At 39.5% G+C, this 225324-nt stretch overlaps 1 protein-coding gene, 1 long non-coding RNA gene, 475 other non-coding genes and 4 pseudogenes across 477 annotated transcripts; 479 read left to right on the forward strand and 2 right to left on the reverse strand.

The window, feature by feature from the left end:
* The first annotated feature begins 18299 nt into the window (after positions 1–18299).
* On the forward strand, positions 18300–18421 carry LOC145634071 (5S ribosomal RNA; annotated as a pseudogene).
* Positions 18422–18617: 196 nt separating this feature from the next.
* LOC145633648 (5S ribosomal RNA) lies at positions 18618–18736 on the forward strand. The gene has a single exon (XR_014112954.1). It is a non-coding gene; the product is annotated as a 5S ribosomal RNA (ribosomal RNA).
* A 199-nt stretch (positions 18737–18935) lies between these two features.
* Positions 18936–19054, forward strand: LOC145633759 (5S ribosomal RNA). The gene has a single exon (XR_014113061.1). It is a non-coding gene; the product is annotated as a 5S ribosomal RNA (ribosomal RNA).
* A 198-nt stretch (positions 19055–19252) lies between these two features.
* On the forward strand, positions 19253–19371 carry LOC145633691 (5S ribosomal RNA). Its single transcript, XR_014112996.1, has one exon. It is a non-coding gene; the product is annotated as a 5S ribosomal RNA (ribosomal RNA).
* Positions 19372–19567: 196 nt separating this feature from the next.
* On the forward strand, positions 19568–19686 carry LOC145633806 (5S ribosomal RNA). The gene has a single exon (XR_014113107.1). It is a non-coding gene; the product is annotated as a 5S ribosomal RNA (ribosomal RNA).
* A 198-nt stretch (positions 19687–19884) lies between these two features.
* On the forward strand, positions 19885–20003 carry LOC145633663 (5S ribosomal RNA). Its single transcript, XR_014112969.1, has one exon. It is a non-coding gene; the product is annotated as a 5S ribosomal RNA (ribosomal RNA).
* Positions 20004–20201: 198 nt separating this feature from the next.
* On the forward strand, positions 20202–20320 carry LOC145633924 (5S ribosomal RNA). Its single transcript, XR_014113219.1, has one exon. It is a non-coding gene; the product is annotated as a 5S ribosomal RNA (ribosomal RNA).
* A 196-nt stretch (positions 20321–20516) lies between these two features.
* LOC145634040 (5S ribosomal RNA) lies at positions 20517–20635 on the forward strand. The gene has a single exon (XR_014113330.1). It is a non-coding gene; the product is annotated as a 5S ribosomal RNA (ribosomal RNA).
* Positions 20636–20833: 198 nt separating this feature from the next.
* LOC145633726 (5S ribosomal RNA) lies at positions 20834–20952 on the forward strand. The gene has a single exon (XR_014113031.1). It is a non-coding gene; the product is annotated as a 5S ribosomal RNA (ribosomal RNA).
* Positions 20953–21149: 197 nt separating this feature from the next.
* On the forward strand, positions 21150–21268 carry LOC145633317 (5S ribosomal RNA). Its single transcript, XR_014112650.1, has one exon. It is a non-coding gene; the product is annotated as a 5S ribosomal RNA (ribosomal RNA).
* Positions 21269–21464: 196 nt separating this feature from the next.
* On the forward strand, positions 21465–21583 carry LOC145633435 (5S ribosomal RNA). The gene has a single exon (XR_014112760.1). It is a non-coding gene; the product is annotated as a 5S ribosomal RNA (ribosomal RNA).
* A 198-nt stretch (positions 21584–21781) lies between these two features.
* LOC145633548 (5S ribosomal RNA) lies at positions 21782–21900 on the forward strand. The gene has a single exon (XR_014112862.1). It is a non-coding gene; the product is annotated as a 5S ribosomal RNA (ribosomal RNA).
* A 196-nt stretch (positions 21901–22096) lies between these two features.
* On the forward strand, positions 22097–22215 carry LOC145633617 (5S ribosomal RNA). The gene has a single exon (XR_014112924.1). It is a non-coding gene; the product is annotated as a 5S ribosomal RNA (ribosomal RNA).
* Positions 22216–22411: 196 nt separating this feature from the next.
* Positions 22412–22530, forward strand: LOC145633629 (5S ribosomal RNA). The gene has a single exon (XR_014112935.1). It is a non-coding gene; the product is annotated as a 5S ribosomal RNA (ribosomal RNA).
* A 195-nt stretch (positions 22531–22725) lies between these two features.
* Positions 22726–22844, forward strand: LOC145633737 (5S ribosomal RNA). Its single transcript, XR_014113040.1, has one exon. It is a non-coding gene; the product is annotated as a 5S ribosomal RNA (ribosomal RNA).
* A 198-nt stretch (positions 22845–23042) lies between these two features.
* LOC145633802 (5S ribosomal RNA) lies at positions 23043–23161 on the forward strand. Its single transcript, XR_014113103.1, has one exon. It is a non-coding gene; the product is annotated as a 5S ribosomal RNA (ribosomal RNA).
* A 196-nt stretch (positions 23162–23357) lies between these two features.
* Positions 23358–23476, forward strand: LOC145633640 (5S ribosomal RNA). The gene has a single exon (XR_014112946.1). It is a non-coding gene; the product is annotated as a 5S ribosomal RNA (ribosomal RNA).
* A 198-nt stretch (positions 23477–23674) lies between these two features.
* Positions 23675–23793, forward strand: LOC145633651 (5S ribosomal RNA). Its single transcript, XR_014112957.1, has one exon. It is a non-coding gene; the product is annotated as a 5S ribosomal RNA (ribosomal RNA).
* A 196-nt stretch (positions 23794–23989) lies between these two features.
* LOC145633642 (5S ribosomal RNA) lies at positions 23990–24108 on the forward strand. The gene has a single exon (XR_014112948.1). It is a non-coding gene; the product is annotated as a 5S ribosomal RNA (ribosomal RNA).
* A 198-nt stretch (positions 24109–24306) lies between these two features.
* Positions 24307–24425, forward strand: LOC145633508 (5S ribosomal RNA). Its single transcript, XR_014112830.1, has one exon. It is a non-coding gene; the product is annotated as a 5S ribosomal RNA (ribosomal RNA).
* A 196-nt stretch (positions 24426–24621) lies between these two features.
* On the forward strand, positions 24622–24740 carry LOC145633632 (5S ribosomal RNA). The gene has a single exon (XR_014112938.1). It is a non-coding gene; the product is annotated as a 5S ribosomal RNA (ribosomal RNA).
* Positions 24741–24936: 196 nt separating this feature from the next.
* LOC145633673 (5S ribosomal RNA) lies at positions 24937–25055 on the forward strand. Its single transcript, XR_014112978.1, has one exon. It is a non-coding gene; the product is annotated as a 5S ribosomal RNA (ribosomal RNA).
* Positions 25056–25252: 197 nt separating this feature from the next.
* On the forward strand, positions 25253–25371 carry LOC145633752 (5S ribosomal RNA). The gene has a single exon (XR_014113054.1). It is a non-coding gene; the product is annotated as a 5S ribosomal RNA (ribosomal RNA).
* Positions 25372–25567: 196 nt separating this feature from the next.
* LOC145633662 (5S ribosomal RNA) lies at positions 25568–25686 on the forward strand. Its single transcript, XR_014112968.1, has one exon. It is a non-coding gene; the product is annotated as a 5S ribosomal RNA (ribosomal RNA).
* Positions 25687–25882: 196 nt separating this feature from the next.
* On the forward strand, positions 25883–26001 carry LOC145633674 (5S ribosomal RNA). The gene has a single exon (XR_014112979.1). It is a non-coding gene; the product is annotated as a 5S ribosomal RNA (ribosomal RNA).
* A 197-nt stretch (positions 26002–26198) lies between these two features.
* LOC145633685 (5S ribosomal RNA) lies at positions 26199–26317 on the forward strand. The gene has a single exon (XR_014112990.1). It is a non-coding gene; the product is annotated as a 5S ribosomal RNA (ribosomal RNA).
* Positions 26318–26513: 196 nt separating this feature from the next.
* Positions 26514–26632, forward strand: LOC145633697 (5S ribosomal RNA). The gene has a single exon (XR_014113002.1). It is a non-coding gene; the product is annotated as a 5S ribosomal RNA (ribosomal RNA).
* Positions 26633–26830: 198 nt separating this feature from the next.
* On the forward strand, positions 26831–26949 carry LOC145633708 (5S ribosomal RNA). The gene has a single exon (XR_014113013.1). It is a non-coding gene; the product is annotated as a 5S ribosomal RNA (ribosomal RNA).
* Positions 26950–27145: 196 nt separating this feature from the next.
* Positions 27146–27264, forward strand: LOC145633719 (5S ribosomal RNA). The gene has a single exon (XR_014113024.1). It is a non-coding gene; the product is annotated as a 5S ribosomal RNA (ribosomal RNA).
* A 198-nt stretch (positions 27265–27462) lies between these two features.
* On the forward strand, positions 27463–27581 carry LOC145633731 (5S ribosomal RNA). The gene has a single exon (XR_014113035.1). It is a non-coding gene; the product is annotated as a 5S ribosomal RNA (ribosomal RNA).
* A 198-nt stretch (positions 27582–27779) lies between these two features.
* Positions 27780–27898, forward strand: LOC145633743 (5S ribosomal RNA). Its single transcript, XR_014113046.1, has one exon. It is a non-coding gene; the product is annotated as a 5S ribosomal RNA (ribosomal RNA).
* A 196-nt stretch (positions 27899–28094) lies between these two features.
* On the forward strand, positions 28095–28213 carry LOC145633643 (5S ribosomal RNA). The gene has a single exon (XR_014112949.1). It is a non-coding gene; the product is annotated as a 5S ribosomal RNA (ribosomal RNA).
* Positions 28214–28411: 198 nt separating this feature from the next.
* On the forward strand, positions 28412–28530 carry LOC145633520 (5S ribosomal RNA). The gene has a single exon (XR_014112840.1). It is a non-coding gene; the product is annotated as a 5S ribosomal RNA (ribosomal RNA).
* Positions 28531–28726: 196 nt separating this feature from the next.
* On the forward strand, positions 28727–28845 carry LOC145633633 (5S ribosomal RNA). The gene has a single exon (XR_014112939.1). It is a non-coding gene; the product is annotated as a 5S ribosomal RNA (ribosomal RNA).
* A 196-nt stretch (positions 28846–29041) lies between these two features.
* Positions 29042–29160, forward strand: LOC145633675 (5S ribosomal RNA). Its single transcript, XR_014112980.1, has one exon. It is a non-coding gene; the product is annotated as a 5S ribosomal RNA (ribosomal RNA).
* Positions 29161–29357: 197 nt separating this feature from the next.
* On the forward strand, positions 29358–29476 carry LOC145633753 (5S ribosomal RNA). The gene has a single exon (XR_014113055.1). It is a non-coding gene; the product is annotated as a 5S ribosomal RNA (ribosomal RNA).
* Positions 29477–29672: 196 nt separating this feature from the next.
* On the forward strand, positions 29673–29791 carry LOC145633755 (5S ribosomal RNA). Its single transcript, XR_014113057.1, has one exon. It is a non-coding gene; the product is annotated as a 5S ribosomal RNA (ribosomal RNA).
* Positions 29792–29987: 196 nt separating this feature from the next.
* Positions 29988–30106, forward strand: LOC145633766 (5S ribosomal RNA). The gene has a single exon (XR_014113068.1). It is a non-coding gene; the product is annotated as a 5S ribosomal RNA (ribosomal RNA).
* A 197-nt stretch (positions 30107–30303) lies between these two features.
* Positions 30304–30422, forward strand: LOC145633778 (5S ribosomal RNA). The gene has a single exon (XR_014113079.1). It is a non-coding gene; the product is annotated as a 5S ribosomal RNA (ribosomal RNA).
* A 196-nt stretch (positions 30423–30618) lies between these two features.
* Positions 30619–30737, forward strand: LOC145633789 (5S ribosomal RNA). Its single transcript, XR_014113090.1, has one exon. It is a non-coding gene; the product is annotated as a 5S ribosomal RNA (ribosomal RNA).
* Positions 30738–30935: 198 nt separating this feature from the next.
* Positions 30936–31054, forward strand: LOC145633800 (5S ribosomal RNA). The gene has a single exon (XR_014113101.1). It is a non-coding gene; the product is annotated as a 5S ribosomal RNA (ribosomal RNA).
* A 196-nt stretch (positions 31055–31250) lies between these two features.
* On the forward strand, positions 31251–31369 carry LOC145633813 (5S ribosomal RNA). Its single transcript, XR_014113113.1, has one exon. It is a non-coding gene; the product is annotated as a 5S ribosomal RNA (ribosomal RNA).
* Positions 31370–31565: 196 nt separating this feature from the next.
* LOC145633825 (5S ribosomal RNA) lies at positions 31566–31684 on the forward strand. Its single transcript, XR_014113124.1, has one exon. It is a non-coding gene; the product is annotated as a 5S ribosomal RNA (ribosomal RNA).
* Positions 31685–31879: 195 nt separating this feature from the next.
* On the forward strand, positions 31880–31998 carry LOC145633738 (5S ribosomal RNA). The gene has a single exon (XR_014113041.1). It is a non-coding gene; the product is annotated as a 5S ribosomal RNA (ribosomal RNA).
* A 198-nt stretch (positions 31999–32196) lies between these two features.
* Positions 32197–32315, forward strand: LOC145633803 (5S ribosomal RNA). The gene has a single exon (XR_014113104.1). It is a non-coding gene; the product is annotated as a 5S ribosomal RNA (ribosomal RNA).
* Positions 32316–32511: 196 nt separating this feature from the next.
* Positions 32512–32630, forward strand: LOC145633836 (5S ribosomal RNA). The gene has a single exon (XR_014113135.1). It is a non-coding gene; the product is annotated as a 5S ribosomal RNA (ribosomal RNA).
* Positions 32631–32828: 198 nt separating this feature from the next.
* Positions 32829–32947, forward strand: LOC145633847 (5S ribosomal RNA). Its single transcript, XR_014113146.1, has one exon. It is a non-coding gene; the product is annotated as a 5S ribosomal RNA (ribosomal RNA).
* Positions 32948–33143: 196 nt separating this feature from the next.
* Positions 33144–33262, forward strand: LOC145633644 (5S ribosomal RNA). The gene has a single exon (XR_014112950.1). It is a non-coding gene; the product is annotated as a 5S ribosomal RNA (ribosomal RNA).
* Positions 33263–33460: 198 nt separating this feature from the next.
* Positions 33461–33579, forward strand: LOC145633531 (5S ribosomal RNA). The gene has a single exon (XR_014112851.1). It is a non-coding gene; the product is annotated as a 5S ribosomal RNA (ribosomal RNA).
* A 196-nt stretch (positions 33580–33775) lies between these two features.
* On the forward strand, positions 33776–33894 carry LOC145633634 (5S ribosomal RNA). Its single transcript, XR_014112940.1, has one exon. It is a non-coding gene; the product is annotated as a 5S ribosomal RNA (ribosomal RNA).
* Positions 33895–34090: 196 nt separating this feature from the next.
* LOC145633859 (5S ribosomal RNA) lies at positions 34091–34209 on the forward strand. The gene has a single exon (XR_014113157.1). It is a non-coding gene; the product is annotated as a 5S ribosomal RNA (ribosomal RNA).
* A 194-nt stretch (positions 34210–34403) lies between these two features.
* LOC145633870 (5S ribosomal RNA) lies at positions 34404–34522 on the forward strand. Its single transcript, XR_014113168.1, has one exon. It is a non-coding gene; the product is annotated as a 5S ribosomal RNA (ribosomal RNA).
* A 196-nt stretch (positions 34523–34718) lies between these two features.
* On the forward strand, positions 34719–34837 carry LOC145633635 (5S ribosomal RNA). Its single transcript, XR_014112941.1, has one exon. It is a non-coding gene; the product is annotated as a 5S ribosomal RNA (ribosomal RNA).
* A 196-nt stretch (positions 34838–35033) lies between these two features.
* On the forward strand, positions 35034–35152 carry LOC145633882 (5S ribosomal RNA). The gene has a single exon (XR_014113179.1). It is a non-coding gene; the product is annotated as a 5S ribosomal RNA (ribosomal RNA).
* A 193-nt stretch (positions 35153–35345) lies between these two features.
* LOC145633894 (5S ribosomal RNA) lies at positions 35346–35464 on the forward strand. The gene has a single exon (XR_014113191.1). It is a non-coding gene; the product is annotated as a 5S ribosomal RNA (ribosomal RNA).
* Positions 35465–35660: 196 nt separating this feature from the next.
* Positions 35661–35779, forward strand: LOC145633655 (5S ribosomal RNA). The gene has a single exon (XR_014112961.1). It is a non-coding gene; the product is annotated as a 5S ribosomal RNA (ribosomal RNA).
* A 195-nt stretch (positions 35780–35974) lies between these two features.
* On the forward strand, positions 35975–36093 carry LOC145633906 (5S ribosomal RNA). The gene has a single exon (XR_014113202.1). It is a non-coding gene; the product is annotated as a 5S ribosomal RNA (ribosomal RNA).
* Positions 36094–36291: 198 nt separating this feature from the next.
* Positions 36292–36410, forward strand: LOC145633917 (5S ribosomal RNA). Its single transcript, XR_014113213.1, has one exon. It is a non-coding gene; the product is annotated as a 5S ribosomal RNA (ribosomal RNA).
* A 196-nt stretch (positions 36411–36606) lies between these two features.
* LOC145634070 (5S ribosomal RNA) lies at positions 36607–36723 on the forward strand (annotated as a pseudogene).
* Positions 36724–36945: 222 nt separating this feature from the next.
* LOC145630784 (uncharacterized) lies at positions 36946–37857 on the reverse strand. Its single transcript, XR_014112249.1, has 2 exons — positions 37603–37857; positions 36946–37147 (listed from the first exon to the last, which is right to left on the reverse strand). It is a non-coding gene; the product is annotated as an uncharacterized LOC145630784 (long non-coding RNA).
* Positions 37858–38245: 388 nt separating this feature from the next.
* Positions 38246–38364, forward strand: LOC145633750 (5S ribosomal RNA). Its single transcript, XR_014113052.1, has one exon. It is a non-coding gene; the product is annotated as a 5S ribosomal RNA (ribosomal RNA).
* Positions 38365–38562: 198 nt separating this feature from the next.
* LOC145633721 (5S ribosomal RNA) lies at positions 38563–38681 on the forward strand. The gene has a single exon (XR_014113026.1). It is a non-coding gene; the product is annotated as a 5S ribosomal RNA (ribosomal RNA).
* A 196-nt stretch (positions 38682–38877) lies between these two features.
* On the forward strand, positions 38878–38996 carry LOC145633930 (5S ribosomal RNA). Its single transcript, XR_014113225.1, has one exon. It is a non-coding gene; the product is annotated as a 5S ribosomal RNA (ribosomal RNA).
* A 198-nt stretch (positions 38997–39194) lies between these two features.
* On the forward strand, positions 39195–39313 carry LOC145633676 (5S ribosomal RNA). Its single transcript, XR_014112981.1, has one exon. It is a non-coding gene; the product is annotated as a 5S ribosomal RNA (ribosomal RNA).
* A 198-nt stretch (positions 39314–39511) lies between these two features.
* On the forward strand, positions 39512–39630 carry LOC145633616 (5S ribosomal RNA). Its single transcript, XR_014112923.1, has one exon. It is a non-coding gene; the product is annotated as a 5S ribosomal RNA (ribosomal RNA).
* Positions 39631–39826: 196 nt separating this feature from the next.
* LOC145633664 (5S ribosomal RNA) lies at positions 39827–39945 on the forward strand. The gene has a single exon (XR_014112970.1). It is a non-coding gene; the product is annotated as a 5S ribosomal RNA (ribosomal RNA).
* A 196-nt stretch (positions 39946–40141) lies between these two features.
* On the forward strand, positions 40142–40260 carry LOC145633941 (5S ribosomal RNA). Its single transcript, XR_014113236.1, has one exon. It is a non-coding gene; the product is annotated as a 5S ribosomal RNA (ribosomal RNA).
* Positions 40261–40456: 196 nt separating this feature from the next.
* On the forward strand, positions 40457–40575 carry LOC145633794 (5S ribosomal RNA). Its single transcript, XR_014113095.1, has one exon. It is a non-coding gene; the product is annotated as a 5S ribosomal RNA (ribosomal RNA).
* A 196-nt stretch (positions 40576–40771) lies between these two features.
* LOC145633812 (5S ribosomal RNA) lies at positions 40772–40890 on the forward strand. The gene has a single exon (XR_014113112.1). It is a non-coding gene; the product is annotated as a 5S ribosomal RNA (ribosomal RNA).
* Positions 40891–41088: 198 nt separating this feature from the next.
* Positions 41089–41207, forward strand: LOC145633784 (5S ribosomal RNA). Its single transcript, XR_014113085.1, has one exon. It is a non-coding gene; the product is annotated as a 5S ribosomal RNA (ribosomal RNA).
* A 196-nt stretch (positions 41208–41403) lies between these two features.
* On the forward strand, positions 41404–41522 carry LOC145633712 (5S ribosomal RNA). The gene has a single exon (XR_014113017.1). It is a non-coding gene; the product is annotated as a 5S ribosomal RNA (ribosomal RNA).
* A 198-nt stretch (positions 41523–41720) lies between these two features.
* Positions 41721–41839, forward strand: LOC145633722 (5S ribosomal RNA). The gene has a single exon (XR_014113027.1). It is a non-coding gene; the product is annotated as a 5S ribosomal RNA (ribosomal RNA).
* Positions 41840–42035: 196 nt separating this feature from the next.
* LOC145633954 (5S ribosomal RNA) lies at positions 42036–42154 on the forward strand. Its single transcript, XR_014113247.1, has one exon. It is a non-coding gene; the product is annotated as a 5S ribosomal RNA (ribosomal RNA).
* Positions 42155–42350: 196 nt separating this feature from the next.
* LOC145633656 (5S ribosomal RNA) lies at positions 42351–42469 on the forward strand. The gene has a single exon (XR_014112962.1). It is a non-coding gene; the product is annotated as a 5S ribosomal RNA (ribosomal RNA).
* Positions 42470–42667: 198 nt separating this feature from the next.
* LOC145633891 (5S ribosomal RNA) lies at positions 42668–42786 on the forward strand. The gene has a single exon (XR_014113187.1). It is a non-coding gene; the product is annotated as a 5S ribosomal RNA (ribosomal RNA).
* Positions 42787–42894: 108 nt separating this feature from the next.
* On the forward strand, positions 42895–43013 carry LOC145633965 (5S ribosomal RNA). The gene has a single exon (XR_014113258.1). It is a non-coding gene; the product is annotated as a 5S ribosomal RNA (ribosomal RNA).
* Positions 43014–43209: 196 nt separating this feature from the next.
* Positions 43210–43328, forward strand: LOC145633667 (5S ribosomal RNA). The gene has a single exon (XR_014112973.1). It is a non-coding gene; the product is annotated as a 5S ribosomal RNA (ribosomal RNA).
* Positions 43329–43524: 196 nt separating this feature from the next.
* Positions 43525–43643, forward strand: LOC145633814 (5S ribosomal RNA). The gene has a single exon (XR_014113114.1). It is a non-coding gene; the product is annotated as a 5S ribosomal RNA (ribosomal RNA).
* Positions 43644–43841: 198 nt separating this feature from the next.
* LOC145633785 (5S ribosomal RNA) lies at positions 43842–43960 on the forward strand. The gene has a single exon (XR_014113086.1). It is a non-coding gene; the product is annotated as a 5S ribosomal RNA (ribosomal RNA).
* A 196-nt stretch (positions 43961–44156) lies between these two features.
* Positions 44157–44275, forward strand: LOC145633713 (5S ribosomal RNA). Its single transcript, XR_014113018.1, has one exon. It is a non-coding gene; the product is annotated as a 5S ribosomal RNA (ribosomal RNA).
* Positions 44276–44473: 198 nt separating this feature from the next.
* On the forward strand, positions 44474–44592 carry LOC145633650 (5S ribosomal RNA). The gene has a single exon (XR_014112956.1). It is a non-coding gene; the product is annotated as a 5S ribosomal RNA (ribosomal RNA).
* Positions 44593–44788: 196 nt separating this feature from the next.
* LOC145633977 (5S ribosomal RNA) lies at positions 44789–44907 on the forward strand. The gene has a single exon (XR_014113269.1). It is a non-coding gene; the product is annotated as a 5S ribosomal RNA (ribosomal RNA).
* A 197-nt stretch (positions 44908–45104) lies between these two features.
* On the forward strand, positions 45105–45223 carry LOC145633988 (5S ribosomal RNA). Its single transcript, XR_014113280.1, has one exon. It is a non-coding gene; the product is annotated as a 5S ribosomal RNA (ribosomal RNA).
* Positions 45224–45419: 196 nt separating this feature from the next.
* LOC145633799 (5S ribosomal RNA) lies at positions 45420–45538 on the forward strand. Its single transcript, XR_014113100.1, has one exon. It is a non-coding gene; the product is annotated as a 5S ribosomal RNA (ribosomal RNA).
* A 198-nt stretch (positions 45539–45736) lies between these two features.
* LOC145634000 (5S ribosomal RNA) lies at positions 45737–45855 on the forward strand. The gene has a single exon (XR_014113291.1). It is a non-coding gene; the product is annotated as a 5S ribosomal RNA (ribosomal RNA).
* A 196-nt stretch (positions 45856–46051) lies between these two features.
* LOC145633657 (5S ribosomal RNA) lies at positions 46052–46170 on the forward strand. Its single transcript, XR_014112963.1, has one exon. It is a non-coding gene; the product is annotated as a 5S ribosomal RNA (ribosomal RNA).
* Positions 46171–46368: 198 nt separating this feature from the next.
* Positions 46369–46487, forward strand: LOC145633801 (5S ribosomal RNA). Its single transcript, XR_014113102.1, has one exon. It is a non-coding gene; the product is annotated as a 5S ribosomal RNA (ribosomal RNA).
* Positions 46488–46684: 197 nt separating this feature from the next.
* On the forward strand, positions 46685–46803 carry LOC145634011 (5S ribosomal RNA). Its single transcript, XR_014113302.1, has one exon. It is a non-coding gene; the product is annotated as a 5S ribosomal RNA (ribosomal RNA).
* A 196-nt stretch (positions 46804–46999) lies between these two features.
* Positions 47000–47118, forward strand: LOC145633765 (5S ribosomal RNA). Its single transcript, XR_014113067.1, has one exon. It is a non-coding gene; the product is annotated as a 5S ribosomal RNA (ribosomal RNA).
* A 198-nt stretch (positions 47119–47316) lies between these two features.
* On the forward strand, positions 47317–47435 carry LOC145633689 (5S ribosomal RNA). The gene has a single exon (XR_014112994.1). It is a non-coding gene; the product is annotated as a 5S ribosomal RNA (ribosomal RNA).
* Positions 47436–47631: 196 nt separating this feature from the next.
* LOC145633660 (5S ribosomal RNA) lies at positions 47632–47750 on the forward strand. The gene has a single exon (XR_014112966.1). It is a non-coding gene; the product is annotated as a 5S ribosomal RNA (ribosomal RNA).
* Positions 47751–47946: 196 nt separating this feature from the next.
* Positions 47947–48065, forward strand: LOC145634022 (5S ribosomal RNA). Its single transcript, XR_014113313.1, has one exon. It is a non-coding gene; the product is annotated as a 5S ribosomal RNA (ribosomal RNA).
* A 198-nt stretch (positions 48066–48263) lies between these two features.
* Positions 48264–48382, forward strand: LOC145633751 (5S ribosomal RNA). Its single transcript, XR_014113053.1, has one exon. It is a non-coding gene; the product is annotated as a 5S ribosomal RNA (ribosomal RNA).
* Positions 48383–48580: 198 nt separating this feature from the next.
* Positions 48581–48699, forward strand: LOC145634034 (5S ribosomal RNA). The gene has a single exon (XR_014113324.1). It is a non-coding gene; the product is annotated as a 5S ribosomal RNA (ribosomal RNA).
* A 196-nt stretch (positions 48700–48895) lies between these two features.
* Positions 48896–49014, forward strand: LOC145634046 (5S ribosomal RNA). The gene has a single exon (XR_014113336.1). It is a non-coding gene; the product is annotated as a 5S ribosomal RNA (ribosomal RNA).
* A 197-nt stretch (positions 49015–49211) lies between these two features.
* On the forward strand, positions 49212–49330 carry LOC145634057 (5S ribosomal RNA). The gene has a single exon (XR_014113347.1). It is a non-coding gene; the product is annotated as a 5S ribosomal RNA (ribosomal RNA).
* A 198-nt stretch (positions 49331–49528) lies between these two features.
* Positions 49529–49647, forward strand: LOC145633992 (5S ribosomal RNA). Its single transcript, XR_014113284.1, has one exon. It is a non-coding gene; the product is annotated as a 5S ribosomal RNA (ribosomal RNA).
* A 198-nt stretch (positions 49648–49845) lies between these two features.
* Positions 49846–49964, forward strand: LOC145634069 (5S ribosomal RNA). Its single transcript, XR_014113357.1, has one exon. It is a non-coding gene; the product is annotated as a 5S ribosomal RNA (ribosomal RNA).
* Positions 49965–50160: 196 nt separating this feature from the next.
* On the forward strand, positions 50161–50279 carry LOC145633767 (5S ribosomal RNA). Its single transcript, XR_014113069.1, has one exon. It is a non-coding gene; the product is annotated as a 5S ribosomal RNA (ribosomal RNA).
* A 198-nt stretch (positions 50280–50477) lies between these two features.
* On the forward strand, positions 50478–50596 carry LOC145633690 (5S ribosomal RNA). The gene has a single exon (XR_014112995.1). It is a non-coding gene; the product is annotated as a 5S ribosomal RNA (ribosomal RNA).
* A 198-nt stretch (positions 50597–50794) lies between these two features.
* LOC145634080 (5S ribosomal RNA) lies at positions 50795–50913 on the forward strand. Its single transcript, XR_014113365.1, has one exon. It is a non-coding gene; the product is annotated as a 5S ribosomal RNA (ribosomal RNA).
* Positions 50914–51109: 196 nt separating this feature from the next.
* LOC145633768 (5S ribosomal RNA) lies at positions 51110–51228 on the forward strand. The gene has a single exon (XR_014113070.1). It is a non-coding gene; the product is annotated as a 5S ribosomal RNA (ribosomal RNA).
* A 198-nt stretch (positions 51229–51426) lies between these two features.
* Positions 51427–51545, forward strand: LOC145633692 (5S ribosomal RNA). Its single transcript, XR_014112997.1, has one exon. It is a non-coding gene; the product is annotated as a 5S ribosomal RNA (ribosomal RNA).
* Positions 51546–51639: 94 nt separating this feature from the next.
* Positions 51640–51758, forward strand: LOC145634092 (5S ribosomal RNA). The gene has a single exon (XR_014113374.1). It is a non-coding gene; the product is annotated as a 5S ribosomal RNA (ribosomal RNA).
* Positions 51759–51954: 196 nt separating this feature from the next.
* Positions 51955–52073, forward strand: LOC145633829 (5S ribosomal RNA). The gene has a single exon (XR_014113128.1). It is a non-coding gene; the product is annotated as a 5S ribosomal RNA (ribosomal RNA).
* A 196-nt stretch (positions 52074–52269) lies between these two features.
* LOC145633745 (5S ribosomal RNA) lies at positions 52270–52388 on the forward strand. The gene has a single exon (XR_014113048.1). It is a non-coding gene; the product is annotated as a 5S ribosomal RNA (ribosomal RNA).
* A 196-nt stretch (positions 52389–52584) lies between these two features.
* LOC145633265 (5S ribosomal RNA) lies at positions 52585–52703 on the forward strand. The gene has a single exon (XR_014112601.1). It is a non-coding gene; the product is annotated as a 5S ribosomal RNA (ribosomal RNA).
* Positions 52704–52901: 198 nt separating this feature from the next.
* LOC145633637 (5S ribosomal RNA) lies at positions 52902–53020 on the forward strand. The gene has a single exon (XR_014112943.1). It is a non-coding gene; the product is annotated as a 5S ribosomal RNA (ribosomal RNA).
* Positions 53021–53216: 196 nt separating this feature from the next.
* Positions 53217–53335, forward strand: LOC145633747 (5S ribosomal RNA). Its single transcript, XR_014113049.1, has one exon. It is a non-coding gene; the product is annotated as a 5S ribosomal RNA (ribosomal RNA).
* Positions 53336–53531: 196 nt separating this feature from the next.
* On the forward strand, positions 53532–53650 carry LOC145633276 (5S ribosomal RNA). Its single transcript, XR_014112611.1, has one exon. It is a non-coding gene; the product is annotated as a 5S ribosomal RNA (ribosomal RNA).
* Positions 53651–53847: 197 nt separating this feature from the next.
* Positions 53848–53966, forward strand: LOC145633638 (5S ribosomal RNA). Its single transcript, XR_014112944.1, has one exon. It is a non-coding gene; the product is annotated as a 5S ribosomal RNA (ribosomal RNA).
* Positions 53967–54163: 197 nt separating this feature from the next.
* LOC145633658 (5S ribosomal RNA) lies at positions 54164–54282 on the forward strand. Its single transcript, XR_014112964.1, has one exon. It is a non-coding gene; the product is annotated as a 5S ribosomal RNA (ribosomal RNA).
* A 197-nt stretch (positions 54283–54479) lies between these two features.
* On the forward strand, positions 54480–54598 carry LOC145633624 (5S ribosomal RNA). The gene has a single exon (XR_014112930.1). It is a non-coding gene; the product is annotated as a 5S ribosomal RNA (ribosomal RNA).
* Positions 54599–54795: 197 nt separating this feature from the next.
* Positions 54796–54914, forward strand: LOC145633758 (5S ribosomal RNA). Its single transcript, XR_014113060.1, has one exon. It is a non-coding gene; the product is annotated as a 5S ribosomal RNA (ribosomal RNA).
* Positions 54915–55112: 198 nt separating this feature from the next.
* LOC145633611 (5S ribosomal RNA) lies at positions 55113–55231 on the forward strand. Its single transcript, XR_014112919.1, has one exon. It is a non-coding gene; the product is annotated as a 5S ribosomal RNA (ribosomal RNA).
* A 196-nt stretch (positions 55232–55427) lies between these two features.
* LOC145633872 (5S ribosomal RNA) lies at positions 55428–55546 on the forward strand. The gene has a single exon (XR_014113169.1). It is a non-coding gene; the product is annotated as a 5S ribosomal RNA (ribosomal RNA).
* Positions 55547–55744: 198 nt separating this feature from the next.
* On the forward strand, positions 55745–55863 carry LOC145633625 (5S ribosomal RNA). The gene has a single exon (XR_014112931.1). It is a non-coding gene; the product is annotated as a 5S ribosomal RNA (ribosomal RNA).
* A 197-nt stretch (positions 55864–56060) lies between these two features.
* On the forward strand, positions 56061–56179 carry LOC145634004 (5S ribosomal RNA). Its single transcript, XR_014113295.1, has one exon. It is a non-coding gene; the product is annotated as a 5S ribosomal RNA (ribosomal RNA).
* Positions 56180–56375: 196 nt separating this feature from the next.
* Positions 56376–56494, forward strand: LOC145633589 (5S ribosomal RNA). The gene has a single exon (XR_014112899.1). It is a non-coding gene; the product is annotated as a 5S ribosomal RNA (ribosomal RNA).
* A 198-nt stretch (positions 56495–56692) lies between these two features.
* On the forward strand, positions 56693–56811 carry LOC145633775 (5S ribosomal RNA). Its single transcript, XR_014113077.1, has one exon. It is a non-coding gene; the product is annotated as a 5S ribosomal RNA (ribosomal RNA).
* A 196-nt stretch (positions 56812–57007) lies between these two features.
* Positions 57008–57126, forward strand: LOC145633739 (5S ribosomal RNA). Its single transcript, XR_014113042.1, has one exon. It is a non-coding gene; the product is annotated as a 5S ribosomal RNA (ribosomal RNA).
* Positions 57127–57324: 198 nt separating this feature from the next.
* Positions 57325–57443, forward strand: LOC145633677 (5S ribosomal RNA). The gene has a single exon (XR_014112982.1). It is a non-coding gene; the product is annotated as a 5S ribosomal RNA (ribosomal RNA).
* Positions 57444–57641: 198 nt separating this feature from the next.
* Positions 57642–57760, forward strand: LOC145633287 (5S ribosomal RNA). Its single transcript, XR_014112622.1, has one exon. It is a non-coding gene; the product is annotated as a 5S ribosomal RNA (ribosomal RNA).
* A 195-nt stretch (positions 57761–57955) lies between these two features.
* On the forward strand, positions 57956–58074 carry LOC145633639 (5S ribosomal RNA). Its single transcript, XR_014112945.1, has one exon. It is a non-coding gene; the product is annotated as a 5S ribosomal RNA (ribosomal RNA).
* A 196-nt stretch (positions 58075–58270) lies between these two features.
* On the forward strand, positions 58271–58389 carry LOC145633659 (5S ribosomal RNA). Its single transcript, XR_014112965.1, has one exon. It is a non-coding gene; the product is annotated as a 5S ribosomal RNA (ribosomal RNA).
* Positions 58390–58587: 198 nt separating this feature from the next.
* Positions 58588–58706, forward strand: LOC145633631 (5S ribosomal RNA). The gene has a single exon (XR_014112937.1). It is a non-coding gene; the product is annotated as a 5S ribosomal RNA (ribosomal RNA).
* A 198-nt stretch (positions 58707–58904) lies between these two features.
* LOC145633714 (5S ribosomal RNA) lies at positions 58905–59023 on the forward strand. Its single transcript, XR_014113019.1, has one exon. It is a non-coding gene; the product is annotated as a 5S ribosomal RNA (ribosomal RNA).
* A 198-nt stretch (positions 59024–59221) lies between these two features.
* On the forward strand, positions 59222–59340 carry LOC145633299 (5S ribosomal RNA). Its single transcript, XR_014112633.1, has one exon. It is a non-coding gene; the product is annotated as a 5S ribosomal RNA (ribosomal RNA).
* Positions 59341–59538: 198 nt separating this feature from the next.
* On the forward strand, positions 59539–59657 carry LOC145633776 (5S ribosomal RNA). Its single transcript, XR_014113078.1, has one exon. It is a non-coding gene; the product is annotated as a 5S ribosomal RNA (ribosomal RNA).
* Positions 59658–59853: 196 nt separating this feature from the next.
* LOC145633810 (5S ribosomal RNA) lies at positions 59854–59972 on the forward strand. Its single transcript, XR_014113110.1, has one exon. It is a non-coding gene; the product is annotated as a 5S ribosomal RNA (ribosomal RNA).
* A 198-nt stretch (positions 59973–60170) lies between these two features.
* LOC145633853 (5S ribosomal RNA) lies at positions 60171–60289 on the forward strand. The gene has a single exon (XR_014113152.1). It is a non-coding gene; the product is annotated as a 5S ribosomal RNA (ribosomal RNA).
* A 198-nt stretch (positions 60290–60487) lies between these two features.
* LOC145633311 (5S ribosomal RNA) lies at positions 60488–60606 on the forward strand. The gene has a single exon (XR_014112644.1). It is a non-coding gene; the product is annotated as a 5S ribosomal RNA (ribosomal RNA).
* A 198-nt stretch (positions 60607–60804) lies between these two features.
* Positions 60805–60923, forward strand: LOC145633618 (5S ribosomal RNA). The gene has a single exon (XR_014112925.1). It is a non-coding gene; the product is annotated as a 5S ribosomal RNA (ribosomal RNA).
* A 198-nt stretch (positions 60924–61121) lies between these two features.
* On the forward strand, positions 61122–61240 carry LOC145633615 (5S ribosomal RNA). Its single transcript, XR_014112922.1, has one exon. It is a non-coding gene; the product is annotated as a 5S ribosomal RNA (ribosomal RNA).
* A 196-nt stretch (positions 61241–61436) lies between these two features.
* LOC145633323 (5S ribosomal RNA) lies at positions 61437–61555 on the forward strand. Its single transcript, XR_014112656.1, has one exon. It is a non-coding gene; the product is annotated as a 5S ribosomal RNA (ribosomal RNA).
* A 198-nt stretch (positions 61556–61753) lies between these two features.
* On the forward strand, positions 61754–61871 carry LOC145634028 (5S ribosomal RNA). Its single transcript, XR_014113319.1, has one exon. It is a non-coding gene; the product is annotated as a 5S ribosomal RNA (ribosomal RNA).
* A 197-nt stretch (positions 61872–62068) lies between these two features.
* On the forward strand, positions 62069–62187 carry LOC145633335 (5S ribosomal RNA). The gene has a single exon (XR_014112667.1). It is a non-coding gene; the product is annotated as a 5S ribosomal RNA (ribosomal RNA).
* A 198-nt stretch (positions 62188–62385) lies between these two features.
* LOC145633672 (5S ribosomal RNA) lies at positions 62386–62504 on the forward strand. Its single transcript, XR_014112977.1, has one exon. It is a non-coding gene; the product is annotated as a 5S ribosomal RNA (ribosomal RNA).
* Positions 62505–62702: 198 nt separating this feature from the next.
* LOC145633770 (5S ribosomal RNA) lies at positions 62703–62821 on the forward strand. The gene has a single exon (XR_014113072.1). It is a non-coding gene; the product is annotated as a 5S ribosomal RNA (ribosomal RNA).
* Positions 62822–63020: 199 nt separating this feature from the next.
* Positions 63021–63139, forward strand: LOC145633653 (5S ribosomal RNA). Its single transcript, XR_014112959.1, has one exon. It is a non-coding gene; the product is annotated as a 5S ribosomal RNA (ribosomal RNA).
* A 198-nt stretch (positions 63140–63337) lies between these two features.
* LOC145633626 (5S ribosomal RNA) lies at positions 63338–63456 on the forward strand. The gene has a single exon (XR_014112932.1). It is a non-coding gene; the product is annotated as a 5S ribosomal RNA (ribosomal RNA).
* A 198-nt stretch (positions 63457–63654) lies between these two features.
* LOC145633347 (5S ribosomal RNA) lies at positions 63655–63773 on the forward strand. Its single transcript, XR_014112678.1, has one exon. It is a non-coding gene; the product is annotated as a 5S ribosomal RNA (ribosomal RNA).
* Positions 63774–63970: 197 nt separating this feature from the next.
* LOC145633359 (5S ribosomal RNA) lies at positions 63971–64089 on the forward strand. Its single transcript, XR_014112689.1, has one exon. It is a non-coding gene; the product is annotated as a 5S ribosomal RNA (ribosomal RNA).
* Positions 64090–64289: 200 nt separating this feature from the next.
* Positions 64290–64408, forward strand: LOC145633641 (5S ribosomal RNA). The gene has a single exon (XR_014112947.1). It is a non-coding gene; the product is annotated as a 5S ribosomal RNA (ribosomal RNA).
* Positions 64409–64607: 199 nt separating this feature from the next.
* On the forward strand, positions 64608–64726 carry LOC145633795 (5S ribosomal RNA). Its single transcript, XR_014113096.1, has one exon. It is a non-coding gene; the product is annotated as a 5S ribosomal RNA (ribosomal RNA).
* Positions 64727–64925: 199 nt separating this feature from the next.
* LOC145634008 (5S ribosomal RNA) lies at positions 64926–65044 on the forward strand. Its single transcript, XR_014113299.1, has one exon. It is a non-coding gene; the product is annotated as a 5S ribosomal RNA (ribosomal RNA).
* A 199-nt stretch (positions 65045–65243) lies between these two features.
* Positions 65244–65362, forward strand: LOC145634045 (5S ribosomal RNA). Its single transcript, XR_014113335.1, has one exon. It is a non-coding gene; the product is annotated as a 5S ribosomal RNA (ribosomal RNA).
* A 196-nt stretch (positions 65363–65558) lies between these two features.
* LOC145633796 (5S ribosomal RNA) lies at positions 65559–65677 on the forward strand. The gene has a single exon (XR_014113097.1). It is a non-coding gene; the product is annotated as a 5S ribosomal RNA (ribosomal RNA).
* A 199-nt stretch (positions 65678–65876) lies between these two features.
* Positions 65877–65995, forward strand: LOC145634036 (5S ribosomal RNA). The gene has a single exon (XR_014113326.1). It is a non-coding gene; the product is annotated as a 5S ribosomal RNA (ribosomal RNA).
* A 197-nt stretch (positions 65996–66192) lies between these two features.
* Positions 66193–66311, forward strand: LOC145633779 (5S ribosomal RNA). Its single transcript, XR_014113080.1, has one exon. It is a non-coding gene; the product is annotated as a 5S ribosomal RNA (ribosomal RNA).
* Positions 66312–66508: 197 nt separating this feature from the next.
* LOC145633797 (5S ribosomal RNA) lies at positions 66509–66627 on the forward strand. Its single transcript, XR_014113098.1, has one exon. It is a non-coding gene; the product is annotated as a 5S ribosomal RNA (ribosomal RNA).
* A 198-nt stretch (positions 66628–66825) lies between these two features.
* LOC145633623 (5S ribosomal RNA) lies at positions 66826–66944 on the forward strand. The gene has a single exon (XR_014112929.1). It is a non-coding gene; the product is annotated as a 5S ribosomal RNA (ribosomal RNA).
* A 197-nt stretch (positions 66945–67141) lies between these two features.
* Positions 67142–67260, forward strand: LOC145633370 (5S ribosomal RNA). Its single transcript, XR_014112700.1, has one exon. It is a non-coding gene; the product is annotated as a 5S ribosomal RNA (ribosomal RNA).
* A 200-nt stretch (positions 67261–67460) lies between these two features.
* Positions 67461–67579, forward strand: LOC145633805 (5S ribosomal RNA). The gene has a single exon (XR_014113106.1). It is a non-coding gene; the product is annotated as a 5S ribosomal RNA (ribosomal RNA).
* A 201-nt stretch (positions 67580–67780) lies between these two features.
* On the forward strand, positions 67781–67899 carry LOC145633892 (5S ribosomal RNA). The gene has a single exon (XR_014113188.1). It is a non-coding gene; the product is annotated as a 5S ribosomal RNA (ribosomal RNA).
* A 199-nt stretch (positions 67900–68098) lies between these two features.
* LOC145633984 (5S ribosomal RNA) lies at positions 68099–68217 on the forward strand. Its single transcript, XR_014113276.1, has one exon. It is a non-coding gene; the product is annotated as a 5S ribosomal RNA (ribosomal RNA).
* A 196-nt stretch (positions 68218–68413) lies between these two features.
* On the forward strand, positions 68414–68532 carry LOC145633798 (5S ribosomal RNA). The gene has a single exon (XR_014113099.1). It is a non-coding gene; the product is annotated as a 5S ribosomal RNA (ribosomal RNA).
* A 199-nt stretch (positions 68533–68731) lies between these two features.
* LOC145634037 (5S ribosomal RNA) lies at positions 68732–68850 on the forward strand. Its single transcript, XR_014113327.1, has one exon. It is a non-coding gene; the product is annotated as a 5S ribosomal RNA (ribosomal RNA).
* Positions 68851–69047: 197 nt separating this feature from the next.
* LOC145633780 (5S ribosomal RNA) lies at positions 69048–69166 on the forward strand. The gene has a single exon (XR_014113081.1). It is a non-coding gene; the product is annotated as a 5S ribosomal RNA (ribosomal RNA).
* Positions 69167–69365: 199 nt separating this feature from the next.
* LOC145633627 (5S ribosomal RNA) lies at positions 69366–69484 on the forward strand. The gene has a single exon (XR_014112933.1). It is a non-coding gene; the product is annotated as a 5S ribosomal RNA (ribosomal RNA).
* Positions 69485–69682: 198 nt separating this feature from the next.
* LOC145633381 (5S ribosomal RNA) lies at positions 69683–69801 on the forward strand. Its single transcript, XR_014112711.1, has one exon. It is a non-coding gene; the product is annotated as a 5S ribosomal RNA (ribosomal RNA).
* Positions 69802–69999: 198 nt separating this feature from the next.
* LOC145633661 (5S ribosomal RNA) lies at positions 70000–70118 on the forward strand. The gene has a single exon (XR_014112967.1). It is a non-coding gene; the product is annotated as a 5S ribosomal RNA (ribosomal RNA).
* Positions 70119–70318: 200 nt separating this feature from the next.
* LOC145634019 (5S ribosomal RNA) lies at positions 70319–70437 on the forward strand. The gene has a single exon (XR_014113310.1). It is a non-coding gene; the product is annotated as a 5S ribosomal RNA (ribosomal RNA).
* A 196-nt stretch (positions 70438–70633) lies between these two features.
* Positions 70634–70752, forward strand: LOC145633646 (5S ribosomal RNA). The gene has a single exon (XR_014112952.1). It is a non-coding gene; the product is annotated as a 5S ribosomal RNA (ribosomal RNA).
* A 199-nt stretch (positions 70753–70951) lies between these two features.
* Positions 70952–71070, forward strand: LOC145633782 (5S ribosomal RNA). Its single transcript, XR_014113083.1, has one exon. It is a non-coding gene; the product is annotated as a 5S ribosomal RNA (ribosomal RNA).
* Positions 71071–71269: 199 nt separating this feature from the next.
* On the forward strand, positions 71270–71388 carry LOC145633682 (5S ribosomal RNA). Its single transcript, XR_014112987.1, has one exon. It is a non-coding gene; the product is annotated as a 5S ribosomal RNA (ribosomal RNA).
* A 198-nt stretch (positions 71389–71586) lies between these two features.
* LOC145633628 (5S ribosomal RNA) lies at positions 71587–71705 on the forward strand. The gene has a single exon (XR_014112934.1). It is a non-coding gene; the product is annotated as a 5S ribosomal RNA (ribosomal RNA).
* A 198-nt stretch (positions 71706–71903) lies between these two features.
* Positions 71904–72022, forward strand: LOC145633649 (5S ribosomal RNA). The gene has a single exon (XR_014112955.1). It is a non-coding gene; the product is annotated as a 5S ribosomal RNA (ribosomal RNA).
* Positions 72023–72222: 200 nt separating this feature from the next.
* Positions 72223–72341, forward strand: LOC145633620 (5S ribosomal RNA). The gene has a single exon (XR_014112927.1). It is a non-coding gene; the product is annotated as a 5S ribosomal RNA (ribosomal RNA).
* Positions 72342–72540: 199 nt separating this feature from the next.
* On the forward strand, positions 72541–72659 carry LOC145634020 (5S ribosomal RNA). The gene has a single exon (XR_014113311.1). It is a non-coding gene; the product is annotated as a 5S ribosomal RNA (ribosomal RNA).
* A 197-nt stretch (positions 72660–72856) lies between these two features.
* Positions 72857–72975, forward strand: LOC145633754 (5S ribosomal RNA). Its single transcript, XR_014113056.1, has one exon. It is a non-coding gene; the product is annotated as a 5S ribosomal RNA (ribosomal RNA).
* A 199-nt stretch (positions 72976–73174) lies between these two features.
* Positions 73175–73293, forward strand: LOC145634058 (5S ribosomal RNA). The gene has a single exon (XR_014113348.1). It is a non-coding gene; the product is annotated as a 5S ribosomal RNA (ribosomal RNA).
* A 198-nt stretch (positions 73294–73491) lies between these two features.
* Positions 73492–73610, forward strand: LOC145633699 (5S ribosomal RNA). Its single transcript, XR_014113004.1, has one exon. It is a non-coding gene; the product is annotated as a 5S ribosomal RNA (ribosomal RNA).
* Positions 73611–73809: 199 nt separating this feature from the next.
* Positions 73810–73928, forward strand: LOC145633985 (5S ribosomal RNA). The gene has a single exon (XR_014113277.1). It is a non-coding gene; the product is annotated as a 5S ribosomal RNA (ribosomal RNA).
* Positions 73929–74122: 194 nt separating this feature from the next.
* On the forward strand, positions 74123–74241 carry LOC145633393 (5S ribosomal RNA). The gene has a single exon (XR_014112721.1). It is a non-coding gene; the product is annotated as a 5S ribosomal RNA (ribosomal RNA).
* A 199-nt stretch (positions 74242–74440) lies between these two features.
* Positions 74441–74559, forward strand: LOC145633707 (5S ribosomal RNA). Its single transcript, XR_014113012.1, has one exon. It is a non-coding gene; the product is annotated as a 5S ribosomal RNA (ribosomal RNA).
* A 195-nt stretch (positions 74560–74754) lies between these two features.
* On the forward strand, positions 74755–74873 carry LOC145633854 (5S ribosomal RNA). The gene has a single exon (XR_014113153.1). It is a non-coding gene; the product is annotated as a 5S ribosomal RNA (ribosomal RNA).
* Positions 74874–75072: 199 nt separating this feature from the next.
* LOC145633979 (5S ribosomal RNA) lies at positions 75073–75191 on the forward strand. The gene has a single exon (XR_014113271.1). It is a non-coding gene; the product is annotated as a 5S ribosomal RNA (ribosomal RNA).
* Positions 75192–75388: 197 nt separating this feature from the next.
* LOC145633856 (5S ribosomal RNA) lies at positions 75389–75507 on the forward strand. Its single transcript, XR_014113154.1, has one exon. It is a non-coding gene; the product is annotated as a 5S ribosomal RNA (ribosomal RNA).
* Positions 75508–75706: 199 nt separating this feature from the next.
* On the forward strand, positions 75707–75825 carry LOC145633715 (5S ribosomal RNA). The gene has a single exon (XR_014113020.1). It is a non-coding gene; the product is annotated as a 5S ribosomal RNA (ribosomal RNA).
* Positions 75826–76024: 199 nt separating this feature from the next.
* LOC145633935 (5S ribosomal RNA) lies at positions 76025–76143 on the forward strand. Its single transcript, XR_014113230.1, has one exon. It is a non-coding gene; the product is annotated as a 5S ribosomal RNA (ribosomal RNA).
* A 198-nt stretch (positions 76144–76341) lies between these two features.
* LOC145633857 (5S ribosomal RNA) lies at positions 76342–76460 on the forward strand. The gene has a single exon (XR_014113155.1). It is a non-coding gene; the product is annotated as a 5S ribosomal RNA (ribosomal RNA).
* Positions 76461–76658: 198 nt separating this feature from the next.
* LOC145633709 (5S ribosomal RNA) lies at positions 76659–76777 on the forward strand. The gene has a single exon (XR_014113014.1). It is a non-coding gene; the product is annotated as a 5S ribosomal RNA (ribosomal RNA).
* Positions 76778–76973: 196 nt separating this feature from the next.
* LOC145633858 (5S ribosomal RNA) lies at positions 76974–77092 on the forward strand. The gene has a single exon (XR_014113156.1). It is a non-coding gene; the product is annotated as a 5S ribosomal RNA (ribosomal RNA).
* Positions 77093–77291: 199 nt separating this feature from the next.
* LOC145633936 (5S ribosomal RNA) lies at positions 77292–77410 on the forward strand. The gene has a single exon (XR_014113231.1). It is a non-coding gene; the product is annotated as a 5S ribosomal RNA (ribosomal RNA).
* Positions 77411–77610: 200 nt separating this feature from the next.
* On the forward strand, positions 77611–77729 carry LOC145633621 (5S ribosomal RNA). The gene has a single exon (XR_014112928.1). It is a non-coding gene; the product is annotated as a 5S ribosomal RNA (ribosomal RNA).
* Positions 77730–77928: 199 nt separating this feature from the next.
* Positions 77929–78047, forward strand: LOC145634021 (5S ribosomal RNA). Its single transcript, XR_014113312.1, has one exon. It is a non-coding gene; the product is annotated as a 5S ribosomal RNA (ribosomal RNA).
* Positions 78048–78244: 197 nt separating this feature from the next.
* On the forward strand, positions 78245–78363 carry LOC145633885 (5S ribosomal RNA). The gene has a single exon (XR_014113182.1). It is a non-coding gene; the product is annotated as a 5S ribosomal RNA (ribosomal RNA).
* Positions 78364–78562: 199 nt separating this feature from the next.
* LOC145634059 (5S ribosomal RNA) lies at positions 78563–78681 on the forward strand. The gene has a single exon (XR_014113349.1). It is a non-coding gene; the product is annotated as a 5S ribosomal RNA (ribosomal RNA).
* A 198-nt stretch (positions 78682–78879) lies between these two features.
* On the forward strand, positions 78880–78998 carry LOC145633986 (5S ribosomal RNA). Its single transcript, XR_014113278.1, has one exon. It is a non-coding gene; the product is annotated as a 5S ribosomal RNA (ribosomal RNA).
* A 194-nt stretch (positions 78999–79192) lies between these two features.
* LOC145633405 (5S ribosomal RNA) lies at positions 79193–79311 on the forward strand. Its single transcript, XR_014112732.1, has one exon. It is a non-coding gene; the product is annotated as a 5S ribosomal RNA (ribosomal RNA).
* Positions 79312–79510: 199 nt separating this feature from the next.
* Positions 79511–79629, forward strand: LOC145633710 (5S ribosomal RNA). The gene has a single exon (XR_014113015.1). It is a non-coding gene; the product is annotated as a 5S ribosomal RNA (ribosomal RNA).
* Positions 79630–79824: 195 nt separating this feature from the next.
* Positions 79825–79943, forward strand: LOC145633860 (5S ribosomal RNA). The gene has a single exon (XR_014113158.1). It is a non-coding gene; the product is annotated as a 5S ribosomal RNA (ribosomal RNA).
* A 199-nt stretch (positions 79944–80142) lies between these two features.
* LOC145633980 (5S ribosomal RNA) lies at positions 80143–80261 on the forward strand. The gene has a single exon (XR_014113272.1). It is a non-coding gene; the product is annotated as a 5S ribosomal RNA (ribosomal RNA).
* Positions 80262–80458: 197 nt separating this feature from the next.
* LOC145633861 (5S ribosomal RNA) lies at positions 80459–80577 on the forward strand. Its single transcript, XR_014113159.1, has one exon. It is a non-coding gene; the product is annotated as a 5S ribosomal RNA (ribosomal RNA).
* A 199-nt stretch (positions 80578–80776) lies between these two features.
* LOC145633716 (5S ribosomal RNA) lies at positions 80777–80895 on the forward strand. Its single transcript, XR_014113021.1, has one exon. It is a non-coding gene; the product is annotated as a 5S ribosomal RNA (ribosomal RNA).
* A 199-nt stretch (positions 80896–81094) lies between these two features.
* LOC145633937 (5S ribosomal RNA) lies at positions 81095–81213 on the forward strand. Its single transcript, XR_014113232.1, has one exon. It is a non-coding gene; the product is annotated as a 5S ribosomal RNA (ribosomal RNA).
* Positions 81214–81410: 197 nt separating this feature from the next.
* On the forward strand, positions 81411–81529 carry LOC145633862 (5S ribosomal RNA). The gene has a single exon (XR_014113160.1). It is a non-coding gene; the product is annotated as a 5S ribosomal RNA (ribosomal RNA).
* A 198-nt stretch (positions 81530–81727) lies between these two features.
* LOC145633711 (5S ribosomal RNA) lies at positions 81728–81846 on the forward strand. The gene has a single exon (XR_014113016.1). It is a non-coding gene; the product is annotated as a 5S ribosomal RNA (ribosomal RNA).
* Positions 81847–82042: 196 nt separating this feature from the next.
* LOC145633863 (5S ribosomal RNA) lies at positions 82043–82161 on the forward strand. The gene has a single exon (XR_014113161.1). It is a non-coding gene; the product is annotated as a 5S ribosomal RNA (ribosomal RNA).
* A 199-nt stretch (positions 82162–82360) lies between these two features.
* LOC145633981 (5S ribosomal RNA) lies at positions 82361–82479 on the forward strand. The gene has a single exon (XR_014113273.1). It is a non-coding gene; the product is annotated as a 5S ribosomal RNA (ribosomal RNA).
* A 198-nt stretch (positions 82480–82677) lies between these two features.
* On the forward strand, positions 82678–82796 carry LOC145633827 (5S ribosomal RNA). Its single transcript, XR_014113126.1, has one exon. It is a non-coding gene; the product is annotated as a 5S ribosomal RNA (ribosomal RNA).
* A 199-nt stretch (positions 82797–82995) lies between these two features.
* LOC145633717 (5S ribosomal RNA) lies at positions 82996–83114 on the forward strand. The gene has a single exon (XR_014113022.1). It is a non-coding gene; the product is annotated as a 5S ribosomal RNA (ribosomal RNA).
* A 199-nt stretch (positions 83115–83313) lies between these two features.
* LOC145633938 (5S ribosomal RNA) lies at positions 83314–83432 on the forward strand. The gene has a single exon (XR_014113233.1). It is a non-coding gene; the product is annotated as a 5S ribosomal RNA (ribosomal RNA).
* A 198-nt stretch (positions 83433–83630) lies between these two features.
* LOC145633864 (5S ribosomal RNA) lies at positions 83631–83749 on the forward strand. The gene has a single exon (XR_014113162.1). It is a non-coding gene; the product is annotated as a 5S ribosomal RNA (ribosomal RNA).
* A 199-nt stretch (positions 83750–83948) lies between these two features.
* Positions 83949–84067, forward strand: LOC145633416 (5S ribosomal RNA). The gene has a single exon (XR_014112743.1). It is a non-coding gene; the product is annotated as a 5S ribosomal RNA (ribosomal RNA).
* Positions 84068–84266: 199 nt separating this feature from the next.
* Positions 84267–84385, forward strand: LOC145633742 (5S ribosomal RNA). The gene has a single exon (XR_014113045.1). It is a non-coding gene; the product is annotated as a 5S ribosomal RNA (ribosomal RNA).
* Positions 84386–84584: 199 nt separating this feature from the next.
* LOC145633666 (5S ribosomal RNA) lies at positions 84585–84703 on the forward strand. Its single transcript, XR_014112972.1, has one exon. It is a non-coding gene; the product is annotated as a 5S ribosomal RNA (ribosomal RNA).
* A 199-nt stretch (positions 84704–84902) lies between these two features.
* LOC145633748 (5S ribosomal RNA) lies at positions 84903–85021 on the forward strand. The gene has a single exon (XR_014113050.1). It is a non-coding gene; the product is annotated as a 5S ribosomal RNA (ribosomal RNA).
* A 197-nt stretch (positions 85022–85218) lies between these two features.
* On the forward strand, positions 85219–85337 carry LOC145633542 (5S ribosomal RNA). Its single transcript, XR_014112859.1, has one exon. It is a non-coding gene; the product is annotated as a 5S ribosomal RNA (ribosomal RNA).
* A 198-nt stretch (positions 85338–85535) lies between these two features.
* LOC145633818 (5S ribosomal RNA) lies at positions 85536–85654 on the forward strand. Its single transcript, XR_014113118.1, has one exon. It is a non-coding gene; the product is annotated as a 5S ribosomal RNA (ribosomal RNA).
* Positions 85655–85852: 198 nt separating this feature from the next.
* Positions 85853–85971, forward strand: LOC145633693 (5S ribosomal RNA). The gene has a single exon (XR_014112998.1). It is a non-coding gene; the product is annotated as a 5S ribosomal RNA (ribosomal RNA).
* Positions 85972–86170: 199 nt separating this feature from the next.
* LOC145633834 (5S ribosomal RNA) lies at positions 86171–86289 on the forward strand. Its single transcript, XR_014113133.1, has one exon. It is a non-coding gene; the product is annotated as a 5S ribosomal RNA (ribosomal RNA).
* Positions 86290–86487: 198 nt separating this feature from the next.
* LOC145634032 (5S ribosomal RNA) lies at positions 86488–86606 on the forward strand. The gene has a single exon (XR_014113322.1). It is a non-coding gene; the product is annotated as a 5S ribosomal RNA (ribosomal RNA).
* A 198-nt stretch (positions 86607–86804) lies between these two features.
* LOC145633761 (5S ribosomal RNA) lies at positions 86805–86923 on the forward strand. The gene has a single exon (XR_014113063.1). It is a non-coding gene; the product is annotated as a 5S ribosomal RNA (ribosomal RNA).
* Positions 86924–87122: 199 nt separating this feature from the next.
* Positions 87123–87241, forward strand: LOC145633920 (5S ribosomal RNA). Its single transcript, XR_014113215.1, has one exon. It is a non-coding gene; the product is annotated as a 5S ribosomal RNA (ribosomal RNA).
* A 200-nt stretch (positions 87242–87441) lies between these two features.
* Positions 87442–87560, forward strand: LOC145633654 (5S ribosomal RNA). Its single transcript, XR_014112960.1, has one exon. It is a non-coding gene; the product is annotated as a 5S ribosomal RNA (ribosomal RNA).
* Positions 87561–87758: 198 nt separating this feature from the next.
* Positions 87759–87877, forward strand: LOC145633835 (5S ribosomal RNA). The gene has a single exon (XR_014113134.1). It is a non-coding gene; the product is annotated as a 5S ribosomal RNA (ribosomal RNA).
* Positions 87878–88075: 198 nt separating this feature from the next.
* LOC145633600 (5S ribosomal RNA) lies at positions 88076–88194 on the forward strand. The gene has a single exon (XR_014112910.1). It is a non-coding gene; the product is annotated as a 5S ribosomal RNA (ribosomal RNA).
* A 198-nt stretch (positions 88195–88392) lies between these two features.
* LOC145633869 (5S ribosomal RNA) lies at positions 88393–88511 on the forward strand. The gene has a single exon (XR_014113167.1). It is a non-coding gene; the product is annotated as a 5S ribosomal RNA (ribosomal RNA).
* Positions 88512–88709: 198 nt separating this feature from the next.
* LOC145633837 (5S ribosomal RNA) lies at positions 88710–88828 on the forward strand. Its single transcript, XR_014113136.1, has one exon. It is a non-coding gene; the product is annotated as a 5S ribosomal RNA (ribosomal RNA).
* Positions 88829–89026: 198 nt separating this feature from the next.
* On the forward strand, positions 89027–89145 carry LOC145633429 (5S ribosomal RNA). The gene has a single exon (XR_014112754.1). It is a non-coding gene; the product is annotated as a 5S ribosomal RNA (ribosomal RNA).
* A 198-nt stretch (positions 89146–89343) lies between these two features.
* Positions 89344–89462, forward strand: LOC145633694 (5S ribosomal RNA). The gene has a single exon (XR_014112999.1). It is a non-coding gene; the product is annotated as a 5S ribosomal RNA (ribosomal RNA).
* Positions 89463–89661: 199 nt separating this feature from the next.
* LOC145633939 (5S ribosomal RNA) lies at positions 89662–89780 on the forward strand. The gene has a single exon (XR_014113234.1). It is a non-coding gene; the product is annotated as a 5S ribosomal RNA (ribosomal RNA).
* Positions 89781–89978: 198 nt separating this feature from the next.
* Positions 89979–90097, forward strand: LOC145633838 (5S ribosomal RNA). Its single transcript, XR_014113137.1, has one exon. It is a non-coding gene; the product is annotated as a 5S ribosomal RNA (ribosomal RNA).
* A 198-nt stretch (positions 90098–90295) lies between these two features.
* LOC145633762 (5S ribosomal RNA) lies at positions 90296–90414 on the forward strand. The gene has a single exon (XR_014113064.1). It is a non-coding gene; the product is annotated as a 5S ribosomal RNA (ribosomal RNA).
* Positions 90415–90609: 195 nt separating this feature from the next.
* Positions 90610–90728, forward strand: LOC145633554 (5S ribosomal RNA). Its single transcript, XR_014112866.1, has one exon. It is a non-coding gene; the product is annotated as a 5S ribosomal RNA (ribosomal RNA).
* Positions 90729–90926: 198 nt separating this feature from the next.
* LOC145633740 (5S ribosomal RNA) lies at positions 90927–91045 on the forward strand. The gene has a single exon (XR_014113043.1). It is a non-coding gene; the product is annotated as a 5S ribosomal RNA (ribosomal RNA).
* Positions 91046–91243: 198 nt separating this feature from the next.
* Positions 91244–91362, forward strand: LOC145633741 (5S ribosomal RNA). The gene has a single exon (XR_014113044.1). It is a non-coding gene; the product is annotated as a 5S ribosomal RNA (ribosomal RNA).
* A 198-nt stretch (positions 91363–91560) lies between these two features.
* On the forward strand, positions 91561–91679 carry LOC145633817 (5S ribosomal RNA). Its single transcript, XR_014113117.1, has one exon. It is a non-coding gene; the product is annotated as a 5S ribosomal RNA (ribosomal RNA).
* Positions 91680–91877: 198 nt separating this feature from the next.
* LOC145633577 (5S ribosomal RNA) lies at positions 91878–91996 on the forward strand. The gene has a single exon (XR_014112888.1). It is a non-coding gene; the product is annotated as a 5S ribosomal RNA (ribosomal RNA).
* A 198-nt stretch (positions 91997–92194) lies between these two features.
* Positions 92195–92313, forward strand: LOC145633987 (5S ribosomal RNA). The gene has a single exon (XR_014113279.1). It is a non-coding gene; the product is annotated as a 5S ribosomal RNA (ribosomal RNA).
* A 199-nt stretch (positions 92314–92512) lies between these two features.
* On the forward strand, positions 92513–92631 carry LOC145633695 (5S ribosomal RNA). The gene has a single exon (XR_014113000.1). It is a non-coding gene; the product is annotated as a 5S ribosomal RNA (ribosomal RNA).
* Positions 92632–92830: 199 nt separating this feature from the next.
* LOC145633839 (5S ribosomal RNA) lies at positions 92831–92949 on the forward strand. The gene has a single exon (XR_014113138.1). It is a non-coding gene; the product is annotated as a 5S ribosomal RNA (ribosomal RNA).
* Positions 92950–93146: 197 nt separating this feature from the next.
* LOC145633840 (5S ribosomal RNA) lies at positions 93147–93265 on the forward strand. The gene has a single exon (XR_014113139.1). It is a non-coding gene; the product is annotated as a 5S ribosomal RNA (ribosomal RNA).
* A 198-nt stretch (positions 93266–93463) lies between these two features.
* LOC145633763 (5S ribosomal RNA) lies at positions 93464–93582 on the forward strand. The gene has a single exon (XR_014113065.1). It is a non-coding gene; the product is annotated as a 5S ribosomal RNA (ribosomal RNA).
* A 198-nt stretch (positions 93583–93780) lies between these two features.
* Positions 93781–93899, forward strand: LOC145633441 (5S ribosomal RNA). Its single transcript, XR_014112766.1, has one exon. It is a non-coding gene; the product is annotated as a 5S ribosomal RNA (ribosomal RNA).
* A 199-nt stretch (positions 93900–94098) lies between these two features.
* LOC145633841 (5S ribosomal RNA) lies at positions 94099–94217 on the forward strand. The gene has a single exon (XR_014113140.1). It is a non-coding gene; the product is annotated as a 5S ribosomal RNA (ribosomal RNA).
* Positions 94218–94416: 199 nt separating this feature from the next.
* Positions 94417–94535, forward strand: LOC145634051 (5S ribosomal RNA). The gene has a single exon (XR_014113341.1). It is a non-coding gene; the product is annotated as a 5S ribosomal RNA (ribosomal RNA).
* Positions 94536–94733: 198 nt separating this feature from the next.
* On the forward strand, positions 94734–94852 carry LOC145633960 (5S ribosomal RNA). The gene has a single exon (XR_014113253.1). It is a non-coding gene; the product is annotated as a 5S ribosomal RNA (ribosomal RNA).
* Positions 94853–95049: 197 nt separating this feature from the next.
* LOC145633647 (5S ribosomal RNA) lies at positions 95050–95168 on the forward strand. Its single transcript, XR_014112953.1, has one exon. It is a non-coding gene; the product is annotated as a 5S ribosomal RNA (ribosomal RNA).
* A 199-nt stretch (positions 95169–95367) lies between these two features.
* Positions 95368–95486, forward strand: LOC145633619 (5S ribosomal RNA). The gene has a single exon (XR_014112926.1). It is a non-coding gene; the product is annotated as a 5S ribosomal RNA (ribosomal RNA).
* A 198-nt stretch (positions 95487–95684) lies between these two features.
* On the forward strand, positions 95685–95803 carry LOC145633783 (5S ribosomal RNA). The gene has a single exon (XR_014113084.1). It is a non-coding gene; the product is annotated as a 5S ribosomal RNA (ribosomal RNA).
* Positions 95804–96000: 197 nt separating this feature from the next.
* On the forward strand, positions 96001–96119 carry LOC145633842 (5S ribosomal RNA). The gene has a single exon (XR_014113141.1). It is a non-coding gene; the product is annotated as a 5S ribosomal RNA (ribosomal RNA).
* A 198-nt stretch (positions 96120–96317) lies between these two features.
* LOC145633974 (5S ribosomal RNA) lies at positions 96318–96436 on the forward strand. Its single transcript, XR_014113266.1, has one exon. It is a non-coding gene; the product is annotated as a 5S ribosomal RNA (ribosomal RNA).
* A 198-nt stretch (positions 96437–96634) lies between these two features.
* On the forward strand, positions 96635–96753 carry LOC145633907 (5S ribosomal RNA). Its single transcript, XR_014113203.1, has one exon. It is a non-coding gene; the product is annotated as a 5S ribosomal RNA (ribosomal RNA).
* Positions 96754–96952: 199 nt separating this feature from the next.
* LOC145633772 (5S ribosomal RNA) lies at positions 96953–97071 on the forward strand. Its single transcript, XR_014113074.1, has one exon. It is a non-coding gene; the product is annotated as a 5S ribosomal RNA (ribosomal RNA).
* A 199-nt stretch (positions 97072–97270) lies between these two features.
* LOC145633704 (5S ribosomal RNA) lies at positions 97271–97389 on the forward strand. Its single transcript, XR_014113009.1, has one exon. It is a non-coding gene; the product is annotated as a 5S ribosomal RNA (ribosomal RNA).
* Positions 97390–97588: 199 nt separating this feature from the next.
* LOC145633914 (5S ribosomal RNA) lies at positions 97589–97707 on the forward strand. The gene has a single exon (XR_014113210.1). It is a non-coding gene; the product is annotated as a 5S ribosomal RNA (ribosomal RNA).
* A 199-nt stretch (positions 97708–97906) lies between these two features.
* On the forward strand, positions 97907–98025 carry LOC145633645 (5S ribosomal RNA). The gene has a single exon (XR_014112951.1). It is a non-coding gene; the product is annotated as a 5S ribosomal RNA (ribosomal RNA).
* A 196-nt stretch (positions 98026–98221) lies between these two features.
* On the forward strand, positions 98222–98340 carry LOC145634025 (5S ribosomal RNA). Its single transcript, XR_014113316.1, has one exon. It is a non-coding gene; the product is annotated as a 5S ribosomal RNA (ribosomal RNA).
* A 199-nt stretch (positions 98341–98539) lies between these two features.
* LOC145633822 (5S ribosomal RNA) lies at positions 98540–98658 on the forward strand. Its single transcript, XR_014113122.1, has one exon. It is a non-coding gene; the product is annotated as a 5S ribosomal RNA (ribosomal RNA).
* Positions 98659–98855: 197 nt separating this feature from the next.
* Positions 98856–98974, forward strand: LOC145633756 (5S ribosomal RNA). Its single transcript, XR_014113058.1, has one exon. It is a non-coding gene; the product is annotated as a 5S ribosomal RNA (ribosomal RNA).
* Positions 98975–99173: 199 nt separating this feature from the next.
* Positions 99174–99292, forward strand: LOC145633728 (5S ribosomal RNA). The gene has a single exon (XR_014113033.1). It is a non-coding gene; the product is annotated as a 5S ribosomal RNA (ribosomal RNA).
* Positions 99293–99489: 197 nt separating this feature from the next.
* Positions 99490–99608, forward strand: LOC145634026 (5S ribosomal RNA). The gene has a single exon (XR_014113317.1). It is a non-coding gene; the product is annotated as a 5S ribosomal RNA (ribosomal RNA).
* Positions 99609–99807: 199 nt separating this feature from the next.
* On the forward strand, positions 99808–99926 carry LOC145633897 (5S ribosomal RNA). Its single transcript, XR_014113194.1, has one exon. It is a non-coding gene; the product is annotated as a 5S ribosomal RNA (ribosomal RNA).
* Positions 99927–100124: 198 nt separating this feature from the next.
* On the forward strand, positions 100125–100243 carry LOC145633757 (5S ribosomal RNA). The gene has a single exon (XR_014113059.1). It is a non-coding gene; the product is annotated as a 5S ribosomal RNA (ribosomal RNA).
* A 199-nt stretch (positions 100244–100442) lies between these two features.
* Positions 100443–100561, forward strand: LOC145634033 (5S ribosomal RNA). The gene has a single exon (XR_014113323.1). It is a non-coding gene; the product is annotated as a 5S ribosomal RNA (ribosomal RNA).
* A 197-nt stretch (positions 100562–100758) lies between these two features.
* LOC145633881 (5S ribosomal RNA) lies at positions 100759–100877 on the forward strand. The gene has a single exon (XR_014113178.1). It is a non-coding gene; the product is annotated as a 5S ribosomal RNA (ribosomal RNA).
* A 200-nt stretch (positions 100878–101077) lies between these two features.
* On the forward strand, positions 101078–101196 carry LOC145633886 (5S ribosomal RNA). The gene has a single exon (XR_014113183.1). It is a non-coding gene; the product is annotated as a 5S ribosomal RNA (ribosomal RNA).
* Positions 101197–101394: 198 nt separating this feature from the next.
* On the forward strand, positions 101395–101513 carry LOC145633843 (5S ribosomal RNA). The gene has a single exon (XR_014113142.1). It is a non-coding gene; the product is annotated as a 5S ribosomal RNA (ribosomal RNA).
* Positions 101514–101712: 199 nt separating this feature from the next.
* On the forward strand, positions 101713–101831 carry LOC145633630 (5S ribosomal RNA). The gene has a single exon (XR_014112936.1). It is a non-coding gene; the product is annotated as a 5S ribosomal RNA (ribosomal RNA).
* Positions 101832–102028: 197 nt separating this feature from the next.
* On the forward strand, positions 102029–102147 carry LOC145633652 (5S ribosomal RNA). Its single transcript, XR_014112958.1, has one exon. It is a non-coding gene; the product is annotated as a 5S ribosomal RNA (ribosomal RNA).
* Positions 102148–102346: 199 nt separating this feature from the next.
* On the forward strand, positions 102347–102465 carry LOC145634035 (5S ribosomal RNA). The gene has a single exon (XR_014113325.1). It is a non-coding gene; the product is annotated as a 5S ribosomal RNA (ribosomal RNA).
* Positions 102466–102663: 198 nt separating this feature from the next.
* On the forward strand, positions 102664–102782 carry LOC145633883 (5S ribosomal RNA). The gene has a single exon (XR_014113180.1). It is a non-coding gene; the product is annotated as a 5S ribosomal RNA (ribosomal RNA).
* A 199-nt stretch (positions 102783–102981) lies between these two features.
* On the forward strand, positions 102982–103100 carry LOC145633669 (5S ribosomal RNA). Its single transcript, XR_014112974.1, has one exon. It is a non-coding gene; the product is annotated as a 5S ribosomal RNA (ribosomal RNA).
* Positions 103101–103298: 198 nt separating this feature from the next.
* Positions 103299–103417, forward strand: LOC145633926 (5S ribosomal RNA). The gene has a single exon (XR_014113221.1). It is a non-coding gene; the product is annotated as a 5S ribosomal RNA (ribosomal RNA).
* Positions 103418–103615: 198 nt separating this feature from the next.
* LOC145633636 (5S ribosomal RNA) lies at positions 103616–103734 on the forward strand. The gene has a single exon (XR_014112942.1). It is a non-coding gene; the product is annotated as a 5S ribosomal RNA (ribosomal RNA).
* Positions 103735–103932: 198 nt separating this feature from the next.
* Positions 103933–104051, forward strand: LOC145634013 (5S ribosomal RNA). The gene has a single exon (XR_014113304.1). It is a non-coding gene; the product is annotated as a 5S ribosomal RNA (ribosomal RNA).
* Positions 104052–104250: 199 nt separating this feature from the next.
* On the forward strand, positions 104251–104369 carry LOC145634017 (5S ribosomal RNA). Its single transcript, XR_014113308.1, has one exon. It is a non-coding gene; the product is annotated as a 5S ribosomal RNA (ribosomal RNA).
* A 198-nt stretch (positions 104370–104567) lies between these two features.
* LOC145633452 (5S ribosomal RNA) lies at positions 104568–104686 on the forward strand. The gene has a single exon (XR_014112777.1). It is a non-coding gene; the product is annotated as a 5S ribosomal RNA (ribosomal RNA).
* A 199-nt stretch (positions 104687–104885) lies between these two features.
* Positions 104886–105004, forward strand: LOC145633811 (5S ribosomal RNA). The gene has a single exon (XR_014113111.1). It is a non-coding gene; the product is annotated as a 5S ribosomal RNA (ribosomal RNA).
* A 198-nt stretch (positions 105005–105202) lies between these two features.
* LOC145633678 (5S ribosomal RNA) lies at positions 105203–105321 on the forward strand. Its single transcript, XR_014112983.1, has one exon. It is a non-coding gene; the product is annotated as a 5S ribosomal RNA (ribosomal RNA).
* A 199-nt stretch (positions 105322–105520) lies between these two features.
* On the forward strand, positions 105521–105639 carry LOC145633848 (5S ribosomal RNA). Its single transcript, XR_014113147.1, has one exon. It is a non-coding gene; the product is annotated as a 5S ribosomal RNA (ribosomal RNA).
* Positions 105640–105838: 199 nt separating this feature from the next.
* LOC145633952 (5S ribosomal RNA) lies at positions 105839–105957 on the forward strand. Its single transcript, XR_014113245.1, has one exon. It is a non-coding gene; the product is annotated as a 5S ribosomal RNA (ribosomal RNA).
* A 198-nt stretch (positions 105958–106155) lies between these two features.
* On the forward strand, positions 106156–106274 carry LOC145634054 (5S ribosomal RNA). The gene has a single exon (XR_014113344.1). It is a non-coding gene; the product is annotated as a 5S ribosomal RNA (ribosomal RNA).
* A 197-nt stretch (positions 106275–106471) lies between these two features.
* LOC145633999 (5S ribosomal RNA) lies at positions 106472–106590 on the forward strand. Its single transcript, XR_014113290.1, has one exon. It is a non-coding gene; the product is annotated as a 5S ribosomal RNA (ribosomal RNA).
* A 199-nt stretch (positions 106591–106789) lies between these two features.
* LOC145633849 (5S ribosomal RNA) lies at positions 106790–106908 on the forward strand. Its single transcript, XR_014113148.1, has one exon. It is a non-coding gene; the product is annotated as a 5S ribosomal RNA (ribosomal RNA).
* A 199-nt stretch (positions 106909–107107) lies between these two features.
* LOC145633953 (5S ribosomal RNA) lies at positions 107108–107226 on the forward strand. Its single transcript, XR_014113246.1, has one exon. It is a non-coding gene; the product is annotated as a 5S ribosomal RNA (ribosomal RNA).
* A 199-nt stretch (positions 107227–107425) lies between these two features.
* Positions 107426–107544, forward strand: LOC145634055 (5S ribosomal RNA). The gene has a single exon (XR_014113345.1). It is a non-coding gene; the product is annotated as a 5S ribosomal RNA (ribosomal RNA).
* Positions 107545–107741: 197 nt separating this feature from the next.
* Positions 107742–107860, forward strand: LOC145633971 (5S ribosomal RNA). Its single transcript, XR_014113263.1, has one exon. It is a non-coding gene; the product is annotated as a 5S ribosomal RNA (ribosomal RNA).
* Positions 107861–108057: 197 nt separating this feature from the next.
* On the forward strand, positions 108058–108176 carry LOC145633781 (5S ribosomal RNA). Its single transcript, XR_014113082.1, has one exon. It is a non-coding gene; the product is annotated as a 5S ribosomal RNA (ribosomal RNA).
* Positions 108177–108374: 198 nt separating this feature from the next.
* Positions 108375–108493, forward strand: LOC145633915 (5S ribosomal RNA). The gene has a single exon (XR_014113211.1). It is a non-coding gene; the product is annotated as a 5S ribosomal RNA (ribosomal RNA).
* Positions 108494–108693: 200 nt separating this feature from the next.
* Positions 108694–108812, forward strand: LOC145633969 (5S ribosomal RNA). The gene has a single exon (XR_014113261.1). It is a non-coding gene; the product is annotated as a 5S ribosomal RNA (ribosomal RNA).
* Positions 108813–109010: 198 nt separating this feature from the next.
* LOC145633844 (5S ribosomal RNA) lies at positions 109011–109129 on the forward strand. The gene has a single exon (XR_014113143.1). It is a non-coding gene; the product is annotated as a 5S ribosomal RNA (ribosomal RNA).
* A 198-nt stretch (positions 109130–109327) lies between these two features.
* LOC145633774 (5S ribosomal RNA) lies at positions 109328–109446 on the forward strand. The gene has a single exon (XR_014113076.1). It is a non-coding gene; the product is annotated as a 5S ribosomal RNA (ribosomal RNA).
* Positions 109447–109644: 198 nt separating this feature from the next.
* LOC145633884 (5S ribosomal RNA) lies at positions 109645–109763 on the forward strand. Its single transcript, XR_014113181.1, has one exon. It is a non-coding gene; the product is annotated as a 5S ribosomal RNA (ribosomal RNA).
* A 199-nt stretch (positions 109764–109962) lies between these two features.
* On the forward strand, positions 109963–110081 carry LOC145633771 (5S ribosomal RNA). The gene has a single exon (XR_014113073.1). It is a non-coding gene; the product is annotated as a 5S ribosomal RNA (ribosomal RNA).
* Positions 110082–110279: 198 nt separating this feature from the next.
* LOC145633927 (5S ribosomal RNA) lies at positions 110280–110398 on the forward strand. Its single transcript, XR_014113222.1, has one exon. It is a non-coding gene; the product is annotated as a 5S ribosomal RNA (ribosomal RNA).
* Positions 110399–110596: 198 nt separating this feature from the next.
* LOC145633845 (5S ribosomal RNA) lies at positions 110597–110715 on the forward strand. Its single transcript, XR_014113144.1, has one exon. It is a non-coding gene; the product is annotated as a 5S ribosomal RNA (ribosomal RNA).
* A 198-nt stretch (positions 110716–110913) lies between these two features.
* Positions 110914–111032, forward strand: LOC145633463 (5S ribosomal RNA). The gene has a single exon (XR_014112788.1). It is a non-coding gene; the product is annotated as a 5S ribosomal RNA (ribosomal RNA).
* A 199-nt stretch (positions 111033–111231) lies between these two features.
* On the forward strand, positions 111232–111350 carry LOC145634049 (5S ribosomal RNA). Its single transcript, XR_014113339.1, has one exon. It is a non-coding gene; the product is annotated as a 5S ribosomal RNA (ribosomal RNA).
* A 199-nt stretch (positions 111351–111549) lies between these two features.
* LOC145634018 (5S ribosomal RNA) lies at positions 111550–111668 on the forward strand. The gene has a single exon (XR_014113309.1). It is a non-coding gene; the product is annotated as a 5S ribosomal RNA (ribosomal RNA).
* Positions 111669–111866: 198 nt separating this feature from the next.
* Positions 111867–111985, forward strand: LOC145633706 (5S ribosomal RNA). Its single transcript, XR_014113011.1, has one exon. It is a non-coding gene; the product is annotated as a 5S ribosomal RNA (ribosomal RNA).
* A 199-nt stretch (positions 111986–112184) lies between these two features.
* Positions 112185–112303, forward strand: LOC145633718 (5S ribosomal RNA). Its single transcript, XR_014113023.1, has one exon. It is a non-coding gene; the product is annotated as a 5S ribosomal RNA (ribosomal RNA).
* A 197-nt stretch (positions 112304–112500) lies between these two features.
* Positions 112501–112619, forward strand: LOC145633809 (5S ribosomal RNA). The gene has a single exon (XR_014113109.1). It is a non-coding gene; the product is annotated as a 5S ribosomal RNA (ribosomal RNA).
* Positions 112620–112818: 199 nt separating this feature from the next.
* Positions 112819–112937, forward strand: LOC145633850 (5S ribosomal RNA). Its single transcript, XR_014113149.1, has one exon. It is a non-coding gene; the product is annotated as a 5S ribosomal RNA (ribosomal RNA).
* Positions 112938–113136: 199 nt separating this feature from the next.
* Positions 113137–113255, forward strand: LOC145633955 (5S ribosomal RNA). The gene has a single exon (XR_014113248.1). It is a non-coding gene; the product is annotated as a 5S ribosomal RNA (ribosomal RNA).
* A 200-nt stretch (positions 113256–113455) lies between these two features.
* LOC145634056 (5S ribosomal RNA) lies at positions 113456–113574 on the forward strand. Its single transcript, XR_014113346.1, has one exon. It is a non-coding gene; the product is annotated as a 5S ribosomal RNA (ribosomal RNA).
* A 196-nt stretch (positions 113575–113770) lies between these two features.
* Positions 113771–113889, forward strand: LOC145633972 (5S ribosomal RNA). The gene has a single exon (XR_014113264.1). It is a non-coding gene; the product is annotated as a 5S ribosomal RNA (ribosomal RNA).
* Positions 113890–114086: 197 nt separating this feature from the next.
* On the forward strand, positions 114087–114205 carry LOC145633966 (5S ribosomal RNA). Its single transcript, XR_014113259.1, has one exon. It is a non-coding gene; the product is annotated as a 5S ribosomal RNA (ribosomal RNA).
* A 198-nt stretch (positions 114206–114403) lies between these two features.
* LOC145633916 (5S ribosomal RNA) lies at positions 114404–114522 on the forward strand. Its single transcript, XR_014113212.1, has one exon. It is a non-coding gene; the product is annotated as a 5S ribosomal RNA (ribosomal RNA).
* A 200-nt stretch (positions 114523–114722) lies between these two features.
* On the forward strand, positions 114723–114841 carry LOC145633773 (5S ribosomal RNA). Its single transcript, XR_014113075.1, has one exon. It is a non-coding gene; the product is annotated as a 5S ribosomal RNA (ribosomal RNA).
* A 199-nt stretch (positions 114842–115040) lies between these two features.
* On the forward strand, positions 115041–115159 carry LOC145633720 (5S ribosomal RNA). The gene has a single exon (XR_014113025.1). It is a non-coding gene; the product is annotated as a 5S ribosomal RNA (ribosomal RNA).
* A 197-nt stretch (positions 115160–115356) lies between these two features.
* Positions 115357–115475, forward strand: LOC145633679 (5S ribosomal RNA). Its single transcript, XR_014112984.1, has one exon. It is a non-coding gene; the product is annotated as a 5S ribosomal RNA (ribosomal RNA).
* A 199-nt stretch (positions 115476–115674) lies between these two features.
* LOC145633851 (5S ribosomal RNA) lies at positions 115675–115793 on the forward strand. Its single transcript, XR_014113150.1, has one exon. It is a non-coding gene; the product is annotated as a 5S ribosomal RNA (ribosomal RNA).
* Positions 115794–115992: 199 nt separating this feature from the next.
* On the forward strand, positions 115993–116111 carry LOC145633956 (5S ribosomal RNA). Its single transcript, XR_014113249.1, has one exon. It is a non-coding gene; the product is annotated as a 5S ribosomal RNA (ribosomal RNA).
* Positions 116112–116311: 200 nt separating this feature from the next.
* On the forward strand, positions 116312–116429 carry LOC145634068 (5S ribosomal RNA; annotated as a pseudogene).
* Positions 116430–116626: 197 nt separating this feature from the next.
* Positions 116627–116745, forward strand: LOC145633973 (5S ribosomal RNA). Its single transcript, XR_014113265.1, has one exon. It is a non-coding gene; the product is annotated as a 5S ribosomal RNA (ribosomal RNA).
* A 197-nt stretch (positions 116746–116942) lies between these two features.
* Positions 116943–117061, forward strand: LOC145633968 (5S ribosomal RNA). Its single transcript, XR_014113260.1, has one exon. It is a non-coding gene; the product is annotated as a 5S ribosomal RNA (ribosomal RNA).
* A 198-nt stretch (positions 117062–117259) lies between these two features.
* LOC145633918 (5S ribosomal RNA) lies at positions 117260–117378 on the forward strand. The gene has a single exon (XR_014113214.1). It is a non-coding gene; the product is annotated as a 5S ribosomal RNA (ribosomal RNA).
* Positions 117379–117578: 200 nt separating this feature from the next.
* Positions 117579–117697, forward strand: LOC145634052 (5S ribosomal RNA). The gene has a single exon (XR_014113342.1). It is a non-coding gene; the product is annotated as a 5S ribosomal RNA (ribosomal RNA).
* Positions 117698–117896: 199 nt separating this feature from the next.
* On the forward strand, positions 117897–118015 carry LOC145633873 (5S ribosomal RNA). Its single transcript, XR_014113170.1, has one exon. It is a non-coding gene; the product is annotated as a 5S ribosomal RNA (ribosomal RNA).
* Positions 118016–118214: 199 nt separating this feature from the next.
* LOC145633613 (5S ribosomal RNA) lies at positions 118215–118333 on the forward strand. The gene has a single exon (XR_014112920.1). It is a non-coding gene; the product is annotated as a 5S ribosomal RNA (ribosomal RNA).
* Positions 118334–118531: 198 nt separating this feature from the next.
* LOC145633910 (5S ribosomal RNA) lies at positions 118532–118650 on the forward strand. The gene has a single exon (XR_014113206.1). It is a non-coding gene; the product is annotated as a 5S ribosomal RNA (ribosomal RNA).
* Positions 118651–118848: 198 nt separating this feature from the next.
* Positions 118849–118967, forward strand: LOC145633929 (5S ribosomal RNA). The gene has a single exon (XR_014113224.1). It is a non-coding gene; the product is annotated as a 5S ribosomal RNA (ribosomal RNA).
* Positions 118968–119167: 200 nt separating this feature from the next.
* Positions 119168–119286, forward strand: LOC145633815 (5S ribosomal RNA). Its single transcript, XR_014113115.1, has one exon. It is a non-coding gene; the product is annotated as a 5S ribosomal RNA (ribosomal RNA).
* A 200-nt stretch (positions 119287–119486) lies between these two features.
* LOC145633696 (5S ribosomal RNA) lies at positions 119487–119605 on the forward strand. The gene has a single exon (XR_014113001.1). It is a non-coding gene; the product is annotated as a 5S ribosomal RNA (ribosomal RNA).
* Positions 119606–119804: 199 nt separating this feature from the next.
* On the forward strand, positions 119805–119923 carry LOC145633878 (5S ribosomal RNA). Its single transcript, XR_014113175.1, has one exon. It is a non-coding gene; the product is annotated as a 5S ribosomal RNA (ribosomal RNA).
* Positions 119924–120123: 200 nt separating this feature from the next.
* On the forward strand, positions 120124–120242 carry LOC145633905 (5S ribosomal RNA). The gene has a single exon (XR_014113201.1). It is a non-coding gene; the product is annotated as a 5S ribosomal RNA (ribosomal RNA).
* Positions 120243–120440: 198 nt separating this feature from the next.
* On the forward strand, positions 120441–120559 carry LOC145633614 (5S ribosomal RNA). The gene has a single exon (XR_014112921.1). It is a non-coding gene; the product is annotated as a 5S ribosomal RNA (ribosomal RNA).
* A 198-nt stretch (positions 120560–120757) lies between these two features.
* LOC145633911 (5S ribosomal RNA) lies at positions 120758–120876 on the forward strand. The gene has a single exon (XR_014113207.1). It is a non-coding gene; the product is annotated as a 5S ribosomal RNA (ribosomal RNA).
* Positions 120877–121075: 199 nt separating this feature from the next.
* Positions 121076–121193, forward strand: LOC145633997 (5S ribosomal RNA). The gene has a single exon (XR_014113289.1). It is a non-coding gene; the product is annotated as a 5S ribosomal RNA (ribosomal RNA).
* A 198-nt stretch (positions 121194–121391) lies between these two features.
* On the forward strand, positions 121392–121510 carry LOC145633807 (5S ribosomal RNA). The gene has a single exon (XR_014113108.1). It is a non-coding gene; the product is annotated as a 5S ribosomal RNA (ribosomal RNA).
* A 199-nt stretch (positions 121511–121709) lies between these two features.
* LOC145633865 (5S ribosomal RNA) lies at positions 121710–121828 on the forward strand. Its single transcript, XR_014113163.1, has one exon. It is a non-coding gene; the product is annotated as a 5S ribosomal RNA (ribosomal RNA).
* Positions 121829–122027: 199 nt separating this feature from the next.
* LOC145633702 (5S ribosomal RNA) lies at positions 122028–122146 on the forward strand. The gene has a single exon (XR_014113007.1). It is a non-coding gene; the product is annotated as a 5S ribosomal RNA (ribosomal RNA).
* A 197-nt stretch (positions 122147–122343) lies between these two features.
* Positions 122344–122462, forward strand: LOC145634027 (5S ribosomal RNA). Its single transcript, XR_014113318.1, has one exon. It is a non-coding gene; the product is annotated as a 5S ribosomal RNA (ribosomal RNA).
* Positions 122463–122661: 199 nt separating this feature from the next.
* LOC145634016 (5S ribosomal RNA) lies at positions 122662–122780 on the forward strand. Its single transcript, XR_014113307.1, has one exon. It is a non-coding gene; the product is annotated as a 5S ribosomal RNA (ribosomal RNA).
* Positions 122781–122979: 199 nt separating this feature from the next.
* Positions 122980–123098, forward strand: LOC145633904 (5S ribosomal RNA). Its single transcript, XR_014113200.1, has one exon. It is a non-coding gene; the product is annotated as a 5S ribosomal RNA (ribosomal RNA).
* A 199-nt stretch (positions 123099–123297) lies between these two features.
* Positions 123298–123416, forward strand: LOC145633684 (5S ribosomal RNA). Its single transcript, XR_014112989.1, has one exon. It is a non-coding gene; the product is annotated as a 5S ribosomal RNA (ribosomal RNA).
* Positions 123417–123615: 199 nt separating this feature from the next.
* On the forward strand, positions 123616–123734 carry LOC145633686 (5S ribosomal RNA). The gene has a single exon (XR_014112991.1). It is a non-coding gene; the product is annotated as a 5S ribosomal RNA (ribosomal RNA).
* Positions 123735–123932: 198 nt separating this feature from the next.
* Positions 123933–124051, forward strand: LOC145633912 (5S ribosomal RNA). Its single transcript, XR_014113208.1, has one exon. It is a non-coding gene; the product is annotated as a 5S ribosomal RNA (ribosomal RNA).
* A 199-nt stretch (positions 124052–124250) lies between these two features.
* LOC145633701 (5S ribosomal RNA) lies at positions 124251–124369 on the forward strand. The gene has a single exon (XR_014113006.1). It is a non-coding gene; the product is annotated as a 5S ribosomal RNA (ribosomal RNA).
* A 198-nt stretch (positions 124370–124567) lies between these two features.
* Positions 124568–124685, forward strand: LOC145633993 (5S ribosomal RNA). Its single transcript, XR_014113285.1, has one exon. It is a non-coding gene; the product is annotated as a 5S ribosomal RNA (ribosomal RNA).
* Positions 124686–124883: 198 nt separating this feature from the next.
* Positions 124884–125002, forward strand: LOC145633874 (5S ribosomal RNA). The gene has a single exon (XR_014113171.1). It is a non-coding gene; the product is annotated as a 5S ribosomal RNA (ribosomal RNA).
* A 200-nt stretch (positions 125003–125202) lies between these two features.
* Positions 125203–125321, forward strand: LOC145633698 (5S ribosomal RNA). The gene has a single exon (XR_014113003.1). It is a non-coding gene; the product is annotated as a 5S ribosomal RNA (ribosomal RNA).
* A 199-nt stretch (positions 125322–125520) lies between these two features.
* Positions 125521–125639, forward strand: LOC145634031 (5S ribosomal RNA). The gene has a single exon (XR_014113321.1). It is a non-coding gene; the product is annotated as a 5S ribosomal RNA (ribosomal RNA).
* A 198-nt stretch (positions 125640–125837) lies between these two features.
* On the forward strand, positions 125838–125956 carry LOC145633832 (5S ribosomal RNA). Its single transcript, XR_014113131.1, has one exon. It is a non-coding gene; the product is annotated as a 5S ribosomal RNA (ribosomal RNA).
* Positions 125957–126153: 197 nt separating this feature from the next.
* Positions 126154–126272, forward strand: LOC145633890 (5S ribosomal RNA). The gene has a single exon (XR_014113186.1). It is a non-coding gene; the product is annotated as a 5S ribosomal RNA (ribosomal RNA).
* A 199-nt stretch (positions 126273–126471) lies between these two features.
* LOC145633703 (5S ribosomal RNA) lies at positions 126472–126590 on the forward strand. The gene has a single exon (XR_014113008.1). It is a non-coding gene; the product is annotated as a 5S ribosomal RNA (ribosomal RNA).
* Positions 126591–126787: 197 nt separating this feature from the next.
* On the forward strand, positions 126788–126906 carry LOC145633786 (5S ribosomal RNA). The gene has a single exon (XR_014113087.1). It is a non-coding gene; the product is annotated as a 5S ribosomal RNA (ribosomal RNA).
* A 198-nt stretch (positions 126907–127104) lies between these two features.
* LOC145633896 (5S ribosomal RNA) lies at positions 127105–127223 on the forward strand. Its single transcript, XR_014113193.1, has one exon. It is a non-coding gene; the product is annotated as a 5S ribosomal RNA (ribosomal RNA).
* Positions 127224–127422: 199 nt separating this feature from the next.
* LOC145633964 (5S ribosomal RNA) lies at positions 127423–127541 on the forward strand. Its single transcript, XR_014113257.1, has one exon. It is a non-coding gene; the product is annotated as a 5S ribosomal RNA (ribosomal RNA).
* A 199-nt stretch (positions 127542–127740) lies between these two features.
* LOC145633475 (5S ribosomal RNA) lies at positions 127741–127859 on the forward strand. Its single transcript, XR_014112799.1, has one exon. It is a non-coding gene; the product is annotated as a 5S ribosomal RNA (ribosomal RNA).
* Positions 127860–128057: 198 nt separating this feature from the next.
* Positions 128058–128176, forward strand: LOC145633908 (5S ribosomal RNA). The gene has a single exon (XR_014113204.1). It is a non-coding gene; the product is annotated as a 5S ribosomal RNA (ribosomal RNA).
* A 199-nt stretch (positions 128177–128375) lies between these two features.
* On the forward strand, positions 128376–128494 carry LOC145633734 (5S ribosomal RNA). The gene has a single exon (XR_014113038.1). It is a non-coding gene; the product is annotated as a 5S ribosomal RNA (ribosomal RNA).
* Positions 128495–128690: 196 nt separating this feature from the next.
* LOC145633733 (5S ribosomal RNA) lies at positions 128691–128809 on the forward strand. The gene has a single exon (XR_014113037.1). It is a non-coding gene; the product is annotated as a 5S ribosomal RNA (ribosomal RNA).
* Positions 128810–129006: 197 nt separating this feature from the next.
* LOC145633944 (5S ribosomal RNA) lies at positions 129007–129125 on the forward strand. The gene has a single exon (XR_014113239.1). It is a non-coding gene; the product is annotated as a 5S ribosomal RNA (ribosomal RNA).
* A 198-nt stretch (positions 129126–129323) lies between these two features.
* Positions 129324–129442, forward strand: LOC145633932 (5S ribosomal RNA). Its single transcript, XR_014113227.1, has one exon. It is a non-coding gene; the product is annotated as a 5S ribosomal RNA (ribosomal RNA).
* Positions 129443–129641: 199 nt separating this feature from the next.
* On the forward strand, positions 129642–129760 carry LOC145633816 (5S ribosomal RNA). The gene has a single exon (XR_014113116.1). It is a non-coding gene; the product is annotated as a 5S ribosomal RNA (ribosomal RNA).
* A 381-nt stretch (positions 129761–130141) lies between these two features.
* LOC145633923 (5S ribosomal RNA) lies at positions 130142–130260 on the forward strand. Its single transcript, XR_014113218.1, has one exon. It is a non-coding gene; the product is annotated as a 5S ribosomal RNA (ribosomal RNA).
* Positions 130261–130458: 198 nt separating this feature from the next.
* LOC145634023 (5S ribosomal RNA) lies at positions 130459–130577 on the forward strand. The gene has a single exon (XR_014113314.1). It is a non-coding gene; the product is annotated as a 5S ribosomal RNA (ribosomal RNA).
* Positions 130578–130776: 199 nt separating this feature from the next.
* LOC145633760 (5S ribosomal RNA) lies at positions 130777–130895 on the forward strand. The gene has a single exon (XR_014113062.1). It is a non-coding gene; the product is annotated as a 5S ribosomal RNA (ribosomal RNA).
* A 199-nt stretch (positions 130896–131094) lies between these two features.
* Positions 131095–131213, forward strand: LOC145633700 (5S ribosomal RNA). The gene has a single exon (XR_014113005.1). It is a non-coding gene; the product is annotated as a 5S ribosomal RNA (ribosomal RNA).
* Positions 131214–131410: 197 nt separating this feature from the next.
* Positions 131411–131529, forward strand: LOC145633895 (5S ribosomal RNA). Its single transcript, XR_014113192.1, has one exon. It is a non-coding gene; the product is annotated as a 5S ribosomal RNA (ribosomal RNA).
* Positions 131530–131728: 199 nt separating this feature from the next.
* LOC145633866 (5S ribosomal RNA) lies at positions 131729–131847 on the forward strand. Its single transcript, XR_014113164.1, has one exon. It is a non-coding gene; the product is annotated as a 5S ribosomal RNA (ribosomal RNA).
* A 199-nt stretch (positions 131848–132046) lies between these two features.
* On the forward strand, positions 132047–132165 carry LOC145633736 (5S ribosomal RNA). Its single transcript, XR_014113039.1, has one exon. It is a non-coding gene; the product is annotated as a 5S ribosomal RNA (ribosomal RNA).
* A 198-nt stretch (positions 132166–132363) lies between these two features.
* Positions 132364–132482, forward strand: LOC145633788 (5S ribosomal RNA). Its single transcript, XR_014113089.1, has one exon. It is a non-coding gene; the product is annotated as a 5S ribosomal RNA (ribosomal RNA).
* A 199-nt stretch (positions 132483–132681) lies between these two features.
* Positions 132682–132800, forward strand: LOC145633764 (5S ribosomal RNA). Its single transcript, XR_014113066.1, has one exon. It is a non-coding gene; the product is annotated as a 5S ribosomal RNA (ribosomal RNA).
* A 199-nt stretch (positions 132801–132999) lies between these two features.
* Positions 133000–133118, forward strand: LOC145634007 (5S ribosomal RNA). Its single transcript, XR_014113298.1, has one exon. It is a non-coding gene; the product is annotated as a 5S ribosomal RNA (ribosomal RNA).
* Positions 133119–133314: 196 nt separating this feature from the next.
* LOC145634024 (5S ribosomal RNA) lies at positions 133315–133433 on the forward strand. Its single transcript, XR_014113315.1, has one exon. It is a non-coding gene; the product is annotated as a 5S ribosomal RNA (ribosomal RNA).
* Positions 133434–133632: 199 nt separating this feature from the next.
* Positions 133633–133751, forward strand: LOC145633769 (5S ribosomal RNA). The gene has a single exon (XR_014113071.1). It is a non-coding gene; the product is annotated as a 5S ribosomal RNA (ribosomal RNA).
* Positions 133752–133950: 199 nt separating this feature from the next.
* Positions 133951–134069, forward strand: LOC145633790 (5S ribosomal RNA). Its single transcript, XR_014113091.1, has one exon. It is a non-coding gene; the product is annotated as a 5S ribosomal RNA (ribosomal RNA).
* A 199-nt stretch (positions 134070–134268) lies between these two features.
* On the forward strand, positions 134269–134387 carry LOC145633994 (5S ribosomal RNA). The gene has a single exon (XR_014113286.1). It is a non-coding gene; the product is annotated as a 5S ribosomal RNA (ribosomal RNA).
* A 198-nt stretch (positions 134388–134585) lies between these two features.
* LOC145633787 (5S ribosomal RNA) lies at positions 134586–134704 on the forward strand. Its single transcript, XR_014113088.1, has one exon. It is a non-coding gene; the product is annotated as a 5S ribosomal RNA (ribosomal RNA).
* A 198-nt stretch (positions 134705–134902) lies between these two features.
* On the forward strand, positions 134903–135021 carry LOC145633943 (5S ribosomal RNA). Its single transcript, XR_014113238.1, has one exon. It is a non-coding gene; the product is annotated as a 5S ribosomal RNA (ribosomal RNA).
* A 199-nt stretch (positions 135022–135220) lies between these two features.
* On the forward strand, positions 135221–135339 carry LOC145634042 (5S ribosomal RNA). Its single transcript, XR_014113332.1, has one exon. It is a non-coding gene; the product is annotated as a 5S ribosomal RNA (ribosomal RNA).
* Positions 135340–135538: 199 nt separating this feature from the next.
* LOC145634014 (5S ribosomal RNA) lies at positions 135539–135657 on the forward strand. Its single transcript, XR_014113305.1, has one exon. It is a non-coding gene; the product is annotated as a 5S ribosomal RNA (ribosomal RNA).
* Positions 135658–135854: 197 nt separating this feature from the next.
* Positions 135855–135973, forward strand: LOC145634067 (5S ribosomal RNA). Its single transcript, XR_014113356.1, has one exon. It is a non-coding gene; the product is annotated as a 5S ribosomal RNA (ribosomal RNA).
* Positions 135974–136168: 195 nt separating this feature from the next.
* On the forward strand, positions 136169–136287 carry LOC145634061 (5S ribosomal RNA). The gene has a single exon (XR_014113350.1). It is a non-coding gene; the product is annotated as a 5S ribosomal RNA (ribosomal RNA).
* A 197-nt stretch (positions 136288–136484) lies between these two features.
* Positions 136485–136603, forward strand: LOC145634043 (5S ribosomal RNA). Its single transcript, XR_014113333.1, has one exon. It is a non-coding gene; the product is annotated as a 5S ribosomal RNA (ribosomal RNA).
* A 199-nt stretch (positions 136604–136802) lies between these two features.
* On the forward strand, positions 136803–136921 carry LOC145633823 (5S ribosomal RNA). Its single transcript, XR_014113123.1, has one exon. It is a non-coding gene; the product is annotated as a 5S ribosomal RNA (ribosomal RNA).
* A 472-nt stretch (positions 136922–137393) lies between these two features.
* Positions 137394–137512, forward strand: LOC145633893 (5S ribosomal RNA). Its single transcript, XR_014113190.1, has one exon. It is a non-coding gene; the product is annotated as a 5S ribosomal RNA (ribosomal RNA).
* Positions 137513–137711: 199 nt separating this feature from the next.
* On the forward strand, positions 137712–137830 carry LOC145633830 (5S ribosomal RNA). Its single transcript, XR_014113129.1, has one exon. It is a non-coding gene; the product is annotated as a 5S ribosomal RNA (ribosomal RNA).
* Positions 137831–138028: 198 nt separating this feature from the next.
* LOC145633949 (5S ribosomal RNA) lies at positions 138029–138147 on the forward strand. Its single transcript, XR_014113243.1, has one exon. It is a non-coding gene; the product is annotated as a 5S ribosomal RNA (ribosomal RNA).
* A 199-nt stretch (positions 138148–138346) lies between these two features.
* Positions 138347–138465, forward strand: LOC145633879 (5S ribosomal RNA). The gene has a single exon (XR_014113176.1). It is a non-coding gene; the product is annotated as a 5S ribosomal RNA (ribosomal RNA).
* Positions 138466–138664: 199 nt separating this feature from the next.
* LOC145633963 (5S ribosomal RNA) lies at positions 138665–138783 on the forward strand. Its single transcript, XR_014113256.1, has one exon. It is a non-coding gene; the product is annotated as a 5S ribosomal RNA (ribosomal RNA).
* Positions 138784–138981: 198 nt separating this feature from the next.
* On the forward strand, positions 138982–139100 carry LOC145633749 (5S ribosomal RNA). Its single transcript, XR_014113051.1, has one exon. It is a non-coding gene; the product is annotated as a 5S ribosomal RNA (ribosomal RNA).
* A 200-nt stretch (positions 139101–139300) lies between these two features.
* On the forward strand, positions 139301–139419 carry LOC145633792 (5S ribosomal RNA). Its single transcript, XR_014113093.1, has one exon. It is a non-coding gene; the product is annotated as a 5S ribosomal RNA (ribosomal RNA).
* Positions 139420–139575: 156 nt separating this feature from the next.
* LOC145633958 (5S ribosomal RNA) lies at positions 139576–139694 on the forward strand. The gene has a single exon (XR_014113251.1). It is a non-coding gene; the product is annotated as a 5S ribosomal RNA (ribosomal RNA).
* A 195-nt stretch (positions 139695–139889) lies between these two features.
* On the forward strand, positions 139890–140008 carry LOC145633983 (5S ribosomal RNA). Its single transcript, XR_014113275.1, has one exon. It is a non-coding gene; the product is annotated as a 5S ribosomal RNA (ribosomal RNA).
* Positions 140009–140206: 198 nt separating this feature from the next.
* On the forward strand, positions 140207–140325 carry LOC145633995 (5S ribosomal RNA). The gene has a single exon (XR_014113287.1). It is a non-coding gene; the product is annotated as a 5S ribosomal RNA (ribosomal RNA).
* A 198-nt stretch (positions 140326–140523) lies between these two features.
* LOC145634009 (5S ribosomal RNA) lies at positions 140524–140642 on the forward strand. Its single transcript, XR_014113300.1, has one exon. It is a non-coding gene; the product is annotated as a 5S ribosomal RNA (ribosomal RNA).
* Positions 140643–140841: 199 nt separating this feature from the next.
* Positions 140842–140960, forward strand: LOC145633990 (5S ribosomal RNA). The gene has a single exon (XR_014113282.1). It is a non-coding gene; the product is annotated as a 5S ribosomal RNA (ribosomal RNA).
* A 199-nt stretch (positions 140961–141159) lies between these two features.
* Positions 141160–141278, forward strand: LOC145633928 (5S ribosomal RNA). The gene has a single exon (XR_014113223.1). It is a non-coding gene; the product is annotated as a 5S ribosomal RNA (ribosomal RNA).
* A 198-nt stretch (positions 141279–141476) lies between these two features.
* LOC145633868 (5S ribosomal RNA) lies at positions 141477–141595 on the forward strand. Its single transcript, XR_014113166.1, has one exon. It is a non-coding gene; the product is annotated as a 5S ribosomal RNA (ribosomal RNA).
* A 199-nt stretch (positions 141596–141794) lies between these two features.
* On the forward strand, positions 141795–141913 carry LOC145633793 (5S ribosomal RNA). The gene has a single exon (XR_014113094.1). It is a non-coding gene; the product is annotated as a 5S ribosomal RNA (ribosomal RNA).
* A 199-nt stretch (positions 141914–142112) lies between these two features.
* Positions 142113–142231, forward strand: LOC145633921 (5S ribosomal RNA). The gene has a single exon (XR_014113216.1). It is a non-coding gene; the product is annotated as a 5S ribosomal RNA (ribosomal RNA).
* Positions 142232–142430: 199 nt separating this feature from the next.
* On the forward strand, positions 142431–142549 carry LOC145634044 (5S ribosomal RNA). The gene has a single exon (XR_014113334.1). It is a non-coding gene; the product is annotated as a 5S ribosomal RNA (ribosomal RNA).
* A 197-nt stretch (positions 142550–142746) lies between these two features.
* LOC145633804 (5S ribosomal RNA) lies at positions 142747–142865 on the forward strand. The gene has a single exon (XR_014113105.1). It is a non-coding gene; the product is annotated as a 5S ribosomal RNA (ribosomal RNA).
* A 200-nt stretch (positions 142866–143065) lies between these two features.
* On the forward strand, positions 143066–143184 carry LOC145633880 (5S ribosomal RNA). Its single transcript, XR_014113177.1, has one exon. It is a non-coding gene; the product is annotated as a 5S ribosomal RNA (ribosomal RNA).
* Positions 143185–143383: 199 nt separating this feature from the next.
* On the forward strand, positions 143384–143502 carry LOC145633833 (5S ribosomal RNA). Its single transcript, XR_014113132.1, has one exon. It is a non-coding gene; the product is annotated as a 5S ribosomal RNA (ribosomal RNA).
* A 199-nt stretch (positions 143503–143701) lies between these two features.
* Positions 143702–143820, forward strand: LOC145633826 (5S ribosomal RNA). Its single transcript, XR_014113125.1, has one exon. It is a non-coding gene; the product is annotated as a 5S ribosomal RNA (ribosomal RNA).
* Positions 143821–144019: 199 nt separating this feature from the next.
* Positions 144020–144138, forward strand: LOC145634066 (5S ribosomal RNA). The gene has a single exon (XR_014113355.1). It is a non-coding gene; the product is annotated as a 5S ribosomal RNA (ribosomal RNA).
* Positions 144139–144339: 201 nt separating this feature from the next.
* LOC145633724 (5S ribosomal RNA) lies at positions 144340–144458 on the forward strand. The gene has a single exon (XR_014113029.1). It is a non-coding gene; the product is annotated as a 5S ribosomal RNA (ribosomal RNA).
* A 201-nt stretch (positions 144459–144659) lies between these two features.
* Positions 144660–144778, forward strand: LOC145634047 (5S ribosomal RNA). The gene has a single exon (XR_014113337.1). It is a non-coding gene; the product is annotated as a 5S ribosomal RNA (ribosomal RNA).
* A 196-nt stretch (positions 144779–144974) lies between these two features.
* LOC145633948 (5S ribosomal RNA) lies at positions 144975–145093 on the forward strand. The gene has a single exon (XR_014113242.1). It is a non-coding gene; the product is annotated as a 5S ribosomal RNA (ribosomal RNA).
* A 198-nt stretch (positions 145094–145291) lies between these two features.
* LOC145634005 (5S ribosomal RNA) lies at positions 145292–145410 on the forward strand. Its single transcript, XR_014113296.1, has one exon. It is a non-coding gene; the product is annotated as a 5S ribosomal RNA (ribosomal RNA).
* A 202-nt stretch (positions 145411–145612) lies between these two features.
* LOC145633725 (5S ribosomal RNA) lies at positions 145613–145731 on the forward strand. The gene has a single exon (XR_014113030.1). It is a non-coding gene; the product is annotated as a 5S ribosomal RNA (ribosomal RNA).
* Positions 145732–145914: 183 nt separating this feature from the next.
* Positions 145915–146033, forward strand: LOC145634048 (5S ribosomal RNA). Its single transcript, XR_014113338.1, has one exon. It is a non-coding gene; the product is annotated as a 5S ribosomal RNA (ribosomal RNA).
* Positions 146034–146228: 195 nt separating this feature from the next.
* On the forward strand, positions 146229–146347 carry LOC145633922 (5S ribosomal RNA). The gene has a single exon (XR_014113217.1). It is a non-coding gene; the product is annotated as a 5S ribosomal RNA (ribosomal RNA).
* Positions 146348–146545: 198 nt separating this feature from the next.
* On the forward strand, positions 146546–146664 carry LOC145633819 (5S ribosomal RNA). The gene has a single exon (XR_014113119.1). It is a non-coding gene; the product is annotated as a 5S ribosomal RNA (ribosomal RNA).
* A 199-nt stretch (positions 146665–146863) lies between these two features.
* LOC145633947 (5S ribosomal RNA) lies at positions 146864–146981 on the forward strand. Its single transcript, XR_014113241.1, has one exon. It is a non-coding gene; the product is annotated as a 5S ribosomal RNA (ribosomal RNA).
* A 198-nt stretch (positions 146982–147179) lies between these two features.
* On the forward strand, positions 147180–147298 carry LOC145633950 (5S ribosomal RNA). The gene has a single exon (XR_014113244.1). It is a non-coding gene; the product is annotated as a 5S ribosomal RNA (ribosomal RNA).
* A 198-nt stretch (positions 147299–147496) lies between these two features.
* Positions 147497–147615, forward strand: LOC145634012 (5S ribosomal RNA). The gene has a single exon (XR_014113303.1). It is a non-coding gene; the product is annotated as a 5S ribosomal RNA (ribosomal RNA).
* Positions 147616–147814: 199 nt separating this feature from the next.
* Positions 147815–147933, forward strand: LOC145633940 (5S ribosomal RNA). Its single transcript, XR_014113235.1, has one exon. It is a non-coding gene; the product is annotated as a 5S ribosomal RNA (ribosomal RNA).
* Positions 147934–148131: 198 nt separating this feature from the next.
* Positions 148132–148250, forward strand: LOC145634053 (5S ribosomal RNA). The gene has a single exon (XR_014113343.1). It is a non-coding gene; the product is annotated as a 5S ribosomal RNA (ribosomal RNA).
* A 198-nt stretch (positions 148251–148448) lies between these two features.
* Positions 148449–148567, forward strand: LOC145633913 (5S ribosomal RNA). The gene has a single exon (XR_014113209.1). It is a non-coding gene; the product is annotated as a 5S ribosomal RNA (ribosomal RNA).
* A 199-nt stretch (positions 148568–148766) lies between these two features.
* LOC145633683 (5S ribosomal RNA) lies at positions 148767–148885 on the forward strand. The gene has a single exon (XR_014112988.1). It is a non-coding gene; the product is annotated as a 5S ribosomal RNA (ribosomal RNA).
* Positions 148886–149084: 199 nt separating this feature from the next.
* Positions 149085–149203, forward strand: LOC145633258 (5S ribosomal RNA). Its single transcript, XR_014112595.1, has one exon. It is a non-coding gene; the product is annotated as a 5S ribosomal RNA (ribosomal RNA).
* A 201-nt stretch (positions 149204–149404) lies between these two features.
* LOC145633991 (5S ribosomal RNA) lies at positions 149405–149522 on the forward strand. The gene has a single exon (XR_014113283.1). It is a non-coding gene; the product is annotated as a 5S ribosomal RNA (ribosomal RNA).
* Positions 149523–149722: 200 nt separating this feature from the next.
* LOC145633828 (5S ribosomal RNA) lies at positions 149723–149841 on the forward strand. Its single transcript, XR_014113127.1, has one exon. It is a non-coding gene; the product is annotated as a 5S ribosomal RNA (ribosomal RNA).
* Positions 149842–150038: 197 nt separating this feature from the next.
* LOC145633877 (5S ribosomal RNA) lies at positions 150039–150157 on the forward strand. Its single transcript, XR_014113174.1, has one exon. It is a non-coding gene; the product is annotated as a 5S ribosomal RNA (ribosomal RNA).
* Positions 150158–150355: 198 nt separating this feature from the next.
* Positions 150356–150474, forward strand: LOC145634010 (5S ribosomal RNA). Its single transcript, XR_014113301.1, has one exon. It is a non-coding gene; the product is annotated as a 5S ribosomal RNA (ribosomal RNA).
* A 198-nt stretch (positions 150475–150672) lies between these two features.
* Positions 150673–150791, forward strand: LOC145633961 (5S ribosomal RNA). Its single transcript, XR_014113254.1, has one exon. It is a non-coding gene; the product is annotated as a 5S ribosomal RNA (ribosomal RNA).
* A 200-nt stretch (positions 150792–150991) lies between these two features.
* Positions 150992–151110, forward strand: LOC145634030 (5S ribosomal RNA). Its single transcript, XR_014113320.1, has one exon. It is a non-coding gene; the product is annotated as a 5S ribosomal RNA (ribosomal RNA).
* A 200-nt stretch (positions 151111–151310) lies between these two features.
* Positions 151311–151428, forward strand: LOC145633705 (5S ribosomal RNA). The gene has a single exon (XR_014113010.1). It is a non-coding gene; the product is annotated as a 5S ribosomal RNA (ribosomal RNA).
* A 197-nt stretch (positions 151429–151625) lies between these two features.
* Positions 151626–151744, forward strand: LOC145633900 (5S ribosomal RNA). Its single transcript, XR_014113197.1, has one exon. It is a non-coding gene; the product is annotated as a 5S ribosomal RNA (ribosomal RNA).
* Positions 151745–151944: 200 nt separating this feature from the next.
* LOC145633901 (5S ribosomal RNA) lies at positions 151945–152063 on the forward strand. The gene has a single exon (XR_014113198.1). It is a non-coding gene; the product is annotated as a 5S ribosomal RNA (ribosomal RNA).
* Positions 152064–152261: 198 nt separating this feature from the next.
* On the forward strand, positions 152262–152379 carry LOC145633898 (5S ribosomal RNA). Its single transcript, XR_014113195.1, has one exon. It is a non-coding gene; the product is annotated as a 5S ribosomal RNA (ribosomal RNA).
* A 199-nt stretch (positions 152380–152578) lies between these two features.
* Positions 152579–152697, forward strand: LOC145633970 (5S ribosomal RNA). Its single transcript, XR_014113262.1, has one exon. It is a non-coding gene; the product is annotated as a 5S ribosomal RNA (ribosomal RNA).
* A 199-nt stretch (positions 152698–152896) lies between these two features.
* On the forward strand, positions 152897–153015 carry LOC145634001 (5S ribosomal RNA). The gene has a single exon (XR_014113292.1). It is a non-coding gene; the product is annotated as a 5S ribosomal RNA (ribosomal RNA).
* Positions 153016–153214: 199 nt separating this feature from the next.
* LOC145633867 (5S ribosomal RNA) lies at positions 153215–153333 on the forward strand. Its single transcript, XR_014113165.1, has one exon. It is a non-coding gene; the product is annotated as a 5S ribosomal RNA (ribosomal RNA).
* A 197-nt stretch (positions 153334–153530) lies between these two features.
* On the forward strand, positions 153531–153649 carry LOC145633946 (5S ribosomal RNA). The gene has a single exon (XR_014113240.1). It is a non-coding gene; the product is annotated as a 5S ribosomal RNA (ribosomal RNA).
* A 198-nt stretch (positions 153650–153847) lies between these two features.
* Positions 153848–153965, forward strand: LOC145633982 (5S ribosomal RNA). Its single transcript, XR_014113274.1, has one exon. It is a non-coding gene; the product is annotated as a 5S ribosomal RNA (ribosomal RNA).
* Positions 153966–154163: 198 nt separating this feature from the next.
* Positions 154164–154282, forward strand: LOC145634063 (5S ribosomal RNA). Its single transcript, XR_014113352.1, has one exon. It is a non-coding gene; the product is annotated as a 5S ribosomal RNA (ribosomal RNA).
* A 201-nt stretch (positions 154283–154483) lies between these two features.
* LOC145634038 (5S ribosomal RNA) lies at positions 154484–154602 on the forward strand. Its single transcript, XR_014113328.1, has one exon. It is a non-coding gene; the product is annotated as a 5S ribosomal RNA (ribosomal RNA).
* A 199-nt stretch (positions 154603–154801) lies between these two features.
* On the forward strand, positions 154802–154920 carry LOC145633888 (5S ribosomal RNA). The gene has a single exon (XR_014113184.1). It is a non-coding gene; the product is annotated as a 5S ribosomal RNA (ribosomal RNA).
* Positions 154921–155119: 199 nt separating this feature from the next.
* On the forward strand, positions 155120–155238 carry LOC145634039 (5S ribosomal RNA). Its single transcript, XR_014113329.1, has one exon. It is a non-coding gene; the product is annotated as a 5S ribosomal RNA (ribosomal RNA).
* Positions 155239–155385: 147 nt separating this feature from the next.
* On the forward strand, positions 155386–155504 carry LOC145633791 (5S ribosomal RNA). The gene has a single exon (XR_014113092.1). It is a non-coding gene; the product is annotated as a 5S ribosomal RNA (ribosomal RNA).
* A 196-nt stretch (positions 155505–155700) lies between these two features.
* Positions 155701–155819, forward strand: LOC145633902 (5S ribosomal RNA). The gene has a single exon (XR_014113199.1). It is a non-coding gene; the product is annotated as a 5S ribosomal RNA (ribosomal RNA).
* Positions 155820–156019: 200 nt separating this feature from the next.
* LOC145634062 (5S ribosomal RNA) lies at positions 156020–156137 on the forward strand. The gene has a single exon (XR_014113351.1). It is a non-coding gene; the product is annotated as a 5S ribosomal RNA (ribosomal RNA).
* A 198-nt stretch (positions 156138–156335) lies between these two features.
* On the forward strand, positions 156336–156454 carry LOC145634041 (5S ribosomal RNA). The gene has a single exon (XR_014113331.1). It is a non-coding gene; the product is annotated as a 5S ribosomal RNA (ribosomal RNA).
* A 202-nt stretch (positions 156455–156656) lies between these two features.
* LOC145633820 (5S ribosomal RNA) lies at positions 156657–156775 on the forward strand. The gene has a single exon (XR_014113120.1). It is a non-coding gene; the product is annotated as a 5S ribosomal RNA (ribosomal RNA).
* A 198-nt stretch (positions 156776–156973) lies between these two features.
* LOC145634002 (5S ribosomal RNA) lies at positions 156974–157092 on the forward strand. Its single transcript, XR_014113293.1, has one exon. It is a non-coding gene; the product is annotated as a 5S ribosomal RNA (ribosomal RNA).
* A 199-nt stretch (positions 157093–157291) lies between these two features.
* Positions 157292–157410, forward strand: LOC145633486 (5S ribosomal RNA). Its single transcript, XR_014112810.1, has one exon. It is a non-coding gene; the product is annotated as a 5S ribosomal RNA (ribosomal RNA).
* A 199-nt stretch (positions 157411–157609) lies between these two features.
* On the forward strand, positions 157610–157728 carry LOC145634064 (5S ribosomal RNA). The gene has a single exon (XR_014113353.1). It is a non-coding gene; the product is annotated as a 5S ribosomal RNA (ribosomal RNA).
* Positions 157729–157926: 198 nt separating this feature from the next.
* LOC145633730 (5S ribosomal RNA) lies at positions 157927–158045 on the forward strand. Its single transcript, XR_014113034.1, has one exon. It is a non-coding gene; the product is annotated as a 5S ribosomal RNA (ribosomal RNA).
* Positions 158046–158239: 194 nt separating this feature from the next.
* Positions 158240–158358, forward strand: LOC145633875 (5S ribosomal RNA). Its single transcript, XR_014113172.1, has one exon. It is a non-coding gene; the product is annotated as a 5S ribosomal RNA (ribosomal RNA).
* Positions 158359–158556: 198 nt separating this feature from the next.
* Positions 158557–158675, forward strand: LOC145633821 (5S ribosomal RNA). Its single transcript, XR_014113121.1, has one exon. It is a non-coding gene; the product is annotated as a 5S ribosomal RNA (ribosomal RNA).
* A 199-nt stretch (positions 158676–158874) lies between these two features.
* LOC145633889 (5S ribosomal RNA) lies at positions 158875–158993 on the forward strand. Its single transcript, XR_014113185.1, has one exon. It is a non-coding gene; the product is annotated as a 5S ribosomal RNA (ribosomal RNA).
* A 199-nt stretch (positions 158994–159192) lies between these two features.
* Positions 159193–159311, forward strand: LOC145633497 (5S ribosomal RNA). The gene has a single exon (XR_014112820.1). It is a non-coding gene; the product is annotated as a 5S ribosomal RNA (ribosomal RNA).
* Positions 159312–159510: 199 nt separating this feature from the next.
* LOC145634006 (5S ribosomal RNA) lies at positions 159511–159629 on the forward strand. The gene has a single exon (XR_014113297.1). It is a non-coding gene; the product is annotated as a 5S ribosomal RNA (ribosomal RNA).
* A 199-nt stretch (positions 159630–159828) lies between these two features.
* LOC145633732 (5S ribosomal RNA) lies at positions 159829–159947 on the forward strand. The gene has a single exon (XR_014113036.1). It is a non-coding gene; the product is annotated as a 5S ribosomal RNA (ribosomal RNA).
* Positions 159948–160143: 196 nt separating this feature from the next.
* LOC145633744 (5S ribosomal RNA) lies at positions 160144–160262 on the forward strand. The gene has a single exon (XR_014113047.1). It is a non-coding gene; the product is annotated as a 5S ribosomal RNA (ribosomal RNA).
* A 201-nt stretch (positions 160263–160463) lies between these two features.
* On the forward strand, positions 160464–160582 carry LOC145633989 (5S ribosomal RNA). Its single transcript, XR_014113281.1, has one exon. It is a non-coding gene; the product is annotated as a 5S ribosomal RNA (ribosomal RNA).
* Positions 160583–160778: 196 nt separating this feature from the next.
* On the forward strand, positions 160779–160897 carry LOC145633899 (5S ribosomal RNA). Its single transcript, XR_014113196.1, has one exon. It is a non-coding gene; the product is annotated as a 5S ribosomal RNA (ribosomal RNA).
* Positions 160898–161093: 196 nt separating this feature from the next.
* On the forward strand, positions 161094–161212 carry LOC145633931 (5S ribosomal RNA). Its single transcript, XR_014113226.1, has one exon. It is a non-coding gene; the product is annotated as a 5S ribosomal RNA (ribosomal RNA).
* A 197-nt stretch (positions 161213–161409) lies between these two features.
* Positions 161410–161528, forward strand: LOC145633876 (5S ribosomal RNA). Its single transcript, XR_014113173.1, has one exon. It is a non-coding gene; the product is annotated as a 5S ribosomal RNA (ribosomal RNA).
* A 198-nt stretch (positions 161529–161726) lies between these two features.
* On the forward strand, positions 161727–161845 carry LOC145633687 (5S ribosomal RNA). The gene has a single exon (XR_014112992.1). It is a non-coding gene; the product is annotated as a 5S ribosomal RNA (ribosomal RNA).
* A 196-nt stretch (positions 161846–162041) lies between these two features.
* LOC145633727 (5S ribosomal RNA) lies at positions 162042–162160 on the forward strand. Its single transcript, XR_014113032.1, has one exon. It is a non-coding gene; the product is annotated as a 5S ribosomal RNA (ribosomal RNA).
* A 96-nt stretch (positions 162161–162256) lies between these two features.
* On the forward strand, positions 162257–162375 carry LOC145633670 (5S ribosomal RNA). Its single transcript, XR_014112975.1, has one exon. It is a non-coding gene; the product is annotated as a 5S ribosomal RNA (ribosomal RNA).
* A 197-nt stretch (positions 162376–162572) lies between these two features.
* On the forward strand, positions 162573–162690 carry LOC145634003 (5S ribosomal RNA). The gene has a single exon (XR_014113294.1). It is a non-coding gene; the product is annotated as a 5S ribosomal RNA (ribosomal RNA).
* Positions 162691–162886: 196 nt separating this feature from the next.
* Positions 162887–163005, forward strand: LOC145634015 (5S ribosomal RNA). The gene has a single exon (XR_014113306.1). It is a non-coding gene; the product is annotated as a 5S ribosomal RNA (ribosomal RNA).
* Positions 163006–163204: 199 nt separating this feature from the next.
* On the forward strand, positions 163205–163323 carry LOC145633671 (5S ribosomal RNA). The gene has a single exon (XR_014112976.1). It is a non-coding gene; the product is annotated as a 5S ribosomal RNA (ribosomal RNA).
* A 199-nt stretch (positions 163324–163522) lies between these two features.
* On the forward strand, positions 163523–163641 carry LOC145633688 (5S ribosomal RNA). The gene has a single exon (XR_014112993.1). It is a non-coding gene; the product is annotated as a 5S ribosomal RNA (ribosomal RNA).
* Positions 163642–163838: 197 nt separating this feature from the next.
* LOC145633962 (5S ribosomal RNA) lies at positions 163839–163957 on the forward strand. Its single transcript, XR_014113255.1, has one exon. It is a non-coding gene; the product is annotated as a 5S ribosomal RNA (ribosomal RNA).
* Positions 163958–164155: 198 nt separating this feature from the next.
* On the forward strand, positions 164156–164274 carry LOC145633846 (5S ribosomal RNA). Its single transcript, XR_014113145.1, has one exon. It is a non-coding gene; the product is annotated as a 5S ribosomal RNA (ribosomal RNA).
* Positions 164275–164471: 197 nt separating this feature from the next.
* Positions 164472–164590, forward strand: LOC145633681 (5S ribosomal RNA). Its single transcript, XR_014112986.1, has one exon. It is a non-coding gene; the product is annotated as a 5S ribosomal RNA (ribosomal RNA).
* Positions 164591–164785: 195 nt separating this feature from the next.
* Positions 164786–164904, forward strand: LOC145633959 (5S ribosomal RNA). The gene has a single exon (XR_014113252.1). It is a non-coding gene; the product is annotated as a 5S ribosomal RNA (ribosomal RNA).
* A 197-nt stretch (positions 164905–165101) lies between these two features.
* On the forward strand, positions 165102–165220 carry LOC145633831 (5S ribosomal RNA). Its single transcript, XR_014113130.1, has one exon. It is a non-coding gene; the product is annotated as a 5S ribosomal RNA (ribosomal RNA).
* Positions 165221–165417: 197 nt separating this feature from the next.
* LOC145633976 (5S ribosomal RNA) lies at positions 165418–165536 on the forward strand. The gene has a single exon (XR_014113268.1). It is a non-coding gene; the product is annotated as a 5S ribosomal RNA (ribosomal RNA).
* A 198-nt stretch (positions 165537–165734) lies between these two features.
* Positions 165735–165853, forward strand: LOC145633975 (5S ribosomal RNA). The gene has a single exon (XR_014113267.1). It is a non-coding gene; the product is annotated as a 5S ribosomal RNA (ribosomal RNA).
* A 199-nt stretch (positions 165854–166052) lies between these two features.
* On the forward strand, positions 166053–166171 carry LOC145633925 (5S ribosomal RNA). The gene has a single exon (XR_014113220.1). It is a non-coding gene; the product is annotated as a 5S ribosomal RNA (ribosomal RNA).
* Positions 166172–166367: 196 nt separating this feature from the next.
* Positions 166368–166486, forward strand: LOC145633565 (5S ribosomal RNA). The gene has a single exon (XR_014112877.1). It is a non-coding gene; the product is annotated as a 5S ribosomal RNA (ribosomal RNA).
* Positions 166487–166685: 199 nt separating this feature from the next.
* LOC145634065 (5S ribosomal RNA) lies at positions 166686–166803 on the forward strand. Its single transcript, XR_014113354.1, has one exon. It is a non-coding gene; the product is annotated as a 5S ribosomal RNA (ribosomal RNA).
* Positions 166804–167001: 198 nt separating this feature from the next.
* On the forward strand, positions 167002–167120 carry LOC145633723 (5S ribosomal RNA). The gene has a single exon (XR_014113028.1). It is a non-coding gene; the product is annotated as a 5S ribosomal RNA (ribosomal RNA).
* A 196-nt stretch (positions 167121–167316) lies between these two features.
* LOC145633680 (5S ribosomal RNA) lies at positions 167317–167435 on the forward strand. The gene has a single exon (XR_014112985.1). It is a non-coding gene; the product is annotated as a 5S ribosomal RNA (ribosomal RNA).
* Positions 167436–167634: 199 nt separating this feature from the next.
* LOC145633957 (5S ribosomal RNA) lies at positions 167635–167753 on the forward strand. The gene has a single exon (XR_014113250.1). It is a non-coding gene; the product is annotated as a 5S ribosomal RNA (ribosomal RNA).
* Positions 167754–175191: 7438 nt separating this feature from the next.
* On the forward strand, positions 175192–175310 carry LOC145633933 (5S ribosomal RNA). The gene has a single exon (XR_014113228.1). It is a non-coding gene; the product is annotated as a 5S ribosomal RNA (ribosomal RNA).
* Positions 175311–175508: 198 nt separating this feature from the next.
* On the forward strand, positions 175509–175626 carry LOC145633942 (5S ribosomal RNA). The gene has a single exon (XR_014113237.1). It is a non-coding gene; the product is annotated as a 5S ribosomal RNA (ribosomal RNA).
* Positions 175627–175823: 197 nt separating this feature from the next.
* On the forward strand, positions 175824–175942 carry LOC145633852 (5S ribosomal RNA). Its single transcript, XR_014113151.1, has one exon. It is a non-coding gene; the product is annotated as a 5S ribosomal RNA (ribosomal RNA).
* Positions 175943–176142: 200 nt separating this feature from the next.
* Positions 176143–176261, forward strand: LOC145633909 (5S ribosomal RNA). The gene has a single exon (XR_014113205.1). It is a non-coding gene; the product is annotated as a 5S ribosomal RNA (ribosomal RNA).
* A 197-nt stretch (positions 176262–176458) lies between these two features.
* On the forward strand, positions 176459–176577 carry LOC145633934 (5S ribosomal RNA). Its single transcript, XR_014113229.1, has one exon. It is a non-coding gene; the product is annotated as a 5S ribosomal RNA (ribosomal RNA).
* Positions 176578–176773: 196 nt separating this feature from the next.
* Positions 176774–176892, forward strand: LOC145633665 (5S ribosomal RNA). The gene has a single exon (XR_014112971.1). It is a non-coding gene; the product is annotated as a 5S ribosomal RNA (ribosomal RNA).
* A 199-nt stretch (positions 176893–177091) lies between these two features.
* On the forward strand, positions 177092–177210 carry LOC145634050 (5S ribosomal RNA). Its single transcript, XR_014113340.1, has one exon. It is a non-coding gene; the product is annotated as a 5S ribosomal RNA (ribosomal RNA).
* A 198-nt stretch (positions 177211–177408) lies between these two features.
* LOC145633978 (5S ribosomal RNA) lies at positions 177409–177527 on the forward strand. Its single transcript, XR_014113270.1, has one exon. It is a non-coding gene; the product is annotated as a 5S ribosomal RNA (ribosomal RNA).
* A 196-nt stretch (positions 177528–177723) lies between these two features.
* LOC145633996 (5S ribosomal RNA) lies at positions 177724–177842 on the forward strand. The gene has a single exon (XR_014113288.1). It is a non-coding gene; the product is annotated as a 5S ribosomal RNA (ribosomal RNA).
* Positions 177843–178037: 195 nt separating this feature from the next.
* LOC145634072 (5S ribosomal RNA) lies at positions 178038–178152 on the forward strand (annotated as a pseudogene).
* Positions 178153–192682: 14530 nt separating this feature from the next.
* On the forward strand, positions 192683–192789 carry LOC145633392 (small nucleolar RNA R71). The gene has a single exon (XR_014112720.1). It is a non-coding gene; the product is annotated as a small nucleolar RNA R71 (small nucleolar RNA).
* Positions 192790–198499: 5710 nt separating this feature from the next.
* Positions 198500–219725, reverse strand: LOC145630785 (haloacid dehalogenase-like hydrolase domain-containing protein At2g33255). The gene is made up of 5 exons (XM_081682949.1): positions 219302–219725; positions 212335–212377; positions 208374–208434; positions 204305–204439; positions 198500–199111 (listed from the first exon to the last, which is right to left on the reverse strand). Exons 1-5 carry the CDS (start codon positions 219651–219653, stop codon positions 198947–198949), a joined length of 756 nt encoding a protein of 251 aa, XP_081539075.1. The 5' UTR covers positions 219654–219725; the 3' UTR covers positions 198500–198946.
* Between the last annotated feature and the right edge of the window lie 5599 nt (positions 219726–225324).

Consider the following 225324-nt stretch of genomic DNA (forward strand, 5'->3'; position numbering starts at 1 on the left):
CTGGAAATTCATGCGTTTTCTTAAAATCAGATAAAAATTGTCGTACAAGAGGATAAAATTGTATTTCCCTCAAAAATGCTCTTTGATCTTAATTAAAACTCTGAAAAGTCAACAAAAGTCAATTTATCAATGCTAATTGAATTAGGAATGAAAAGAACCTTCTAGAAGAATCTAGAAGACTAAAAACATTCCTAATTGCATTAGGAGTGATCAATTCATATTCAGCCCTACTCTAGATCATTGGGCCGCATATAAGGCTCAAACCAGGCCCAGTTTAGTAAATTGGCCATAACTTCCTCAATATTCATCGGAATTGGGCTTATAATATATCGTTGGAAAGCTCTTGTCAAGCCCCATCCAACTACACTACTATTGGACTCATCATGGACCAACCAAACTGGATTGGTTGTTTTCTTAAAATAAGTTTTCAAAAACAGAGAGAAGAGAAAAGAATTAAAACTATCCGCAACACTAAACTTTCCACACTTTCACTTCATTCGATTATGATTCGACGCGAAAGGTACTCATCACCGGGTTTGGTTTTGGGGAGACACAAATGGGTGTCTACACTAGGCCTAAACTAATTATTATTAATTAGATACTTCAATTAGTTTCTAAAAGATCCTAATTATCCTTTTTGAAATGATAAGATCAAAGAATTTCAAATTGAGTAAAACTTTCCTTTTTAAGTCCTAATTCAATTCAAATTTAATGACGTTCAAAGATGATCAGATATTATTTTCGTGCCTTATAATATTTATCAAAATCTTATATTTCTAATGATATATTATAATATTAATTCCGAGCTATAACGAAAAAGATATGAAAGAAATACCAAACTCTATCAAAAATTGACACCCTTCCACTATTTCAGCCATATCTTTTATTCTACAAATGATTTTAATCTGATTTCAATTGAAGTAAAATATATACTTCAAGATATTTCCAACAACATAGTATATGTCTTATTTAGACTTTTGGATTAAAATTTATGATAAAAACAAAATTCACAAAAAACTGTTTTTTATCGCGCCACGATAATCTTATCGCGCCGTGATAGTCCCTATCTTTCCGCGTTAAAAGGAATTTTAATCCGAATTGAATTCTAACTCTATTATAATCGTTTACGATCGTTTTTCTCTAAAAATAGGGTCAATTTACTCCGTTTTAATCACCAACAATCACAAATAATCATCAACACTCATCTAATTCTCTTCTCTCTCAAAGCTAGAAGCTTGTTCTTTCTTTCTGTCTCTTGATTTCTAAGCCTTCCCTTTTTAAATACAATACCGCATTCACGAGTCTTAGACGCACCTGATCAAGCTTGAAGTTGTCTTCGCCCTAAACGTGAAAGGTTGATAATTTCTTAGGGTTTGGTCCCAAATCCCTATTTTAGTTATTTAAATTAGTTGTTTGATTTAATATTTTCCATGAAGTTACAAATGTGTGTATTGTTTTGATAGAAAGAGATACGAGGCAACAAATTAAGTAGTTTCATTGCTTTATCTATAGAAAGCATGCTTAGATTCTATTAATTCCTAGAATCATGTTAGGATGTTATTTAATGCTTTCTAGTATCATGTTTAGGTTGCTTCCTATTTTCTTCTATCATTTTATTATCTTGTTAGGGATAAAACTTTGATCTTTATTGTTTAGTGACATGGTAGGATTTGTTATTAATCTTGCTAGTATCATGCCTAGGATCTTGCTAATATTATTACGCTTTATTGAGATTATAATGATGATGGTTTAATTTGTTGTATCAATATTATTATGTTGCTTGATATTATTGTTATTGCTTGATCACTCCCTCTCTTGCAGGTTTAAAGGTAATTTGTACTTGAAATCACGCTTAATAAAATAGTTAATAATTATATTTAGGCTAATATGATTTTAATTCAAGTGATCGTCAATAATAGATTTGTTTTTGCATTAATATTCAACCAACATAGATTAAACAGGTTAAGGATTAATATATTGATTGCATGTTAGTCAGAAAGCGCACATGAATATGAGAAGAACAAAGTAGAGGCCTATTTAAGGCAAGTTTAATCTATTTTAGATTGGATTTATACCTTCATCCCCGAATATCCAGTCATATTTCAGGACCACTATGGAGTTAACGATCTCATGGATCTTGAAGGGGTGTAACCTTCACCCTGTGAGCGGTTTAAAAGTTCCTAAAACTTTTTGGCGTTTCTTTTGCTCTAGCTTCCTTCCCTTTGGACGCCACCATACTTAAGTGTATGATCACAGTGGGGCTTATGTGTAGGATGCTTAAAATATTCCCTACAGTATCCATGGCAACTCTCAGTTTGTCTTTGCCCTCCGAACTTGTATTAGAAATTTGAAATTGTTATCATGTTCCTAATATTACCAAAAACATCATTTCAATTTTGGCGTGGGACGCCAAAGGTTTTGAATTTTGAGTAAAAGACAATGAATGTTCATTTTATCGCGATAATGTTTATATGGTACTGCAAATTCTCAAAATGGTCTTTATGGGCTTTTATTAGACAAAGAAGTTTATAATGTTAATAATACCAATAAAAACACTAACACTATTGGGTCAAATGAGATATACTTGTGGCATTGTCGTCTTGGCCACATTAACATCAAACGCATCAAGAAACTTCTACAAGAAGCTGTTCTTGACTCATTCGATTTACAATTGTTTGAAAATTGCGAAGGATGTTTATTAAGCAAGATGATAAAGCAGCCATTCTCCAAGTTAGGATAAAGGGCAAGTGACTTGTTTGGCGTAATACACACCAACGTATGTGGGCCAATTAGCACAACCACAAGGAACGGCCATCGATGTTTTATCACCTTCACAGACGACTATAGTAGATATGGATCTGTCTACCTTATGTCGCACAAATTTGAATTGTTTGAGAAATTCAAAGAATTTCATAGTGAAGTTAAAAATCATCTTGGCAAGAAAATCAAAGCCCTGCGATCAGATTAAGGTGGTTAATACTACAGCCATGAATTCGATGACCATCTAAAAGAAAAGGGTATACTTTCAGAATTGACACCTCCAAAAACTCCACAATGAAACGGAGTATCCAAAAGGAGAAATCCAACCTTGCTAGATATGGTACGATCAACAATGGGTCTTAGTGATCTTCCTATCTCTTTCTAGGGACTCACACTTCTAACTGCGGCACTAACACTGAACCGTGTTCCATCAAAAGCTGTAGAAAAGACTTCATACAAATTATGGACGAAGAGACCTCCCAGGCTGTCTTTTCTCAACATCTGGGGTTGCAAAGCATATGTCAAGAAATTAATTTCTGAAAAACTTCATCCAAAATCTGACAGGTTTTCTTTGTGAGCTACTTAAAATAAACCAAAGGGTATTACTTCTATAATAAATCCGAGAACAAAGTGTTTGTTGCTCGCAATGGTGTCTTTTTGGAGAAGGAAAACCTTTCCAAAATGACAAGTGGGAGTAAAATCAAGCTCAATGAAGTTTGAGAGGAAGAGTAACAAAATCTAATTGATAGTCAAAGTGCTCAAACAACATCTGTTGACGTTGGTCAAAATGTGCAAAGTCAAACCGACAATGCAAATGCTCAGTCCATTACCCTACGTAGTTCGCAGAGGCTAAGGTCTCAACCTAATAAGTATCTTGGTGTCGTATTAACCGAGAATCATCACATCCTAGTAGTGGATGGGTACAAACCGGCAACCTACAAGCAAGTGATAGCGAGCTCAAACTCTGCTAAACAGCAAGAGGCCATAAGATCTGAAATGGATTCCATGTTTGAAAATCAAGTATGGAACTTGGTTGACTTACCCAAAGGTTACACACCTATTAGATGTAAGTGGATTTTCAAATTGAAAACCGACAAATGTATTCATTTACAAAGCTACACTGGTAGTAAAAGGTTATAGGAAAATTCATGGTGTTGACTATTATGAAACATTTTCTCCTGTCGCAATGCTTAAATTCATTTGGATCATCCTAGCGATTGCTGCATATTACAATTATGAAATATGGCAGATGGACGTCAAAATCACCTTCCTTAATGGAATTTGGAAGAAACTGTGTATACGACACAGTCTAATGGTTTTGTCGACCAAAACAATGCTGGGAAGGTATGCAAGCTTAAATAGTCCATTTATGGGCTAAAGCAAGCAAGAAGTAGTTAAAATCTGCGATTAGATGAAGCCATCAATAAGCTTGGTTTCATCAAGAATCCAGATGAGTCTTGTGTTTACAAGAAGGTTAGTGGAAATGACATCGTCTTCCTAGTTTTATATGTCAATGACATATTGCTCGTTGGAAACAATATTCCGATGCTAGAGTCTATAAAGGCCTGGCTTGGAAAATGTTTTTCAATAAAAGACTTGTGAGAGGCTCAGTACATATTGGGGATCAAGATCTACTGGGATAGATCTAAGAGGATTATTGGATTGAGCTAGAGTACTTACATTGATAAGGTACTGGCTTGATTCAACATAGAAGAGGCAAAAGTGGTCACCTACCCATGTCACATGGCATAAACCTAAGCAAGAAGTTTTGTCCAAAGACACCTGATGAGCGAGAAAGAATGAATCAGATTCCATATGCTTTGCTTATTGGATCAATCATGTATTCCATGATATGTACTAGGCCAGATGTATCGTATGCCTTGAGCGCTACAAGCTGATACCATTCAGACCCAGGAGAGGCGCATTGGACTGAGGCCAAGAATATCCTAAAGTACCTGAAAAGGAACAAGGATAAATTCCAGGTATATGGTGGCTCAAATGAATTAGTTGTTGCAGGTTACACCGACGCAAGCTTCCAAACAGACAGAGAAGATTTCAAATCACAGCCTGGATAAGTGTTTTGTCTAAATGGAGGAGTTTTAATTTGGAAGAGTGCCAAGAAGAGCGCAACTGCAGATTCTACAACTAAAGCCGAATACTTGACAGCTGCTGAAGCGGCTAAGGAGGCAGTTTGGATTGGTAAGTTCGTTGGTGAACTTGATGTTGTACCCTCCATCAAGGGCCTAATAGCCCTATATTGTGACAACAATGGAGCTATTGCTCAGGCCAGAGAGCAAGGAGAACATCAGAAGGTCAATGTCAAGCGGCGATTTCACATGATAAGGGAATGGAAGTTAGAGGGCCAAATTAGAATTTGTAAAGTTAGAACGGACGACAATGTAGCTGATCCACTTCCTAAACCTCTGCCTTAAGTAAAGCACAACAAGCACGTAAAGAGAATGGGAATCAAGCACGTTGGTGATTGGCTTTGATTTCCTTTTTTAGTGTTTTAATTAATTTTGAACATTTTAATGTTAGACACTACGATGAACCATTCAAGTTTTAGAGTAATTTAATTTCATGCAATTTTATCACTCCGTTTTTGTTCCAAGTGTGGATACAAGGGTTTTTCTGGCACAAGCTAGGTCCCGTCAATGACCTATGCAAGGTAACACACGTGAACTGCCCTTGGGGGTGGCTCGAGGAACCCTCCTTCGATGCTTAAGTTAGAATGTGTTTAGAGAGAGAAAGTGTACCTAGAGAGATGTAGAGAATGTAATAACTTATTTGTCTCACCTCTTTTCCGTTGTACTTTATCCCTTACTTATAGGTGTACGATCTCCTTTGCAGAGAGTCTTACTTGATCAGCCTACGGGATGACTCTATTGGGATGGTGAGCCCCTTTGATTATTCTTCCAGCGAAGAGTGTGCACCCCGTGAGTCAGTCTGTCAGCCTAGTGATACCTCAACAGGAGCTATCCTATACAACTATCCCCTCAAGATGTGGTATGAGGTCACTCATGCCGGTTCTTGTTTGCGCGGTGTAGCCTTTCTTATTGATTCCTGTAGGAGGAAATAGCTCAGCGGAAGCTATCCCTACAACTAGCCCCTCAAGAGGTGGTATGAGGTCACTCATGCCAATTGCTCTGAGCGTATAGCCTTATCGACGGTTGCTTAAATGGTTGTCAGGCTAAATTACCTCGTATACCTCAGGCCCCTCAAGTCTCTGGAGTCACTATGCAATTTTGAGACTTGAGAGGTCATGATATAAGCTTTTAGAGATGCATTATGCTTTTTCTTGTTAATAGTGGCTTTCTTCTACCTACGACGCGTATGTCTTTGTGTATCAAATGACGTTTCATGTACTCCTGTTGATGCTAAAGGAATAATGTATCTCCTAGAAGGGACTTTAATTTTCTATTTGGAATTTGAGACATGACGAGCGTGCAGGGAGGAATTTTGATTACTTTCGCTGAAGTTTGAGAAATGATAAGCTTGCAGGGAGGAATTTCGGTTACTCCCGCTGAAGTCTGAGAAATGACGAGCTTGTAGGGAGGAATTTCGATTACTCCCGCTGAAGTCTGAGAAATGACGAGCTTGCAAGTAGGAATTTCGATTACTTCCGCTGAAGTATGAGAAATGATTAGCTTGTAGGGAGGAATCACTGAAGTCTAAGAAATGACGAGCTTGTAGGGAGGAATTTCGATTACTCCCGCTAAAGTTTTTATTTCTATATATTATTTATTTATTATATATTGTTTTTTCTTTTTTTTGGCGGGAACAGTGTTTTGCATGAGTGGTATGTGTGTCATTCATCTAAGTGGTCAGCTTATTTTTACTGAAGTGACATGGCGATTTAGCTTTATTGGTTAACTCAACCGCCTATTTATTTCCCCATTAAATTAACTGCCCCTCTTTCTTTCTTTTTACCTTCTTCATATTTTTCATCTTCCTCTTTCTTTTTTCAAATTTCTCACCCTTTATCTTCTTCTCAGACGCGTCCTCCATTGTTAATGTAAGTTTTCGTCTTTCTCATTTTCTCTCGTCCTTGCTTTTGTTCCACTTTTTGTTTTGTTAGTTTATTTTCTCTTACTTCCATATTTTCACCGAGGTATCTCGCTTTTTTTGTTGTAGTTTGAAACCTTTCTCTTCGCTTGGCTCTTTGATGTCGTCATTGTTGTTGTGCTTCGTTGTTTCTGCAACATTTTGTCATAAAGGTACTTTCTTCGTGCCTTTTCTTGTATGTATGTACCCAATTCATTTCTCTTTCCGTTTTTTCTTTGCAAAATTGCATCTTTTTTATCAATCTTGACTATCTTTGTCCAATTATTCTTCCCCTTCTGTTGTTGTACTTGTATTCACAATTCCTTTTCTCCAATTCTTACGTTGTCTTTTCTGTGCTTGTTCTTTCTTAAGATTTGACTGGTCTTTGATTTTAGCACCCCATTTTCTTAGTCTTCTTGGGGGAATTTTTGTATTTGTAGATTTTAGAATGTCCAACGCTACTGACAGTAAAAATTGAGTGAGCCTTCTATGGTCACTAAGTCCGGCTCTCTGAGTCATCTCACTCAAGTGAGCGCTCTGCGCGCACTTCCTTTACTTCTCCTGATTCTCCCCCCCCCCCCCCTCTTTGCAAATGGTTATGTGGTTATGCCTTTTGGTCACGCTCCTGTTGAGAGCAGGGCGAGTAATGATGAGACTCCTTTAGTTGCGCCTGGATCGGGTAGTAGGCACCGTGCTAAGGGTAGCGCTTTTCACCCTTTTCAGCCTAGACCTCGTCCTGATTTATTTTACCCTTATTGTGAGCGGGTGCTTATCCAAGATAGGATTCCTACATCCCATCTCACCCGTTTAAGGAGACACGCGATGCGCCATAAGCTAATAGCTTACCAAGTCAAGGCTAATCCTCCTGATGTTTCTCTTGTTAGTCATATTCCCCATGTTCAGCCTTTAAACAGTTTTGCTTGGCTTGATGACATGGATGATGTAAATTAGTTTGACCATTATGTATTGCGGGGTGACAGCGCTGCAACTTCATCACCATCTCCTTCTCTTGTTGCTGTGAATATGAGTCGGGTGGCTGAATCTCCCAGTGAACGTGCATTTTACGACTGCTAGCCTATATATGTAGAGGAGCCTGTTGAGTCGGGTAAATCTAACTTCTTTTTGGACGAAAGGTGTCATGGCCCCAAAAATTGCTTGTTGGATTCCAACTGGCTTAAGGACGCAAGGAAGTTGGATCTTGCTATTGTGGGGAAGAGGTTTTATGGGTTTGGACAGGGCTACAAGCTAGTTTTTCTAGCTGAGGGCTCTAAGATGTCTGCTCCACCTGCTGGTCATATTGTTGTCGTTGCTTCTTAGCTAGACTTAGGCTTGAGGTTCCCCCTTAACCCTACTTTGGACAAGGTCTTTCGGGCCTTTAATCTTTGTATTACTTTGCTGCACCCTGCTTCTCTACACACTTTAATTTGTTTACTGTGGATGATGCGATTTTGGAGGTATCCAGAATCGCTGCATCTATCAAGTCTCTAATGATCCTGAAAAGGTTATCTTCTGGTTCTGAGTCTGGGTGGTATTATGTGGCTCCCAAAGAGGGTCGAGTCTTGTCTTACCCTAAGCTTAGCCGCTTTAGGGACAGGACTAGCAAGTTCTTCTGGGTTGCAGTGCCTTCCTCTTTTGCTATACCTCGCAATTTCAGGGAGATTTGCACTAATATGGATGGGGTTACTATTTCTACCACTGAATTTGCTTGCGAAACAGATATTTTTGACATGCTGTAGGGAGCGAACATAGGTGATGCCAAGTTTCCCAAGTTTTGGCTGCCCAACTCCTTGTACATTGTGGGCAATGCGCAGCTTTCTGCTATGCGCTTGTGTTCTACCCATGAGCCTGGTAAGCCTTGTCTTCTTTTTATTTTACCTTTTATTTGTAAGAGTTTTTCTTTCCTTGATTTTTCCTACAACTTCTCTTTCTTCAACCCACATCTACCTAACCTTGGTAAGGGATGGTGTTTAATTTATGAATTTTTCAAAGAACAAAAGCTTGAGTGATTTTTACAAAATATTTAAAGAGCAAATAACAATAAAAGTGTATAAAAGGGCAAGTGTTCCAATGTCTTTGATATGAATATATCTTTGATAAAAACACATCTCGGATTGTGTCTCTTATCGAATGCTCGGTACCGTGCCTGAGAAACATGAATGCCAAGTGAGTGATAGACCGCATGATCAGCATTGGCCACACTTATCTAAACAAAATAATAATAAAAATAATGCCCAAAAAAAGAGAGCAAAACATAAACAAAAGTGAGTTTAAAAGTGAGAAATCTCAAGAAGATTCAAAAGAAAGGTTGAACACCTTGGGGGCTTATCTAGGGTCTTGAGCCTTTATCCCCTTCTTCTTCAAAATTTAGCCTAACCACGTTACAAACCTGAAAAGACCTCTTTGAGGTATACACACACTTGTGTGAGGTTCGGCTATAGCTACGTTCGGCCTGATTCCTAACGGATACGTAGACAACCTCACATTGGGTGGGGCCGTAATAAAAATGCATACATTCAAATTCACATTCGTACATGATCATATCAAGGGATCTACAATTCTCATCCCTATCCATTAAGAGCTAGACTTGGGGGCTTGATCCTTACTTCATTAGCCTACCCAGCCTAAGAGTCACCATTATTTGGCTCTTCACAAAATATATTTCCACACCCTTAGCCTTTGCAACTTAGACGTAGTGTCACTTTCACACACATCACAAATATGATAAATTGTTATTTGGTATGATTTTAGGGTACTTTTGAACCTTGTTTTCGTGATTATTCGACATCAAAGTTCATTATTTATCCTATTTTTATACAAATTTTGTACCATCCATGCTTCACGGGTTGTTTGTGTTTTTGATGTAATGTAGCTATTTTTAGCACTATATATGGACGTGATCAAGCATGAGTGAACAAGGAGAAGGGAAAGCTTGGTTGATAGAGCAATTAAGGAAGAAGGATGAGTGCCTTAAAGAGAAATGAAAAGCTTTTGGAAAGTTTTGGAAGGATTTTTGCACTAAGGTCAACTTCAACTCACCATAACTTTTGTTCCACTCAACATTTTGAAGTAACTCAAATTTGAGATTAAAGTTCATCTCAATATATTTCCAACGACTGGTCACATGCCTTATTCCGATGAGTAACGAAGAAGTTATGACCTTTCGAAAATAAGTTGTTTCGCTAGAAAAGAGATGCACGTCCGTGCCAATAAGTGGCACGTCCGTGCAAGTCACTGCTCATCCGTGCCAAATGAAGCACGTCCGTGCAAGGTCAGGAAGTAGCTACTGGTCGTATTTTAACAGGTCTGCACGTCCGTGCAACCTTTGGCACGTCCGTGCCGACCTGTAGACGGGTCGTTTCCTCGTGTTCTCCGTCCTTTTATTTGGGGGTTATATAATACCTCTTTGGCTTCATTTGTAAAGGAAGATCTTCTTACAGTAGTTTTAGCTTAGGTAAGGATTTTTATAGAGAGAAACTCTCATTTTCTAGAGAGAGAAAGTGTGAAAAACTTGTTGAAAGCTTGGAATATGAAGAATTGAAGGAAGGAAACTTGAAGATTTGATTAATTCTTACATTATCAATGAGAATTTATTACTCTCTCTCTTATTTTATTGCTTTAATTACTTATTTTTGTATCTTTTCTAGCTTTATTACTTGTTTATGTTAAATTAGTGTTTGGATTCATGTTCTTAGTAGTTTACTACTTTAGTTTTGCAATTTATAATGATGTGTGAGTAGTTCTTTTACTTGGGATAGTTGAAACCATTGATGAATTCACAAATACTTGTTTGCATGTGTTGATTTAGCTAATGTGGGATGTTAATTAGTTAAGTTTAAGTGGTTTCATTGTTAGTTCTTGTAAGTGGCCATTCCTAGAACTATTTATCTAAGCTTTCTCAACGAAGGATCGAGAGATGAACTTGAGTTAGCTCCCTTATGCTTAATTGACTTGAAATGCCATGAGAATAGGAATTTCCAGTCAAGGGAATGTTTATGTCATCGTGATAATGCTTTAACACTTGTTTTATGCTTTGTAACCACGAGAGTAGGTTGTATTCATAACTCAAGTAATCCCTCTAGCTTGAGAGAGTAGTTGGGTGCCTTAGATGACTTCCCCTAATTTATCCCCAAATTGCTATGTTTTGTATGTTAAATTGTAGTTTGTGAATGACTTAATTGGTGGATACCTTCCCAAGATCCTTTTTATTATTGTTTGTAGTTTTTCATTATAACTCAAAACCCAAAAAGACTTGACTTAGATTATCACAAATCGATACTTGTTAGTGCTCCCCTTAGTCCTTGTGGGATCGACCCTTACTTGCCCTTTCTACCCATTAGAGAGACCAAGTTAGGTTTTTATCTTTGGTAGGCTCGACGACGGCCTATCAAAATACATGGCCAAATAAACCTTCCCATAGGAACCCTTTGTCATGAAATCTTAACACAACGTTGAAGCATGCCTTGTCATATCAAAATCACTCATCATTGCATCACAAAGAATGAAGTACTTAGCCTCCGCGTCTAAGTTACCTAAATACTTCCATCATCGAGTCATCAACTAAGATAGTCTAGGATGTTATAATCCTTTCACCATGAGATACAACATCAATGTATACATTCGACTAAGCTCATTCAATATGAACCACAAATTCTCAAACACTTCACTTCGATTCTTTTTTGCGTCTTTCTTTTTAGGGAGAAAGTTGGTACCCTCTAAAAAATTGACGAAAATTTTTTGCTTTTTCTGCATTTTTCAAAACGCACGAGCATAAACATTATGCACACACGAGTCATGTACATTAAGTCATGTCATATCACATCAAGTTGAGTCTACACACACGTGTCAAAACACATTAAGTCACATAAAGAGTCAAATAAGCTAAACCTTGAGTCAACCTCAATTCAAACAAACACAATGAGTCAAACACAGCAAGCCTTAGGTCAACCCAAAGAAAAACATAAGAAAAGTCCTATAGTCCAAAATATATATGCAGGTACATTAAGTCCCCAGTGAACAAGTAACCTTTTAAGCAAATTGGTGACAGGAAAGACACAAGTCTTCCAAAGACATGAGAAGCTATCACTTCCAAGGCGTGAAGATGAAAATATTTGACAAGATGGCTCAAGGCAAAGTGGTCTTTGGAGACATTCTTTAGGAAGTGAAGGTTGTCACCCGATTTGAGAAGATAGCTCGAGGCGTAGCAATCTTAGACAACGTTCCCTAAGAAGTGAAGGTTGTCGAATAAACAACTTTGATTCAACAAAAAGAGATTGTGTCCTGAGGCATGGACAACTCATACAGCAAGTTTCTCAAGGAAAAGAGACCCATAATTATTGGACAAGTTTTCCCAAGACGAAGAAAAATTGTCAATTGATGCACACTTCTCAAGGAGTAGAAGTTGGCGATTGCATCCCAAGGCGTGGGTACTTAGCGGAATTTCAATTGCGATCTACTCAAGGCGTAGGGGCTCACGACAGGAAGGCATGGAAACTGTTAAGCTATTAAGCTTCCCAAGGCGTGGAAAATCATCATTCAGAAGACTGCTCAAGATGAAGGAGTCTACGACATGTTGCCTAAGGCGAGGAAATTTGTCGTCATTCACTTATGAGTTGCTCAAGGTGTAGAAGCTCATGATAAGATTTCCCGAGACGTGGGAAACCGTCATCCAATGGATTGCTCGAGGCATAGTGGTTCGCGATAGAATTCCTTAGGCGTGGAAGATTGTCTTTTAGTAGATCACTCGAGGGGTAGTGGTTCGAGATAGAATTCCCAAGACGTGGAAGGACGTCACAGCAAAACTGAAGATGCTACAAGCAGTTACCTTCGACGGTGTTCCCTAGCTTGAGGAAGATCATTGTCACTAAAAAAATTGAGGATGGCTACGATGCGAGCTGGTGTGTTAGTGCATGTTGTGCGTGCGACGTGTGCGAGGGAGCTGTTGTGTGCACCTTATGTGCGGCAGGCTGTTGCGAGTCAGCATAAGCCCGCACAACAGCAAGCCTACAAAGGGCCTTCTTGTGCCAAACGTCACGAGCACGTCCCGTAGGCAACATTACGCACTTTGCCATGTTGTAGGTTACTGGGTGACGTTTGGCGTGGTCGTGGTTGTGCGGGGAGCCCTTGAAAAGGCACCCGGAGCCTAGGTGCCTAGCACAAGGTTTGATGCTAGGCACTTGGGCGTGTTTAGGGCTATGAAATTTTGCGTTTTATTTCCGTTTTAATTATTTTATTTATGTTTATTTAATTTTATTAAATTTTAGAGGCTAGGCCTTGGTTTTGAGCGGCACTTTCAAATTTTTAATTTGGCAAAATATTGGGTTTACCGGCTGAATAAATCGGATTAATTAAGTTGGATGCAAAATTTAGTGCGAGCTTCATTATTTATTTAAGCTATTTTAATTGTGCTTAATCTCATAATCGGTTAACAACTTTGACTGGTTTTAATTAGGGGCGTTAATCGGATTAACCACCTAAGTTAGTTACTAGTTTATGCGTATTTATGCATTGTTACTTGTTTATCATTGTAAAATGCATTGGCCATTCACATATAGTGAATAGATGAATGGAATGTATATTCTCTCACAAGTTTTTAGAAATGGCAACTAGTGAGGCCCGATTATGATAGAAAATATGGACTGCGTTCCTTGATGTATTTTTCTAAATCTAAATATGGTCTGTGAACCATTACGTAATTTTGTACCTTAATATTTAGATTAGTCCTAATCATAGGAAACTAGTAGTTGCATTATTTTGGTTATGTCTTGAAGACGGAGTTAGAAGACGAAGCCATGAAGTTGCAAATCAAGACCCTTGAAGACTTGAAGACTCAAGGGGTCATGCTAGTTGTCGAATGCATCATTTACTTATGTTTTTTTATATATACTTATGCTTATTTATATGAATGATATGTTAGATGCATGTTTAGGATTTTGAATGTTGCGATGATTAATTAAGTTCACTTATATCAACCAACATAGAAAACTACGTCCCTAAATTTTGAGTAAAACTTGTCATTCCAAAGCAACACTTACCAAACTATTGAGAATAGTGATGGGCTACGCCAAAGCGAGGCATTACTACTTTCCTAAGAACGCAAGGTATGTTGATGGGTTTGCCAAAGCAAGACATCATAATACATGTTGGTTTTGGTTAAACTCAACGATATGAGTGATGGAGTGCTCACAAGTCATGGAAAAAGAGATAAATTATTACAAGAGCATTAGCTGCGACGATTTATCTAACCATGAGTGGCTTGGAGCCTTTAGCAAAGAGTTTCTTATCTTAAAGTGATAGTGTTAAGACAAGCCAGAGCATGCTTAACCCTCATTGATTCTTTGGATCTTGGAATCGACTTATTCTCACCAAATAGGGGCAAATTTAATGTGTTAATAAGACATTTAAACAAGTTTGAAATACTACTAAAAATAGGCCTATTTTCGATGGAAAAATTCTGTCGGAAACACCCTGAAATTCGTCGGAAAAGGTGTTTCCGACGAAATTCCGTCGGAAATGGTTGTCGGAAACGGCATGGTAGGAAAAACCACCTTTTCCGTCGGAAACACTTTTCCAACGTGTAGGGAATATTTCAAGCGTTAACCCCTAGCTTGAACCCCATTGTGATCATACACTAAAGTACGGTGGCGTCTAAAGGGAAAGAAGATAGAGCAAAAGAGTAGCCAACAAGTTTTTTAGGAACTTGTAAACCGTTCACGAGGTGAAGGTTACATCCCTTAACGATCCAAGAGATCGTCAACTCCATAAGGTCTTGAACCAAATAGGGTTCGGGGATGAAGGTACAAATCCAACCTAAAAGAGATTGAACCTGCCCTAATAATAGGCCTCTACTTTATTCTGATCGTATTCATGTGCGCTTTCTGACTAACATGCAATCAATAGGTTTAACCCTAAACCTGTTTATCTATGTTGGTTGAATATTAATGCACAAATAAATCTATTATTGGTGATCACTTGAATTATAATCAAATTAATCCTAAACAATATTATTAATATCTTATTAAGCGTGATTACAAGTACCAATTCTCTTTAAACATGCATAAAAGGCGTGATCAAGCAATAACAATAATAATATCAAGCAACATAATAATAATAAATCATATATATAAATTATAATTAAAATAATCATGTTAAAGCATAATAATAGCAAGATCCTAGGCATGATACTAACAAGATTAATAACAAACCCTAGCATGTCACTAAGCATATAAAAATCAAAGCTTTAACCCTAACATGATACTAACAATCATAAAATATTAGAAAAGAAAATAGGAAGCATCATACTTTTAATCATACTTGATATTAAAATTACCCTAGACATGATACTAGGAACTTATTGTTGTCACCCTAAACACCAAATTAAGAAAAACATCCTAACATGATACTAGGAATCAAAATAACAACCTAAGCATGATTTCTACATAATAACATCAATAAAACCCATTAAAGTACTTACTTGGATGCCTCGTACCTCTTTCTAATAACAAAATACACACGTTAGTAACTTCAAGGAAAATAATAAACGAAACAATTAAATTAAATAATAAAAAGAGAGATTTGGGACCAAACCCTCAGAAATTAAACCTTTCACATCTAGGGCGAAGGCAACTTCGAATATGGCTAGGTGTATCCTAGTCTTGCGAATGCGGAATTTTGTATTTGAGAGAAAGCTAGTTTAGAAAAGAGAGAGAGAGTAATCAAGAAAATCTTGATGAGAGTTGGTGAATAAAAACGGGGTTTTTAGGAAGCTATTTATAGAGAAAATCAGCCAAAAAGATAAAAAATCAAAACAGAGTTCTAACGCGTAAAACCAGGTTAGCGCCAGACGCTAACGTTAGCGCCAGGCGCCAAGCGTAGCGCCAGGCGCCAAGCGTAGCGTCAGGCGCTACTGCTGGCGTTTGGCGCTGACTAAGTTTTTGACGCGTTTTCTTAAAATCAGATAGAAATTGCCGTATAGGAGGATAAAATCGTATTTTCCTCAAAAACGTTCTTTTATTATGATAAAACTCTAAAAAGTCAACAAAAGTCAATTTATCAATGCTAATTGAATTAGGAATGAAAAGAACCTTCTAAATGAATCTAGAAGACTAAAACCATTCCTAATTGCATTAGGAATGATAAATCTATATTAGGCCCTCCTCTAGATCATTGGGCCGCATATAAGGCTCAAACCGGGCCCAGTTTGGTAATTTGGCCATAACTTCCTCAATATTCATCGGAATTGGGCTTATAATATATCGTTGGAAAGCTCTTTTCAAACCCTATCCAACTACACTACTATTGGACCCATATCATGTACCAACCAAACTAGATTGGCTGTTTTCTTAAAATAGGTTTTCAAAATAGAGAGAAGAGAAAAGAAATTAAAACTATCCGCAACACTAAACTTTCCACACTTTCATTTCATTCGATTATGATTCGACGTGAAAGGTACTCATCACTGGGTTTTGTTTTGGGGAGACACAAATGGGTGCCTACACAACGGAATTTTCCGTTGTTTGAGATTTACCGGCACCAAAAATTTCCGACGGAATAGTATATTCGATCGAAAACTTCTGACGAGAATTTCGTCGGAAAGTTCTTTTATGCAATTAAAAACTATGTCGCGCCACCACCGACACGGCATTTCACCACCTCTAACCACCTAAAATGCCGCTATCAACCTCACCTTAACCGACCTACGAGCTCCCACCACATCACCTTAACCGAATGCACAACCCCACTTCACCTTAACCGAACCCACCACCCCACTTCACCTAACCCACACCAAAACCCAAATCCACTCCTAACTGAACCCACACTCAAACTCACCTACTTAAAACCACCCACCCACCTAACTGACCCCCTTATTGAACCTACCCAAACCCACCCACATAAAACCACCCACCAACCTAACCGACCCCCTAATTGAACCCACCCAAACTCAAATACCCAAACCCACCCACCTAAAACCACCCAATTAGATCTTGTACACCAAACACCCGAAAATAATAAATAAATAAATAAAAATAAAAAACCACCACACCACGGCACCACCAACCGAAAAAATTAACAAAAAAACAAAAAATATTTAGAGAGTCAAAAAACATACCTTAATAATAGAAATTGGCTTTGAATTATTAAATTTGATTTAAATAGTCCAAATTCGACCATAAAAAGTCTAGATCTAGACTTCTTATGGTTAAATTTTACCAAAAACCATTGATTTCTAAAATATTGGGAAACCACCACCGCCGTACCACTCACCGAAATAAAACAGAGAAAGAGAAGATAAATGAGGAGATAGAAAGAGAAGGAGGATATAGAATGAGGAGAGGGTAGAACAAAAGAGGAGGAGATGTATAGAACGAAAGAGTATGAGATGACCAGAGAAGAAGATAGGATAGGAGAGGAGAGAGAAAGAAGAGAGGCAGATAGAAGGAGTAGAGGAGAGAGATGAAAGGAATGATGTCCTTCGAACAAGTGTATTATTACGATAGAGGGTTCAGAATTATTAGAAAGCTAACTATTCAGTAAGGTCAAGTAATCAGAATGCCTAGGTGGAGACCGCTTCCGATCAGTAATAATGTATAATTAATATTACAGCTTAATCTTGACTGAACCCTTCGGGTCACACCTAAGCAACTAACGAACGGAAGCGACGAATTAATTCGGAAGGAATTAATGAGTCGCCCGAGTAATTAATATTTAGACGTCGGAAATTCGAGCTTGGAGCGTCAAAACCGAGCGTCAGAAGTCAAGTCAAAATGATAAAAAGACGAGACGAGAAAATAACTAATAAATCAACATAATGACCAAAATACCCCTAGCATCAGAAAGCTGAGTGCTAGGGGAATGGCCGAGCTAGCAGCCCGCACCAAGTGCGGGGCTTACTAGCAAGCCGAGGCTAACAACCCGTAAATGGTGCAAGGCCAACTAACAGCAGCCCGCACGAATGTGCTGGGCCTGCTGGCTGAGGTTGGCAGCAGCCATGGCAGCCCACTTGGGGTGCCTTGGTGCCCAAGTGGGGATGCCATGTGGCGCAAGCTAAACGGGATTGGGCGTGATGTGTTGGCCGGTTTTTAGAGAGGGAGTGGGGAGCAAGCTTCCCCCCCTCCCCCCTTCCTCCAAATAGTCCTCACCTAACCTGTCATGTGAGCTTGACACTTGTTGATTAATTAGTAGCTTGATTATTTTTTTTTATTTTAGATTTAAAATAAAATGGAAAAATTAAATCTCCCACGTGGAAAGATGATGGGACACCTACATTTGAAAAACAGTTTTTGACCATGCTAGAGTCCTTTTTTTGCTATATTTTTGGGCCAAACCCCCTTCGGAGGTTTGCATTGCATAGATCTCAAAAAGTTACACAATTTGAAAACAAAAATTATTCAATTTGGACACGCGAAGACAAAGTTATTACATTTTATAATTTTCATCAAAAAAATTCCACCAAAAACAAGGTAAATTGCTTTAAAAAAGACAGGTAAAACAATAATTAAGAATACCATCACGTCACCAGCACTAATGCACCGGATCCCATCAGAACTCTGCTGTTAAGCGTGCTTGGGCGAGAGTAGTACTAGGATGGGTGACCTCCTGGGAAGTCCTCGTGTTGCACCCCTTTTTTGCCGAATTCGTAATTTTTATTTGTTTTCGGTTATTTTTAGATGGGAAATGGTTTGGGACGCGTAGATCTACAAAAAAAATAATTTGAAAAAAAAATGTTTAATTCGAACGATCGGGGACAAAGTTACGGCATTTCGAAGGAAATCAGGGGCTGGAAAAGGTATAAATACAAAATAGCACAATAAGTAAATGGGTGCGATCATACCAGCACTAATGCACCGGATCTCATCAGAACTCCGCAGTTAAGCGTGCTTGGGCGAGAGTAGTACTAGGATGGGTGACCTCCTGGGAAGTCCTCGTGTTGCACCCCTATTTTGCCGAATTCGTAATTTTTATTTGTTTTCGGTTATTTTGAGATAGGAAATGGTTTGGGACGTGTAGATCTACAAAAAAAAACCAATTTGAAAAAAAAAATGTTTAATTCGGACGATCGGGGACAAAGTTACGGCATTTCGAAGGAAATCAGGGGCTGGAAAAGGTATAAATACAAAATAGCGCAATAAGTAAATGGGTGCGATCATACCAGCTCTAATTCACCGGATCCCATCAGAACTCCGCAGTTAAGCGTGCTTGGGCGAGAGTAGTACTAGGATGGGTGACCTCCTGGGAAGTCCTCGTGTTGCACCCCTTTTTTGCCGAATTCGTAATTTTTATTTGTTTTCGGTTATTTTGAGATGGGAAATGGTTTGGGACGGGTAGATCTACAAAAAAAACCAATTTGAAAAAAAAAATGTTTAATTCGGACGATCGGGGACAAAGTTACGGCATTTCGAAGGAAATCAGGGGCTAGAAAAGGTATAAATACAAAATAGCGCAATAAGTAAATGGGTGCGATCATACCAGCACTAATGCACCGGATCCCATCAGAACTCCGCAGTTAAGCGTGCTTGGGCGAGAGTAGTACTAGGATGGGTGACCTCCTGGGAAGTCCTCGTGTTGCACCCCTTTTTTGCCGAATTCGTAATTTTTATTTGTTTTCGGTTATTTTGAGATGGGAAATGGTTTGGGACGCGTAGATCTACAAAAAAAATAATTTGAAAAAAAAATGTTTAATTCGGACGATCGGGGACAAAGTTACGGCATTTCGAAGGAAATCAGGGGCTGGAAAAGGTATAAATACAAAATAGCACAATAAGTAAATGGGTGCGATCATACCAGCACTAATGCACCGGATCCCATCAGAACTCCGCAGTTAAGCGTGCTTGGGCGAGAGTAGTACTAGGATGGGTGACCTCCTGGGAAGTCCTCGTGTTGCACCCCTTTTTTGCCGAATTCGTAATTTTTATTTGTTTTCGGTTATTTTGAGATGGGAAATGGTTTGGGACGTGTAGATCTACAAAAAAAACCAAATTGAAAAAAAAAATGTTTAATTCGGACGATCGGGGACAAAGTTACGGCATTTCGAAGGAAATCAGGGGCTGGAAAAGGTATAAATACAAAATAGCGCAATAAGTAAATGGGTGCGATCATACCAGCTCTAATGCACCGGATCCCATCAGAACTCCGCAGTTAAGCGTGCTTGGGCGAGAGTAGTACTAGGATGGGTGACCTCCTGGGAAGTCCTCGTGTTGCACCCCTTTTTTGCCGAATTCGTAATTTTTATTTGTTTTCGGTTATTTTGAGATGGGAAATGGTTTGGGACGGGTAGATCTACAAAAAAAACCAATTTGAAAAAAAAAATGTTTAATTCGGACGATCGGGGACAAAGTTACGGCATTTCGAAGGAAATCAGGGGCTAGAAAAGGTATAAATACAAAATAGCGCAATAAGTAAATGGGTGCGATCATACCAGCACTAATGCACCGGATCCCATCAGAACTCCGCAGTTAAGCGTGCTTGGGCGAGAGTAGTACTAGGATGGGTGACCTCCTGGGAAGTCCTCGTGTTGCACCCCTTTTTTGCCGAATTCGTAATTTTTATTTGTTTTCGGTTATTTTGAGATGGGAAATGGTTTGGGACGCGTAGATCTACAAAAAAAATAATTTGAAAAAAAAATGTTTAATTCGGACGATCGGGGACAAAGTTACGGCATTTCGAAGGAAATCAGGGGCTGGAAAAGGTATAAATACAAAATAGCACAATAAGTAAATGGGTGCGATCATACCAGCACTAATGCACCGGATCCCATCAGAACTCCGCAGTTAAGCGTGCTTGGGCGAGAGTAGTACTAGGATGGGTGACCTCCTGGGAAGTCCTCGTGTTGCACCCCTTTTTTGCCGAATTCGTAATTTTTATTTGTTTTCGGTTATTTTGAGATGGGAAATGGTTTGGGACGTGTAGATCTACAAAAAAAACCAAATTGAAAAAAAAAATGTTTAATTCGGACGATCGGGGACAAAGTTACGGCATTTCGAAGGAAATCAGGGGCTGGAAAAGGTATAAATACAAAATAGCGCAATAAGTAAATGGGTGCGATCATACCAGCACTAATGCACCGGATCCCATCAGAACTCAGCAGTTAAGCGTGCTTGGGCGAGAGTAGTACTAGGATGGGTGACCTCCTGGGAAGTCCTCGTGTTGCACCCCTTTTTTGCCGAATTCGTAATTTTTATTTGTTTTCGGTTATTTTGAGATAGGAAATGGTTTGGGACGTGTAGATCTACAAAAAAAACCAATTTGAAAAAAAAAATGTTTAATTCGGACGATCGGGGACAAAATTACGGCATTTCGAAGGAATCAGGGGCTGGAAAAGGTATAAATACAAAATAGCGCAATAAGTAAATGGGTGCGATCATACCAGCACTAATGCACCGGATCCCATCAGAACTCCGCAGTTAAGCGTGCTTGGGCGAGAGTAGTACTAGGATGGGTGACCTCCTGGGAAGTCCTCGTGTTGCACCCCTTTTTTGCCGAATTCGTAATTTTTATTTGTTTTCGGTTATTTTGAGATGGGAAATGGTTTGGGACGCGTAGATCTACAAAAAAAATAATTTGAAAAAAAAATGTTTAATTCGGACGATCGGGGACAAAGTTACGGCATTTCGAAGGAAATCAGGGGCTGGAAAAGGTATAAATACAAAATAGCACAATAAGTAAATGGGTGCGATCATACCAGCACTAATGCACCGGATCCCATCAGAACTCCGCAGTTAAGCGTGCTTGGGCGAGAGTAGTACTAGGATGGGTGACCTCCTGGGAAGTCCTCGTGTTGCACCCCTATTTTGCCGAATTCGTAATTTTTATTTGTTTTCGGTTATTTTGAGATGGGAAATGGTTTGGGACGTGTATATCTACAAAAAAAACCAATTTGAAAAAAAAAATGTTTAATTCGGACGATCGGGGACAAAGTTACGGCATTTCGAAGGAAATCAGGGGCTGGAAAAGGTATAAATACAAAATAGCGCAATAAGTAAATGGGTGCGATCATACCAGCACTAATGCACCGGATCCCATCAGAACTCCGCAGTTAAGCGTGCTTGGGCGAGAGTAGTACTAGGATGGGTGACCTCCTGGGAAGTCCTCGTGTTGCACCCCTTTTTTGCCGAATTCGTAATTTTTATTTGTTTTCGGTTATTTTGAGATGGGAAATGGTTTGGGACGCGTAGATCTACAAAAAAAATAATTTGAAAAAAAAATGTTTAATTCGGACGATCGGGGACAAAGTTACGGCATTTCGAAGGAAATCAGGGGCTGGAAAAGGTATAAATACAAAATAGCACAATAAGTAAATGGGTGCGATCATACCAGCACTAATGCACCGGATCCCATCAGAACTCCGCAGTTAAGCGTGCTTGGGCGAGAGTAGTACTAGGATGGGTGACCTCCTGGGAAGTCCTCGTGTTGCACCCCTTTTTTGCCGAATTCGTAATTTTTATTTGTTTTCGGTTATTTTGAGATGGGAAATGGTTTGGGACGCGTAGATCTACAAAAAAAATAATTTGAAAAAAAAATGTTTAATTCGGACGATCGGGGACAAAGTTACGGCATTTCGAAGGAAATCAGGGGCTGGAAAAGGTATAAATACAAAATAGCGCAATAAGTAAATGGGTGCGATCATACCAGCACTAATGCACCGGATCCCATCAGAACTCCGCAGTTAAGCGTGCTTGGGCGAGAGTAGTACTAGGATGGGTGACCTCCTGGGAAGTCCTCGTGTTGCACCCCTTTTTTGCCGAATTCGTAATTTTTATTTGTTTTCGGTTATTTTGAGATGGGAAATGGTTTGGGACGCGTAGATCTACAAAAAAAATAATTTGAAAAAAAATGTTTAATTCGGACGATCGGGGACAAAGTTACGGCATTTCGAAGGAAATCTGGGGCTGGAAAAGGTATAAATACAAAATAGCACAATAAGTAAATGGGTGCGATCATACCAGCACTAATGCACCGGATCCCATCAGAACTCCGCAGTTACGCGTGCTTGGGCGAGAGTAGTACTAGGATGGGTGACCTCCTGGGAAGTCCTCGTGTTGCACCCCTATTTTGCCGAATTCGTAATTTTTATTTGTTTTCGGTTATTTTGAGATGGGAAATGGTTTGGGACGTGTAGATCTACAAAAAAAACCAATTTGAAAAAAAAAATGTTTAATTCGGACGATCGGGGACAAAGTTACGGCATTTCGAAGGAAATCAGGGGCTGGAAAAGGTATAAATACAAAATAGCGCAATAAGTAAATGGGTGCGATCATACCAGCACTAATGCACCGGATCCCATCAGAACTCCGCAGTTAAGCGTGCTTGGGCGAGAGTAGTACTAGGATGGGTGACCTCCTGAAAAGTCCTCGTTTTGCACCCCTTTTTTGCCGAATTCGTAATTTTTATTTGTTTTCGGTTATTTTGAGATGGGAAATGGTTTGGGACGCGTAGATCTACAAAAAAAATAATTTGAAAAAAAAATGTTTAATTCGGACGATCGGGGACAAAGTTACGGCATTTCGAAGGAAATCAGGGGCTGGAAAAGGTATAAATACAAAATAGCATAATAAGTAAATGGGTGCGATCATACCAGCACTAATGCACCGGATCCCATCAGAACTCCGCAGTTAAGCGTGCTTGGGCGAGAGTAGTACTAGGATGGGTGACCTCCTGGGAAGTCCTCGTGTTGCACCCCTTTTTTGCCGAATTCGTAATTTTTATTTGTTTTCGGTTATTTTGAGATGGGAAATGGTTTGGGACGTGTAGATCTACAAAAAAAACCAATTTGAAAAAAAAAATGTTTAATTCGGACGATCGGGGACAAAGTTACGGCATTTCGAAGGAAATCAGGGGCTGGAAAAGGTATAAATACAAAATAGCGCAATAAGTAAATGGGTGCGATCATACCAGCACTAATGCACCGGATCCCATCAGAACTCCGCAGTTAAGCGTGCTTGGGCGAGAGTAGTACTAGGATGGGTGACCTCCTGGGAAGTCCTCGTGTTGCACCCCTTTTTTGCAGAATTCGTAATTTTTATTTGTTTTCGGTTATTTTGAGATGGGAAATGGTTTGGGACGCGTAGATCTACAAAAAAAATAATTTGAAAAAAAAATGTTTAATTCGGACGATCGGGGACAAAGTTACGGCATTTCGAAGGAAATCAGGGGCTGGAAAAGGTATAAATACAAAATAGCACAATAAGTAAATGGGTGCGATCATACCAGCACTAATGCACCGGATCCCATTAGAACTCCGCAGTTAAGCGTGCTTGGGCGAGAGTAGTACTAGGGTGGGTGACCTCCTGGGAAGTCCTCGTGTTGCACCCCTTTTTTGCCGAATTCGTAATTTTTATTTGTTTTCGGTTATTTTGAGATGGGAAATGGTTTGGGACGCGTAGATCTACAAAAAAAAATAATTTGAAAAAAAAAATGTTTAATTCGGACGATCGGGGACAAAGTTACGGCATTTCGAAGGAAATCAGGGGCTGGAAAAGGTATAAATACAAAATAGCACAATAAGTAAAGGGGTGCGATCATACCAGCACTAATGCACCGGATCCCATCAGAACTCCGTAGTTAAGCGTGCTTGGGCGAGAGTAGTACTAGGATGGGTGACCTCCTGGGAAGTCCTCGTGTTGCACCCCTTTTTTGCCGAATTCGTAATTTTTATTTGTTTTCGGTTATTTTGAGATGGGAAATGGTTTGGGACGCGTAGATCTACAAAAAAAAAAATTTGAAAAAAAAATGTTTAATTCGGACGATCGGGGACAAAGTTACGGCATTTCGAAGGAAATCAGGGGCTGGAAAAGGTATAAATACAAAATAGCACAATAAGTAAATGGGTGTGATCATACCAGCACTAATGCACCGGATCCCATCAGAACTCCGCAGTTAAGCGTGCTTGGGCGAGAGTAGTACTAGGATGGGTGACCTCCTGGGAAGTCCTCGTGTTGCACCCCTTTTTTGCCGAATTCGTAATTTTTATTTGTTTTCGGTTATTTTGAGATGGGAAATGGTTTGGGACGCGTAGATCTACAAAAAAAATAATTTGAAAAAAAAATGTTTAATTCGGACGATCGGGGACAAAGTTACGGCATTTCGAAGGAAATCAGGGGCTGGAAAAGGTATAAATACAAAATAGCACAATAAGTAAATGGGTGCGATCATACCAGCACTAATGCACCGGATCCCATCAGAATTCCGCAGTTAAGCGTGCTTGGGCGAGAGTAGTACTAGGATGGGTGACCTCCTGGGAAGTCCTCGTGTTGCACCCCTATTTTGCCGAATTCGTAATTTTTATTTGTTTTCGGTTATTTTGAGATGGGAAATGGTTTGGGACGCGTAGATCTACAAAAAAAACCAATTTGAAAAAAAAAATGTTTAATTCGGACGATCGGGGACAAAATTACGGCATTTCGAAGGAATCAGGGGCTGGAAAAGGTATAAATACAAAATAGCGCAATAAGTAAATGGGTGCGATCATACCAGCACTAATGCACCGGATCCCATCAGAACTCCGCAGTTAAGCGTGCTTTGGCGAGAGTAGTACTAGGATGGGTGACCTCCTGGGAAGTCCTCGTGTTGCACCCCTTTTTTGCCGAATTCGTAATTTTTATTTGTTTTCGGTTATTTTGAGATGGGAAATGGTTTGGGACGCGTAGATCTACAAAAAAAATAATTTGAAAAAAAAATGTTTAATTCGGACGATCGGGGACAAAGTTACGGCATTTCGAAGGAAATCAGGGGCTGGAAAAGGTATAAATACAAAATAGCGCAATAAGTAAATGGGTGCGATCATACCAGCACTAATGCACCGGATCCCATCAGAACTCCGCAGTTAAGCGTGCTTGGGCGAGAGTAGTACTAGGATGGGTGACCTCCTGGGAAGTCCTCGTGTTGCACCCCTTTTTTGCCGAATTCGTAATTTTTATTTGTTTTCGGTTATTTTGAGATGGGAAATGGTTTGGGACGCGTAGATCTACAAAAAAAATAATTTGAAAAAAAAATGTTTAATTCGGACGATCGGGGACAAAGTTACGGCATTTCGAAGGAAATCAGGGGCTGGAAAAGGTATAAATACAAAATAGCACAATAAGTAAATGGGTGCGATCATACCAGCACTAATGCACCGGATCCCATCAGAACTCCGCAGTTAAGCGTGCTTGGGCGAGAGTAGTACTAGGATGGGTGACCTCCTGGGAAGTCCTCGTGTTGCACCCCTATTTTGCCGAATTCGTAATTTTTATTTGTTTTCGGTTATTTTGAGATAGGAAATGGTTTGGGACGTGTAGATCTACAAAAAAAACCAATTTGAAAAAAAAAATGTTTAATTCGGACGATCGGGGACAAAATTACGGCATTTCGAAGGAATCAGGGGCTGGAAAAGGTATAAATACAAAATAGCGCAATAAGTAAATGGGTGCGATCATACCAGCACTAATGCACCGGATCCCATCAGAACTCCGCAGTTAAGCGTGCTTGGGCGAGAGTAGTACTAGGATGGGTGACCTCCTGGGAAGTCCTCGTGTTGCACCCCTTTTTTGCCGAATTCGTAATTTTTATTTGTTTTCGGTTATTTTGAGATGGGAAATGGTTTGGGACGCGTAGATCTACAAAAAAAATAATTTGAAAAAAAAATGTTTAATTCGGACGATCGGGGACAAAGTTACGGCATTTCGAAGGAAATCAGGGGCTGGAAAAGGTATAAATACAAAATAGCACAATAAGTAAATGGGTGCGATCATACCAGCACTAATGCACCGGATCCCATCAGAACTCCGCAGTTAAGCGTGCTTGGGCGAGAGTAGTACTAGGATGGGTGACCTCCTGGGAAGTCCTCGTGTTGCACCCCTATTTTGCCGAATTCGTAATTTTTATTTGTTTTCGGTTATTTTGAGATGGGAAATGGTTTGGGACGTGTATATCTACAAAAAAAACCAATTTGAAAAAAAAAATGTTTAATTCGGACGATCGGGGACAAAGTTACGGCATTTCGAAGGAAATCAGGGGCTGGAAAAGGTATAAATACAAAATAGCGCAATAAGTAAATGGGTGCGATCATACCAGCACTAATGCACCGGATCCCATCAGAACTCCGCAGTTAAGCGTGCTTGGGCGAGAGTAGTACTAGGATGGGTGACCTCCTGGGAAGTCCTCGTGTTGCACCCCTTTTTTGCCGAATTCGTAATTTTTATTTGTTTTCGGTTATTTTGAGATGGGAAATGGTTTGGGACGCGTAGATCTACAAAAAAAATAATTTGAAAAAAAAATGTTTAATTCGGACGATCGGGGACAAAGTTACGGCATTTCGAAGGAAATCAGGGGCTGGAAAAGGTATAAATACAAAATAGCACAATAAGTAAATGGGTGCGATCATACCAGCACTAATGCACCGGATCCCATCAGAACTCCGCAGTTAAGCGTGCTTGGGCGAGAGTAGTACTAGGATGGGTGACCTCCTGGGAAGTCCTCGTGTTGCACCCCTATTTTGCCGAATTCGTAATTTTTATTTGTTTTCGGTTATTTTGAGATGGGAAATGGTTTGGGACGTGTATATCTACAAAAAAAACCAATTTGAAAAAAAAAATGTTTAATTCGGACGATCGGGGACAAAGTTACGGCATTTCGAAGGAAATCAGGGGCTGGAAAAGGTATAAATACAAAATAGCATAATAAGTAAATGGGTGCGATCATACCAGCACTAATGCACCGGATCCCATCAGAACTCCGCAGTTAAGCGTGCTTGGGCGAGAGTAGTACTAGGATGGGTGACCTCCTGGGAAGTCCTCGTGTTGCACCCCTTTTTTGCCGAATTCGTAATTTTTATTTGTTTTCGGTTATTTTGAGATGGGAAATGGTTTGGGACGTGTAGATCTACAAAAAAAACCAATTTGAAAAAAAAAATGTTTAATTCGGACGATCGGGGACAAAGTTACGGCATTTCGAAGGAAATCAGGGGCTGGAAAAGGTATAAATACAAAATAGCGCAATAAGTAAATGGGTGCGATCATACCAGCACTAATGCACCGGATCCCATCAGAACTCCGCAGTTAAGCGTGCTTGGGCGAGAGTAGTACTAGGATGGGTGACCTCCTGGGAAGTCCTCGTGTTGCACCCCTTTTTTGCAGAATTCGTAATTTTTATTTGTTTTCGGTTATTTTGAGATGGGAAATGGTTTGGGACGCGTAGATCTACAAAAAAAATAATTTGAAAAAAAAATGTTTAATTCGGACGATCGGGGACAAAGTTACGGCATTTCGAAGGAAATCAGGGGCTGGAAAAGGTATAAATACAAAATAGCACAATAAGTAAATGGGTGCGATCATACCAGCACTAATGCACCGGATCCCATTAGAACTCCGCAGTTAAGCGTGCTTGGGCGAGAGTAGTACTAGGGTGGGTGACCTCCTGGGAAGTCCTCGTGTTGCACCCCTTTTTTGCCGAATTCGTAATTTTTATTTGTTTTCGGTTATTTTGAGATGGGAAATGGTTTGGGACGCGTAGATCTACAAAAAAAAATAATTTGAAAAAAAAAATGTTTAATTCGGACGATCGGGGACAAAGTTACGGCATTTCGAAGGAAATCAGGGGCTGGAAAAGGTATAAATACAAAATAGCACAATAAGTAAAGGGGTGCGATCATACCAGCACTAATGCACCGGATCCCATCAGAACTCCGTAGTTAAGCGTGCTTGGGCGAGAGTAGTACTAGGATGGGTGACCTCCTGGGAAGTCCTCGTGTTGCACCCCTTTTTTGCCGAATTCGTAATTTTTATTTGTTTTCGGTTATTTTGAGATGGGAAATGGTTTGGGACGCGTAGATCTACAAAAAAAAAAATTTGAAAAAAAAATGTTTAATTCGGACGATCGGGGACAAAGTTACGGCATTTCGAAGGAAATCAGGGGCTGGAAAAGGTATAAATACAAAATAGCACAATAAGTAAATGGGTGTGATCATACCAGCACTAATGCACCGGATCCCATCAGAACTCCGCAGTTAAGCGTGCTTGGGCGAGAGTAGTACTAGGATGGGTGACCTCCTGGGAAGTCCTCGTGTTGCACCCCTTTTTTGCCGAATTCGTAATTTTTATTTGTTTTCGGTTATTTTGAGATGGGAAATGGTTTGGGACGCGTAGATCTACAAAAAAAATAATTTGAAAAAAAAATGTTTAATTCGGACGATCGGGGACAAAGTTACGGCATTTCGAAGGAAATCAGGGGCTGGAAAAGGTATAAATACAAAATAGCACAATAAGTAAATGGGTGCGATCATACCAGCACTAATGCACCGGATCCCATCAGAATTCCGCAGTTAAGCGTGCTTGGGCGAGAGTAGTACTAGGATGGGTGACCTCCTGGGAAGTCCTCGTGTTGCACCCCTATTTTGCCGAATTCGTAATTTTTATTTGTTTTCGGTTATTTTGAGATGGGAAATGGTTTGGGACGCGTAGATCTACAAAAAAAACCAATTTGAAAAAAAAAATGTTTAATTCGGACGATCGGGGACAAAATTACGGCATTTCGAAGGAATCAGGGGCTGGAAAAGGTATAAATACAAAATAGCGCAATAAGTAAATGGGTGCGATCATACCAGCACTAATGCACCGGATCCCATCAGAACTCCGCAGTTAAGCGTGCTTTGGCGAGAGTAGTACTAGGATGGGTGACCTCCTGGGAAGTCCTCGTGTTGCACCCCTTTTTTGCCGAATTCGTAATTTTTATTTGTTTTCGGTTATTTTGAGATGGGAAATGGTTTGGGACGCGTAGATCTACAAAAAAAATAATTTGAAAAAAAAATGTTTAATTCGGACGATCGGGGACAAAGTTACGGCATTTCGAAGGAAATCAGGGGCTGGAAAAGGTATAAATACAAAATAGCGCAATAAGTAAATGGGTGCGATCATACCAGCACTAATGCACCGGATCCCATCAGAACTCCGCAGTTAAGCGTGCTTGGGCGAGAGTAGTACTAGGATGGGTGACCTCCTGGGAAGTCCTCGTGTTGCACCCCTTTTTTGCCGAATTCGTAATTTTTATTTGTTTTCGGTTATTTTGAGATGGGAAATGGTTTGGGACGCGTAGATCTACAAAAAAAATAATTTGAAAAAAAAATGTTTAATTCGGACGATCGGGGACAAAGTTACGGCATTTCGAAGGAAATCAGGGGCTGGAAAAGGTATAAATACAAAATAGCACAATAAGTAAATGGGTGCGATCATACCAGCACTAATGCACCGGATCCCATCAGAACTCCGCAGTTAAGCGTGCTTGGGCGAGAGTAGTACTAGGATGGGTGACCTCCTGGGAAGTCCTCGTGTTGCACCCCTATTTTGCCGAATTCGTAATTTTTATTTGTTTTCGGTTATTTTGAGATAGGAAATGGTTTGGGACGTGTAGATCTACAAAAAAAACCAATTTGAAAAAAAAAATGTTTAATTCGGACGATCGGGGACAAAATTACGGCATTTCGAAGGAATCAGGGGCTGGAAAAGGTATAAATACAAAATAGCGCAATAAGTAAATGGGTGCGATCATACCAGCACTAATGCACCGGATCCCATCAGAACTCCGCAGTTAAGCGTGCTTGGGCGAGAGTAGTACTAGGATGGGTGACCTCCTGGGAAGTCCTCGTGTTGCACCCCTTTTTTGCCGAATTCGTAATTTTTATTTGTTTTCGGTTATTTTGAGATGGGAAATGGTTTGGGACGCGTAGATCTACAAAAAAAATAATTTGAAAAAAAAATGTTTAATTCGGACGATCGGGGACAAAGTTACGGCATTTCGAAGGAAATCAGGGGCTGGAAAAGGTATAAATACAAAATAGCACAATAAGTAAATGGGTGCGATCATACCAGCACTAATGCACCGGATCCCATCAGAACTCCGCAGTTAAGCGTGCTTGGGCGAGAGTAGTACTAGGATGGGTGACCTCCTGGGAAGTCCTCGTGTTGCACCCCTATTTTGCCGAATTCGTAATTTTTATTTGTTTTCGGTTATTTTGAGATGGGAAATGGTTTGGGACGTGTATATCTACAAAAAAAACCAATTTGAAAAAAAAAATGTTTAATTCGGACGATCGGGGACAAAGTTACGGCATTTCGAAGGAAATCAGGGGCTGGAAAAGGTATAAATACAAAATAGCGCAATAAGTAAATGGGTGCGATCATACCAGCACTAATGCACCGGATCCCATCAGAACTCCGCAGTTAAGCGTGCTTGGGCGAGAGTAGTACTAGGATGGGTGACCTCCTGGGAAGTCCTCGTGTTGCACCCCTTTTTTGCCGAATTCGTAATTTTTATTTGTTTTCGGTTATTTTGAGATGGGAAATGGTTTGGGACGCGTAGATCTACAAAAAAAATAATTTGAAAAAAAAATGTTTAATTCGGACGATCGGGGACAAAGTTACGGCATTTCGAAGGAAATCAGGGGCTGGAAAAGGTATAAATACAAAATAGCACAATAAGTAAATGGGTGCGATCATACCAGCACTAATGCACCGGATCCCATCAGAACTCCGCAGTTAAGCGTGCTTGGGCGAGAGTAGTACTAGGATGGGTGACCTCCTGGGAAGTCCTCGTGTTGCACCCCTTTTTTGCCGAATTCGTAATTTTTATTTGTTTTCGGTTATTTTGAGATGGGAAATGGTTTGGGACGCGTAGATCTACAAAAAAAATAATTTGAAAAAAAAATGTTTAATTCGGACGATCGGGGACAAAGTTACGGCATTTCGAAGGAAATCAGGGGCTGGAAAAGGTATAAATACAAAATAGCGCAATAAGTAAATGGGTGCGATCATACCAGCACTAATGCACCGGATCCCATCAGAACTCCGCAGTTAAGCGTGCTTGGGCGAGAGTAGTACTAGGATGGGTGACCTCCTGGGAAGTCCTCGTGTTGCACCCCTTTTTTGCCGAATTCGTAATTTTTATTTGTTTTCGGTTATTTTGAGATGGGAAATGGTTTGGGACGCGTAGATCTACAAAAAAAATAATTTGAAAAAAAATGTTTAATTCGGACGATCGGGGACAAAGTTACGGCATTTCGAAGGAAATCTGGGGCTGGAAAAGGTATAAATACAAAATAGCACAATAAGTAAATGGGTGCGATCATACCAGCACTAATGCACCGGATCCCATCAGAACTCCGCAGTTACGCGTGCTTGGGCGAGAGTAGTACTAGGATGGGTGACCTCCTGGGAAGTCCTCGTGTTGCACCCCTATTTTGCCGAATTCGTAATTTTTATTTGTTTTCGGTTATTTTGAGATGGGAAATGGTTTGGGACGTGTAGATCTACAAAAAAAACCAATTTGAAAAAAAAAATGTTTAATTCGGACGATCGGGGACAAAGTTACGGCATTTCGAAGGAAATCAGGGGCTGGAAAAGGTATAAATACAAAATAGCGCAATAAGTAAATGGGTGCGATCATACCAGCACTAATGCACCGGATCCCATCAGAACTCCGCAGTTAAGCGTGCTTGGGCGAGAGTAGTACTAGGATGGGTGACCTCCTGAAAAGTCCTCGTTTTGCACCCCTTTTTTGCCGAATTCGTAATTTTTATTTGTTTTCGGTTATTTTGAGATGGGAAATGGTTTGGGACGCGTAGATCTACAAAAAAAATAATTTGAAAAAAAAATGTTTAATTCGGACGATCGGGGACAAAGTTACGGCATTTCGAAGGAAATCAGGGGCTGGAAAAGGTATAAATACAAAATAGCATAATAAGTAAATGGGTGCGATCATACCAGCACTAATGCACCGGATCCCATCAGAACTCCGCAGTTAAGCGTGCTTGGGCGAGAGTAGTACTAGGATGGGTGACCTCCTGGGAAGTCCTCGTGTTGCACCCCTTTTTTGCCGAATTCGTAATTTTTATTTGTTTTCGGTTATTTTGAGATGGGAAATGGTTTGGGACGTGTAGATCTACAAAAAAAACCAATTTGAAAAAAAAAATGTTTAATTCGGACGATCGGGGACAAAGTTACGGCATTTCGAAGGAAATCAGGGGCTGGAAAAGGTATAAATACAAAATAGCGCAATAAGTAAATGGGTGCGATCATACCAGCACTAATGCACCGGATCCCATCAGAACTCCGCAGTTAAGCGTGCTTGGGCGAGAGTAGTACTAGGATGGGTGACCTCCTGGGAAGTCCTCGTGTTGCACCCCTTTTTTGCAGAATTCGTAATTTTTATTTGTTTTCGGTTATTTTGAGATGGGAAATGGTTTGGGACGCGTAGATCTACAAAAAAAATAATTTGAAAAAAAAATGTTTAATTCGGACGATCGGGGACAAAGTTACGGCATTTCGAAGGAAATCAGGGGCTGGAAAAGGTATAAATACAAAATAGCACAATAAGTAAATGGGTGCGATCATACCAGCACTAATGCACCGGATCCCATTAGAACTCCGCAGTTAAGCGTGCTTGGGCGAGAGTAGTACTAGGGTGGGTGACCTCCTGGGAAGTCCTCGTGTTGCACCCCTTTTTTGCCGAATTCGTAATTTTTATTTGTTTTCGGTTATTTTGAGATGGGAAATGGTTTGGGACGCGTAGATCTACAAAAAAAAATAATTTGAAAAAAAAAATGTTTAATTCGGACGATCGGGGACAAAGTTACGGCATTTCGAAGGAAATCAGGGGCTGGAAAAGGTATAAATACAAAATAGCACAATAAGTAAAGGGGTGCGATCATACCAGCACTAATGCACCGGATCCCATCAGAACTCCGTAGTTAAGCGTGCTTGGGCGAGAGTAGTACTAGGATGGGTGACCTCCTGGGAAGTCCTCGTGTTGCACCCCTTTTTTGCCGAATTCGTAATTTTTATTTGTTTTCGGTTATTTTGAGATGGGAAATGGTTTGGGACGCGTAGATCTACAAAAAAAAAAATTTGAAAAAAAAATGTTTAATTCGGACGATCGGGGACAAAGTTACGGCATTTCGAAGGAAATCAGGGGCTGGAAAAGGTATAAATACAAAATAGCACAATAAGTAAATGGGTGTGATCATACCAGCACTAATGCACCGGATCCCATCAGAACTCCGCAGTTAAGCGTGCTTGGGCGAGAGTAGTACTAGGATGGGTGACCTCCTGGGAAGTCCTCGTGTTGCACCCCTTTTTTGCCGAATTCGTAATTTTTATTTGTTTTCGGTTATTTTGAGATGGGAAATGGTTTGGGACGCGTAGATCTACAAAAAAAATAATTTGAAAAAAAAATGTTTAATTCAGACGATCGGGGACAAAGTTACGGCATTTCGAAGGAAATCAGGGGCTGGAAAAGGTATAAATACAAAATAGCACAATAAGTAAATGGGTGCGATCATACCAGCACTAATGCACCGGATCCCATCAGAACTCCGCAGTTAAGCGTGCTTGGGCGAGAGTAGTACTAGGATGGGTGACCTCCTGGGAAGTCCTCGTGTTGCACCCCTTTTTTGCCGAATTCGTAATTTTTATTTGTTTTCGGTTATTTTGAGATGGGAAATGGTTTGGGACGTGTAGATCTACAAAAAAAACCAATTTGAAAAAAAAAAATGTTTAATTCGGACGATCGGGGACAAAGTTACGGCATTTCGAAGGAAATCAGGGGCTGGAAAAGGTATAAATACAAAATAGCGCAATAATGGGTGCGATCATACCAGCACTAATGCACCGGATCCCATCAGAACTCCGCAGTTAAGCGTGCTTGGGCGAGAGTAGTACTAGGATGGGTGACCTCCTGGGAAGTCCTCGTGTTGCACCCCTTTTTTGCCGAATTCGTAATTTTTATTTGTTTTCGGTTATTTTGAGATGGGAAATGGTTTGGGACGCGTAGATCTACAAAAAAAATAATTTGAAAAAAAAATGTTTAATTCGGACGATCGGGGACAAAGTTACGGCATTTCGAAGGAAATCTGGGGCTGGAAAAGGTATAAATACAAAATAGCGCAATAAGTAAATGGGTGTGATCATACCAGCACTAATGCACCGGATCCCATCAGAACTCCGCAGTTAAGCGTGCTTGGGCGAGAGTAGTACTAGGATGGGTGACCTCCTGGGAAGTCCTCGTGTTGCACCCCTTTTTTGCCGAATTCGTAATTTTTATTTGTTTTCGGTTATTTTGAGATGGGAAATGGTTTGGGACGCGTAGATCTACAAAAAAAATAATTTGAAAAAAAAATGTTTAATTCAGACGATCGGGGACAAAGTTACGGCATTTCGAAGGAAATCAGGGGCTGGAAAAGGTATAAATACAAAATAGCACAATAAGTAAATGGGTGCGATCATACCAGCACTAATGCACCGGATCCCATCAGAACTCCGCAGTTAAGCGTGCTTGGGCGAGAGTAGTACTAGGATGGGTGACCTCCTGGGAAGTCCTCGTGTTGCACCCCTTTTTTGCCGAATTCGTAATTTTTATTTGTTTTCGGTTATTTTGAGATGGGAAATGGTTTGGGACGTGTAGATCTACAAAAAAAACCAATTTGAAAAAAAAAATGTTTAATTCGGACGATCGGGGACAAAGTTACGGCATTTCGAAGGAAATCAGGGGCTGGAAAAGGTATAAATACAAAATAGCGCAATAATGGGTGCGATCATACCAGCACTAATGCACCGGATCCCATCAGAACTCCGCAGTTAAGCGTGCTTGGGCGAGAGTAGTACTAGGATGGGTGACCTCCTGGGAAGTCCTCGTGTTGCACCCCTTTTTTGCCGAATTCGTAATTTTTATTTGTTTTCGGTTATTTTGAGATGGGAAATGGTTTGGGACGCGTAGATCTACAAAAAAAATAATTTGAAAAAAAAATGTTTAATTCGGACGATCGGGGACAAAGTTACGGCATTTCGAAGGAAATCTGGGGCTGGAAAAGGTATAAATACAAAATAGCACAATAAGTAAATGGGTGCGATCATACCAGCACTAATGCACCGGATCCCATCAGAACTCCGCAGTTAAGAGTGCTTGGGCGAGAGTAGTATTAGGATGGGTGACCTCCTGGGAAGTCCTCGTGTTGCACCCCTTTTTTGCCGAATTCGTAATTTTTATTTGTTTTCGGTTATTTTGAGATGGGAAATGGTTTGGGACGCGTAGATCTACAAAAAAAATAATTTGAAAAAAAATGTTTAATTCGGACGATCGGGGACAAAGTTACGGCATTTCGAAGGAAATCTGGGGCTGGAAAAGGTATAAATACAAAATAGCACAATAAGTAAATGGGTGCGATCATACCAGCACTAATGCACCGGATCCCATCAGAACTCCGCAGTTAAGCGTGCTTGGGCGAGAGTAGTACTAGGATGGGTGACCTCCTGGGAAGTCCTCGTGTTGCACCCCTTTTTTGCCGAATTCGTAATTTTTATTTGTTTTCGGTTATTTTGAGATGGGAAATGGTTTGGGACGTGTAGATCTACAAAAAAAACCAATTTGAAAAAAAAAATGTTTAATTCGGACGATCGGGGACAAAGTTACGGCATTTCGAAGGAAATCAGGGGCTGGAAAAGGTATAAATACAAAATAGCGCAATAAGTAAATGGGTGCGATCATACCAGCACTAATGCACCGGATCCCATCAGAACTCCGCAGTTAAGCGTGCTTGGGCGAGAGTAGTACTAGGATGGGTGACCTCCTGGGAAGTCCTCGTGTTGCACCCCTTTTTTGCCGAATTCGTAATTTTTATTTGTTTTCGGTTATTTTGAGATGGGAAATGGTTTGGGACGCGTAGATCTACAAAAAAAATAATTTGAAAAAAAAATGTTTAATTCGGACGATCGGGGACAAAGTTACGGCATTTCGAAGGAAATCAGGGGCTGGAAAAGGTATAAATACAAAATAGCACAATAAGTAAATGGGTGCGATCATACCAGCACTAATGCACCGGATCCCATCAGAACTCCGCAGTTAAGCGTGCTTGGGCGAGAGTAGTATTAGGATGGGTGACCTCCTGGGAAGTAGGGATGGCAATGGGTCGGATCTGGACCGGGTCTGGATGGACCCGGATCCAGATCCGTTTTTCAACCTTGGATCCAGATCCGCCCCGGATCCGTCGGGTCCATAAAATGAGGACCCAGATCCAGATCCGACGAATCCAACGGATCCGGGTCCAAATCCGGGTCCGAAACGGGTCTTGCACGTTTTGCCTAATGTTTTCAAACAAATGTAATAAAAACGCATTTCAACCAAGTTCAATGCATAAATTAGAGTTATACAACTAAAAATACAGTGTAACACACATATAGTCTTTGAAAAAAAAAATCCTAACATAAAAAAAAGTACGATGTTACAAATGACCAAACAAACAAAAAAAATAACAATGATGTATCCGATTTGAGCATCCAATATCCATATTCCGAAAGGACTAATCTTCATCACTAATAATATCATCAACATCCTAAAACAAAGAAACAAAACAAAAGAAAGAAAAGAATTAGTAATTGGCAAAAACTAAACTCACAGTTGGACCTTACAAATAAATCAAACAAATACACAAATATTACATAAATTACACATATTGCAAGCATAAATACATACAAATATACAATTAAACAAACAAGATGGTAGCAAAAACATGTACAAATAACAAGTAAAAATAATCCCACGAATTTGCAGCAAACCCACCAAAAATACCCATCAAATCAAATGCACCCACCAAATCCACGAAATCAAATAAACCCACAAAATTGCTAAAACTAAACCCATCAAATCAAGTGCATGCAAACTTGAACAGAAACATCAAAGATAATATGAACTACTACCTTAATTTATTTGTTCATAAAAAGTAAACAAAAAAAAAAAAAAAAAAAAAAAAAAACTAAAAGAGAAGGGAGTACGGGTTGTACGACTTACAGATCTGGACGAGGTCTTTGATGCCGTTTTGTTTGCCGGTGATATGACTGGGAGTCCGGTGGTCGGTGGACATTATAGAGTAGGCTGAGTAGTGGTAGTGGATAATGGAAACTAGAGAGAGAAAGTTAGGGTTTGTAAATAGTTTTGATTTTTGTTTCTGAATTGATATGGGCCGAAAGTTGTGAGACTTGTGAGTTTTGTATTAAAATTTTTATTATTTTTAAAAAAATTAAAATTTTAAAACGGATCCACGGATCCGGGTCCGGGTCTGGAAGTTAGACCCGGACCCAGATCCGTTTTTTCAAGCAGGACCCGGATCCGACCCGGATCCGTCGGGTCCAAAATTTGAGGACCCAGATCCGTGAAAAACGGATCTGGATCCACGGATCCGGGTCGGGTCCAGATCCACTGCCATCCCTACTGGGAAGTCCTCGTGTTGCACCCCTTTTTTGCCGAATTCGTAATTTTTATTTGTTTTCGGTTATTTTGAGATGGGAAATGGTTTGGGACGTGTAGATCTACAAAAAAAACCAATTTGAAAAAAAAAATGTTTAATTCGGACGATCGGGGACAAAGTTACGGCATTTCGAAGGAAATCAGGGGCTGGAAAAGGTATAAATACAAAATAGCGCAATAAGTAAATGGGTGCGATCATACCAGCACTAATGCACCGGATCCCATCAGAACTCCGCAGTTAAGCGTGCTTGGGCGAGAGTAGTACTAGGATGGGTGACCTCCTGGGATGTCCTCGTGTTGCACCCCTATTTTGCCGAATTCGTAATTTTTATTTGTTTTCGGTTATTTTGAGATGGGAAATGGTTTGGGACGTGTAGATCTACAAAAAAAACCAATTTGAAAAAAAAAATGTTTAATTCGGACGATCGGGGACAAAGTTACGGCATTTCGAAGGAAATCAGGGGCTGGAAAAGGTATAAATACAAAATAGCGCAATAAGTAAATGGGTGCGATCGTACCAGTACTAATGCACCGGATCCCATCAGAACTCCGCAGTTAAGCGTGCTTGGGCGAGAGTAGTACTAGGATGGGTGACCTCCTGGGAAGTCCTCGTGTTGCACCCCTTTTTTGCCGAATTCGTAATTTTTATTTGTTTTCGGTTATTTTGAGATGGGAAATGGTTTGGGACGCGTAGATCTACAAAAAAAATAATTTGAAAAAAAAATGTTTAATTCGGACGATCGGGGACAAAGTTACGGCATTTCGAAGGAAATCAGGGGCTATAAAAGGTATAAATACAAAATAGCACAATAAGTAAATGGGTGCGATCATACCAGCACTAATGCACCGGATCCCATCAGAACTCCGCAGTTAAGCGTGCTTGGGCGAGAGTAGTACTAGGATGGGTGACCTCCTGGGAAGTCCTCGTGTTGCACCCCTATTTTGCCGAATTCGTAATTTTTATTTGTTTTCGGTTATTTTGAGATGGGAAATGGTTTGGGACGTGTAGATCTACAAAAAAAACCAATTTGAAAAAAAAAATGTTTAATTCGGACGATCGGGGACAAAGTTACGGCATTTCGAAGGAAATCAGGGGCTGGAAAAGGTATAAATACAAAATAGCGCAATAAGTAAATGGGTGCGATCATACCAGCACTAATGCACCGGATCCCATCAGAATTCCGCAGTTAAGCGTGCTTGGGCGAGAGTAGTACTAGGATGGGTGACCTCCTGGGAAGTCCTCGTGTTGCACCCCTTTTTTGCCGAATTCGTAATTTTTATTTGTTTTCATTTATTTTGAGATGGGAAATGGTTTGGGACGTGTAGATCTACAAAAAAAACCAATTTGAAAAAAAAAATGTTTAATTCGGACGATCGGGGACAAAGTTACGGCATTTCGAAGGAAATCAGGGGCTGGAAAAGGTATAAATACAAAATAGCGCAATAAGAAAATGGGTGCGATCATACCAGCACTAATGCACCGGATCCCATCAGAACTCCGCAGTTAAGCGTGCTTGGGCGAGAGTAGTACTTGGATGGGTGACCTCCTGGGAAGTCCTCGTGTTGCACCCCTTTTTTGCAGAATTCGTAATTTTTATTTGTTTTCGGTTATTTTGAGATGGGAAATGGTTTGGGACGCGTAGATCTACAAAAAAAATAATTTGAAAAAAAAATGTTTAATTCGGACGATCGGGGACAAAGTTACGGCATTTCGAAGGAAATCAGGGGCTGGAAAAGGTATAAATACAAAATAGCACAATAAGTAAATGGGTGCGATCATACCAGCACTAATGCACCGGATCCCATCAGAACTCCGCAGTTAAGCGTGCTTGGGCGAGAGTAGTATTAGGATGGGTGACCTCCTGGGAAGTCCTCGTGTTGCACCCCTTTTTTGCCGAATTCGTAATTTTTATTTGTTTTCGGTTATTTTGAGATGGGAAATGGTTTGGGACGCGTAGATCTACAAAAAAAATAATTTGAAAAAAAAATGTTTAATTCGGACGATCGGGGACAAAGTTACGGCATTTCGAAGGAAATCAGGGGCTGGAAAAGGTATAAATACAAAATAGCACAATAAGTAAACGGGTGCGATCATACCAGCACTAATGCACCGGATCCCATCAGAACTCCGCAGTTAAGCGTGCTTGGGCGAGAGTAGTACTAGGATGGGTGACCTCCTGGGAAGTCCTCGTGTTGCACCCCTTTTTTGCCGAATTCGTAATTTTTATTTGTTTTCGGTTATTTTGAGATGGGAAATGGTTTGGGACGCGTAGATCTGCAAAAAAAATAATTTGAAAAAAAAATGTTTAATTCGGACGATCGGGGACAAAGTTACGGCATTTCGAAGGAAATCAGGGGCTGGAAAAGGTATAAATACAAAATAGCACAATAAGTAAATGGGTGCGATCATACCAGCACTAATGCATCGGATCCCATCAGAACTCCGCAGTTAAGCGTGCTTGGGCGAGAGTAGTACAAGGATGGGTGACCTCCTGGGAAGTCCTCGTGTTGCACCCCTATTTTGCCGAATTCGTAATTTTTATTTGTTTTCGGTTATTTTGAGATGGGAAATGGTTTGGGACGCGTAGATCTACAAAAAAAATAATTTGAAAAAAAAATGTTTAATTCGGACGATCGGGGACAAAGTTACGGCATTTCGAAGGAAATCAGGGGCTGGAAAAGGTATAAATACAAAATAGCACAATAAGTAAATGGGTGCGATCATACCAGCACTAATGCACCGGATCCCATTAGAACTCCGCAGTTAAGCGTGCTTGGGCGAGAGTAGGACTAGGATGGGTGACCTCCTGGGAAGTCCTCGTGTTGCACCCCTTTTTTGCCGAATTCGTAATTTTTATTTGTTTTCGGTTATTTTGAGATGGGAAATGGTTTGGGACGCGTAGATCTACAAAAAAAAATAATTTGAAAAAAAAAATGTTTAATTCGGACGATCGGGGACAAAGTTACGGCATTTCGAAGGAAATCAGGGGCTGGAAAAGGTATAAATACAAAATAGCACAATAAGTAAATGGGTGCGATCATACCAGCACTAATGCACCGGATCCCATCAGAACTCCGCAGTTAAGCGTGCTTGGGCGAGAGTAGGACTAGGATGGGTGACCTCCTGGGAAGTCCTCGTGTTGCACCCCTTTTTTGCCGAATTCGTAATTTTTATTTGTTTTCGGTTATTTTGAGATGGGAAATGGTTTGGGACGCGTAGATCTACAAAAAAAATAATTTGAAAAAAAAATGTTTAATTCGGACGATCGGGGACAAAGTTACGGCATTTCGAAGAAAATCAGGGGCTGGAAAAGGTATAAATACAAAATAGCACAATAAGTAAATGGGTGCGATCATACCAGCACTAATGCACCGGATCCCATCAGAACTCCACAGTTAAGCGTGCTTGGGCGAGAGTAGTACTAGGATGGGTGACCTCCTGGGAAGTCCTTGTGTTGCACCCCTATTTTGCCGAATTCGTAATTTTTATTTGTTTTCGGTTATTTTGAGATGGGAAATGGTTTGGGACGTGTAGATCTACAAAAAAAACCAATTTGAAAAAAAAAATGTTTAATTCGGACGATCGGGGACAAAGTTACGGCATTTCGAAGGAAATCAGGGGCTGGAAAAGGTATAAATACAAAATAGCGCAATAAGTAAATGGGTGCGATCGTACCAGTACTAATGCACCGGATCCCATCAGAACTCCGCAGTTAAGCGTGCTTGGGCGAGAGTAGTACTAGGATGGGTGACCTCCTGGGAAGTCCTCGTGTTGCACCCCTTTTTTGCCGAATTCGTAATTTTTATTTGTTTTCGGTTATTTTGAGATGGGAAATGGTTTGGGACGCGTAGATCTACAAAAAAAATAATTTGAAAAAAAAATGTTTAATTCGGACGATCGGGGACAAAGTTACGGCATTTCGAAGGAAATCAGGGGCTATAAAAGGTATAAATACAAAATAGCACAATAAGTAAATGGGTGCGATCATACCAGCACTAATGCACCGGATCCCATCAGAACTCCGCAGTTAAGCGTGCTTGGGCGAGAGTAGTACTAGGATGGGTGACCTCCTGGGAAGTCCTCGTGTTGCACCCCTTTTTTGCCGAATTCGTGATTTTTATTTGTTTTCGGTTATTTTGAGATGGGAAATGGTTTGGGACGCGTAGATCTACAAAAAAAATAATTTGAAAAAAAAATGTTTAATTCGGACGATCGGGGACAAAGTTACGGCATTTCGAAGGAAATCAGGGGCTGGAAAAGGTATAAATACAAAATAGCACAATAAGTAAATGGGTGCGATCATACCAGCACTAATGCACCGGATCCCATCAGAACTCCGCAGTTAAGAGTGCTTGGGCGAGAGTAGTATTAGGATGGGTGACCTCCTGGGAAGTCCTCGTGTTGCACCCCTTTTTTGCCGAATTCGTAATTTTTATTTGTTTTCGGTTATTTTGAGATGGGAAATGGTTTGGGACGCGTAGATCTACAAAAAAAAATAATTTGAAAAAAAAAATGTTTAATTCGGACGATCAGGGACAAAGTTACGGCATTTCGAAGGAAATCAGGGGCTGGAAAAGGTATAAATACAAAATAGCACAATAAGTAAACGGGTCCGATCATACCAGCACTAATGCACCGGATCCCATCAGAACTCCGCAGTTAAGCGTGCTTGGGCGAGAGTAGTACTAGGATGGGTGACCTCCTGGGAAGTCCTCGTGTTGCACCAATTTGAAAAAAAAATGTTTAATTCGGACGATCGGGGACAAAGTTACGGCATTTCGAAGGAAATCAGGGGCTGGAAAAGGTATAAATACAAAATAGCACAATAAGTAAACGGGTGCGATCATACCAGCACTAATGCACCGGATCCCATCAGAACTCCGCAGTTAAGCGTGCTTGGGCGAGAGTAGTACTAGGATGGGTGACCTCCTGGGAAGTCCTCGTGTTGCACCCCTTTTTTGCCGAATTCGTAATTTTTATTTGTTTTCGGTTATTTTGAGATGGGAAATGGTTTGGGACGCGTAGATCTGCAAAAAAAATAATTTGAAAAAAAAATGTTTAATTCGGACGATCGGGGACAAAGTTACGGCATTTCGAAGGAAATCAGGGGCTGGAAAAGGTATAAATACAAAATAGCACAATAAGTAAATGGGTGCGATCATACCAGCACTAATGCATCGGATCCCATCAGAACTCCGCAGTTAAGCGTGCTTGGGCGAGAGTAGTACTAGGATGGGTGACCTCCTGGGAAGTCCTCGTGTTGCACCCCTATTTTGCCGAATTCGTAATTTTTATTTGTTTTCGGTTATTTTGAGATGGGAAATGGTTTGGGACGCGTAGATCTACAAAAAAAATAATTTGAAAAAAAAATGTTTAATTCGGACGATCGGGGACAAAGTTACGGCATTTCGAAGGAAATCAGGGGCTGGAAAAGGTATAAATACAAAATAGCACAATAAGTAAATGGGTGCGATCATACCAGCACTAATGCACCGGATCCCATTAGAACTCCGCAGTTAAGCGTGCTTGGGCGAGAGTAGGACTAGGATGGGTGACCTCCTGGGAAGTCCTCGTGTTGCACCCCTTTTTTGCCGAATTCGTAATTTTTATTTGTTTTCGGTTATTTTGAGATGGGAAATGGTTTGGGACGCGTAGATCTACAAAAAAAAATAATTTGAAAAAAAAAATGTTTAATTCGGACGATCGGGGACAAAGTTACGGCATTTCGAAGGAAATCAGGGGCTGGAAAAGGTATAAATACAAAATAGCACAATAAGTAAATGGGTGCGATCATACCAGCACTAATGCACCGGATCCCATCAGAACTCCGCAGTTAAGCGTGCTTGGGCGAGAGTAGGACTAGGATGGGTGACCTCCTGGGAAGTCCTCGTGTTGCACCCCTTTTTTGCCGAATTCGTAATTTTTATTTGTTTTCGGTTATTTTGAGATGGGAAATGGTTTGGGACGCGTAGATCTACAAAAAAAATAATTTGAAAAAAAAATGTTTAATTCGGACGATCGGGGACAAAGTTACGGCATTTCGAAGAAAATCAGGGGCTGGAAAAGGTATAAATACAAAATAGCACAATAAGTAAATGGGTGCGATCATACCAGCACTAATGCACCGGATCCCATCAGAACTCCACAGTTAAGCGTGCTTGGGCGAGAGTAGTACTAGGATGGGTGACCTCCTGGGAAGTCCTTGTGTTGCACCCCTATTTTGCCGAATTCGTAATTTTTATTTGTTTTCGGTTATTTTGAGATGGGAAATGGTTTGGGACGTGTAGATCTACAAAAAAAACCAATTTGAAAAAAAAAATGTTTAATTCGGACGATCGGGGACAAAGTTACGGCATTTCGAAGGAAATCAGGGGCTGGAAAAGGTATAAATACAAAATAGCGCAATAAGTAAATGGGTGCGATCATACCAGTACTAATGCACCGGATCCCATCAGAACTCCGCAGTTAAGCGTGCTTGGGCGAGAGTAGTACTAGGATGGGTGACCTCCTGGGAAGTCCTCGTGTTGCACCCCTTTTTTGCCGAATTCGTAATTTTTATTTGTTTTCGGTTATTTTGAGATGGGAAATGGTTTGGGACGCGTAGATTTACAAAAAAAATAATTTGAAAAAAATATGTTTAATTCGGACGATCGGGGACAAAGTTACGGCATTTCGAAGGAAATCAGGGGCTGAAAAAGGTATAAATACAAAATAGCACAATAAGTAAATGGGTGCGATCATACCAGCACTAATGCACCGGATCCCATCAGAACTCCGCAGTTAAGCGTGCTTGGGCGAGAGTAGTACTAGGATGGGTGACCTCCTGGGAAGTCCTCGTGTTGCACCCCTTTTTTGCCGAATTCGTAATTTTTATTTGTTTTCGGTTATTTTGAGATGGGAAATGGTTTGGGACGTGTAGATCTACAAAAAAAACCAATTTGAAAAAAAAATGTTTAATTCGGACGATCGGGGACAAAGTTACGGCATTTCGAAGGAAATCAGGAGCTGGAAAAGGTATAAATACAAAATAGCGCAATAAGTAAATGGGTGCGATCATACCAGCACTAATGCACCGGATCCCATCAGAACTCCGCAGTTAAGCGTGCTTGGGCGAGAGTAGTACTAGGATGGGTGACCTCCTGGGAAGTCCTCGTGTTGCACCCCTTTTTTGCCGAATTCGTAATTTTTATTTGTTTTCGGTTATTTTGAGATGGGAAATGGTTTGGGACGCGTAGATCTACAAAAAAAATAATTTGAAAAAAAAATGTTTAATTCGGACGATCGGGGACAAAGTTACGGCATTTCGAAGGAAATCAAGGGCTGGAAAAGGTATAAATACAAAATAGCACAATAAGTAAACGGGTCCGATCATACCAGCACTAATGCACCGGATCCCATCAGAACTCCGCAGTTAAGCGTGCTTGGGCGAGAGTAGTACTAGGATGGGTGACCTCCTGGGAAGTCCTCGTGTTGCATCCTTTTTTGCCGAATTCGTAATTTTTAATTGTTTTCGGTTATTTTGAGATGGGAAATGGTTTGGGACGTGTAGATCTACAAAAAAAAACCAATTTGAAAAAAAAAATGTTTAATTCGGACGATCGGGGACAAAGTTACGGCATTTCGAAGGAAATCAGGGGCTAGAAAAGGTAAAAATACAAAATAGCGCAATAAGTAAATGGGTGCGATCATACCAGCACTAATGCACCGGATCCCATCAGAACTCCGCAGTTAAGCGTGCTTGGGCGAGAGTAGTACTAGGATGGGTGACCTCCTGGGAAGTCCTCGTGTTGCACCCCTTTTTTGCCGAATTCGTAATTTTTATTGGTTTTCGGTTATTTTGAGATGGGATATGGTTTGGGACGCGTAGATCTACAAAAAAAATAATTTGAAAAAAAAATGTTTAATTCGGACGATCGGGGACAAAGTTACGGCATTTCGAAGGAAATTAGGGGCTGGAAAAGGTATAAATACAAAATAGCACAATAAGTAAATGGGTGCGATCATACCAGCACTAATGCACCGGATCCCATCAGAACTCCGCAGTTAAGAGTGCTTGGGCGAGAGTAGTATTAGGATGGGTGACCTCCTGGGAAGTCCTCGTGTTGCACCCCTTTTTTGCCGAATTCGTAATTTTTATTTGTTTTCGGTTATTTTGAGATGGGAAATGGTTTGGGACGCGTAGATCTACAAAAAAAAATAATTTGAAAAAAAAAATGTTTAATTCGGACGATCGGGGACAAAGTTACGGCATTTCGAAGGAAATCAGGGGCTGGAAAAGGTATAAATACAAAATAGCACAATAAGTAAACGGGTCCGATCATACCAGCACTAATGCACCGGATCCCATCAGAACTCCGCAGTTAAGCGTGCTTGGGCGAGAGTAGTACTAGGATGGGTGACCTCCTGGGAAGTCCTCGTGTTGCATCCTTTTTTGCCGAATTCGTAATTTTTATTTGTTTTCGGTTATTTTGAGATGGGAAATGGTTTGGGACGTGTAGATCTACAAAAAAAACCAATTTGAAAAAAAAAATGTTTAATTCGGACGATCGGGGACAAAGTTACGGCATTTCGAAGGAAATCAGGGGCTAGAAAAGGTAAAAATACAAAATAGCGCAATAAGTAAATGGGTGCGATCATACCAGCACTAATGCACCGGATCCCATCAGAACTCCGCAGTTAAGCGTGCTTGGGCGAGAGTAGTACTAGGATGGGTGACCTCCTGGGAAGTCCTCGTGTTGCACCCCTTCTTTGCCGAATTTGTAATTTTTATTTGTTTTCGGTTATTTTGAGATGGGAAATGGTTTGGGACGCGTAGATCTACAAAAAAAATAATTTGAAAAAAAAATGTTTAATTCGGACGATCGGGGACAAAGTTACGGCATTTCGAAGGAAATCAGGGGCTGGAAAAGGTATAAATACAAAATAGCACAATAAGTAAATGGGTGCGATCATACCAGCACTAATGCACCGGATCCCATCAGAACTCCGCAGTTAAGCGTGCTTGGGCGAGAGTAGTATTAGGATGGGTGACCTCCTGGGAAGTCCTCGTTTTGCACCCCTTTATTGCCGAATTCGTAATTTTTATTTGTTTTCGGTTATTTTGAGATGGGAAATGGTTTGGGACGCGTAGATCTACAAAAAAAAATAATTTGAAAAAAAAAATGTTTAATTCGGACGATCGGGGACAAAGTTACGGCATTTCGAAGGAAATCAGGGGCTGGAAAAGGTATAAATACAAAATAGCACAATAAGTAAATGGGTGCGATCATACCAGCACTAATGCACCGGATCCCATCAGAACTCCGCAGTTAAGCGTGCTTGGGCGAGAGTAATACTAGGATGGGTGACCTCCTGGGAAGTCCTCGTGTTGCACCCCTTTTTTGCCGAATTCGTAATTTTTATTTGTTTTCGGTTATTTTGAGATGGGAAATGGTTTGGGACGCGTAGATCTACAAAAAAAATAATTTGAAAAAAAAATGTTTAATTCGGACGATCGGGGACAAAGTTACGGCATTTCGAAGAAAATCAGGGGCTGGAAAAGGTATAAATACAAAATAGCACAATAAGTAAATGGGTGCGATCATACCAGCACTAATGCACCGGATCCCATCAGAACTCCACAGTTAAGCGTGCTTGGGCGAGAGTAGTACTAGGATGGGTGACCTCCTGGGAAGTCCTCGTGTTGCACCCCTTTTTTGCCGAATTCGTAATTTTTATTTGTTTTCGGTTATTTTGAGATGGGAAATGGTTTGGGACGCGTAGATCTACAAAAAAAATAATTTGAAAAAAAAATGTTTAATTCAGACGATCGGGGACAAAGTTACGGCATTTCGAAGGAAATCAGGGGCTGGAAAAGGTATAAATACAAAATAGCACAATAAGTAAATGGGTGCGATCATACCAGCACTAATGCACCGGATCCCATCAGAACTCCGCAGTTAAGCGTGCTTGGGCGAGAGTAGTACTAGGATGGGTGACCTCCTGGGAAGTCCTCGTGTTGCACCCCTTTTTTGCCGAATTCGTAATTTTTATTTGTTTTCGGTTATTTTGAGATGGGAAATGGTTTGGGACGCGTAGATCTACAAAAAAAAAATAATTTGAAAAAAAAATGTTTAATTCGGACGATCGGGGACAAAGTTACGGCATTTCGAAGGAAATCAGGGGCTGGAAAAGGTATAAATACAAAATAGCGCAATAAGTAAATGGGTGCGATCATACCAGCACTAATGCACCGGATCCCATCAGAACTCCGCAGTTAAGCGTGCTTGGGCGAGAGTAGTACTAGGATGGGTGACCTCCTGGGATGTCCTCGTGTTGCACCCCTATTTTGCCGAATTCGTAATTTTTATTTGTTTTCGGTTATTTTGAGATGGGAAATGGTTTGGGACGTGTAGATCTACAAAAAAAACCAATTTGAAAAAAAAAATGTTTAATTCGGACGATCGGGGACAAAGTTACGGCATTTCGAAGGAAATCAGGGGCTAGAAAAGGTAAAAATACAAAATAGCGCAATAAGTAAATGGGTGCGATCATACCAGCACTAATGCACCGGATCCCATCAGAACTCCGCAGTTAAGCGTGCTTGGGCGAGAGTAGTACTAGGATGGGTGACCTCCTGGGAAGTCCTCGTGTTGCACCCCTTCTTTGCCGAATTCGTAATTTTTATTTGTTTTCGGTTATTTTGAGATGGGAAATGGTTTGGGACGCGTAGATCTACAAAAAAAATAATTTGAAAAAAAAATGTTTAATTCGGACGATCGGGGACAAAGTTACGGCATTTCGAAGGAAATCAGGGGCTGGAAAAGGTATAAATACAAAATAGCGCAATAAGTAAATGGGTGCGATCATACCAGCACTAATGCACCGGATCCCATCAGAACTCCGCAGTTAAGCGTGCTTGGGCGAGAGTAGTACTAGGATGGGTGACCTCCTGGGAAGTCCTCGTGTTGCACCCCTTTTTTGCCGAATTCGTAATTTTTATTTGTATTCGGTTATTTTGAGATGGGAAATGGTTTGGGACGCGTAGATCTACAAAAAAAAATAATTTGAAAAAAAAATGTTTAATTCGGACGATCGGGGACAAAGTTACGGCATTTCGAAGGAAATCAGGGGCTGGAAAAGGTATAAATACAAAATAGCACAATAAGTAAATGGGTGCGATCATACCAGCACTAATGCACCGGATCCCATCAGAACTCCGCAGTTAAGCGTGCTTGGGCGAGAGTAGTACTAGGATGGGTGACCTCCTGGGAAGTCCTCGTGTTGCACCCCTATTTTGCCGAATTCGTAATTTTTATTTGTTTTCGGTTATTTTGAGATGGGAAATGGTTTGGGACGTGTAGATCTACAAAAAAAACCAATTTGAAAAAAAAAATGTTTAATTCGGACGATCGGGGACAAAGTTACGGCATTTCGAAGGAAATCAGGGGCTGGAAAAGGTATAAATACAAAATAGCACAATAAGTAAATGGGTGCGATCATACCAGCACTAATGCAACGGATCCCATCAGAACTCCGCAGTTCAGCGTGCTTGGGCGAGAGTAGTATTAGGATGGGTGACCTCCTGGGAAGTCCTCGTTTTGCACCCCTTTTTTGCCGAATTCGTAATTTTTATTTGTTTTCGGTTATTTTGAGATGGGAAATGGTTTGGGACGCGTAGATCTACAAAAAAAAATAATTAGAAAAAAAAAATGTTTAATTCGGACGATCGGGGACAAAGTTACGGCATTTCGAAGGAAATCAGGGGCTGGAAAAGGTATAAATACAAAATAGCACAATAAGTAAATGGGTGCGATCATACCAGCACTAATGCACCGGATCCCATCAGAACTCCGCAGTTAAGCGTGCTTGGGCGAGAGTAGTACTAGGATGGGTGACCTCCTGGGAAGTCCTCGTGTTGCACCCCTTCTTTGCCGAATTCGTAATTTTTATTTGTTTTCGGTTGTTTTGAGATGGGAAATGGTTTGGGACGCGTAGATCTACAAAAAAAATAATTTGAAAAAAAAATGTTTAATTCGGACGATCGGGGACAAAGTTACGGCATTTCGAAGGAAATCAGGGGCTGGAAAAGGTATAAATACAAAATAGCACAATAAGTAAATGGGTGCGATCATACCAGCACTAATGCACCGGATCCCATCAGAACTCCGCAGTTAAGCGTGCTTGGGCGAGAGTAGTATTAGGATGGGTGACCTCCTGGGAAGTCCTCGTTTTGCACCCCTTTTTTGCCGAATTCGTAATTTTTATTTGTTTTCGGTTATTTTGAGATGGGAAATGGTTTGGGACGCGTAGATCTACAAAAAAAAATAATTTGAAAAAAAAAATGTTTAATTCGGACGATCGGGGACAAAGTTACGGCATTTCGAAGGAAATCAGGGGCTGGAAAAGGTATAAATACAAAATAGCACAATAAGTAAATGGGTGCGATCATACCAGCACTAATGCACCGGATCCCATCAGAACTCCGCAGTTAAGCGTGCTTGGGCGAGAGTAATACTAGGATGGGTGACCTCCTGGGAAGTCCTCGTGTTGCACCCCTATTTTGCCGAATTCGTAATTTTTATTTGTTTTCGGTTATTTTAAGATGGGAAATGGTTTGGGACGTGTAGATCTACAAAAAAAACCAATTTGAAAAAAAAAATGTTTAATTCGGACGATCGGGGACAAAGTTACGGCATTTCGAAGGAAATCAGGGGCTAGAAAAGGTAAAAATACAAAATAGCGCAATAAGTAAATGGGTGCGATCATACCAGCACTAATGCACCGGATCCCATCAGAACTCCGCAGTTAAGCGTGCTTGGGCGAGAGTAGTACTAGGATGGGTGACCTCCTGGGAAGTCCTCGTGTTGCACCCCTTTTTTGCCGAATTCGTAATTTTTATTTGTTTTCGGTTATTTTGAGATGGGAAATGGTTTGGGACGCGTAGATCTACAAAAAAAATAATTTGAAAAAAAAATGTTTAATTCGGACGATCGGGGACAAAGTTACGGCATTTCGAAGGAAATCAGGGGCTGGAAAAGGTATAAATACAAAATAGCACAATAAGTAAATGGGTGCGATCATACCAGCACTAATGCACCGGATCCCATCAGAACTCCGCAGTTAAGCGTGCTTGGGCGAGAGTAGTATTAGGATGGGTGACCTCCTGGGAAGTCCTCGTTTTGCACCCCTTTATTGCCGAATTCGTAATTTTTATTTGTTTTCGGTTATTTTGAGATGGGAAATGGTTTGGGACGCGTAGATCTACAAAAAAAAATAATTTGAAAAAAAAAATGTTTAATTCGGACGATCGGGGACAAAGTTACGGCATTTCGAAGGAAATCAGGGGCTGGAAAAGGTATAAATACAAAATAGCACAATAAGTAAATGGGTGCGATCATACCAGCACTAATGCACCGGATCCCATCAGAACTCCGCAGTTAAGCGTGCTTGGGCGAGAGTAATACTAGGATGGGTGACCTCCTGGGAAGTCCTCGTGTTGCACCCCTATTTTGCCGAATTCGTAATTTTAAAGTTACGGCATTTCGAAGGAAATCAGGGGCTAGAAAAGGTAAAAATACAAAATAGCGCAATAAGTAAATGGGTGCGATCATACCAGCACTAATGCACCGGATCCCATCAGAACTCCGCAGTTAAGCGTGCTTGGGCGAGAGTAGTACTAGGATGGGTGACCTCCTGGGAAGTCCTCGTGTTGCACCCCTTTTTTGCCGAATTCGTAATTTTTATTTGTTTTCGGTTATTTTGAGATGGGAAATGGTTTGGGACGCGTAGATCTACAAAAAAAATAATTTGAAAAAAAAATGTTTAATTCGGACGATCGGGGACAAAGTTACGGCATTTCGAAGGAAATCAGGGGCTGGAAAAGGTATAAATACAAAATAGCACAATAAGTAAATGGGTGCGATCATACCATCACTAATGCACCGGATCCCATCAGAACTCCGCAGTTAAGCGTGCTTGGGCGAGAGTAGTATTAGGATGGGTGACCTCCTGGGAAGTCCTCGTGTTGCACCCCTTTTTTGCCGAATTCGTAATTTTTATTTGTTTTCGGTTATTTTGAGATGGGAAATGGTTTGGGACGTGTAGATCTACAAAAAAAATAATTTGAAAAAAAAATGTTTAATTCGGACGATCGGGGACAAAGTTACGGCATTTCGAAGGAAATCAGGGGCTGGAAAAGGTATAAATACAAAATAGCACAATAAGTAAACGGGTGCGATCATACCAGCACTAATGCACCGGATCCCATCAGAACTCCGCAGTTAAGCGTGCTTGGGCGAGAGTAGTATTAGGATGGGTGACCTCCTGGGAAGTCCTCGTGTTGCACCCGTTTTTTGCCGAATTCGTAATTTTTATTTGTTTTCGGTTATTTTGAGATGGGAAATGGTTTGGGACGCGTAGATCTACAAAAAAAATAATTTGAAAAAAAAATGTTTAATTCGGACGATCGGGGACAAAGTTACGGCATTTCGAAGAAAATTAGGGGCTGGAAAAGGTATAAATACAAAATAGCACAATAAGTAAATGGGTGCGATCATACCAGCACTAATGCACCGGATCCCATCAGAACTCCGCAGTTAAGCGTGCTTGGGCGAGAGTAGTACTAGGATGGGTGACCTCCTGGGAAGTCCTCGTGTTGCACCCCTATTTTGACGAATTCGTAATTTTTATTTGTTTTCGGTTATTTTGAGATGGGAAATGGTTTGGGACGTGTAGATCTACAAAAAAAACCAATTTGAAAAAAAAAATGTTTAATTCGGACGATCGGGGACAAAGTTACGGCATTTCGAAGGTAATCAGGGGCTGGAAAAGGTATAAATACAAAATAGCGCAATAAGTAAATGGGTGCGATCATACCAGCACTAATGCACCGGATCCCATCAGAACTCCGCAGTTAAGTGTGCTTGGGCGAGAGTAGTACTAGGATGGGTGACCTCCTGGGAAGTCCTCGTGTTGCACCCCTTTTTTGCCGAATTCGTAATTTTTATTTGTTTTCGGTTATTTTGAGATGGGAAATGGTTTGGGACGTGTAGATCTACAAAAAAAATAATTTGAAAAAAAAATGTTTAATTCGGACGATCGGGGACAAAGTTACGGCATTTCGAAGGAAATCAGGGGCTGGAAAAGGTATAAATACAAAATAGCACAATAAGTAAACGGGTGCGATCATACCAGCACTAATGCACCGGATCCCATCAGAACTCCGCAGTTAAGCGTGCTTGGGCGAGAGTAGTATTAGGATGGGTGACCTCCTGGGAAGTCCTCGTGTTGCACCCGTTTTTTGCCGAATTCGTAATTTTTATTTGTTTTCGGTTATTTTGAGATGGGAAATGGTTTGGGACGCGTAGATCTACAAAAAAAATAATTTGAAAAAAAAATGTTTAATTCGGACGATCGGGGACAAAGTTACGGCATTTCGAAGAAAATTAGGGGCTGGAAAAGGTATAAATACAAAATAGCACAATAAGTAAATGGGTGCGATCATACCAGCACTAATGCACCGGATCCCATCAGAACTCCGCAGTTAAGCGTGCTTGGGCGAGAGTAGTACTAGGATGGGTGACCTCCTGGGAAGTCCTCGTGTTGCACCCCTATTTTGACGAATTCGTAATTTTTATTTGTTTTCGGTTATTTTGAGATGGGAAATGGTTTGGGACGTGTAGATCTACAAAAAAAACCAATTTGAAAAAAAAATGTTTAATTCGGACGATCGGGGACAAAGTTACGGCATTTCGAAGGTAATCAGGGGCTGGAAAAGGTATAAATACAAAATAGCGCAATAAGTAAATGGGTGCGATCATACCAGCACTAATGCACCGGATCCCATCAGAACTCCGCAGTTAAGTGTGCTTGGGCGAGAGTAGTACTAGGATGGGTGACCTCCTGGGAAGTCCTCGTGTTGCACCCCTTTTTTGCCGAATTCGTAATTTTTATTTGTTTTCGGTTATTTTTGAGATGGGAAATGGTTTGGGACGCGTAGATCTACAAAAAAAATAATTTGAAAAAAAAATGTTTAATTCGGACGATCGGGGACAAAGTTACGGCATTTCGAAGGAAATCAGGGGCTGGAAAAGGTATAAATACAAAATAGCACAATAAGTAAATGGGTGCGATCATACTAGCACTAATGCACCGGATCCCATCAGAACTCCGCAGTTAAGCGTGCTTGGGCGAGAGTAGTACTAGGATGGGTGACCTCCTGGGAAGTCCTCGTGTTGCACCCCTTTTTTGCCGAATTCGTAATTTTTATTTGTTTTCGGTTATTTTGAGATGGGAAATGGTTTGGGACGTGTAGATCTACAAAAAAAACCAATTTGAAAAAAAAATGTTTAATTCGGACGATCGGGGACAAAGTTACGGCATTTCGAAGGAAATCAGGGGCTGGAAAAGGTATAAATACAAAATAGCGCAATAAGTAAATGGGTGCGATCATACCAGCACTAATGCACCGGATCCCATCAGAACTCCGCAGTTAAGCGTGCTTGGGCGAGAGTAGTACTAGGATGGGTGACCTCTTGGGAAGTCCTCGTGTTGCACCCCTTTTTTGCCGAATTCGTAATTTTTATTTGTTTTCGGTTATTTTGAGATGGGAAATGGTTTGGGACGCGTAGATCTACAAAAAAAATAATTTGAAAAAAAAAATGTTTAATTCGGACGATCGGGGACAAAGTTACGGCATTTCGAAGGAAATCAGGGGCTGGAAAAGGTATAAATACAAAATAGCACAATAAGTAAACGAATGCGATCATACCAGCACTAATGCACCGGATCCCATCAGAACTCCGCAGTTAAGCGTGCTTGGGCGAGAGTAGTACTAGGATGGGTGACCTCCTGGGAAGTCCTCGTGTTGCACCCCTTTTTTGCCGAATTCGTAATTTTTATTTGTTTTCGGTTATTTTGAGATGGGAAATGGTTTGGGACGTGTAGATCTACAAAAAAAACCAATTTGAAAAAAAAAATGTTTAATTCGGACGATCGGGGACAAAGTTACGGCATTTCGAAGGAAATCAGGGGCTGGAAAAGGTATAAATACAAAATAGCGCAATAAGTAAATGGGTGCGATCATACCAGCACTAATGCACCGGATCCCATCAGAACTCCGCAGTTAAGCGTGCTTGGGCGAGAGTAGTACTAGGGTGGGTGACCTCCTGGGAAGTCCTCGTGTTGCACCCCTTTTTTGCTGAATTCGTAATTTTTATTTGTTTTCGGTTATTTTGAGATGGGAAATGGTTTGGGACGCGTAGATCTACAAAAAAAATAATTTGAAAAAAAAATGTTTAATTCGGACGATCGGGGACAAAGTTACGGCATTTCGAAGGAAATCAGGGGCTGGAAAAGGTATAAATACAAAATAGCACAATAAGTAAATGTGTGCGATCATACCAGCACTAATGCACCGGATCCCATCATAACTCCGCAGTTAAGCGTGCTTGGGCGAGAGTAGTACTAGGATGGGTGACCTCCTGGGAAGTCCTCGTGTTGCACCCCTTTTTTGCCGAATTCGTAATTTTTATTTGTTTTCGGTTATTTTGAGATGGGAAATGGTTTGGGACGTGTAAATCTACAAAAAAAACCAATTTGAAAAAAAAAATGTTTAATTCGGACGATCGGGGACAAAGTTACGGCATTTCGAAGGAAATCAGGGGCTGGAAAAGGTATAAATACAAAATAGCGCAATAAGTAAATGGGTGCGATCATACCAGCACTAATGCACCGGATCCCATCAGAACTCCGCAGTTAAGCGTGCTTGGGCGAGAGTAGTACTAGGATGGGTGACCTCTTGGGAAGTCCTCGTGTTGCACCCCTTTTTTGCCGAATTCGTAATTTTTATTTGTTTTCGGTTATTTTGAGATGGGAAATGGTTTGGGACGCGTAGATCTACAAAAAAAATAATTTGAAAAAAAAAATGTTTAATTCGGACGATCGGGGACAAAGTTACGGCATTTCGAAGGAAATCAGGGGCTGGAAAAGGTATAAATACAAAATAGCGCAATAAGTAAATGGGTGCGATAATAGCAGCCCTAATGCACCGGATCCCATCAGAACTCCGCAGTTAAGCGTGCTTGGGCGAGAGTAGTACAAGGATGGGTGACCTCCTGGGAAGTCCTCGTGTTGCACCCCTTTTTTGCCGAATTCGTAATTTTTATTTGTTTTCGGTTATTTTGAGATGGGAAATGGTTTGGGACGCGTAGATCTACAAAAAAAATAATTTGAAAAAAAAATGTTTAATTCGGACGATCGGGGACAAAGTTACGGCATTTCGAAGGAAATCAGGGGTTGGAAAAGGTATAAATACAAAATAGCACAATAAGTAAATGGGTGCGATCATACCAGCACTAATGCACCGGATCCCATCAGAACTCCGCAGTTAAGCGTGCTTGGGCGAGAGTAGTACTAGGATGGGTGACCTCCTGGGAAGTCCTCGTGTTGCACCCTTTTTTTGCCGAATTCGTAATTTTTATTTGTTTTCGGTTATTTTGAGATGGGAAATGGTTTGGGACGTGTAGATCTACAAAAAAAACCAATTTGAAAAAAAAAATGTTTAATTCGGACGATCGGGGACAAAGTTACGGCATTTCGAAGGAAATCAGGGGCTGGAAAAGGTATAAATACAAAATAGCGCAATAAGTAAATGGGTGCGATCATACCAGCACTAATGCACCGGATCCCATCAGAACTCCGCAGTTAAGCGTGCTTGGGCGAGAGTAGTACTAGGATGGGTGACCTCCTGGGAAGTCCTCGTGTTGAACCCCTTTTTTGCCGAATTCGTAATTTTTATTTGTTTTCGGTTATTTTGAGATGGGAAATGGTTTGGGACGCGTAGATCTACAAAAAAAATAATTTGAAAAAAAAATGTTTAATTCGGACGATCGGGGACAAAGTTACGGCATTTCGAAGGAAATCAGGAGCTGGAAAAGGTATAAATACAAAATAGCACAATAAGTAAATGGGTGCGATCATACCAGCACTAATGCACCGGATCCCATCAGAACTCCGCAGTTACGCGTGCTTGGGCGAGAGTAGTACTAGGATGGGTGACCTCCTGGGAAGTCCTCGTGTTGCACCCCTATTTTGCCGAATTCGTAATTTTTATTTGTTTTCGGTTATTTTGAGATGGGAAATGGTTTGGGACGTGTAGATCTACAAAAAAAACCAATTTGAAAAAAAAAATGTTTAATTCGGACGATCGGGGACAAAGTTACGGCATTTCGAAGGAAATCAGGGGCTGGAAAAGGTATAAATACAAAATAGCACAATAAGTAAATGGGTGCGATCATACCAGCACTAATGCACCGGATCCCATCAGAATTCCGCAGTTAAGCGTGCTTGGGCGAGAGTAGTACTAGGATGGGTGACCTCCTGGGAAGTCCTCGTGTTGCACCCCTTTTTTGCCGAATTCGTAATTTTTATTTGTTTTCGGTTATTTTGAGATGGGAAATGGTTTGGGACGCGTAGATCTACAAAAAAAAATAATTTGAAAAAAATAATGTTTAATTCGGACGATCGGGGACAAAGTTACGGCATTTCGAAGGAAATCAGGGGCTGGAAAACGTATAAATACAAAATAGCACAATAAGTAAACGGGTGCGATCATACCAGCACTAATGCACCGGATCCCATCAGAACTCCGCAGTTAAGCGTGCTTGGGCGAGAGTAGTACTAGGATGGGTGACCTCCTGGGAAGTCCTCGTGTTGCACCCCTTTTTTGCCGAATTCGTAATTTTTATTTGTTTTCGGTTATTTTGAGATGGGAAATGGTTTGGGACGCGTAGATCTACAAAAAAAATAATTTGAAAAAAAATGTTTAATTCGGACAATTGGGGACAAAGTTACGGCATTTCGAAGGAAATCAGGGGCTGGAAAAGGTATAAATACAAAATAGCACAATAAGTAAATGGGTGCGATCATACCAGCACTAATGCACCGGATCCCATCAGAACTCCGCAGTTAAGTGTGCTTGGGCGAGAGTAGTACTAGGATGGGTGACCTCCTGGGAAGTCCTCGTGTTGCACCCCTTTTTTGCCGAATTCGTAATTTTTATTTGTTTTCGGTTATTTTGAGATGGGAAATGGTTTGGGACGCGTAGATCTACAAAAAAAATAATTTGAAAAAAAAATGTTTAATTCGGACAATTGGGGACAAAGTTACGGCATTTCGAAGGAAATCAGGGGCTGGAAAAGGTATAAATACAAAATAGCACAATAAGTAAATGGGTGCGATCATACCAGCACTAATGCACCGGATCCCATCAGAACTCTGCAGTTAAGCGTGCTTGGGCGAGAGTAGTACTAGGATGGGTGACCTCCTGGGAAGTCCTCGTGTTGCACCCCTTTTTTGCCGAATTCGTAATTTTTATTTGTTTTCGGTTATTTTGAGATAGGAAATGGTTTGGGACGCGTAGATCTACAAAAAAAAATAATTTGAAAAAAAAAATGTATAATTCGGACGATCGGGGACAAAGTTACGGCATTTCGAAGGAAATCAGGGGCTGGAAAAGGTATAAATACAAAATAGTACAATAAGTAAACGGGTGCGATCATACCAGCACTAATGCACCGGATCCCATCAGAACTCCGCAGTTAAGCGTGCTTGGGCGAGAGTAGTACTAGGATGGGTGACCTCCTGGGAAGTCCTCGTGTTGCATCCCTTTTTTGCCGAATTCGTAATTTTTATTTGTTTTCGGTTATTTTGAGATGGGAAATGGTTTGGGACGTGTAGATCTACAAAAAAAACCAATTTGAAAAAAAAAATGTTTAATTCGGACGATCGGGGACAAAGTTACGGCATTTCGAAGGAAATCAGGGGCTGGAAAAGGTATAAATACAAAATAGCGCAATAAGTAAATGGGTGCGATCATACCAACACTAATGCACCGGATCCCATCAGAACTCCGCAGTTAAGCGTGCTTGGGCGAGAGTAGTACTAGGATGGGTGACCTCCTGGGAAGTCCTCGTGTTGCACCCCTTTTTTGCCGAATTCGTAATTTTTATTTGTTTTCGGTTATTTTGAGATGGGAAATGGTTTGGGACGTGTAGATCTACAAAAAAAACCAATTTGAAAAAAAAAATGTTTAATTCGGACGATCGGGGACAAAGTTACGGCATTTCGAAGGAAATCAGGGGCTGGAAAAGGTATAAATACAAAATAGTACAATAAGTAAACGGGTGCGATCATACCAGCACTAATGCACCGGATCCCATCAGAACTCCGCAGTTAAGCGTGCTTGGGCGAGAGTAGTACTAGGATGGGTGACCTCCTGGGAAGTCCTCGTGTTGCACCCCTTTTTTGCCGAATTCGTAATTTTTATTTGTTTTCGGTTATTTTGAGATGGGAAATGGTTTGGGACGTGTAGATCTACAAAAAAAACCAATTTGAAAAAAAAAATGTTTAATTCGGACGATCGGAGACAAAGTTACGGCATTTCGAAGGAAATCAGGGGCTGGAAAAGGTATAAATACAAAATAGCGCAATAAGTAAATGGGTGCGATCATACCAGCACTAATGCACCGGATCCCATCAGAACTCCGCAGTTAAGCGTGCTTGGGCGAGAGTAGTACTAGGATGGGTGACCTCCTGGGAAGTCCTCGTGTTGAACCCCTTTTTTGCCGAATTCGTAATTTTTATTTGTTTTCGGTTATTTTGAGATGGGAAATGGTTTGGGACGCGTAGATCTACAAAAAAAATAATTTGAAAAAAAAATGTTTAATTCGGACGATCGGGGACAAAGTTACGACATTTCGAAGGAAATCAGGGGCTGGAAAAGGTATAAATACAAAATAGCACAATAAGTAAATGGGTGCGATCATACCAGCACTAATGCACCGGATCCCATCATAACTCCGCAGTTAAGCGTGCTTGGGCGAGAGTAGTACCAGGATGGGTGACCTCCTGGGAAGTCCTCGTGTTGCACCCCTTTTTTGCCGAATTCGTAATTTTTATTTGTTTTCGGTTATTTTGAGATAGGAAATGGTTTGGGACGCGTAGATCTACAAAAAAAAATAATTTGAAAAAAAAAATGTTTAATTCGGACGATCGGGGACAAAGTTACGGCATTTCGAAGGAAATCAGGGGCTGGAAAAGGTATAAATACAAAATAGCACAATAAGTAAATGGGTGCGATCATACCAGCATTAATGCACCGGATCCCATCATAACTCCGCAGTTAAGCGTGCTTGGGCGAGAGTAGTACTAGGATGGGTGACCTCCTGGGAAGTCCTCGTGTTGCACCCCTTTTTTGCCGAATTCGTAATTTTTATTTGTTTTCGGTTATTTTGAGATGGGAAATGGTTTGGGACACGTAGATCTACAAAAAAAAATAATTTGAAAAAAAAAATGTTTAATTCGGAATTTCGGGGACAAAGTTACGGCATTTCGAAGGAAATCAGGGGCTGGAAAAGGTATAAATACAAAATAGCACAATAAGTAAATGGGTGCGATCATACCAGCACTAATGCACCGGATCCCATCAGAACTCCGCAGTTAAGCGTGCTTGGGCGAGAGTAGTACTAGGATGGGTGACCTCCTGGGAAGTCCTCGTGTTGCACCCCTTTTTTGCCGAATTCGTAATTTTTATTTGTTTTCGGTTATTTTGAGATGGGAAATGGTTTGGGACGCGTAGATCTACAAAAAAAAATAATTTGAAAAAAAAAATGTTTAATTCGAACGATCGGGGACAAAGTTACGGCATTTCGAAGGAAATCAGGGGCTGGAAAAGGTATAAATACAAAATAGCATAATAAGTAAATGGGTGCGATCATACCAGCACTAATGCACCGGATCCCATCAGAACTCCGCAGTTAAGCGTGCTTGGGCGAGAGTAGTACTAGGATGGGTGACCCCCTGGGAAGTCCTCGTGTTGCACCCCTTTTTTGCCGAATTCTTAATTTTTATTTGTTTTCGGTTATTTTGAGATGGGAAATGGTTTGGGACGTGTAGATCTACAAAAAAAATCAATTTGAAAAAAAAAATGTTTAATTCGGACGATCGGGGACAAAGTTACGAAATTTCGAAGGAAATCAGAGGCTGGAAAGGGTATAAATACAAAATAGCGCAATAAGTAAATGGGTGCGATCATACCAGCACTAATGCACCGGATCCCATCAGAACTCCGCAGTTAAGCGTGCTTGGGCGAGAGTAGTACTAGGATGGGTGACCGCCTGGGAAGTCCTCGTGTTGCACCCCTTTTTTGCCGAATTCGTAATTTTGATTTGTTTTCGGTTATTTTGAGATGGGAAATGGTTTGGGACGCGTAGATCTACAAAAAAAATAATTTGAAAAAAAAATGTTTAATTCGGACGATCGGGGACAAAGTTACGGCATTTCGAAGGAAATCAGGGGCTGGAAAAGGTATAAATACAAAATAGCACAATAAGTAAATGGGTGCGATCATACCAGCACTAATGCACCGGATCCCATCAGAACTCCGCAGTTAAGCGTGCTTGGGCGAGAGTAGTACTAGGATGGGTGACCTCCTGGGAAGTCCTCGTGTTGCACCCCTTTTTTGCCGAATTCGTAATTTTTATTTGTTTTCGGTTATTTTGAGATGGGAAATGGTTTGGGACGCGTAGATCTACAAAAAAAAATAATTTGAAAAAAAAAATGTTTAATTCGGACGATCGGGGACAAAGTTACGGCATTTCGAAGGAAATCAGGGGCTGGAAAAGGTATAAATACAAAATAGCACAATAAGTAAACGGGTGCGATCATACCAGCACTTATGCACCGGATCCCATCAGAACTTTTAGTTAAGCGTGCTTGGGCGAGAGTAGTACTAGGATGGGTGACCTCCTGGGAAGTCCTCGTGTTGCACCCCTTTTTTGCCGAATTCGTAATTTTTATTTGTTTTCGGTTATTTTGAGATGGGAAATGGTTTGGGACGCGTAGATCTACAAAAAAAATAATTTGAAAAAAAAAATGTTTAATTCGGAATTTCAGGGACAAAGTTACGGCATTTCGAAGGAAATCAGGGGCTGGAAAAGGTATAAATACAAAATAGCACAATAAGTAAATGGGTGCGATCATACCAGCACTAATGCACCGGATCCCATCAGAACTCCGCAGTTAAGCGTGCTTGGGCGAGAGTAGTACTAGGATGGGTGACCTCCTGGGAAGTCCTCGTGTTGCACCCCTTTTTTTGCCGAATTCGTAATTTTTATTTGTTTTCGGTTATTTTGAGATGGGAAATGGTTTGGGACGTGTAGATCTAAAAAAAAATCAATTTGAAAAAAAAAATGTTTAATTCGGACGATCGGGGACAAAGTTACGACATTTTGAAGGAAATCAGAGGCTGGAAAAGGTATAAATACAAAATAGCACAATAAGTAAATGGGTGCGATCATACCAGCACTAATGCACCGGATCCCATCAGAACTCTGCAGTTAAGCGTGCTTGGGCGAGAGTAGTACTAGGATGGGTGACCCCCTGGGAAGTCCTCGTGTTGCACCCCTTTTTTGCCGAATTCGTAATTTTTATTTGTTTTCGGTTATTTTGAGATGGGAAATGGTTTGGGACGTGTAGATCTACAAAAAAAATCAATTTGAAAAAAAAAATGTTTAATTCGGACGATCGGGGACAAAGTTACGGCATTTTGAAGGAAATCAGAGGCTGGAAAGGGTATAAATACAAAATAGCGCAATAAGTAAATGGTTGCAATCATACCAGCACTAATGCACCGGATCCCATCAGAACTCTGCAGTTAAGCGTGCTTGGGCGAGAGTAGTACTAGGATGGGTGACCTCCTGGGAAGTCCTCGTGTTGCACCCCTTTTTTGCCGAATTCGTAATTTTTATTTGTTTTCGGTTATTTTGAGATGGGAAATGGTTTGGGACGCGTAGATCTCGAAAAAAAAACCAATTTGAAAAAAAAAATGTTCAATTCGGACGATCGGGCACAAAGTTACGGCATTTCGAAGGAAATCAGAGGCTGGAAAGGGTATAAATACAAAATAGCGCAATAAGTAAATGGGTGCGATCATACCAGCACTAATGCACCGGATCCCATCAGAACTCCGCAGTTAAGCGTGCTTGGGCGAGAGTAGTACTAGGATGGGTGACCTCCTAGGAAGTCCTCGTGTTGCACCCCTTTTTTGCCGAATTCGTAATTTTTATTTGTTTTCGGTTATTTTGAGTGGGAAATGGTTTGGGACGCGTAGATCTCGAAAAAAAAACCAATTTGAAAAAAAAAATGTTTAATTCGGACGATCGGGCACACAGTTACGACATTTCGACGGAAATCAGAGGCTGGAAAGGGTATAAATACAAAATAGCGCAATAAGTAAATGGGTGCGATCATACCAGCACTAATGCACCGGATCCCATCAGAACTCCGCAGTTAAGCGTGCTTGGGCGAGAGTAGTACTAGGATGGGTGACCTCTTGGGAAGTCCTCGTGTTGCACCCCTTTTTTGCCGAATTCGTAATTTTTATTTGTTTTCGGTTATTTTGAGATGGGAAATGGTTTGGGACGTGTAGATCTACAAAAAAAACCAATTTGAAAAAAAAAATGTTTAATTCGGACGATCGGGGACAAAGTTACGGCATTTCGAAGGAAATCAGGGGCTGGAAAAGGTATAAATACAAAATAGCACAATAAGTAAATGGGTGCGATCATACCAGCACTAATGCACCGGATCCCATCAGAACTCCGCAGTTAAGCGTGCTTGGGCGAGAGTAGTACTAGGATGGGTGACCTCCTGGGAAGTCCTCGTGTTGCACCCCTTTTTTGCCGAATTCGTAATTTTTATTTGTTTTCGGTTATTTTGAGATGGGAAATGGTTTGGGACGCGTAGATCTACAAAAAAAATAATTTGAAAAAAAAAATGTTTAATTTGGAATTTCGGGGACAAAGTTACGGCATTTCGAAGGAAATCAAGGGCTGGAAAAGGTATAAATACAAAATAGCACAATAAGTAAACGGGTGCGATCATACCAGCACTAATGCACCGGATCCCATCAGAACTCCGCAGTTAAGCGTGCTTGGGCGAGAGTAGTACTAGGATGGGTGACCTCCTGGGAAGTCCTCGTGTTGCACCCCTTTTTTGCCGAATTCGTAATTTTTATTTGTTTTCGGTTATTTTGAGATGGGAAATGGTTTGGGACGCGTAGATCTCGAAAAAAAAAACCAATTTGAAAAAATAAATGTTTAATTCGGACGATCGGGCACAAAGTTACGGCATTTCGAAGGAAATCAGAGGCTGGAAAGGGTATAAATACAAAATAGCGCAATAAGTAAATGGGTGCGATCATACCAGCACTAATGCACCGGATCCCATCAGAACTCCGCAGTTAAGTGTGCTTGGGCGAGAGTAGTACTAGGATGGGTGACCTCCTGGGAAGTCCTCGTGTTGCACCCCTTTTTTGCCGAATTCGTAATTTTTATATGTTTTCGGTTATTTTGAGATGGGAAATGGTTTGGGACGCGTAGATCTCGAAAAAACAACCAATTTGAAAAAAAAAATGTTTAATTCGGACGATCGGGCACAAAGTTACGGCATTTCGAAGGAAATTAGAGGCTGGAAAGGGTATAAATACAAATTAGCGCAATAAGTAAATGGGTGCGATCATACCAGCACTAATGCACCGGATCCCATCAGAACTCAGCAGTTAAGCGTGCTTGGGCGAGAGTAGTACTAGGATGGGTGACCTCCTAGGAAGTCCTCGTGTTGCACCCCTTTTTTGCCGAATTCGTAATTTTTATTTGTTTTCGGTTATTTTGAGATGGGAAATGGTTTGGGACGCGTAGATCTCGAAAAAAAAACCAATTTGAAAAAAAAAATGTTTAATTCGGACGATCGGGCACAAAGTTACGACATTTCGAAGGAAATCAGAGGCTGGAAAGGGTATAAATACAAAATAGCGCAATAAGTAAATGTGTGCGATCATACCAGCACTAATGCACCGGATCCCATCAGAACTCCGCAGTTCAGCGTGCTTGAGCGAGAGTAGTACTAGGATAGGTGACCTCCTGGGAAGTCCTCGTGTTGCACCCCTTTTTTGCCGAATTCGTAATTTTTATTTGTTTTCGGTTATTTTGAGATGGGAAATGGTTTGGGACGCGTAGATCTCGAAAAAAAAAACCAATTTGAAAAAAAAATGTTTAATTCGGACGATCGGGCACAAAGTTACGGCATTTCGAAGGAAATCAGAGGCTGGAAAGGGTATCAATACAAAATAGCGTAATAATTAAATGGGTGCGATCATACCAGCACTAATGCACCGGATCCCATCAGAACTCCGCAGTTAAGCGTTCTTGAGCGAGAGTAATACTAGGATAGGTGACCTCCTGGGAAGTCCTCGTGTTGCACCTCTTTTTTGCCGAATTCGTAATTTTTATTTGTTTTCGGTTATTTTGAGATGGGAAATGGTTTGGGACGCGTAGATCTAATAAAAAAAAAATTTGAAAAAAAAATGTTTAATTCGGACGATCGGGCACAAAGTTACGGCATTTCGAAGGAAATTAGAGGCTGGAAAGGGTATAAATACAAATTAGCGCAATAAGTAAATGGGTGCGATCATACCAGCACTAATGCACCTGATCCCATCAGAACTCCGCAGTTAAGCGTGCTTGGGCGAGAGTAGTACTAGGATGGGTGACCTCCTAGGAAGTCCTCGTGTTGCACCCCTTTTTTGCCGAATTCGTAATTTTTATTTGTTTTCGGTTATTTTGAGATGGGAAATGGTTTGGGACGCGTAGATCTCGAAAAAAAAAACCAATTTGAAAAAAAAATGTTTAATTCGGACGATCGGGCACAAAGTTACGACATTTCGAAGGAAATCAGAGGCTGGAAAGGGTATCAATACAAAATAGCGTAATAATTAAATGGGTGCGATCATCCCAGCACTAATGCACCGGATCCCATCAGAACTCCGCAGTTAAGCGTGCTTGAGCGAGAGTAATACTAGGATAGGTGACCTCCTGGGAAGTCCTCGTGTTGCACCTCTTTTTTGCCGAATTCGTAATTTTTATTTGTTTTCGGTTATTTTGAGATGGGAAATGGTTTGGGACGCGTAGATCTAATAAAAAAAAAATTTGAAAAAAAAAATGTTTAATTCGGACGATCGGGGACAAAGTTACGGCATTTCGAAGGAAATCAGGGGCTGGAAAAGGTATAAATACAAAATAGCACAATAAGTAAATGGGTGCGATCATACCAGCACTAATGCACCGGATCCCATCAGAACTCCGCAGTTAAGCGTGCTTGGGCGAGAGGAGTACTAGGATGGGTGACTCCCTGGGAAGTCCTCGTGTTGCACCCCTTTTTTGCCGAATTCGTAATTTTTATTTGTTTTCGGTTATTTTGAGATGGGAAATGGTTTGGGACGCGTAGATCTAATAAAAAAAAAATTTGAAAAAAAAAATGTTTAATTCGGACGATCGGGCACAAAGTTACGGCATTTCGAAGGAAATTAGAGGCTGGAAAGGGTATAAATACAAATTAGCGCAATAAGTAAATGGGTGCGATCATACCAGCACTAATGCACCTGATCCCATCAGAACTCCGCAGTTAAGCGTGCTTGGGCGAGAGTAGTACTAGGATGGGTGACCTCCTAGGAAGTCCTCGTGTTGCACCCCTTTTTTGCCGAATTCGTAATTTTTATTTGTTTTCGGTTATTTTGAGATGGGAAATGGTTTGGGACGTGTAGATCTACAAAAAAAACCAATTTGAAAAAAAAAATGTTTAATTCGGACGATCGGGGACAAAGTTACGGCATTTCGAAGGAAATCAGGGGCTGGAAAAGGTATAAATACAAAATAGCACAATAAGTAAATGGGTGCGATCATACCAGCACTAATGCACCGGATCCCATCAGAACTCCGCAGTTAAGCGTGCTTGGGCGAGAGTAGTACTAGGATGGGTGACCTCGTGGGAAGTCCTCGTGTTGCACCCCTTTTTTGCCGAATTCGTAATTTTTATTTGTTTTCGGTTATTTTGAGATGGGAAATGGTTTGGGACGCGTAGATCTACAAAAAAAATAATTTGAAAAAAAAAATGTTTAATTCGGAATTTCGGGGACAAAGTTACGGCATTTCGAAGGAAATCAGGGGCTGGAAAAGGTATAAATACAAAATAGCACAATAAGTAAACGGGTGCGATCATACCAGCACTAATGCACCGGATCCCATCAGAACTCCGCAGTTAAGCGTGCTTGGGCGAGAGTAGTACTAGGATGGGTGACCTCCTGGGAAGTCCTCGTGTTGCACCCCTTTTTTGCCGAATTCGTAATTTTTATTTGTTTTCGGTTATTTTGAGATGGGAAATGGTTTGGGACGCGTAGATCTCGAAAAAAAAAACCAATTTGAAAAAATAAATGTTTAATTCGGACGATCGGGCACAAAGTTACGGCATTTCGAAGGAAATCAGAGGCTGGAAAGGGTATAAATACAAAATAGCGCAATAAGTAAATGGGTGCGATCATACCAGCACTAATGCACCGGATCCCATCAGAACTCCGCAGTTAAGTGTGCTTGGGCGAGAGTAGTACTAGGATAGGTGACCTCCTGGGAAGTCCTCGTGTTGCACCTCTTTTTTGCCGAATTCGTAATTTTTATTTGTTTTCGGTTATTTTGAGATGGGAAAGGGGTTTGGGACGCGTAGATCTACAAAAAAAAAATAATTTGAAAAAAAAAAATGTTTAATTCGGACGATCGGGGACAAAGTTACGGCATTTCGAAGGAAATCAGGAGCTGGAAAAGGTATAAATACAAAATAGCACAATAAATAAATGGGTGCGATTATACCAGCACTAATGCACCGGATCCCATCAGAACTCCCCTGTTAAGCGTGCTTGGGCGAGAGTAGTACTAGGATGGGTGACCTCCTGGGAAGTCCTCGTGTTGCACCCCTTTTTTGCCGAATTCGTAATTTTTATTTGTTTTCGGTTATTTTGAGATGGGAAATGGTTTGGGACGCGTAGATCTCGAAAAAAAAAACCAATTTGAAAAAAAAATGTTTAATTCGGACGATCGGGCACAAAGTTACGGCATTTCGAAGGAAATCAGAGGCTGGAAAGGGTATCAATACAAAATAGCGTAATAATTAAATGGGTGCGATCATACCAGCACTAATGCACCGGATCCCATCAGAACTCCGCAGTTAAGCGTGCTTGAGCGAGAGTAATACTAGGATAGGTGACCTCCTGGGAAGTCCTCGTGTTGCACCTCTTTTTTGCCGAATTCGTAATTTTTATTTGTTTTCGGTTATTTTGAGATGGGAAATGGTTTGGGACGCGTAGATCTAATAAAAAAAAAATTTGAAAAAAAAATGTTTAATTCGGACGATCGGGCACAAAGTTACGGCATTTCGAAGGAAATTAGAGGCTGGAAAGGGTATAAATACAAATTAGCGCAATAAGTAAATGGGTGCGATCATACCAGCACTAATGCACCTGATCCCATCAGAACTCCGCAGTTAAGCGTGCTTGGGCGAGAGTAGTACTAGGATGGGTGACCTCCTAGGAAGTCCTCGTGTTGCACCCCTTTTTTGCCGAATTCGTAATTTTTATTTGTTTTCGGTTATTTTGAGATGGGAAATGGTTTGGGACGCGTAGATCTCGAAAAAAAAAACCAATTTGAAAAAAAAATGTTTAATTCGGACGATCGGGCACAAAGTTACGGCATTTCGAAGGAAATCAGAGGCTGGAAAGGGTATCAATACAAAATAGCGTAATAATTAAATGGGTGCGATCATCCCAGCACTAATGCACCGGATCCCATCAGAACTCCGCAGTTAAGCGTGCTTGAGCGAGAGTAATACTAGGATAGGTGACCTCCTGGGAAGTCCTCGTGTTGCACCTCTTTTTTGCCGAATTCGTAATTTTTATTTGTTTTCGGTTATTTTGAGATGGGAAATGGTTTGGGACGCGTAGATCTAATAAAAAAAAAATTTGAAAAAAAAAATGTTTAATTCGGACGATCGGGGACAAAGTTACGGCATTTCGAAGGAAATCAGGGGCTGGAAAAGGTATAAATACAAAATAGCACAATAAGTAAATGGGTGCGATCATACCAGCACTAATGCACCGGATCCCATCAGAACTCCGCAGTTAAGCGTGCTTGGGCGAGAGGAGTACTAGGATGGGTGACTCCCTGGGAAGTCCTCGTGTTGCACCCCTTTTTTGCCGAATTCGTAATTTTTATTTGTTTTCGGTTATTTTGAGATTGGAAATGGTTTGGGACGCGTAGATCTCGAAAAAAAAACCAATTTGAAAAAAAAAATGTTTAATTCGTACGATCGGGCACAAAGTTACGGCATTTCGTAGGAAATCAGAGGCTGGAAAGGGTATAAATACAAAATAGCGCAATAAGTAAATGGGTGCGATCATACCAGCACTAATGCACCGGATCCCATCAGAACTCCGCAGTTAAGCGTGCTTGGGCGAGAGTAGTACTAGGATGGGTGACCTCTTGGGAAGTCCTCGTGTTGCACCCCTTTTTTGCCGAATTCGTAATTTTTATTTGTTTTCGGTTATTTTGAGATGGGAAATGGTTTGGGACGTGTAGATCTACAAAAAAAACCAATTTGAAAAAAAAAATGTTTAATTCGGACGATCGGGGACAAAGTTACGGCATTTCGAAGGAAATCAGGGGCTGGAAATGGTATAAATACAAAATAGCACAATAAGTAAATGGGTGCGATCATACCAGCACTAATGCACCGGATCCCATCAGAACTCCGCAGTTAAGCGTGCTTGGGCGAGAGTAGTACTAGGATGGGTGACCTCCTGGGAAGTCCTCGTGTTGCACCCCTTTTTTGCCGAATTCGTAATTTTTATTTGTTTTCGGTTATTTTGAGAAGGGAAATGGTTTGGGACGCGTAGATCTACAAAAAAAAATAATTTGAAAAAAAAAATATTTAATTCGGAATTTCGGGGACAAAGTTACGGCATTTCGAAGGAAATCAGGGGCTGGAAAAGGTATAAATACAAAATAGCACAATAAGTAAATGGGTGCGATCATACCAGCACTAATGCACCAGATCCCATCAGAACTCCGCAGTTAAGCGTGCTTGGGCGAGAGTAGTACTAGGATGGGTGACCTCCTGGGAAGTCCTCGTGTTGCACCCCTTTTTTTGCCGAATTCGTAATTTTTATTTGTTTTCGGTTATTTTGAGATGGGAAATGGTTTGGGACGCGTAGATCTCGAAAAAAAAACCAATTTGAAAAAAAAAATGTTTAATTCGGACGATCGGGCACAAAGTTACGACATTTCGAAGGAAATCAGAGGCTGGAAAGGGTATAAATACAAAATAGCGCAATAAGTAAATGTGTGCGATCATACCAGCACTAATGCACCGGATCCCATCAGAACTCCGCAGTTAAGCGTGCTTGAGCGAGAGTAATACTAGGATAGGTGACCTCCTGGGAAGTCCTCGTGTTGCACCTCTTTTTTGCCGAATTCGTAATTTTTATTTGTTTTCGGTTATTTTGAGATGGGAAATGGTTTGGGACGCGTAGATCTAATAAAAAAAAAATTTGAAAAAAAAATGTTTAATTCGGACGATCGGGGACAAAGTTACGGCATTTCGAAGGAAATCAGGGGCTGGAAAAGGTATAAATACAAAATAGCACAATAAGTAAATGGGTGCGATCATACCAGCACTAATGCACCGGATCCCATCAGAACTCCGCAGTTAAGCGTGCTTGGGCGAGAGTAGTACTAGGATGGGTGACCTCCTAGGAAGTTCTCGTGTTGCACCCCTTTTTTGCCGAATTCGTAATTTTTATTTGTTTTCGGTTATTTTGAGATGGGAAATGGTTTGGGACGCGTAGATCTCGAAAAAAAAACCAATTTGAAAAAAAAAATGTTCAATTCGGACGATCGGGCACAAAGTTACGGCATTTCGAAGGAAATCAAAGGCTGGAAAGGGTATAAATACAAAATAGCGCAATAAGTAAATGGGTGCGATCATACCAGCACTAATGCACCGGATCCCATCAGAACTCCGCAGTTAAGCGTGCTTGGGCGAGAGTACTACTAGGATGGGTGACCTCCTAGGAAGTCCTCGTGTTGCACCCCTTTTTTGCCGAATTCGTAATTTTTATTTGTTTTCGGTTATTTTGAGATGGGAAATAGTTTGGGACGCGTAGATATCGAAAAAAAAACCAATTTGAAAAAAAAAATGTTTAATTCGGACGATCGGGCACAAAGTTACGACATTTCGACGGAAATCAGAGGCTGGAAAGGGTATAAATACAAAATAGCGCAATAAGTAAATGGGTGCGATCATACCAGCACTAATGCACCGGATCCCATCAGAACTCTGCAGTTAAGCGTGCTTGGGCGAGAGTAGTACTAGGATGGGTGACCTCTTGGGAAGTCCTCGTGTTGCACCCCGTTTTTGCCGAATTCGTAATTTTTATTTGTTTTCGGTTATTTTGAGATGGGAAATGGTTTGGGACGTGTAGATCTACAAAAAAAACCAATTTGAAAAAAAAAATGTTTAATTCGGACAATCGAGGACAAAGTTACGGCATTTCGAAGGAAATCAGGGGCTGGAAAAGGTATAAATACAAAATAGCACAATAAGTAAATGGGTGCGATCATACCAGCACTAATGCACCGGATCCCATCAGAACTCCGCAGTTAAGCGTGCTTGGGCGAGAGTAGTACTAGGATGGGTGACCTCTTGGGAAGTCCTCGTGTTGCACCCCTTTTTTGCCGAATTCGTAATTTTTATTTGTTTTCGGTTATTTTGAGATGGGAAATGGTTTGGGACGCGTAGATCTACAAAAAAAAATAATTTGAAAAAAAAAATGTTTAATTCGGAATTTCGGGGACAAAGTTACGGCATTTCGAAGGAAATCAGGGGCTGGAAAAGGTATAAATACAAAATAGCACAATAAGTAAATGGGTGCGATCATACCAGCACTAATGCTCCGGATCCCATCAGAACTCCGCAGTTAAGCGTGCTTGGGCGAGAGTAGTACTAGGATGGGTGACCTCCTGGGAAGTCCTCGTGTTGCACCCCTTTTTTGCCGAATTCGTAATTTTTATTTGTTTTCGGTTATTTTGAGATGGGAAATGGTTTGGGACGCGTAGATCTCGAAAAAAAAAACCAATTTGAAAAAATAAATGTTTAATTCGGACGATCGGGCACAAAGTTACGGCATTTCGAAGGAAATCAGAGGCTGGAAAGGGTATAAATACAAAATAGCGCAATAAGTAAATGGGTGCGATCATACCAGCACTAATGCACCGGATCCCATCAGAACTCCGCAGTTAAGGGTGCTTGGGCGAGAGTAGTACTAGGATGGGTGACCTCCTGGGAAGTCCTCGTGTTGCACCCCTTTTTTGCCGAATTCGTAATTTTTATTTGTTTTCGGTTATTTTGAGATGGGAAATGGTTTGGGACGCGTAGATCTCGAAAAAAAAACCAATTTGAAAAAAAAAATGTTTAATTCGGACGATCGGGCACAAAGTTACGACATTTCGAAAGAAATCAGAGGCTGGAAAGGGTATAAATACAAAATAGCGCAATAAGTAAATGTGTGCGATCATACCAGCACTAATGCACCGGATCCCATCAGAACTCCGCAGTTAAGCGTGCTTGAGCGAGAGTAATACTAGGATAGGTGACCTCCTGGGAAGTCCTCGTGTTGCACCTCTTTTTTGCCGAATTCGTAATTTTTATTTGTTTTCGGTTATTTTGAGATGGGAAATGGTTTGGGACGCGTAGATCTAATAAAAAAAAAATTTGAAAAAAAAAATGTTTAATTCGGACGATCGGGCACAAAGTTACGGCATTTCGAAGGAAATTAGAGGCTGGAAAGGGTATAAATACAAATTAGCGCAATAAGTAAATGGGTGCGATCATACCAGCACTAATGCACCGGAACCCATCAGAACTCCGCAGTTAAGCGTGCTTGGGCGAGAGTAGTACTAGGATGGGTGACCTCCTAGGAAGTCCTCGTGTTGCACCCCTTTTTTGCCGAATTCGTAATTTTTATTTGTTTTCGGTTATTTTGAGATGGGAAATGGTTTGGGACGCGTAGATCTCGAAAAAAAAACCAATTTGAAAAAAAAAATGTTTAATTCGGACGATCGGGCACAAAGTTACGACATTTCGAAGGAAATCAGAGGCTGGAAAGGGTATAAATGCAAAATAGCGCAATAAGTAAATGTGTGGGATCATACCAGCACTAATGCACCGGATCCCATCAGAACTCCGCAGTTAAGCGTGCTTGAGCGAGAGTAATACTAGGATAGGTGACCTCCTGGGAAGTCCTCGTGTTGCACCTCTTTTTTGCCGAATTCGTAATTTTTATTTGTTTTCGGTTATTTTGAGATGGGAAATGGTTTGGGACGCGTAGATCTACAATAAAAAATAATTTGAAAAAAAAAATGTTTAATTCGGACGATCGGGGACAAAGTTACGGCATTTCGAAGGAAATCAGGAGCTGGAAAAGGTATAAATACAAAATAGCACAATAAGTAAATGGGTGCGATCATACCAGCACTAATGCACCGGATCCCATCAGAACTCCGCTGTTAAGCGTGCTTGGGCGAGAGTAGTACTAGGATGGGTGACCTCGTGGGAAGTCCTCGTGTTGCACCCCTTTTTTGCCGAATTCGTAATTTTTATTTGTTTTCGGTTATTTTGAGATGGGAAATGGTTTGGGACGCGTAGATCTCGAAAAAAAAACCAATTTGAAAAAAAAAATGTTTAATTCGGACGATCGGGCACAAAGTTACGGCATTTCGAAGGAAATCAGAGGCTGGAAAGGGTATAAATACAAAATAGCGTAATAAGTAAATGGGTGCGATCATACCAGCACTAATGCACCGGATCCCATCAGAACTCCGCAGTTAAGCGTGCTTGAGCGAGAGTAATACTAGGATAGGTGACCTCCTGGGAAGTCCTCGTGTTGCACCTCTTTTTTGCCGAATTCGTAATTTTTATTTGTTTTCGGTTATTTTGAGATGGGAAATGGTTTGGGACGCGTAGATCTAATAAAAAAAAATTGAAAAAAAAATGTTTAATTCGGACGATCGGGGACAAAGTTACGGCATTTCGAAGGAAATCAGGGGCTGGAAAAGGTATAAATACAAAATAGCACAATAAGTAAATGGGTGCGATCATACCAGCACTAATGCACCGGATCCCATCAGAACTCCGCAGTTAAGCGTGCTTGGGCGAGAGTAGTACTAGGATGGGTGACCTCCTGGGAAGTCCTCGTGTTGCACCCCTTTTTTGCCGAATTCGTAATTTTTATTTGTTTTCGGTTATTTTGAGATGGGAAATGGTTTGGGACGCGTAGATCTCGAAAAAAAAACCAATTTGAAAAAAAAAATGTTTAATTCGGACGATCGGGCACAAAGTTACGACATTTCGAAGGAAATCAGAGGCTGGAAAGGGTATAAATACAAAATAGCGCAATAAGTAAATGGGTGCGATCATACCAGCACTAATGCACCGGATCCCATCAGAACTCCGCAGTTAAGCGTGCTTGGGCGAGAGTAGTACTAGGATAGGTGACCGCCTGGGAAGTCCTCGTGTTGCACCCCTTTTTTGCCGAATTCGTAATTTTTATTTATTTTCGGTTATTTTGAGATTGGAAATGGTTTGGGACGCGTAGATCTAATAAAAAAAAATTGAAAAAAAAAATGTTTAATTCGGACGATCGGGGACAAAGTTACGGCATTTCGAAGGAAATCAGGGGCTGGAAAAGGTATAAATACAAAATAGCACAATAAGTAAATGGGTGCGATCATACCAGCACTAATGCACCGGATCCCATCAGAACTCTGCAGTTAAGCGTGCTTGGGCGAGAGGAGTACTAGGATGGGTGACTCCCTGGGAAGTCCTCGTGTTGCACCCCTTTTTTGCCGAATTCGTAATTTTTATTTGTTTTCGGTTATTTTGAGATTGGAAATGGTTTGGGACGCGTAGATCTCGATAAAAAAACCAATTTGAAAAAAAAATTGTTTAATTTGGACGATCGGGCACAAAGTTACGGCATTTCAAAGGAAATCAGAGGCTGGAAAGGGTATAAATACAAAATAGCGCAATAAGTAAATGGGTGCGATCATACCAGCACTAATGCACCGGATCCCATCAGAACTCCGCAGTTAAGCGTGTTTGAGCGAGAGTAGTACTAGGATAGGTGACCTCCTGGGAAGTCCTCGTGTTGCAACCCTTTTTTGCCGAATTCGTAATTTTTTTTTGTTTTTCGGTTATTTTGAGATCGGAAATGGTTTGGGACGCGTAGTTCTACAAAAAAAACAATTTGAAAAAAAAATGTTTAATTCGGACGATCGGGGACAAAGTTACGGCATTTCGAAGGAAATCAGGGGCTGGAAAGGGTATAAATACAAAATAGCACAATAAGTAAATGGGTGCGATCATACCAGCACTAATGCACCGGATCCCATCAGAACTCTGCAGTTAAGCGTGCTTGGGCGAGAGGAGTACTAGGATGGGTGACTCCCTGGGAAGTCCTCGTGTTGCACCCCTTTTTTGCCGAATTCGTAATTTTTATTTGTTTTCGGTTATTTTGAGATTGGAAATGGTTTGGGACGCGTAGATCTCGAAAAAAAAACCAATTTGAAAAAAAAAATGTTTAATTCGGACGATCGGGCACAAAGTTACGGCATTTCGAAGGAAATCAGAGGCTGGAAAGGGTATAAATACAAAATAGCGCAATAAGTAAATGGGTGCGATCATACCAGCACTAATGCACCGGATCCCATCAGAACTCCGCAGTTAAGCGTGCTTGGGCGAGAGTAGTACTAGGATAGGTGACCTCTTGGGAAGTCCTCGTGTTGCACCCCTTTTTTGCCGAATTCGTAATTTTTATTTATTTTCGGTTATTTTGAGATGGGAAATGGTTTGGGACGCGTAGATCTCGATAAAAAAACCAATTTGAAAAATAAAATGTTTAATTCGGACGATCGGGCACAAAGTTACGGCATTTCGAAGGAAATCAGAGGCTGGAAAGGGTATAAATACAAAATAGCGCAATAAGTAAATGGGTGCGATCATACCAGCACTAATGCACCGGATCCCATCAGAACTCCGCAGTTAAGCGTGTTTGAGCGAGAGTAGTACTAGGATAGGTGACCTCCTGGGAAGTCCTCGTGTTGCACCCCTTTTTTGCCGAATTCGCAATTTTTATTTGTTTTCGGTTATTTTGAGATCGGAAATGGTTTGGGACGCGTAGTTCTACAAAAAAAAACAATTTGAAAAAAAAAATGTTTAATTCGGACGATCGGGGACAAAGTTACGACATTTCGAAGGAAATCAGGGGCTGGAAAGGGTATAAATACAAAATAGCACAATAAGTAAATGGGTGCGATCATACCAGCACTAATGCACCGGATCCCATCAGAACTCTGCAGTTAAGCGTGCTTGGGCGAGAGGAGTACTAGGATGGGTGACTCCCTGGGAAGTCCTCGTGTTGCACCCCTTTTTTGCCGAATTCGTAATATTTATTTGTTTTCGGTTATTTTGAGATGGGAAATGGTTTGGGACGCGTAGATCTCGAAAAAAAACCAATTTGAAAAAAAAAATGTTTAATTCGGACGATCGGGCACAAAGTTACGGCATTTCGAAGGAAATCAGAGGCTGGAAAGGGTATAAATACAAAATAGCGCAATAAGTAAATGGGTGCGATCATACCAGCACTAATGCACCGGATCCCATCAGAACTCCGCAGTTAAGCGTGCTTGGGCGAGAGTAGTACTAGGATAGGTGACCGCCTGGGAAGTCCTCGTGTTGCACCCCTTTTTTGCCGAATTCGTAATTTTTATTTATTTTCGGTTATTTTGAGATGGGAAATGGTTTGGGACGCGTAGATCTAATAAAAAAAAAATTGAAAAAAAAAATGTTTAATTCGGACGATCGGGGACAAAGTTACGGCATTTCGAAGGAAATCAGGGGCTGGAAAAGGTATAAATACAAAATAGCACAATAAGTAAATGGGTGCGATCATACCAGCACTAATGCACCGGATCCCATCAGAACTCTGCAGTTAAGCGTGCTTGGGCGAGAGGAGTACTAGGATGGGTGACTCCCTGGGAAGTCCTCGTGTTGCACCCCTTTTTTGCCGAATTCGTAATTTTTATTTGTTTTCGGTTATTTTGAGATTGGAAATGGTTTGGGACGCGTAGATCTCGATAAAAAAACCAATTTGAAAAAAAAAATGTTTAATTTGGACGATCGGGCACAAAGTTACGGCATTTCGAAGGAAATCAGAGGCTGGAAAGGGTATAAATACAAAATAGCGCAATAAGTAAATGGGTGCGATCATACCAGCACTAATGCACCGGATCCCATCAGAACTCCGCAGTTAAGCGTGTTTGAGCGAGAGTAGTACTAGGATAGGTGACCTCCTGGGAAGTCCTCGTGTTGCACCCCTTTTTTGCCGAATTCGTAATTTTTATTTGTTTTCGGTTATTTTGAGATGGGAAATGGTTTGGGACGCGTAGATCTCGAAAAAAAAAACCAATTTGAAAAAATAAATGTTTAATTCGGACGATCGGGCACAAAGTTACGGCATTTCGAAGGAAATCAGAGGCTGGAAAGGGTATAAATACAAAATAGCGCAATAAGTAAATGGGTGCGATCATACCAGCACTAATGCACCGGATCCCATCAGAACTCCGCAGTTAAGGGTGCTTGGGCGAGAGTAGTACTAGGATGGGTGACCTCCTGGGAAGTCCTCGTGTTGCACCCCTTTTTTGCCGAATTCGTAATTTTTATTTGTTTTCGGTTATTTTGAGATGGGAAATGGTTTGGGACGCGTAGATCTCGAAAAAAAAACCAATTTGAAAAAAAAAATGTTTAATTCGGACGATCGGGCACAAAGTTACGACATTTCGAAAGAAATCAGAGGCTGGAAAGGGTATAAATACAAAATAGCGCAATAAGTAAATGTGTGCGATCATACCAGCACTAATGCACCGGATCCCATCAGAACTCCGCAGTTAAGCGTGCTTGAGCGAGAGTAATACTAGGATAGGTGACCTCCTGGGAAGTCCTCGTGTTGCACCTCTTTTTTGCCGAATTCGTAATTTTTATTTGTTTTCGGTTATTTTGAGATGGGAAATGGTTTGGGACGCGTAGATCTAATAAAAAAAAAATTTGAAAAAAAAAATGTTTAATTCGGACGATCGGGCACAAAGTTACGGCATTTCGAAGGAAATTAGAGGCTGGAAAGGGTATAAATACAAATTAGCGCAATAAGTAAATGGGTGCGATCATACCAGCACTAATAAACCGGAACCCATCAGAACTCCGCAGTTAAGCGTGCTTGGGCGAGAGTAGTACTAGGATGGGTGACCTCCTAGGAAGTCCTCGTGTTGCACCCCTTTTTTGCCGAATTCGTAATTTTTATTTGTTTTCGGTTATTTTGAGATGGGAAATGGTTTGGGACGCGTAGATCTCGAAAAAAAAACCAATTTGAAAAAAAAAATGTTTAATTCGGACGATCGGGCACAAAGTTACGACATTTCGAAGGAAATCAGAGGCTGGAAAGGGTATAAATGCAAAATAGCGCAATAAGTAAATGTGTGGGATCATACCAGCACTAATGCACCGGATCCCATCAGAACTCCGCAGTTAAGCGTGCTTGAGCGAGAGTAATACTAGGATAGGTGACCTCCTGGGAAGTCCTCGTGTTGCACCTCTTTTTTGCCGAATTCGTAATTTTTATTTGTTTTCGGTTATTTTGAGATGGGAAATGGTTTGGGACGCGTAGATCTACAATAAAAAATAATTTGAAAAAAAAAATGTTTAATTCGGACGATCGGGGACAAAGTTACGGCATTTCGAAGGAAATCAGGAGCTGGAAAAGGTATAAATACAAAATAGCACAATAAGTAAATGGGTGCGATCATACCAGCACTAATGCACCGGATCCCATCAGAACTCCGCAGTTAAGCGTGCTTGAGCGAGAGTAATACTAGGATAGGTGACCTCCTGGGAAGTCCTCGTGTTGCACCTCTTTTTTGCCGAATTCGTAATTTTTATTTGTTTTCGGTTATTTTGAGATGGGAAATGGTTTGGGACGCGTAGATCTAATAAAAAAAAATTGAAAAAAAAATGTTTAATTCGGACGATCGGGGACAAAGTTACGGCATTTCGAAGGAAATCAGGGGCTGGAAAAGGTATAAATACAAAATAGCACAATAAGTAAATGGGTGCGATCATACCAGCACTAATGCACCGGATCCCATCAGAACTCCGCAGTTAAGCGTGCTTGGGCGAGAGTAGTACTAGGATGGGTGACCTCCTGGGAAGTCCTCGTGTTGCACCCCTTTTTTGCCGAATTCGTAATTTTTATTTGTTTTCGGTTATTTTGAGATGGGAAATGGTTTGGGACGCGTAGATCTCGAAAAAAAAACCAATTTGAAAAAAAAAATGTTTAATTCGGACGATCGGGCACAAAGTTACGACATTTCGAAGGAAATCAGAGGCTGGAAAGGGTATAAATACAAAATAGCGCAATAAGTAAATGGGTGCGATCATACCAGCACTAATGCACCGGATCCCATCAGAACTCCGCAGTTAAGCGTGCTTGGGCGAGAGTAGTACTAGGATAGGTGACCGCCTGGGAAGTCCTCGTGTTGCACCCCTTTTTTGCCGAATTCGTAATTTTTATTTATTTTCGGTTATTTTGAGATTGGAAATGGTTTGGGACGCGTAGATCTAATAAAAAAAAATTGAAAAAAAAAATGTTTAATTCGGACGATCGGGGACAAAGTTACGGCATTTCGAAGGAAATCAGGGGCTGGAAAAGGTATAAATACAAAATAGCACAATAAGTAAATGGGTGCGATCATACCAGCACTAATGCACCGGATCCCATCAGAACTCTGCAGTTAAGCGTGCTTGGGCGAGAGGAGTACTAGGATGGGTGACTCCCTGGGAAGTCCTCGTGTTGCACCCCTTTTTTGCCGAATTCGTAATTTTTATTTGTTTTCGGTTATTTTGAGATTGGAAATGGTTTGGGACGCGTAGATCTCGATAAAAAAACCAATTTGAAAAAAAAAATGTTTAATTTGGACGATCGGGCACAAAGTTACGGCATTTCAAAGGAAATCAGAGGCTGGAAAGGGTATAAATACAAAATAGCGCAATAAGTAAATGGGTGCGATCATACCAGCACTAATGCACCGGATCCCATCAGAACTCCGCAGTTAAGCGTGTTTGAGCGAGAGTAGTACTAGGATAGGTGACCTCCTGGGAAGTCCTCGTGTTGCAACCCTTTTTTGCCGAATTCGTAATTTTTTTTTGTTTTTCGGTTATTTTGAGATCGGAAATGGTTTGGGACGCGTAGTTCTACAAAAAAAACAATTTGAAAAAAAAATGTTTAATTCGGACGATCGGGGACAAAGTTACGGCATTTCGAAGGAAATCAGGGGCTGGAAAGGGTATAAATACAAAATAGCACAATAAGTAAATGGGTGCGATCATACCAGCACTAATGCACCGGATCCCATCAGAACTCTGCAGTTAAGCGTGCTTGGGCGAGAGGAGTACTAGGATGGGTGACTCCCTGGGAAGTCCTCGTGTTGCACCCCTTTTTTGCCGAATTCGTAATTTTTATTTGTTTTCGGTTATTTTGAGATTGGAAATGGTTTGGGACGCGTAGATCTCGAAAAAAAAACCAATTTGAAAAAAAAAATGTTTAATTCGGACGATCGGGCACAAAGTTACGGCATTTCGAAGGAAATCAGAGGCTGGAAAGGGTATAAATACAAAATAGCGCAATAAGTAAATGGGTGCGATCATACCAGCACTAATGCACCGGATCCCATCAGAACTCCGCAGTTAAGCGTGCTTGGGCGAGAGTAGTACTAGGATAGGTGACCTCTTGGGAAGTCCTCGTGTTGCACCCCTTTTTTGCCGAATTCGTAATTTTTATTTATTTTCGGTTATTTTGAGATGGGAAATGGTTTGGGACGCGTAGATCTCGATAAAAAAACCAATTTGAAAAATAAAATGTTTAATTTGGACGATCGGGCACAAAGTTACGGCATTTCGAAGGAAATCAGAGGCTGGAAAGGGTATAAATACAAAATAGCGCAATAAGTAAATGGGTGCGATCATACCAGCACTAATGCACCGGATCCCATCAGAACTCCGCAGTTAAGCGTGTTTGAGCGAGAGTAGTACTAGGATAGGTGACCTCCTGGGAAGTCCTCGTGTTGCACCCCTTTTTTGCCGAATTCGCAATTTTTATTTGTTTTCGGTTATTTTGAGATCGGAAATGGTTTGGGACGCGTAGTTCTACAAAAAAAAACAATTTGAAAAAAAAATGTTTAATTCGGACGATCGGGGACAAAGTTACGACATTTCGAAGGAAATCAGGGGCTGGAAAGGGTATAAATACAAAATAGCACAATAAGTAAATGGGTGCGATCATACCAGCACTAATGCACCGGATCCCATCAGAACTCTGCAGTTAAGCGTGCTTGGGCGAGAGGAGTACTAGGATGGGTGACTCCCTGGGAAGTCCTCGTGTTGCACCCCTTTTTTGCCGAATTCGTAATATTTATTTGTTTTCGGTTATTTTGAGATGGGAAATGGTTTGGGACGCGTAGATCTCGAAAAAAAACCAATTTGAAAAAAAAAATGTTTAATTCGGACGATCGGGCACAAAGTTACGGCATTTCGAAGGAAATCAGAGGCTGGAAAGGGTATAAATACAAAATAGCGCAATAAGTAAATGGGTGCGATCATACCAGCACTAATGCACCGGATCCCATCAGAACTCCGCAGTTAAGCGTGCTTGGGCGAGAGTAGTACTAGGATAGGTGACCGCCTGGGAAGTCCTCGTGTTGCACCCCTTTTTTGCCGAATTCGTAATTTTTATTTATTTTCGGTTATTTTGAGATGGGAAATGGTTTGGGACGCGTAGATCTAATAAAAAAAAAATTGAAAAAAAAAATGTTTAATTCGGACGATCGGGGACAAAGTTACGGCATTTCGAAGGAAATCAGGGGCTGGAAAAGGTATAAATACAAAATAGCACAATAAGTAAATGGGTGCGATCATACCAGCACTAATGCACCGGATCCCATCAGAACTCTGCAGTTAAGCGTGCTTGGGCGAGAGGAGTACTAGGATGGGTGACTCCCTGGGAAGTCCTCGTGTTGCACCCCTTTTTTGCCGAATTCGTAATTTTTATTTGTTTTCGGTTATTTTGAGATTGGAAATGGTTTGGGACGCGTAGATCTCGATAAAAAAACCAATTTGAAAAAAAAAATGTTTAATTTGGACGATCGGGCACAAAGTTACGGCATTTCGAAGGAAATCAGAGGCTGGAAAGGGTATAAATACAAAATAGCGCAATAAGTAAATGGGTGCGATCATACCAGCACTAATGCACCGGATCCCATCAGAACTCCGCAGTTAAGCGTGTTTGAGCGAGAGTAGTACTAGGATAGGTGACCTCCTGGGAAGTCCTCGTGTTGCAACCCTTTTTTGCCGAATTCGTAATTTTTTTTTGTTTTCGGTTATTTTGAGATCGGAAATGGTTTGGGACGCGTAGTTCTACAAAAAAAAACAATTTGAAAAAAAAAATGTTTAATTCGGACGATCGGGGACAAAGTTACGGCATTTCGAAGGAAATCAGGGGCTGGAAAGGGTATAAATACAAAATAGCAAAATAAGTAAATGGGTGCGATCATACCAGCACTAATGCACCGGATCCCATCAGAACTCTGCAGTTAAGCGTGCTTGGGCGAGAGGAGTACTAGGATGGGTGACTTCCTGGGAAGTCCTCGTGTTGCACCCCTTTTTTGCCGAATTCGTAATTTTTATTTGTTTTCGGTTATTTTGAGATTGGAAATGGTTTGGGACGCGTAGATCTCGAAAAAAAAACCAATTTGAAAAAAAAAATGTTTAATTCGGACGATCGGGCACAAAGTTACGGCATTTCGAAGGAAATCAGAGGCTGGAAAGGGTATAAATACAAAATAGCGCAATAAGTAAATGGGTGCGATCATACCAGCACTAATGCACCGGATCCCATCAGAACTCCGCAGTTAAGCGTGCTTGGGCGAGAGTAGTACTAGGATAGGTGACCTCTTGGGAAGTCCTCGTGTTGCACCCCTTTTTTGCCGAATTCGTAATTTTTATTTATTTTCGGTTATTTTGAGATGGGAAATGGTTTGGGACGCGTAGATCTCGATAAAAAAACCAATTTGAAAAATAAAATGTTTAATTTGGACGATCGGGCACAAAGTTACGGCATTTCGAAGGAAATCAGAGGCTGGAAAGGGTATAAATACAAAATAGCGCAATAAGTAAATGGGTGCGATCATACCAGCACTAATGCACCGGATCCCATCAGAACTCCGCAGTTAAGCGTGTTTGAGCGAGAGTAGTACTAGGATAGGTGACCTCCTGGGAAGTCCTCGTGTTGCACCCCTTTTTTGCCGAATTCGCAATTTTTATTTGTTTTCGGTTATTTTGAGATCGGAAATGGTTTGGGACGCGTAGTTCTACAAAAAAAAACAATTTGAAAAAAAAAATGTTTAATTCGGACGATCGGGGACAAAGTTACGGCATTTCGAAGGAAATCAGGGGCTGGAAAGGGTATAAATACAAAATAGCACAATAAGTAAATGGGTGCGATCATACCAGCACTAATGCACCGGATCCCATCAGAACTCTGCAGTTAAGCGTGCTTGGGCGAGAGGAGTACTAGGATGGGTGACTCCCTGGGAAGTCCTCGTGTTGCACCCCTTTTTTGCCGAATTCGTAATTTTTATTTGTTTTCGGTTATTTTGAGATTGGAAATGGTTTGGGACGCGTAGATCTCGAAAAAAAAACCAATTTGAAAAAAAAAATGTTTAATTCGGACGATCGGGCACAAAGTTACGGCATTTCGAAGGAAATCAGAGGCTGGAAAAGGTATAAATACAAAATAGCGCAATAAATAAATGGGTGCGATCATACCAGCACTAATGCACCGGATCCCATCAGAACTCCGCAGTTAAGCGTGCTTGGGCGAGAGTAGTACTAGGATGGGTGACCTCCTGGGAAGTCCTCGTGTTGCACCCCTTTTTTGCCGAATTCGTAATTTTTATTTGTTTTCGGTTATTTTGAGATGGAAAATGGTTTGGGACACGTAGATCTCGAAAAAAAAACCAATTTGAAAAAAAAAATGTTTAATTCGGACGATCGGGCACAAATTTACGACATTTCGAAGGAAATCAGAGGCTGGAAAGGGTATAAATACAAAATAGCGCAATAAATAAATGGGTGCGATCATACCAGCACTAATGCACCGGATCCCATCTGAACTCAGCAGTTAAGCGTGCTTGGGCGAGAGTAGTACTAGGATGGGTGACCTCCTGGGAAGTCCTCGTGTTGCACCCCTTTTTTGCCGAATTCGTAATTTTTATTTTTTCTCGGTTATTTTGAGATGGGAAATAGTTTGGGACGCGTAGATCTCGAAAAAAAAACCAATTTGAAAAAAAAAATGTTTAATTCGGACGATCGGGCACAAAGTTACGGCATTTCGAAGCAAATTAGAGGCTGGAAAGGGTATAAATACAAATTAGCGCAATAAGTAAATGGGTGCGATCATACCAGCACTAATGCACCGGATCCCATCAGAACTCCGCAGTTAAGCGTGCTTGGGCGAGAGTAGTACTATGATGGGTGACCTCCTAGGAAGTCCTCGTGTTGCACCCCTTTTTTGCCGAATTCGTAATTTTTATTTGTTCTCGGTTATTTTGAGATGGGAAATAGTTTGGGACGCGTAGATCTTAAAAAAAAAACCAATTTGAAAAAAAAAATGTTTAATTCGGACGATCGGGCACAAAGTTACGGCATTTCGAAGGAAATCAGAGGCTGGAAAGGGTATAAATACAAAATAGCGCAATAAGTAAATGGGTGCGATCATACCAGCACTAATGCACCGGATCCCATCAGAACTCCGCAGTTAAGCGTGCTTGGGCGAGAGTAGTACTTGGATAGGTGACCGCCTGGGAAGTCCTCGTGTTGCACCCCTTTTTTGCCGAATTCGTAATTTTTATTTATTTTCGGTTATTTTGAGATGGGAAATGGTTTGGGACGCGTAGATCTAATAAAAAAAAAAATTGAAAAAAAAAATGTTTAATTCGGACGATCGGGCACAAAGTTACGACATTTCGAAGGAAATCAGAGGCTGGAAAGGGTATAAATACAAAATAGCGCTATAAGTAAATGGGTGCGATCATACCAGCACTAATGCACCGGATCCCATCTGAACTCCGCAGTTAAGCGTGCTTGGGCGAGAGTAGTACTAGGATGGGTGACCTCCTGGGAAGTCCTCGTGTTGCACCCCTTTTTTGCCGAATTCGTAATTTTTATTTTTTCTCGGTTATTTTGAGATGGGAAATAGTTTGGGACGCGTAGATCTTAAAAAAAAAACCAATTTGAAAAAAAAATGTTTAATTCGGACGATCGGGCACAAAGTTACGTCATTTCGAAGGAAATCAGAGGCTTGAAAGGGTATAAATACAAAATAGCGCAATAAGTAAATGGGTGCGATCATACCAGCACTAATGCACCGGATCCCATCAAAACTCCGCAGTTAAGCGTGCTTGGGCGAGAGTAGTACTAGGATGGATGACCTCCTGGGAAGTCCTCGTGTTGCACCCCTTTTTTGCCGAATTCGTAATTTTTATTTGTTTTCGGTTATTTTGAGATGGGAAATAGTTTGGGACGCGTACATCTCGAAAAAAAACCAATTTGAAAAAAAAAATGTTTAATTCGGACGATCGGGCACAAATTTACGGCATTTCGAAGGAAATCAGAGGCTGGAAAAGGTATAAATACAAAATAGCGCAATAAGTAAATGGGTGCGATCATACCAGCACTAATGCACCGGATCCCATCAGAACTCCGCAGTTAAGCGTGCTTGGGCGAGAGTAGTACTAGGATAGGTGACCTCCTGGGAAGTCCTCGTGTTGCACCCCTTTTTTGCCGAATTCGTAATTTTTATTTATTTTCGGTTATTTTGAGATGGGAAATGGTTTGGGACGCGTAGATCTCGATAAAAAAACCAATTTGAAAAAAAAAATGTTTAATTTGGACAATCGGGCACAAAGTTACGGCATTTCGAAGGAAATCAGAGGCTGGAAAGGGTATAAATACAAAATAGCGCAATAAGTAAATGGGTGCGATCATACCAGCACTAATGCACCGGATCCCATCAGAACTCCGCAGTTAAGCGTGCTTGAGCGAGAGTAGTACTAGGATAGGTGACCTCCTGGGAAGTCCTCGTGTTGCACCCCTTTTTTGCCGAATTCGTAATTTTTATTTGTTTTCGGTTATTTTGTGATGGGAAATGGTTTGGGACGCGTAGATCTACAAAAAAAAATAATTTGAAAAAAAAAATGTTTAATTCGGACGATCGGGCACAAATTTACGGCATTTCGAAGGAAATTATAGGCTGGAAAGGGTATAAATACAAAATAGCGCAATAAGTAAATGGGTGCGATAATACCAGCACTAATGCACCGGATCCCATCAGAACTCCGCAGTTAAGCGTGCTTGAGGGAGAGTAGTACTAGGATAGGTGACCTCCTGGGAAGTCCTCGTGTTGCACCCCTTTTTTGCCGAATTCGTAATTTTTATTTGTTTTCGGTTATTTTGAGATCGGAAATGGTTTGGGACGCGTAGTTCTACAAAAAACAACAATTTGAAAAAAAAAATGTTTAATTCGGACGATCGGGGACAAAGTTACGGCATTTCGAAGGAAATCAGGGGCCGGAAAGGGTATAAATACAAAATAGCACAATAAGTAAATGGGTGCGATCATACCAGCACTAATGCACCGGATCCCATCAGAACTCCGCAGTTAAGCGTGCTTGGGCGAGAGGAGTATTAGGATGGGTGACCTCCTGGGAAGTCCTCGTGTTGCACCCCTTTTTTGCCGAATTCGTAATTTTTATTTGTTTTCGGTTATTTTGAGATGGGAAATGGTTTGTGACGCGTAGATCTCGAAAAAAAAACCAATTTGAAAAAAAAAATGTTTAATTCGGACGATCGGGCACAAAGTTACGGCATTTCGAAGGAAATCAGAGGCTGGAAAGGGTATAAATACAAAATAGCGCAATAAGTAAATGGGTGCGATCATACCAGCACTAATGCACCGGATCCCATCAAAACTCCGCAGTTAAGCGTGCTTGGGCGAGAGTAGTACTAGGATTGGTGACCTCCTGGGAAGTCCTCGTGTTGCACCCCTTTTTTGCCGAATTCGTAATTTTTATTTGTTTTCGGTTAATTTGAGATGGGAAATAGATTGGGACGCGTAGATCTCGAAAAAAAAAACAAATTTGAAAAAAAAAATGTTTAATTCGGACGATCGGGCACAAAGTTACGGCATTTCGAAGGAAATTAGAGGCTGGAAAGGGTATAAATACAAATTAGCGCAATAAGTAAATGGGTGCGATCATACCAGCACTAATGCACCGGATCCCATCAGAACTCCGCAGTTAAGCGTGCTTGGGCGAGAGTAGTACTAGGATGGGTGACCTCCTAGGAAGTCCTCGTGTTGCACCCCTTTTTTGCCGAATTCGTAATTTTTATTTGTTCTCGGTTATTTTGAGATGGGAAATAGTTTGGGACGCGTAGATCTTAAAAAAAAACCAATTTGAAAAAAAAAATGTTTAATTCGGACGATCGGGCACAAAGTTACGTCATTTCGAAGGAAATCAGAGGCTTGAAAGGGTATAAATACAAAATAGCGCAATAAGTAAATGGGTGCGATCATACCAGCACTAATGCACCGGATCCCATCAGAACTCCGCAGTTAAGCGTGCTTGAGCGAGAGTAGTACTAGGATAGGTGACCTCCTGGGAAGTCCTCGTGTTGCACCCCTTTTTTGCCGAATTCGTAATTTTTATTTGTTTTCGGTTATTTTGAGATGGGAAATGGTTTGGGACGCGTAGATCTACAAAAAAAAATAATTTGAAAAAAAAAATGTTTAATTCGGACGATCGGGGACAAAGTTACGGCATTTCGAAGGAAATCAGGGGCTGGAAAAGGTATAAATACAAAATAGCACAATAAGTAAATGGGTGCGATCATACCAGCACTAATGCACCGGATCCCATCAGAACTCCGCAGTTAAGCGTGCTTGGGCGAGAGTAGTACTAGGATGGGTGACCTCCTGGGAAGTCCTCGTGTTGCACCCTTTTTTTGCCGAATTCGTAATTTTTATTTGTTTTCGGTTATTTTGAGATGGGAAATAGTTTGGGACGCGTACATCTCGAAAAAAAACCAATTTGAAAAAAAAAATGTTTAATTCGGACGATCGGGCACAAATTTACGGCATTTCGAAGGAAATCAGAGGCTGGAAAGGGTATAAATACAAAATAGCGCAATAAGTAAATGGGTGCGATCATACCAGCACTAATGCACCGGATCCCATCAAAACTCCGCAGTTAAGCGTTCTTGGGCGAGAGTAGTACTAGGATGGGTGACCTCCTGGGAAGTCCTCGTGTTGCACCCCTTTTTTGCCGAATTCGTAATTTTTATTTGTTTTCGGTTATTTCGAGATGAGAAATGGTTTGGGACGCGTAGATCTCGAAAAAAAAACCAATTTGAAAAAAAAATGTTTAATTCGGACGATCGGCCACAAAGTTACGACATTTCGAAGGAAATCAGAGGCTGGAAAGGGTATAAATACAAAATAGCGCTATAAGTAAATGGGTGCGATCATACCAGCACTAATGCACCGGATCCCATCAGAACTCCGCAGTTAAGCGTGCTTGAGCGAGAGTAGTACTAGGATAGGTGACCTCCTGGGAAGTCCTCGTGTTGCACCCCTTTTTTGCCGAATTCGTAATTTTTATTTGTTTTCGGTTATTTTGAGATGGGAAATGGTTTGGGACGCGTAGATCTACAAAAAAAATAATTTGAAAAAAAAAAATGTTTAATTCGGACGTTCGGGGACAAAGTTACGGCATTTCGAAGGAAATCAGGGGCTGGAAAAGGTATAAATACAAAATAGCACAATAAGTAAATGGGTGCGATCATACCAGCACTAATGCACCGGATCCCATCAGAACTCCGCAGTTAAGCGTGCTTGGGCGAGAGTAGTACTAGGATGGGTGACCTCCTGGGAAGTCCTCGTGTTGCACCCCTTTTTTGCCGAATTCGTAATTTTTATTTGTTTTCGGTTATTTTGAGATGGGAAATAGTTTGGGACGCGTACATCTCGAAAAAAAACCAATTTGAAAAAAAAAATGTTTAATTCGGACGATCGGGCACAAATTTACGGCATTTCGAAGGAAATCAGAGGCTGGAAAAGGTATAAATACAAAATAGCGCAATAAGTAAATGGGTGCGATCATACCAGCACTAATGCACCGGATCCCATCAGAACTCCGCAGTTAAGCGTGCTTGGGCGAGAGTAGTACTAGGATAGGTGACCTCCTGGGAAGTCCTCGTGTTGCACCCCTTTTTTGCCGAATTCGTAATTTTTATTTATTTTCGGTTATTTTGAGATGGGAAATGGTTTGGGACGCGTAGATCTCGATAAAAAAACCAATTTGAAAAAAAAAATGTTTAATTTGGACAATCGGGCACAAAGTTACGGCATTTCGAAGGAAATCAGAGGCTGGAAAGGGTATAAATACAAAATAGCGCAATAAGTAAATGGGTGCGATCATACCAGCACTAATGCACCGGATCCCATCAGAACTCCGCAGTTAAGCGTGCTTGAGCGAGAGTAGTATTAGGATAGGTGACCTCCTGGGAAGTCCTCGTGTTGCACCCCTTTTTTGCCGAATTCGTAATTTTTATTTGTTTTCGGTTATTTTGTGATGGGAAATGGTTTGGGACGCGTAGATCTACAAAAAAAAATAATTTGAAAAAAAAAATGTTTAATTCGGACGATCGGGCACAAATTTACGGCATTTCGAAGGAAATTATAGGCTGGAAAGGGTATAAATACAAAATAGCGCAATAAGTAAATGGGTGCGATCATACCAGCACTAATGCACCGGATCCCATCAGAACTCCGCAGTTAAGCGTGCTTGAGCGAGAGTAGTACTAGGATAGGTGACCTCCTGGGAAGTCCTCGTGTTGCACCCCTTTTTTGCCGAATTCGTAATTTTTATTTGTTTTCGGTTATTTTGAGATCGGAAATGGTTTGGGACGCGTAGTTCTACAAAAAAAAACAATTTGAAAAAAAAAATGTTTAATTCGGACGATCGGGGACAAAGTTACGGCATTTCGAAGGAAATCAGGGGCTGGAAAGGGTATAAATACAAAATAGCACAATAAGTAAATGGGTGCGATCATACCAGCACTAATGCACCGGATCCCATCAGAACTCCGCAGTTAAGCGTGCTTGGGCGAGAGGAGTATTAGGATGGGTGACCTCCTGGGAAGTCCTCGTGTTGCACCCCTTTTTTGCCGAATTCGTAATTTTTATTTGTTTTCGGTTATTTTGAGATGGGAAATGGTTTGTGACGCGTAGATCTAATAAAAAAAAATTGAAAAAAAAAATGTTTAATTCGGACGATCGGGCACAAAGTTACGACATTTCGAAGGAAATCAGAGGCTGGAAAGGGTATAAATACAAAATAGCGCTATAAGTAAATGGGTGCGATCATACCAGCACTAATGCACCGGATCCCATCTGAACTCCGCAGTTAAGCGTGCTTGGGCGAGAGTAGTACTAGGATGGGTGACCTCCTGGGAAGTCCTCGTGTTGCACCCCTTTTTTGCCGAATTCGTAATTTTTATTTGTTTTCGGTTATTTTGAGATGGGAAATAGTTTGGGACGCGTACATCTCGAAAAAAAACCAATTTGAAAAAAAAAATGTTTAATTCGGACGATCGGGCACAAATTTACGGCATTTCGAAGGAAATCAGAGGCTGGAAAGGGTATAAATACAAAATAGCGCAATAAGTAAATGGGTGCGATCATACCAGCACTAATGCACCGGATCCCATCAAAACTCCGCAGTTAAGCGTGCTTGGGCGAGAGTAGTACTAGGATGGGTGACCTCCTGGGAAGTCCTCGTGTTGCACCCCTTTTTTGCCGAATTCGTAATTTTTATTTGTTTTCGGTTATTTTGAGATGAGAAATGGTTTGGGACGCGTAGATCTCGAAAAAAAACCAATTTGAAAAAAAAAATGTTTAATTCGGACGATCGGGCACAAATTTACGGCATTTCGAAGGAAATCAGAGGCTGGAAAGGGTATAAATACAAAATAGCGCAATAAGTAAATGGGTGCGATCATACCAGCACTAATGCACCGGATCCCATCAAAACTCCGCAGTTAAGCGTGCTTGGGCGAGAGTAGTACTAGGATGGGTGACCTCCTGGGAAGTCCTCGTGTTGCACCCCTTTTTTGCCGAATTCGTAATTTTTATTTGTTTTCGGTTATTTTGAGATGGGAAATAGTTTGGGACGCGTACATCTCGAAAAAAAACCAATTTGAAAAAAAAAATGTTTAATTCGGACGATCGGACACAAATTTACGGCATTTCGAAGGAAATCAGAGGCTGGAAAGGGTATAATTACAAAATAGCGCAATAAGTAAATGGGTGCGATTATACCAGCACTAATGCACCGGATCCCATCAAAACTCCGCAGTTAAGCGTGCTTGGGCGAGAGTAGTACTAGGATGGGTGACCTCCTGGGAAGTCCTCGTGTTGCACCCATTTTTTGCCGAATTCGTAATTTTTATTTGTTTTCGGTTATTTTGAGATGAGAAATGGTTTGGGACGCGTAGATCTCGAAAAAAAAACCAATTTGAAAAAAAAATGTTTAATTCGGACGATCGGGCACAAAGTTACGACATTTCGAAGGAAATCAGAGGCTGGAAAGGGTATAAATACAAAATAGCGCAATAAGTAAATGGGTGCAATCATACCAGCACTAATGCACCGGATCCCATCAGAACTCCGCAGTTAAGCGTGCTTGGGCGAGAGTAGTACTAGGATGGGTGACCTCCTGGGAAGTCCTCGTGTTGCACCCCTTTTTTGCCGAATTCGTAATTTTTATTTGTTTTCGGTTATTTTGAGATGGGAAATGGTTTGGGACGCGTAGATCTCGAAAAAAAACCAATTTGAAAAAAAAAATGTTTAATTCGGACGATCGGGCACAAAGTTACGACATTTCGAAGGAAATCAGAGGCTGGAAAGGGTATAAATACAAAATAGCGTAATAAGTAAATGGGTGCGATCATACCAGCACTAATGCACCGGATCCCATCAGAACTCCGCAGTTAAGCGTGCTTGAGCGAGAGTAATACTAGGATAGGTGACCTCCTGGGAAGTCCTCGTGTTGCACCTCTTTTTTGCCGAATTCGTAATTTTTATTTGTTTTCGGTTATTTTGAGATGGGAAATGGTTTGGGACGCATAGATCTCGAAAAAAAAACCAATTTGAAAAAAAAAATGTTTAATTCGGACGATCGGGCACAAAGTTACGGCATTTCGAAGGAAATCAGAGGCTGGAAAGGGTATAAATACAAAATAGCGCAATAAGTAAATGGGTGCGATCATACCAGCACTAATGCACCGGATCCCATCAGAACTCCGCAGTTAAGCGTGCTTGGGCGAGAGTAGTACTAGGATAGGTGACCTCCTGGGAAGTCCTCGTGTTGCACCCCTTTTTTGCCGAATTCGTAATTTTTATTTATTTTCGGTTATTTTGAGATGGGAAATGGTTTGGGACGCGTAGATCTCGATAAAAAAACCAATTTGAAAAAAAAAATGTTTAATTTGGACAATCGGGCACAAAGTTACGGCATTTCGAAGGAAATCAGAGGCTGGAAAGGGTATAAATACAAAATAGCGCAATAAGTAAATGGGTGCGATCATACCAGCACTAATGCACCGGATCCCATCAGAACTCCGCAGTTAAGCGTGCTTGAGCGAGAGTAGTACTAGGATAGGTGACCTCCTGGGAAGTCCTCGTGTTGCACCCCTTTTTTGCCGAATTCGTAATTTTTATTTGTTTTCGGTTATTTTGTGATGGGAAATGGTTTGGGACGCGTAGATCTACAAAAAAAAATAATTTGAAAAAAAAATGTTTAATTCGGACGATCGGGCACAAATTTACGGCATTTCGAAGGAAATTATAGGCTGGAAAGGGTATAAATACAAAATAGCGCAATAAGTAAATGGGTGCGATCATACCAGCACTAATGCACCGGATCCCATCAGAACTCCGCAGTTAAGCGTGCTTGAGCGAGAGTAGTACTAGGATAGGTGACCTCCTGGGAAGTCCTCGTGTTGCACCCCTTTTTTGCCGAATTCGTAATTTTTATTTGTTTTCGGTTATTTTGAGATCGGAAATGGTTTGGGACGCGTAGTTCTACAAAAAAAAACAATTTGAAAAAAAAAATGTTTAATTCGGACGATCGGGGACAAAGTTACGGCATTTCGAAGGAAATCAGGGGCTGGAAAGGGTATAAATACAAAATAGCACAATAAGTAAATGGGTGCGATCATACCAGCACTAATGCACCGGATCCCATCAGAACTCCGCAGTTAAGCGTGCTTGGGCGAGAGGAGTATTAGGATGGGTGACCTCCTGGGAAGTCCTCGTGTTGCACCCCTTTTTTGCCGAATTCGTAATTTTTATTTGTTTTCGGTTATTTTGAGATGGGAAATGGTTTGTGACGCGTAGATCTCGAAAAAAAAACCAATTTGAAAAAAAAAATGTTTAATTCGGACGATCGGGCACAAAGTTACGGCATTTCGAAGGAAATCAGAGGCTGGAAAGGGTATAAATACAAAATAGCGCAATATGAAATGGGTGCGATCATACCAGCACTAATGCACCGGATCCCATCAGAACTCCGCAGTTAAGCGTGCTTGGGCGAGAGTAGTACTAGGATGGGTGACCTCCTGGGAAGTCCTCGTGTTGCACCCCTTTTTTGCCGAATTCGTAATTTTTATTTGTTTTCGGTTATTTTGAGATGGAATATGGTTTGGGACGCGTAGATCTCGAAAAAAAAACCAATTTGAAAAAAAAAATGTTTAATTCGGACGATCGGGCACAAAGTTACGGCATTTCGAAGGAAATCAGAGGCTGGAAAGGATATAAATACAAAATAGGGCAATAAGTAAATGGGTGCGATCATACCAGCACTAATGCACCGGATCCCATCAGAACTCCGCAGTTAAGCGTGCTTGAGCGAGAGTAGTACTAGGATAGGTGACCTCCTGGGAAGTCCTCGTGTTGCACCCCTTCTTTGTCGAATTCATAATTTTTATTTGTTTTCGGTTATTTTGTGATGGGAAATGGTTTGGGACGCGTAGATCTACAAAAAAAAAATAATTTGAAAAAAAAAATGTTTAATTCGGACGATCGGGCACAAAGTTACGGCATTTCGAAGGAAATCAGAGGCTGGAAAGGGTATAAATACAAAATAGCGCAATAAGTAAATGGGTGCGATCATACCAGCACTAATGCACCGGATCCCATCAGAACTCCGCAGTTAAGCGTGCTTGAGCGAGAGTAGTACTAGGATAGTTGAGCTTTTGGGAAGTCCTCGTGTTGCACCCCTTTTTTGCCGAATTCGTAATTTTTTTTTGTTCTCGGTTATTTTGAGATGGGAAATGGTTTGGGAATCGTAGATCTCGATAAAAAAACCAATTTGAAAAAAAAATGTTTAATTCGGACGATCAGGCACCAAGTTACGGCATTTCGAAGGAAATCAGAGGCTGGAAAGGGTATAAATACAAAATAGCGCAATAAGTAAATGGGTGCGAGCATACCAGCACTAATGCACCGGATCCCATCAGAACTCCGCAGTTAAGCGTGCTTGAGCGAGAGTAGTACTAGGATAGGTGACCTCCCGGGAAGTCCTCGTGTTGCACCCCTTTTTTTCGTATTCGTAATTTTTATTTGTTTTCGGTTATTTTGTGATGGGAAATGGTTTGGGACGCGTAGATCTACAAAAAAAAATAATTTGAAAAAAAAAATGTTTAATTCGGACGATCGGGGACAAAGTTACGGAATTTCGAAGGAAATCAGGGGCTGGAAAGGGTATTAATACAAAATAGCACAATAAGTAAATGGGTGCGATCATACCAGCACTAATGCACCGGATCCCATTAGAACTCCGCAGTTAAGCGTGCTTGGGCGAGAGTAGTACTAGGATGGGTGACCTCTTGGGAAGTCCTCGTGTTGCACCCCTTTTTTTGCCGAATTCGTAATTTTTATTTGTTTTCGGTTATTTTGAGATGGGAAATGGTCTGGGACGCGTAGATCTACAAAAAAAAACAATTTTAAAAAAAAAATGTTTAATTCGGACGATCGGGGACAAAGTTACGGCATTTCGAATGAAATCAGGGGCTGGAAAGGGTATAAATACAAAATAGCACAATAAGTAAATGGGTGCGATCATACCAGCACTAATGCACCGGATCCCATCAGAACTCCGCAGTTAAGCGTGCTTGGGCGAGAGTAGTACTAGGATGGGTGACCTCATGGGAAGTCCTCGTGTTGCACCCCTTTTTTGCCGAATTTATAATTTTTATTTGTTTTCGGTTATTTTGAGATGGGAAATGGTTTGGGACGCGTAGATCTCGAAAAAAAAACCAATTTGAAAAAAAAAATGTTTAATTCGGACGATCGGGCACAAAGTTACGGCATTTCGAAGGAATCAGAGGCTGGAAAGGGTATAAATACAAAATAGCGCAATAAGTAAATGGGTGCGATCATACCAGCACTAATGCACCGGATCCCATCAGAACTCCGCAGTTAAGCGTGCTTGGGCGAGAGTAGTACTAGGATCGGTGACCTCCTGGGAAGTCCTCGTGTTGCACCCCTTTTTTGCTGAATTCGTAATTTTTATTTGTTCTTGGTTATTTTGAGATGGGAAATAGTTTGGGACGCGTAGATAAAAAAAAAAACCAATTTGAAAAAAAAAATGTTTAATTCGGACGATCGGGCACAAAGTTACGGCATTTCGAAGGAAATCAGAGGCTGGAAAGGGTATAAATACAAAATAGCGCAATAAGTAAATGGGTGCGATCATACCAGCACTAATGCACCGGATCCCATCAGAACTCCGCAGTTAAGCGTGCTTGAGCGAGAGTAGTACTAGGATAGGTGACCTCCTGGGAAGTCCTCGTGTTGCACCCCTTTTTTGCCGAATTCTTAATTTTTATTTGTTTTCGGTTATTTTGAGATGGGAAATGGTTTGGGACGCGTAGATCTACAAAAAAAAACAATTTGAAAAAAAAAATGTTTAATTCGGACGATCGGGGACAAAGTTACGGCATTTCGAAGGAAATCAGGGACTGGAAAGGGTATAAATACAAAATAGCACAATAAGTAAATGGTTGCGATCATACCAGCACTAATGCACCGGATCCCATCAGAACTCCGCAGTTAAGCGTGCTTGGGCGAGAGCAGTACTAGGATGTATGACCTCCTGGGAAGTCCTCGTGTTGCACCCTTTTTTTGCCGAATTCGTAATTTTTATTTTTTTCGGTTATTTTTAAATGGGAAATGGTTTGGGACACGTAGATCTCGAAAAAAAAACCAATTTGAAAAAAAAAATGTTTAATTCGGACGATCGGGCACAAAGTTACGGCATTTCGAAGGAAATCAGAGGTTGGAAAAAGTATAAATACAAAATAGCCCAATAAGTAAATGGGTGCGATCATACCAGCACTAATGCACCGGATCCCATTAGAACTCCGCAATTAATCGTGCTTGGGCGAGAGTAGTACTAGGATGGGTGACCTCCTAGGAAGTCCTCGTGTTGCACCCCTTTTTTGCCGAATTCGTAATTTTTATTTATTTTCGGTTATTTTGAGATGGAAAATGGTTTGGGACGCGTAGATCTTGAAAAAAAAAACCAATTTGAAAAAAAAATGTTTAATTCGGACGATCGGGCACAAAGTTACGGCATTTCGAAGGAAATCAGTGGCTGGAAAGGGTATAAATACAAAATAGCGCAATAAGTAAATGGGTGCGATCATACCAGCACTAATGCACCGGATCCCATCAGAACTCCGCAGTTAAGCGTGCTTGGGCGAGAGTAGTACTAGGATGGGTGACCTCCTGGGAAGTCCTCGTGTTCCACCCCTTTTTATCCGAATTCGTAATTTTTATTTGTTTTCGATTATTTTGAGATGGGAAATGGTTTGGGACTCGTAGATCTCGAAAAAAAAACCAATTTGAAAAAAAAAATGTTTAATTCGGACGATCGGGCACAAATTTACGGCATTTCGAAGGAAATCAGAGGCTGGAAAGGGTATAAATACAATATAGCGCAATAAGTAAATGGGTGCGATCATACCAGCACTAATGCACCGGATCCCATTAGAACTCCGCTGTTAAGCGTGCTTGGGCGAGAGTAGTACTAGGATGGGTGACCTCCTGGGAAGTCCTCGTGTTGCACCCCTTTTTTGCCGAATTCTTAATTTTTATTTGTTCTCGGTTATTTTGAGATGGGAAATGGTTTGGGACGCGTAGATCTCGAAAAAAAAACCAATTTGAAAAAAAAAATGTTTAATTCGGACGATTGGGCACAAAGTTACGGCATTTCGAAGGAAATCAGAGGCTGGAAAGAGTATAAATACAAAATAGCGCAATAAGTAAAGGGGTGCGATCATACCAGCACTAATGCACCGGATCCCATCAGAACTCCGCAGTTAAGCGTGCTTGAACGAGAGTAGTACTAGGATAGGTGACCTCCTGGGAAGTCCTCGTGTTGCACCCCTTTTTTGCCGAATTCGTAATTTTTATTTGTTTTCGGTTATTTTGAGATGGGAAATGGTTTGGGACGCGTAGATCTCGAAAAAAAAACCAATTTGAAAAAAAAAATGTTTAATTCGGACAATCGGGCACAAAGTTACGGCATTTCAAAGGAAATCAGAGGCTGGAAAGGGTATAAATACAAAATAGCGCAATAAGTAAATGGGTGCGATCATACCAGCATTAATGCACCGGATCCCATCAGAACTCCGCAGTTAAGCGTGCTTGGGCGAGAGTAGTACTAGGATGGGTGACCTCCTGGGAAGTCCTCGTGTTGCACCCCTTTTTGCCGAATTCGTAATTTTTATTTGTTTTCGGTTATTTTGAGATGGGAAATGGTTTGGGACACCTAGATCTCGAAAAAAAAACCAATTTAAAAAAAAATGTTTAATTCGAACGATCGGGCACAAATTTACGGCATTTCGAAGGAAATCAGAGGCTGGAAAGGGTATAAATACAAAATAGCGCAATAAGTAAATGGGTGCGATCATACCAACACTAATGCACAGGATCCCATCAGAACTTCGCAGTCAAGCGTGCTTGGGCGAGAGTAGTACTATGATGGGTGACCTCCTGGGAAGTCCTCGTGTTGCATCCCTTTTTTGCCGAATTCGTAATTTTTATTTGTTCTCGGTTATTTTGAGATGGGAAATAGTTTGGGACGCGTAGATCTCGAAAAAACAACCAATTTGAAAAAAAAAATGTTTAATTCTTACGATCGGGCACAAAGTTATGGCATTTCGAAGGAAATCAGAGGCTGGAAAGGGTATAAATACAAAATTGCGCAATAAGTAAATGGGTGCGATCATACCAGCACTAATGCACCGGCTCCCATCAGAACTCCGCAGTTAAGCGTGCTTGGGCGAGAGTAGTACTAGGATGGGTGACCTCTTGGGAAGTCCTTGTGTTGCACCCCTTTTTTGCCGAATTCGTAATTTTTATTTGTTCTCGGTTATTTTGAGATGGGAAATGGTTTGGGACGCGTAGATCTCGAAAAAAAACCAATTTGAAAAAAAAATGTTTAATTCGGACGATCGGGCACAAAGTTACGGCATTTCGAAGGAAATCAGAGGCTGGAAAGAGTATAAATACAAAATAGCGCAATAAGTAAATGGTTGCGATCATACCAGCACTAATGCACCGGATCCCATCAGAACTCCGCTGTTAAGCGTGCTTGGGCGAGAGTAGTACTAGGATGGGTGACCTCCTGGGAAGTCCTCGTGTTGCATCCCTTTTTTGCCGAATTCGTAATTTTTATTTGTTTTCGGTTATTTTGAGATGGGAAATGGTTTGGGACGCGTAGATCTACAAAAAAAAACCAATTTGAAAAAAAAAATGTTTAATTCGGACGATCGGGCACAAATTTACGGCATTTCGAAGGAAATCAGAGGCTGGAAAGGGTATAAATACTAAATAGCGCAATAAGTAAATGGGTGCGATCATACCAGCATTAATGCACCGGATCCCATCAGAACTCCGCAGTTAAGCGTGCTTGGGCGAGAGTAGTACTAGGATGGGTGACCTCCTGGGAAGTCCTCGTGTTGTACCCCTTTTTTGCCGAATTCGTAATTTTTATTTGTTTTCGGTTATTTTGAGATGGGAAATGGTTTGGGACACCTAGATCTCGAAAAAAAAACCAATTTAAAAAAAAATGTTTAATTCGAACGATCGGGCACAAATTTACGGCATTTCGAAGGAAATCAGAGGCTGGAAAGGGTATAAATACAAAATAGCGCAATAAGTAAATGGGTGCGATCATACCAACACTAATGCACAGGATCCCATCAGAACTTCGCAGTCAAGCGTGCTTGGGCGAGAGTAGTACTATGATGGGTGACCTCCTGGGAAGTCCTCGTGTTGCATCCCTTTTTTGCCGAATTCGTAATTTTTATTTGTTCTCGGTTATTTTGAGATGGGAAATAGTTTGGGACGCGTAGATCTCGAAAAAACAACCAATTTGAAAAAAAAAATGTTTAATTCTTACGATCGGGCACAAAGTTATGGCATTTCGAAGGAAATCAGAGGCTGGAAAGGGTATAAATACAAAATTGCGCAATAAGTAAATGGGTGCGATCATACCAGCACTAATGCACCGGCTCCCATCAGAACTCCGCAGTTAAGCGTGCTTGGGCGAGAGTAGTATTAGGATGGGTGACCTCCTGGGAAGTCCTTGTGTTGCACCCCTTTTTTGCCGAATTCGTAATTTTTATTTGTTCTCGGTTATTTTGAGATGGGAAATGGTTTGGGACGCGTAGATCTCGAAAAAAAACCAATTTGAAAAAAAAAATGTTTAATTCGGACGATCGGGCACAAAGTTACGGCATTTCGAAGGAAATCAGAGGCTGGAAAGAGTATAAATACAAAATAGCGCAATAAGTAAATGGTTGCGATCATACCAGCACTAATGCACCGGATCCCATCAGAACTCCGCTGTTAAGCGTGCTTGGGCGAGAGTAGTACTAGGATGGGTGACCTCCTGGGAAGTCCTCGTGTTGCATCCCTTTTTTGCCGAATTCGTAATTTTTATTTGTTTTCGGTTATTTTGAGATGGGAAATGGTTTGGGACGCGTAGATCTACAAAAAAAAACCAATTTGAAAAAAAAAATGTTTAATTCGGACGATCGGGCACAAATTTACGGCATTTCGAAGGAAATCAGAGGCTGGAAAGGGTATAAATACTAAATAGCGCAATAAGTAAATGGGTGCGATCATACCAGCACTAATGCACCGGATCCCATCAGAACTCCGCAGTTAAGCGTGCTTGATCGAGAATAGTACAAGGATAGGTGACCTCCTGGGAAGTCCTCGTGTTGCACCCCTTTTTTGCCGAATTCGTAATTTTTATTTGTTTTCGGTTATTTTGAGATGGGAAATGGTTTGGGACGCGTAGATCTACAAAAAAAACAATTTGAAAAAAAAAATGTTTAATTCGGGCGATCGGGTACAAAGTTACGGCATTTCGAAGGAAATCAGGGGCTGGAAAGGGTATAAATACAAAATAGCACAATAAGTAAATGGGTGCGATCATACCAGCACTAATGCACCAGATCCCATCAGAACTCCGCAGTTAAGCGTGCTTGGGCGAGAGTAGTACTAGGAGGGGTGACCTCCTTGGAAGTCCTCGTGTTGCACCCCTTTTTTGCCGAATTCGTAATTTTTATTTGTTTTCGGTTATTTTGAGATGGGAAATGGTTTAGGACGCGTAGATCTCGAAAAAAAAAACCAATTTGAAAAAAAAAATGTTTAATTCGGACGATCGGGCACAAAGTTACGGCATTTCGAAGAAAATCAGAGGCTGGAAAGGGTATAAATACAAAATAGCGCAATAAGTAAATGGGTGCGATCATACCAGCACTAATGCACCGGATCCAATCAGAACTCCGCGGTTAAGTGTGCTTGGGCGAGAGTAGTACTAGGATGGGTGACCTCCTGGGAAGTCCTCGTGTTGCACCCCTTTTTTGCCGAATTCGTAATTTTTATTTGTTTTCGGTTATTTTGAGATGGGAAATGGTTTGGGACGCGTAGATCTCGAAAAAAAAACCAATTTGAAAAAAAAATGTTTAATTCGGACGATCGGGCACAAAGTTACGGCATTTCGAAGGAAATCAGAGGCTGGAATAGGTATAAATACAAAATAGCGCAATAAGTAAATGGGTGCGATCATACCAGCACTAATGCACCGGATCCCATCAGAACTCCGCAGTTAAGCGTGCTTGAGCGAGAGTAGTACTAGGATAGGTGACCTCCTGGGAAGTCCTCGTGTTGCACCCCTTTTTTGCCGAATTCGTAATTTTTATTTGTTTTCGGTTATTTTGAGATGGGAAATGGTTTGGGAAGCGTAGATCTACAAAAAAAAAACAATTTGAAAAAAAAAATGTTTAATTCGGACGATCGGGGACAAAGTTACGGCATTTCGAAGGAAATCAGGGGCTGGAAAGGGTATAAATACAAAATAGCACAATAAGTAAATGGGTGCGATCATACCAGCACTAATGCACCGGATCCCATCAGAACTCCGTAGTTAAGCGTGCTTGGGCGAGAGTAGTACTAGGATGGGTGACCTTCTGGGAAGTCCTCGTGTTGCACCCCTTTTTTGCCGAATTCGTAATTTTTATTTGTTTTCGGTTATTTTGAGATGGGAAATGGTTTGGGACGCGTAGTCTCGAAAAAAAAACCACTTTGAAAAAAAAATGTTTAATTCGGACGATCGGGCACAAAGTTACAGCATTTCGAAGGAAATCAGAGGCTGGAAAGAGTATAAATACAAAATAGCGCAATAAGTAAATGGGTGCGATCATACCAGCACTAATGCACTGGATCCCATCAGAACTCCGCAGTTAAGCGTGCTTGGGCGAGAGTAGTACTAGGATGGGTGACCTCCTGGGAAGTCCTCGTGTTGCACCCCTTTTTTGCCGAATTCGTAATTTTTATTTGTTTTCGGTTATTTTGAGATGGGAAATGGTTTGGGACGCGTAGATCTACAAAAAAAAACCAATTTGAAAAAAAAAATGTTTAATTCGGACGATCGGGCACAAATTTACGGCATTTCGAAGGAAATCAGAGGTTGGAAAGGGTATAAATACAAAATAGCGCAATAAGTAAATGGGTGCGATCATACCAGCACTAATGCACCGGATCCCATCAGAACTCCGCAGTTAAGCGTGCTTGATCGAGAATAGTACAAGGATAGGTGACCTCCTGGGAAGTCCTCGTGTTGCACCCCTTTTTTGCCGAATTCGTAATTTTTATTTGGTTTCGGTTATTTTGAGATGGGAAATGGTTTGGGACGCGTAGATCTACAAAAAAAAACAATTCGAAAAAAAAAATGTTTAATTCGGACGATCGGGTACAAAGTTACGGCATTTCGAAGGAAATCAGGGGCTGGAAAGGGTATAAATACAAAATAGCACAATAAGTAAATGGGTGCGATCATACCAGCACTAATGCACCAGATCCCATCAGAACTCCGCAGTTAAGCGTGCTTGGGCGAGAGTAGTACTAGGAGGGGTGACCTCCTTGGAAGTCCTCGTGTTGCACCCCTTTTTTGCCGAATTCGTAATTTTTATTGGTTTTCGGTTATTTTGAGATGGGAAATGGTTTGGGACGCGTAGATCTCGAAAAAAAAACCAATTTGAAAAAAAAAATGTTTAATTCGGACGATCGGGCACAAAGTTACGGCATTTCGAAGGAAATTAGAGGCTGGAAAGGGTATAAATACAAAATAGCGCAATAAGTAAATGGGTGTGATCATACCAGCACTAATGCACCGGATCTCATCAGAACTCCGCAGTTAAGCGTGCTTGGGCGAGAGTAGTACTAGGATGGGTGACCTCCTGGGAAGTCCTCGTGTTGCACCCCTTTTTTGCCGAATTCGTAATTTTTATTTGTTTTCGGTTATTTTGAGATGGGAAATGGTTTGGGACGCGTAGATCTCGAAAAAAAACCAATTTGAAAAAAAAAATGTTTAATTCGGACGATCGGGCACAAATTTACGGCATTTCGAAGGAAATTAGAGGCTGGAAAGGGTATAAATACAAAATAGCGCAATAAGTAAATGGGTGCGATCATACCAGCACTAATGCACCGGATCCCATCAGAACTCCGCAGTTAAGCGTTCTTGAACGAGAGTAGTACTAGGATGGGTGACCTCCTGGGAAGTCCTCGTGTTGCACCCCTTTTTTGCCGAATTCGTAATTTTTATTTGTTTTCGGTTATTTTGAGATGGGAAATGGTTTGGGACGCGTAGATCTACAAAAAAAACCAATTTGAAAAAAAAAATGTTTAATTCGGACGATCAGGCACAAAGTTACGGCATTTCGAAGGAAATCAGAGGCTGGAAAGGGTATAAATACAAAATAGCGCAATAAGTAAATGGGTGCGATCATACCAGCACAAATGCACCGGATCCCATCAGAACTCCGCAGTTAAGCGTGCTTGGGCGAGAGTAGTACTAGGATGGGTGACCTCCTGGGAAGTCCTCGTGTTGCACCCCTTTTTTGCCGAATTCGTAATTTTTATTTGTTTTCGGTTATTTTGAGATGGGAAATGGTTTGGGACGCGTAGATCTCGAAAAAAAACCAATTTGAAAAAAAAAATGTTTAATTCGGACGATCGGGCACAAAGTTACGGCATTTCGAAGGAAATTAGAGGCTGGAAAGGGTATAAATACAAAATAGCGCAATAAGTAAATGGGTGCGATCATACCATCACTAATGCACCGGATCCCATCATAACTCCGCAGTTAAGCGTGCTTGGGCGAGAGTAGTACTAAGATGGGTGACCTCCTAGGAAGTCCTCGTGTTGCACCCCTTTTTTGCCGAATTCGTAATTTTTATTTGTTTTCGGTTATTTTTAGATGGGAAATGGTTTGGGACGCGTAGATCTCGAAAAAAAAACCAATTTGAAAAAAAAAATGTTTAATTTGGACGATCGGGCACAAATTTACGGCATTTCGAAGGAAATCAGAGGCTGAAAAGGGTATAAATACAAAATAGCGCAATAAGTAAATGGGTGCGATCATACCAGCACTAATGCACCGGATCCCATCAGAACTCCGCAGTTAAGCGTGCTTGAGCGAGAGTAGTACTAGGATAATTGACCTCCTGGGAAGTCCTCGTGTTGCACCCCTTTTTTGCCGAATTCGTAATTTTTATTTGTTTTCGGTTATTTTGAGATAGGAAATGGTTTCGGACGCGAAGATCTACAAAAAAAAACAATTTGAAAAAAAAAATGTTTAATTCGGACGATAGGGGACAAAGTTACGGCATTTCGAAGGAAATCAGGGGCTGGAAAGGGTATAAATACAAAATAGCACAATAAGTAAATGGGTGCGATCATACCAGCACTAATGCACCGGATCCCATCAGAACTCCGCAGTTAAGCGTGCTTGGGCGAGAGTAGTACTAGGATGGGTGACCTCCTGGGAAGTCCTCGTGTTGCACCCCTTTTTTGCCGAATTCGTAATTTTTATTTGTTTTCGGTTATTTTGAGATGGGAAATGGTTTGGGACGCGTAGATCTCGAAAAAAAAACCAATTTGAAAAAAAAAATGTTTAATTCGGACGATCGGGCACAAAGTTACGGCATTTCGAAGGAAATTAGAGGCTGGAAAGGGTATAAATACAAAATAGCGCAATAAGTAAATGGGTGTGATCATACCAGCACTAATGCACCGGATCCCATCAGAACTCCGCAGTTAAGCGTGCTTGGGTGAGAGTAGTACTAGGATGGGTGACCTCCTGGGAAGTCCTCGTGTTGTACCCCTTTTTTGCCGAATTCGTAATTTTTATTTTTTTTCGGTTATTTTGAGATAGGAAATAGTTTCGGACGCGAAGATCTACAAAAAAAAACAATTTGATAAAAAAAATGTTTAATTCGGACGATCGGGGACAAAGTTACGACATTTCGAAGGAAATCAGGGGCTGGAAAGGGTATAAATACAAAATAGCACAATAAGTAAATGGGTGCGATCATACCAGCACTAATGCACCGGATCCCATCAGAATTCCGCAGTTAAGCGTGCTTGGGCGAGAGTAGTACTAGGATGGGTGACCTCCTGGGAAGTCCTCGTGTTGCACCCCTTTTTTGCTGAATTCGTAATTTTTATTTGTTTTCGGTTATTTTGAGATGGGAAATGGTTTGGGACGCGTAGATCTCGAAAAAAAAACCAATTTGAAAAAAAAAATGTTTAATTCGGACGATCGGGCACAAAGTTACGGCATTTCGAAGGAAATTAGAGGCTGGAAAGGGTATAAATACAAAATAGCGCAATAAGTAAATGGGTGCGATCATACCATCACTAATGCACCGGATCCCATCAGAACTCCGCAGTTAAGCGTGCTTGGGCGAGAGTAGTACTAAGATGGGTGACCTCCTAGGAAGTCCTCGTGTTGCACCCCTTTTTTGCCGAATTCGTAATTTTTATTTGTTTTCGGTTATTTTTAGATGGGAAATGGTTTGGGACGCGTAGATCTCGAAAAAAAAACCAATTTGAAAAAAAAAATGTTTATTTTGGACGATCGGGCACAAAGTTACGACATTTCGAAGGAAATCAGAGGCTGGAAAGGGTATAAATACAAAATAGCGCATTAAGTAAATAGGTGCGATCATACCAGCACAAATGCACCGGATCCCATTAGAACTCCGCAGCTAAGCGTGCTTCGGCGAGAGTAGTACTAGGATGGGTGACCACCTGGGAAGTCCTCGTGTTGCACCCCTTTTTTGGCGAATTCGTAATTTTTATTTGTTTTCGGTTATTTTGAGATGGGAAATGGTTTGGGACGCGTAGATCTCGAAAAAAAACCAATTTGAAAAAAAAAATGTTTAATTCGGACGATCGGGCACAAAGTTACGGCATTTCGAAGGAAATCAGAGGTTGGAAAGTGTATAAATACAAAATAGCGCAATAAGTAAATTGGTGCGATCATACCAGCACTTATGCACCAGATCCCATCAGAACTCCGCAGCTAAGCGTGCTTGAGCGAGAGTAGTACAAGGATAGGTGACCTCCTGGGAAGTCCTCGTGTTGCACCCCTTTTTTGCCGAATTCGTAATTTTTATTTGTTTTCGGTTATTTTGAGATGGGAAATGGTTTGGGACGCGTAGATCTACAAAAAAAACAATTTCAAAAAAAAAATGTTTAATTCGGACGATCGAGTACAAAGTTACGGCATTTCGAAGGAAATCAGAGGCTGGAAAAGGTATAAATATAAAATAGCGCAATAAGTAAATGGGTGCGATCATAACGACACTATTGCACCGGATCCCATCAGAATTCCGCAGTTAAGCGTGCTTGGGCGAGAGTAGTACTAGGATGGGTGACCTCCTGGGAAGTCCTCGTGTTGCACCCCTTTTTTGCTGAATTCGTAATTTTTATTTGTTTTCGGTTATTTTGAGATGGGAAATGGTTTGGGACGCGTAGATCTCGAAAAAAAAACCAATTTGAAAAAAAAAATGTTTAATTCGGACGATCGGGCAAAAAGTTACGGCATTTCGAAGGAAATTAGAGGCTGGAAAGGGTATAAATACAAAATAGCGCAATAAGTAAATGGGTGCGATCATACCATCACTAATGCACCGGATCCCATCAGAACTCCGCAGTTAAGCGTGCTTGGGCGAGAGTAGTACTAAGATGGGTGACCTCCTAGGAAGTCCTCGTGTTGCACCCCTTTTTTGCCGAATTCGTAATTTTTATTTGTTTTCGGTTATTTTTAGATGGGAAATGGTTTGGGACGCGTAGATCTCGAAAAAAAAACCAATTTGAAAAAAAAAATGTTTAATTTGGACGATCGGGCACAAAGTTACGGCATTTCGAAGGAAATCAGAGGCTGGAAAGGGTATAAATACAAAATAGCGCATTAAGTAAATAGGTGCGATCATACCAGCACAAATGCACCGGATCCCATTAGAACTCCGCAGCTAAGCGTGCTTCGGCGAGAGTAGTACTAGGATGGGTGACCACCTGGGAAGTCCTCGTGTTGCACCCCTTTTTTGGCGAATTCGTAATTTTTATTTGTTTTCGGTTATTTTGAGATGGGAAATGGTTTGGGACGCGTAGATCTCGAAAAAAAAACCAATTTGAAAAAAAAAATGTTTAATTCGGACGATCGGGCACAAAGTTACGGCATTTCGAAGGAAATCAGAGGTTGGAAAGTGTATAAATACAAAATAGCGCAATAAGTAAATTGGTGCGATCATACCAGCACTTATGCACCAGATCCCATCAGAACTCCGCAGCTAAGCGTGCTTGAGCGAGAGTAGTACAAGGATAGGTGACCTCCTGGGAAGTCCTCGTGTTGCACCCCTTTTTTGCCGAATTCGTAATTTTTATTTGTTTTCGGTTATTTTGAGATGGGAAATGGTTTGGGACGCGTAGATCTACAAAAAAAACAATTTCAAAAAAAAAATGTTTAATTCGGACGATCGAGTACAAAGTTACGGCATTTCGAAGGAAATCAGAGGCTGGAAAAGGTATAAATATAAAATAGCGCAATAAGTAAATGGGTGCGATCATAACGACACTATTGCACCGGATCCCATCAGAACTCCGCAGTTAAGCGTGCTTGGGCGAGAGTAGTACTAGGATGGGTGACCTCCTGGGAAGTCCTCGTGTTGCACCTCTTTTTTACCGAATTCGTAATTTTTATTTGATTTCGGTTATTTTGAGATGGGAAATGGTTTGGGACGCGTAGATATCGAAAAAAAACCAATTTGAAAAAAAAATGTTTCATTCGGACGATCGGGCACAAAGTTACGGCATTTCGAAGGAAATCAGAGGCTGGAAAGGGTATAAATACAAAATAGCGCAATAAGTATATGGGTGCGATCATACCCGCACTAATGCACCGGATCCCATCGGAACTCCGCAGTTAAGCGTGCTTGGGCGAGATTAGTACTAGGATGGGTAACCTCCTGGGAAGTCCTCGTGTTGCACCCCTTTTTCGCCGAATTTGTAATTTTTATTTGTTTTCGGTTATTTTGAGATGGGAAATGGTTTGGGACGCGTAGATCTCGAAAAAAAAACCAATTTGAAAAAAAAATGTTTAATTCGGACGATCGGGCACAAATTTACGGCATTTCGAAGGAAATCAGAGGCTGGAAAGGGTATAAATACAAAATAGCGCAATAAGTAAATGGGTGCGATCATACCAGCACTAATGCACCGGATCCTATCAGAACTTCGCAGTTAAGCATGCTTGGGCGAGAGTAGTACTAGGATGGGTGACCTCCTGGGAAGTCCTCGTGTTGCACCCCTTTTTTGCCGAATTCGTAATTTTTATTTGTTTTCGGTTATTTTGAGATGGGAAATGGTTTGGGACGCGTAGATCTCGAAAAAAAAAACCAATTTGAAAAAAAAAATGTTTAATTCGGACGATCGGGCACAAATTTACGGCATTTCGAAGGAAATTAGAGGCTGGAAAGGGTATAAATACAAAATAGCGCAATAAGTAAATGGGTGCGATCATACCAGCACTAATGCACCGGATCCCATCAGAACTCCGCAGTTAAGCGTTCTTGAACGAGAGTTGTACTAGGATGGGTGACCTCCTGGGAAGTCCTCGTGTTGCACCCCTTTTTTGCCGAATTCGTAATTTTTATTTGTTTTCGGTTATTTTGAGATGGGAAATGGTTTGGGACGCGTAGATCTACAAAAAAAACCAATTTGAAAAAAAAAATGTTTAATTCGGACGATCGGGCACAAAGTTACGGCATTTCGAAGGAAATCAGAGGCTGGAAAGGGTATAAATACAAAATAGCGCAATAAGTAAATGGGTGCGATCATACCAGCACTAATGCACCGGATCCCATCAGAACTCCGCAGTTAAGCGTGCTTGAGCGAGAGTAGTACTAGGATAGGTGACCTCCTGGGAAGTCCTCGTGTTGCACCCCTTTTTTGCCGAATTCGTAATTTTTATTTGTTTTCGGTTATTTTGAGATGGGAAATGGTTTGGGACGCGTAGATCTCGAAAAAAAACCAATTTGAAAAAAAAAATGTTTAATTCGGACGATCGGGCACAAATTTACGGCATTTCGAAGGAAATTAGAGGCTGGAAAGGGTATAAATACAAAATAGCGCAATAAGTAAATGGGTGTGATCATACCAGCACTAATGCACCGGATCTCATCAGAACTCCGCAGTTAAGCGTGCTTGGGCGAGATTAGTACTAGGATGGGTAACCTCCTGGGAAGTCCTCGTGTTGCACCCCTTTTTCGCCGAATTCGTAATTTTTATTTGTTTTCGGTTATTTTGAGATGGGAAATGGTTTGGGACGCGTAGATCTCGAAAAAAAAACCAATTTGAAAAAAAAATGTTTAATTCGGACGATCGGGCACAAATTTACGGCATTTCGAAGGAAATCAGAGGCTGGAAAGGGTATAAATACAAAATAGCACAATAAGTAAATGGGTGCGATCATACCAGCACTAATGCACCAGATCCCATCAGAACTCCGCAGTTAAGCGTGCTTGGGCGAGAGTAGTACTAGGAGGGGTGACCTCCTTGGAAGTCCTCGTGTTGCACCCCTTTTTTGCCGAATTCGTAATTTTTATTTGTTTTCGGTTATTTTGAGATGGGAAATGGTTTGGGACGCGTAGATCTCGAAAAAAAAACCAATTTGAAAAAAAAAATGTTTAATTCGGACGATCGGGCACAAAGTTACGGCATTTCGAAGGAAATTAGAGGCTGGAAAGGGTATAAATACAAAATAGCGCAATAAGTAAATGGGTGTGATCATACTAGCACTAATGCACCGGATCTCATCAGAACTCCGCAGTTAAGCGTGCTTGGGCGAGAGTAGTACTAGGATGGGTGACCTCCTGGGAAGTCCTCGTGTTGCACCCCTTTTTTGCCGAATTCGTAATTTTTATTTGTTTTCGGTTATTTTGAGATGGGAAATGGTTTGGGACGCGTAGATCTCGAAAAAAAACCAATTTGAAAAAAAAAATGTTTAATTCGGACGATCGGGCACAAATTTACGGCATTTCAAAGGAAATTAGAGGCTGGAAAGGGTATAAATACAAAATAGCGCAATAAGTAAATGGGTGCGATCATACCAGCACTAATGCACCGGATCCCATCAGAACTCCGCAGTTAAGCGTTCTTGAACGAGAGTAGTACTAGGATGGGTGACCTCCTGGGAAGTCCTCGTGTTGCACCCCTTTTTTGCCGAATTCTTAATTTTTATTTGTTTTCGGTTATTTTGAGATGGGAAATGGTTTGGGACGCGTAGATCTACAAAAAAAACCAATTTGAAAAAAAAAATGTTTAATTCGGACGATCGGGCACAAAGTTACGGCATTTCGAAGGAAATCAGAGGCTGGAAAGGGTATAAATACAAAATAGCGCAATAAGTAAATGGGTGCGATCATACCAGCACTAATGCACCGGATCCCATCAGAACTCCGCAGTTAAGCGTGCTTGAGCGAGAGTAGTACTAGGATAGGTGACCTCCTGGGAAGTCCTCGTGTTGCACCCCTTTTTTGCCGAATTCGTAATTTTTATTTTTTTCGGTTATTTTGAGAAAGGAAATAGTTTCGGACGCGAAGATCTACAAAAAAAAAACAATTTGATAAAAAAAATGTTTAATTCGGACGATCGGGGACAAAGTTACGGCATTTCGAAGGAAATCAGGAGCTGGAAAGTGTATAAATACAAAATAGCACAATAAGTAAATGGGTGCGATCATACCAGCACTAATGCACCGGATCCCATCAGAACTCCGCAGTTAAGCGTGCTTGGGCGAGAGTAGTACTAGGATGGGTGACCTCCTGGGAAGTCCTCGTGTTGCACCCCTTTTTTGCCGAATTCGTAATTTTTATTTGTTTTCGGTTATTTTGAGATGGGAAATGGTTTGGGACGCGTAGATCTCGAAAAAAAAACCAATTTGAAAAAAAAAATGTTTAATTCGGACGATCGGGCACAAAGTTACGGCATTTCGAAGGAAATTAGAGGCTGGAAAGGGTATAAATACAAAATAGCGCAATAAGTAAATGGGTGCGATCATACCATCACTAATGCACCGGATTCTATCATAACTCCGCAGTTAAGCGTGCTTGGGCGAGAGTAGTACTAAGATGGGTGACCTCCTAGGAAGTCCTCGTGTTGCACCCCTTTTTTGCCGAATTCGTAATTTTTATTTGTTTTCGGTTATTTTTAGATGGGAAATGGTTTGGGACGCGTAGATCTCGAAAAAAAAACCAATTTGAAAAAAAAAATGTTTAATTTGGACGATCGGGCACAAATTTACGGCATTTCGAAGGAAATCAGAGGCTGAAAAGGGTATAAATACAAAATAGCGCAATAAGTAAATGGGTGCGATCATACCAGCACTAATGCACCGGATCCCATCAGAACTCCGCAGTTAAGCGTGCTTGAGCGAGAGTAGTACTAGGATAATTGACCTCCTGGGAAGTCCTCGTGTTGCACCCCTTTTTTGCCGAATTCGTAATTTTTATTTGTTTTCGGTTATTTTGAGATAGGAAATGGTTTCGGACGCGAAGATCTACAAAAAAAAACAATTTGAAAAAAAAAATGTTTAATTCGGACGATAGGGGACAAAGTTACGGCATTTCGAAGGAAATCAGGGGCTGGAAAGGGTATAAATACAAAATAGCACAATAAGTAAATGGGTGCGATCATACCAGCACTAATGCACCGGATCCCATCAGAACTCCGCAGTTAAGCGTGCTTGGGCGAGAGTATTACTAGGATGGGTGACCTCCTGGGAAGTCCTCGTGTTGCACCCCTTTTTTGCCGAATTCGTAATTTTTATTTGTTTTCGGTTATTTTGAGATGGGAAATGGTTTGGGACGCGTAGATCTCGAAAAAAAAACCAATTTGAAAAAAAAAATGTTTAATTCGGACGATCGGGCACAAAGTTACGGCATTTCGAAGGAAATTAGAGGTTGGAAAGGGTATAAATACAAAATAGCGCAATAAGTAAATGGGTGTGATCATACCAGCACTAATGCACCGGATCCCATCAGAACTCCGCAGTTAAGCGTGCTTGGGTGAGAGTAGTACTAGGATGGGTGACCTCCTGGGAAGTCCTCGTGTTGCACCCCTTTTTTGCCGAATTCGTAATTTTTATTTTTTTCGGTTATTTTGAGATAGGAAATAGTTTCGGACGCGAAGATCTACAAAAAAAAACAATTTGATAAAAAAAATGTTTAATTCGGACGATCGGGGACAAAGTTACGGCATTTCGAAGGAAATCAGGGGCTGGAAAGGGTATAAATACAAAATAGCACAATAAGTAAATGGGTGCGATCATACCAGCACTAATGCACCGGATCCCATCAGAATTCCGCAATTAAGCGTGCTTGGGCGAGAGTAGTACTAGGATGGGTGACCTCCTGGGAAGTCCTCGTGTTGCACCCCTTTTTTGCTGAATTCGTAATTTTTATTTGTTTTCGGTTATTTTGAGATGGGAAATGGTTTGGGACGCGTAGATCTCGAAAAAAAAACCAATTTGAAAAAAAAAATGTTTAATTCGGACGATCGGGCACAAAGTTACGGCATTTCGAAGGAAATTAGAGGCTGGAAAGGGTATAAATACAAAATAGCGCAATAAGTAAATGGGTGCGATCATACCATCACTAATGCACCGGATCCCATCAGAACTCCGCAGTTAAGCGTGCTTGGGCGAGAGTAGTACTAAGATGGGTGACCTCCTAGGAAGTCCTCGTGTTGCACCCCTTTTTTGCCGAATTCGTAATTTTTATTTGTTTTCGGTTATTTTTAGATGGGAAATGGTTTGGGACGCGTAGATCTCGAAAAAAAAACCAATTTGAAAAAAAAAATGTTTAATTTGGACGATCGGGCACAAAGTTACGGCATTTCGAAGGAAATCAGAGGCTGGAAAGGGTATAAATACAAAATAGCGCATTAAGTAAATAGGTGCGATCATACCAGCACAAATGCACCGGATCCCATTAGAACTCCGCAGCTAAGCGTGCTTCGGCGAGAGTAGTACTAGGATGGGTGACCACCTGGGAAGTCCTCGTGTTGCACCCCTTTTTTGGCGAATTCGTAATTTTTATTTGTTTTCGGTTATTTTGAGATGGGAAATTGTTTGGGACGCGTAGATCTCGAAAAAAAAACCAATTTGAAAAAAAAAAATGTTTAATTCGGACGATCGGGCACAAAGTTACGGCATTTCGAAGGAAATCAGAGGTTGGAAAGTGTATAAATACAAAATAGCGCAATAAGTAAATTGGTGCGATCATACCAGCACTTATGCACCAGATCCCATCAGAACTCCGCAGCTAAGCGTGCTTGAGCGAGAGTAGTACAAGGATAGGTGACCTCCTGGGAAGTCCTCGTGTTGCACCCCTTTTTTGCCGAATTCGTAATTTTTATTTGTTTTCGGTTATTTTGAGATGGGAAATGGTTTGGGACGCGTAGATCTACAAAAAAAACAATTTCAAAAAAAAATGTTTAATTCGGACGATCGAGTACAAAGTTACGGCATTTCGAAGGAAATCAGAGGCTGGAAAAGGTATAAATATAAAATAGCGCAATAAGTAAATGGGTGCGATCATAACGACACTATTGCACCGGATCCCATCAGAACTCCGCAGTTAAGCGTGCTTGGGCGAGAGTAGTACTAGGATGGGTGACCTCCTGGGAAGTCCTCGTGTTGCACCTCTTTTTTACCGAATTCGTAATTTTTATTTGTTTTCGGTTATTTTGAGATGGGAAATGGTTTGGGACGCGTAGATCTCGAAAAAAAACCAATTTGAAAAAAAAATGTTTCATTCGGACGATCGGGCACAAAGTTACGGCATTTCGAAGGAAATCAGAGGCTGGAAAGGGTATAAATACAAAATAGCGCAATAAGTATATGGGTGCGATCATACCCGCACTAATGCACCGGATGCCATCGGAACTCCGCAGTTAAGCGTGCTTGGGCGAGATTAGTACTAGGATGGGTAACCTCCTGGGAAGTCCTCGTGTTGCACCCCTTTTTCGCCGAATTCGTAATTTTTATTTGTTTTCGGTTATTTTGAGATGGGAAATGGTTTGGGACGCGTAGATCTCGAAAAAAAAACCAATTTGAAAAAAAAATGTTTAATTCGGACGATCGGGCACAAATTTACGGCATTTCGAAGGAAATCAGAGGCTGGAAAGGGTATAAATACAAAATAGCGCAATAAGTAAATGGGTGCGATCATACCAGCACTAATGCACCGGATCCTATCAGAACTTCGCAGTTAAGCATGCTTGGGCGAGAGTAGTACTAGGATGGGTGACCTCCTGGGAAGTCCTCGTGTTGCACCCCTTTTTTGCCGAATTCGTAATTTTTATTTGTTTTCGGTTATTTTGAGATGGGAAATGGTTTGGGACGCGTAGATCTCGAAAAAAAAAACCAATTTGAAAAAAAAAATGTTTAATTCGGACGATCGGGCACAAAGTTAGGGCATTTCGAAGGAAATCAGAGGCTGGAAAGGGTTTAAATACAAAATAGCGCAATAAGTAAATGGGTGTGATCATACCAGCACTAATGCACCGGATCCCATCAGAACTCCGCAGTTAAGCGTGCTTGGGCGAGAGTATTACTAGGATGGGTGACCTCCTGGGAAGTCCTCGTGTTGCACCCCTTTTTTGCCGAATTCGTAATTTTTATTTGTTTTCGGTTATTTTGAGATGGGAAATGGTTTGGGACGCGTAGATCTCGAAAAAAAAACCAATTTGAAAAAAAAAATGTTTAATTCGGACGATCGGGCACAAAGTTACGGCATTTCGAAGGAAATTAGAGGTTGGAAAGGGTATAAATACAAAATAGCGCAATAAGTAAATGGGTGTGATCATACCAGCACTAATGCACCGGATCCCATCAGAACTCCGCAGTTAAGCGTGCTTGGGTGAGAGTAGTACTAGGATGGGTGACCTCCTGGGAAGTCCTCGTGTTGCACCCCTTTTTTGCCGAATTCGTAATTTTTATTTTTTTCGGTTATTTTGAGATAGGAAATAGTTTCGGACGCGAAGATCTACAAAAAAAAACAATTTGATAAAAAAAATGTTTAATTCGGACGATCGGGGACAAAGTTACGGCATTTCGAAGGAAATCAGGGGCTGGAAAGGGTATAAATACAAAATAGCACAATAAGTAAATGGGTGCGATCATACCAGCACTAATGCACCGGATCCCATCAGAATTCCGCAGTTAAGCGTGCTTGGGCGAGAGTAGTACTAGGATGGGTGACCTCCTGGGAAGTCCTCGTGTTGCACCCCTTTTTTGCTGAATTCGTAATTTTTATTTGTTTTCGGTTATTTTGAGATGGGAAATGGTTTGGGACGCGTAGATCTCGAAAAAAAAACCAATTTGAAAAAAAAAATGTTTAATTCGGACGATCGGGCACAAAGTTACGGCATTTCGAAGGAAATTAGAGGCTGGAAAGGGTATAAATACAAAATAGCGCAATAAGTAAATGGGTGCGATCATACCATCACTAATGCACCGGATCCCATCAGAACTCCGCAGTTAAGCGTGCTTGGGCGAGAGTAGTACTAAGATGGGTGACCTCCTAGGAAGTCCTCGTGTTGCACCCCTTTTTTGCCGAATTCGTAATTTTTATTTGTTTTCGGTTATTTTTAGATGGGAAATGGTTTGGGACGCGTAGATCTCGAAAAAAAAACCAATTTGAAAAAAAAAATGTTTAATTTGGACGATCGGGCACAAAGTTACGGCATTTCGAAGGAAATTAGAGGCTGGAAAGGGTATAAATACAAAATAGCGCATTAAGTAAATAGGTGCGATCATACCAGCACAAATGCACCGGATCCCATTAGAACTCCGCAGCTAAGCGTGCTTCGGCGAGAGTAGTACTAGGATGGGTGACCACCTGGGAAGTCCTCGTGTTGCACCCCTTTTTTGGCGAATTCGTAATTTTTATTTGTTTTCGGTTATTTTGAGATGGGAAATGGTTTGGGACGCGTAGATCTCGAAAAAAAAACCAATTTGAAAAAAAAAAATGTTTAATTCGGACGATCGGGCACAAAGTTACGGCATTTCGAAGGAAATCAGAGGTTGGAAAGTGTATAAATACAAAATAGCGCAATAAGTAAATTGGTGCGATCATACCAGCACTTATGCACCAGATCCCATCAGAACTCCGCAGCTAAGCGTGTTGAGCGAGAGTAGTACAAGGATAGGTGACCTCCTGGGAAGTCCTCGTGTTGCACTCCTTTTTTGCCGAATTCGTAATTTTTATTTGTTTTCGGTTATTTTGAGATGGGAAATGGTTTGGGACGCGTAGATCTACAAAAAAAACAATTTCAAAAAAAAAATGTTTAATTCGGACGATCGAGTACAAAGTTACGGCATTTCGAAGGAAATCAGAGGCTGGAAAAGGTATAAATATAAAATAGCGCAATAAGTAAATGGGTGCGATCATAACGACACTATTGCACCGGATCCCATCAGAACTCCGCAGTTAAGCGTGCTTGGGCGAGAGTAGTACTAGGATGGGTGACCTCCTGGGAAGTCCTCGTGTTGCACCTCTTTTTTACCGAATTCGTAATTTTTATTTGTTTTCGGTTATTTTGAGATGGGAAATGGTTTGGGACGCGTAGATCTCGAAAAAAAACCAATTTGAAAAAAAAATGTTTCATTCGGACGATCGGGCACAAAGTTACGGCATTTCGAAGGAAATCAGAGGCTGGAAAGGGTATAAATACAAAATAGCGCAATAAGTATATGGGTGCGATCATACCCGCACTAATGCACCGGATGCCATCGGAACTCCGCAGTTAAGCGTGCTTGGGCGAGATTAGTACTAGGATGGGTAACCTCCTGGGAAGTCCTCGTGTTGCACCCCTTTTTCGCCGAATTCGTAATTTTTATTTGTTTTCGGTTATTTTGAGATGGGAAATGGTTTGGGACGCGTAGATCTCGAAAAAAAAACCAATTTGAAAAAAAAATGTTTAATTCGGACGATCGGGCACAAATTTACGGCATTTCGAAGGAAATCAGAGGCTGGAAAGGGTATAAATACAAAATAGCGCAATAAGTAAATGGGTGCGATCATACCAGCACTAATGCACCGGATCCTATCAGAACTTCGCAGTTAAGCATGCTTGGGCGAGAGTAGTACTAGGATGGGTGACCTCCTGGGAAGTCCTCGTGTTGCACCCCTTTTTTGCCGAATTCGTAATTTTTATTTGTTTTCGGTTATTTTGAGATGGGAAATGGTTTGGGACGCGTAGATCTCGAAAAAAAAAACCAATTTGAAAAAAAAAATGTTTAATTCGGACGATCGGGCACAAAGTTAGGGCATTTCGAAGGAAATCAGAGGCTGGAAAGGGTTTAAATACAAAATAGCGCAATAAGTAAATGGGTGTGATCATACCAGCACTAATGCACAGAATCCCATCAGAACTCCGCAATTAAGCGTGCTTGGGCGAGAGTGGTACTAGGATGGGTGACCTCCTGGGAAGTCCTCGTGTTGCATCCCTTTTTTGCCGAATTCGTAATTTTTATTTGTTTTCGGTTATTTTGAGATGGGAAATGGTTTGGGACGCGTAGATCTAAAAAAAAAAACCAATTTGAATAAAAAAATGTTTAATTCGGACGATCAGGCACAAAGTTACGGCTTTTCGAAGGAAATCAGAGGCTGGTAAGGGTATAAATACAAAATAGCGCAATAAGTAAATGGGTGCGATCATACCAGCACTAATGCACTGGATCCCATCAGAACTCTGCAGTTAAGCGTGCTTGGGCGAGAGTAGTACTAGGATGGGTGACCTCCTGGGAAGTCCTCGTGTTGTATCCCTTTTTTGCCGAATTCGTAATTTTTATTTGTTTTCGGTTATTTTGAGATGGGAAATGGTTTGGGACGCGTAAATCTCGAAAAAAAAACCAATTTGAAAAAAAAAATGTTTAATTCGGACGATCAGGCACAAAGTTACGGCATTTCGAAGGAAATCAGAGGCTGGAAAGGGTATAAATACAAAATAGCGCAATAAGTAAATGGGTGCGATCATACCAGCACTAATGCACCGGATCCCATCAGAACTCCGCAGTTAAGCGTGCTTGGGCGAGGGTAGTACTAGGATGGGTGACCTCCTGGGAAGTCCTCGTGTTGCATCCCTTTTTTGCCGAATTCGAAATTTTTATTTGTTTTAGGTTATTTTGAGATGGGAAATGGTTTGAGACGCGTAGATCTCGAAAAAAAACCAATTTGAAAAAAAAAACGTTTAATTCGGACGATCGGGCACAAAGTTAGGGCATTTCGAAGGAAATCAGAGGCTGGAAAGGGTTTAAATACAAAATAGCGCAATAAGTAAATGGGTGTGATCATACCAGCACTAATGCACCGAATCCCATCAGAACTCCGCAGTTAAGCGTGCTTGGGCGAGAGTGGTACTAGGATGGGTGACCTCCTGGGAAGTCCTCGTGTTGCATCCCTTTTTTGCCGAATTCGTAATTTTTATTTGTTTTCGGTTATTTTGAGATTGAAAATGGTTAAGGACGCGTAGATCTAAAAAAAAAACCAATTTGAAAAAAAAAATGTTTAATTCGGACGATCGGGCGCAAAGTTACGGCATTTCGAAGGAAATCAGAGGCTGGTAAGGGTATAAATACAAAATAGCGCAATAAGTAAATGGGTGCGATCATACCAGCATTAATGCACTGGATCCCATCAGAACTCCGCCGTTAAGCGTGCTTGGGCGAGAGTAGTACTAGGATGGGTGACCTCCTGGGAAGTCCTCGTGTTGTATCCCTTTTTTGCCGAATTCGTAATTTTTATTTGTTTTCGGTTATTTTGAGATGGGAAATGGTTTGGGACGCGTAGATCTCGAAAAAAAAAACCAATTTGAAAAAAAAAATGTTTAATTCGGACGATCAGGCACAAAGTTACGGCATTTCGAAGGAAATCAGAGGATGGAAAGGGTATAAATACAAAATAGCGCAATAAGTAAATGGGTGCGATCATACCAGCACTAATGCACCGGATCCCATCAGAACTCCGCAGTTAAGCGTGCTTGGGCGAGAGTAGTACTAGGATTGGTAACCTCCTGGGAAGTCCTCGTGTTGCACCCCTTTTTTGCCGAATTCGTAATTTTTTTTTTGTTTTCGGTTATTTTGATATGGGAAATGGTTTGGGATGCGTAGATCTCGAAAAAAAAACCAATTTGAAAAAAATAATGTTTAATTCGGACGATCGGGCACAAAGTTACAGCATTTCGAAGGAAATCAGAGGCTGGAAAGGGTATAAATACAAAATAGCGCAAGAAGTAAATGGGTGCGATCATACCAGCACTAATGCACCGGATCCCATCAGAACTCCGCAGTTAAGCGTGCTTGGGCGAGAGTAGTACTAGGATAGGTGACCTCCTGGGAAGTCCTCGTGTTGCACCCCTTTTTTGCCGAATTCGTAATTTTTATTTATTTTCGGTTATTTTGAGATGGGAAATGGTTCGAGACGCGTAGATCTCGAAAATTAAACCAATTTGAAATAAAAATTGTTTAATTCGGACGATCGGGCACAAAAATACGGCATTTAGAAGGAAATCAGAGGCTGGAAAGGGTATAAATACAAAATAGCGCAATAAGTAAATGGGTGCGATCATACCAGCACTAATGCACCGGATCCCTTCAGAACTCCGCAATTAAGCGTGCTTGGGCGAGAGTAGTACTAGGATGGGTGACCTACTGGGAAGTCCTCGTGTTGCACCCCTTTTCTGCCGAATTCGTAATTTTTATTTGTTTTCGGTTATTTTGAGATGAGAAATGGTTTGGGACGCGTAGATCTCGAAAAAAAAACCAATTTGAAAAAAAAAAATATTTAATTCGGACGATCAGGCACAAAGTTACGGCATTTCGAAGGAAATCAGAGGCTGGAAAGGGTATAAATACAAAATAGCGCAATAAGTAAATGGGTGCGATCATACCAGCACTATTGCACCGGATCCCATCAGAACTCCGCAGTTAAGCGTTCTTGGGCGAGAGTAGTACTAGGATGGGTGACCTACTTGGAAGTCCTCGTGTTGCACCCCTTTTCTGCCGAATTCGTAATTTTTATTTGTTTTCGGTTATTTTGAGATGAGAAATGGTTTGGGACGCGTAGATCTCGAAAAAAAAACCAATTTGAAAAAAAAATGTTTAATTCGGACGATCAGGCACAAAGTTACGGCATTTCGAAGGAAATCAGAGGCTGGAAAGGGTATAAATACAAAATAGCGCAATAAGTAAATGGGTGCGATCATACCAGCACTAATGCACCGGATCCCATCAGAACTCCGCAGTTAAGCGTGCTTGGGCGAGGGTAGTACTAGGATGGGTGACCTCCTGGGAAGTCCTCGTGTTGCATCCCTTTTTTGCCGAATTCGAAATTTTTATTTGTTTTAGGTTATTTTGAGATGGGAAATGGTTTGAGACGCGTAGATCTCGAAAAAAAACCAATTTGAAAAAAAAAACGTTTAATTCGGACGATCGGGCACAAAGTTAGGGCATTTCGAAGGAAATCAGAGGCTGGAAAGGGTTTAAATACAAAATAGCGCAATAAGTAAATGGGTGTGATCATACCAGCACTAATGCACCGAATCCCATCAGAACTCCGCAGTTAAGCGTGCTTGGGCGAGAGTGGTACTAGGATGGGTGACCTCCTGGGAAGTCCTCGTGTTGCATCCCTTTTTTGCCGAATTCGTAATTTTTATTTGTTTTTGGTTATTTTGAGATGGAAAATGGTTTAGGACGCGTAGATCTAAAAAAAAAAACCAATTTGAAAAAAAAAATGTTTAATTCGGACGATCGGGCACAAAGTTACGGCATTTCGAAGGAAATCAGAGGCTGGTAAGGGTATAAATACAAAATAGCGCAATAAGTAAATGGGTGCAATCATACCAGCACTAATGCACTGGATCCCATCAGAATCCGCAGTTAAGCGTGCTTGGGCGAGAGTAGTACTAGGATGGGTGACCTCCTGGGAAGTCCTCGTGTTGTATCCCTTTTTTGCCGAATTCGTAATTTTTATTTGTTTTCGGTTATTTTGAGATGGGAAATGGTTTGGGACGCGTAGATCTCGAAAAAAAACCAATTTGAAAAAAAAAATGTTTAATTCGGACGATCAGGCACAAAGTTACGGCATTTCGAAGGAAATCAGAGGCTGGAAAGGGTATAAATACAAAATAGCGCAATAAGTAAATGGGTGCGATCATACCAGCACTAATGCACCGGATCCCATCAGAACTCCGCAGTTAAGCGTGCTTGGGCGAGAGTAGTACTAGGATTGGTAACCTCCTGGGAAGTCCTCGTATTGCACCCCTTTTTTGCCGAATTCGTAATTTTTTTTTTGTTTTCGGTTATTTTGAGATGGGAAATGGTTTGGGATGCGTAGATCTCGAAAAAAAACCAATTTGAAAAAAATAATGTTTAATTCGGATGATCGGGCACAAAGTTACGGCATTTCGAAGGAAATCAGAGGCTGGAAAGGGTATAAATACAAAATAGCGCAAGAAGTAAATGGGTGCGATCATACCAGCACTAATGCACCGGATCCCATCAAAACTCCGCAGTTAAGCGTGCTTGGGCGAGAGTAGTACTAGGATAGGTGACCTCCTGGGAAGTCCTCGTGTTGCACCCCTTTTTTGCCGAATTCGTAATTTTTATTTATTTTCGGTTATTTTGAGATGGGAAATGGTTCGAGACGCGTAGATCTCGAAAATAAAACCAATTTGAAATAAAAATTGTTTAATTCGGACGATCGGGCACAAAGTTACGGCATTTAGAAGGAAATCAGAGGCTGGAAAGGGTATAAATACAAAATAGCGCAATAAGTAAATGGGTGCGATCATACCAGCACTAATGCACCGGATCCCATCAGAACTCCGCAATTAAGCGTGCTTGGGCGAGAGTAGTACTAGGATGGGTGACCTCCTGGGAAGTCCTCGTGTTGCACCCCTTTTTTGCCGATTTCGTAATTTTTATTTGTTCTCGGTTATTTTGAGATGGGAAATAGTTTGGGACGCGTAGATCTAAAAAAAAAACCAATTTGAAAAAAAAATGTTTAATTCGGACGATCGGGCACAAAGTTACGGCATTTCGAAGGAAATTAGAGGCTGGAAAGGGTATAAATACAAAATAGCGCAATAAGTAAATGGGTGCGATCATACCAGCACTAATGCACCGGATCCTATCAGAACTTCACAGTTAAGCATGCTTGGGCGAGAGTAGTACTAGGATGGTTGACCTCCTGGGAAGTCCTCGTGTTGCACCCCTTTTTTGCCGAATTCGTAATTTTTATTTGTTTTCGGTTATTTTGAGATGGGAAATGGTTTGGGACGCGTAGATCTCGAAAAAAAAACCAATTTGAAAAAAAAAATGTTTAATTCGGACGATCGGGCACAAAGTTAGGGCATTTCGAAGGAAATCAGAGGCTGGAAAGGGTTTAAATACAAAATAGCGCAATAAGTAAATGGGTGTGATCATACCAGCACTAATGCACCGAATCCCATCAGAACTCCGCAATTAAGCGTGCTTGGGCGAGAGTGGTACTAGGATGGGTGACCTCTTGGGAAGTCCTCGTGTTGCATCCCTTTTTTGCCGAATTCGTAATTTTTATTTGTTTTCGGTTATTTTGAGATGGGAAATGGTTTGGGACGCGTAGATCTAAAAAAAAAAACCAATTTGAAAAAAAAAATGTTTAATTCGGACGATCAGGCACAAAGTTACGGCATTTCGAAGGAAATCAGAGGCTGGTAAGGGTATAAATACAAAATAGCGCAATAAGTAAATGGGTGCGATCATACCAGCAATAATGCACTGGATCCCATCAGAACTCCGCAGTTAAGCGTGCTTGGGCGAGAGTAGTACTAGGATGGGTGACCTCCTGGGAAGTCCTCGTGTTGTATCCCTTTTTTGCCGAATTCGTAATTATTATTTGTTTTCGGTTATTTTGAGATGGGAAATGGTTTGGGACGCGTAGATCTCGAAAAAAACACCAATTTGAGAAAAAAAATGTTTAATTCGGACGATGAGGCACAAAGTTACGGCATTTCGAAGGAAATCAGAGGCTGGAAAGGGTATAAATACAAAATAGCGCAATAAGTAAATGGGTGCGATCATACCAGCACTAATGCACCGGATCCCATCAGAACTCCACAGTTAAGCGTGCTTGGGCGAGGGTAGTACTAGGATGGGTGACCTCCTGGGAAGTCCTCGTGTTGCATCCCTTTTTTGCCGAATTCGAAATTTTTATTTGTTTTAGGTTATTTTGAGATGGGAAATGGTTTGAGACGCGTAGATCTCGAAAAAAAACCAATTTGAAAAAAAAAAACGTTTAATTCGGACGATCGGGCACAAAGTTACGGCATTTCGAAGGAAATCAGAGGCTGGAAAGGGTATAAATACAAAATAGCGCAATAAGTAAATGGGTGCGATCATACCAGCACTAATGCACCGGATCCCATCAGAACTCCACAGTTAAGCGTGCTTGGGCGAGGGTAGTACTAGGATGGGTGACCTCCTGGGAAGTCCTCGTGTTGCATCCCTTTTTTGCCGAATTCGAAATTTTTATTTGTTTTAGGTTATTTTGAGATGGGAAATGGTTTGAGACGCGTAGATCTCGAAAAAAAACCAATTTGAAAAAAAAAACGTTTAATTCGGACGATCGGGCACAAAGTTACGGCATTTCGAAGGAAATCAGAGGCTGGAAAGGGTTTAAATACAAAATAGCGCAATAAGTAAATGGGTGTGATCATACCAGCACTAATGCACCGAATCCCATCAGAACTCCGCAGTTAAGCGTGCTTGGGCGAGAGTGGTACTAGGATGGGTGACCTCCTGGGAAGTCCTCGTGTTGCATCCCTTTTTTGCCGAATTCGTAATTTTTATTTGTTTTTGGTTATTTTGAGATGGAAAATGGTTTAGGACGCGTAGATCTAAAAAAAAAAACCAAATTGAAAAAAAAAATGTTTAATTCGGACGATCGGGCACAAAGTTACGGCATTTCGAAGGAAATCAGAGGCTGGAAAGGGTATAAATACAAAATAGCGCAATAAGTAAATGGGTGCGATCATACCAGCACTAATGCACCGGATCCCATCAGAACTCCGCAGTTAAGCGTGCTTGGGCGAGAGTGGTACTAGGATGGGTGACCTCCTGGGAAGTCCTCGTGTTGCATCCCTTTTTTGCCGAATTCGTAATTTTTATTTGTTTTTGGTTATTTTGAGATGGAAAATGGTTTAGGACGCGTAGATCTAAAAAAAAAACCAATTTGAAAAAAAAAATGTTTAATTCGGACGATCGGGCACAAAGTTACGGCATTTCGAAGGAAATCAGAGGCTGGTAAGGGTATAAATACAAAATAGCGCAATAAGTAAATGGGTGCGATCATACCAGCACTAATGCACTGGATCCCATCAGAATCCGCAGTTAAGCGTGCTTGGGCGAGAGTAGTACTAGGATGGGTGACCTCCTGGGAAGTCCTCGTGTTGTATCCCTTTTTTGCCGAATTCGTAATTTTTATTTGTTTTCGGTTATTTTGAGATGGGAAATGGTTTGGGACGCGTAGATCTCGAAAAAAAACCAATTTGAAAAAAAAAATGTTTAATTCGGACGATCAGGCACAAAGTTACGGCATTTCGAAGGAAATCAGAGGCTGGAAAGGGTATAAATACAAAATAGCGCAATAAGTAAATGGGTGCGATCATACCAGCATTAATGCACCGGATCCCATCAGAACTCCGCAGTTAAGCGTGCTTGGGCGAGAGTAGTACTAGGATTGGTAACCTCCTGGGAAGTCCTCGTATTGCACCCCTTTGTTGCCGAATTCGTAATTTTTTTTTTGTTTTCGGTTATTTTGAGATGGGAAATGGTTTGGGATGCGTAGATCTCGAAAAAAAAACCAATTTGAAAAAAATAATGTTTAATTCGGATGATCGGGCACAAAGTTACGGCATTTCGAAGGAAATCAGAGGCTGGAAAGGGTATAAATACAAAATAGCGCAAGAAGTAAATGGGTGCGATCATACCAGCACTAATGCACCGGATCCCATCAGAACTCCGCAGTTAAGCGTGCTTGGGCGAGAGTAGTACTAGGATAGGTGACCTCCTGGGAAGTCCTCGTGTTGCACCCCTTTTTTGCCGAATTCGTAATTTTTATTTATTTTCGGTTATTTTGAGATGGGAAATGGTTTGGGACGCGTAGATCTCGAAAAGAAAACCAATTTGAAAAAAAAAATATTTAATTCGGACAATCGGACACAAAGTTACGGTATTTCGAAGGAAATCAGAGGTTGGAAAGGGTATAAATACAAAATAGCGCAATAAATAAATGGGTTCGATCATACCAGCACTAATGCACCGGATCCCACCAGAACTCCGTAGTTAAGCGTTCTTGGGCGAGAGTAGTACTAGGATGGGTGACCTCCTGGGAAGTCCTCGTGCTGCACCCCTTTTTTGCTGAATTCGTAATTTTTATTTGTTTCCGGTTATTTTGAGATGGGAAATGATTTGGGACGCGTAGATCTTGAAAAAAAAAGCAATTTGAAAAAAAAATGTTTAATTCGGACGATCGGGCACAAAGTTACAGCATTTCGAAGGAAATCAGAGCCTGGAAAGGGTATAAATACAAAATAGCACAATAAGTAAATGGGTGCGATCATACCAGCACTAATGCACCGGATCCCATCAGAACTCCGCAGTTAAGCGTGCTTGGGCGAGAGTAGTACTAGGATTGGTAACCCCCTGGGAAGTCCTCGTGTTGCACCCCTTTTTTGCCGAATTCGTAATTTTTTTTGTTTTCGGTTATTTTGAAATTGGAAATGGTTTGGGACGCGTAGATCTCGAAAAAAAAACCAATTTGAAAAAAAAATGTTTAATTCGGACGATCGTGCACAAAGTTACGACATTTCGAAGGAAATCAGAGGCTGGAAAGGGTATAAATACAAAATAGCGCAAGAAGTAAATGGGTGCGGTTATACCAGCACTAATGCACCGGATCCCATCAGAACTCTGCAGTTAAGCGTGCTTGGGCGAGAGTAGTACTAGGATAGGTGACCTCCTGGGAAGTCCTCGTGTTGCACCCCTTTTTTGCCGAATTCGTAATTTTTATTTATTTTCGGTTATTTTGAGATGGGAAATGGTTCGAGACGCGTAGATCTCGAAAATAAAACCAATTTGAAATAAAAATTGTTTAATTCGGACGATCGGGCACAAAGTTACGGCATTTAGAAGGAAATCAGAGGCTGGAAAGGGTATAAATACAAAATAGCGCAATAAGTAAATGGGTGCGATCATACCAGCACTAATGCACCGGATCCCATCAGAACTCCGCAATTAAGCGTGCTTGGGCGAGAGTAGTACTAGGATGGGTGACCTCCTGGGAAGTCCTCGTGTTGCACCCCTTTTTTGCCGAATTCGTAATTTTTATTTGTTCTCGGTTATTTTGAGATGGGAAATAGTTTGGGACGCGTAGATCTAAAAAAAAAACCAATTTGAAAAAAAAATGTTTAATTCGGACGATCGGGCACAAAGTTACGGCATTTCGAAGGAAATCAGAGGCTGGAAAGGGTATAAATACAAAATAGCGCAATAAGTAAATGGGTGCGATCATACCAGCACTAATGCACCGGATCCCATCAGAACTCCGCAGTTAAGCGTGCTTGGGCGAGAGTAGTACTAGGATAGGTGACCTCCTGGGAAGTCCTCGTGCTGCACCCCTTTTTTGCCGAATTCGTAATTTTTATTTGTTTTCGGTTATTTTGAGATGGGAAATGATTTGGGACGCGTAGATCTTGAAAAAAAAACCAATTCGAAAAAAAAAAGTTTAATTCGGACGATCGGGCACAAAGTTACAGCATTTCGAAGGAAATCAGAGCCTGGAAAGGGTATAAATACAAAATAGCACAATAAGTAAATGGGTGCGATCATACCAGCACTAATGCGCCGGATCCCATCAGAACTCCGCAGTTAAGCGTGCTTGGGCGAGAGTAGTACTAGGATTGGTAACCCCCTGGGAAGTCCTCGTGTTGCACCCCTTTTTTGCCGAATTCGTAATTTTTATTTGTTTTCGGTTATTTTGAAATAGGAAATGGTTTGGGACGCGTAGATCTCAAAAAAAAAACCAATTTGAAAAAAAAAATGTTTAATTCGGACGATCGTGCACAAAGTTACGGCATTTCGAAGGAAATCAGAGGCTGGAAAGGGTATAAATACAAAATAGCGCAAGAAGTAAATGGGTGCGATTGTACCAGCACTAATGCACCGGATCCCATCAGAACTCCGCAGTTAAGCGTGCTTGGGCGAGAGTAGTACTAGGATAGGTGACCTCCTGGGAAGTCCTCATGTTGCACCCCTTTTTTGCCGAATTCGTAATTTTTATTTATTTTCGGTTATTTTGAGATGGGAAATAGTTTGGGACGCGTAGATCTAAAAAAATTAAACCAATTTGAAAAAAAAATGTTTAATTCGGACGATCGGGCACAAAGTTACGGCATTTCGAAGGAAATCAGAGGCTGGAAAGGGTATAAATACAAAATAGCGCAATAAGTAAATGGGTGCGATCATACCAGCACTAATGCACCGGATCCCATCAGAACTCCGCAGTTAAGCGTGCTTGGGCGAGAGTAGTACTAGGATGGGTGACCTCCTGGGAAGTCCTCGTGTTGCACCCCTTTTTTGCCGAATTCGTAATTTTTATTTGTTTTCGGTAATTTTGGGATGGGAAATGGTTTGGGTCGCGTAGATCTCGAAAAAAAAACCAATTTGAAAAAAAAATGTTTAATTCGGACAATCGGGCACAAAGTTACGGTATTTCGAAGGAAATCAGAGGTTGGAAAGGGTATAAATACAAAATAGCGCAATAATTAAATGGGTGCGATCATACCAGCACTAATGCACCGGATCCCATCAGAACTCCGCAGTCAAGCGTTCTTAGGCGAGAGTAGTACTAGGATGGGTGACCTCCTGGGAAGTCCTCGTGTTGCACCCCTTTTTTGCCGAATTCGTAATTTTTATTTGTTTTCGGTTATTTTGAGATGGGAAATGATTTGGGACGCGTAGATCTTGAAAAAAAAACCAATTTGAAAAAAAAAATGTTTAATTCGGACGATCGGGCACAAAGTTACGGCATTTCGAAGGAAATCACAGCCTTGAAAGGGTATAAATACAAAATAGCGCAATAAGTAAATGGGTGCGATCATACTAGCACTAATGCACCGGATCCCATCAGAACTCCGCAGTTAAGCGTGCTTGGGCGAGAGTAGTACTAGGATGGGTGACCTCCTAGGAAGTCCTCGTGTTGCACCCCTCTTTTGCCGAATTCGTAATTTTTATTTGTTTTCGGTTATTTTGAGATGGGAAATGATTTGGGACGTGTAGATCTTGAAAAAAAAAACAAATCTGAATTTTTTTTTTATTCGGACGATCGGGCACAAAGTTACGGCATTTCGAAGGAAATCAGAGCCTGGAAAGGGTATAAATACAAAATAGCGCAATAAGTAAATGGGTGCGATCATACCAGCACTAATGCACCGGATCCCATCAGAACTCCGCAATTAAGCGTGCTTGGGCGAGGGTAGTACTAGGATGGGTGACCTCCTGGGAAGTCCTCGTGTTGCATCCCTTTTTTGCCGAATTCGAAATTTTTATTTGTTTTAGGTTATTTTGAAATGGGAAATGGTTTTAGACGCGTAGATCTCGAAAAAAAACCAATTTGAAAAAAAAACGTTTAATTCGGACGATCGGGCACAAAGTTAGGGCATTTCGAAGGAAATCAGAGGCTGGAAAGGGTTTAAATACAAAATAGCGCAATAATTAAATGGGTGTGATCATACCAGCACTAATGCACCGAATCCCATACGAACTCCGCAGTTAAGCGTGCTTGGGCGAGAGTGGTACTAGGATGGGTGACCTCCTGGGAAGTCCTCGTGTTGCATCCCTTTTTTGCCGAATTCGTAATTTTTATTTGTTTTCGGTTGATATGAGATGGGAAATGGTTTGGGACGCGTAGATCTAAAAAAAAAACCAATTTGAAAAAAAAAATGTTTAATTCGGACGATCGGGCACAAAGTTACGGCATTTCGAAGTAAATCAGAGGCTGGTAAGGGTTTAAATACAAAATAGCGCAATAAGTAAATAGGTGCGATCATACCAGCACTAATGCACTGGATCCCATCAGAACTCCGCAGTTAAACGTGCTAGGGCGAGAGTAGTACTAGGATGGGTGACCTCCTGGGAAGTCCTCGTGTTGTATCCCTTTTTTGCCGAATTCGTAATTTTTATTTGTTTTCGGTTATTTTGAGATTGGAAATGGTTTGGGACGCGTAGATCTCGAAAAAAAAACCAATTTGAAAAAAAAAATGTTTAATTCGGACGATCAGGCACAAAGTTACGGCATTTCGAAGGAAATCAGAGGCTGGAAAGGGTATAAATACAAAATAGCGCAATAAGTAAATGGGTGCGATCATACCAGCACTAATGCACCGGATCCCATCAGAACTCCGCAGTTAAGCGTGCTTGGGCGAGAGTAGTACTAGGATTGGTAACCTCCTGGGAAGTCCTCGTGTTGCACCCCTTTTTTGCCGAATTCGTAATTTTTTTTTGTTTTCGGTTATTTTGAGATAGGATATGGTTTGGGATGCGTAGATCTCGAAAAAAAACCAATTTGAAAAAAATAATGTTTAATTCGGACGATCGGGCACAAAGTTACGGCATTTCGAAGGAAATCAGAGGCTGGAAGTCCTCGTGTTGCACCCCTTTTTTGCCGAATTCGTAATTTTTATTTATTTTCGGTTATTTTGAGATAGGAAATGGTTTGGGACGCGTAGATATCGAAAAGAAATTCAATTTGAAAAAAAATATATTTAATTCGGACAATCGGGCACAAAGTTACGGTATTTCGAAGGAAATCAGAGGTTGGAAAGGGTATAAATACAAAATAGCGCAATAAATAAATGGGTGCGATCATACCAGCACTAATGCACCGGATCCCACCAGAACTCCGTAGTTAAGCGTTCTTGGGCGAGAGTAGTACTAGGATGGGTGACCTCCTGGGAAGTCCTCGTGCTGCACCCCTTTTTTGCCGAATTCGTAATTTTTATTTGTTTTCGGTTATTTTGAGATGGGAAATGATTTGGGACGCGTAGATCTTGAAAAAAAAACCAATTTGAAAAAAAAATGTTTAATTCGGACGATCGGGCACAAAGTTACAGCATTTCGAAGGAAATCAGAGCCTGGAAAGGGTATAAATAAAAAATAGCACAATAAGTAAATGGGTGCGATCATACCAGCACTAATGCACCGGATCCCATCAGAACTCCGCAGTTAAGCGTGCTTGGGCGAGAGTAGTACTAGGATTGGTAACCCCCTGGGAATTCCTCATGTTGTACCCCTTTTTTGCCGAATTCGTAATTTTTATTTGTTTTCGGTTATTTTGAAATAGGAAATGGTTTGGGACGCGTAGATCTCGAAAAAAAAACCAATTTGAAAAAAAAAATGTTTAATTCGGACGATCGTGCACAAAGTTACAGCATTTCGAAGGAAATCAGAGGCTGGAAAGGGTATAAATACAAAATAGCGCAAGAAGTAAATGGGTGCGATTATACCAGCACTAATGCACCGGATCCCATCAGAACTCCGCAGTTAAGCGTGCTTGGGCGAGAGTAGTACTAGGATAGGTGACCTCCTGGGAAGTCCTCGTGTTGCACCCCTTTTTTGCCGAATTCGTAATTTTTATTTATTTTCGGTTATTTTGAGATGGGAAATGGTTCGAGACGCGTAGATCTCGAAAAGAAAACCAATTTGAAATAAAAATTGTTTAATTCGGACGATCGGACACAAAGTTACGGCATTTAGAAGGAAATCAGAGGCTGGAAAGGGTATAAATACAAAATAGCGCAATAAGTAAATGGGTGCGATCATACCAGCACTAATGCACCGGATCCCATCAGAACTCCGCAGTTAAGCGTTCTTGGGCGAGAGTAGTACTAGGATGGGTGACCTCCTGGGAAGTCCTCGTGTTGCACCCCTTTTCTGCCAAATTCGTAATTTTTATTTGTTTTCGGTTATTTTGAGATGGGAAATGGTTTGGGAAGCGTAGATCTAAAAAAAAAACCAATTTGAAAAAAAAATGTTTAATTCGGACGATCAGGCACAAAGTTACGGCATTTCGAAGGAAATCAGAGGCTGGAAAGGGTATAAATACAAAATAGCGCAATAAGTAAATGGGTGCGATCATACCAGCACTAATGCACCGGATCCCATCAGAATTCCGCAGTTAAGCGTGCTTGGGCGAGAGTAGTACTATGATTGGTGACCTCCTGGGAAGTCCTCGTGTTGCACCCCTTTTTTGCCGAATTCGTAATTTTTTTTTGTTTTCGGTTATTTTGGGATGGGAAATGGTTTGGGACGCGTAGATCTCGAAAAAAAAACCAATTTGAAAAAAAAAATGTTTAATTCGGACAATCGGGCACAAAGTTACAGTATTTCGAAGGAAATTAGAAGTTGGAAAGGGTATAAATACAAAATAACGCAATAATTAAATGGGTGCGATCATACCAGCACTAATGCACCGGATCCAATCAGAACTCCGCAGTTAAGAGTTCTTGGGCGAGAGTAGTACTAGGATGGGTGACCTCCTGGGAAATCCTCGTGTTGCACCCCTTTTTTGCCGAATTCGTAATTTTTATTTTTTTTCGGTTATTTTGAGATGGGAAATGATTTGGGACGCGTAGATCTTGAAAAAAAAACCAATTTGAAAAAAAAAATGTTTAATTCGGACGATCGGGCACAAAGTTACGGCATTTCGAAGGAAATCAGAGCCTTGAAAGGGTATAAATACAAAATAGCGCAATAAGTAAATGGGTGCGATCATACTAGCACTAATGCACCGGATCCCATCAGAACTCCGCAGTTAAGCGTGCTTGGGCGAGAGTAGTACTAGGATGGGTGACCTCCTAGGAAGTCCTCGTGTTGCACCCCTTTTTTGCCGAATTCGTAATTTTTATTTGTTTTCGGTTATTTTGAGATGGCAAATGATTTGGGACGTGTAGATCTTGAAAAAAAAAACAAATCTGAAATTATTTTTTTAATTCGGACGATCGGGCACAAAGTTACGGCATTTCGAAGGAAATCAGAGCCTGGAAAGGGTATAAATACAAAATAGCGCAATAAGTAAATGGGTGCGATCATAACAGCACTAATGCACCGGATCCCATCAGAACTCCGCAGTTAAGCGTGCTTGGGCGAGAGTAGTACTAGGATGGGTGACCTCCTGGGAAGTCCTCGTGTTGCATCCCTTTTTTGCCGAATTCGAAATTTTTATTTGTTTTCGGTTATTTTGAGATGGGAAATGGTTTGAGACGCGTAGATCTCGAAAAAAAAACCGATTTGAAAAAAAAAACGTTTAATTCGGACGATCGGGCACAAAGTTACGGCATTTCGAAGGAAATCAGAGGCTGGAAAGGGTTTAAATACAAAATAGCGCAATAAGTAAATGGGTGTGATCATACCAGCACTAATGCACCGGATCCCATCAGAACTCCGCAGTTAAGCGTGCTTGGGCGAGAGTGGTACTAGGATGGGTGACCTCCTGGGAAGTCCTCGTGTTGCATCCCTTTTTTGCCGAATTCGTAACTTTTATTTGTTTTCGGTTATTTTGAGATGGGAAATGGTTTGGGACGCGTAGATCTCGAAAAAAAAACCAATTTGAAAAAAAAAATGTTTAATTCGGACGATCGGGCACAAAGTTACGGCATTTCGAAGGAAATCAGAGGCTGGTAAGGGTATAAATACAAAATAACGCAATAAGTAAATGGGTGCGATCATACCAGCACTAATGCACTGGATCCCATCAGAACACCGCAGTTAAGCGTGCTTGGGCGAGAGTAGTACTAGGATTGGTAACCTCCTGGGAAGTCCTCGTGTTGCACCCCTTTTTTGCCGAATTCGTAATTTTTATTTATTTTCGGTTATTTTGAGATGGGAAATGGTTTGGGACGCGTAGATCTCGAAAAAAACCAATTTGAAAAAAAAAATGTTTAATTCGGACAATCGGGCACAAAGTTACGGTATTTCGAAGGAAATCAGAGGTTGGAAAGGGTATAAATACAAAATAGCGCAATAAATAATGTGTGCGATCATACCAGTACTAATGCACCGGATCCCATCAGAACTCCGTAGTTCAGCGTTCTTGGGCGAGAGTAGTACTAAGATGGATGACCTCCTGGGAAGTCCTCGTGTTGCTCCCCTATTTTGCCGAATTCGTAATTTTTATTTGTTTTCGGTTATTTTGAGATGGGAAATGATTTGGGACGCGTAGATCTTGAAAAAAAAACCAATTTGAAAAAAAAAATGTTTAATTCGGACGATCGGGCACAAAGTTACGGCATTTCGAAGGAAATCAGAGCCTTGAAAGGGTATAAATACAAAATAGCGCAATAAGTAAATGGGTGCGATCATACTAGCACTAATGCACCGGATCCCATCAGAACTCCGCAGTTAAGCGTGCTTGGGCGAGAGTAGTACTAGGATGGGTGACCTCCTAAGAAGTCCTCGTGTTGCACCCCTTTTTTGCCGAATTCGTAATTTTTATTTGTTTTCGGTTATTTTGAGATGGGAAATGATTTGGGACGTGTAGATCTTGAAAAAAAAAACAAATCTGAAATTTTTTTTTTTAATTCGGACGATCGGGCACAAAGTTACGGCATTTCGAAGGAAATCAGAGCCTGGAAAGGGTATAAATACAAAATAGCGCAATAAGTAAATGGGTGCGATCATAACAGCACTAATGCACCGGATCCCATCAGAACTCCGCAGTTAAGCGTGCTTGGGCGAGAGTAGTACTAGGATGGGTGACCTCCTGGGAAGTCCTCGTGTTGCATCCCTTTTTTGCCGAATTCGAAATTTTTATTTGTTTTCGGTTATTTTGAGATGGGAAATGGTTTGAGACGCGTAGATCTCGAAAAAAAAACCAATTTGAAAAAAAAAACGTTTAATTCGGACGATCGGGCACAAAGTTACGGCATTTCGAAGGAAATCAGAGGCTGGAAAGGGTTTAAATACAAAATAGCGCAATAAGTAAATGGGTGTGATCCTACCAGCACTAATGCACCGGATCCCATCAGAACTCCGCAGTTAAGCGTCCTTGGGCGAGAGTGGTACTAGGATGGGTGACCTCCCGGGAAGTCCTCGTGTTGCATCCCTTTTTTGCCGAATTCGTAACTTTTATTTGTTTTCGGTTATTTTGAGATGGGAAATGGTTTGGGACGCGTAGATCTCGAAAAAAAAACCAATTTGAAAAAAAAATGTTTAATTCGGACGATCGGGCACAAAGTTACGGCATTTCGAAGGAATTCAGAGGCTGGAAAGGGTATAAATACAAAATAGCGCAATAAGTAAATGGGTGCGATCATACCAGCACTAATGCACCGGATCCCATTAGAACTCCGCAGTTAAGCGTTCTTGGGCGAGAGTAGTACTAGAATGGGTGACCTCCTGGGAAGTCCTCGTGTTGCACCCCTTTTTTGCCGAATTCGTAATTTTTATTTGTTTTCGGTTATTTTAAGATGGGAAATGGTTTGGGACGCTAAGATCTCGAAAAAAAAACCAATTTAAAAAAAAAATGTTTAATTCGGACAATCGGGCACAAAGTTACGGCATTTAGAAGGAAATCAGAGGCTGGAAAAGGTATAAATATAAAATAGCGCAATAAGTAAATGGGTGCGATCATACCAACACTAATGCACCGGATCCCATCTGAACTCCGCAGTTAAGCATGCTTGGGCGAGAGTAGTACTAGGATGGGTGACCTCTTTGGAAGTCCTCGTGTTGCACCCCTTTTTTTCCGAATTCGTAATTTTTATTTGTTTTCGGTTATTTTGAGATGGGAAATGGTTTGGGACGCATAGATCTCAAAAAAAAAAACAATTTGAAAAAAAAAATATTTTATTCGGACGATCGGGTACAAAGTTACGGCATTTCGAAGGAAATCAGGGGCTGGAAAGGGTATAAATACAAAATAACACAATAAGTAAATGGGAGCGATCATACCAGCACTAATGCACTGGATTCCATCAGAACTCCGCTGTTAAGCAGGCTTGGGCGAGAGTAGTACTAGGATGGGTGACCTCCTGGGAAGTCCTCGTGTTGCACCCCTTTTCTGCCGAATTCGTAATTTTTATTTGTTTTCGGATATTTTGAGATGGGAAATGGTTTGGGACGCGTAGATCTAAAAAAAAAAACCAATTTGAAAAAAAAAATGTTTAATTCGGACGATTGGGCACAAAGTTACGGTATTTCGAAGGAAATCAGAGCCTGGAAAGGGTATAAATACAAAATAGCGCAATAAGTAAATGGGTGCGATCATACCAGTACTAATGCACCGGATTCCATCAGAACTCCGCAGTTAAGCAGGCTTGGGCGAGAGTAGTACTAGGATGGGTGACCTCCTGGGAAGTCCTCGTGATGCACCCCTTTTCTGCCGAATTCGTAATTTTTATTTGTTTTTGGATATTTTGAGATGGGAAATGGTTTGGGACGCGTAGATCTCAAAAAAAAAACAATTTGAAAAAAAAATGTTTAATTCGGACGATCGGGCACAAAGTTACGACATTTCGAAGGAAATCAGAGGCTGGAAAGGGTATAAATACAAAATAGCGCAATAAGTAAATGGGTGCGATCATACCAGCACTAATGCACCGGATCCCATCAGAACTCCGCAGTTTAACGTTCTTGGGCAAGAGTAAAACTAGGATGGGTGACCTCCTGGGAAGTCCTCGTGTTGCACCCCTTTTCTGCTGAATTCGTAATTTTTATTTGTTTTCGGTTATTTTGAGATGGGAAATGGTTTGGAACGCGTAGATAAAAAAAAACCAATTTGAAAAAAAAAATGCTTGATTCGGACGATCGGGCACAAAGTTACGGCATCTCGAAGGAAATCAGGGGCTGGAAAGGGTATAAATACAAAATAGCTCAATAAGTAAATGGGTGCGATCATACCACCACTAATGCACCGGATTCCATTAGAACTCCGCAGTTAAGCAGGCTTGGGCGAGAGTAGTACTAGGATGGGTGACCCCCTTGGAAGTCCTCGTGTTGCACCCCTTTTCTGCCGAATTCGTAATTTTTATTTGTTTTTGGTTATTTTGAGATGGGAAATGGTTTGGGACGCGTAGATCTCGAAAAAAAAACCAATTTGAAAAAAAAATATTTAATTCGAACGATCGGGCACAAAGTTACGGCATTTCGAAGGAAATCAGAGGCTGGAAAGGGTATAAATACAAAATAGCGCAATAAGTAAATGGGGAGATCATACCAGCACTAATGCACCGGATCCCATCAGAACTCCGCAGTTAAGCGTTCTTGGGTGAGAGTAGTACTAGGATGGGTGACCTCCTGGGAAGTCCTCGTGTTGCACCCCTTTTTTGCCGAATTCGTAATTTTTATTTGTTTTCGGTTATTTTGAGATGGGAAATGGTTTGGGACGCGTAGATCTCGAAAATAAAACCAATTTGAAAAAAAAAATGTTTAATTCGGACGATCGGGCACAAAGTTACGGCATTTAGAAGGAAATCAGAGGTTGGAAAGGGTATAAATACAAAATAGCACATTAAGTAAATGGGTGCGATCATACCAGCACTAATGCACCGGATCCCATCAGAACTCCGCAGTTAAGCGTGCTTGGGCGAGAGTAGTACTAGGATGGGTGACCTCTTTGGCAGTCCTCGTGTTGCACCCCTTTTTTGCCGAATTCGTAATTTTTATTTGTTTTCGGTTATTTTGAGATGGGAAATGGTTTGGGAGGCGTAGATAAAAAAAAACCAATTTGAAAAAAAAAATGCTTGATTCGGACGATCGGGCACAAAGTTACGGCATCTCGAAGGAAATCAGGGGCTGGAAAGGGTATAAATACAAAATAGCGCAATAAGTAAATGGGTGCGATCATACCAGCACTAATGCACCGGATTCCATTAGGATGGGTGACCCCCTAGGAAGTCCTCGTGTTGCACCCCTTTTCTGCCGAATTCGTAATTTTTATTTGTTTTCGGATAAATTGAGATGGGAAATGGTTTGGGACGCGTAGATCTAAAAAAAAAAAACAATTTGAAAAAAAAATGTTTAATTCGGACGATCGGCCACAAAGTTACGGCATTTCGAAGGAAATCAGAGGCTGGAAAGGGTATAAATACAAAATAGCGCAATAAGTAAATGGGTGCGATCATACCAGCACTAATGCACCGGATCCCATCAGAACTCTGCAGTTAAGCGTTCTTGGACGAGAGTAGTACTACGATGGGTGACCTCCTGGGAAGTCCTCGTGTTGCACCCCTTTTCTGCCGAATTCGTAATTTTTATTTGTTTTCGGTTATTTTGAGATGGGAAATAGTTTGGGACGCGTAGATCTCGAAAAAAAAACCAATTTGAAAAAAAAAATAATTAATTCGGACGATCGGGCACAAAGTTACGGCATTTCGAAGGAAATCAGAGGCTTGAAAGGGTATAAATACAAAATAGCGCAATAAGTAAATGGGTGCGATCATACCAGCACTAATGCACCGGATCCCATCTGAACTCCGCAGTTAAGCGTGCTTTGGCGAGAGTAGTACTAGGATGGGTGACCTCCTGGGAAGTCTTCGTGTTGCACCCCTTTTTTGCCGAATTCGTAATTTTTATTTGTTTTCGGTTATTTTGAGATGGGAAATGGTTTGGGACGCGTAGATCTCGAAAAAAAAACCAATTTGAAAAAAAAATGTTTAATTCGGACGATCGGCCACAAAGTTACGGCATTTCGAAGGAAATCAGAGGCTGGAAAGGGTATAAATACAAAATAGCGCAATAAGTAAATGGGTGCGATCATACCAGCACTAATGCACCGGATCCTATCAGAACTCCGCAGTTAAGCGTTCTTGGGTGAGAATAGTACTAGGATGGGTGACCTCCTGGGAAGTCCTCGTGTTGCACCCCTTTTTTGCCGAATTCGTAATTTTTATTTGTTTTCGGTTATTTTGAGATGGGAAATGGTTTGGGACGCGTAGATCTCGAAAAAAAAACCAATTTGAAAAAAAAAATGTTTAATTCGGACGATCGGGCACAAAGTTACGGCATTTCGAAGGAAATCAGAGGCTGGAAAGGGTATAAATAAAAAATAGCGCAATAAGTAAATGGGTGCGATCATACCAGCTCTAATGCACCGGATCCCATCAGAACTCCGCAGTTAAGCGTTCTTGGACGAGAGTAGTACTAGGATGGGTGACCTCCTGGGAAGTCCTCGTGTTGCACCCCTTTTCTGCCGAATTCGTAATTTTTATTTGTTTTCGGTTATTTTGAGATGGGAAATAGTTTGGGACGCGTAGATCTCGAAAAAAAAACCAATTTGAAAAAAAAAATAATTAATTCGGACGATCGGGCACAAAGTTACGGCATTTCGAAGGAAATCAGAGGCTGGAAAGGGTATAAATACAAAATAGCGCAATAAGTAAATGGGTGCGATAATACCAGCACTAATGCACCGGATCCCATCTGAACTCTGCAGTTAAGCGTGCTTTGGCGAGAGTAGTACTAGGATGGGTGACCTCCTGGGAAGTCTTCGTGTTGCACCCCTTTTTTGCCGAATTCGTAATTTTTATTTGTTTTCGGTTATTTTGAGATGGGAAATGGTTTGGGACGCGTAGATCTCGAAAAAAAAACCAATTTGAAAAAAAAATGTTTAATTCGGACGATCGGGCGCAAAGTTACGGCATTTAGAAGGAAATCAGAGGCTTGAAAGGGTATAAATACAAAATAGCGCAATAAGTAAATGGGTGCGATCATACCAGCACTAATGCACCGGATCCCATCAGAACTCCGCAGTTAAGCGTGCTTGGGCGAGAGTAGTACTAGGATGGGTGACCTCCTGAGCAGTCCTCGTGTTGCACCCCTTTTTTGCCGCATTCGTAATTTATATTTGTTTTCGGTTATTTTGAGATGGGAAATGGTTTGGGACGCGTAGATCTCGAAAAAAAAACCAATTTGAAAAAAAAAAATGTTTAATTCGGACGATCGGGCACAAAGTTACGGTATTTCGAAGGAAATCAGAGCCTGGAAAGGGTATAAATACAAAATAGCGCAATAAATAAATGGGTGCGATCATACCAGCACTAATGCACCGGATCCCATCAGAACTCCGCAGTTAAGCGTTCTTGGGCGAGAGTAGTACTAGGATGGGTGACCTCCTGGGAAGTCCTCGTGTTGCAACCCTTTTCTGCCGAATTCGTAATTTTTATTTGTTTTCGGTTATTTTGAGATGGGAAATAGTTTGGGACGCGTAGATCTCGAAAAAAAAACCAATTTGAAAAAAAATTAATTAATTTGGACGATCGGGCACAAAGTTACAAAATAGCGCAATAAGTAAATGGGAACGATCATACCAGCACTAATGCACCGGATCCCATCAGAACTCCGCAGTTAAGCGTGCCTGGGCGAGAGTAGTTCTAGGATGGGTGACCTCCTGGGAAGTCCTCGTGTTGCACCCCTTTTCTGCTGAATTCGTAATTTTTATTTGTTTTCGGTTATTTTGAGATGGGAAATGGTTTGGGACGCGTAGATAAAAAAAAACCAATTTGAAAAAAAAAATGCTTGATTCGGACGATCGGGCACAAAGTTACGGCATCTCGAAGGAAATCAGGGGCTGGAAAGGGTATAAATACAAAATAGCGCAATAAGTAAATGGGTGCGATCATACCAGCACTAATGCACCGGATTCCATTAGAACTCCGCAGTTAAGCAGGCTTGGGCGAGAGTAGTACTAGGATGGGTGACCCCCTAGGAAGTCCTCGTGTTGCACCCCTTTTCTGCCGAATTCGTAATTTTTATTTGTTTTCGGATAAATTGAGATGGGAAATGGTTTGGGACGCGTAGATCTAAAAAAAAAAAACAATTTGAAAAAAAAATGTTTAATTCGGACGATCGGGCACAAAGTTACGGCATTTCGAAGGAAATCAGAGGCTGGAAAGGGTATAAATACAAAATAGCGCAATAAGTAAATGGGTGCGATCATACCAGCACTAATGCACCGGATCCCATCAGAACTCCGCAGTTAAGAAATCTTGGGCGAGAGTAGTACTAGGACGGGTGACCACCTGGGAAGTCCTCGTGTTGCACTCCTTTTTTGCCGAATTCATAATTTTTATTTGTTTTTGGTTATTTTGAGATGGGAAATGGTTTGGGACGCGTAGATCTCGAAAAAAAAACCAATCTGAAAAAAAAATGTTTAATTTGGACGATCGGCCACAAAGTTACGGCATTTCGAAGGAAATCAGAGGCTGGAAAGGGTATAAATACAAAATAGCGCAATAAGTAAATGGGTGCGATCATACCAGCACTAATGCACCGGATCCTATCAGAACTCCGCAGTTAAGCGTTCTTGGGTGAGAATAGTACTAGGAAGGGTGACCTCCTGGGAAGTCCTCGTGTTGCACCCCTTTTTTGCCGAATTCGTAATTTTTATTTGTTTTCGGTTATTTTGAGATGGGAAATGGTTTGGGACGCGTAGATCTCGAAAAAAAAACCAATTTGAAAAAAAAAATGTTTAATTCGGACGATCGGGCACAAAGTTACGGCATTTCGAAGGAAATCAGAGGCTGGAAAGGGTATAAATAAAAAATAGCGCAATAAGTAAATGGGTGCGATCATACCAGCTCTAATGCACCGAATCCCATCAGAACTCCGCAGTTAAGCGTTCTTGGACGAGAGTAGTACTAGGATGGGTGACCTCCTGGGAAGTCCTCGTGTTGCACCCCTTTTCTGCCGAATTCGTAATTTTTATTTGTTTTCGGTTATTTTGAGATGGGAAATAGTTTGGGACGCGTAGATCTCGAAAAAAAAACCAATTTGAAAAAAAAAATAATTAATTCGGACGATAGGGCACAAAGTTACGGCATTTCGAAGGAAATCAGAGGCTGGAAAGGGTATAAATATAAAATAGCGCAATAAGTAAATGGGTGCGATCATACCAGCACTAATGCACCGGATCCCATCTGAACTCTGCAGTTAAGCGTGCTTTGGCGAGAGTAGTACTAGGATGGGTGACCTCCTGGGAAGTCTTCGTGTTGCACCCCTTTTTTGCCGAATTCGTAATTTTTATTTGTTTTCGGTGTTTTTGAGATGAGAAATGGTTTGGGACGCGTAGATCTCGAAAAAAAAACCAATTTGAAAAAAAAATGTTTAATTCGGACGATCGGGCGCAAAGTTACGGCATTTAGAAGGAAATCAGAGGCTGGAAAGGGTATAAATACAAAATAGCGCAATAAGTAAATGGGTGCGATCATACCAGCACTAATGCACCGGATCCCATCAGAACTCCGCAGTTAAGCGTGCTTGGGCGAGAGTAGTACTAGGATAGGTGACCTCCTGAGCAGTCCTCGTGTTGCACCCCTTTTTTGCCGCATTCGTAATTTATATTTGTTTTCGGTTATTTTGAGATGGGAAATGGTTTGGGACGCGTAGATCTCGAAAAAAAAACCAATTTGAAAAAAAAAATGTTTAATTCGGACGATCGGGCACAAAGTTACGGTATTTCGAAGGAAATCAGAGCCTGGAAAGGGTATAAATACAAAATAGCGCAATAAATAAATGGGTGCGATCATACCAGCACTAATGCACCGGATCCCATCAGAACTCCGCAGTTAAGCGTTCTTGGGCGAGAGTAGTACTAGGATGGGTGACCTCCTGGGAAGTCCTCGTGTTGCAACCCTTTTCTGCCGAATTCGTAATTTTTATTTGATTTCGGTTATTTTGAGATGGGAAATAGTTTGGGACGCGTAGATCTCGAAAAAAAAACCAATTTGAAAAAAAAAATGCTTGATTCGGACGATCGGGCACAAAGTTACGGCATCTCGAAGGAAATCAGGGGCTGGAAAAGGTATAAATACAAAATAGCGCAATAAGTAAATGGGTGCGATCATACCAGCACTAATGCACCGGATTCCATCAGAACTCCGCAGTTAAGCAGGCTTGGGCGAGAGTAGTACTAGGATGGGTGACCTCCTGGGAAGTCCTCGTGTTGCACTCCTTTTCTGCCGAATTCGTAATTTTTATTTGTTTTCGGATAAATTGAGATGGGAAATTGTTTGGGACGCGTAGATCTCAAAAAAAAAAAACAATTAGAAAAAAAAATGTTTAATTCGGACGATCGAGCACAAAGTTACGGCATTTCAAAGGAAATTAGAGGCTGGAAAGGGTATAAATACAAAATAGCGCAATAAGTAAATGGGTGCGATCATACCAGCACTAATGCACCGGATCCCATCAGAACTCCGCAGTTAAGCAATCTTGGGCGAGAGTAGTACTAGGACGGGTGACCACCTGGGAAGTCCTCGAGTTGCACTCCTTTTTTGCCGAATTCATAATTTTTATTTGTTTTTGGTTATTTTGAGATGGGAAATGGTTTGGGACGCGTAGATCTCGAAAAAAAAACCAATTAAAAAAAAAATGTTTTATTCGGACGATCGGGCACAAAGTTACGGCATTTCGAAGGAAATCAGAGGCTGGAAAGGGTATAAATACAAAATAGCGCAATAAGTAAATGGGTGCGATCATACCAGCACTAATGCACCGGATCCCATCAGAACTCCGCAGTTAAGCGTTCTTGGGTGAGAGTAGTACTAGGATGGGTGACCTCCTGGGAAGTCCTCGTGTTGCACCCCTTTTTTGCCGAATTCGTAATTTTTATTTGTTTTCGGTTATTTTGAGATGGGAAATGGTTTGGGACGCGTAAATCTCGAAAAAAAAACCAATTTGAAAAAAAAAAATGTTTAATTCGGACGATCGGGCACAAAGTTACGGCATTTCGAAGGAAATCAGAGGCTGGAAAGGGTATAAATACAAAATAGCGCAATAAGCAAATGGGTGCGATCATACCAGCTCTAATGCACCGGATCCCATCAGAACTCCGCAGTTAAGCGTTCTTGGACGAGAGTAGTACTAGGATGGGTGACCTCCTGGGAAGTCCTCGTGTTGCACCCCTTTTCTGCCGAATTCGTAATTTTTATTTGTTTTCGGTTATTTTGAGATGGGAAATAGTTTGGGACGCGTAGATCTCGAAAAAAAAACCAATTTGAAAAAAAAAATAATTAATTCGGACGATCGGGCACAAAGTTACGGCATTTCGAAGGAAATCAGAGGCTGGAAAGGGTATAAATACAAAATAGCGCAATAAGTAAATGGGTGCGATCATACCAGCACTAATGCACCGGATCCCATCTGAACTCCGCAGTTAAGCATGCTTGAGCGAGAGTAGTACTAGGATGGGTGACCTCCTGGGAAGTCCTCGTGTTGCACCCCTTTTTTGCCGAATTCGTAATTTTTATTTGTTTTCGGTTATTTTGAGATGGGAAATGGTTTGGGACGCGTAGATCTCGAAAAAAAAACCAATTTGAAAAAAAAAATGTTTAATTCGGACGATCGGGCACAAAGTTACGGCATTTAGAAGGAAATCAGAGGTTGGAAAGGGTATAAATACAAAATAGCACATTAAGTAAATGGGTGCGATCATACCAGCACTAATGCACCGGATCCCATCAGAACTCCGCAGTTAAGCGTGCTTGGGCGAGAGTAGTACTAGGATGGGTGACCTCTTTGGCAGTCCTCGTGTTGCACCCCTTTTTTGCCGAATTCGTAATTTTTATTTGTTTTCGGTTATTTTGAGATGGGAAATGGTTTGGGACGCGTAGATCTCGAAAAAAAAACCAATTTGAAAAACAAAATGTTTAATTCGGACGATCGGGCACAAAGTTACGGTATTTCGAAGGAAATCAGAGCCTGGAAAGGGTATAAATACAAAATAGCGCAATAAGTAAATGAGTGCGATCATACCAGTACTAATGCACCGGATTCCATCAGAACTCCGCATTTAAGCAGGCTTGGGCGAGAGTAGTACTAGGATGGGAGACCTCCTGGGAAGTCCTCGTGATGCACCCCTTTTCTGCCGAATTCGTAATTTTTATTTGTTTTCGGATATTTTGAGATGGGAAATGGTTTGGGACGCGTTGGTCTCAAAAAAAAAAAAAACAATTTGAAAAAAAAATGTTTAATTCGGACGATTGGGCACAAAGTTACGGCATTTCGAAGGAAATCAGAGGCTGGAAAGGGTATAAATACAAAATAGCGCAATAAGTAAATGGGTGCGATCATACCAGCACTAATGCACCGGATCCCATCAGAACTCCGCAGTTAAGCGTGCCTGGGCGAGAGTAGTACTAGGATGGGTGACCTCCTGGAAAGTCCTCGTGTTGCACCCCTTTTCTGCCGAATTCGTAATTTTTATTTGTTTTCGGTTATTTTGAGATGGGAATTCGTTTGGGACGCGTAGATCTCAAAAAAAAAAAACAATTTGAAAAAAAAAAATATTTTATTCGGACGATCGGGTACAAAGTTACGGCATTTCGAAGGAAATCAGGGGCTGGAAAGGGTATAAATACAAAATAGCGCAATAAGTAAATGGGTGCGATCATACCAGCACTAATGCACCATATCCCATTAGAACTCCGCAGTTAAGCAGGCTTGGGCGAGAGTAGTACTAGGATGGGTGACCTCCTGGGAAGTCCTCGTGTTGCACTCCTTTTCTACCGAATTCGTAATTTTTATTTGTTTTCGGATATATTGAGATGGCAAATGGTTTGGGACGCGTAGATCTCAAAAAAAAAAAATTAGAAAAAAAAATGTTTAATTCGGACGATCGAGCACAAAGTTACGGCATTTCAAAGGAAATTAGAGGCTGGAAAGGGTATAAATACAAAATAGCGCAATAAGTAAATGGGTGCGATCATACCAGCACTAATGCACCGGATCCGATCAGAACTCCGCAGTTAAGCGTTCTTGGGCGAGAGTAGTACTAGGACGGGTGACCTCCTGGGAAGTCCTCGTGTTGCACTCCTTTTTTGCCGAATTCATAATTTTTATTTGTTTTTGGTTATTTTGAGATGGAAAATGGTTTGGGACGCGTAGATCTCGAAAAAAAAAACAATTTGAAAAAAAAATGTTTAATTCGGACGATCGGGCACAAAGTTACGGCATTTCGAAGGAAATCAGAGGCTGGAAAGGGTATAAGTACAAAATAGCGAAATAAGTAAATGGGTGCGATCATACTAGCACTAATGCAACGGATCCCATCAGAACTCCGCAGTAAAGCGTGCTTTGGCGAGAGTAGTACTATGATGGGTGATCTCCTGGGAAGTCCTCGTGTTGCACCCTTTTTTCTGCCGAATTCGTAATTTTTATTTGTTTTCGGTTATTTTAAGATGGGAAATAGTTTGGGACGCGTAGATCTCGAAAAAAAAAAACCAATTTGAAAAAAAAAATGTTTAATTCGGACGATCGGGCACAAAGTTACGGCATTTCGAAGGAAATCAGAGGCTGGAAAGGGTATAAATACAAAATAGCGCAATAAGTAAATGGGTGCGATCATACCAGCACTAATGCACCGGATCCCATCAGAACTCCGCAGTTAAGCGTGCCTGGGCGAGAGTAGTACTAGGATGGGTGACCTCCTGGAAAGTCCTCGTGTTGCACCCCTTTTCTGCCGAATTAGTAATTTTTATTTGTTTTCGGTTATTTTGAGATGGGAAATCGTTTGGGACGCGTAGATCTCAAAAAAAAAAAATATTTTATTCGGAAGATCGGGTACAAAGTTACGACATTTCGAAGGAAATCAGGGGCTGGAAAGGGTATAAATACAAAATAGCGCAATAAGTAAATGGGTGCGATCATACCAGCACTAATGCACCGTATCCCATTAGAACTCTGCAGTTAAGCGTGCTTTGGCAAGAGTAGTACTAGGATGGGTGACCTCCTGGGAAGTCCTCGTGTTGCACCCCTTTTCTGCTGAATTCGTAATTTTTTTTTGTTTTTGATTATTTTGAGATGGGAAATGGTTTGGGACGCGTAGATAAAAAAAAACCAATTTGAAAAAAAAAATGCTTGATTCGGACGATCGGGCACAAAGTTACAGCATCTCGAAGGAATTCAGGGGCTGGAAAGGGTATAAATACAAAATAGCGCAATAAGTAAATGGGTGCGATCATACCAGCACTAATGCACCGGATTCCATCAGAACTCCGCAGTTAAGCAGGCTTGGGCGAGAGTAGTACTAGGATGGGTGACCTCCTGGGAAGTCCTCGTGTTGCACTCCTTTTCTGCCGAATTCGTAATTTTTATTTGTTTTCGGATATATTGAGATGGCAAATGGTTTGGGACGCGTAGATCTCAAAAAAAAAAAAAATTAGAAAAAAAAATGTTTAATTCGGACGATCGTGCACAAAGTTACGGCATTTCAAAGGAAATTAGAGGCTGGAAAGGGTATAAATACAAAATAGCGCAATAAGTAAATGGGTGCGATCATACCAGCACTAATGCACCGGATCCCATCAGAACTCCGCAGTTAAGCGTTCTTGGGCGAGAGTAGTACTAGGACGGGTGACCTCCTGGGAAGTCCTCGTGTTGCACTCCTTTTTTGCCGAATTCATAATTTTTATTTGTTTTTGGTTATTTTGAGATGGAAAATGGTTTGGGACGCGTAGATCTCGAAAAAAAAAACCAATTTGAAAAAAAAATGTTTAATTCGGACGATCGGGCACAAAGTTACGGCAATTCGAAGGAAATCAGAGGCTAGAAAGGGTATAAATACAAAATAGCGCAATAAGTAAATGGGTGCGATCATACCAGCACTAATGCACCGGATCCTATCAGAACTCCGCAGTTAAGCGTGCTTGGGCGAGAATAGTACTAGGATGGGTGACCTCCTGAAAGTCCTCGTGTTGCACCCCTTTTCTGCCGAATTCGTAATTTTTATTTGTTTTCGGTTATTTTGAAATAGGAAATGGTTTGGGACGCGTAGATCTCGAAAAAAAAACCAATTTGAAAAAAAAATGTTTAATTCGGACGATCGGGCACAAAGTTACGGTATTTCGAAGGAAATCAGAGGGTGGAAAGGGTATAAATACAAAATAGCGCAATAAGTAAATGGGTGCGATCATACCAGCACTAATGCACCGGATCCCATCAGAACTTTGCAGTTAAGCGTTCTTGGGCGAGAGCAGTACTAGGATGGGTGACCTCCTGGGAAGTCCTCGTGTTGCACCCTTTTTTTGCCGAATTCGTAATTTTTATTTGTTTTCGGTTATTTTGAGATGGGAAATGGTTTGGGACGTGTAGATCTCAAAAAAAAAACAATTTGAAAAAAAAAATGTTTAATTAGGACGATCGGGTACAAAGTTACGGCATTTCGAAGGAAATCAGGGGCTGGAAAGAGTATAAATACAAAATAGCGCAATAAGTAAATGGGTGCGATCATACCAACACTAATGCACCGGATCCTATCAGAACTCAGCAGTAAAGCGTGCTTGGGCGAGAGTAGTACTAGGATGGGTGACCTCCTGGGAAGTCCTCGTGTTGCACCCCTTTTCTGCTGAATTCGTAATTTTTATTTGTTTTCGGTTATTTTGTGATGGGAAATGGTTTGGGACGCGTAGATCTAAAAAAAAAAACCAATTTGAAAAAAAAAATGTTTAATTTGGACGATCGGGCACAAAGTTACGGCATTTCGAAGGAAATCAGGGGCTGGAAAGGGTATAAATACAAAATAGCACAATAAGGAAATGGGTGCAATCATACCAGCACTAATGCACCGGATTCCATCAGAACTCCGCAGTTAAGCGTGCTTGGGCGAGAGTAGTAATAGGATAGGTGACCTCCTGGGAAGTCCTCGTGTTGCACCCCTTTTCTGCCGAATTCGTAATTTTTATTTGTTTTCGGATATTTTGAGATGGAAAATGGTTTGGGACGCGTAGATCTCAAAAAAAAAAACAATTTGAAAAAAAAATGTTTAATTCAGACGATCGGGGACAAAGTTACGGCATTTCGAAGGAAATCAGGGGCTGGAAAGGGTATAAATACAAAATAGCGCAATAAGTAAATGAGTGCGATCATACCAGCACTAATGCACCGGATCCCATCAGAACTCATCAGTTAAGCGTGCTTGGGCGAGAGTAGTGTTAGGATGGGTGACCTCCTGGGAAGTCCTCGTGTTGCACCCCTTTTCTGCCGAATTCGTAATTTTTATTTGTTTTCGGTTATTTTGAGATGGGAAATGGTTTGAAACGCGTAGATCTCAAAAAAAAAACAATTTGAAAAAAAAAATGTTTAATTCAGACGTACGGGTACAAAGTTACGGCATTTCGAAGGAAATCAGGGGCTGGAAAGGGTATAAATACAAAATAGCGCAATAAGTAAATGGGTGCGATCATACCAGCACTATTGCACCGGATCCCATCAGAACTCCGCAGTTAAGCGTTCTTGGGCGAGAGTAGTACTAGGATGGGTGATCTACTGGGAAGTCCTCGTGTTGCACCCCTTTTCTGCCGAATTCGTAATTTTTATTTGTTTTCGGTTATTTTGAGATGAGAAATGGTTTGGGACGCGTAGATCTCGAAAAAAAAACCAATTTGAAAAAAAAAATGTTTAATTCGGACGATCGGGCACAAAGTTACGGCATTTCGAAGGAAATCAGAGGCTGGAAAGGGTATAAATACAAAATAGCGCAATAAGTAAATGGGTGTGATCATACCAGCACTAATGCACCGGATCCCATCAGAACTCCGCAGTTAAGCGTGCTTGGGCGAGAGTAGTACTAGGATGGGTGACCTCCTGGGAAGTCCTCGTGTTGCACCTCTTTTCTGCCGAATTCGTAATTTTTATTTGTTTTCGTATATATTTTGAGATGGGAATTGGTTTGGGATGCGTAGATCTAAAAAAAAAACAATTTGAAAAAAAAAATGTTTAATTCGGACGATCGGGTACAAAGTTACGGCATTTCGTAAGAAATCAGAGGCTGGAAAGGGTATAAATACAAAATAGCGCAATACGTAAATGGGTGCGATCATACCAGCACTAAAGCACCGGATCCCATCAGAACTCCGCAGTTAAGCGTGCTTGGGCGAGAGTAGTACTAGGATGGGTGACCTCCTGGGAAGTCCTCGTGTTGCACCCCTTTTCTGCCGAATTCGTAATTTTTATTTGTTTTCGGTTATTTTGAGATGGGAAATGGTTTGGAACGCGTAGATCTCAAAAAAAAAAAACAATTTGAAAAAAAACAATGTTTAATTCAGACGATCGGGTACAAAGTTACGGCATTTCGAAGGAAATCAGGGGCTGGAAAGGGTATAAATACAAAATAGCGCAATAAGTAAATGGATGGATCATACCAGCACTATTGCACCGGATCCCATCAGAACTCCGCAGTTAAGCGTGCTTGGGCGAGAGTAGTACTAGGATGGGTGACCTCCTGGGAAGTCCTCGTGTTGCACCCCTTTTCTGCCGAATTCGTAATTTTTATTTGTTTTCGTATATATTTTGAGATGGGAAATGGTTTGGGATGCGTAGATCTCAAAAAAAAAACAATTTGAAAAAAAAAATGTTTAATTCGGACGATCGGGTACAAAGTTACGGCATTTCGAAGGAAATCAGAGGCTGAAAAGGGTATAAATACAAAATAGCGCAATACGTAAATGGGTGCGATCATACCAGCACTAATGCACCGGATCCCATCAGAACTCAGCAGTTAAGCGTGCTTGGGCGAGAGTAGTACTAGGATGGGTGACCTCCTCGGAAGTCCTCGTGTTGCACCCTTTTTCTGCTGAATTCGTAATTTTTATTTGTTGTCGGTTATTTTGAGATGGGAAATGGTTTGGGACGCTTAGATCTAAAAAAAAAACCAATTTGAAAAAAAAATGTTTGATTCGGACGATCGGGCACAAAGTTACGGCATTTCGAAGGAAATCAGGGGCTAGAAAGGGTATAAATACAAAATAGCACAATAAGTAAGTGGGTGCGATCATACCAGCACTAATGCACCGGATCCCATCAGAACTCATCAGTTAAGCGTGCTTGGGCGAGAGTAGTACTAGGATGGGTGACCTCCTGGGAAGTCCTCGTGTTGCACCCCTTTTCTGCCGAATTCGTAATTTTTATTTGTTTTCGGTTATTTTGAGATGGGAAATGGTTTGGGACGCGTAGATCTAAAAAAAAAAACCAATTTGAAAAAAAAATGTTTAATTCGGACGATCGGGCACAAAGTTACGGCATTTCGAAGGAAATCAGGGGCTGGAAAGGGTATAAATACAAAATAGCACATTAAGTAAATGGGTGCGATCATACCAGCACTAATGCACCGGATCCCATCAAAACTCCGCAGTGACGCGTGCTTGGGCGAGAGTAGTACTAGGATGGGTGACCTCCTTAGAAGTCCTCGTGTTGCACCCCTTTTTTGCCGAATTCGTAATTTTTATTTGTTTTCGGTTATTTTGAGATGGGAAAGGGTTTGGGACGCGTAGATCTAAAAAAAAAAACCAATTTGAAAAAAAAATGTTTAATTCGGACGATCGGGCACAAAGTTACGGCATTTCGAAGGAAATCAGGAGCTGGAAAGGATATAAATACAAAATAGCACAATAAGTAAATGGGTGCGATCATACCAGCACTAATGCACCGGATTCCATCAGAACTCCGCAGTTAAGCAGGCTTGGGCGAGAGTAGTACTAGGATGGGTGACCTCTTGGGAAGTCCTCGTGTTGCACCCGTTTTCTGCCGAATTCGTAATTTTTATTTGTTTTTGGATATTTTGAGATGGGAAATGGTTTGGGATGCGTAGATCTCAAAAAAAAAAAACAATTTGAAAAAAAAAATGTTTAATTCGGACGATCGGCTACAAAGTTACGGGATTTCGAAGGAAATCAGGGGCTGGAAAGGGTATAAATACAAAATAGCGCAATAAGTAAATGGGTGCGATTATACCAGTTTTAATGCACCAGATCCCATCAGAACTCCGCAGTTAAGCGTGCTTGGGCGAGAGTAGTACTAGGATGGGTGACCTCCTGGGAAGTCCTCTTGTTGCACCCCTTTTTTGCCGAATTCGTAATTTTTATTTGTTTTCGGTTATTTTGAGATGAGAAATGGTTTGGAACGCGTAGATCTCGAAAAAAAAAACCAATTTGAAACAAAAAATGTTTAATTCGGACGATCGGGCACAAAGTTACGGCATTTCGAAGGAAATCAGAGGCTGGAAAGGGTATAAATACAAAATAGCACAATAAGTAAATGGGTGCGATCATACCAGCACTAATGCACCGGATCCCATCAGAACTCCGCAGTTAAGCGTGCCTGGGCGAGAGTAGTACTAGGATGGGTGACCTCCTGGGAAGTCTTGTGTTGCACCCCTTTTCTACCGAATTCGTAATTTTTATTTGTTTTCGGTTATTTTGAGATGGGAAATGGTTTGGGACGCGTAGATCTAAAAAAAAAACAATTTGAAAAAAATAATGTTTAATTCGGACGATCGGGTACAAAGTTACGGCATTTCGAAGGAAATCAGGGGCTGGAAAGGGTATAAATACAAAATAGCGCAATAAGTAAATGGGTGCGATCATACCAGCATTAATGCACCGGATCCCATCATAACTCCGCAGTTAAGCGTGCTTGGGCGAGAGTAGTACTAGGCTGGGTGACCTCCTGGGAAGTCCTCGTGTTGCACCCCTTTTCTGCGGAATTCGTAATTTTTATTTGTTTTCGGTTATTTTGAGATGGGAAATTGTTTGAGACACGTAGATCGAAAAAAAAAAACCAATTTGAAAAAAAAAAATGTTTGATTCGGACGATCTGGCACAAAGTTACGGCATCTCGAAGGAAATCAGGGGCTGGAAAGGGTATAAATACAAAATAGCGCAATAAGTAAATGGGTGCGATCATACCAGCATTAATGCACCGGATCCCATCATAACTCCGCAGTTAAGCGTGCTTGGGCGAGAGTAGTACTAGGCTGGGTGACCTCCTGGGAAGTCCTCGTGTTGCACCCCTTTTCTGCGGAATTCGTAATTTTTATTTGTTTTCGGTTATTTTGAGATGGGAAATTGTTTGAGACGCGTAGATCTAAAAAAAAAACCAATTTGAAAAAAAAAATGTTTGATTCGGACGATCTGGCACAAAGGTACGGCATCTCGAAGGAAATCAGGGGCTGGAAAGGGTATAAATACAAAATAGCGCAATAAGTAAATGGGTGCGATCATACCAGCACTAATGCACCGGATCCCATCAGACTCCGCAGTGAAGCGTGCTTGGGCGAGAGTAGTACTAGGATGGGTGACCTCCTGGGAAGTCCTCGTGTTGCACCCCTTTTCTACCGAATTCGTAATTTTTATTTGGTTTCGGTTATTTTGTGATGGGAAATGGTTTGGAACGCGTAGATTTCAAAAAAAAAAACAATTTGAAAAAAAAAATGTTTAATTCGGACGATCGGGTACAAAGTTACGGCATTTCGAAGGAAATCAGGGGCTGGAAAGGGTATAAATACAAAATAGCGCAATAAGTAAATGGGTGCGATCATACCAGCACTAATGCACTGGATCCCATCAGAACTCCGCAGTTTAGCGTGCTTGGGCGAGCGTAGTACTAGGATGGGTGACCTCCTTAGAAGTCCTCGTGTTGCACCCCTTTTTTGCCGAATTCGTAATTTTTATTTGTTTTCGGTTATTTTTAGATGGGAAAGGGTTTGGGACGCGTAGATCTAAAAAAAAAAACCAATTTGAAAAAAAAAATGTTTAATTCGGACGATCGGCTACAAAGTTACGGGATTTCGAAGGAAATCAGGGGCTGGAAAGGGTATAAATACAAAATAGCGCAATAAGTAAATGGGTGCGATTATACCAGCTTTAATGCACCAGATCCCATCAGAACTCCGCAGTTAAGCGTGCTTGGGCGAGAGTAGTACTAGGATGGGTGACCTCCTGGGAAGTCCTCTTGTTGCACCCCTTTTTTGCCGAATTCGTAATTTTTATTTGTTTTCGGTTATTTTGAGATGAGAAATGGTTTGGAACGCGTAGATCTCGAAAAAAAAACCAATTTGAAACAAAAAATGTTTAATTCGGACGATCGGGCACAAAGTTACGGCATTTCGAAGGAAATCAGAGGCTGGAAAGGGTATAAATACAAAATAGCACAATAAATAAATGGGTGCGATCATACCAGCACTAATGCACCGGATCCCATCAGACCTCCGCAGTTAAGCGTGCCTGGGCGAGAGTAGTACTAGGATGGGTGACCTCCTGGGAAGTCCTCTTGTTGCACCCCTTTTCTGCCGAATTCGTAATTTTTATTTGTTTTCGGTTATTTTGAGATGGGAAATGGTTTGGGACGCGTAGATCTCAAAAAAAAACAATTTGAAAAAACAAATGTTTAATTCGGACGATCAGGTACAAAGTTACGGCATTTCGAAGGAAATCAGGGGCTGGAAAGGGTATAAATACTAAATAGCGCAATAAGTAAATGGGTGCGATCATACCAGCATTAATGCACCGGATCCCATCATAACTCCGCAGTTAAGCGTGCTTGGGCGAGAGTAGTACTAGGCTGGGTAACCTCCTGGGAAGTCCTCGTGTTGCACCCCTTTTCTGCGGAATTCGTAATTTTTATTTGTTTTCGGTTATTTTGAGATGGGAAATTGTTTGAGACGCGTAGATCTAAAAAAAAAACCAATTTGAAAAAAAAAATGTTTGATTCGGACGATCTGGCACAAAGGTACGGCATCTCGAAGGAAATCAGGGGCTGGAAAGGGTATAAATACAAAATAGCGCAATAAGTAAATGGGAGCGATCATACCAGCATTAATGCACCGGATCCCATCAGACTCCGCAGTGAAGCGTGCTTGGGCGAGAGTAGTACTAGGATGGGTGACCTCCTGGGAAGTCCTCGTGTTGCACCCCTTTTCTACCGAATTCGTAATTTTTATTTGGTTTCGGTTATTTTGTGATGGGAAATGGTTTGGAACGCTTAGATCTCAAAAAAAAAACAATTTGAAAAAAAAAATGTTTAATTCGGACGATCGGGTACAAAGTTACGGCATTTCGAAGGAAATCAGGGGCTGGAAAGGGTATAAATATAAAATAGCACAATAAGTAAATGGGTGAGATCATACCAGCACTAATGCACCGGATTCCATCAGAACTCCGCAGTTAAGCAGGCTTGGGCAAGAGTAGTACTAGGATGGGTGATCTCCTGGGAAGTCCTCGTGTTGCACCCCTTTTCTGCCGAATTCGTAATTTTTATTTGTTTTTGGATATTTTGAGATGTGAAATGGTTTGGGACGCGTAGATCTCAAAAAAAAAAAAACAATTTGAAAAAAAAAATGTTTAATTCGGACGATCGGGTACAAAGTTACGGCATTTCGAAGGAAATTAGAGGCAGGAAAGGGTATAAATACAAAATAGCGCAATAAGTAAATGGGTGCGATCATACCAGCAATAATGCACTGGATCCCATCAGAACTCCGCAGTTTAGCGTGCTTGGGCGAGCGTAGTACTAGGATGGGTGACCTCCTTAGAAGTCCTCGTGTTGCACCCCTTTTTTGCCGAATTCGTAATTTTTATTTGTTTTCGGTTATTTTGAGATGGGAAATGGTTTGGGACGCATAGATTTAAAAAAAAAAACCAATTTGAAAAAAAAAATGTTTGATTCGGACGATCGGGCACAAAGTTACGGCATCTCGAAGGAAATCAGGGGCTAGAAAGGGTATAAATACAAAATAGCGCAATAAGTAAATGGGTGCGATCATACAAGCACTAATGTACCGGATCCCATCAGAACTCCGCAGTTAAGCGTGCTTGGGCGAGAGTAGTACTAGGATGGGTGACCTCCAGGGAAGTCCTCGTGTTGCACCCCTTTTTTGCCGAATTCGTAATTTTTATTTGTTTTCGGTTATTTTGAGATGAGAAATTGTTTGGAACGCGTAGATCTCGAAAAAAAAACCAATTTGAAACAAAAAATGTTTAATTCGGACGATCGGGCACAAAGTTACGGCATTTCGAAGGAAATCAGAGGCTGGAAAGGGGATAAATACAAAATAGCGCAATAAGTAAATGGGTGTGATCATACCAGCACTAATGCACCGGATCCCAACAGAACTCCGCAGTTACGCGTGCTTGGGCGAGAGTAGTACTAGGATGGGAGACCTTCTGGGAAGTCCTCGTGTTGCACCGGGAAATGGTTTGGGACGCGTAGATCTAAAAAAAAACCAATTTGAAAAAAAAAATGTTTGATTCAGACGATCGAGCACAAAGTTACGGCATTTCGCAGGAAATTAGGGGCTGAAAAGGGTATAAATACAAAATAGCACAATAAGTAAATGGGTGCGATCATACCAGCACTAATGCACCGGATCCCATCAGAACTCCGCAGTTAAGCGTGCTTGGGGGAGAGTAGTACTAGGATGGGTGACCTCCTGGGAAGTCCTCGTGTTGCACCCTTTTTCTGCCGAATTCGTAATTTTTATTTGTTTTCGGTTATTTTGAGATGGGAAATGGTTTGGGACGCGTAGATGAAAAAAAAAACAATTTGAAAAAAAAAAAGTTTAATTCGGACGATCGGGTACAAAGTTACGGCATTTCGAAGGAAATCAGGGGCTGGAAAGGATATAAATACAAAATAGCGCAATTAGTAAATGGGTGCGATCATACCAGCACTAATGCACCGGATCTCATTAGAACTCCGCAGTTAAGCGTGCTTGGGCGAGGGTAGTACTAGGATGGGTGACCTCCTGGGAAGTGCTCGTGTTTCACCCCTTTTTTGCCGAATTAGTAATTTTTATTTGTTTTCGGTTATTTTGAGATGGGAAATGCTTTGGGACGCGTAGATCTCAAAAAAAAAAAACAATTTGAAAAAAAAAATGTTTAATTCGGACGATCGTGTACAAAGTTACGGCATTTCGAAAGAAATCAGGGGCTGGAAAGGGTATAAATACAAAATAGCGCAATAAGTAAATGGGTGCGATCATACCAGCATTAATGCACTGGATCCCATCAGAACTCCGCAGTTTAGCGTGCTTGGGCGAAATAGTACTAGGATGGGTGACCTCCTTAGAAGTCCTCGTGTTGCACCCCTTTTTTGCCGAATTCGTAATTTTTATTTGTTTTCGGTTATTTTGAGATGGGAAATGGTTTGGGACGCGTAGATCTAAAAAAAAAACCAATTTGAAAAAAAAAATGTTTAATTCGGACGATCGGGCACAAAGTTACGGCATTTCGAAGGAAATTAGGGGCTGGAAAGGGTATAAATATAAAATAGCACAATAAGTAAATGGGTGAGATCATACCAGCACTAATGCACCGGATTCCATCAGAACTCCGCAGTTAAGCAGGCTTGGGCGAGAGTAGTACTAGGATGGGTGATCTCCTGGGAAGTCCTCGTGTCGCACCCCTTTTCTGCCGAATTCGTAATTTTTATTTGTTTTTGGATATTTTGAGATGTGAAATGGTTTGGGACGCGTAGATCTCAAAAAAAAAAAAAACAATTTGAAAAAAAAAATGTTTAATTCGGACGATCGGGTACAAAGTTACGGCATTTCGAAGGAAATCAGAGGCAGGAAAGGGTATAAATACAAAATAGCGCAATACGTAAATGGGTGCGATCATACCAGCACTAATGCACCGGATCCCATCAGAACTCAGCAGTTAAGCGTGCTTGGGCGAGAGTAGTACTAGGATGGGTGACCTCCTCGGAAGTCCTCGTGTTGCACCCCTTTTCTGCTGAATTCGTAATTTTTATTTGTTTTCGGTTATTTTGAGATGGGAAATGGTTTGGGACGCGTAGATCTAAAAAAAAAACAAATTTGAAAAAAAAAATGTTTGATTCGGACGATCGGGGACGAAGTTACGGCATTTCGAAGGAAATCTGGGGCTGGAAAGGGTATAAATACAAAATAGCACAATAAGTAAGTGGGTGCGATCATACCAGCACTAATGCACCAGATCCCATCAGAACTTCGCAGTGAAGTGTGCTTGTGCGAGAGTAGTACTAGGATGGGTGACCTCCTGGGAAGTCCTCGTGTTGCACCCCTTTTTTGTCGAATTTGTAATTTTTATTTGTTTTCAGTTATTTTGAGATGGGAAATGATTTGGGACGCGTAGATCTCAAAAAAAAAATCAATTTGAAAAAAAAAATGTTTAATTCGGACGATCGGGTACAAAGTTACAGCATTTCGAAGGAAATCAGGGGCTGAAAAGGGTATAAATACAAAATAGCGCAATACGTAAATGGGTGCGATCATACCAGCACTAATGCACCGGATCCCATCAGAACTCCGCAGTTAAGCGTGCTTGGGCGAGAGTAGTACTAGGATGGGTGACCTCCTGGGAAGTCCTCGTGTTGCACCCCTTTTTTGCCGAATTCGTAATTTTTATTTGTTTTCGGTTATTTTGAGATGGGAAATGGTTTGGGACGCGTAGATCTCAAAAAAAAAAACAAAATTGAAAAAAAAATATTTTATTCAGACGATCGGGTACAAAGTTACGGCATTTCGAAGGAAATCAGGGGCTGGAAAGGGTATAAATACAAAATAGCACAATAAGTAAATGGGTGCAATCATACCAGCACTAATGCACCGGATCCCATCAGAACTCCGCAATTAAGCGTGCTTGGGCAAGAGTAGTGTTAGGATGGGTGACATCTTGGGAAGTCCTCGTGTTGCACCCCTTTTCTGCTGAATTCGTAATTTTTATTTGTTTTCGGTTATTTTGAGATGGGAAATGGTTTATGACGCATAGATTTAAAAAAAAAACCAATTTGAAAAAAAAAATGTTTGATTCGGACGATCGGGCACAAAGTTACGGCATCTCGAAGGAAATCAGGGGCTGGAAAGGGTATAAATACAAAATAGCGCAATAAGTAAATGGGTGCGATCATACCAGCACTAATGCACCGGATCCCATCAGAACTCCGCAGTTAAGCGCGCTTGGGCGAGAATAGTACTAGGATGGGTGACCTCCTGGGAAGTCCTCGTGTTGCACCCCTTTTCTGCTGAATTCGTAATTTTTATTTGTTTTCGGTTATTTTGAGATGGGAAATAAACTGGGACGCGTAGATCTAAAAAAAACCAATTTGAAAAAAAATGTTTAATTCGGACGATCAGGCACAAAGTTACGACATTTCGAAGGAAATCAGAGGCTGGAAAGGGTATAAATACAAAATAGCGCAATAAGTAAATGGGTGTGATCATACCAGCACTAATGCACCGGATCCCATCAGAACTCCGCAGTTAAGCGTGCTTGGGCAAGAGTAGTGCTAGGATGGGTGACCTCCTGGGAAGTCCTCGTGTTGCACCCCTTTTCTGCTGAATTCGTAATTTTTATTTGTTTTCGGTTATTTTGAGATGGGAAATGGTTTGGGACGCATAGATTTAAAAAAAAAACCAATTTGAAAAAAAAAATGTTTGATTCGGACGATCGGGCACAAAGTTACGGCATCTCGAAGGAAATCAGGAGCTGGAAAAGGTATAAATACAAAATAGCGCAATAAGTAAATGGGTGCGATCATACCAGCACTAATGCACCGGATCCCATCAGAACTCAGCAGTTAAGCGTGCTTGGGCGAGAGTAGTACTAGGATGGGTGACCTCCTCGGAAGTCCTCGTGTTGCACCCCTTTTCTGCTGAATTCGTAATTTTTATTTGTTTTCGGTTATTTTGAGATGGGAAATGGTTTGGGACGCGTAGATCTAAAAAAAAAAACAAATTTGAAAAAAAAAATGTTTGATTCGGACGATCGGGGACAAAGTTACGGCATTTCGAAGGAAATCACGGGCTGGAAAGGGTATAAATACAAAATAGCACAATAAGTAAGTGGGTGCGATCATACCAGCACTAATGCACCAGATCCCATCAGAACTTCGCAGTGAAGTGTGCTTGGGCGAGAGTAGTACTAGGATGGGTGACCTCCTGGGAAGTCCTCGTGTTGCACCCCTTTTTTGTCGAATTTGTAATTTTTATTTGTTTTCAGTTATTTTGAGATGGGAAATGATTTGGGACGCGTAGATCTCAAAAAAAAAATCAATTTGAAAAAAAAAATGTTTAATTCGGACGATCGGGTACAAAGTTACAGCATTTCGAAGGAAATCAGGGGCTGAAAAGGGTATAAATACAAAATAGCGCAATACGTAAATGGGTGCGATCATACCAGCACTAATGCACCGGATCCCATCAGAACTCCGCAGTTAAGCGTGCTTGGGCGAGAGTAGTACTAGGATGGGTGACCTCCTGGGAAGTCCTCGTGTTGCACCCCTTTTTTGCCGAATTCGTAATTTTTATTTGTTTTCGGTTATTTTGAGATGGGAAATGGTTTGGGACGCGTAGATCTCAAAAAAAAAAACAAAATTGAAAAAAAAATATTTTATTCAGACGATCGGGTACAAAGTTACGGCATTTCGAAGGAAATCAGGGGCTGGAAAGGGTATAAATACAAAATAGCACAATAAGTAAATGGGTGCAATCATACCAGCACTAATGCACCGGATCCCATCAGAACTCCGCAGTTAAGCGTGCTTGGGCAAGAGTAGTGCTAGGATGGGTGACATCTTGGGAAGTCCTCGTGTTGCACCCCTTTTCTGCTGAATTCGTAATTTTTATTTGTTTTCGGTTATTTTGAGATGGGAAATGGTTTATGACGCATAGATTTAAAAAAAAAAACCAATTTGAAAAAAAAAATGTTTGATTCGGACGATCGGGCACAAAGTTACGGCATCTCGAAGGAAATCAGGGGCTGGAAAGGGTATAAATACAAAATAGCGCAATAAGTAAATGGGTGCGATCATACCAGCACTAATGCACCGGATCCCATCAGAACTCCGCAGTTAAGCGCGCTTGGGCGAGAATAGTACTAGGATGGGTGACCTCCTGGGAAGTCCTCGTGTTGCACCCCTTTTCTGCTGAATTCGTAATTTTTATTTGTTTTCGGTTATTTTGAGATGGGAAATAAACTGGGACGCGTAGATCTAAAAAAAACCAATTTGAAAAAAAAATGTTTAATTCGGACGATCGGGCACAATGTTACGGCATTTCGAAGGAAATCAGGGGCTGGAGAGGGTATAAATAATAAAATAGCGCAATAAGTAAATGGGTGCGATCATACCAGCACTAATGCACCGGATCCCATCAGAACTCTGAAGTTAAGCGTGCTTGGGCAAGAGTAGTACTAGGATGGGTGACCTCCTGGGAAGTCCTCGTGTTGCACCCTTTTTATGTTGAATTCGTAATTTTTATTTGTTTTCGGTTATTTTGAGAAGGGAAATGGTTTGGGACGCGTAGATAAAAAAAAAAAAACCGATTTGAAACAAAAAAATGTTTGATTCGGACGATCGGGCACAAAATTACGGCATTTCGATTGAAATCAGGGGCTGGAAAGGGTATGAATACAAAAATACCGCAATAAATAAATGGGTGCGATCATACCAGCAATAATGCACCGGATGCCATCAGAACTTCGCAGTTAAGCGTGCTTGGGCGAGAGTAGTACTAGGATGGGTGACCTCCTGGGAAGTCCTCGTGTTGCACCCCTTTTTTGCCGAATTCGTAATTTTTATTTGTTTTCGGTTATTTTGAGATGGGAAATGGTTTGGGACGCGTAGATCTAAAAAAAAACCAATTTGAAAAAAAAATGTTTGATTCGGACGATCGGGCACAAAGTTACGACATTTCGAAGGAACTCAGGGGTTGTAAAGGGTATAAATACAAAATAGCACAATAAGTAAATGGGTGCGATCATACCAGCACTAATGCACCGGATCCCATCAGAACTCCGCAGTTAAGTGTGCTTGGTCGAGAGTAGTACTAGGATGGGTGACCTCCTGGGAAGTCCTCGTGTTGCGCCTATTTTCTGCTGAATTCGTAATTTTTATTTGTTTTCGGTTATTTTGAGATGGGAAATGGTTTGGGACGCGTAGATCTAAAAAAAACCAATTTGAAAAAAAAAATTTTTGATTCGGATGATTGGGCACAAAGTTACGGCATTTCGAAGGAAATCAGGGGCTGGAAAGGGTATAAATACAAAATAGCACAATAAGTAAATGGGTGCGAACATACCAGCACTAATGCACCGGATCCCATCAAAACTCCGCAGTTAAGCGTGCCTGGGCGAGAGTAGTACTAGGATGGGTGACCTCCTGGGAAGTCCTCGTGTTGCACCTCTTTTCTGCTGAATTCGTAATTTTTATTTGTTTTCGGTTATTTTGAGATGGGAAATGGTTTGGGACGCGTAGATCTCGAAAAAAAAACCAATTTGAAAAAAAATGTTTAATTCGGACGATCAGGCACAAAGTTACGACATTTCGAAGGAAATCAGAGGCTGGAAAGGGTATAAATACAAAATAGCGCAATAAATAAATGGGTGTGATCATACCAGCACTAATGCACCGGATCCCATCAGAACTCCGCAGTTAAGCGTGCTTGGGCAAGAGTAGTGCTAGGATGGGTGACCTCCTGGGAAGTCCTCGTGTTGCACCCCTTTTCTGCTGAATTCGTAATTTTTATTTGTTTTCGGTTATTTTGAGATGGGAAATGGTTTGGGACGCATAGATTTAAAAAAAAAACCAATTTGAAAAAAAAAATGTTTGATTCGGACGATCGGGCACAAAGTTACGGCATCACGAAGGAAATCAGGAGCTGGAAAAGGTATAAATACAAAATAGCGCAATAAGTAAATGGGTGCGATCATACCAGCACTAATGCACCGGATCCCATCAGAACTCCGCAGTTAAGCGCGCTTGGGCGAGAGTAGTACTAGGATGGGTGACCTCCTGGGAAGTCCTCGTGTTGCACCCCTTTTCTGCTGATTTCGTAATTTTTATTTGTTTTCGGTTATTTTGAGGTGGGAAATAAATTGGGACGCGTAGATCTAAAAAAAACCAATTTGAAAAAAAAATGTTTAATTCGGACGATCGGGCACAATGTTACGGCATTTCGAAGGAAATCAGGGGCTGGAAAGGGTATAAATAATAAAATAGCGCAATAAGTAAATGGGTGCGATCATACCAGCACTAATGCACCGGATCCCATCAGAACTCCGAAGTTAAGCGTGCTTGGGCAAGAATAGTACTAGGATGGGTGACCTCCTGGGAAGTACTCGTGTTGCACCCCTGTTTGATTCGGACGATCGGGCACAAAATTACGGCATTTCGATTGAAATCAGGGGCTGGAAAGGGTATGAATACAAAAATACCGCAATAAATAAATGGGTGCGATCATACCAGCACTAATGCACCGGATCCCATCAGAACTTCGCAGTTAAGCGTGCTTGGGCGAGAGTAGTACTAGGATGGGTGACCTCCTGGGAAGTCCTCGTGTTGCACCCCTTTTTTGCCGAATTCGTAATTTTTATTTGTTTTCGTTTATTTTGAGATGGGAAATGGTTTGGGACGCGTAGATCTAAAAAAAAACCAATTTGAAAAAAAAAATGTTTGATTCGGACGATCGGGCACAAAGTTACGACATTTCGAAGGAACTCAGGGGCTGGAAAGGGTATAAATACAAAATAGCACAATAAGTAAATGGGTGCGATCATACCAGCACTAATGCACCGGATCCCTCAGAACTCCGCAGTTAAGCGTGCTTGGTCGAGAGTAGTACTAGGATGGGTGACCTCCTGGGAAGTCCTCGTGTTGCACCTCTTTTCTGCTGAATTTGTAATTTTTATTTGTTTTCGGTTATTTTGAGATAGGAAATGGTTTGGGACGCGTAGATCTAAAAAAAACCAATTTGAAAAAAAAAATGTTTCATTCGGACGATTGGGCACAAAGTTACGGCATTTCGAAGGAAATCAGGGGCTGGAAAGGGTATAAATACAAAATAGCACAATAAGTAAATGGGTGCGAACATACCAGCACTAATGCACCGGATCCCATCAGAACTCTGCAGTTAAGCGTGCCTCGGCGAGAGTAGTACTAGGATGGGTGACCTCTTGGGAAGTCCTCGTGTTGCACCTCTTTTCTGCTGAATTCGTAATTTTTATTTGTTTTCGGTTATTTTGAGATGGGAAATGGTTTGGGACTCGTAGATAAAAAAAAAAAACCAATTTGAAAAAAAAAATGTTTGATTCAGACGATCGGGCACAAAATTACAGCATTTCGATTGAAATCAGGGGCTGGAAAGGGTATGAATACAAAAATACCGCAATAAATAAATGGGTGCGATCATACCAGCACTAATGCACCGGATCCCATCAGAACTTCGCAGTTAAGCGTGCTTGGGCGAGAGTAGTACTAGGATGGGTGACCTCCTGGGAAGTCCTCGTGTTGCACCCCTTTTTTGCCGAATTCGTAATTTTTATTTGTTTTCGGTTATTTTGAGATGGGAAATGGTTTGGGACGCGTAGATCTAAAAAAAAAACAAATTTGAAAAAAAAAATGTTTGATTCGGACGATCGGGCACAAAATTACGGCATTTCGATTGAAATCAGGGGCTGGAAAGGGAATGAATACAAAAATACCGCAATAAATAAATGGGTGCGATCATACCAGCACTAATGCACCGGATCCCATCAGAACTTCGCAGTTAAGCGTGCTTGGGCGAGAGTAGTACTAGGATGGGTGACCTCCTGGGAAGTCCTCGTGTTGCACCCTTTTTTTGCCGAATTCGTAATTTTTATTTGTTTTCGGTTATTTTGAGATGGGAAATGGTTTGGGACGCGTAGATCTAAAAAAAAACCAATTTGAAAAAAAAAATGTTTGATTCGGACGATCGGGCACAAAGTTACGACATTTCGAAGGAACTCAGGGGCTGGAAAGGGTATAAATACAAAATAGCACAATAAGTAAATGGGTGCGATCATACCAGCACTAATGCACCGGATCCCATCAGAACTTCGCAGTGAAGCGTGCTTGGGCAAGAGTAGTGCTAGGATGGGTGACCTCCTGGGAAGTCCTCGTGTTGCACCCCTTTTCTGCTGAATTCGTAATTTTTATTTGTTTTCGGTTATTTTGAGATGGGCAATGGTTTGGGACGCATAGATTTAAAAAAAAACCAATTTTAAAAAAAAAAATATTTGATTCGGACGATCGGGCACAAAGTTACGGCATCTCGAAGGAAATCAGGGGCTGGAAAGGGTATAAATACAAAATAGCGCAATAAGTAAATGGGTACGATCATACCAGCACTAATGCACCGGATCCCATCAGAACTCCGCAGTTAAGCGCGCTTGGGCGAGAGTAGTACTAGGATGGGTGACCTCCTGGGAAGTCCTCGTGTTGCACCCCTTTTCTGCTGAATTCGTAATTTTTATTTGTTTTCGGTTATTTTGAGATGGGAAATAAATTGGGACGCGTAGATCTAAAAAAAACCCAATTTGAAAAAAAAATGTTTAATTCGGACGATCGGGCACAATGTTACGGCATTTCGAAGGAAATCAGGGGCTGGAAAGGGTATAAATAATAAAATAGCGCAATAAGTAAATGGGTGCGATCATACCAGCACTAATGCACCGGATCCCATCAGAACTCCGAAGTTAAGCGTGCTTGGGCAAGAGTAGTACTAGGATGGGTGACCTCCTGGGAAGTACTCGTGTTGCACCCCTTTTATGCTGAATTCGTAATTTTTATTTGTTTTCGGTTATTTTGAGAAGGGAAATGGTTTGGGACGCGTAGAAAAAAAAAACCAATTTGAAAAAAAAAATGTTTGATTCGGACGATCGGGCACAAAATTACGGCATTTCGATTGAAATCAGGGGCTGGAAAGGGTATGAATACAAAAATACCGCAATAAATAAATGGGTGCGATCATACCAGCACTAATGCACCAGATCCCATCAGAACTTCGCAGTTAAGCGTGCTTGGGCGAAAGTAGTACTAGGATGGGTGACCTCCTTGGAAGTCCTCGTGTTGCACCCCTTTTTTGCCGAATTCGTAATTTTTATTTGTTTTCGGTTATTTTGAGATGGGAAATGGTTTGGGACGCGTAGATCTAAAAAAAAACCAATTTGAAAAAAAAAATGTTTGATTCGGACGATCGGGCACAAAGTTACGACATTTCGAAGGAACTCAGGGGCTGGAAAGGGTATAAATACAAAATAGCACAATAAGTAAATGGGTGCGATCATACCAGCACTAATGCACCGGATCCCATCAGAACTCCGCAGTTAAGCGTGTTTGGTCGAGAGTAGTACTAGGATGGGTGACCTCCTGGGAAGTCCTCGTGTTGCACCTCTTTTCTGCTGAATTCGTAATTTTTATTTGTTTTCGGTTATTTTGAGATGGGAAATGGTTTGGGACGCGTAGATCTAAAAAAAAACCAATTTGAAAAAAAAAATGTTTGATTCGGACGATTGGGCACAAAGTTACGGCATTTCGAAGGAAATCAGGGGCTGGAAATGGTATAAATACAAAATAGCACAATAAGTAAATGGGTGCGAACATACCAGCACTAATGCACCGGATCCCATCAAAACTCTGCAGTTAAGCGTGCCTGGGCGAGAGTAGTACTAGGATGGGTGACCTCCTGGGAAGTCCTCGTGTTGCACCTCTTTTCTGCTGAATTCGTAATTTTTATTTGTTTTCGGTTATTTTGAGATGGGAAATGGTTTGGGATGCGTAGATCTCAAAAAAAAAACCAATTTGAAAAAAAAAATTTTAATTCGGACGATCGGGCACAAAGTTACGACATTTCGAAGGAAATCAGAGGCTGGAATGGGTATAAATACAAAGTAGCGCAATAAGTAAATGGGTGTGATCATACCAGCACTAATGCACCGGATCCCAACAGAACTCCGCAGTTAAGCGTGCTTGGGCAAGAGTAGTGCTAGGATGGGTGACCTCTTGGGAAGTCCTCGTGTTGCACCCCTTTTCTGCTGAATTCGTAATTTTTATTTGTTTTCGGTTATTTTGAAATGGGAAATGGTTTGGGACGCATAGATTTAAAAAAAAAACCAATTTGAAAAAAAAAAATGTTTGATTCGGACGATCAGGCACAAAGTTACGGCATTTCGAAGGAAATCAGGGGCTGGAAAGGGTATAAATACAAAATAGCGCAATAAGTAAATGGGTGCGATCATACCAGCACTAATGCACCAGATCCCATCAGAACTCCGCAGTTAAGCGTGCTTGGGCGAGAGTAGTACTAGGATGGGTGACCTCCTTGGATGTCCTCGTGTTGCACCCCTTTTTTGCCGAATTCGTTATTTTTTTTGTTTTCGGTTATTTTGATATGGGAAATGGTTTGGGACGCGTAGATCTCGAAAAAAACCCAATTTAAAAAAAAAATGTTTAATTCGGACGATCAGGCACAAAGTTACGGCATTTCGAAGGAAATCAGAGGCTGGAAAGGGTATAAATACAAAATAGCGCAATAAGTAAGTGGGTGCGATCATACCAGCACTAATGCACCGGATCCCATCTGAACTCCGCAGTTAAGCGTGCTTGGGCGAGAGTAGTACTAGGATGGGTGACCTCCTGGGAAGTCCTCGTGTTGCACCCCTTTTCTGCCGAATTCGTAATTTTTAATTGTTTTCGGTTATTTTGAGATAGGAAATGGTTTGGGACGCGTAGATCTCGAAAAAAAAACCAATTTGAAAAAAAAAATGTTTAATTCGGACGATCGGGCACAAAGTTACGGCATTTCGAAGAAAATCAGAGGCTGGATAGGGTATAAATACAAAATAGCGCAATAAGTAAATGGGTGCGATCATACCAGCCCTAATGCACTGGATCCCATCAGAACTTCGCAGTTAAGCGTGCTTGGGCGAGAGAAGTACTAGGATGGGTGCCTCCTGGGAAGTCTTTGTGTTGCACCCCTTTTTTGCCAAATTCTTAATTTTTATTTGTTTTCGGTTATTTTGAGATGGGAAATAGTTTGGGACGCGTAGATCTCGAAAAAAAAACCAATTTGAAAAAAAAATATTTAATTCGGACGATCGGGCACAAAGTTAAGGCATTTCGAAGAAAATCAGAGGCTGGAAAGGGTATAAATACAAAATATAGCAATAAGTAAGTGGGTGCGATCATACCAGCACTTATGCACCGGATCCCATCAGAACTCCGCAGTTAAGCGTGCTTGGGTGAGAGTAGTACTAGGATGGGTGACCTCCTGGGAAGTCCTCGTGTTGCACCCTTTTTCTGCTGAATTTGTAATTTTTATTTGTTTTCGGTTATTTTGATATGGGAAATGGTTTGGGACGCGTAGATCTTAAAAAAAACCAATTTGAAAAAAAAATGTTTAATTCGGACGATCGGGCACAAAGTTATGGCATTTCGAAGGAAATTAGGGGCTGGAAAGGGTATAAATACAAAATAGCGCAATAAGTAAATGGGTGCGATCATACCAGCACTAATGCACCGGATCCCATCAGAACTCCGCAGTTAAGCGTGCTTGGGCGAGAGTAGTACTAGGATGGGTGACCTCCTGGGAAGTCCTCGTAATGCACCCCTTTTTTGCAGAATTCGTAATTTTTTTTTGTTTTCGGTTATTTTGAGATCAGAAATGGTTTGGGACGCGTAGATCTCGAAAAAAAAAACCAATTTAAAAAAAAAATGTTTAATTCGGACGATCGGGCACAAAGTTACGACATTTCGAAGGAAATCAGAGGCTGGAAAGGGTATAAATACAAAATATCGCAATAAGTAAATGGGTGCGATCATACCAGCACTAATGCACCGGATCCCATCAGAACTCCGCAATTAAGCATGCTTGGGCGAGAGTAGTACTCTGATGGGTGACCTCCTAGGAAGTCCTCGTGTTGCACCCCTTTTCTGCTGAATTCGTAATTTTTATTTGTTTTCAGTGATTTTGCGATGGGAAATGGTTTGGGACGCGTAGATCTAAAAAAAAACCAATTTGAAAAAAAAATGTTTAATTCGGACGATCGGGCACAAAGTTACGGCATTTCGAAGGAAATCAGAGGCTGGAAAGGGTATAAATACAAAATATAGCAATAAGTAAGTGGGTGCGATCATACCTGTAATCCCCCGTATTTTTAAATATATTAGTAATGAAATTATATTTTATTCATAATATTTATTTGTATTTTTTTTCGGATTTAATTTCAAAAGTTTCAAATTATTTTTGGGTTTGATGAACGATTTTATTACAAAGAACTTTTTATGAACCTTTCTTCACTAATTTATATCCAGCAAACAAACCAAACCCACTTTCTTTTCTTAATTGGCCCATTAATTTTATGAGGCCCAATCTTAAAACTAACCCTACACCACTCTCTCTCCTATAAATACCCCATACATCCCCAAAATTTCCCACACAAAAAGGTTAGTCTTATTTTCATCCTCCTTTGTTTCATTATTTTGCTTAATGTTATTTTAATTGTTTTGGGTTTTGATTTTAGTATAAAGATTATATTTTTAGTATTAAATTATATTTTAATGGTATAAAGATTATAAATTTCAGATTATATTTATGTTATAAATTTCATATTTTATGAATTATAAACCTAGGGTTTCAATTTATTGAAAATCATGATTTTAGGGTTTTTATGAACAATTGATTTAGGGCTTTTATAGTAATGATGTTTTGAAATTTTGGTGATTATATTACTAATTAGTTTCCAGATTATTTTGAGCACGTAAATTCGTATTTTAATGTTTAGATTTCGGTTCGTTAATATTAATCCCGTTTTAATCCCGATCAGGTTCTGAACTCATCCGATTTTGACAAAAAAGTAGTGTTTTCCATGTGGAAACGATGTTTTAAGAAAGACTCACTACCTTTGGTAGTGAGCACCACCCTCTCGTGGCCAAATTCTGCCTCTAAATATGATTTTCGGGCAGTTTTTCATTTTTAACGAAGTTTTTTATTTTTAAAATTTTATCCTTGAGTTTGATTAATAAAATTAATTATGTTTAAAGTTAATTAAGCATATAAATATGTTTTATTTATTTTAATAAGTTTTTCATCATATTATATTGTTGGAAATTACTTGGGATAGTAATATTAATTGTTGGTTGTTTTCTAGGAAGTGATTATTCCCTAGGAGAATTTTAAGTGATTAAAAGTGGCTCAAAAGGATTGTTTGTATGAGGTACGTACATGTCTACTTCGTTATAAGTAGTATCATGTTTAGGTACCAAAAGGAAAGAACTTAGTTTCATGATTAGGGAACACTTGGATGGAAATTGTTTGGTTACACATTGATTTAATTCATGTGCTTATGTTTATGAAACATGTTTTGGTGAATTGATTATGTTTGTATGGAATTATGGATGCAAACATGTTGAATTATATTGGATAAAATGTTTGTATGGAATGTTGATACAAGCATAATTTTATTGGATTGGTTTGTTAACCACATTTGGTTTATTAAAGGATTGGAATTGAATGGTTTAAGTGGAATGAATTTATTAATTATTCCACAAGGTTATTATTATTTATTTATTACTCAATCATAACTTGTTAGTATGTTGAGTAAAGGTGGATTAAGCCGAAATGGCTAGGTGAGTTGACTATGTTCAACAATTTTGGATAATTTGGAAGTTTAATGGAATTAAAGGTTAATTTGTGATGTGATCACCATTGTCTTAAATAAGATTAAAAACGAATTGATGTATGATTGTTATGTATGGTCTTCTTGATTGAGTCGGCTATTAATTAAAATTGTAATCACGTAAAGTGAAACATGGATGAGCAATAAAACTCTGGAAAGCGTGCACTTCTAGAGTATTGACAATTATGGGTTGGGGTACACGGTGGTAGCCCGTGGCTTTTCGAGGCTTGTTTGATCAACATGTCCTCTTCTCTTTTGGTATTTACATTTTATTTTATAATGAAAGTTAGATGGGATCCTAGACTAACTTTGTGAGAATGGAGTCGCGCCCATTCTTGCATCGCGCTAAACTTTTATTTCAAATGGTCATTTGGGACCTGGATTGGACAACCTGGTCTATTGCTTACTCCAAACTAAATTAAATTTATTAAATTGAATATGATGAGTCAAGTGTTTGGAATTGGTTAGTAGTATGTTGAGTCAATTGAATTGTTTAAGTGTGGAGTCTTGATTATTGAATTCACATTGTATGTTTATTTACTTTAATTAATTGAGCATGCTAGGTTTGGTACGTTGTAGCTTGTATGTACTCAGCTTTGCTGATTGCGTGCTTTTGTGTGTGTTTTCTTTTGGTCATGGCCTTCGCCTTTCAATGACCCTGTGATGATCCAATTATTACACTTGTATTATTGGGGAGCAGTATGCACAGGTTAGCTTGATGATGTGAAGTTAAGGGATTTGACAAACGCATTGTCAAGGGATTGGTGTGATTGAGAGTATTCGATTCTTGTGTTGAACTTATTTATGCTTTGCTATTTCGTTTATGTTTTGGATTTTTAATATTGGTTTGGTTTTAAATAAGGGCCTTATATGGTTCCAATTTGTAAGCTTTGACTTATTCGTTTTCTAAATTGTGTTATTTTAAATACTTAAGTTTGATTTTTCCGCTGCGATACTTTGATAAAGCCTTAACGTTTTAACACGTGGCGGTAACATGTCAATGGTTCTCCACTATTTTATTTAAAGTAAGTGGTTTGAAAAAGGGAGAATTATTGGGGTGTTACAAAGTGGTATCTGGGAGCTTAGGTTCGATTTAATTACCACCAAATTTAATTTAAAGTTTTTAGGCGCCTAACGTTTTAAATCTAATGAGTTTATTCGACTACCTTATTTAAAGTTAACTTAGATTTTCAAAAATTATTCTATTCTAATATATTTATTTCGGCATTTAATAAAAAAAGTTTATTTATTTGTTTTATATATTTTCAAAGTATTTTTGTTATTTTGAAATAAAATGAATTTAATTATTTATTTTTATTCCTAACTTGTGTGCTTATTTTGCTTATCGGTGAGATTTGGGTAGCATTAGAAAGGGCGTATAGAATAGATTATTTATTTCTTTATGCATTGTAATTAATTACTTAATGCTTTTATATTGTATGAAGTGATCATGCAAGTTATTTAATTGTGTATGTTCATGTAATGGTGCAAACTTGAGTGATCACTTAGTATCATGTTTAAGGATTAAAGCATGTCATATGGAATGGAATGGAATGAGATTCTTTGTGTAATGTGAAATGTTTAAATGATTTAATTTATTTGTGTGAAGCATGTAATTATGTGTCTACTAATGTGTGTTAATTTAATGATGTTATGCACTTGATGCATGAATTTTGGTGGAATTGAATCAAGGGAATTATTTTATTTAATTTTCGTGTGCGTAGGAATGATTAAAAATAAATAATCATTTCCTTTGAAAGTGACTTATTAGGGGCGATTGTGTGGCCGTGTCCACCTTTCTACCTTAATATATATATTTGATGATTATGAATGTGATTTATTAAGCAAGAAGAGTTTTTTTTCGCGCTGATGTCAGCCTAAGAGTGTGTTACATTTCTAGGTAGAGAAGGAGGATGACTAACAATGATGCTTTAGCTGCTGCTATTAGGACTAGTTGAACCAAATTCGATTGACTTGCTTATTAGTTTGCCTACTAGTGAGGTTGTGAGGTGCACCAAGATACATAAGGGTTTACCTTTGAGGATTGGAGAGACTGATTTTCCATCTGATCTTATAGAATTTGAATTGGATGACCTTGATGTCATTTTGGGAATAGATTGGTTAGCCACTTATAAGCTAATATAAGATTGATTGTGAGATAAAGAATGTTTACTTAAGGAGTTCTTTGGGGGAGATTGTGTATTACAGACGTTTTGGGAAACCAAATGGTATTGGGATTATTTCTGCGTTAAAGTTGTCAAAACTTGTACGTAAGGGGCATCCTTTGTTCTTTTGTTGTGTGCAAGACTTGGAAATGAGTAGTAAGTGAATGTGGAAGATGTGCCAATTGTGAATGAGTTTTGGATGTATTTTGTGAAGAAGAAATATGGGAGCATGAGATTGTGGATCGATTATAGAGAGTTGAAATAATGTCACAATAAAGAATAAGTACCCACTACCCAAGATCGATGATTTGTTTGATCAATTGAAGGGAGCTAGTGTGTTTTTCAAGATTGATTTACGTTCGGGGTATCATCAATTAAGAGTGGCTGATAAGGATATACCTAAGACTGCTTTTAGGATTAGATATGGGCACTACGAGTTTACAGTTTTGTCTTTTGAGTTGACCAATGCACTTGCAATTTTTATAGACTTGATGAATCGAGTATTCCATGAACAAGTTTGTAGTTGTTTTTATTGATGATATTTTGGTATACTCGAAAAGTGAGGAAAACATGAGCCATTGGGAGGCCGAGGATGATATGAGAAAGAGATAACCTAAGTTGTTTAATGAGGTGAGTTACGAGGGCGTAACTCTTGTTCTTTAAGGGGGGTAGAATGCGTATAATTTCGCGTTTTTTTTTTACCCTATTTTATGCTATTTTATGGTGTTTTCATGCTTTTCATAGCGATTTTATTTGTTTACGCATCTAGTGAAGTGCGTAAATTGGAATGGTGATAAAGTATTAGTGTCGATATTATGACACAATTGGGATATAATTTTGAAATTTTTGAAATGGCTTTATGCAAAAGTTTTGCAATTTAAGGGATTTTGTGCTAAGTTTCGGGACGAAACTTCTTTTAAGAGGGGTAGATTGTAATCCCCCGTATTTTTAAATATATTAGTAATGAAATTATATTTTATTCATAATATTTATTTGTATTTTTTTTCGGATTTAATTTCAAAAGTTTCAAATTATTTTTGGGTTTGATGAACGATTTTATTACAAAGAACTTTTTATGAACCTTTCTTCACTAATTTATATCCAGCAAACAAACCAAACCCACTTTCTTTTCTTAATTGGCCCATTAATTTTATGAGGCCCAATCTTAAAACTAACCCTACACCACTCTCTCTCCTATAAATACCCCATACATCCCCAAAATTTCCCACACAAAAAGGTTAATCTTATTTTCATCCTCCTTTGTTTCATTATTTTGCTTAATGTTATTTTAATTGTTTTGGGTTTTGATTTTAGTATAAAGATTATATTTTTAGTATTAAATTATATTTTAATGGTATAAAGATTATAAATTTCAGATTATATTTATGTTATAAATTTCATATTTTATGAATTATAAACCTAGGGTTTCAATTTATTGAAAATCATGATTTTAGGGTTTTTATGAACAATTGATTTAGGGCTTTTATAGTAATGATGTTTTGAAATTTTGGTGATTATATTACTAATTAGTTTCCAGATTATTTTGAGCACGTAAATTCGTATTTTAATGTTTAGATTTCGGTTCGTTAATATTAATCCCGTTTTAATCCCGATCAGGTTCTGAACTCATCCGATTTTGACAAAAAAGTAGTGTTTTCCATGTGGAAACGATGTTTTAAGAAAGACTCACTACCTTTGGTAGTGAGCACCACCCTCTCGTGGCCAAATTCTGCCTCTAAATATGATTTTCGGGCAGTTTTTCATTTTTAACGAAGTTTTTTATTTTTAAAATTTTATCCTTGAGTTTGATTAATAAAATTAATTATGTTTAAAGTTAATTAAGCATATAAATATGTTTTATTTATTTTAATAAGTTTTTCATCATATTATATTGTTGGAAATTACTTGGGATAATAATATTAATTGTTGGTTGTTTTCTAGGAAGTGATTATTCCCTAGGAGAATTTTAAGTGATTAAAAGTGGCTCAAAAGGATTGTTTGTATGAGGTACGTACATGTCTACTTCGTTATAAGTAGTATCATGTTTAGGTACCAAAAGGAAAGAACTTAGTTTCATGATTAGGGAACACTTGGATGGAAATTGTTTGGTTACACATTGATTTAATTCATGTGCTTATGTTTATGAAACATGTTTTGGTGAATTGATTATGTTTGTATGGAATTATGGATGCAAACATGTTGAATTATATTGGATAAAATGTTTGTATGGAATGTTGATACAAGCATAATTTTATTGGATTGGTTTGTTAACCACATTTGGTTTATTAAAGGATTGGAATTGAATGGTTTAAGTGGAATGAATTTATTAATTATTCCACAAGGTTATTATTATTTATTTATTACTCAATCATAACTTGTTAGTATGTTGAGTAAAGGTGGATTAAGCCGAAATGGCTAGGTGAGTTGACTATGTTCAACAATTTTGGATAATTTGGAAGTTTAATGGAATTAAAGGTTAATTTGTGATGTGATCACCATTGTCTTAAATAAGATTAAAAACGAATTGATGTATGATTGTTATGTATGGTCTTCTTGATTGAGTCGGCTATTAATTAAAATTGTAATCACGTAAAGTGAAACATGGATGAGCAATAAAACTCTGGAAAGCGTGCACTTCTAGAGTATTGACAATTATGGGTTGGGGTACACGGTGGTAGCCCGTGGCTTTTCGAGGCTTGTTTGATCAACATGTCCTCTTCTCTTTTGGTATTTACATTTTATTTTATAATGAAAGTTAGATGGGATCCTAGACTAACTTTGTGAGAATGGAGTCGCGCCCATTCTTGCATCGCGCTAAACTTTTATTTCAAATGGTCATTTGGGACCTGGATTGGACAACCTGGTCTATTGCTTACTCCAAACTAAATTAAATTTATTAAATTGAATATGATGAGTCAAGTGTTTGGAATTGGTTAGTAGTATGTTGAGTCAATTGAATTGTTTAAGTGTGGAGTCTTGATTATTGAATTCACATTGTATGTTTATTTACTTTAATTAATTGAGCATGCTAGGTTTGGTACGTTGTAGCTTGTATGTACTCAGCTTTGCTGATTGCGTGCTTTTGTGTGTGTTTTCTTTTGGTCATGGCCTTCGCCTTTCAATGACCCTGTGATGATCCAATTATTACACTTGTATTATTGGGGAGCAGTATGCACAGGTTAGCTTGATGATGTGAAGTTAAGGGATTTGACAAACGCATTGTCAAGGGATTGGTGTGATTGAGAGTATTCGATTCTTGTGTTGAACTTATTTATGCTTTGCTATTTCGTTTATGTTTTGGATTTTTAATATTGGTTTGGTTTTAAATAAGGGCCTTATATGGTTCCAATTTGTAAGCTTTGACTTATTCGTTTTCTAAATTGTGTTATTTTAAATACTTAAGTTTGATTTTTCCGCTGCGATACTTTGATAAAGCCTTAACGTTTTAACACGTGGCGGTAACATGTCAATGGTTCTCCACTATTTTATTTAAAGTAAGTGGTTTGAAAAAGGGAGAATTATTGGGGTGTTACAATACCAGCACTAATGCACCGGATCCCATCAGAACTCCGCAGTTAAGCGTGCTTGGGCGAGAGTAGTACTAGGATGGGTGACCTCCTGGGAAGTCATCGTGTTGCACCCCATTTCTTCCGAATTCGTAATTATTATTTGTTTTCGGTTATTTTGAGATGGGAAATGGTTTGGGACGCGTAGATCTCGAAAAAAAACCAATTTGAAAAAAAAAATGTTTAATTCGGACGATCTGGCACAAAGATACGACATTTCGAAGAAAATCAGGGGCTGGAAAGGGTATATATACAAAATAGCGCAATAATTAAGTGGGTGCGATCATACCAGCACTAATGCACCGGATCCCATCAGAACTCCGCAGTTAAGCGTGCTTGGGCGAGAGTAGTACTAGGATGGGTGCCTCCTGGGAAGTCTTTGTGTTGCACCCCTTTTTTGCCAAATTCTTTATTTTTATTTGTTTTCGGTTATTTTGAGATGGGAAATGGTTTGGGACGCGTAGATCTCGAAAAAAAACCATTTTGAAAAAAAAATGTTTAATTCGGACGATTGGGCACAAAGTTACGGCATTTCGAAGGAAATCAGAGGCTGGAAATGGTATAAATACAAAATCGCGCAATAAGTAAGTGGGTGCGATCATACCAGCCCTAATGCACTGGATCCCATCAGAACTCCGCAGTTAAGCGTGCTTGGGCGAGAGTAGTACTAGGATGGGTGACCTCCTAGGAAGTCCTCGTGTTGCACCCCTTTTTTTCCGAATTCGTAATTTTTATTTGTTTTCGGTTATTTTGAGATGGGAAATGGTTTGGGACGCGTAGATCTCGAAAAAAAAAACCAATTTGAAATAAAAAATGTTTAATTCGGACGATCGGGCACAAAGTTACGGCATTTCGAAGGAAATCAGGGGCTGGAAAGGGTATAAATATAAAATAGCGCAATAAGTAAATGGGTGCGATCATACCAGCACTAATGCACCGGATCCCATCAGAACTCTGCAGTTAAACGTGCTTGGGCGAGACTAGTAATAGGATGGGTGACCTCCTGGGAAGTCCTCGTGTTGCACCCCTTTTCTGCTGAATTCGTAATTTTTATTTGTTTTTGGTTATTTTGAGATGGGAAATGGTTTGGGACGCGTAGATCTCAAAATAAACCAATTTGAAAAAAAAAATGTTTAATTCGGACGATTGGGCACAAAGTTACGGCATTTCGAAGGAAATCAGGGGCTGGAAAGGGTATAAATACAAAATAGCGCAATAAATAAATGGGTGCGATCATACCAGCACTAATGCACCGGATCCCATCAGAACTCTGCAGTTAAACGTGCTTGGGCGAGACTAGTAATAGGATGGGTGACCTCCTGGGAAGTCCTCGTGTTGCACCCTTTTTCTGCTGAATTCGTAATTTTTATTTGTTTTCGGTTATTTTTAGATGGGAAATGGTTTGGGACGCGTAGATCTCAAAAAAAACCAATTTGAAAAAAAAATGTTTAATTCGGACGATCGGGCACAAAGTTACGGCATTTCGAAGGAAATCAGGGACTGGAAAGGGTATAAATACAAAATAGCGCAAAAAGTAAATGGGTGCGATCATACCAGCACTAATGCACCGGATCCCATCAGAACTCCGCAGTTAAGCGTGCTTGGGCGAGAGTAGTATTAGGATGGGTGACCTCCTGGGAAGTCCTCGTGTTGCACCCCTTTTTTTCCGAATTCGTAATTTTTATTTGTTTTCGGTTATTTTGAGATGGGAAATGGTATTGGGACGCGTAGATCTCGAAAAAAAAACAAATTTGAAAAAAAACTGTTTAATTCGGACGATCGGTCACAAAGTTACGGCATTTCGAAGGAAATCAGGGGCTGGAAAGGGTATAAATACAAAATATCACAATAAGTAAATGGTTGCGATCATACCAGTATTATTGCACCGGATCCCATCAGAACTACGCAGTTAAGCGTGCTTGGGCGATAGTAGTACTAGGATGGGTGACCTCCTGGGAAGTCCTCGTGTTGCACCCCTTTTTTGCCGAATTCGTAATTTTTATTTGTTTTCGGTTATTTTGAGATGGGAAATGGTTTGGGACGCGTAGATCTCGAAAAAAAACCAATTTGAATAAAAAAATGTTTAATTAGGACGATCGGGCACAAAGTTACGGCATTTCGAAGGAAATCAGGGGCTGGAAAGGGTATAAATACAAAATAGCGCAATAAATAAATGGGTGCGATCATACCAGCACTAATGCATCGGATCCCATCAGAACTCCGCAGTTAAGCGTTCTTGGGCGAGAGAAGTACTAGGATGGGTGACCTCCTGGGAAGTCATCGTGTTGCACCCCTTTTCTGCTGAATACGTAATTTTTATTTGTTTTCGGTTATTTTGAGATGGGAAATGGTTTGGGACGCGTAGATCTAAAAAAAAACCAATTTGAAAAAAAAATGTTTGATTCGGACGATCGGGCACAAAGTTATGGCATTTCGAAGGAAATCAGGGGCTGGAAAGGGTATAAATACAAAATAGCACAATAAGTAAATGGGTTCGATCATACCAGCACTAATGCATCGGATCCCATCAGAACTCCGCAGTTAAGCGTGCTTGGGCGATAGTAGTACTAGGATGGGTGACCTCCTGGGAAGTCCTCGTGTTGCACCCTTTTTCTGCTGAATTTGTAATTTTTATTTGTTTTCGGTTATTTTGATATGGGAAATGGTTTGGGACGGGTAGATCTAAAAAAAACCATTTTGAAAAAAAAATGTTTAATTCGGACGATCGGGCACAAAGTTATGGCATTTCGAAGGAAATTAGGGGCTGGAAAGGGTATAAATACAAAATAGCGCAATAAGTAAATGGGTGCGATCATACCAGCACTAATGCACCGGATCCCATCAGAACTCCGCAGTTAAGCGTGCTTGGGCGAGAGTAGTACTAGGATGGGTCATGTAGACACCCATTTGTGTCTCTCCAAAACCAAACCCAGTGATGAGTACCTTTCATGTCGAATCACAATCGAATGAAGTGAAAGTGTGGAAAGTCTAGTGTTGCGGATAGTTTTTATTTCTTTTCTTTCTCTCTGTTTTTTGAAAACCTATTTTAAGAAAAAAGCCAATCCAATTTTTTTTTTGTCCATGGAAAGGTTTCAATAACAGTGTAGTTGGGTCGGGTTCGAAAACAGCTTTCCAACGATATATTATAAGCCCAATTCCGATGAATAATGAGGAAGTTATGGTTAAATTATTAAACTGGGTCTGATTTCATCTTTGCGTGCGGCCCAATGATCTAGAGGAAGGCCTATTATTGGTTTATCATTCCTAATGCAATGAGAATTGATTATAGTCTTGTAGATTCTTCTAGAAGGTTCTTTTCATTCCTAATCCTAAATTAATTAGCATTGATAAATTGACTTTAGTTGACTTTTTTGAGTTTTAATCAGATTAAAAGAAGTGTTTTGGAGGAAAATACGATTTTTCCCTCTCGTACAGCTAAATTTTATCAAATTAAGAAAACGCGTGGAAATTTATTTCCAACGCTTGGTGCCATACCTGGCGTCTGGCGCTAGAGTCCAGCGTTTGGCTCCAGGTCTGTGGTTTGCGCTGCGATCGTGTTTTATTCTTTTCAAAATTCTGATTTGTTTTTTATCACATCCGGGTGATTTTCTCTATAAATAGCCTCCTAAAAATCTGTTTTCGATCATCAACAATCATCAATTCTTCTCACCAACTCTCATCAAGAATCTCTTGATTACTCTCTCTCTCTCTTTTATTCTAAACCAACCTTTTTACAAACAGAATTCCGTATTCACAAGATCTAGACATACCTAGCCAAGTTCGAAGTTGCCTTTGCCCTAGACGTGAAAGGTTTTAATTTCTGAGGATTTGGTCCCAAATCTCTATTTCAATTATTTAGTTTAATTTAATTGTTTGTTTTATTATTTTCCTTGAAGTTACTAACGCGTGTATTTTGTAATTAGAAAGAGATACGAGGCATCCAAGTAAGTACTTTAATTGTTTTATTGATATCATAATATAGAAATCATGCTTAGGTTATTATTTTGATTCCTAGTATCATGTTGAGGATGTGCCTAGTATCATGTTAGGATGCTTTCTTTAGTATGATATTTAGGGTGATTTACTTACATGACAATTATGATTTCTAAGATGCTTCCTTTTCTTTCCTAACATTCATGTTAGTATCATGTTAGGGTTAAAGCTTTGATTTTAATGTTTAGTGACATGCTAGGGTTTGTTATTAATCTTATTAGTATCATGCCTAGGATCTTGTTACTATTATGCTTTAATATGATTATGGTTATTAACATGATAATGATTATTATTATATGTTGCTTGATGCTTATTTATTGTTATTGCTTGATCACGCCTTTTATGCATGTTTAAAGGGAATTGGTACTTGTAATCACGCTTAATAAGATAATTAATAATCTTGTTTAGGGTTAATGTGATTATAATTCAAGTGATCGCCAATAATAGATTTGTTTGTGCATTAATATTCAACCAACATAGTTTAAACAGGTTAAGGGTAAACCTATTGATTGCATGTTAGTCAGAAAGCGCACATGAATACGATTAGAATAAAGTAGAGACCTATTATTAGGGCAGGTTCAATATCTTTTAGGTTTGATTTGTACCTTCATCCCCGAACTACCAGTCATGGTTCCAGACCTATTGGAGTTGACGATCTCATGGATCGTTAAGGAGTGTAACCTTCACCTCGTGAACGGTTTACAAGTTCCTAAAACTTGTTGGTGACTCTTTTATTCTATCTTCCTTCCCTTTGGACGCCATCGTACTTAAGTGTATGATCACAATGGGGTTCAAGTTTGGGGTAATGCTTGAAATATTCCCTACAGTTTTTGGCGACTCCACTGGGGAGGATTTCTATTTTAATTCCTAAAATTTATTTTGGCAATGATTTAGAATGAGTGGATGAGACTCGAAAAGTTCTAAGTATTTCATGTGCATAATTTTGATTAACATTATTGTCATATGCATAAAAAAGATCTCATTGGAAAGACCATCCGTAATGAGTTAAAAACATAGGATTTTTACACGAAAGAAATTTGAGGAATATCTTTCACAACTAGGATCGAAAAAATAATGCGCGAAACTGGAAATTTTTATCGAGCACAGAAAGCTGCTGAGGCATGTAGGAACTAACGTTAGAAAACAGAGTATGTCACCGAGGATTTGACTCTGGCGCCAAGCGACACTCCTGTTGCCAGGCGCCAGAGCCAAATCGCGGAGACGACCTCTGTTCGCTGGCGCCAAGTTCTTCCAATACCGAGCCAGAAATATGCGTTCTAATTTTAACCAGTTTTCAGCACTGTTTGCTCGATCCTACTTCCTGATTGAGTTTTTTCTCACTTTTCTGAAACCCATATGTGTATTACATATGGACATAACCCTATGGGAATTCATGCTCCATCAATCTGATTGAACGCTCTATGCAACAAAGGGTACATCCGAGAATGTTGAATTCACTAAACCATGGAAGCGAGTTTTTAACTCGCGGCGTGCCGGTGTCCCATCCACTTGCGCCAACCCTTCAAAAGGTAAGGCTTCCGCGCGGTGCATCCGGACAATTAACCATGGACCCTCTTTGACTAACCCATATCCCAAACTTTAGAGAAGTAGAGCCATGGTTAGGTTGCAAACTCATTGCATCATATTGTGACTACTTGACTACTTGTGCATTCTTTGCTTGGGCATACTCTATGTGTTTTTCCTAACGGTATGTTTGACTTGTGATTAAGTGTAAATAAACTGATTAATGACTAAAGGAATTTTCTTAATTAATTGATTTATTAATTTGAGCTAAAAAAAATACCTAAAATCGAGTCATAGTTCCTTTAAGTCAACCCGGATTTTTATTCCTGGATACTGCACAAACGTCAACTTGTTTTGGTCATAGCCAAAATTCTAGCAAGAACTACGAGTTGTACAGCCTATGGATCTGTAACCCCAACTTTTATCTTTAATTTGGCGTTGGTTTCATCCCACTCAGAGTCACAGATCGAAAGTTATGACTAAAATAGCACAGCTTGTCCAGTTTAATGCATATACGTGAGGTCTTAACTTAGCCTTTGTTCGAGTCTAGTCACATGGTCTAGCCACATGGTCATGACACGAGTCTTAACATGTCACATACACTCACTAGTCTTAGCACACACTTTGTGTATATGTCATCATGACCATGTCTTAGGCTCATGCATGAGTCGTTTTTTCCGTCATTTGAGTTGGGGGTACATTCTATCCCTAATTTTTTCATATCTCTCCATCTACATCATCTTTCAATTATCTACATGATTCCTCCATATCACAACCTTTATTCTTCCTACCTTCTTCTATCCTTACATGTTGAATAGAGTTTGAGTCAAATAATTAACAGTCGATATCCCTAACATGTTGAATAGAGTTTGAGTCAAATAATTAACAGTCGATATATATATTTCCGTTCACTTCAACTTATATTTGTTTAACTGAAATTATTTTTACTTAATTGAACTTATTTTTGTTGAACTGAAATTAGTTTTACTGATTTTTAGTTGTATTTATTCTTAAAGATTACTTATTTTTACTAAATTAAAATTATTATTATTGAATTGAAATTATTTTTGCTGAACTGAACTTATTTTTAATGAACTAAAATTATTTTTACTGAAGATTATTTATTAAAGGTGAAGTGAACAAGGCCTAAGTAGGTAAATAATACTATTAAATGTTGTAGTTGTATAAATATTTTTCTAATGGTACAAATAAGTATGTAAATTATACTCCATCCGTTAGCATCACTTTCCTTTTATAGGTGTTTTTTTTAAACGCATCATTTCCTTATTTGGTAACTTTATACTATATTTTATCATTTCTCTCTCTTACTTCAAACCCCACTTAAAATATTTTACTACCTCTAATTTTTTTTAGTTGCAAATTTGTGGTATTATTTGAGAGATATAAAATATTTCAAAGTTGCAACTAAAAAAAAAAACAAAAAAAAGCGGAGGTAGTATCATTTCTCTCTTCTCCATGGTCTCCACTTATTTAATAAAATATTTACCCTCCCTCACATTCTTTCTCTTTCAAGGTCCCCGTCTATTACAATAATAAATTATTCACCCACTCACAATATTATATTAATCTCCCCATCTAACTTTTACAATAATAAATTTCCAAGTGAAACAAATAAAAAAAACCAAAGGAGTAAATCAAATATTATACAACTGTGAGATACTTGTATAATAGTATCACTTAGATAATCTATACTCTAATGGTATAATATATACGCCAAGATATGCTCGATTTTTGTTAAACTAAATAACTTTTACCGAAATAAATTACTCTGTATTTTTGTTGAGCTGATTTTTGCTAATCAAAATTTATTTTTACTAATTTAATATTATTTTGTTTTTTTAATTTACTAATTTTTATTGATAAAATTTATTTTTAATAAAAAAAACTTATTTTTACTGAAAAGAAATCAAATTTACTGAATATTATTTTAATGCGATTAGAATAAAACGAGAGAAATGTAATGGGAACAGTTTCTCACATGCCTTGGAGAATGATTTTTGAAGAGATGCTACACATAAACCAGGTTTATGTGGGGTAGGCATACACTCCCAATAAAAAAACGCCATGTCACTACAAGCCAAAATAAAGAGGGGGAAAATTGGGAGGAAAAATTTTTTGGCTTTAGGCGCCTAAAGTCATTGTTGGGCGGGAGAAAATGCTAAGCGCCAAACCACCTTTAATGCTCACAATCCCACCGACTTTTATATATAATTCATTTGCAGTAGATTTTACAATTCATTTGTCAGTAGATTTTATAATTCATTTGAATACAGTGTATGTTACAAAAACATATATCCCCAATATCAAATTATATGTTATTGTTACTAGAAAATGTTTTTATCTAATATCATATGTAAAGGCATTACCAAGAGGTACAAATTACTAGCTTATACATAATAACCAACAGAGGATAACAACAATCGGTATTTACAAACTATAATTTAGGTTTTGAATACTATTTAAATATAAGTTGTTAGCAAAGTAAATTCAAACCTAAAGTTGTTTTTAATTATTTTTACAAAAATATATACTACCTCCGTATATTATTATGTGCAACAAAGGAATATTTTATGTCTCATAAATAATACTCCTTTGTTGCACATAATAATTAACGGAGGTAGTATTTACTAAGGGTCTGTTCACATTTACTTAATTTCAGTTCAGTTCAGCTCCAATCAGTTCAGTTTAGTTCAGCTCCTAATTTCCCTATCTCATAAAATATTCAGTTCAGTTCAGTTCAGCTCCAATCAGTTCAGTTCAACTCCAATAAGTTCAGTTCAGTTTAGTTTAGTTTAGTTCAGTTCAGTAAATGTGAACAGACCCTAAGGAAGAATAACTCTTCAAATGCTAAATGTTTGCTTCAAACATCCAATATTAATGACAAGTCTTGAGTTGAAATATTAAACGAGTAAAGTAGTGAATGGTTAGAATCAAATAGTGGAGGATTTTAAAAAAATTCATTTGGAATACAACAAGAAATTATGTATGAAAAGTAAATAAATATTTTGTAATATATTAATAATAAAACTTAAACTTTTGGAATCTTTGTTTATATATTGTAAGTAGCTAGATTTCTAACTACTCATCGTTTTATTAATATTTTTTTTTATATGTTCATTAGTGTAGGCGTCGTTCGAAGTGCGCCTACGTAAAAGCATGTGTGAATATGCTTGGCACTCATAGGAAGTGAGAATTGACATTACGATTAGGGACAAAATAAAGTAGGGAGCCGCCAACAAGTTTTTAAGGAACTTGTAAACCGTTCACGGATCATAAAAGGCAACCACGATAAAGGGACAACGAAGGCAACAACGATTGACCCGTGAAGGTTACACCCCATTCATAATCCATGATATTACTAACTCCATATGGTTCGGAACCACGAAAGGAGGATCAGGGATGATGGTACGAAGTGAGTCATGGAGTCACATTCGCCCGTATTGGCCTCTACTCGATTCTTATATTGAAAAGCATTCCTGTGATCTCAAAGGCATACAAACAAAATATTCAATTCGCTCCAAACTATTATTTAACTAAATTGGTTGAATATTAATGCACACATATAATTCTAAAATATTGGTGATCACTTGATTAAACAACAAGATTAAAAAGGATCCTAAACCGGTTGTCCAAATTATCTTATTAGGCGTGATTTTCAATTACATATTCCCTTTAACATGCAATATGGTGATCAATAAATATAATAGAATAACATTAATATTGGAAACAATTTAATCACAATTCCAACAACATAAAATCGTTAGAAAATAATAGAAATAAAAGGAACATGACTCTTACTTTGATTCTGTTTGTTTGCAACTACAAAATAATAAACGAGTTAGTAACTTCAAGGAAATAATAAAACAATAATTAAATTAAATTAAATTAAGTAGAGTTGATTTGGGGCCAAACCCTCAAACAGTTCTACCTTTCACGCCTTGGCTTAAGGACAGAACCACGAGTAAAGTATGGACTCCTTTGAGCACTTGAAGAAGGAATTTTGAAGTGAAAAGGGTAGGCTAGTGACAAGGTAAAGTCGTATCCCCTAATAAAAAATAATTACCTAAATCACTAATTAAGATAGATAGGGAAGTAGGGTCGATCTCCAAAGGGAAACAAGTCTTTTTACTCCTAATTAATTATTATAATCTAAATTATTTAAGTAACCAATATTTATAATTAAGTATGAAACTAAACTACAAAGAATAAGAGTAGGGAGAAAACGATATATAAAGGGATCTAGGGCATAGGTTCACCAATAAATAATACTCCATGGTAAAACATAGTAATCAATCATTGACATTGCATAAATAACATGATTAACAGGCTCTCGCAATTTATTAATCAACATAGATCTAACAGGCTCTTGCAATTTACTAGATCTAAGTTCTTATTGAAAATAGCCTTTAATATCAAATTAACATCTGCTCGATTCATCAATTTAATATTGCTATACTTTTACAAGCCGAAATTGTAAAACATTAAAACAATCCAATAAGAAATTATCATGCAATACCAACAATCAATAATAGTCAATCATCAATGCATCAATTAACCAGATTGTAAAGGGCTCTCGCTACTTATTAGAATCACACAATTAATTTATCGGTATTAAATCTCATCTCTCGAATCTTGACTTAACCATTTATAAATTAACTTGCCTATTGAAACTAGACCTAAACATTAATTCTCATCTCTCGATTCTTGAATCAATATTATCAAACTCATGCATAAAAGATAGGCCTAATCTAGTCACAGAGCATTAATCCAATCAATAGGAAATTAATCTAGCATTGATAATCAACAACAATAATTTACCCCTTCATATTATTTATTAGATCCCCATAAACCCTAGAAATTAAACTACTCACACATATTAAAAACTAAATTAATCAAAGTAATAAAATAAATCATGATGAAAGGAATAGAAATAAATAAGATTAAAGGAAGATGAATCGTTACCCAAAATAATCTGGAATTAATCAAAGAAATAAGAACAAAGGTTTAGAGAGAGTTTAAGAGAGAGAAAACTAAGTGGAGAGAGTAAGTCTAAGAAAAGAGGGATCCGTCCATTAATTCTCCTCCAAACGTACTTAAAACAAAACTAAAACAACTCCTAATTAGAAACTAATTGCTCGACAAAAGAGCCCTTCCAGAAACACGCGCCCGATCGGGCTAGAGGCCGCCCGATCGAGCGCGCCTTTTTTTCTTGCACTACTCTTCTCACTGCACCGCCCGATCGTGCTAAGCCTCGCACGATCGGGCGCGCCTTGGCTTGCTGCGCATCTTGCCCTTGCGTGCATCCGCCCGATCGGGTCTATGCTTGCCCGATCGAGCCCGGTCTTCTCCTTCGAGGCTTGGACTTCGATTGGGCTAGATTTCTCGGCCCAATCCATATTTCCTCTCGGGTCTCGAATACATGGTCCAAATGCCTCGTGATCCAAATCACCGAGCCCTTAGTCACCGGCTCGATGGCTCTAGCCGGCCTTGGGCTCCAAAAGTGGTCGTGTTTCTCCAATGCTCGTGATCGCTCCAAAATATCTCGGGAAAATACTCCAAAAGCATAAATCCCTACAAAAGTCAACCAAATCTACGAAAACACTGGAAAACACCGATTAGTAATAAAAGTAGCTCTAAAGAGCCAAAAACACTACTAATTACGACCAAGGGACGGGGGTAAAATACTGTATAAAATAGACATATCAAACTCCCCCAAGCCAAACCTTTGCTTGTCCCTAAGCAAAGAGCTCATCAACGAACATATAAAACATGCCTCACCCCAATATAAAAATCAAACTCAAACGATTCAAGGTAAATCAAATAAACATGCTTCAAGGTCAACCAATCAAATCCATCTAATTACCTTTCCTCCCTAACAATTGTCAAAAAGAGCAAACCACAAGAGCATATAGAATTCAAGACTAGTGCTCACACACTCAACTCTCATTTTATGTGGCGAGTAAATAATGTACTCGATCTCTCTCCAACCAACCCCTTTAATGTGAACAATGCCCTCCCAACTCACACTCTCGTGTGTATAAAAACATCGAACGCTCATCCTACTAGTCGACTCGAAATATGCCAAGTCATAACTTGCATTGATAAACAACACTTTCACAATTACATAACTTCTATGCACAAGGTCGGAAGGTCTTTTAAGCTTGTAATGTAAGGCTAGGGTAAAGGGTAGGAATCATTTGGGAACAAGTGAGAGAAAAACTATGCTTAAGGGAGCAAATCCTAGTAAAACCAAAGTCAAAAATAAATAATGACTAATCATCTCCAACATACTCAACTCCAACAAAAATTCACCAAATACAACTCCAAACAATATAAATAATCCCAACTCTTACAATTTCACTCATAAGATATAATAATGAAGAAGTGAAGTGAATAAACAAACTTTATTTTCCAAACTTGAATTTTTCATTGAGGCTCATATTCTTTCTTTTGATCAACCTCCATCTAAAACATTTGAACATTTTTTCCTTTTGAAGTTCACTTATTTTTTCACATTTTTTTTTCTTTGAACTTCTCTTTTGTTTCCATCACACTTTTATTTTTTTTCTCAAATATATACAACTTTCAAACTCATAAAAAAAAAAATATGATCAAGAACAAATTGCTTCTCAAAACCCACCCAAATTATGCAAATAATGTGCACACTACAAACTCCCTCACCTCACTCACTAATAGCTCCCCCAAGCCAAGCTTGGGACTAGTAACCACTGGGGCAATTAAGGCTTGTAATGTGGCTATAAACAATAAAAGGGGCACAAGCAACAACATGGGTGACAAGAAGGGAACAAATGTATCTAAATACTCTGAAGGCTACCTAAAAGAATGAACGCCTTCGTCCTCCTCATGTGCATAATAAAAAGTCATGAAACACTACTCATAGTTGCAAATCAATACTCAAATTCATTGACATACCAGGAATTATGGAACTAACACACATTTCCTAACCAAATCAACTAGTCAAGCACTATATTCACAAGTAGTTGGACAAAATTGACGCATGTTAAGATTTCAAGGCAATTAAACTTCAAATCATGACCAACAAATCCACAATATTCAACATCAAATACCAAGAATCAAAACAAATTTTCTCAAGTATGGAGCACAGGGAAGCATGATTTACAATTCATTGGAACGTATTTTTGAATTTCTGTTTATTTTTTCAATTTTTTTGTATTTTTGTAAATAAAGAAAGCAATAAAAACTACACTAGGAAAGCAAGAAATCTAACCTAGAAAGCAAGAAAATCTATACTATGAAAGCAAATAAAGAGAGAAAAGGAAGAGAATTTTCAAGTGAAAGAACACCCCCCCAAGCCAAATCAAGCAATGCCCTCATTGACTTGGGAGAGTAGCCTACTCCTCATCCTCATCCATCCTGGTATAGCCCCCGCCATGGCTAGAACCGGCTCCGCCATGGCTAGAGCCACCACCACCATACCCTGAACCACCCGCAAAATAGTTAGGGTCTACATTCCCCCCAAGCCCACCAAAAGGAGCATCGGTCCCATATCCATGGACCGATGAATAGTCCACATAGGTACCGTAGGCACTTGGGTCCGTGTATCCCCCTTGGGGGTATTGGAACCAATCGGGGACAAGTGATTCGGGGGGAATAGCCCCCCGACGGGCGTAATCATCATACATGGGGTATAAACCCCGCCCTAAGTTCCTCTCCACAACCCCAACCCTAGCATCTAGGGCTCCTACCCTAGTGTCCAAATTCCTAACCATACCCTCCATCCTCCCTTGCCCACTCTCTATCCGATCCAATTGGCTTCTAAAAGCCGAAAAGTCATATGGGGCGTTAGGGTCGATGTTGTAGTTGGTTGAGGAAGTGGGAATGTTATGTGTGTAGTGTTGGGGTGATGGTTGGTGGAAATGTCGTGGTGGTGAGGGAGGTGCTTGGTGGTGTACTTGGGCCTCCCCTTGGTCTCCTAATTCGAAGGTATAAGAGGGAAGACCCTTCTCAAATTTAGTCAAGGCCGGGTTAGGCAAGGTGAAAGCGTTGTCTTTCTTACCCGACTCCCTATGAATCACCCACCAAGTCTCACCCCCTATCACATTTATCCAATTAAGGCCTCCTAAGTAGGGTGCGTCCATTAAGGTTGGTCCGGCTACCTTACCATCATCGCTAGGGGTCCAACTAAGGAATTTGACCGCAATGTGGGTTACTAACCCACCAAAGTAAATTGGGACCCTAGACCTACCCGATTCGGCCGCATTGGCAACCCTCTGAAAGTGTTGGGCCATCCTATGAACTATGTTAAGCTTGTCACTCTTAGGAATCATGTATGATCCTAATAGTTCTAGTTCATCTCTCCTCACATTAGCCGGTTCATGCCTCCCAAAGATGGTAAGGCCAACAAACCGTTGCCAAAGTTTTGGCACGGGATGTTGAATCCAAGTGCCCTTGGCATGTTGGAGGTTTAAGTTAGGATTCCCTGTTAGAGCACGGTAGACAAAAGTAATGTTGTCTTGGGGTGGTTCAATTGGTCTCTCGGCTTTCAATTCAAACAATTTTCCAAAATCTTTCAAGGACAATCTAATATCATTATTAAACAATCGAAATTAAACATGAGAGATTAGAGCATTTGATTTTATGACATTAAAACTAGAAATGAATTCTAAAGTCAAATATTTATATGTATCATAATTTAATTGGAACAAACCACTCATACCAATTCCTTTGAATAGTTTTTCAACATGTTTATCAATTCCTAGTCTAGAAAGCGTAGGATGGTGAATAAAACGGGTAGGAATTACCTGCCGTGTGATGAGGTTGAGCATCCTTTGCTTTTGCTCTTGGGTGGTGATGACCACCCTCTCCCACCCCGGAATTTGCAGCTCCGGGTCAATGCTAGGTGCTTGTTGCTTCGATCCTTCACCCCTAACAGTTCTAGACCTCTTGAAAGCCATTTTAATGTGAAAATAGTAGGAATTGAAGCTTTCTCTCTCTTAGGGTTTGAGAAGAAATTGAGAGAAAGTGTTGAAAATTTAGTGTAGATTGTAGAGGAAGATGAGAGGAGTTGGAAAATGTAAGAATTTTTAAGTTTGGATGGAAGAATTGGGGGAGATCTTGGAATGAAGTGTGAGTTGAAGGTTTGGAAATTGAGGTTTTAGAGAGAGAAAGTGAAATGAAGAAGATGAAATAAGGGGAAAGTGAGGAAAAAAAGAAGAGAAAAGAAAATAAAGGGGGGACGGGCTGTAGGCGCGCCCGATCGGGCGAGCCACGCCCGATCGGGCGAATGGGGAAATTTCAAGAATGCAAGTTGCGCGCCCGATCGGGCGAGCTCCGCCCGATCGGGCACGAACGCGAACATATTTTTCGCCCTTTGCTCTCCCGATCGGGCGAGCTTCGCCCGATATTTCTTTTCTTTTCACTCGATTTGCGCCCGATCGGGCGAAAAGAGGACTCGTTATCAGCTCTGCTTGCGCGCCCGATCGGGCAGAATCGCCCGATCGGGCGAATTTTTCTCCGATTTTTGCCTCACTTGCGCGCCCGATCGGGCCCGTACCAAGACCTGGAGTTTCTCCGATTTCTTTTCTTCTTCAAATTTTTCTAAGTCTTTTTACCTATCAAATTCATACCTATACAACAACACTTAAAAATGGTAAAATATCACTCTCCTCACCTCTCTAAAATAAAAATAAAATAAGAGAAAAGGAAAACTAATCTAGAAAGCATGAAATACGGGTTGCCTCCCGCAAAGCGCTGGTTTATATAGGTCCCGCACGACCTTCTTACCAAGTATAATTCCTAGGACCCTTTACCTAACGCTTGATCGGGTGGTTTCTCACCCGGTCTAGCGATGTTTAGGCTGCGATGCAGCTTCCTGACATAACCTGTGGGGCGCCAAGTCGCCTTATCTGGCGGATCCTCCTTGACTTGGACTGGGGGATCTTCAATGCTACGCACTAAAAACCCTTCTTTGATTGAATGTTGCTTCAAATTGTTATTGCGTTCAACTCTTGCAACTCGATCTGGCGGAACACTTACCGTAGGCTCGAGTCGCACAACTTGCTCGATCGGTTCCACTTGTTCATCCTCGAAGCCAAGACCAACATTGTAGAGTGCTCTTTCTATTGCATCGACTTCCTTCTGCCATTTGTCTATCTCATCTGAAAAGGATGCAACACAAGATACCGCCTCCAAGGGATCTTTTTCAAGAGCTTGGGGCTTGTTAGAATAATGTACAACCACATTAACACTGAAACATTTCTCCTCAGTCATGGAGCTTTTGGGGGCATTATTCAGATTAAAAACAACTTTATCGTCCCCTACTGATAGTGTTAACTTACCACTTCTTACATCTATGACTGCTCCTGCAGTGTTAAGGAATGGTCTACCCAAGATAATTGGGGTTTGCGTATCCTCAGCCATATCAAGAACAACAAAATCCACAGGTATATAAAATTTACCTACTCTGACGGGGACATCCTCTAAAACACCTAAGGGGTATTTAAAAGAACGGTCGGCCATTTGTAGAGTTATATTGGTAGCTTTTAATTTACCCATATTCAACTTAGAACACACAGATAATGGCATGACGCTAACACTAGCACCCAAATCACATAATGCATTATCAATCAAGAGATTGCCAATATGACAAGGGATATAAAAACTACCCGGATCTTTTAATTTAGGTGGAGACTTATTTTGAAGTACGGCACTACATTCTGCAGTGAAAGCTACTGTCTCTACCTCACTAATAGACCTTTTTCTCGTCAAAATTTCTTTCATAAATTTTGCATATGAGGGGATTTGTGTGATCAATTCAGTAAAGGGGACTGTTACCTTCAAATCTTTAACCACCTCCAGGAACTTACCAAACTGCTTGTCCAAGTTTGTCTTCAATTGACGATTGGGGAAAGGAAGTTTGATGATTGGCTTTTGAGCATTCTTATCTTTGTCTGGAGTAGCCACCTTCTCTGGAGTTTTACCCTGCAATGTAGAATTAGATATGTTAGTATTATCTTTTAGCCCTGCAGGGCTATCAACTACATTGTTTGGTTTAATTGAATCAAGATTAGCATTATTTAATAAAATAGGTTCATCAACTCTAGGCATAGAGGGCCCTTCATAGTTTGAACCACTCCTTAGAGTAATTGCAAATGCTTGATCCGTAGGCCTAGTCGGCTGTGCCGGCAGGGCTCCCTGTTGGCGTGCTTGTAGAGTAGCGGAGAGTTGCGCAATTTGATTATCTACAATTTTATTATGCGCTAGAATTTGATCAATTGTCGCATCCCTGCTCTCCATGTGCTTTTGCATATTGACCAACATTGCTCTAATTTCCCCCAAAGAAGGGTCGGAAGATGAGGGGGGTTGTTGTGGTTGATTCTTCTGGCTAGCATTGGGGTGATAATATTTCTGCTGCTGTTGCTGTGGCACCTGTGGTTCTTGTGGAGGTGGATTTTGAACGTTAGTGCTCCGGTAGGAAAGGTATGGGTGATTCCGATACCCAGGATTGTAAGTGTTGGAGTATGGGTTATTCTGCCTATAAACTTGGAAGGCATTAACTTGCTCCACGGAACTCCTGCAATCCTGCTCCCAATGACCTACAATACCACAATTTTCACAGAAAGCCTCATTAGAATTATTATTAATCGCAGAAACGTTGGCTACATTGGCAGTGCTCAGATTAACTAATTTTTGGCAAATAGAGGTCAGTTGAGCTTGCAAAAAGGATACAGAGTCGACACTATGTTTCCCCTTGTTAGCAAATTCTCTGGGATTCCCATATTGGGAATTGTGTATCGCCATATCTTCAATAACCTGACCTGCATCATCAACATTAAGATTCATAAATCTCCCACTAGCTGCAGAGTCTAAAATTATTCTAGAAGAATTTCCAATGCCGTTATAAAAGGCTTGGATTAACTGCCATTGGGCTAAATTATGGTGAGGGCATTCTCTTTGTAAGTCCTTGAACCTCTCCCAAGCCTCATATAAAGACTCATCGGCTTCTTGGGCAAAGTTCTGAATCGCACTCCGTAGTACTGTTGTTCTCTCTGCAGGATAATACTTGTTATAGAAATTCAAAACAAGAGTTTCCCAGTCAGTTATACCAAGTGTAGTTCTATTTAAGCCATTAAACCACAATTTAGCTTTTCCAGTTAAAGAGAAGGGAAAGAGAATCTCCCTGATTTGGTCTTGAGTGACCCCGGCTTGTCTGATGGGGTTGCAATATTGACAATAGTCGGCAATGTGAAGATTCGGGTCTTCACCCTTTGCTCCACTGAATTGCTTCCTCTCTATCATCGTTATAAATTGGGGTTTAATTTCAAATTGAACCCCATCAAGAGCCGGAGTAGGGGTGAGATGTGGAAAATCCGTAAGCTTTGGTTGTGAATAATCACTAAGCTTCTTTGGAGCCGCCATCTCTGATTCTGTGTCTGATGATGTCTCTAAATCGCTAGAATCAGTTGGAGGATCGCGGTGATTATTGTTAGTATCACCAGAATCCGCCAGGATTTGCTTGTAGAAGTTTTTCTGTCTATGGAAGGAACGTTCGATCTCAGGATCGAAAGGGATGTAACCTGATCTGGAACACCTGGGCATAAACAAAAACTAGAATCAAATATGAGATTTGTCTTAGAGAACTAACGCTCTCTGAGACAAAAGAGAAATAATCTAGACTACAAAAACAATTAGAAATAAAAATATAACCATTTCCCCGGCAACGGCGCCAAATTTTGACAGGGTAAAGTCGTATCCCCTAATCAAAAATAATTACCTAAATCACTAACTAAGATAGATAGGGAAGTAGAGTCGATCTCCACAGGGAAACAAGTCTTTTTACTCCTAATTAATTATTATAATCTAAATTATTTAAGTAACCAATATTTATAATTAAGTATGAAACTAAACTACAAAGAATAAGAGTAGGGAGAAAACGATATATAAAGGGATCTAGGGCATAGGTTCACCAATAAATAATACTCCATGGTAAAACATAGTAATCAATCATTGACATTGCATAAATAACATGATTAACAGGCTCTCGCAATTTATTAATCAACATAGATCTAACAGGCTCTCGCAATTTACTAGATCTAAGTTCTTATTGAAAATAGCCTTTAATATCAAATTAACATCTGCTCGATTCATCAATTTAATATTGCTATACTTTTACAAGCCGAAATTGTAAAACATTAAAACAATCCAATAAGAAATTATCATGCAATACCAACAATCAATAATAGTCAATCATCAATGCATCAATTAACCAGATTGTAAAGGGCTCTCGCTACTTATTACAATCACACAATTAATTTATCGATATTAAATCTCATCTCTCGAATCTTGACTTAACCATTTATAAATTAACTTGCCTATTGAAACTAGACCTAAACATTAATTCTCATCTCTTGATTCTTGAATCAATATTGTCAAACTCATGCATAAAAGATAGGCCTAATCTAGTCACAGAGCATTAATCCAATCAATAGGAAATTAATCTAGCATTGATAATCAACAACAATAATTTACCCCTTCATATTATTTATTAGATCCCCATAAACCCTAGAAATTAAACTACTCACACATACTAAAAACTAAATTAATCAAAGTAATAAAATAAATCATGATGAAAGGAATAGAAATAAATAAGATTAAAGGAAGAGGAATCGTTACCCAAAATAATCTGGAATTAATCAAAGAAATAAGAACAAAGGTTTAGAGAGAGTTTAAGAGAGAGAAAACTAAGTGGAGAGAGTAAGTCTAAGAAAAGAGGGATTCGTCCATTAATTCTCCTCCAAACGTACTTAAAACAAAACTAAAACAACTCCTAATTAGAAACTAATTGCTCGACAAAAGAGCCCTTCAAGAAACATGGGCCCGATCGGGCTAGAGGCCGCCCGATCGGGCGCGCCTTTTTTTCTCGCACTGCTCTTCTCACTGCATCGCCCGATCGTGCTAAGCCTCGCACGATCGGGCGCGCCTTGGCTTGCTGCGCATCTTGCCCTTGCGTGCATCCGCCCGATCGGGTGTATGCTTGCCCGATCGGGCCCGGTCTTCTCCTTCGAGGCTTGGACTTCGATTGGGCTAGATTTCTCGGCCCAATCCATATTTTCTCTCGGGTCTCGAATACATGGTCCAAATGCCTCGTGATCCAAATCACCGAGCCCTTAGTCACCGGCTCGATGGCTCTAGCCGGCCTTGGGCTCCAAAAGTGGTCGTGTTTCTCCAATGCTCGTGATCGCTCCAAAATATCTCGGGAAAATACTCCAAAAGCATAAATCCCTACAAAAGTCAACCAAATCTACGAAAACACTGGAAAACACCGATTAGTAATAAAAGTGGCTCTAAAGAGCTAAAAACACTACTAATTACGACCAAGGGACGGGGGTAAAATACTGTATAAAATAGACATATCAGCTAGTGTTTAGGCTAAAGCATAGAAGAGAGAAAAATAAATCAGAGGATTACTTGGTGCCTCGTACATCAGAAATGAGGGGGTATTTATAGGGAAAATGTGCCGAGGGAGCACACGGAACCCTAAAATGATAAAAACCCTAAAAAAGTATCCCGTGACACGGCAAACTGTACCGTGACACGGGAAGTCCCACCGTCAGACGGCAAACTTTCCCGTGACACGGTACATTTTTAGTGTGACGCGGGAAATTTTCAGAAAACAGGAAAGAAAACGCGTTAAGGGTTTACGCGGAAAGGACACGGAATGTCCCGTGTCACGGCGGACTTCCCGTGTCACGGGAAATCCCACCGTTAGACGGGAAGGATTCCCGTGACACGGTGGCTGTCTGCCGTGGCGCGGGAATTTCCAGCCCACTTTTCCGTCTAAATACATTTTTAACCCTAATTTCATTCGGCATTTTAAGTGCCGATTGATAATTTCGGGCCTTTTCTGACTTATTATTATTTGGGCTAAAAAAAGAAAATAAAAATAAACAAAAGGTTTGGGCCAAAAATAAAATAAAAAAGGGTTTGGGCTAAAAATTAAATAATAAGTTTGGGTTGAAATAAAAACTATGCTTTTACCAAACATCAAGACCAATCCATGGACCGTTCAAAAATATGAATTTAATTAAATACGATTTTTTTTAAGCACTCTCGGGATTAAATACTGAACCCGACCAATAGTAGCGGTGAAAGGTTGTTCATCATCGGGTTTGGTTTTGGGGAGACGTTTTTAGGTGTCTACAATTAGCATTACTAGTATTGTCGCATTCTTTAATACTACCTCTGTTTCATTTTTTGCGACGATTGACATAAAGTAGAGAGGAAAAAAATCTAATCGTTGCAAATTATATGAAACGGAGGTAGTATTAATTTAAAACATAAGATTTCACGTGAGAAATTTATTTTTAAACGGAGGATATACAAATTGATTATATGAAACGGAGGTAGTATTAATTTAATAAAAAAATGAAGTTACGCTACTTCATATAAATATTAGATAATAATTGATTATTAATATGAATTACAATTATTAATATTGTAATATACAAATGCTATCACTCAATAAATTGTTTTAGCAAAAAGTAAGATTATGCAAAAAGTATCATTTACAAAATACAGTGGTGAAGGGTTAAAATATATTAAATTTGGATTAAACATAATAGTTATCGGTTACTAATAAATATTCCATTTTTTCAAAAACAATTGAATGCTTACCAATCAAAAATTTTAAAACATATTAATAATACTAAAAGTTTTGAAAACTTTATTTACATCTAGTAAGGAAATTAATAACTAGCATTGCTAGTTATGTTTTCGTTGGTTAATATTAATATTAGGTTAATCATTATTGTTATAAGACACACATATACACTTAATAGAAACTCTCCATAACTCGATATTGATCATTTGTGTTTTTTTTTTAAAGGTGAAATTATAATTGTTAATACGGAGATATTTGACAACTAAATATCAATAACATATTATAAATTAGAATAAATGTTGTTACCAATTAAATTAGAATTTTACACTAAATATCAATAACATGTTATAAATTAGAATAAAGTAAGTAAACATGGAAATACTATTTAAATAAATCTTGTTACTGTAATCTTGTTAATGAATACTATTAAAAGAAATAGTGTTCAAAAAAATAGATTAGAAATTTACAATCGTTACAACTCTTTCAATTTTTATTTAAAAGATACGTAATTTTATTTCCTGTTTTATAATTACAATTTTTTTTCCTTCGTTTTACTTTAATTTGTTTTCAAGAGTTTGGTGCTATAAATCTGGATAATAATTTCTTATAAATATGTCCTCAGTCATCGTGATAATTCAAGGATTTTAATGACTTATCCTTGTGATTAATCTAATATCCAACATTTGTTACCGGCCAATAATGTAACTTGCAGAAATTTTGAAGTTTGATGTTTAAATTCTGGGAAAATTGTTCGTCAAACAAATCTGGGTAAATGGACTAACATTGGAAATAATGATGTTTACACTCAGATGATATAGCACGATATTTCAATCTTGGTGAATTTTGTATAACATAATTTGTCTAAAAAAATAAAAAATTGAAACAATGAATCTTCTCTACAAAAACAATTTTTTTTAAAAAAAAAGTAAAAAAAAAACCAATTCTTTCCGGATCATAATATTCATATTAACCATTTAGAAGTCCCAAAAGAAGGTAATGTAGAGTAAGTGATGTCCAGTAATGGCGGTTGAGAACAAGGATTAAAGTTTTTTACATAAGTAATCGAATAAAAAAAAAGGTGAAAAAAACCAATTTTTTCCACATCTGTAACAACTTACATTCATACAAATCAAACAATGAATTACTAGATCTGTAGAATCAAAATAAATAACAAATAATTAATAATTTAATGTACAACAAAACATTGTATATTAAATGAAAAAAAAAAAAAAAAAAAAAAAAAAAAACCAAATATTTTCAAGCAAAGGATGAATTTTTTTCAAAATATCAAGAACATGAAGAACATAACAAGAGAGATAATATCGAAATTCGGAATGCAAAATCTTAAAGCCTAAGATAAATATTCGATGCATTAGTCATGAAATATATAATATACATTGTATTAAAAAAATAATTACACAAAAAATCCGGACCAAAAAAAATAAAAAAATTTGAAGGCATGAACATGGAGAATAAGAAGAAAAAGAAGAGAGAGAAGAGATTGAAACAAAACCAAAAACAATCGGGCAAAAAAAATGAGAGGAGAGAGAAATAGGTGATTGAGAATGTGAGGGTCATTCAATTTGCATTGAAAAACACAATCTGATTTGCAATAATTTGAATTTTTTGGTTTGAAATTTGAATGAACTATTAAAATAGATTATTTTAGGGGCCCAAACCTTTTACCAATCAAAATTTGCCACATCATCAGTTTATATATGGCCCACATAAACTCAGTTTATATGTAGTCTTTAAACTCTATAAAAGGTGGTGTGAAAAAATGAAATAGCTCAAAAGAGTCTTAAAAAGTATTGCATCGCATGGCATCCCATCAATGACACTTTCTTGAGATCTCTTGTGTCAGGGGTCAACCACAGCATTCCTATGTAGAAAAATGGGGCTTTGTACACTGAAATTTGTCATCAGATTTTATTTTTTATTTATTTTTTTTTTTAAAAGAAATGCAGTTATTGGGTGCTCTTGTAATAGTGTAACTACAAACTAATACATCTCAATCACACGAAAACAAAGACTAAAATTTAAGAGATACCAAAGGCAAATGAAGTTTTAGAACTAGAAAAACTAGAAAATTATTTTTCATGTTTGAGCTCCTTTGTCATTCTGAATGTTATCAATATGATATACACAATTTAAGCTGCCAATATAACTAAAATCCAGGAGGGATGTCCTGCAGCAGCAAATCTAATGTCACACAAAGTACAATAATAGAAAATTTCTCAATTTTTTGCCCAAATATGAAAGCACGCATATTTAGCAATCTAGACAAGACAGAAAATATGTTCTTAGTATGGACTATGGAGTATCATATTCAATGAAGAAATGCCAAGTTTGAATGCGGCAATATTTTTCTATTTCAATCATAAATCACTTCGTAAACTTTTCTTTTACTTGCCAAGATATTGAAGATGCTCATATGAGAACCTTCAAACAGCTTAAATATTTTTTTTTTTTGCCAGAAGCACACAGCTTAAGCAATTTTAGCTGCTAAATTACTCAACATAGGGCTCAAGTCCATTATGGTCTCAAGTCAAAATGTGTTTCCAGCAATGACTGAACTTCTGTGAGAGAAGAAACCTTAAAATCTGGTTTGTGGTCAACTGAAGCAAACTCAGGAGAGTCATACCTCCCAGTTTCATCAAGCAAGCATGTGTATGCTCCTGCTCTTTTCCCACAAGCTACCTGTCAGAAAATGAAATGGAAAGAAATATTTCAACACATACACAAAGTAGGTAAGTTGGTTCTTTTCTCTCTCTTTATGGGAATTATCCATGACAACTCTTGAAGTTTGCATAATCTCAATATATCCTTCATACTATGAAATTTTCCTAGTACCTTTAGGTTAGTGTTTCAATCCTAAAGAGCATTAATGGAGATTACAAAGTGAAGAGATCAGCGTTGCTCTATCTGCACTCCTCCCCATGCCTCTCTTTTCATCCGGAGAGTATTGAACTCAGTTATTGTCCTCATCAACCCAAGTTTGCCTTTGCAAAAAATGTGCTGAACCTACTGCTTAACATTGAATACTTGATACTCCTTTCTAATCACCACAACCATAGCATATTGCTGGCCACCATCACTGTTCACTGGGCCTTCTATGATTTAGCTCAATTTCTTTGAAAGAAACTATGTTGTGATCAGTATTCGATTTTCCTTATCCTGTTAAGGTTTTCCCTCACTAGGATGCTTTTTTTTAGAGAGCTTGCCGGATATTTGATAATCTCTCCTACACTAGAGGATTGATTTTGACAACAATTTCAGACTAAGGGTTGAAAAGAAGGCTTTGTTCTAGAATATATACAAATTTTTCCTTGTGATCTTTGTGTTGAAAGCTTTGAAGTGGACTCGGTGAATTTTTTTATACATGTGGTCCTTCTTGATGCTTCTTCTTTTAGAGGGAAAGAGATGAAGAGAAAACGAACAAAGAATGATTTGGGGAGAGGGGTTGATGGAGGAAAAGCAATGAAGGAAGACGGGAAAGCGGCAAAGAAGAGAGAAAAGGTGAAGAGAACCTTAAGTTACCATAGAAGACCCTAAAATATGACGGCAAAAAGAGAAGGCTAAATCTGTGAGAACTAGTTAATGGAGCAGTGTTGTGCCTTAGAAAGCAAATTCACTCTGCTTAAACAACCTTTATTCCGTACACATGCTTCTCCTTCAGCTTATTTTCCACACATTCAAATACAGCATTACTCATACTTTCAGAAGCTATGTTACATGGAAATAGCAAAATTGATTCCATACCCAGGTTGATACGACCCGACAAGGACCCGAGTATATAATATGTTCTCAATACGACATCTAGTCGTTAGGTATGGTGATGTTATCGAAGAAGAAGAGATAAGATTTTGTGATTAGTTTTCTTCGGGTTCTTCGTTATTCTCACTTTCTTCCTTGATTATTTCTACTAACCTTTTATTATAATTTGTGCAATCCCAACTAGCTAAGACTTCCATGAGTTTATGATTAGCTTTCTTACATTCATTAGCATAATGGCCTAATTCTCCGTAAGATCAACACATGCATGTTCTCTTCTTCTCAAGGTGATATGTTACTTTTCTGGAATACCCTATTGTGCTTATAGTACTTCTTTCTTCCTATAGGTTTCTCCTCTTAGTCTATTAAATTTATTTTTCTTGTAATATATCTTATTGTTAGCCTTTTCTTTCGCATCCATAATTACATGGAAAATCCTAACAAGTGAGATATTGTTTATTCATTTGTTGAGTTCCTAATCTTAGGAAAACAACTCTATTACCTACGGCATCCATAGCTATGCATGTTTTCCTCCGATTTTTTTTCACTAATTTCTTCATTAATAGAGCTTGGTAATTTATCACAAACAAATTCCAAGGTTTGGTTCGTTAACTAATTTTACAATAATATATCTCAAACTCCATAATGCTCCGTTTGGAAACAAGAATTTCATTTGAAATTCTGGAATTGGGTTAATTCTAGTGTTTGAATGAGTTGGAATTTGAAATCTGAATTTAGCCCAAATTCTGAAACAATTAAGAAAACTTCATAAAACTACGAATTTGAAATAATAAGTCAAATCATGTCATTTGGAATTCCAAACCTAACCCAGCCCCAAACACTTATCGTATATGCTTGATCCCAGTTCATCCCTTTCATCAAAATCCTTTCCTTCATAATGATGATAATATTTATGTTCGTCAAACACTTATCGTATTATCATCAACTTCCTCTCTCTCTCCTCGATTGAGAAATTTCTAGCCTTTCCTCCACCACCTTCCCCTTTCATGACGGCAACTTTGACGACGGTTAATGAAATCGACGGATCCTATGTATAGCAGTTGGGTTTGGGGCTACAAAATCTCAAAGTCTGGATATGATTAACCATTTTTTGGATAAGGATCGATGTAAGTAAGATCTTTGGAATTGATGATGTTGAAGGTTATTGTTTTAGACCTTTTGGTTATCGAAAAATTGAGGATTTTTGTACAGATTATAAGTTAAATTAATTAATTTGTTATTAAAATTCCAAAGTATTGCCAAACATCATGGATACTTTGAAACTTAAGATTTAAAGTTATGGTTTCCCAAACAAGTAATTTGGAATTGAAAGCAAGGATTTCAATTTCAAGAATTGAAATATCGAATTTGAAATGAAATTAATGTTTCCAAACACTACCTAATGTAATTCTCAACATATTTCATATTACAGTGTGATACTACCTCCGCTTCATATTACTCGCAAAACTTCCTTTTTTGGCCGCTTCACATTACTTGCAACCACTTACTTTCTTTCCTTTATTAGTAGCTTTTTCCCTACAAAATGACACTTTTACCCTTACTTTTTTTTTAACATCCTAATTCAACTATAAATCTGTTCTTATTACATTAATTCCTAAGGCTAATTAATTTCACCTTACTACCAAATTCATTCCCTTCATTTACATTCAACATTTCAACATCTTCCTTCATAAGCTCTCTCTCTCTCTTCAATGGCAACCACCACCTTCAATGGCAACCACCACCATCACCACCGCCACTACCACCACCACCACCACCACTACCACCACCACCATCTTCAATGGAAACCACCACCTTCATCGCCGCCTCTGTTTTCTCTCTCTTCCTTTGCCTTTTGTTTCCTCGTTGTCGATGAAACCCAAATTTGAAGGTTTTATAGTCAAATTTAACCATCTCTAGATCTAGAGTTTTGAAGAGTTTTGATGGTTAAATTTGACCCAATTAAAGGTTTAATTGATGATAGAGAAGGGTTTGTGGGTACGTGGTTGATTTGTTCGTGGTTGCTAGGTTCGTGGGTTGGTGGGTTCAATGGTGAGTTATAGTGGGTTGGTGGGTTCAAGGATGAGTGGTTTTGTGGGTTGGTTGGTTCACGTGGTTTCGCTGGGTTGTTGGTGGTGGTGGGTTAAGGGTTTTCGTGGTTTTGTGTTTTTTCCAGATTTGTGGGTTTTCAAGGGTGCGTCGGTGGTGATGATGTTGGTGCTAGGTGCGACGGTGATGATGGCTAGGTCAAGGGTGTGTTGGTGGTGATGGTGGTGGGTGCGACGGTGGTGATGGCTGGTTTCAAGGGTGCGTCAATGGTGATATTGGTGATATTGGTGTTGGGTGCGACGGTGGTGATGGCTGGGTTCAAGGTTGCGTCGGTGGTGATGTCGGTGATGGGTGCTATTGGGTGCGTCGGTGGTGATATTGGTGTTAGGTGCGTCGGCGGTGATGGTGGTGCTTGGTTCGTGGGGTTCGGTGATGGGTGGTGGGTTATTTAATTTAATTAAGTTTGAATATTTTTTTTTTTTTGGTTGGATTAGTAGTTAAGCATATACCCTTATCTTTCAATAATCATGCTTTCAATCATTTGCCTAGGAGTAGTAAACATTTACTTTGTTGCGAGTAATCCGAAGCGGAGGTAGTAGATAACTTAATTTTCTTTGATAAATATAATTTTCAAACCTATAAATTATAGCTTGATGTATTAACATAAATGTCTAAACATTCTAGTAAGAGACTCACTAGCTCTTAATACTGTTATAACTTTGTCGTCCACCCCATCATACCAATCTTCTACGTAACCATAAAAACTATGCTCCATACAATTGAAGAAACTTCCTGAAATCTATTGAGCATTTAAGTTTTGTTTTTTTTTTTTCATACTCTTTTTCTAGTTATTAAAGACTTCTCATCTATCACTTATACCATCTAGTTTGAGTTTACTCCCTCCGTATAAAATCAATTGTTCCACTTCTCACAGTCAAACACAATGCTTTAGGAGGAATAATATAAAGTATTATTTTATTATTGAAGTGGGATTAATTAAAAAATAAATAAAAAATCTGAAAAAGCAAAAAATGAGTATAAGTGGGGGATGAGTAAGAATATTAAAATATTAAATTATATCAAGGGACTACTAGTGAGGAGGAAAATAGTAAAATTTTGTTAAAAGTTTCCATAAAAGAAAATTGGGCAATAATTTAAATATGGCCGCAAAAAGAAAGTGAAACAATTAATTAAATACATAAGGAGTATAACTAGTTTAACTAAATGGTTCAAGAGCTACTTCTTCTTGTTAAGGTATAAGATTTGGCATGACTATGACACTTCCCTGATATGTATCTTGGTCGTGTGCAACTTCCTTCTCCTTGATACCTAGGTCTATAAATAATATTATTTACATTATTACTTTCATTGATAATTTCTTCTCCAATTTCATTATTATCCATCACCAGTTTTCCTAATTTATTATCAATTTTTTGCTGTATAATTTCAATATGTAGAAACTCTAGACCATCTAGTTTCATTGATCCCATTTGTTGATATAAATTTTATTCTAAAGAAATATAGTTACTTCCTTCTATTTCATCATCAAAAGCAACCCATTTTTCTGAAATTATTTTCTTACTCTAATATACGAGTATATCAAATAAAGTCTGTAACTCTTTGTAGCAGTTAGGTTCATCTTTAGGTTCATTGTCGATCTTTTGTTCAACAGTTAACTTTTTAGGAAGTGCTACAAAGAAATTTTTTACTCTACTAAGTTTCGGAAAGGATATTTGTATTTACTCCATATAGGGATTATCTTTACTTGGACTTCAACTTTATAGGAATACCACTTTAAAGTGTTCCTCCTAGGATGGTATTTAAACCTTTCGGGTTGGTATAAAAAAAATGTTTCGCGGGTACAAAAAATTTCTATACGGATATGTGTGGACTGTGTACATTATTCTCCTCTATACTACCCAAATAAAGCTGCAATAATATCATCTTAAAATCCTATTTCATTCCACCTCTCAAATATTGGATGTTTTAATCACATAACACCCCACGGGATGTTTGATGAAGAAAAAACTAACCAATTTCAGTAAAGTTTGAGAATAATAATTCACTCACATCATCTTTGAGGCTATCACCAATCATAATCACTTCATTTGGTTGAACTTCCCAGTTCGAACATATATGTAATAGGGGAGCTGGATCAGGTTTGCAGGGGAGGAATTCCCTGCTCACTGCAGGGGAAAATGTAATCTGCAGAAATTTATATGAAAGTCAAATATATAACATTATAACATCAATCCAACTTTGTCAAGGTGATTGTCACAAAGCATAATTAAAATCAACCTTAAACTAAAGACAAAAAATTATTGAAGAGAAACCCATATGTTCAAGAAGACAAAATCAAGGTCGTGCTGATAAACCCTTATCCTTGACTGGAATTGGGTATATTTGGCGAATTTTCAAAGTTATATCAACCTCCCTCCCACAGTCCCACCCACCCCCCTCCCCCCCAAACACACTGAGAATTTAAATGCTCCCATTACCCAGCAGCCTGATACTCAAATCCTGCAGTTTTCATTGAGTTGGTTTACTTAATTGAACAAAGTTACAAAATTCAGTAAGCTAAAGAACTTAGTCATCGAAAAAAATGACAATGACATCTGTTTAGCTTTTTTCCAGAGGTGTGTAGTCTAGGTACTGACTGAGTTTTCAAAGGAAATTAACCAGAGGGAGTGCTGAAATCCCTTTCTTCTGCAGAAAGATAATGTAAATGCCTGATTTGGTCCAGTTATTCCTATGAAAATGACTGAAGAATTATCACCTTGGAGGGTTAGTTTGACCACCATAAAGTCCAATGCTTCCTAAAATCTCTCTAAGTCCACATACCTCCCTTTTTAGAGCAGAGTATTCAAAGTCTCCCGTTTGTACGTTAATATTAAAAAAAAAAATTAAACAAATGAAATAAACCAAACAAATAAACTTTTCATTCTAAATTGATTGATATCAAGCTCACAAATGGACTGAATGGGCTAGAAACCCAGTAGGGTAAGCCTGATTTTAAGTACTATACTTCTGAGCCATGGCACAACTTGACCTAACATGAATTTGATGAGCCTAGTAAATAGCATTTCTGCAATGTATCACATACAAAGTTCATAGCATTCAATGATTTGGCCAGCAAACTACGATTGGATAATGAACTAAAGCTTTCAAAATTCAAATGGCATACTGTTCATTAGAAAGAAGACTAATTGATCTTTCCAACACTAAACTTGATGTGTAAAGGATAATGATAATAGCAATATCATTATCCCTTGATTTACTCCTTGATTTACACAATTAGGTTGACTGTCAAAGATTTCCCTAAATATTGTCTAATGCACCTAGACATATACTCTAATGTATCTAGTCATAGTCTAATGCTTACTTATGTACTATAAATACTCTTGTATACTCTTCAATATAATCAAGTTTCCCAACATTATCTTTCTCATAACTCTATCATAGTACCAGAGCTTTTGATCCATCTATTCTTGCTTCCGCTACTACCATGGTTACACTATCAAAACCCTTTACCGACGCCGACAAAAGATGATGATAGTACATAAGTAAGCATTAGACTATAACTAGATACATTAGAGTATATGTCTAGGTACATTAGACAATAGTTAGGGAAATCTTTGACAATCCACCTAATTGTGTAAATCAAGGAGCAAATCAAGGGATAATGATATTGCTAATATATTATCCTTTACACGATGCACTGAGACTAAGAACTATGACCTTTTGAACTATAAAGTAACAAACTAAAGTGCCATGTGCAAGTTGGTTATCCACCATATGTTGATGGCACTATTTTGTAAGTTTAGCTCCATTTTTTCTTCACGCTCGCTTCCATTTTAAGTGCTCCTATGACACTAAATAAACCCAAACCACCTGCCACATGGACTTTCCAATCCTACTTCAGCCCCTATTTACATGTACTAGATTTAATCTTTCACCTTAATTCCTCATGTACTAGCTTCAAACAAGACAGTAGGGTTGATTTTAAGTTAGTGGCAAGATTTTTGAGAGACAAAAGACTTATTTGGATTGAATGGGTACAATTGTTGAAGTTTACTCTCTCCATGTACATTAATTTTTTCACATCTTACTTTGACCATAAACATATTCCAATAAGTTTTATTATGTAAAATATTATTAGATTTGTATCAATGTATAAATTTAAATTTCGAAGTTTTTTGTTATTTTAGTTATAGATAATTACCCATATTAATGGTCAAATTTGTGTATTAGCAAACATGAACGACAAACTGGGACGATTTATAGTTGCTGTAGTGATAAAATAATTTAGAAGTTTAAACTTGTCTAGACATGGTAGCCTAGGTTCTGTGTTAAAAGTAATTTATTATGCATTTATGCTATATCACAAATACAGGTATTGACCTTTCAACATAAAGTATAAATATAAGGGCAACACTTTAAAGGCATCCGAGTTTAAGTTAATATAAGTCAAATAATAAATACATGAACAACAACCAATATTAAAAATTATAAATACTTATAATTTCGTCACATTCAAGCATATTGTAAATTTCCATAAGTATCAAACATAACAACCAGGATTAAAAGATAAAAATATTAAACAAATCATTTAAACAAACATCATTTTTGGTTTTTAGTTTCTTGTTTTTTTGAAAACTAAAAACCAAAAACAGGAAACAAGAAAAAGGTTTTTCCACTTTTTTATTGTCAGTTTTCAAAATTAATATGATTTGAATAAGTTTAAATAATTTTTTATTCATCATGTGACATATATCCTATACTTTTATAGGACAAAAACCAAAAAACAGAAAACCACAACAATGCCAAACGAACCCTAAGAAATTTATGTATTTTCCCAAGTACATTCAATTTTTTTATAAATTGACGTAAATTTATGTTAATTAGCATTAAACCTATAAACATAAATTAAATTATTTATTTTTCCTAAACAATACCAAAACTATTTTGGGACTAAGGTTTTGTTGTTGTTGTTGTATTACCAAAACTATTAATATACAACATGAGTGATGATTGGATTTAAGCAGGGGGTAGAATGGATATTTCCTTTATTAATGTGGATGCATCCAAGTATTTTGAACTTTGTTGACCGTGGTTGGATTTAAGCAGGGGGTAGGAAGGGTATTTCCTTTATAATGTGGGCGAATCCAAGTATTTGAACTTTGTTGACCAAATCAACAATGTATTTCCATATGGTAAAATGCTAAGCTTCTTGGTCTAGTTCTCCTTCATCCACTGAGGTGATTGTTTCTATAAATTTAGCACTTAGCTAGCCTTAGTACAAAAATTGTCATATTGATTCCCTTGAATGAAACAAATACTGACAGGTCAAGTACGTGTTAAATTGACAAAGTGCAATAAAACAGTGCAATTGCACAAGACAATAAGCAAGATACCTAAATCTCTGTCCACAACAATCCACAATGAAATTTCGGTTCTATCCAAAATGAAAAAAAAAATGCAACTTGATGTAGGTTTGACAGATACCCACATGGACATGTTAGACTGGATGATTAGATTTAACAATACAGTATATGTTGGGTGAACCAGAATAGTCATGCAACTATGCCAGACAACCAAGAAATGCCATAAAGTCCAAAATACCACCGTGGTGCTCCCTTAAAAATATAGGAATTCCAAAACTTAGTTCTCTTTTAAAATAAAAAAATATCTCAAGATTCCAAAGAAATCCAATGGAAGGTCTGCATCATATGGACCAAAGACTTTGTAAATAAGATCAAGAAGTGTTAAAATAACTTCAACGTTCCAACTTGACAAATCAAATGCAAAGCAGTTTATATAAAAACAGGTTCATCTTTTTACCATTGATGCACAAGACTGACAAGTGACAAAAAGCTCACTGATTTTTTTTAAAAAAATAAAAATGGCTTAAACTTTTTGCAAATCATTAGAAAGTAGAATGGCAAATTTCTAGCATTATATTTGACCAACTACATCTTGTGCATTAGCTTTCTTCTACCATAACCTGAATAATAACTATTATTTGCAAATTGCCAGAAAATATGTCACATAATAGCAGGGATTTGTGACCCCAAAACAACAAAAAGAAACTTACAATATCTGATCCATGTACCTAATATCACACCTAAAAGGCGCTTACCCCGAACCTTTGATGAAATATGTCAACTGAAGGCTTGACATTCCGAGTAATAAGTCCTCTCCTATGAAATGAATATCACACACGGACTCAGAGCATGCAGGGGAAGGTCAAATAAGATTTACATTTCACACTATTCAAAGTAAAGAAAAACTCAGGAAACTCAAGGAATGGAATTTGAATATCTTTTTAAGGAAATATATTACTAACAAAAACAGTTGTTTTCGTATTTACATTTGGTCATATTACCAACACTAGAATCCATTATTAAAGCAAGCCAAAGATTTCTTTAATTACATAACTAAACCATACAAAATCCCTTCCTGTCACCTTGTAACATTCATCATATAATATAACGGAAAATTGTCTGAAACTACCCCTAAATAGGATATTTTGTCCGCAACTACCCTCTTAAAATTTTAACAAAAAAACCTACCCCTAAATGTTAAAAGGTTGAGTGGAACTATCCATTTGTGTTTTTCGGAAACAAAATCCTACGAGTGGGACCTATTTCTTTTTTTCCCTCTAAAAATTTACCATGAAATGCCAAATTTGCCTCTATTTCATTAACACCCCCCCCCCCACCCCAAAAAAATGACCTTCTTTCTCTTCATTTAATCTCCCTCCTATCTCTCACCTTTCTCTTTTTCTGGACCACGAGAATCCCACTAATTCTTCAATACCATTACATCCTCTCTCTCTCTCTCTCTGACCATTCTTACTAAATTATATTTGCTACGCATTTTTGGTTGTGTCTTTGTGAAGAGAAGGAAAAGATAACAGGGTGGGTAGTTATATACAAGGGTTAGAGTAAATTTTTGGTTGTTGTGGACAATTTTTCTTACTCCCCCCGTTTCGTAATTATCACAACATTTTCCCTTTTCATCTATTTCATAATAATTATATCATATCCTTATTTGGTAATAAGGACCCATATTATTTTACTATTTCTCTCTCCTACCAACCCCATTCACACTACAAACTCTTAAATAAGGCACAAGAACATCACTTTGCCATAATCACTATATGAGTCAACATGAAACCTATATCTTAAAATTTTAGTCTTTTGTGTAATCCCTCGTATTTTTAAATATATTATATATGAAATTATATTTATTTATAATATTTATTTGTATTTTTCCCGGAATTTAATTTCAAAAGTTTCAATTTTTAATTCGAGTCGAAAATTATTTTGGTACAAATTATATTATGTACCTTCATTCTATAATTCATGTCCAAACTATCAAAGCCAACCTCATTTTACTTACTTAATTGGCCATTAATCTTATGAGACCCAATCTTACTACTTACCCTACACCACCCTCTCTCTTCTATAAATACCCCATAAATCCCCAAATTTTTCCCCACACTAAAAGGTTAGTAAACTCTTTTCTCTTTATTTTATTTCTTTATTTTCCCTTTATTTTTCTTTTTCCTTTATTTTTCTTTTCTTTTTCCTTTTTCTTCTTTTTTTCCCTTCTTTCTTTCTTTTTTTTTTTTTCTTTCTTTCTTTTCTTTTCCTCCTCCTTACGTGAGGAAGGCTGGCAGCCCTCCCTGCCGCCTACTGCCCTGCTCGGACTGCCGCCAGATTCCGGCACTGCCGCCGCCCCTGCTCGCCGGCAAACCACCGTGGCCACCCTCACCTTCCTCCTCCTTTTATTTTGTTATATTGTCATGTTTATTATTAAATTATTTTGGGTTTTGTTTTTGGTAGTATAAAGATTATATTTTTAGTATCAAAATTATTAGGGTTTTAATTTATTTAAATTGGGATTTTAGGGTTCTTATGATCAATTAATTTGGGGCTTTTGTTCCTATTGCATTTCTAATGATTAATTAAATATAAAAACATGTTTTAAAAGAAGTTTTAAGGAGTTTTAATCAAATATATATTGCTGGAATTTTATTTAAAGAAATAGTGTTGTGATTTTAATGAAAGGGGTTTGATTACCCATTAAAAGAGAGATTAATTAAGTGTTTTAAAATAATTTTCAGATTTTTATAAAGTTTTAAACTTGTTGTAATTCCATGAAAAAAGGTGTATTTTAAGGTTTTCATGAAGGAAATTTAAAGAACTATAAATAAACTTTTGATTTTAATTAAAGGGAAGGTTTAATGTTGTTTATTAATTGGATTTTGAAGGTTTTAAAGTAAGTTAGTATTGCTGTAAATTTGATTGATTGGGTATTGATTGAGATGTTATTGTTTGGTTTAGGAGAGGAGTTTATTGAAGGTGATTTCTAGATAGTAAAGTGACATACCAATTCGTTTATTTAAGGTACGCACAAGTTACAAAACCTTGCTTGTAGGTGCATGTTTAAGGACGGATCGAGAACTTAGTATCATGTATAGGGATGACTAGGTTAAATTGATTGGTTATACATTGTGAATTTCATATGATGTGCACTATTTTATATTGCAAGTATTATTTATGCTCTAATTATGCAAGGTGCGCTTAGAGGCAAAGGTATGTGATTGGTGTAAAGATTAATTTATCACTCATTCATGATTATGCAAACAGGATGAGTAAAGGAAGAATTCAAGTCTTATAAGACGAGGTTAAGGTTTTGGGGTCCCTTATGCACTCAAGGTGTTTATACACCGAGGTAGTAAAGGAATAAATAATAAATGTTGTTTGTCACTAATAAATCAAGAATTGAAATTGGAAACTTGCCTTGTTTGATTGAATTGTGTTTGGAATGTTTGTATTGTTATGCATATGAGTCATCACCAAGTCTAAACCTGTAAATCACGTAAAGTGTAAGATGGATGAGCAATAAAACTCTGGATTGGTGCACATCTAGAGTAATGACAATCAGGGGTTGGGGTACATGGGGTATTAGCCGTGTACTTTTCTCGAGGCCGTCTGATCTACGAATCTCCTATTTCAAATATTTTTTTAAAAACTAGGAGTTAGGTGAGATCTCATATTAACTACGGTCACGGAGTCGCGCCCGTGGTCGTTGGATGTTTATTGATATTTTCGAAATGAGGCATGGGGTTTTTCTTTTATTGATGTTCCAAATGGAACATGGGTTGGACAACCTTGTCTATTGCTAAATCCAATGAAATAAATAAACGAATTAGTTAATATTAACTAGTGAAATCTTAATAAATTTGATAGTTGAGTTATGTGTTGAGTCTATAATTTAATGATGCTTATGCTTGATTATTAGTAGCATGTTAGGTATTTCTTAATTTATTACGCAACTTGTATGTACTCAGCTTTGCTGATTGCGTGCTTTTGTGTGTGTCTTTCTTTGGTCATGGCCTGTGCAATCCAATTTTTACATTTGTAATATTGGGGAGCAGATTAACTACAGGTTCTTACACATGCAACATCATTTTCTAAATGGTGGGATCTTGAGTGGAGAGTTGGTTACTTTTCTTATTTTTATTGCTATTTACTTTTAAAGTTATTTAAACTCAACTTTACTTTCATACTATTTCTATTGGTTTAAGTTTTGAATAAGGGCCTTAAGGGTTCCAAGTGGTAAAATTTAATTTGGTTTTGAAACTTATATATACTTGATTTAGTTTTTCCGCTGCTATTTTCTGAAAAAGCCTTAACGTTTGAACACGTGGCGGTAGCAAGCCAGTAATTCTCTTGGAATTGTTCAGGTTATTCACAGGTTTTTAAGAGAGAATTATTGGGGTGTTACATCTAGTTGTTCAAAGTCAAGATATTTAAATCAGAACTCAAAGAATTATTTGCAATAAAAACAAATTTCATTCAATAGAAACATAAAGATTAAAGGGACTTGTCTACCAATAATCAAGTCAAAAAAAAAAAAAAAAAAGGAGCTTTGAATATGCAACACATTTGAAAGGGACATGATTGGGAAAACCTCGTGATCGTAAGCTCAAAGGAAAGCTATACGCACCACTTGCTCCCACAAAGTATTAAAAAATCAAATAACAATTCCATGAACAGAATAAGGAGATAAAAGCAAGGTGGATTTACCTTAATTTCTTTGAGTCGAGGAAGCCACAAAGTTGTGCCGCACCTACACTCACACTCAATACTAGTCAGAATTTAAACTTTATATAGTTCTATAGAATCAAAACCACATCTAAACTAAGGTAAGTTTAGCAACATAAAAAGTTTCAATTAGGTAGAATTGGGGCTGGAGATCCATTAACAAGGTCACACATGAAATTTCCATGCAAAATTACACAAAAATGATTATTTTTTCCATTTACCTATGTAAGACCTCATACTAAAAGAGAATTGGGGTTAGAATCCATTTTACCATGGTCAAACATTAACATACCGCGCAAAATTACAGAAAAATGACTATTACAGAGTATTTCCACTACCTCAATGAATGACTTAGTCACCTAGTACTAAATTACTAATAGAGTCACCAGCTATGTTTAGATAAGAGACAAACACAATCTCTACCCAGCCTATTTGCCAGCTTTGTTCTCAGTTATTACACGGTTAAACCTACTGTAACTATTAGAATATTGCAAAAAGAAAATCTGTCTTGTTGCATGGGAATTAGTATATGCTGTCAAAGAACACATGCAGCCCCAACACAAGGATTATGAATACGAAAATGTACATGTCCACTGCGAGTTCTACAGGTATACACTAGTCAGATCTCAGATGGATCAATGAAATATTTGCTTCACTCGGCTTAAAAATGGAGACAACTTTTGGCAGTACAAGCCATGCAAGATTTCCATTGGTACTGGCCAAGCATTTGATTATTGATGCAAAAAAATACAAGTTATACAACCATGAATGCAAGAAGGCAGAAAGGCTTAATGTCCTTCACCCATTCTCCTGGATCTTTTCTTCCCATCAACACACAATACTTATCATCAACTCAAGTTATCATTATTTTTTTTTTTGTTTTGATAAGATGAAAATAATAACTTCGTGTAAAACTGCACAAACCAAATTAAGTTCGTAAAGAAGACATGGTGTCTTCAAAACAGACTGAATATCAAAACCATAAATTAGCTAAATTCCTCTGTAAGTCTCCAATGGAGCAATTTGCGAAAGCCCCAACTGCCTTAGCCCACAAAGAAGCTGATAAAGCTACTTTATCCCACAGTGGAAAGGCGTGCTATTATTACTAACCAAAATAATAGCATGTCTTTCCTAATCAGTTCTAGATTTGCTCATGGATCACTTAACTATCCAGTCTCATAAACTCTTCAAGAACCATTATTTCTTTAGTTCTTGGTTCCAACCTCTGTAGTTTTTCTACTACAAACTCACCATCAGAAGATGCAGCCCAATGAACATCAATAGGGACAGCAATGGTTTATTTACGCACAGAATTTTTAAAGCCATCAGAAAATATCTTATTAATGCATGCACCATCAGAAGGTGCACTTATTAATGCATCTTTCATGTCTTAGATAACAAGATTGGATAAGTGTTTTAATCTTGTTAGATAATGCGTAATTAATTAATTGTTATACTGTAATAGACTAATCTTAGGAGGGGTAACTTGGGAAGTTTAATATTATTAGGTTTATAGTCCTAGCTTTAGTATAAATAGATAGAGGGGGTAAGGGTAAAGGTAGGCATGAATTGGGTAAATGGAAATAGAGAGTTGCACCCTCAAGTTGCTAATAGGAGAGTTGTAGGCTAAACCTACTACCTTTGTAAGCATTCAGCCATTATCAATCAAATTATCAAGCTTCTTATCTTTTTTAATCCATAGTTATCATACAATATTTACAAACAAAAAAATCAGTCCATAACTTATAGGCAGATCATCAAAGTTGTTAGATTAGCAAAGATAATTTCCCAAGTGCTATTAAAAGATAATGTCATTAGGTAAAATTATATCGTATAGTTGTCTTGGTACAGCATACTTCAAAAGGAAGCATTAAACATTTGATGCCAGTGGGATGAGCACAAGTCACTGTCTAAACTCTGCTGCATGGGCCATGGGGGAACCACTTAACACTATCTATTTGTTTGTGACTGGTCCAAAGCAGTTCCACAGAGTTCCAGAATGAAATTTGAGAAAAGAATCAGGAATAAGATATGCAGCAATGCAATTTATCAGTAGCAAATAGGTTCAGTAAGATGAATAATGTGCATAAAATAATTATGCAAGATCCCAATAAGTTTTAATCCATTCACCCATTGGACTCCCCAGTTCAGTATTGACACTACAGCATAAAACATATGCGCATATATTCTCCCTGCATAATGTTATCACAGAGTGTGCTACACTCTAATAGTACTCTCAGATATGAATTGTATATCCACCATCAAGAGGCTAAGACTATAACACATGCTTATGCTTATTCGCTAAATTTTTTGCTTTCTCACACAATTGATTCCCACAGAAGATACAATATGGCCTGACCAGGCTTTCTGAAGCTGTAGTTAGGATTTATCACAGATAGAACAGAGAGCAAATTCTCTAGACATTTAAACGTAGACAAGAGATTTGACATATAAATAGCCTTAAAAAATAGCACCTAGCTCATGATTTAGTTATCCAATAATGGACTCAACTAAATATTTAAAGCTTAAAAATATACTATCAACCAAATTATCGCATTGGGAAAATAACATCCTATGGCTAAAACTCAGCACTGGTACCAGGTACATATCAAATAGTCAGACTTAGCTACATTGTGAGAAAAATGCATGTAATTGGTCCAGAATGTGTCAGTGTCAACGTTATGACACAAATAATTAAGGTGTAATGAATAATCCCAATAACACAGACAAGTACGTTCCTATAACAAGAAAACATATGAACTACACTAAGAAGTTGTAATCTATTCACCCTCCGTCCATATTGTTTTCCCCATTTTCCTTTTCAAGTCATCGCTTATTGTTAGCCCCATTCTTTCAATTAAAATTTTATGCAAGATCCAAGAAGTTGTAATCTATTCACCCATTGGACTCCCCGATTCAGCAATGTACATATGAACTACACTAAGAACATACTTCCTCCGTTTTCATTTACTTGCAACACATTATTTTTACACGCACTTTAAAGAAGTTATTAAACTAGGCAAATTGACATATTAATTGAATAATTTTATTATTGATAGGAAGATAGTGTTAAGTAGTTATGGTTTAAAACTTTAAAAAGTACTCCCTTTGTCCCTTAAAGTTTGCTTTATTCCATAAATGGCTATAGGGACCACTACCATACTCTCACAAACAATAGTTTTGGTCCCACCAATTTTCTATCTCACAACTTCAATCGACCTAAACTTAATAAAGTGAAATTTTGCCTTTAGGGGAAGAAAAAATAAGGGACAAAAGGAGTATAGCTTACGCCGTTTGATTACCATATCTAATCACTTCTTCAACTAGCATGCCAAAAGGTGTGTTGCAAGTATCAAAAAACAGAGGAATACATGTGTACAAACTCTCTTGGTTACATAATGATGTTATCAAAGAGTGTGATACACCCTAGTATGAACTTTAAGTCCATCCCTAAAACATGCTTAACCATCTAAATTATTACTTTATATCACACAATCGATCCTTACATCAAAACAACCAAAGCAAGCTTCTATAAGGGACTATAAACGAGATGAGTCAGTTTTCATCACAGATTGAACAGAGAGTGAATCCTCAGAAATTCAAACTCAGATGACACTATGACAGAACGCAGGTGAAACCTACATACAGCTTTAAAATGTAGCAACTAGCTAAATAGTCCAACAATGGTCTTGTCTAAATTTTGACAGCTTTAGCATAACGTCAACCAAACTCTCACATTAGAAGGTGACCATCTATGTCATTCCGACTCGATAATGGTATGCCCAAGAGTCAGACTCGGCTCTATTATGGAAAAAAAATCCACATAATTGGTCCATATGAAGCATCAAATGCCCCTATCAAAGTGTCAACAATTCGACACGGGTACTTGATGTAACATGAAGAGTCTAGGCAACACACGTGCCAACTACACCATAATAAAAGTGAACAATGAACTATACTACCTCCATTTTATTGTGTTCTACTCCGTGTGGCGGAATTATAATAATGATAATAATATATTAAATAAAAAAGAGACATTAATTCGTTAAAGAAGTCATATACTTAGTGCTGTCAAATTTCAAACCGAAACCGTTTAACTGTCCGAATCCGACCGACCCAAATGAAAACCGAACCGATTAAAAACCATTTTTTTTAAACCGAAAACCGACCCGAACTGCATTTTAGTAAACCCGAAACCGAACCAATCCGAGTAATGTTAAACCGTTTAAGAACCGAACATGTTAACGAACCGAACCAAATATAAACCGAACTGAAAGAAAATCGAACCGAAAAAGAACCGAACCGTATCTAACCCGAAACCGGTTCCAACCCGAAACCGTTTAAACTAGCATAAAAACCGCTTACACCGAACCGTTAGCAAACTGTTACCCGTTTGCACCGAACCATTTAAAAACCGAACTGATTGTAAACCGAACTGGTTATAAACCGAGCCGTTTATGAACCAAACCGCTTATAAATCGAACCGTTTACAAACTTTTTTTGTATGTAATAATAAATTTTTTTTGGTGTACTTTTTTATATAATTAAATGGATTAAGTATTAGAAATCTTAGAATATATTTAGGCATTTATATATTCCATACTTATCATTTTTTCTTGAGAGACACATAATCAAGAATTAATGACACATATGATGGCTAGACTTTGTATATGACACATGTTATGCTCATATGTTTTACTAGCAGGCCAAATTTCCACAAATGCATTGGAAGCAAGTGTGAAATTGAAATGATTAACCTTACATCATATTCATAAAAATTCAAAATGAGTATTGGACAATACCCATAGAAGCATAGTGTGCAAGTCTGAAAATTGAAACAGGTAGCTTAACATAAATTAAGTTGCTCCAACCCTGTACATCATCACAATCTCTGAAGTACTTGAGCTAGATACTTGACACTTTGCTATAGGTAGAAAATACATCCCAACACGCCGCACACTTTAAAAACTTCAGCTAGCCATGAATTCAGCCGCATATTGGATATACCTTAACTTGGAGAGAGAAATTCAGGACGCAGCTCAGGGAGATTTTGGGCAGCAACAACACCGATGAGAGAGAGGGAGATCAGGACAGCTTCAAAGTCCGCTACATTTCAAACAATTGCAAGATTTGAGATGAGAGAGAGGGAGAATTGAGAATGAATGAGGGAGACGGAGAGGGAGATCTGAGAGGCGCCGTGAGAATAGAGTTTGTGAAAGTGGTAAAGTGAAAGTGAGAGCGAAAGGGTTTCAAAAGGTATTTCATGTAAATCTAACCATTGATTTTTTAATCTATGGTTGAGAGTGGTGATCCATGTGTGTTGTGGGAGAAAGAATCTAACCATTGTTTTTTTAATCTATGGTTGAGAGTGGTGATCCGTGTGTGTTGTGGGAGAAAGAATCTAACCATTGATTTTTTAATCTATAGTTGAGAGTGGTGATCCGTGTGTGTTTGTGTGTTGTATATTCATCTACAAAAATATTATTCCCTCAATTCTTAAGTATTTTTTTGCCCATTTGATCGGGATCAGTGCCCAAGACACGTATTAAAACATCTACTAGTATATCTTTATTTTCATACACGTAAAAATTATAAAAACATTATATTAATAAAATGTATAAATAGATAAATTTAAAAAGATCACTCATGAGTCTATAACTTTGTACTAATACATACGAATATTTAACTATGAGATGGTTAGATGCCATGTGTTAATAATGTATACATATGATCGATTGAACTAATCAATATTACCTTGTTAATTAGTCATTATTGTTTTCTTTCATTATACAAATCAAACTACTTTGTAATATCTTCATAATTTCATGAAAGTATATAATGATAAACGAGTCATAATTATCAGTCTTGTTGACTAATCAAGTATCGAATTACCAAATTGCAAATTTCCACTTCACAAGAATTCATCAAATCATGACTATGATACTACGCATAGTATTTAAATGATTAAATAAGAAGCATATATATAATAACCTAGTTGTAAAACAATAATACATTAATACACTAACTCTTATAATCTACTTCGTAATAGACCAGTAAGATTAGTATGACTAAACTTGAAACAGAACATAATATGTATTTATAAAATCAATGAAAATTTGTTTATAATATGATGCCTAAATATGAAATGATTCACGACTTTATATAAAACTTGTGAACGCAAAAGGTTAGCAAGTACTATCAAATTTCAAACCAAAACCATTTAACTACCCGAATCCAAACAACTTGATAAACAATTTATTTTTTGAAACCGAAAACCGACCCGAACCGTAATTTAGTAAACTTGAAATGGAACCGATCTAAATAACGTTAAACCATAGAAGAACCGAACCAGTTATAAATCGAACCGAAAAAGAACCGAACCAGTTATAAACTGAACCGAAAAAGATCCGAACCAGTTATAAACTGAACAAAAAAAAAAACCGAACTGTTTCTAACCCGAAACCATTTCCAACCCGAAACTGTTTGAACCGGGATAAAAACCGTTTACACCGCACCGTTAACAAACCGCAACCCGTCTACACCGAACCGTTTACTACCCGGACTGTTTACAACCCGAACCGAATTAAAACCGCTCAAGAATAAACCGAAACCGAATCGAATCGATAACTATTTAAACCGAACCAAAACCGACCCGTGAGACACTTAAACCGATTTCAAACCAACCCAATTTAATACCGAACCGATTTCAAACCGAACCGAACCGAACCCGAACTGTCAAACCGTTTTGACAGTGCTACATATACTACCACCAACACCCCAATAATTATCAGTTATAATAACACGGTATTAAAACCAGCAGTAAATTATACTTCGTAATAAATAAAATTAAAAAAAATTCCAGTTTATTCATAAACGCCAAGAATTATCATCAAACAGTATACTCAAAATTTATCAAATTCATAAAAACAAAATTAAAAACCAGACTAACCGGGCATAATCTGGAGACGATCAAGACCTTGGCGCTCGAAATCGGCAATAATTTCATAAGCTTTCTGCTGTTGAACAGGATTCCAAGTCTGAATATGATGCAAAATATCAATTCCAGAAGGATTCTGTGATTTCAATGAATTGTACTGTTCATCACCCAGAACAGCTTTGTACATTGCCGGAAAATCAATGACTGGAACAGTGAGAGTGCCATCCATGTCAAACACCACGCCTCTTAACCTAGCTTTTGAGTTTCCAGTGGTGGCGACGACGGTGGTCCCGGCGGGAGATACGGCAGAGCGCGACATTAGTGGACGGAAAAAGATTGGAGGGCGGGGTAATGACCGGAGCATAATAATATAAGGAGGAGAGAGGGTGGGAGAGGGGAAAAGTGGCACTTTACAACCTTTTTATCATCTATACAACCATAATGTTTTTTTTCAACCGTTATTTCATCGTATGCCACTAACCTATATAAAAATTCACCAAATGCAATTAAACTTTTCATAATTCACCAAATGTCAATGACACTTTAGTTTTTTAAAAATTCACTGAGTGTCATTTGACTAACGGCAGTTAACTCCGTTAGTCATTAGGGTTTAATCATGACACATGTCATGATATAATTGGATCATTTATTTTAATTCAAAATTAAAAACAAAAAATTAAAAATTAAAAAAAAAAACCCAAAATTTTCCCAGTCACCTACCCACCACTGCCAAACCCTAGCCCTTCCCTTTATCTCGTCGGAAAACAATCGGCCACCCCCTTAACCACCAACAATCGGCCGGCGTGCCCTTTAGCACCCGACCTGACCTACCGCCGACCCCCAAAACCTCCCACACAAACTACCCCAACCCCATAAACCACCAATACGAGCTTCCCCCACCCCAAAAACCACCCACACATCCTACCCCCAACCCCAAAAACAACCAGTAAAAACTCCTCTCCTCCCTTCTCCCACGTCGTAACGACCGATTCGAGGGTGGGGAAAAGGAGGAGGGGCGATTTTGGCAGCGGAGGAAAGGAGAGGGTGCTTGATTAAAGCTCGTGTTGGTGGTTTTTGGGGTTGGGACTAGTAGCGTGGGTGGTTTTGGGGGTCGACGGTGGGTCAAGTGGGGCGCTAAAGGGCCGGCTGGCTGGCCGATTTTTGGTGGTTAAGAGGGTGGCCGGTCGTTTTTCGGTGGGATAAGAGGAGGGGCTAGGGTTTGGCGGTGGTGGGTAGGTGGCTAGGAAAATTTTGGGTTTTTTTGTTTTAATTTTTATAAAATTAAGTTAAATGGACCAATCATCATATCATGACATGTGTCATGATTAAACCCTAATGAATAATGGAGTTAACGACCGTTAGTCATTAATGGCTCTCGGTGAATTTTATAAAAACTGGGTGACATTAGGTGAATTTTGAAAACCTTGATAGCATTTGGTGAATTATTAAAGTGCTCAGTGGCATTTGGTGAAATAGCCCTTTTTTCTATTATTTGATGAGAGAGTGGAACTGTGGAAGCAAGTACTCACATGAAGTGGCATTTTTAGATTACATCATTTTCATATTTTTTTTAAATGATAAACATAGCCCTAATCCCCTAAGAGTTACAGTATGTATAAGAAACTTAAAAAAGAAATATTGAGAGTTAAAGACACCTAAAAATGTCTCCCCAAAACCAAACCCAATGATGAACAACCTTTCACCGCCATTATTGGTCGGGTTGAGTATTTAATCTTGGAGTGCTTAAACTAACCCAATTCCTAGATCATTTCCCCAAACCATAACTTATTTTCCTCTTTCGTGCCTTTAAACCCAAAATAATTCATTTCGTGTCCTTTTATAAAAACGTGTAGACCAGTTTATTTTGGTCCATAATCTAGATCCAATGATTGAACATTTGGATAGGGTTTCAAAAGATCTTTCCAGCGATATATTATAAGCCCAAATTTGAGTTATAACGTATAAGTTATGGTCAAAATATTAAACTGATCTGAGCCCAATTCGAACCTAAGCCCACCTTACCTATGACCCAATGATCATGTCGAGGGTCCAAAGGATTTAATTCCATTCCTAAACCAATTAGTATTAATTGAAAGCTTCTGTAAGTTTCTAAAAGATCTTAAATATCCCTTTTGAAAAGATAAGATTAAAGAGTTTGAAATTGAATAAAACTCTTCTTTTTAAAAGTCCTAATTCCATTCGAATTGAAAGACATTCAAAGATAGTCATGTATGATTTTCGTGCCTCATAGTTTTTATCTAAATTTTAGATGGTTGGATAGCTCTTGAAATTATCTTTTTAATGATATATTATTTTATTAATTCCGAGCTATAACAAAAAAGACATGAAAAAATACGAAACTCTATTCAAAACTGACACCGTCCCAATATTTCAGCCATATCTTTTATTCTATAAATTATTTTAATCTGATTCTAATTGGGTTAGAAATTAGATTTCTAGAGCTTTCCAAAGACATATTATTTATCTTTATTTCGATTTCTGGATCAAAAGATATGATAAAAACAAAAACTGCTACCTATCGCAAGAGTTTTATTCCGATTCGAATTCGGATTTTATCTTAATTCTTCGACCCTTCTTTTTTCTTTATAAATAGAAGTCATATTGTAGACACCCAAATGTGTCTCCCCAAAAACCAAACCCAGTGATGAATATATTTCACGTCATTTAATTATCGAACAAGGTGAAATGTGAAAAGTCTTGTGATGATGTTGTTTTAATAAAAATACTTCTTTCTGTTTTTGAAAATATTTCTTTTCTTACTCTATTTTTGAAAAAAATTCAATCCAGTTTAGTTTGGTCTATGATAAGGGTCCAATAATGGTGTAGTTAGATGGGGCTTGAAAAGACCTTTTCAACGATATATTATAAGCCTAATTCCGATGAATAATGAGGAAGTTATGGCCAAAATACTAAATTGGGCACAAACCGGATTTTACCTACGACCCAATGATCAAGCGGAGGGTCCAAAGGTTTAATCCTATTTCTAAACAAATTAGGATTTATTAGAAGCTTTTATAAGATTCTAAAAGATCTTAATTATCCTTTTTGAAAAGATAAGATCAAAGAATTTGAAATTGAATAAAACTTTCCTTTTTTAAATCCTAATTCTATTCGAATTTAAAGATGTCCAAAGACAGTCATATATTATTTTCGTGCCTCATAATTTTTATCCAAATCTTATATAGTTGGATGGATCTTGAAATTATCTTTCCAATGATATATCTATACCAATCTATTAAAAGACGTTCCTAAAAACGTCGATGTGCCACGTAGCTCCTATTTCGTTACGCAATGTCGTCTTTCCAACATCTCAACTCAAACAATGCCACATCCCCAAGCAACTAACATTAGTCCATACAAAAAACATAAGGATAAGGAGGTTCGAACCCTCAACCTCTTATAACACATATGACTATGTAACCATCTAAGCCAATATCAACTATGTTATTTGTATGGAAAAAATTGATATAAGTGCAAACCACAAGGTTTAATTAAAAAATTTTAAAAAAAAATTATATTCAAAGAATAATTCAATTTTGTTTTGACAATGACAATTGCAGTTTAGAAAACCTTTTTAAAAAAAATTAACGATTGTACGCCTGTAACAGTAGCAACCCGGGGCAACGCCCGGGGTCACTCACTAGTTATAATATTAATTTCGAGCTATAACGAAAAAGATATGAAAGAAATACGAAACTCTATCCAAAATTAACACTTTCCCACTATTTCAGCTTTATCTTTTTATTTACAAAAGATTTTAATCTAATTCTAATTGGGTTGGAAAGTAGACTTCAAGAGTTTTCCAATGACATATTATATGACTTATTTGGACTCCTGGATCAAAAGATATGATAAAAACAAAATCCGCAAAAAACTGTTCCAACGCCAAACGACAGTTTCTGTCGCCAGACGACAGTGTCTGTCGCCAGATGATAGAACCAATTTTATTCAAATTCGAATTCTTACTCTTTTTAATCAGTTTTCGGACTATTTTCTTATAATTAGGGTCCTAGACCTCCGTTTTCAAATCACTCTCTAATTCTCTCTCTTCTAGCTTATTCTTTCTCTCTCTAGCTTTCTAAACTAGCTTTTTTTACAAACACCATTCCGCATACATTAGTTCTAGACACACCTAGCCAAATTCAAAGTTGTCTTCGCCCTGGACGTGAAAGCTTGATAATTTCTGAGGGTTTGGTCCCAAATCCCTATTTCAATTATTTATTTTAATTGTTTGATTTATTAATTTCCTTGAAGTTACTAACGTGTGTATTTTTTTATTAGAAAGAGATACGAGGCATCCAAGTAAGTAATTTAATTACTTTAATTATTCCTTTGATATAGAAAGCCACATGCTTAGATTATTTTAATTCCTAGTATCATGTTAGGATGTTATTTATTGCTTTTTATTATCATGTTTAGGTTGCTTCCTTTTCTTTCGAATATCATGTTAGTATTATGTTAGGGATAAAGCTTTTATCTTTGATGTTCAATGACATGCTAGGATTTGTTCTTAATCTTGTTAATATCATGCCTAGGATCTTGCTAATATTATTATGCTTTATTGAATATTAAGATGATTGTTGTTATGATTATGTTGCTTGATATTATTTATTGTTATTGCTTGATCACGCCTTTTATACATGTTTAAAGGGAATTTGTATTTGTAATCATGCTTAATGAGATAATTAATAATCTTGTTTAGGCTAATATGATTATAATTCAAGTGATCGCCAATAATAGATTTATTTGTGCATTAATATTCAACCAACATAGATTAAACAGGTTTTGGGTTAATCTAATGATTGCATGTTAGTCAGAAAGCGCACATGAATATGAGAAGAATAAAGTACAGGCCTATTTTTAGGGCAGGTTCAATCTCTTTTAGGTTGGATTTGTACCTTCATCCGCGAATATCCAGTCATGGTTCCAGACCACTATGGAGTTAGCGATTTCATGGATCGTGAAGGGGTGTAACCTTCACCTTGTGAACGGTTTACAATTTCTTTAAACTTGTTGGCGACTCTTTTGCTCTAGCTTCCTTTCCCTTTGGACGCCACCATACTTATTTGTATGATCACAGTGGGGCTCAAGTGTGGGATGCTTGAAATATTCCTACACATATCACCTCTTTTTCAATCATCAACAAGCTTGATCACAAAATCATTCTCTTCTCCCTCTTTAGCCTAAACACTAGCCTCTCTATTCTTCCATAATACTTCCCCTAAGCAATCCAAGGAGTCCATACAATACCCGAAGTTCGATACTTAAACCAAGGTGTGAAAGGTATAATTAACTGAGGGTTTAGACCAAATCAACTCTACTTTTTATTTGATTTAATTATTTCAATTTGATTTATATATTTATTGAAGTTACTAACAGTTTATTTATGATGTAGCAAATTCAAGGAAATGCGGAAAGTAAGTAATTAATCACTTAATTATTCTTATTTTTATTCTTGTTGCTAATATCATGATTAGGTTTATTATGGTTTGATTTGACTAACAATTTATTGTTGAATTGCTTCTAATATTAATGTTAATTTTATTATATTTTTTATGATCATCATATTTCATGTTTAAGGGGAATATGTAATTGAATATCACGCCTAATAAGATAATTTGGACAGCCGGTTTAGGTTCATTTTTAATCTTGTTGTTTAATCAAGTGATCACCAATATTTTAGTTTATGTGTTGCATTAATTTTCAGCCAATCTAGCATAATAATAGTTCGGAGAAAATTGAATTTTTTGTTTGCATGTGTGACTCTATGACTCACTTCGTACCATCATCCTTGATCCTCCTTTCGTGGTTCCGAACCATATGGAGTTAGTAATCTCATAGATTATGAATGGGGGTGTAACCTTCACGGGTCAATCGTTGTTGCCTATTGTTGTCCCTTTATTCGTGGTTGCCTTTTATGATCCGTGAACGGTTTACAAGTTCCTTAAAACTTGTTGGCGGCTCCCTACTTTCCTTGTCCCTAATTAATCGTATATGTCAATTCCCACTTCCTA

Source organism: Chenopodium album, chromosome 5, assembly GCF_948465745.1.
Source record: "Chenopodium album chromosome 5, dcCheAlbu1.1, whole genome shotgun sequence".
Taxonomy (NCBI): domain Eukaryota; kingdom Viridiplantae; phylum Streptophyta; class Magnoliopsida; order Caryophyllales; family Amaranthaceae; genus Chenopodium; species Chenopodium album.

Bases quoted from the DNA above. Each gene is read 5' to 3' on its own strand.
- LOC145630785 (XM_081682949.1), bottom strand. From the start codon at position 219,653: ATGCTCCGGTCATTACCCCGCCCTCCAATCTTTTTCCGTCCACTAATG. The intron at 212,378-219,301 runs GTTAGTCTGGTT...GTGTGAGTGTAG, and splicing joins TCGTCTCCAGATTATGCCCG to GTGCGGCACAACTTTGTGGC. The intron at 199,112-204,304 runs GTGAGTGAATTA...ATTTTCTGACAG, and splicing joins GTGATAGCCTCAAAGATGAT to GTAGCTTGTGGGAAAAGAGC.